General features: G+C 40.6%; 20 protein-coding genes across 39 annotated transcripts; 13 read left to right on the top strand and 7 right to left on the bottom strand.

Moving 5' to 3' along the window:
- Positions 1–2,027: 2,027 nt before the first annotated feature.
- cdca3 (cell division cycle associated 3) lies at positions 2,028–4,590 on the top strand. The gene is made up of 6 exons (XM_039806921.1): positions 2,028–2,141; positions 2,686–2,836; positions 2,930–3,032; positions 3,118–3,996; positions 4,078–4,145; positions 4,323–4,590. Exons 2-6 carry the CDS (start codon positions 2,705–2,707, stop codon positions 4,413–4,415), a joined length of 1,275 nt encoding a protein of 424 aa, XP_039662855.1. The 5' UTR covers positions 2,028–2,141; positions 2,686–2,704; the 3' UTR covers positions 4,416–4,590.
- A 363-nt stretch (positions 4,591–4,953) lies between these two features.
- Positions 4,954–11,631, bottom strand: gnb3a (guanine nucleotide binding protein (G protein), beta polypeptide 3a). Of its 2 annotated transcripts, XM_039806923.1 has the most exons (10): positions 11,409–11,631; positions 9,421–9,623; positions 8,510–8,630; positions 8,109–8,254; positions 7,787–7,850; positions 7,125–7,287; positions 6,941–7,007; positions 6,637–6,838; positions 6,323–6,539; positions 4,954–6,159 (listed from the first exon to the last, which is right to left on the bottom strand). In XM_039806923.1, the coding sequence occupies exons 3-10, from the start codon at positions 8,564–8,566 to the stop codon at positions 6,053–6,055; spliced, it is 1,023 nt and encodes a 340-aa protein (XP_039662857.1). In that variant the 5' UTR covers positions 8,567–8,630; positions 9,421–9,623; positions 11,409–11,631; the 3' UTR covers positions 4,954–6,052. The 2 variants fall into 2 exon arrangements, with proteins under 2 accessions (XP_039662857.1, XP_039662856.1); XM_039806922.1 differs by lacking the exon at positions 9,421–9,623.
- Positions 11,632–14,911: 3,280 nt separating this feature from the next.
- p3h3 (prolyl 3-hydroxylase 3) lies at positions 14,912–22,046 on the bottom strand. Its single transcript, XM_039805089.1, has 16 exons — positions 21,523–22,046; positions 20,497–20,681; positions 20,165–20,323; positions 19,259–19,451; positions 19,044–19,175; positions 18,735–18,877; positions 18,459–18,548; positions 18,331–18,383; positions 18,163–18,242; positions 17,941–18,068; positions 17,764–17,859; positions 17,024–17,174; positions 16,722–16,839; positions 16,525–16,600; positions 16,302–16,442; positions 14,912–15,431 (listed from the first exon to the last, which is right to left on the bottom strand). The coding sequence occupies exons 1-16, from the start codon at positions 21,815–21,817 to the stop codon at positions 15,258–15,260; spliced, it is 2,214 nt and encodes a 737-aa protein (XP_039661023.1). The 5' UTR covers positions 21,818–22,046; the 3' UTR covers positions 14,912–15,257.
- Positions 22,047–22,213: 167 nt separating this feature from the next.
- Positions 22,214–37,962, top strand: usp5 (ubiquitin specific peptidase 5 (isopeptidase T)). 2 transcript variants are annotated; one of them, XM_039805087.1, is made up of 20 exons: positions 22,214–22,560; positions 23,129–23,257; positions 23,414–23,480; positions 23,583–23,710; positions 24,164–24,309; positions 24,631–24,815; positions 26,041–26,135; positions 26,764–26,957; positions 28,811–28,882; positions 29,769–29,856; positions 30,016–30,141; positions 30,220–30,373; positions 32,114–32,276; positions 32,364–32,452; positions 34,151–34,336; positions 34,754–34,897; positions 34,998–35,140; positions 35,996–36,146; positions 36,343–36,427; positions 37,141–37,962. In XM_039805087.1, the coding sequence occupies exons 1-20, from the start codon at positions 22,453–22,455 to the stop codon at positions 37,232–37,234; spliced, it is 2,547 nt and encodes an 848-aa protein (XP_039661021.1). In that variant the 5' UTR covers positions 22,214–22,452; the 3' UTR covers positions 37,235–37,962. The 2 variants fall into 2 exon arrangements, with proteins under 2 accessions (XP_039661021.1, XP_039661022.1); XM_039805088.1 differs by having other exon boundaries at positions 22,215–22,560; positions 34,151–34,279; positions 37,141–37,277.
- Positions 37,963–38,260: 298 nt separating this feature from the next.
- cd4-2.2 (CD4-2 molecule, tandem duplicate 2) lies at positions 38,261–48,841 on the top strand. Its single transcript, XM_039805090.1, has 17 exons — positions 38,261–38,514; positions 39,530–39,571; positions 39,820–39,978; positions 40,076–40,210; positions 40,991–41,230; positions 41,337–41,390; positions 41,691–41,849; positions 41,947–42,081; positions 42,826–43,065; positions 43,172–43,225; positions 45,981–46,139; positions 46,237–46,371; positions 47,136–47,375; positions 47,482–47,535; positions 47,673–47,815; positions 47,988–48,055; positions 48,272–48,841. The coding sequence occupies exons 2-17, from the start codon at positions 39,544–39,546 to the stop codon at positions 48,354–48,356; spliced, it is 2,088 nt and encodes a 695-aa protein (XP_039661024.1). The 5' UTR covers positions 38,261–38,514; positions 39,530–39,543; the 3' UTR covers positions 48,357–48,841.
- Positions 48,842–49,669: 828 nt separating this feature from the next.
- On the top strand, positions 49,670–67,077 carry cd4-1 (CD4-1 molecule). 4 transcript variants are annotated; one of them, XM_039805100.1, is made up of 13 exons: positions 49,670–49,742; positions 59,756–59,879; positions 60,717–60,766; positions 62,008–62,126; positions 62,981–63,045; positions 63,134–63,283; positions 63,396–63,551; positions 63,706–63,936; positions 64,041–64,409; positions 65,356–65,619; positions 65,769–65,869; positions 66,202–66,245; positions 66,438–67,077. In XM_039805100.1, the coding sequence occupies exons 5-13, from the start codon at positions 62,991–62,993 to the stop codon at positions 66,466–66,468; spliced, it is 1,401 nt and encodes a 466-aa protein (XP_039661034.1). In that variant the 5' UTR covers positions 49,670–49,742; positions 59,756–59,879; positions 60,717–60,766; positions 62,008–62,126; positions 62,981–62,990; the 3' UTR covers positions 66,469–67,077. The 4 variants fall into 4 exon arrangements, with proteins under 4 accessions (XP_039661034.1, XP_039661033.1, XP_039661032.1 ...); XM_039805099.1 differs by lacking the exon at positions 60,717–60,766; XM_039805098.1 differs by lacking the exons at positions 60,717–60,766; positions 62,008–62,126.
- Positions 66,972–71,003, bottom strand: LOC120561825 (C-type lectin domain family 4 member D-like). Its single transcript, XM_039805107.1, is given in 6 exon segments — positions 66,972–67,273; positions 68,863–68,984; positions 69,080–69,186; positions 69,189–69,221; positions 69,372–69,566; positions 70,893–71,003. Coding segments are annotated over 6 exon segments (642 nt in total). The 5' UTR covers positions 70,918–71,003; the 3' UTR covers positions 66,972–67,113.
- Positions 71,004–72,175: 1,172 nt separating this feature from the next.
- On the top strand, positions 72,176–80,537 carry LOC120561822 (C-type lectin domain family 4 member E-like). 3 transcript variants are annotated; one of them, XM_039805104.1, is made up of 6 exons: positions 72,177–72,563; positions 75,248–75,358; positions 77,892–78,023; positions 78,130–78,281; positions 79,250–79,358; positions 79,765–79,929. In XM_039805104.1, exons 1-6 carry the CDS (start codon positions 72,473–72,475, stop codon positions 79,779–79,781), a joined length of 612 nt encoding a protein of 203 aa, XP_039661038.1. In that variant the 5' UTR covers positions 72,177–72,472; the 3' UTR covers positions 79,782–79,929. The 3 variants fall into 3 exon arrangements, with proteins under 3 accessions (XP_039661037.1, XP_039661038.1, XP_039661036.1); XM_039805102.1 differs by having other exon boundaries at positions 72,179–72,563; positions 79,250–79,371; positions 79,765–80,537; XM_039805103.1 differs by lacking the exon at positions 75,248–75,358 and having other exon boundaries at positions 72,176–72,563; positions 79,250–79,371; positions 79,765–80,537.
- A 436-nt stretch (positions 80,538–80,973) lies between these two features.
- Positions 80,974–92,198, top strand: cops7a (COP9 constitutive photomorphogenic homolog subunit 7A). The gene is made up of 8 exons (XM_039805101.1): positions 80,974–81,105; positions 85,550–85,672; positions 86,875–86,950; positions 87,695–87,783; positions 89,408–89,610; positions 89,720–89,825; positions 90,160–90,329; positions 91,667–92,198. The coding sequence occupies exons 2-8, from the start codon at positions 85,550–85,552 to the stop codon at positions 91,704–91,706; spliced, it is 807 nt and encodes a 268-aa protein (XP_039661035.1). The 5' UTR covers positions 80,974–81,105; the 3' UTR covers positions 91,707–92,198.
- Positions 92,199–93,609: 1,411 nt separating this feature from the next.
- Positions 93,610–101,838, bottom strand: LOC120561823 (PILR alpha associated neural protein). Of its 2 annotated transcripts, XM_039805105.1 has the most exons (5): positions 101,014–101,838; positions 100,408–100,814; positions 99,935–100,013; positions 96,031–96,177; positions 93,610–95,170 (listed from the first exon to the last, which is right to left on the bottom strand). In XM_039805105.1, exons 1-5 carry the CDS (start codon positions 101,022–101,024, stop codon positions 95,149–95,151), a joined length of 666 nt encoding a protein of 221 aa, XP_039661039.1. In that variant the 5' UTR covers positions 101,025–101,838; the 3' UTR covers positions 93,610–95,148. The 2 variants fall into 2 exon arrangements, with proteins under 2 accessions (XP_039661039.1, XP_039661040.1); XM_039805106.1 differs by lacking the exon at positions 96,031–96,177.
- A 289-nt stretch (positions 101,839–102,127) lies between these two features.
- si:ch211-154o6.3 (uncharacterized protein LOC563854 homolog) lies at positions 102,128–110,096 on the bottom strand. Its single transcript, XM_039805091.1, has 13 exons — positions 109,819–110,096; positions 107,735–107,853; positions 107,059–107,300; positions 106,408–106,531; positions 106,025–106,146; positions 105,352–105,438; positions 104,953–105,042; positions 104,533–104,621; positions 103,551–103,773; positions 103,245–103,367; positions 102,930–103,095; positions 102,628–102,716; positions 102,128–102,473 (listed from the first exon to the last, which is right to left on the bottom strand). The coding sequence occupies exons 1-13, from the start codon at positions 109,906–109,908 to the stop codon at positions 102,385–102,387; spliced, it is 1,653 nt and encodes a 550-aa protein (XP_039661025.1). The 5' UTR covers positions 109,909–110,096; the 3' UTR covers positions 102,128–102,384.
- A 1,581-nt stretch (positions 110,097–111,677) lies between these two features.
- On the top strand, positions 111,678–119,947 carry znf384b (zinc finger protein 384 b). 4 transcript variants are annotated; one of them, XM_039805092.1, is made up of 12 exons: positions 111,678–111,910; positions 112,571–112,693; positions 113,539–113,606; positions 113,758–113,980; positions 114,621–114,737; positions 115,038–115,183; positions 115,260–115,345; positions 116,076–116,300; positions 117,486–117,653; positions 118,184–118,262; positions 118,379–118,537; positions 118,669–119,947. In XM_039805092.1, the coding sequence occupies exons 3-12, from the start codon at positions 113,541–113,543 to the stop codon at positions 119,029–119,031; spliced, it is 1,632 nt and encodes a 543-aa protein (XP_039661026.1). In that variant the 5' UTR covers positions 111,678–111,910; positions 112,571–112,693; positions 113,539–113,540; the 3' UTR covers positions 119,032–119,947. The 4 variants fall into 4 exon arrangements, with proteins under 4 accessions (XP_039661026.1, XP_039661029.1, XP_039661027.1 ...); XM_039805093.1 differs by having other exon boundaries at positions 111,680–111,808; XM_039805094.1 differs by lacking the exon at positions 111,678–111,910 and adding an exon at positions 111,994–112,155.
- Positions 119,948–120,672: 725 nt separating this feature from the next.
- Positions 120,673–130,079, top strand: gnl1 (guanine nucleotide binding protein-like 1). The gene is made up of 12 exons (XM_039805108.1): positions 120,673–120,890; positions 122,095–122,242; positions 122,723–122,859; positions 122,980–123,131; positions 124,288–124,359; positions 125,423–125,615; positions 125,807–125,905; positions 126,035–126,217; positions 126,577–126,755; positions 126,964–127,150; positions 127,702–127,842; positions 127,955–130,079. Exons 1-12 carry the CDS (start codon positions 120,818–120,820, stop codon positions 128,218–128,220), a joined length of 1,830 nt encoding a protein of 609 aa, XP_039661042.1. The 5' UTR covers positions 120,673–120,817; the 3' UTR covers positions 128,221–130,079.
- Positions 130,080–139,727: 9,648 nt separating this feature from the next.
- ddr1 (discoidin domain receptor tyrosine kinase 1) lies at positions 139,728–179,011 on the top strand. Of its 4 annotated transcripts, none has more exons than XM_039805676.1 (21): positions 139,728–139,864; positions 141,340–141,561; positions 152,263–152,420; positions 154,644–154,746; positions 157,638–157,713; positions 158,600–158,752; positions 161,423–161,570; positions 162,510–162,621; positions 163,336–163,522; positions 166,351–166,597; positions 168,075–168,215; positions 168,880–168,933; positions 169,959–170,125; positions 171,195–171,402; positions 172,488–172,607; positions 173,864–174,159; positions 174,283–174,410; positions 175,171–175,368; positions 175,481–175,748; positions 176,411–176,560; positions 176,765–179,011. In XM_039805676.1, coding segments are annotated over exons 2-21 (3,057 nt in total). In that variant the 5' UTR covers positions 139,728–139,864; positions 141,340–141,559; the 3' UTR covers positions 176,906–179,011. The 4 variants fall into 4 exon arrangements, with proteins under 4 accessions (XP_039661610.1, XP_039661611.1, XP_039661613.1 ...); XM_039805677.1 differs by having other exon boundaries at positions 172,530–172,607; XM_039805679.1 differs by lacking the exon at positions 172,488–172,607.
- A 336-nt stretch (positions 179,012–179,347) lies between these two features.
- On the bottom strand, positions 179,348–186,934 carry flot1b (flotillin 1b). Its single transcript, XM_039805681.1, has 13 exons — positions 186,793–186,934; positions 185,920–185,970; positions 185,435–185,510; positions 185,148–185,238; positions 184,070–184,213; positions 183,812–183,931; positions 183,292–183,387; positions 183,009–183,161; positions 182,566–182,747; positions 182,364–182,409; positions 181,965–182,102; positions 181,018–181,182; positions 179,348–180,920 (listed from the first exon to the last, which is right to left on the bottom strand). Exons 2-13 carry the CDS (start codon positions 185,960–185,962, stop codon positions 180,891–180,893), a joined length of 1,284 nt encoding a protein of 427 aa, XP_039661615.1. The 5' UTR covers positions 185,963–185,970; positions 186,793–186,934; the 3' UTR covers positions 179,348–180,890.
- A 2,428-nt stretch (positions 186,935–189,362) lies between these two features.
- Positions 189,363–194,105, top strand: tubb5 (tubulin, beta 5). The gene is made up of 5 exons (XM_039805680.1): positions 189,363–189,505; positions 192,199–192,307; positions 192,533–192,643; positions 192,746–192,990; positions 193,113–194,105. The coding sequence occupies exons 1-5, from the start codon at positions 189,449–189,451 to the stop codon at positions 193,923–193,925; spliced, it is 1,335 nt and encodes a 444-aa protein (XP_039661614.1). The 5' UTR covers positions 189,363–189,448; the 3' UTR covers positions 193,926–194,105.
- Positions 194,106–195,573: 1,468 nt separating this feature from the next.
- On the top strand, positions 195,574–206,941 carry mdc1 (mediator of DNA damage checkpoint 1). Of its 4 annotated transcripts, none has more exons than XM_039805672.1 (12): positions 195,574–195,667; positions 196,348–196,514; positions 196,637–197,233; positions 197,317–197,395; positions 197,546–198,798; positions 199,115–199,177; positions 199,323–202,789; positions 203,270–203,407; positions 204,562–204,744; positions 204,892–205,017; positions 205,551–205,661; positions 205,760–206,941. In XM_039805672.1, exons 2-12 carry the CDS (start codon positions 196,379–196,381, stop codon positions 205,961–205,963), a joined length of 6,357 nt encoding a protein of 2,118 aa, XP_039661606.1. In that variant the 5' UTR covers positions 195,574–195,667; positions 196,348–196,378; the 3' UTR covers positions 205,964–206,941. The 4 variants fall into 4 exon arrangements, with proteins under 4 accessions (XP_039661606.1, XP_039661608.1, XP_039661607.1 ...); XM_039805674.1 differs by lacking the exon at positions 195,574–195,667 and adding an exon at positions 195,668–195,679; XM_039805673.1 differs by lacking the exon at positions 195,574–195,667 and adding an exon at positions 195,690–195,843.
- An 885-nt stretch (positions 206,942–207,826) lies between these two features.
- Positions 207,827–222,226, top strand: si:dkeyp-77h1.4. Its single transcript, XM_039805682.1, has 11 exons — positions 207,827–208,078; positions 212,661–212,726; positions 213,097–213,117; positions 213,247–213,522; positions 215,083–215,203; positions 215,356–215,531; positions 215,797–215,939; positions 216,480–216,627; positions 216,898–217,073; positions 217,171–217,263; positions 218,017–222,226. The coding sequence occupies exons 2-11, from the start codon at positions 212,681–212,683 to the stop codon at positions 218,710–218,712; spliced, it is 1,896 nt and encodes a 631-aa protein (XP_039661616.1). The 5' UTR covers positions 207,827–208,078; positions 212,661–212,680; the 3' UTR covers positions 218,713–222,226.
- A 355-nt stretch (positions 222,227–222,581) lies between these two features.
- Positions 222,582–234,136, bottom strand: si:ch73-54f23.4 (zinc-binding protein A33). Its single transcript, XM_039805683.1, has 7 exons — positions 233,818–234,136; positions 225,468–225,541; positions 225,137–225,232; positions 224,696–224,929; positions 223,950–223,972; positions 223,633–223,748; positions 222,582–223,551 (listed from the first exon to the last, which is right to left on the bottom strand). Exons 1-7 carry the CDS (start codon positions 234,089–234,091, stop codon positions 222,998–223,000), a joined length of 1,371 nt encoding a protein of 456 aa, XP_039661617.1. The 5' UTR covers positions 234,092–234,136; the 3' UTR covers positions 222,582–222,997.
- Positions 228,562–232,469, top strand: ino80e (INO80 complex subunit E). 3 transcript variants are annotated; one of them, XM_039805685.1, is made up of 8 exons: positions 228,562–228,688; positions 228,978–229,060; positions 229,188–229,258; positions 229,351–229,403; positions 229,521–229,602; positions 230,424–230,541; positions 230,881–230,979; positions 231,489–232,247. In XM_039805685.1, the coding sequence occupies exons 1-8, from the start codon at positions 228,661–228,663 to the stop codon at positions 231,693–231,695; spliced, it is 741 nt and encodes a 246-aa protein (XP_039661619.1). In that variant the 5' UTR covers positions 228,562–228,660; the 3' UTR covers positions 231,696–232,247. The 3 variants fall into 3 exon arrangements, with proteins under 3 accessions (XP_039661619.1, XP_039661621.1, XP_039661620.1); XM_039805686.1 differs by lacking the exon at positions 228,562–228,688 and adding an exon at positions 228,729–228,840; XM_039805687.1 differs by lacking the exon at positions 230,881–230,979 and having other exon boundaries at positions 231,489–232,469.
- Positions 234,137–236,875: the final 2,739 nt, after the last annotated feature.

The raw sequence follows: 236,875 nt of genomic DNA on the forward strand, positions 1-236,875 counted from the left end.
GTGTGTGTGTGTGTGTGTGTGTGTGTGTGTGTGTGTGTGTGTGTGTGTGTGTGTGTGTGTGTGTGTGTGTGTGTGTGTGTGTGTGTGTGTGTGTGTGTGTGTGTGTGCATCTGATGTTAAGATCATATAATTGTAATATCATTGATAATGATTTCTCTGGGCTCCTCCCATCTTTTGCTCTTTTTCATATTGCTCTTGTAAAACAATTTGCTTCGTAAAATAATGCTTTATGCCATATTGTGTATTGTAACATAATCGTTGCACTATAATTGTGTTCAGGCTAGTTGCATCCTGACTGCAATGTTTAATAAAATATTCAGCAATAAAGCTTTGATTCCAAACATCTGTAGGTAATTGTTTTTTCTGTATCAATGAACGAAATGGCTGACATAAAATAAGTACAAAGTTATGAAAAGAAACAAATAACTAAATAAATGTAAATCTCAATTATGTTATGAATAATAAAAGAAAATAGAAAATAGTTTAAGTATTTATATTGGATTTTTAATTACAACTGTAGAGGTTTTACTTTAAATATTTGAATTCTTTCTTTAGTTAGTATGTCAGTTTATATATGGAGCCTGGGGTGTGCCACCAGATAATGTGTACTGACTTAATTAACACATCATTTTTATACAAATGTAGTTAGTCAATTATATTATATTTTGAAAATATACAATGATTTTAACTAACCCTGTGCAGGAAAAGTCTATAATTATTACGCTGACACACTCCAGCATCCACATTTAAGTAAATTTCTGTTTTAAAAAGAAGTGAAATTACATCTTTTTCAAGAAGAATAGCCACATATTATGTAAAAAAAAAAATATTCAGCAATAAAGCTTTGATTCCAAACATCTGTAGGTAATTGTTTTTTCTGTATCAATGAACAAAATGGCTGACATAAAATAAGTACAAAGTTATGAAAAGAAACAAATAACTAAATAAATGTAAAACTCAATTATGTTATGAATAATAAAAGAAAATAGAAAATAGTTATTATATATATAGTCATTTTTATACAAATGTAGTTAGTCAATTTATATTATATTTTGAAAATATACAATGATTTTAACTAACCCTGTGCAGGAAAAGTCTATAATTATTACGCTGACACACTCCAGCATCCACATTTAAGTAAATTTCTGTTTTAAAAAGAAGTGAAATTACATCTTTTTCAAGAAGAATAGCCACATATTATGTAAAAAAATAAAATATTCAGCAATAAAGCTTTGATTCCAAACATCTGTAGGTAATTGTTTTTTCTGTATCAATGAACAAAATGGCTGACATAAAATAAGTACAAAGTTATGAAAAGAAACAAATAACTAAATAAATGTAAATCTCAATTATGTTATGAATAATAAAAGAAAATAGAAAATAGTTTAAGTATTTATATTGGATTTTTAATTACAACTGTAGAGGTTTTACTTTAAATATTTGAATTCTTTCTTTAGTTAGTATCTCAGTTTATATATGGAGCCTGGGGTGTGCCACCAGATAATGTGTACTGACTTAATTAACACATCATTTTTATACAAATGTAGTTAGTCAATTTATATTATATTTTGAAAATATACAATGATTTTAACTAACCCTGTGCAGGAAAAGTCTATAATTATTACGCTGACACACTCCAGCATCCACATTTAAGTAAATTTCTGTTTTAAAAAGAAGTGAAATTACATCTTTTTAAAGAAGAATAGCCACATATTATGTAAAAAAAAAAAAAATCATTATATATTCTTGTGCTTTGTTCTCCCTGATTTCCCTAAAAAGTGTCACTTTTTCTGATATTTTCTTTAGGCAGTTTGATTATGCCGAGGCACGTTTCAGGAGAATTGCTCCAATGTAACATTTCATTTTCTTCCCCACATGTGACAAAAACAAATGCATTCATTTCAAATTTCAAATGCAGCAGGACACCACACCCAGTTCTAGAACGCCCTGCTCTAAGCCAATCAAGGTCGAGGAGGCGGAGAGGACGCGCACGCTGATTGGTTCATTTAAAAATAACAAGCACGCAACCCGCCATTTAAATGTTTTAAAAGTCGTATGTGTTTCCCTTGCTTATTCACAAGTGTGGAAAGTGAAAAGAGCATTAGGGCCACGCCTGATTGACTGTCTTCGTCTCGTGTAAGGTAAGCCAGAGAATAGATTTGAAACGGTGCTCCTCGGTTGATTTTATGTTAAAGCAGTCTGCACGCTATCAAACTCATTACGGTCAAAGTTTAACGTTACTATCACAACGTTAGCTACAGTTTCATCTGATTATTATAGAAACGAAATGGGGAAACCTCACGCTAACTGAACTTCGCTAAGCTAGCTTGTTGTTGACGTGCAAGCTAGTTCTTTATTTTTTAGCTAAATCCTAATATAAGTGTGTGTGTGTGTAATCGTTACGTAGACATAGTAATTGAAGTATGTAAACATTCAATGTTTGAAATGAAATCATGTCATGTATCAATGTTGTACGAGCACTTTGCAGGCACTTTAAATAATTAAAAGTCAGGAGGGCAACTGTTGTTTGTATATTTCTAAATGACCAATAACCTGAATCCTTAAATATCTTATCTGTATTTTATACTAGTGTACTGTCTTCTATACTTGGATGGGATTTTGTTACCATATTTTCTGCTCTGGTAGACCTTAAACTGTATTCTGTTCTATTCCCGTGTGAGCCAGTTAACGTTCAATAAGCGTCATGGGATCCAGTGAGAGCAAGATGGTTGTTTCTGCACCAATAAAACCAGAACCTGCAATCAAAAACAGTCGAGTCAGTGATCTGATCGATCCACGCTCTCCTTCAACAGGAGTGGTTCGTACACCTATTCAGGTAGGTTAGCTGGCTGACTTGCTACCCCACATACTGTATACTATGTGAGGTGGAAACATTTAAAAACAGGTTAACCATACACATTTTTCCTAGGTCGGTGGGCTTGTGTCCAAAACTGAGTGTCCACTGACATTCGCTGATCCCCGGTCACCTACTATTGCCGTTTGCCGCACCCCTATCCGAGAAGTCATGAGAGGTAACTATTTGGTAAAGATTAACTTTTAACTTTTCTCACCTGCAAAATGTCCTGTAACATAATGTTCCTGCATTGTACCCTACAGCGACAGTTGGGTCTTTTGCCCACCGCCTAAGCATGCTTTTGCACAATGAGACTGAAGGCAAAGTCCCTGAAGCCCCTCAGAAATTCTTCAATGATGCCGTGGAGGAAGAGGTCTTTCAGGGTGAAGAGCTGTCTTCCACTGAGCCCCTCCTGACTCATCACTCCCCTCACACCTTTGGCTCCCTGGCTGAGCATGCTCAGCTCCTGGCCACACCTGTGCAACCCCCTCTCCAAAGTGTGGGTGACTCGAGCCCCTTTGTGCTTCTTGAGAAACCCCAAGTGGAGGTGGATATTGAAACTGAGGCAGAAATCAGCCTGGAGGAGGCTGAAGAAGCAAGAGAGTCTCCTCTTCACAAGAGACTGAGCATGAGCCTGATAACTTGCCATGAGGGGGCAACCTCATCCCAGATCATTGTTGAGGTGCACAATGACAGTACTTCATCCCCAGTGCCTAGTGTGGAAGTGGACCTACTCGGGGATGGTGTGGATCATTCTTATGCCCTTCCCTCTGTCACTGTTGAACCGGAGTCCCCTGTTGAGCGTTCCCTCCCCAATGATTTAGATGGTTCCCCTGCCCAGTCAGAGGAGACGAAGCCATCTTCAGAGGAAACCAAAGAGCTTGATGGAGACTCTCCTTTGCCTTCTCCACCAGAGCAGCAACAGCTCAGCACCGGCATCCGCTGCCCCACCTTTGACTCAAAGAGCCCCAGTCAGGTGGTGTTCAAGCCACAGTGGTTGGGAAAAGGTTTTGGCGCTACTAAGCAAAGAGCTAGAAGAGTGCAGGCTGGAAAAGGAGGCTCTTCTCCTCTTGCGGTCCGTGTGGCTGTGAAGAAAGTAACCATGGAAATCAACGGACCGTCTGGAAAACTGAAGCAGAAAGGTGTGTAGTTTGTTTGTTTTTTTGTGGCTTCTCGTTGTCTTTGATAATAAGATGTTGTTTGACATTGCCTTTCTTTTTAAGGTACTGAAGGGCGCTCCCCGCTGCAGATCCTTAAAGGGACCAACTCGCCCAGGGGCCAACGTCCTCCGGTATTGGATACAAGCATACACTCATTGCTAGTGATTCCTACTCCTTATATACTGAAACTTAATTTGAACCTGTATTGAGTTGTTAAGGTTATCTTGAGTAATTTAGTTGTCCTAAAGTGAATCCCAACACAGAAAGTAAATCAATTGCTGAGGTAATGTGTCCTCCCCACTTTACAGATGAAGCTGAAGGTGTCTACCCCAGATAAGCAGAGGCTGGGACAGATTGACCGCAGAGTGCTAGCAGTGTCTTTGGATAAGGAGAACCGATGATTCACTACAGCAACGTGTACAGAATCCTGACCCTTTTTATATCCCTTAAAACAAGCTTTTATGTGTAATGTTTTCTTAACTGATTTTTGTCCTGTGTATATTACTTTTGCTGCTGTTTTGTCCTCTCTTGTAAATATAAATAAAATTATTTGCATTAAAAATAAAAATACCACAACTCCTTGTTTTGATACTTGTTTATGCCAACGGCTAGTAATGAAGCTTCAGTAATCAACACTAGAGGGAACCTGTAAGTGAACATTACATTTATCTATTAAAAGCTGCCACTTTTGTATGCTTTCAGCCAAACCTCTAAATTCTTTCATGGACAAAGACTGAATATTTTTTTTTTCACAGTGGAAATGCGTTGAGTTTTTAAGTTAACACTGACATCTTTAAAATGAATTTGAAATTGTGCTTGGCAATATTTAAGCCATATTTCATGTCTCACTCCATATTCCTTCAGAATAAAATATGGATATGTTCTAATCAAAGTTTCAACTGAAGTCAGCATATCAGAAATTAACACTAAAGACTTGTGTAATGCAGATTCTCATATTTATTAGACAGTCCTTAAAAACAGTATTGCTTTACTTTGCAGTGTGTATCCAGTGTTGGAAAAGAGGCAGTCCAAATTCCATTGCAAACTTACATTTGTTTTCTGTATGTACATAAAACTGTGCTTGAAGTTTATCTTGTACCATGCAGAGGAAAAAGTACGTGTTCACACACAGTTTCAGATGTATTGCTCATGTGCACACAATAGCTGTTATCATCCATGTAACATTTATACAAAAAGTCCTCCTGCCTGAGACAAATGGGTCAACTATTTTTTTGAAGGTGCTTAGTGAACCATAAAACATGTTATTGTCCCATCTGTCAGTTCAACGGTTTACCCAAAGCACTTTTCAGGTCTAGCTACAGAAGAGAGGAGGGGGGGTTGCCCAAATTATGGGACCCCAAATCCTAGTAAAATATTGTCCATCAATCACACACAGCAACTCAAACACTAATGTACATCTGCAAACTAGAACTCCATTTTAATTAAAGTTAGAAAATGAAAAGAAAGTCATTGAACGTATCTAGGGAATCTACCAAAACTAAGAACAAACAGTCAAACAAAAAATGCAAACGCTCATTATTTATATGACATAACTTATGCTTTGATATAAAACAGCATATTAGTATAGCTAGTGTGAACCTACACAGGCTTTAACTTGACATGTATTCATCTCTATCTCATCCAGTGTGCTACCATTTTCATTTGGCAACTGTTCTCATTGGGTTACCTCTGAAGTGCTGCGATAAATGTGCATATCGTTATTTTAACCTCAATAAAAGAAACTATTAAGAGGAATGATATTTTACTGAGACCCCCGCCCCTTGTCCCACCCCTAATTTTCCCCATAACGTAAGAAGAAATGTGAGAGTGCTATGTGAGAGGAGAAAATCATCTTCACATTACAACCCCTCTCCAACATTAGATAGGACTTGGCACAATTAAAATACCCTCTTCTCACCCTATGCGGCACCACGTCCCTCAACCCCTCCCTCAAACAACAATTTATTTTTTTATCTTCTTCACTTTTACCCAGGCATATATTAACTGCTCTCTTTCTGCTCACTGGTGAGGAACAGCCTCAGTTCCATATCTTGAGGAAGCTGTCCCAGGATCCTGTGCAACACGCCATCCCATCTGAGGACACTCCGATACAGCTCACTCTGTTGTCGTGACCAGCCAGCACTCCTGGACCATGGCAAAGAAGAAAAAAACATGATGTAAGCTGAGTACCAGACAGAACATGCAGAACACTTCATCCCATATCAGGAGTTAAACACTGGAGGTTTCAGATGCATTAAAATCAGTTTCTAAATTGACTTCATCATCTCTATTTTCCACCTGTACTCACCCACTCTCTCAGATTTCAGTGTGTCCCAGATGTTGACGTTAAAGTCGTCATGGCCAGCCAGTAACAGGCGTCCTGACTTGGAGGGGGCCAGGGAGGTCACCCCGCACATGATGCTGGAGTCCTGGTAGGTGATGAGTTCCTGATCAGCTCGCAGGTCGTACAGCTTACAGGTGGCATCATCCGACCCTGTTATCACTGCGTTACCATTCGGGAAGAACTGGAAGAAAGAGAAGTGATTAGAAACTAGGCCTCCATTGAGCAAAAAAGGCAGAGATTGGATACAGAAGAGAGGTGGTAATCTTCCTCATACTCACCCCAATTGCGTTGATGTCACTCTCATGGCCTCCAAAGGTCTGTCTGCATTGGGCCTCCCTGATGTCCCACAGCTTGGCCGTGAAGTCGCATGCCCCTGAGATGAAAAACTTGAAGTCTGGGGACACGGCCAAGGACATGCAGTCTCCCTGGTGCCCTGCAAAGATGGTCTTTTGGGTCCCTGTCTCAATGTCCCATAGTACGCTAGAAGGAAACGGACCAAAGACAATGTTTATTTCTGTTTTAACAACAGAGAGAAAAGTTGCGGCATACTTTTTTGTTCAGTTACTCATACTATATTCTTACCAGGTGCAGTCTCCAGAGCTGGTGATAATCTCACTGTCGCTGAGGAAACGACAGCAGGACAGGTAGCCTGGAAAATCAAAGAAATACCATGTGAAGAGCCTCAAGACATGAAGGACTCAAGTCAAGTCCAACATAAGAGCATCAATGACTTCAGAAGATGTAAGTTGGAGCTGCGTTGTCCTACCTGTGTGTGCAGCCAGCTCACGCATGACTTTGACGTTTCCGTCCTTTCCCTTGAGGTTGTAGATGGAGCACATGTTGTCCAGACCGCCACAAGCCACTAGGTTCCCCGAAGGTGCATAGGCGCAAGTCATCACCCACGATGACTTGAGAGGGATGGCATTCACCTGGGGACACACAGGACACAGGTGAAACTTAGTTCACCACTTCAACCACTGAAACCGAAAGGACTTAAATCACTGACTCTGAGCATAAGCCACAAACGCCCTATAAACATATTTTCTAAATCAGCTTCTTGGTATATAAGCGATAGGGTCCTGCATTAACACACTGGTTTCTGCCAAAGTTCTATGGCCATGGTAATATGTTAAATATGTCTTTTTAAACTTTGATTGTTGCTTTATAGTCACTTATATTTACTGTTTTAGAGAAATTCTTAAGATTTGAATAAGAAGTGTTTAGGTGTTTTAAGCAGTGAGGTGTGTGATGTGTACATGTGAATGTTTGCATGTTTGAGGGTGGATGTAGCCTACACTGCAAAGTTTATTTCAGTTACTGCTGGCTCAGTTTCAGCTGGGAAAGCAAATTCATGGCTACATGTGGTGTACATTTGCCCTCAACCACCATCACTGTAATTATGCTACCCCTCTCCTTTTCCCTTCCTACCTTGTTGGTTGTAATGCTGTCCCACACTATGAGTTTTCCATCTTGTGAGGCACTGACACACAGCCTGGTGGTGTAACAATGATAGCGATTAAAAAAAAAACAAAGATAGAAAAAAAAGAAAGAAGACATGTACAGTAAGCTAATAAATCAGGCACGTTCCTCTTAATTCATGCAGTTAAAAGTACTTCACAAATTTAATTTACCAATCAGAATTGCATTTATTGGCTCTCCTAACTCTAATTTTGTGCTATATTGAATAGAAACCTATTAGATCTTGGCTGTAAACTAAAACAAGAGGTGTTATTTCAATTTGTGTATTTACGTGGAGTCAGCGCCCCAGTGCATAGCATAGATCTTGGCAAGGTGACCCCTTAGTGTTTTCCTGGTCTTCAACTGGACACGCCCCACCACAGTGATCCCGGCGGCTGCCTCTTGCAGTGTGGTGTCTTGCACCGTCTTACGAGCTGCCTGGGGAGCAGATACAAACACAGGTAGTCAGGTTACTGCCAGTGTTGAGCTTAGATGTATATATATATATATATATATATATATATATACTACCGGTCAAAAGTTTGGGGTCACTTAGAAATTTCCATTCCACTCCATTATAGACAGAATACCAGCTGATATATATATATATATATATATATATAACAATGATAATGATGAATACTGTTGACAGTCAAATTGCCTATTAAAGATGATATGGATGGGCCTACTGACAGTGATCTGGTCTTTGAGATTTTCCACCTCCTTTCGCAATTCCTCCATTTCACCCATGGCGATGGTTGTTAGGCACTGTCACCAATGGAGACAGGGAGAGATGGCAGGAAAGCTGATAATCCTGAAATGAAGAAGAAAGAAAGGTGGAGACAACAAAAACAAAATTTAGTTACTAAGAAATCATTCAAGAAAAATAGTTGTGATTCGTAGGTATATTTTCCAGTAACAGCATTCCCTGTGCAGATACCTCTCTTGCTCCAGTCTCCAAGTAAGTGCTATTTTGCAAGTCAAACTGACCCCTCATCCACTTTGCAAACTTTCATAAACAAGGCAGGAGCACACACGGAAACCCACAGAACACACCTACTTACACACAATCGCACGCAGACTGCATGAATATTCAAGCATGACATTAACAGGGAAAGTATTTGCTCTTCAGATGATGTGACACCTATCGAGAGCACACATCCTCACCCTGAATGTACACACAAACCAGTATGTCCTCTAACAATGTCATCAGCTCTCAGCCAGTCACCTCTCACATTTCTTAACAAATTCACAGCGATGACAGGTGGTTTGTGCCATTTAACACTCCAGTGAGCTCTCGCCTAATGTTGATGGCTTTTGAATTTGATATTGTCATGATTAAATGAGCAATGTTTAGCAGTGAACCAATCACCTAATGGACAAACTCATACAGTGTGATAAATGTAATCAAGGCACAAGTGAAAGAGGCAGAGTCACAGAGCTGATTTTACAGAAACAGAGACACTAACTTCATGGTAAAGCAGCACAATATAACCAACCTCAACAACAACACCCTCCTCCTCCTACTGTACATGTGCAGATATCACAAATTACTTTTCCCTCTTGTGACGAACTACTTGTCATGATATTTCCTTTTATCTTACCTTAAAAACTGATAGGAGGGAATACTTGCGTTGATGTTATCGAATGCGTCCCTGCAGCAATCTCTCTCTCTCTCTCTCTCTCTCTCTCTCTCTTTCACTATTTGAATGAGAGTCCCTGTCAAAACACATGACCAATTGGATTTGCCTCTAATTTGTTTGAAGTGAAAAGGAGAGGAAGGGAGTGAAGGAAGGAGGGAGTGACTCTGTAAAAGAAAGAGATTTGCTTTAATTGTTTGCCACTGGACTCTATCTTTTATCTATCTGTAATGCTTAAAGTGAATGGAAGGATGGCCTGAAATGTGTTAAAATACTATTACAGTGTGTGTTTATGGCCTTTTTAGTAGTGCTGTGCTCCAAACACCTCAGCAGGTACAGTACGGGTGTCCTGTATGAAACTGCTGATGATTGCAGTGTCCCTGAAGTTGGTAACAGGGGATTTTAGGCCTTTGCTCCAGGTGGTAAATTGCTTTGATAATGAGTGTTGTAATGAATGCTTGAGTGTTTTAGTCGTGCTGTTATCCTTTTGCCATTCTGTTCCTGGGACCCTGCCATTGTTCCATGTGATTAAATGACTACTCGGGCCTGCCGGATGGTGAAGTGCATTAGCACAGCCAGAGAGAAGAGGAGGCACATGGAGGGAGGGAGGGGAGGGGGGGAGGTGTGTTGGAGAGTAAGAGGCGAGGCAGGAGAGTGAGATTTAAATCCTACTGGCTGAGATTTTAAAGGGAAGCCTTTTGAATCAAATCTGCTCTCATCCGATTACTGACTGCTCTTTGCATTTGGATAAGAGATGGAGAAAGGCATGGGAGAGGGGGGTGGGGGGACAGATAGTGGGATGAGAATGAGGGAGGGGGGGGCAGATGGAGGACGCAGAGAGAGTTGTGAGAAAGGGAGCCTGTGAAAGGTGGAATGTTCTTTCGGTGTGACTGGGCCTATGAACTTTAATGTGACCAGGGATCTGAGAGCTCCTGGCATTCTTGGTCCAACAACAAAACAAGATCTCAGAACATGGCTGTTGTTGATTTGATTGTGTGATGCCTGATAGTTCCTGTATTCCTCATAGCCAGTTAACACAAAACTTGGGTGATACGGTGATACTGTGAGGCAAAATAAATTTGTCTACCAACAGAGATTTAGCCACATTGTTTATACAGTGACATCTGACTGTTTAGTATATCTTGGTGTATAAAGCTGTGGTGGGCAATGTTTTAAATCAATGAGCAGGACTGATTTATGGTAATATTGAAATGTGTATGTGATTTTTTCATTCAATGTGATAATGTACAGTACCTTTTTTGTAATCACTGGATTAGCCTTAAACAGACATACCTGTCTGGTTATTTTATCCATCATCAATTTTACTAGTAGAGTTTCCTGAAGCTATACTATAATAACACACCATATCAATATAACATTACATATTCTGTAACAGAGAGTGTGTCCATTACCACTTTGAATCTAAATTTTACAACACGCCTGATACATCCACACATCCAACAACTTAACGTTTATCATGCAGATTATTTCTGACAGTATTAAGAATCAGATAACAAAAGGAATTTGTTTTTTGTCTGGCTTGTATAGCTGATCCCATGTAAATCCCTCTGCTGTGTGCCATCAACACATGCTAAAACTCATGAAAGTGCATACAATGTGATAGAATTTTGAATAGCATCTCTATATTTGATATCAAAATATATATATTTTTTTTTACGTATGTCCTACACACTGTAAGATCACAAGTATATGATTTTGTAAGCGTACTGCACTTAAAAAATCAGCAACTTTTTAAGTTGGGAATTAACTTTTGTTTATATTTATGTTTAACTATATTTACGATCATGACCAACAAAAAACTATAAGCTTTAGGATTCAAGCTCTTGAACCCAAGAGTCTTTGAATGTGATCCATCATCTGAGCAGCACGGCACAACTTCACAACTATTTAAAACAAAATATATAAAATGCAACATACGGACATCCACTCACCAATTAGGAGACTCCTCTCAAGGTGTTTTGTTAGATCTTTAATCACTTTTCTTCCAGCGGTCTCCCTCTGGTCGTTGTCATAAGTTCAGCCTGCCTGTACACTTACTCCCGCTCATTCACTTTTGGTATCACGCACAGTTGGATATTCCTCCGTCACTCACTCTCTCCACTGCTCCTATGAGGAACAGATGAGGATTGGAGGGATGGAGGGAGATCAGTGATGAGGGGATAAACCCTGGGATGGACAGAAAGAGGGGTGGGGGGTGGGGGGGGGCTGGGAATCAAGTGGGGGTAAAAAAGAGACAGAAAGGGAGAGGAGACAGTGGGGGAAACCAAACAAGGTGCAGAGCATGGTTATGGGGTCACAAGACATAAGCTGGGGTGAATCTGAATAGAAAACTAAGAGATGGAAATCATGGAGGGGAGGGGGAAAGAAGATAAATAGAGGATCTGGGAACATGGCTTTTTATGGTGCTGAGGTAGACTTTAAAAGATCTATGACTGGCAGGAGGGTTTGTGTTTTGTAAACCCGAGGTAAGGCTAATTTTAGAAGGTTTACGGGCAGAGAGGGAGATTGGCAGAGCAGAGATCAGACCGAGTACAGTAGTGATATGGAGAATAACAGCAGGATGTCTTTCTGGTTCATTCGTACTATACAAACAGTACCCCCAGGCATATACTCTACTAGTGTACAGGATATGTGCTACTGGAACTAGCTATTGCACTACAGTGTCTGTCCTCTTTGTTCTGAGTGTCAAATATACAGATTTCTCTTTCTCTTTTTCATTTGTGACCTAATGTCACACCTAAGAGTTCCCCTGTTTGGTCCAAATACCCCCTGGATAGCTTAAGCTCTGCTCTGGTGGGGCCTAAGTGCTAAACAAACCCCCCAAACTTAGAGGTTCCTCTTTTGATGTTCGTCCCTTGCCCTTTAGAGAGTGTGCAGCTCACTGCTGTTAAACATTATTTAACAAAGTAAATCACCCATGTTAGCTATGAAACTCAATATATTTATGCACTCACTATCATGAGGTAGCACCTTCAGGTGGCTCTCTGAGTACGGTGACCACTTTCACCCAAAAGGCCTGGGATAGAGCCCCTTAAATCAGCTGCTAAAGTGGCATTAAGTAAGATACTGAAACTCACTGAAATACTTTTCATTGGTAAGTTTGACTTGCCCTTCATGGAAGAGGCTGACCGTTTCTCCCTGAAGTTTTCACAATGATCCTTTGACAGTCAGAAGAGTGAGTCGGCAACTATGTTTACTTATGAACTGAACTAATGTGCATTGTGTCTAGAATACGTAGTAGTTTGCTGTGAACAAACATGGTGAAACAAGCTATGCACATCCACCACTAAAATGTATACAGTTTACAAATGATTAGTAAGACATGTATTATTTTACTGATATTTGTAGTTCTTGGTTATGCTGGAGTGAATTCTTCAATGCTAGATGCTGTGTAGAAAACCAAGGAAAACACATTTAAATGAAGTGAAACAGGTTGTGAATTGTCACTAGTGCCCGGGATGCTGCTATAACTGATCATGACCTTTGACTTCCCTGTAGAAGGGGGGCAAAAGTAAATGAAGGTTTTCTGCAAGGATCAAGTATTAGATTATTACTTTCTGTGCAAAGGAAAAAGATTTGAATAATTAAACAGCCTCACTGTGAGTCTTACACAGTATGGACTTCTTCTGGTTATGTTTGTTTGTGTGTGTGTGTGTGTGTGTGTGTGTGTGTGTGTGTCTGTTTCAGTGTAAATAAATTCAGTTCTGTAGTTTAAAAAATGTTGACAGAAGCCGACTAGCCGTTTTGGATAAACTGACCCTGGATTTGGAGAAATGGAGTTGCGGGCTGTGAAATGGAGTATAAAAACAAGAGAAATCCGAAGCAAGGGAAAAAAGGATTTTTTAGCAAGTGCACCGACACTGGCCAGGATAAAGACAGAGAGAGTGTTGTTTTGGGTTACTATTTAAAGACCAGTGTTGTCTGGATCTTGCATTATCCCTACTATAAAACGTTTTATTTCACTATTTGGATTATAACTAACATTGCTTTGTTTCTTCTGGCATTTTTAAAGTCATATGAACTTTGTACCAACACTAACTCATTGTTAGGAGAGTAGAGAGTAGAATATTTTTTTAAGTCTATAAAGCCCAGCAAGGGTCACTTACTGAACCTTTAACCTTGTTTTGAATAAATGGGGTGTAAGTGGGTGGAGTGGGGAGGGGTGATTGGATTAAATGCCATATCGGTCAGTCACAAACAACTATTGTTACATGAATGTAGAATCATGAATTTGAATCCTCCTATCGTATAACATGTTATGTTTACACCTACCATGGATGTAAAGCATCACACAGGAAGGCCAGAAATCATCTGTCGACACCTAGTGAGTTGTATGGGCCACAAATAGTAGCAAAGTAAATGCACGGAAGTACAACATATCGGCTAAGTGATGTCAACTACTCACTACACACAGTACTCAGTTATAATGACAACAGGATGCTGTGATTTCAGTTTTATAACTGTTAGGCCTTACATAATTTCTGCATAAAATATGTAAATATGACATCATACAGCATATAAATGTCATGCTCTTCTGCCAAGTGTGTAATTGGAACAGTAGACAGCCTGGGTTCTTAGTGTAGGATATCTAGGATGCATTATATAGACATAACACCTACTTAAAAGGAGATTAATGCAGACATTTAGGGTGCTGAATGGTTTCAGCATGTGAGGGAGGGAAAAGGTTAAAACCCAGCTCCATTAAACAGGCCTGCCGACCCAATTCTGCAGTGGCGGAGGATTATAACACAGGGTGGAGTGAGAGTGTTAATATGGGCCATAAACAGTACTTGATTCGGTACCTAATGCACTAGACGAAAGCAGAGGAGGGGGCTGTAAAGGAGACACTGGTTGTAATGGGAAGGACAAGAAGGAAGTGGGTGGTCGAGTGTCACTCCGCTGGACGTGAATGATTAAATGATCTCTAGCTGGATTACTATTCCATATTCAAAATGGGAGATTTTTTAAGCTTCATAAACAAATGCACTCATTTATGAGGGATTAACGGTAATCTCTCTATTTCTATCCTTTTTCCCCCTGTGCACCTCTCTCTCTCTGTTCCCTTTTCTGCCTCTTACTGCCTCAAACTGTAGTTTCTGACGTACTGCGCTAATCTAAGTACTTTTACAGTTTCCTACTGCGGTGTTGCTGTCTAATCAGATATCTTATCACATGCTGCTACTCTAAACAGACAGTAACAGACTGACAAACACATTACAAGGTTTTAAGTCACCTTCTAGTTTTATTTTTATTTTGAATCAGCAGGCAGCCACAGAGGGTGTGAGGTAATCACTTAATAGATTACACAGCCTTGCTTTAACTTTTTATCCTCTTTTAGTCCCTCATTTGTGTTGATATGGTATGTATGGTATATGGTATGTATATATATATATATATATAGTACTCATGTGACATTGGTAAAAAAAAGAAAAAGTCACATTTATTTCTTCTTTTATTCTCTTCATTTTCTAATGAAGTGATATCGGTCAATCAAGCTGCTAAAACAAAAGTACAGATTGACATTAGAGGGAGGAAAGGACCGCGTTTCTCTCACTTATTTTCATCAGATACAGTATAAATACAGTAAATACAAACTCGCAAGCAGCTTTACATAAAAAGGCAGCAAGATGAAGAGAATGATTGTGTGGCTAAAAACGTAAACGTGTTCATGGTTGGTGTCATGGTCCAAATATGGGATGGCGGACTAGTCCACTAGAGTGGACAAAGATGAGAATGTTTTCCAGTTTGGGTGGTTCAGTGTGTCAGGTTTGTTCTGGCTCTCACAGCTCATCTTTGCCCCCTGTCACCCTGCCTCTCCCTTTGCTCCTCTCCTTTGATGCTTGGTTCCGAGCGTTCCTGCCGGGGGTGGCGGCGCCGCCCTCTGCCTCCTCGTTGTCTTTTTTCACCACACTCTGTCCGTCTGCTGCCCACATGGCCTCTGCCTCCTCTCGCTCCTGAGGGAGAGAAACAAAAGCATAGCAATGACATATAATATATTGAATTAAATATTGGGTGGTCACTATGACATAAAAAGCAAGTTTGGAAGAGACTGATTACATTTATTCCTAGGTTATTCTAGATGAATATTCTATATTTTAATTATTCTTGTTTTTTCTAATGATAAATGATATTAGTGAGGAGGCTCTGCCAGCATAATGTGGTTCTCCTCTAGTAAAGTGAGTCTACATAGCTTTGGCTGAATAGCAGCCACTAGGCCGCTCCACTGACAACTGTAGGGTAATGGTGAATAATAAAACGTAACGTAACAATAGCACATGTAGAGAAGACTAATAAAGTCAGCAAACTGACTCAGCAATGTCCATTACACAGCAATATCTATGTTAACTTAGCTAACTTTAGCTAGCATTAGCCACCATGAGCTACTGATCATACCAGACCTACTAAGGTTGTAGCAAGGGTGTGTTTCATTGCTTGTGAATTCAACTTCATATTTTTAAGCAGAAGAATGTGTAAAATAAGTGAGACAGTCTGCATGATGCTAAACAGTAGCCAGCATTAAAGTGGGTAAGCTACTGTAACTATTTCAAGATTCATTTTTGGCTTTACTAATAAACACCCACTTTTTAGAGGAGCTCCTGATATTTCTGCTATTTGTACAAATATATGATAAACCTAAAGGACACTGATGTGGAATGAGCAAGGGCTGGGCATGCCAAAACAAGAAAACAACCACCAGATTTGCATTGCACTCCAGCTGGTATTATTATCTAACTCCGGTGTCACGACATTAACAACCACGGGACTGCAGCCGACAGGTCCGACCTGAGGAGGAGATCACTGCTGTGTGTCGTCGTACTACTCACCATGTCCCTGTAGAGCTTCTCCTTGGTAAACCAGAGGGCCAGTGTGCACCGCCGGCCACTGGTCACTGCAGTAACACCGTGTGGATTTACTGGACCTGACGAGAAGCCCACCAGTCGACCGCAGCTGGGTTTTACTCGAGCCTTGAGACATGGAGGAAGAGGGGAAAGCTTAAGGGAAGTGAGTTCAGATAAAATCTGGGTTTAAGGTTGAAAAGTGACTGACTGTTACTGTCTTGGCGTCCCTGTTAGTAAAGAACAACTCTCCTCCATCAAAGTTGTCATTCAGGTAGAGAATGGCACTGTGAGAGAAATAGGATTTGAGGTCCGTCATCCAGCCATAAAAACTTAAATTCTCAATACTAAAAATAAAATAAACATATTTTTCTAGTTTCCTTACTGATTATGATTATTTCTGTGTACCTGAGGTCTCTGTGTATGAATGCTGGCGGTTCCCTCCAGCACTGATTGGTCTCCGGCTCTAGGAGACAGTTGTCAACATGGACAGGGTGAGACAGGTCCAGCCTGCCCTCCTGGTCTCCTAAGGGCATCAAAATCAAAAAAAACAATTTTACCTCCCAAAAGAACACTTTTAAATTCACAGCATAAAAGTCTATGAAACCCTGTAGTTGTTCTAGTTCCAAATGGTCAGCCCTAATCCATTTCCTTTAGCAAGTAATAATGATCTCCCTCAAGAGAGATTTGGGTAATGTTGGTAATATTACCTGCGATAGCACTGCGGCAGACCAGGTGTGTGAAAGAGGTGAAGAGTCCTGAAGGGCTCCTAAAGTATGAGTGCAGCAGGTTTTTCACTCTCTCGCCCAGCTCATGTAACAGCCGGGCATCTGATTGGTTCACCAGGCCATCTTGAGCCAACTGGGAGAGAAGTTAAGATTATGTTAAAAAAAAAAACAGCTTCATTAATTATTTTCAAGCATGCATCACCACTTCACACAAAGATAATATTGGTTCTTTAATTAATTCAAATGTAGTTCAGAGCGGCAAAGATTAATTGATTAGTTGTCAACCGATAAATTAAATTAAATCAAACTATTTTTTATTTGATGTATTTTGATAATCGATTATTTGGTTTGAGCTGTTTTTTATTAAGAACATTTTAAAAATGATCTGCTTCCAGCTTCTTAAATGTTAATATTTTCTAATTTCTTTACTCCTCTGTGACAGTAAACTGAATATCTTTGAGTTGTGGCCAAAACAAGAAAATTGAGGATGTCATCTTGGGCTTTGGAAAACAGTGATCAACATTTGTTTTTACAATTTTCTGACATTTTATAGACCAAACGACTAATTAATTAATTGAGAAAATAATCAACAGATTCATCGACAATAAAAAATAATCATTAGTCGCAGCCCCAAATTTCGTTCATTAATTTGTAGTACAGGTTATTCGGGTTCACTCAAAAACACGTCATATTTCTGCTCCCATTATCTCCCGTTCACCCACCTTTACAGACCTGAGGACAGTCAGGCCCTCAAACGTCTCATGAGGCGTGTGCGGAGACCGGCGTCCCCGGTAACCATCTCCAGCAGATGCTGCAGCCTATCAGAGACGAGATGAAATGATAGGTGAGAGGTCCTGTTTCTATTTAGAAGGCCTGACTCTTTAACAATCTGGACTTACTGTTGCTAACTGCAGTATTCTGTCACACTCCTTCTCAGTCATGACTCCATCGAGTACTACGCGATTGGTCCCATTCATAACCTTGTCATCCATGGTGATGGTCACACCCACCTGATGGACTGGACCACCTGAAGAAAGGACAAATGAAAAAGTATTAGAGAGGAAATTGGTAAATTCTTAACTGCGACAGACTGAATCAAGAGGGTGAACTGATTGTATCACCTGCAAAAAATCCACTGTCATCCACCTCCTCTTTCTGCTCTTGCTCTTTAATTCTCTCATTTATTTTCTCTTTTTCAGCTCTGAAAGTGAAACAATACTGAGTTGACTTTAAAATGCACTTTTACTAAAGATTTTGGCACCAAATGGATTCCCTTCTGTCATTCTCACCTCCAACTATCCCTCAGTGATTCAGGTACAACATCTTCTGGAGTCCAAAGATCCTGAACGGAAAGCAATCATTAAATTTGTGGATGTAATTTTGTATCAAAATAGCGTACATTTGCCTCAGTACTTACTGGGTCGGTAAAACTGAAGTCAAGGTTCTCCATACCAAAATACAGTAGCTTCTTCTCCTCCAAAGCACGACTAATGTATCTCACAATCTCCTGTGCGACAAATACACACAAACGTGTAATCAGCATGAACAAAAGTAAGAAAATTAAATACATATTTGAAGTCTGCGTGTCTGAAGTGACTTCACCGTGATTCCTCACTTCTTATTTAAATAAAAACATAAAAGGAACTTAGATTATTACCACCATAGTGGTGATTTTAATGTAATGGCCATTAACCTGAGCAGGCTGTGTGCCCTGTGACTCTGTGTCTCCTCCTAGTGTCTCATAGTAGAGCTGCAGGTTGTCTAAGGAGTCCTTGTCAGAGGGGTAAAACAGGAGAAGAGAGCGAAGTGTCTGCACTGCTCCACTAATATCACCAGCTGTATGGAAACAGGAATGCAAAATAAGGAGGAGTGGCACCTAAGGGCTCAAAAATCATTGTGCTATGATAGGTAAAGAAAATTCAGAGGAAAATACACATACACTGTATTGTAACATTGAATGATCTTGAATAATAATAATTAAGTTTGACCTCCGAACCCTGACCTTTGAACTGTGCAATATGCAGATGCTCCAGCTGTGTTGGCAGGAAGTCCTCCTGAGAAGAAATCCTTCCGGGTCTTGTGGCTACCTGAGTCACACATGATTGCCGGCACGAGAGCAGGGAAAGGGAAAGAGCTAGACGGAAAAGAAATGTAGTGACAACGGGTCCTTTCCATTCTCTTTCTGCAGTCTAGAGTGGCCATTGTTGTTTTTTTTACCTGCAGCCTTCTCGAACACGCCATCAACACTGTCCACTCCCCTGTCCTCTGGCAGCCTCTGAGAGGCCACCTCACACTGCACCCTGCACTCGTCTGTCTGCCGCAGTGTTTCATTCACAGATGCTTTCCATTTCCCTGCTGCTTGCACCCAGTCAGAGGAGGCCTCATACTGAACTGCAGAATCATAAAGGACCTGGGTTTGATGACACATATAGAGAGAATAATATAGTTAGATATAAATACTTAGACTTGTTCTGCTAATAATTTATTTTTTATTATTTTGAGACATGTCCTTACATGGACCATTTAAAACTATTTCAAACAAGCCGAATCATGTTATGACACGTGTTTCTGAATAGACTAAAATATGTTGCTCAGGCAGAGATCTTCAATAAGTAAAACCAGGGTTGAATTACATGGTTGCATAAGAGAAAGTGAAGGTGAGAGAGGGGAATTCAGTCCCTCAAGCCCCATGACTGTCTTTCCACACTCACATCTACAAAATATTTCTCTGCAACAGAGAAGACTGTCCCATCCCTCTTGCTAATGTTGACCCAATAGAACAGTCCTGTTTACCCAAATAAAATTACGTATTTGGGTATATAAAATTCTGAGCCCATAGAAAGTGACAAAATGAACCGTAAAATTTAAATATTGATCCCTTTCCTAAACCGTAGTAAACAAATAGTATGTCTATGGTAAGCTGGACTCTCTACCATTATATATATAATATACTATTCTCTGTCTTTCCCTTAAGCATTATTTTGTATATGAAAAGGCAAACCAGTGCAGTTTATCTACTTTACACTGCATGATTTCTGGGTATGGAAATTTTGATGTTACCTAAATACCTGGTGCAACTCCATTCCCCTGTCCTTTACAAAGACATCACCCCTCCTTCCTCACCCAGTGTTTCTCATTCTCAAGCTCTCTGTCCTGGAAGGCGTCCTCGGTTACTCCCTCCATCCGTCTGTACTTCTCAATGTTGTTCCTCATCTCTAAGTGACTGGGGTTGGCCACAAAGTAGGTATGAGCTGCTGATGCTGCCTTCTGCAACTTTTCCAACTGATGTGCAGGAAGCAGAGAGTAAATAAATTGTGTTAGAGAATCACAGCCTAGACATTGAGCTGTATGCCTCTAGATGTCACTTTGAAATAAGATAATATGTAAGTCTGTCAGCAGTAATGAGAAATTAACAAGTATTAGTATATAGCTACCTGAAGAATAGCTTACAGTACCTTATAATATGTGACCTGCAGGAAGTTGTAAGGGTTGCGAGAGCTGAATTCATACTCTATGTCAGTAGAAACTGGGAGCTGTCCTGCGGGTGAGATAGAGTGTCCAATACAGAACCTCAAACATTCAGCTCTCTGCTGCACCCAATCAAAGGTCCAGAGGTCCCACAGACGCCCCTCTTCAATATCTAACAATACAGAAAACACAAATCATTTTTGGGAGTGAAATATACCATTGAAAACGTTCTGTCCTTTATTCAAAAACAATAATGTCTAAATAATAAACACAGTTGCATCGTCAACATTTGGAGTATTTTTGGAGCAGCTTGTGTTGAAAATCTACAAACTATACATTGATAAAGAGTTTAATTGATACGTAAAAAATATGATTTATAAAGTAATCAACCAGTGATTCTAATCTAGTTTCTCACCAGTAATTATCTTTCAGTCAGTTCGGCTAACTGCTAGACCCCATGCTAGTAAAAGTAAAGGAAACCTGCTAAATGTGATAATGTTTGAATTCTTTTAAATTAATGAATACTTGAATGTATGCATTCAAACATAGGCCAGTGGTTCCCAAGGGCCCAAGATAAATTTAATGGGTCACAAGATGATAAGAAAAACAGCATTTCTGTTACACAAAAGTATATTTTGGCTACTGAGTTTTTCTTTTTGCCCTTTTCTTGAGAAACAATTGATTACATTCAGCTCTGTCTTTAGGCCTCAAAAAAATCTTCATAGAATGAACTGCTGTGCTGACACCTGATGTACTTAATGGGAGTCAAGTAACATGGAATTTAAAGGAGTCACAAGCCCAAAAGTTTGGAAACCACAGGCATAGGCTAATAAAAGGGACTGTGCTGTATCATTTAAATGCAAATTTAATGTAGCCTATTCATTACCCATGTAGATTAAGGAATTACTAATAAATAACTAATGAACAAGACCATAGTAAATTGGCACACCACTGACTCCATTTGAGGACACCACTACACTACGCTCTCTCTACAAACACACATTCTAACTTACCCAGTTTATTGAACGCCTCTCTCCCTGCTGTCACACAGTCATCATGACACTGCCTGCGGACTCTAAACAGTGATTCCTTGGTCACGATGGCTTTCTCCAGCAGCTCCGCAGCCTTTACCCACTCCTCACCAAAATATGAGCGTACTCCACTGTAATACAAGAAATCATACGGCTGCAGCAGTGACAAAACACTGGAGCTGCCTCTACCCGGGGTTGCTAAGGTAAAATTAAGTAATGCTATAATAACAAAATGAAACGCCACGTATACAGTGAAACGATCAGAGTGCAGCGCCATGGTCCAAGAAACAAACCCTGTGGAGGAGTGAGTCGGAGTTGGGAGAAGGAGGGACTATGGAAATATTTTTGGGGGATGAAGGAATCGCAATACAGAAAGTTTGCTACAGTTTGATTTCACATGATGTTTTTACTTCTACTCCACGTTACCGTTTTCGACTAGTAATTTCGTTAGTTTAAATCGAGCTAAATGTTTTGAGTTAATTAACATGAGACTACTGTAGCTATGTTTTTACTGTAACGGAGTACTATCCAGCAAGTCACGTTGCAGTACGTCAACGTAGCCACGAGAGGAAGCCGTTGGTTCGGTTGAGTTCAACGGACGTTACCGTAAATATACAAATAAAAGAGGTTAAACTGATCTACAATGCTTCACAAAACCACAACGGCTGTCTGTATTCTACACATTACGGTAACAAGCCGCAGCCACTCGGCGTGCGAGCAACTGAGTTTGTTCCAGGTTTGTTCGGCCTTCCCTCAACACAAGGCAGCGTCTCATGATTCATTCAGCCATACACAGACAGCACTAGACGGGCTAGACAACGGACACTCTTCCGAGCCAGGGAATCATAGGGCTGGGGGTCCAAAGTAAGAGGAGCAAGTGTCCCACTGAAAGGAGGAACTAGCTAGGTAGTCATGGCGGAGGTTGGTGAGGTTTTGATGTCGGTTTTGTCCACGATTCGGGTTCCGAAGCCCGGGGACCGTGTCCACAAAGACGAATGCGCCTTGTCATTTTCCTCGCCGGTGAGCCATCTCCTTTTACAAATCACAACGTTAGCCAAAAAACGGTGTTGTTTTATTTTTTATTCACTTCCAAGCTCTTTCTTCTTTGTTTAATGTAATGTTTTTCAGTGCTGTCCTACTTTAGCGCACTGGCTTCCTACATTTTCCTGTTTCAACTAACTAGCAAGCTAGCGTCAAGCTAAGCTAATAATGCACTGTAATGGAAACTTAACTTAGCTGCACAAGCTTGTTAGCTAGCTATGCCAGTGCAACTGTATACTGTCAAACTAGCTAGCAAGCTAACGTTTTATGGTTGCAACTGTGGCAGGACTGTTCATGCTTTTTAACGTATCATAGCCCACATTTTTTATTTTCAATCTTTAGGTAAAATTTCTCGTGGACTTAGATAACATTAAACCCATGTTAAACTAATTTGCAAGCGTTAGCAGGTAGAATGGAGAGCTAGTTTGCTAAAATATTGTACAGGAACTATATGTGACATCCAAATTGCATTTGACTTCCCAGAGGTGTGTCATAATGGAGAAAGATAAGGTTGTAACATTTAACATTACATGTGTCTTCTTTACAGGAAAGTGAAGGAGGTCTGTATGTGTGCATGAACAGTTTTCTTGGCTTTGGGAGTCAGTATGTGGACAGGTACCATGCCCGGACTGGACAGAGGGCTTACTTGCACATCACCCGGTCTCGCAAGCCTAAGGTGGACACTTTATAATGCTCTATGATTTATTTTCCTTAAGACTATGGTTGATTCCACATGGACAAATTACATTACATTTAACACTTTCTGCACAATCTCTTAACATGTCAAGTAAACTAATCTCAACACACACTCATATACTTGTTATTCCCACAGAAGGAAGATGACAGTAACTCTGGCTCTGGACACCCACCTAAGAAAAAGCCCACCAGATTAGCTATAGGTGAGTGCATGGGAGAGTATTTACACAAACACAGATACAACAGGTGTCCTCCTTTTGAGACTGACCTGTGTCTAACTCCCCTCTTGTTTCTGGTCTGTCAAGGGATTGAAGGAGGGTTTGATGTGGAGCAGGAACAGTATGAGGAGGATGTAAAGGTGGTCATTTTACCTGACAGACAGGAAGTGACATCAGAGGACCTTGCTACCATGCCTGACGTTGTAAGAGAGCGGGTGAGATATTTTGTGTTTTCTGGCAAGAGAAATGTTATCATTCTGTTAAGATTCTGTTGGGTTTTTCACAATGGCAATACACTACCCTACAATATTAGAAGTGATGCTGGTACAGTTTTAAAGTACCATATATCACATTGTCATATATAGAAAACAGTTTAAAAAAATAATTAATTACTTAGTGATTGCTCTCATTAATACAAGGACATAGCTGAGAGGTTTGCTGAAAACATGGACAGTCTTTACAGATCTTTGACAAGTTAGTCGTCATACAACATACACATATATTCCTATAGTAGACCATTGGGGCATATGCACATACAGTAGGGATACACACAAGGACATATGACTACTACATTTGTTACTTCTAGTGATCAAATAATTGAGAAGTTTCATCATGAGCTGTTAATCAGGTCTAATTTGTTCCTGTCGATTCATTTGCGGTCCCTCAAGGTGTCCCTGTCGATGACGGGTATCATGGCAGCCGACTCAGTGTCTCATGCTTTACAAGTTCAACAGTGGGATGGAGAGGTGAGACAGGAGTCAAGGCATGCCGCTGACCTTAAACAGCTTGACAATGGAGTCAAAATCCCTCCCAGGTAAGACATTATGTCACAGCTGTCCCTTGAATAAACCCACCGTGCAGTTCCTCCCAAATTAGAACTTTATAAACAAAGCTTCTTATATTTCTCTCTACATTGATGATATAATGGCAAATGTAAACTGTTCAGGCTATAATGCTTTTTGGATTTAGGATCCACTTATCCATTATTGCATTGGTCCATTAATGCTGTTGTGTCCCCAATAATACGAGTTAGAATGGAGATTGCTGTTTAGTTTCATTACTCAAACCCTACAAGATCATCAAGGGCAGTGAAAGAGTCAAATATGTCTTACTTACTCACTGTTCTACATCCTAGTGGCTGGCGGTGTGAGGTGTGTGACCTCCAGGAGAATATTTGGATGAACCTGACAGACGGAAAATTGCTGTGTGGTCGCAGATATTTTGATGGCTCCGGGGGCAACAACCATGCCCTACTCCACTTCCAGGAGACGGGATACCCAATTGCTGTCAAACTTGGTACCATTACGCCCGATGGAGCAGGTAAACCGATGACAGGATGATTTCTTGGTTGTCATAATGTTAAAGTCCAACTGAATAGAACTTGTCTCCATAAATTCAATCAAATTGTCATTTAATGATAGCAGCACAAGAGCCACAGGGTTTGAACAACCCAGATTAGTTTTTATGCTAAAGTCTCCTTCTTATAGAACTTTAAAAAAAAATACATGAACATGTTCTCCTGAGCTTGTTGAATGCGCCACTAATTAAACATTCACCAGGGAAAATGCATTGCTAACATGAATTTGCAGGCTAAATTAGGGCTGGCTAGTTGTTTATATTGGCTTGTTGTCACAGCTTGGTCGTATCAACGTTCACACCGCGAGTCTTAATGCCTAATTCAGATTTTTTGCTCAGATCTGATTTTTTTTTTTTATTTGTTTTTGACTGTTCACATTATCTTTTTATAAATTGTGACCTATATCAGATTCCAGGCATCCACCAGAGTTTCCTCTGGCTTCGCCCTACCCAGGCATAGTTCACCATCTTTCGGGTCCTAAATCGCACACGCTCCTGCGCCATCTCCCCGACGGTGTGGGTGAGACGGGCCGGTGGTGCGCCTGGTCACTTGACCCCAAAAAAATTTGGGCCACTTTTGCCTGCAGTCTGAACGTAGCCTTAGTAGATGTGTTGAGCCGCAACAGAGTTCCTCAACACTGGCTATGGTGCTCCGCATGGTGCTCTGTCAGGGCAGCTGTAGCTGGTGGTTCAGTTTTCAGAGAATAGGTGACTCTCAGCCAGGGACAGAGCACTGCGAGCTGCCGATCATTTGGGCGGAGATTACGGTTAAGTAAGTAATGAAACGACTAGTGTTAAGAACTAATGTTAGTCACTGCCATGTTGTTTGTGTATCTCTATGGCAAATACGCGGGGGGAGGGCCGAGCCCATTCGGAACTATGGGAGCGTCTGTGGATGTTAAGGAGAAAACCGATTTTCATTTTAACAAATGGACGTTAACTACACATTCGAGTTAACCGATAAAATCGATTTATCGCCCAGCCCTAGGCTAAATAGCTGCTCTGCTCAGGACATTAAACGGCACATAAACGTACCTGCAAATGTCACTTTCGTCCATTTAGATGCTGCTGTGGTTCTTACTCTTCAATACTATTGCTAACAAGACACTGTCTGCTCATGTCTTTTAAGACACAGTGCAAGTTTGTTTTTCATTGCCCTGTAATTGCCACCTATATTTTGTATGTCCAGATGTGTATTCATATGATGAGGATGACATGGTTCTGGATTCCAAGTTACCAGAGCACCTAGCTCATTTTGGCATTAACATGATGACCATGGAGAAGGTAAGTTCATTGTTTCTGCTGTTTTTAGTGGAAGCAATTGCAAATATCAAATCTGTTAACTAAGGGGTCTCAAATGTATGTCCAGTGCTAGAGAACCAATAGCACTCGTATGCCTGGCTCCTCTTGGTTATTTTTTCTTACCAGGACATTGTTGTCCGATACTTATGTGTATGTTTATAATAACATTATAAAAGGATTATGATTGCATTATTACACTTACTTTCATTGCATACCCATTTTCATATCTGCCTATTTTCTTCACACCGGTTTCTTCTCTATTTCTCTGCTGCCGTTAATTTCTTTGCCACCTGCTTCTCTACTTATGCAGAGTGCAGACTACACAGTTGTCAATGTCTAGATCCCTGTGCCTCTCACTGTGTACTGCAATGTTGTTTCTTGTCTTGGTAATGTATTGCTGCACACACATAATTATGTTGCACAGACGGGGTGGATGAATTGTGCTACAGTGGAGCAGAAGACAAAGTGCAGCACTTAGTGCTGTGATGATGGGTTTTGTAGTTTCTTCCTTGTCTGCCTGCTGTCATTACTACTTCTTTTATTTAAGAATGTGATTAGTTTGTACTCTGCATCCTTAATTGTCTTATCACGTTGACTTCTCTGCTCTCAGACCGAGCGGACGATGACAGAGCTGGAGATTGCTGTGAACCAGCGTGTGGGGGAGTGGGAGGTGATCCAGGAGTCTGGGACTACCCTACGGCCCCTGTTTGGCTCCGGTTTGACTGGCATGAAGAATCTGGGCAACAGCTGCTACCTCAACTCTGTCATGCAAGTGCTCTTCACTGTTCCAGACTTCCAGAACAAGTCAGTACCCTCTTTTACTCACATCCCCCATCATCCTGTTCCTCCTAGTTGTTATGTTGACCACAGTGTTTCTTGTAGGATTTTTTTTAGCAGTGGGGGCAGATCTGTTGGAACCCCCCGTCCCCCGTCCCGCGACCAAATGTTTTATGTATTAAACGGAACTGACACTTTGCTGCAACACAAACAAATATATTTATTCACCACACACAATGACTGTAGGTCTACAAAATGAATTTTACAAGAAATTCTTCATAGGGAAACCAAAACCCAAAGTAGGCTATAATATGAAACCATTCATAATAAAACTAACTGCATATTTGCCTCAGTGGCAAAGTTGGCAGCCTTGCTGTGTGCATCTGATTTTTCTTGGCTTTTGGAAAAATAACTCCAAGGCTCGGTTATAGGGGAATTCAGAAAGAGGTGGCCCATTAATGCTGAGTAGCATACATGCTGCTAGATGGTACCCCTGTGGCCTGGATGGACATTTTGACCGTTTTGAAGTTTATATGTGTAATAACTTTGCTAAATAAAAAAAATACAATCCTGCTGGTACCTGACTTTTCCTAAAAGAGTCTGTATTTTCATTTAAAATACAGACTCTTTTCTGTATTTTCATTTAAAATACAGACTCTTTTCGTGGCTTTTAGTTTTTAGGCTATATACATTACACAAAAGGCAAAGAAAATACAATCACTTTTACCTATTTTGGCCATTTTCGCGGTTTTGTTTTTAATCTTTTGCGTGGTTGAAGATGCATCTTGGTTGCATGCCTTCTTACAGTTGCTTAATAAAAAAGGGCTTTCAACACAAACAAACGTAACCTACATGTGTCATTTGTATGGGGGGGGGGGGGAATTTGATTTTAACTGTGTTGGGCTCGTACACAAATTTCTTAATGCCTGTCGGGCTCGGGCCAGTTCGGTCACGGCTCTGTCGGACGCGGGCCGGCTCGGACAGAAAATTTTGGCCCGATCCGGACTCTAATGGGCATCGCCGATGGGCTGAAGGCAAAGCCAGAGTCGCTAACGCAGGCTACGGCGTGGATGGACTGTTCTGAATCAGAAGCAGCAACTGGCAGAGGAGCTGAGAGCGGAGTTTATGGAGGAAAAAAAGGGCAGTGGCGCACGGTCCGAGCTGCGCTGCAGGGTACACCAAAACGGAAGCAGTGCCAGTTAGGTTAGGTTATAAATGTTCAAATAACATGGCCTACTTTTAATTGTTATTTGGCTGGAATTATGTTGAATGAATTTCCCCCAATATGTTTCGGGACATGAATGTATGAAATAATCACAGTTTAGCCTACTATGCCATGATATGATATCAAGGCAGTATATTGAATCAACAGCCACGTGCAATTTAGCTAGCAGGTGAAGGCGAAACTAGAAATGTGCAAGCACTATAGACTAATACAGGCTTAAATGAACTGACAATATACGTTAGGCTATATGACTTACAGTTCTCAAGGATGCACACGTGTCATCTCAACCGGGTCCTCCGGACAGCCTGTCTCTTTTTTCTTTCTCCCTTTTCTCTGAGTGGCACGCGTGCCCACTCGCGTTGTGAAGCGCGTGTCCGCGCTATTCTGCGATGGCTTTTTTCTGATACCGTGGCGGGAGAAATCTAACCGTGGCGGACCGCCACTTGTCACTCAACATAGAGGAAACACTGGACCATGTCACTTCCTGTGATAAAAGACCATGTTAATTCTTAGGGTAGACTGCAATAAAAATATTGTAGTAAAGTTGAAATAATTATTCCTCTAAAAACTGACACTTTTCACATGGTCCAGCATTATGAAGTAAGATACTGAATGTAAAGAATATATATCATGTCCTTTTATTCATGCCTTGCAGGTACGTGTCTAACATCGACAAGATCATTGATGAAGCCCCAAGCGACCCCACCCAGGACTTCAAAACCCAAGTGTGAGTGTCCTCTGCTAGTGTCTGTTTATTTTCTATGGCCAGCTTATTTATTGCCATTAGATGCTCAAAAGCACTGCTCAGTGGTACGGCAGGAAAGCAAAGGGCCGTGTTTGATAAAATATTTCGAATTCCAAAGTGCTATCTTCTGCATACCTCTTCTCCTTTACCACAATTTCCACACACATGCATTCAAACACACATCCTTTCCTTTTTTTTTTCCATTTTGTCTTGAAAATGTCATAGTCACAGTAGATGAAAGAAACCATCCACATAAATACACACAAACATATTCGTAGTGTGCCATCTGTCAGCCACAAAGCCGATTACAGATTATTTTCCAGGCAGCTCCGTATTTAAATGTGATTTTTGTTTTTAATGTGGGTTATCCTCCAGAATAGAAATTTTCTATTGATTTTCTAAGAGTTTACACAGACAAATATTGACACTTGGACTCTTGGTGTAATATTAGCTCTTTGCCTTTGCAGGAAAAATGAGTTTTGCCTTAACTGTGTATCATCTAAACTGATAGAGCCTCACATTGTGGAAACAAAAGTGAATCCTTACTCTGGTATTGCTCATGCGTATGTCCTATACAGTAACTTGACACCTCTCACTCCTTTTTTTTTTTTTTTTTTTTTTTTTTTTTTTTTTTTTTTTTTTTTTTTTTAAATTGAGACCTGCCAGATGTGAATCTGGCCTAGTTCACGCAATACTTTTGTTGCTGTACAAAAACTTTTTTTTATACTCACCTTAGATGAGAAAGTACACATTCCACCATGTTATTTTAAAGCCAAAACTACATTTAGGCCTATATCCAAATCCCCCTCCTGTTTGAGACTGTTGTTGGATGTGCAGTGATGTCATCTTTGTTTGTTTATTATTGCAGCGCCAAGCTCGGCTACGGTCTGTTGTCAGGAGACTATTCCAAACCAGCACCAGACCATGGAGATGAAAATGCTGCGTCTGAACCCAGGGTAGGAAGATGCAATCAGTCACAATGGATTTACAAGTCTTAGCTTTAACAGATATCCATGGAACATCTGGGATTTACTCTCAGAAATAAATGAGAATGTGGTCTATCTAATGTTAGCCCTCACCGTTGACTAATCTGACTGTTCATGCTTTCCTTGCAGGGAGACCAAATCGGTATAGCACCACGAATGTTTAAAGCACTTGTTGGGCGGGGCCACCCTGAGTTCTCCACCAATCGACAACAGGATGCTCAGGAGTTTTTATTGCACTTCATAAACATGGTGGAGGTAATGTAGCACTCTCACTCTGCTTCTCTTTTTCATCGCCAGCTTTTCTCTGATATTATTATTTCTTTTCACCAATAGAGAAACTGTCGCTCTGCGTCCAACCCATCTGAAGCCTTTAGGTTCCTGGTGGAGGAGAGGATTGTGTGTCAGCAGTCACAGAAAGCCAAGTACACGCAGCGGGTGGATTACATCGTCCAGCTGCCTGTGCCGATGGACCAGGCTACCAACACAGGTGAAGGGCTGACGACATACAATGTCCAACTTAATCTCCAATTCTACACATGATCAGGGGTATGAGCTGTGCTCAACGTGGGGTGCAGGGCACAATGCAGCGGCCATAGTGTAGCATAGGTTTATGTCACCAACATGCTCCAGGAAGCAAGAAAGTGCTCGGAAATGTGAAAAACAAATTGAACTCAGTAAAGGCTATTTGTGAATTACACATTCCAGTTGATTACAAAAAAAGACCCTGGCAGTTGTCTTGAGGAGGTTACATGTCCTTTTGGTAATGGATACGTAGAGAAACCTTTTTATCAAGGTACTCCAGAGATTTAGTATTGCACTTCTATAAAGTTGAAGTGATTTACTTACTGTACTTTAAAAACTCTACAGAGCCACAGAGGACAAATGCTTTTTTTTATGGGCTGTGTAGTAATCCTCATGACAAGTGAACTGATCTTCATCTATCTATAAATCGGTGCGTGTGTCCCCACACATGTGCAGTACAGCAGCGGGTGCGGGGAGTTGCTGAATCCCTACAAGGCTCATTGATTGCAGTTCACCGGCTACAGGTGTCTTGCCAAAGACTGATCATGTGCCAAAAACTAATTGGTGTCCACCCTACATGTAAATGATTAAATAGGGGACACGCTGGCTGAATCTCTCGATTAGCCGCAGCTGAGCCGCGGCTGATTAAGTCGCGCTGCAAAATGTGTTTACGGGTTGGGGCTCTCCAGCTTGTTGTTTTGCTGCGCACATTTCTCCGGCCGTTCTGTGCGCTGCTTCGCCGGGTTCCCTGCTTCTACCACCTGGGCCACATTGCCTAAAACTACCACGATGTGTGACTGTTGCATGAACAAAGCGGACACGTTGAATCTCTACATGAGCTGCAGCCGAACCACATCTGAGTAAACCTGCAACATGTGTTACAGGTTGAGTTTTATAAAAAATCTAATTACAAAAAACACACATTCAAGAGGTGCTTTACTCATGCCATATAAAACCGCCTTTGACTGCACAGTGCAAGTAAAAAGAGAGGCATTATCACTCAGCACAATATACTTCAAGGTGGAGATTTTCAACTCTAATATAATGCTGGATAGTTTAATGCATCATATTTAAATTGTGGTATTTTGTGAGTAGAATCTGAATCTCAAATAGAGGATGGATACCCAAACCAAGCCCGTCGGGACCCGTCTGGCCGGGCCGGGTTCGGACAGATATTTAGAAATGATGTTCGGGTTCTGGTCGGGCTCGGTCACATCAGCACGATAAGGTATTGAACATTTTAAATTTAACAAAGCTTATTATGTAGGTGCGCTAATGTGTTAACGTGCCCCGTGTGCGCTGATGCGCTCATCTGTTAACATTTCCGAATGCCTTCCTACAGTTGCTTAATAAAAGCGGACTTTCTACACAAACAAACGTATGTGTCATTAGTATGAGAAAGAGAGTCGCGCTCGGACATAAATATCTTAATGCCTGTCTGGCTCGGGCCAGGTTCGGTTACTGCTCTGTCGGATGCGTTCCGGGTTCGGACAGTAAAATGCGGCCCGATCGGCACTCCAATCCCAAACAGGTATGTTTTGAACAGGCACTGCACTTGTGTGTAAAATTTGTGGGGTGTTGCTTTAAGATGGTCTGTACATGTCAGACATGTTCCGTCTTTTATTTCCTAAAAAGATATTTCTTACGTGCAGACATGCATTTGCTACAGTTGTTGTTTCTTAACCATGTACATCTTATCTAACAGAAGAGCTTCAGGAGGCAGAACGCCGGCGTGAGGAGGGGGACTCATCAGCCCCTACGGTGCGTGCACAAATCCCCTTCACAGCTTGCATGGCGGCCCTCAGTGAACCAGAGATCCTCGCAGACTTCTGGAGCTCGGCTGTGCAGTCCAAGACTACTGCTACCAAGTATGAGAGATACAGCCACTCATACTTAAAGTGATAAAACAAATCTTAAATATATTTATTAATATCAGCTTTTGTCTCATTTGTCAGAACGACCCGCTTTGCCTCTTTCCCCGACCACCTGGTCATCCAGATTAAGAAGTTCACCTTTGGCCTTGACTGGGTGCCCAAGAAACTGGGTGAGCTAAGATATTAAAAAATGATTCTGTTGGTAAGATCATTATTTTTATTTATTCCTACCAGAGTTGGTAATTTGCTCACTGGGACACATTAGCCCATATTATAGTCTGAGGGAACTTCTGATACACAAACAGCAATTCATGTTGTACAGACTCACTGTCATTTATACCGTTATCTTTTATACTGACTAGGCACAATACTTGTTCCTGATTGACTTGTCAGTGTCTGTTACTACTCTTTTTTTTTTTTTTTTTTTGCCATCTCTGTCTCATAATCGTAAAGCTTATGGGTATATTTAGTCATGACTAGGGTTGGGTACCGAAACCCGGTTCCACTATGGAACCGGGTTTCGGTAGCCTGGTGGTGGAGGAGGGAGGACAGCCTCCCCAAATTGTCTGCCCTTTCAAACTCATACCTGGGTGTGTACAGACCTCTTTGACAACGTCTTAGAGAGTTTTCTCCTGTGCAGGACATGCCATAAGTCAGGAGAGGTGTCCTGTCTTGCCAGAGAAGGCAAATATGGTCATTTTTCTGCAAAAGAACTGCTAAAGTTTGAAGCTGGTTGGCATACCAACTCAACAACATTTATTTAGTTGTTACTTGTTAATAGTGTAACTTTTATTTGTTAAATTGTTGTAGTTGTGTGTTAGGTGACTTAGGTTTACTTATTATATATTTAAGTCATTTTTCAGTTTTTCAAGAATCGGTTTAGGAATCGGAATCGTTTTAAAAGAACCGGTTCAGCATCGGAATCCTAAAAATCAAAACAGTACCCAACCCTAGTCATGACACTGTAATTTACATGACTGGCTCTGATTACATCCTGTTCCAACTACACTGGCACACAACAAATACATTGATTTCCTGAGCAATGTGTTAACACCCATTAAAGTTAAATCGCAGAGATTTGGAAAGCCATTCATGGCGACTAATATCTTTTACTCCATTTTGTTTTAAGTGCTTTTATGTAGTTTGGTGGAGTAGAGAACTGTTTTTCCGTTTCTGGGGAAATCCAAAAGCGTGCTAGGTTTTTGCTTCTGCATGTGTTGCAACCCCAAGTTTGTCTTGGGGAGAAGGCAGTAACGTTAGACTATATATGGAGAGTCACTTTTTTTTTTTTAGGTTTTCAATCTTTTATTAACAGATATAGAAGCTGACTGTTAACTGGCCCTGGCAATAGCAAACCAACCAGCCCTAAGTAGAAATAAAACCACAATAACTAAGTAAACTATTCAACAAAAACACTAGAAGAAAGCAACAAACATAGAAGCTCTCCCCTACAGAGCTTCCTGGCAAGAAGTTGTTTGTTGAAAGACAAAAAAAGACAATAACTTAGGATAATTAACTGACTAAGCAAAGTTTGACAGTAGAAGGCTTATGTTTCTGGCATTAACCTGGCAGCAACATACACAAGAGCTATGGATTAAGTCCTGACAAAATAGCTTACAAGTGCAGCTCCTCAGCTGATCTATACCGTGATGACCGTGATAGGCCGCGGGTCCCCATTTTCACCAGCCAATAGCACGAAGGAGGAGGACCCAGAGCTTTTACACAAAGTTGAACTTTTCTTAACTTCCCCATATAGTGCCGCATTCAGGACACCTTGTTGTAAAACATTGTTTGTAAAAATAAGGTATGGAAAACAAACATTTGGACCAAAGTGAATTATAGGTGATTGATCATTTTCTTCTGTGCAGATGTGAGCATCGACGTTCCTGATACTCTGGACCTGAGCGCGCTAAGGGCAACCGGCCAGCAGCAAGGGGAAGAGCTTCTACCAGAGGTGGCCCCGCCTCCACTCATGACCCCAGATGTGGAGGTTAAAGGTATCCTGGGTTTCCATGGCAACGAGGAGGACGACTCTCTCTACTCCCCACTACTGTGTTAGTCTGTCTGTCTTTTCTGCTCTTTTCCTTCTTCTTCTGTGATGCTCTTTATTTGTCAAGCCTTGTTTCCTCCTTTACTTCTTTTCTGCCTTTCTGTTTTCGTGCCTCCTTCTGTTGCCTTATTTGTTTACTTTTGCATTATGTGAAGTGATTTGAGTTACATTTCAATTTAAAGTAATAGTTTCTGTAATGGTTCTGTTTTTCATGTATATGAGTTGATGTTTCTATATATTATTTTCATTATTTTTTTTTAAACATGTTAACATTAAGAAAGTGCTCAGGGCACAAAAATAATGTTTTTCCTTTTGTAATTGTGTGTTTCCACAAAAAAAAATGAAGACCAGCAAACAAACGATGTGAAATGCACTAAGTACCTGTTAAGTCATTTCAAGTTTTTCTTTTCAACACATTCAGCTCCAGTACTTGATGACTCCACTGTGTCCCAGTTATGTGAAATGGGATTCCCACTGGAGGCCTGCCGGAAAGCGGTGTACTACACTGGAAACACTGGAATCGATGCTGCCATGAATTGGATCATGGGCCATATGGATGACCCAGGTGTGCAGAGCAGTGGGGATTTACCTAAAAGCAAGTCATCAATCAGTCTGATCGCTCCTCTCACTCTCACTTATGTTCTCCTCTTTCTGATTGGCTGCAGACTTTGGGTCCCCCCTGGTGTTGCCAGGCTGCAGCTCCGGCCCCGGGACCACACCCACAGAGAGCCTCTCTGAGGAGCACCTGGCAACCATCGTCTCCATGGGCTTCAGCCGAGACCAGGCAACCAAAGCACTTCGAGCCACGGTTAGAATCAAACTCCTTTGTTAGAGATGGAGATTTGACCTAATGTCATATGCCACTAGTCTAAAAGTAGATCTATGCCAATACAAGCACAGCTGCTTTTATTCAGACAGTATTGTCGGCAAGTTTCTTCATTGTGTGAGAGACTAACTAGTTGTTGGCCTTAATACCTTAACAAAAATAAGTAGCACGATTTAACTTAAAGTTGCTGTCTCAGAAGCACTGGTAAGAGATATGTCTTAGGCTGTATTTACTGTATGGGGTTGTGCCAAACATAATTTACATTAGCCACCACAGTTTTGCCTATATGTCCAAATAAAACAGCCAGAAATTATAAAAAAAAAAAACTTGAGTACAGTATGTCATAGCCAAGCACTGCTGATGAATGGGAGTAGCAGACAGAACACAGAAAACACCCTGTAGCTAACACAAATTTGCATATGGCCATATTTAGGCAGCGTTGGAGGGTTATTTAGGGTTAAAATAGGTGCAGCTCAAAAATTACATAAAAAAAGAAATGGTGGGACACTTTTGCACAAGTGAACTAGTTGGACTAAGAGCTGCAGGTACCAGTTTGGGTTTAGGTACCCATCATTAGCCACAGTACCAGTCGCATGTTGAGGCAGTGAAAATACTTTAGCAGCATAGCTCTGGTCTTTCTGTTATATTATTACAGTTACAGTATTAACACAGGTATTATTATCAAACATAAAAAAGTATTTTGCCAGCCTGTGAAGAAATTGCATCAGCTGTCTTCTGGCCCTCTAACTTGTAAAATGTTGTACTTGTAATATCAGAACAAACTCTTTGTCTCCATTTCTCTAATAATGTCTCCTTTTTCTGGTGTTTGTTTCACAGAGTAATGTCCTAGACCGGGCAGTGGACTGGATCTTCTCCCACCTGGATGACCTTGAGTCCATGGATGTGTCTGAAGGCGGTCGCTCAGCCGCAGAGAGCGAGGGTGGCAGGGATCCTCCACCTGGACCTCGTGTCAGAGACGGACCAGGCAGTGAGTCCCAAGGAGTAGGATGAGAGAGGAGGCATTCAAAAATGATCATCAGATTAGTTCAACGATGTGTTCACAAACATGAATTGTAGACAGCAGCAACATTGCAAATAATTTGTTCTTTTAGAATTCATAATTTGATTATATATTTTATAATGTATATCCTATATTATACTCATGGTTAATCTCCTTTATCCAGAGTATGAGCTGTTTGCGTTCATCAGTCACATGGGGACGAGCACAATGTGCGGCCACTACGTCTGTCACATCAAGAAGGATCAGCAGTAAGTGTTTTTTTTTTTTTTTTTTTTTTTTTTGCACTTGTTTCTGGCTTCCAGGGATACTTCTCCATTTAAAACTCAGAACTGTTAAAACATATAATTGTAAGTCTTAGATCCTTACAGAAAATTCTTTTCATGCACATCCCATGTTCTGAAAGAAACAAAAACTGTTAGTCTCATAAGTTGTATGCCTGCTGTTCTCTAATCAGTAGGCCTAGTTTATTTATTCATTAAATGTCTTTTAAAAAAACATTCTAATGTAATGTAGTAGCTAGTTCTATGCTGCCTCAGCAGGGGGCACCATACTCCAGGTCCTGTCTGAACAAGAATACCCGCTTATATAAAAATAGTGCAAAGTATTAACCTGTCAACGAACTGAGGTTTAAATGGTTTATATCCACTATTTAAAACGCCAGATTTGTTTTTTAATTTTGATAATAGTAATGATCCCATCTGAGCTGGTGGATGCTTCTTTGAACAAATAAATGACCTAAGATTGCTAAAAAAAATTACCATTATGTGTTCTATGATGTTGTTGGTCATTTGGGAAAAGCAGGTGTCACTTTACACAAGTGGGGGATAGTTTATTTCAAAATAAGACCCACTGATGGTGATTGAAAAAACAACAACGCTCTTTTGTGTATACATAATCAAATCCATAACCTGTCTGTTATCAATTAGCGCTCTGTGAACTGAGTTATCTCTCTGTTCAACAGGTGGGTCATCTTCAACGACCAGAAGGTGTGCGCTTCAGAGAAACCTCCCAAAGACCTGGGATACCTCTACTTCTACAGGAGAGTGGCTGAATAGACAAGGGAGCGTTACACTCAGGGTGAAGGCAGAGTAATGTGGACGCTAACACAAACACACAGGACAGCATTCATAGTTGCACCCCACCAAGCTCTTACAAATGCCCTGGCATGCTTCACAGCTGATAAAAGTGTAAATAAATCTGTCAGATTGCATATATACACAGTTGAATAAATTGGTGCAGATGTACAGATAAGGTGTAAGGAGATTTTTCCTTTTGGTCCGTTGATTCCAAACCATGGGCCTGTTCAGAGAATCAGATTCAGTTAGTTACCTGGACAACTATGCTGAGTAAAACCATATGAAATATGTTTAAAACACCTGTTCCATGTTTTACTAATTTTACTAGCAAATGGATCCAGATAATTCAGAAAACCTGCTTCAATGAAACCAGCCCCGAACATTCGAGGGTTCCTATGTCCATTCACTCTTCGTGTAACTATCACCCTCATCCATGTCCTGACTATTGATTTCCACTGCCATCAGTAGTCACTGCCCCTTCCCATCAAAATATGTTGCTTCCAGCCCCCCCCCCCCTTCTTTTATTGGATGGTTGCAGTTTGTTGTCACCCGTTCAGATGTGCACCAACTCCTCCTCCACCAGTTTCAGTGAGGAAGTAAAAAAAACAACGGATGAACATCCATGAAGAGCGGAAATGTCATTGAAACAAACAAATATATAACCGCTCAAATGTGTGTGACAAAAAGGAAATAAAAAAATAAAAAGTCTAAACACCAAATGAACTTGTATTTTCTCTGAAGTTTGGCGAGGGTGATATCTGGGGGATTTGTTTTATTTTGTTTTTATTTTGCAAACAAATCCTTGTTACTTCTGCTGTGACAAATAAAGAATTGTCTTTCTGTCAGTCTGCCTTTTCTTTTTCAACGAGTCAAGTTTTTATTTTTTTTTACAATTGGTCAACTTATTTTCACTTCTCTGTGTGGTTCTCCATCTTATGATGTCGACCTCATGATTACAAATTAGTGCTGAGTTTTCAAAATCCTACAAATTGTCTGGGAAAATACAGTATTCAATATAAGTAATGTCTGTTTTTCACTGCGTACAGAATCCCAGGCCTAGTTTGCGAGAAAGCGCAGGCATGAAGAGCAAACCCACAAACTGCAGGGGTTTGCACCGGCCTACAACTTGGTACACGTTTCTTTTCAGATCTCTTCCGCATTCTACAGGTTTGCATCCTTGTGCTCTTGTTTTCGATGCGGTGAAGCACAAAGAGGATGAGGAAAGATTTTGACTTTCAATAACTTTTTCAAAATTTAAGGTAAGATTTCAAATTAGATTATAAAATCAAGTTTTATATTGTAAATGCAATTATTGGATTTAATGTGACCATTCTGAATCCTTTTTTCTTTTCTTCTGTAATATCCAAACTTAACATAATGGCGGATGAACCAATTTAATAATAAATATGTACATTGAACACTTAATAGTTTGCTGTTGTCAGTCCTCATTTCTCTGTAATTAATCTTTAGAAACTTAAGGAAGGAGAAAGATAAATGTGCGTAACAAAGTCTCCAAGTCTTTAGTGGATATATCAAGCTCAATCTAATTTTAAGGATGAAAGATTCTTTATGATCTTTATTTGTAACTCTTGTTTAGTCAATGGGGTGAAATATATTGATAATGTCAAATTAGACTTTTTAGATTCATTTTAAAAGTTTTCTAAAGTATTCATTTAGAATTGTAATTTTTCTGGCTGTCCAAAAACTTAAATACAAAGATATGATTTGTGGCTTTAAAATGAGAAATAGTTTAAATAATTATTTTAGCTTGCTGATTTTAATTCTTAAAATGTTCAAAAACATTAAACGTATAAAAGAACACAGTGATTTTATGAGATTTTTTGTTTCATATAGTTGCCATATTGGTAAGAAAAGTGTACAACAAAAACTTCTTATTTCTGATGTACTATCAGATACATATCTGCAACAAAGGAACTTCACATGCATTATTGAGCATGTTAATTAAATGCAAAAGAGCAAAAACATAAGCTGGAATTTTCACAGTGACATTTGTTTCAGTTTTTATGCAAGCCTACGAAGCAAGTTTTATATGTTTAATACCAGAGATAGAAAGAGGCAGGAAGTAGAGTGCTAGCTTGTGGTTAGGGATCACACAGGTTTTTTGTAAAATATTCATCTCAAACAGAAGCTGTGTGGTATTTCTAACCTGGAAATATTTGCTTTCATACTGTGAACAACTGTATTCAATTTGTTTTTCTTTCTTTCTACTTTTGTCTTGACTGAAATTTACATTTGTGTAATTTTATCCCTTAGATCCAACATTCAAAATGAAGACAATCGTGTGGTTTGGTTTTGGTGAGTGAAAATACTTCTGCTAGGCTACATGAAGTCATTGCAATGAGTAGCCAGTAACATAGATGCAAATATGTCCCTTTATGTTTACAATACTCTTAATCTACCTGGGAAATGACTGCAGTTGTATTTTATTGCCTAAATTCAACCTGATAAATTGCCCTTTAACTTCAAATGAACTATATGTGTCTCCAAGGCAATGTAACAAGAATATATTAGTGTGCTTCATGAATGTGATCCTCTCTCTTCAGTGCTGGGTGCACTCTCTGTTGGAGGCGACGTGATCCTCACAAAACCAGGGCAGAGTGCCACCTTCAAGTGTGGGGTCGAGACAAACACTCACAGCCTGGCGTGGAATTATGGAAATGACCTGATTATTAGTTTTGAGGGGAGGGGCTTCCCTCGCAAAGGTACAAACAGACTTTACTTTTGTAAAGTTGACATTACCTACAGCACAACGTATTGTTCTTAACACTTTTGCGAATTAACATGTATTTTCTGCTTTAGGTGCTAAATTTAGAGACAGGTCGAGGTTAAGGGTTACCAGTCTGGAGATCTCTGGAGTGAGGGAAGACGATGCCGGAGAGTTCATTTGTATGGCAGATGGGAGAAGATATGAACACACACTTCTTGTGGTCTCAGGTGAGCAGAAGACAATAGAAAAATGTATTTACAAATAATTCCTAGCATAATAGATAGATAGATATAATAGATAATAATAATATAATAGAGAGTGAGTAGGGTTTACCTCATTGTTACATCTAGGAATTTTGAATCCTAAAAGAAAATTAAATAATGGTTCTGACTCTTCAAACAAACAGTTTACTTATAAGAATAGTTTTGGCAAATGTACTAAACAATGAAAGTAACTTTTGAAGAATTGACTTTAGAATAAAAATGTTATGCCTTTAATAAACACACACACACACACACACACACACACACACACACACACACACACACACATACATCTTACAAAGGTGGGGTGTTCCTAATAATACTTAAAATGTACTATTATGTCTTTATAAACTCAGAAATACAAGTGAGTATTATTATTATTATTATTATTAGTAGTAGTAGTAGTAGTAGTAGTAGTAGTATAGTACAAAGCTCCCTAGTCTACAACTATTTTCACAAGTTGAACAGCAGTTCCTATAATGAATAAACTGACCTTCATGTGTAAATCGATGATGTGCCCCTTTACTTTCTTGATGTAATATCCCTCAAATTTAAATGTTCCAGTCTGTAAAGCTGTGACCATAAGCAACAAGAGATACAATAAGGGATACATTTTCATTTAGCTCTTCTTATTATGTCATAAGGGTGTGTCACATTTCTAATGATCTGGATAGTCCTTTGTTCGGCATGGCCTCCACTTTCTCTTGGTGATTCTCACTGTATACTCGTTCCCGTCTGCGTCAGTCTGGGTCAGCCCTTCTAGTGAGCTCCAGCTGGGCAGTGAGGCTACGCTCCAGTGTCGGGTTAAAGGTCTGAACCCCCCGGACTCTCCAGTGAAGTGGAACAGGCCAGATGGAAGTTCACACTCAGAGTCACAGACTGTTCAACTCAAATCTGTAGACCACTCTGATGCAGGGAACTGGAATTGTACGTTCTCCCATGCCGGGAAGAAATACAGTGAGAGCCTAGAAATCAAAGTTCAAGGTAGGACACTGGCTTTTGCCAGAGTCTTTGCATATGATTTTAACCACAATAAAGGTACCTGTGTGGCCACTGGCAAAAGCAAGATGTGCTGTGTTTTTGCTTTTAGCGCCTGTTCCTGAAACAGCTGCACCATCCCCTTCACCAAGCTCAAAGGACGTCAGTAAGTCAACCTGCCACGACTGTGCATACTGCTTGTGTTTGTTTGTGTGAATCCTCTGTGAACTGAGTGATCTAGGCTACATGAAGTCATTGCAATGAGTAGCCAGTAACATAGATGCAAATATGTCCCTTTATGTTTACAATACTCTTAATCTACCTGGGAAATGACTGTAGTTGTATTTTATTGCCTAAATTCAACCTGATAAATTGCCCATTAACTTCAAATGAACTATATGTGTCTCCAAGGCAATGTAACAAGAATATATTAGTGTGCTTCATGAATGTGATCCTCTCTCTTCAGTGCTGGGTGCACTCTCTGTTGGAGGCGACGTGATCCTCACAAAACTAGGGCAGAGTGCCACCTTCAAGTGTGGGGTCGAGACAAACACTCACAGCCTGGCGTGGAATTATGGAAATGACCTGATTATTAGTGTTGATAGGAGTGGCTTCCCTCGCAAAGGTACAAACAGACTTTACTTTTGTAAAGTTGACATTACCTACAGCACAACGTATTGTTCTTAACACTTTTGCGAATTAACATATATTTTCTGCTTTAGGTGCTAAATTTAGAGACAGGTCGAGGTTAAGGGTTACCAGTCTGGAGATCTCTGGAGTGAGGGAAGACGATGCCGGAGAGTTCATTTGTACGGCAGATGGGAGAAGATATGAACACACACTTCTTGTGGTCTCAGGTGAGCAGAAGACAATAGAAAAATGTATTTACAAATAATTCCTAGCATAATAGATAGATAGATAGATATAATAGATAATAATAATATAATAGAGAGTGAGTAGGGTTTACCTCATTGTTACATCTAGGAATTTTGAATCCTAAAAGAAAATTAAATAATGGTTCTGACTCTTCAAACAAACAGTTTACTTATAAGAATAGTTTTGGCAAATGTACTAAACAATGAAAGTAACTTTTGAAGAATTGACTTTAGAATAAAAATGTTAGGCCTTTAATAAACACACACACACACACATACATCTTACAAAGGTGGGGTGTTCCTAATAATACTTAAAATGTACTATTATGTCTTTATAAACTCAGAAATACAAGTTATTATTATTATTATTAGTAGTAGTAGTAGTAGTAGTAGTAGTAGTAGTATAGTACAAAGCTCCCTAGTCTACAACTATTTTCACAAGTTGAACAGCAGTTCCTATAATGAATAAACTGACCTTCATGTGTAAATCGATGACGTGCCCCTTTACTTTCCTGATGTAATATCCCTCAAATTTAGATGTTCCAGTCTGTAAAGCTGTGACCATAAGCAACAAGAGATACAATAAGGGATACATTTTCATTTAGCTCTTCTTATTATGTCATAAGGGTGTGTCACATTTCTAATGATCTGGATAGTCCTTTGTTCGGCATGGCCTCCACTTTCTCTTGGTGATTCTCACTGTATACTCGTTCCCGTCTGCGTCAGTCTGGGTCAGCCCTTCTAGTGAGCTCCAGCTGGGCAGTGAGGCTACGCTCCAGTGTCGGGTTAAAGGTCTGAACCCCCCGGACTCTCCAGTGAAGTGGAACAGGCCAGATGGAAGTTCACACTCAGAGTCACAGACTGTTCAACTCAAATCTGTAGCCCGCTCTGATGCAGGGAACTGGAATTGTACGTTCTCCCATGACGGGAAGAAATACAGTGAGAGCCTAGAAATCAAAGTTCAAGGTAGGACACTGGCTTTTGCCAGAGTCTTTGCATATGATTTTAACCACAATAAAGGTACCTGTGTGGCCACTGGCAAAAGCAAGATGTGCTGTGTTTTTGCTTTTAGCGCCTGTTCCTGAAACAGCTGCACCATCCCCTTCACCAAGCTCAAAGAACGTCAGTAAGTCAACCTGCCCCGATTGTGCATACTGCTTGTTTGTTTGGGTGAATCCTCTGTGAACTGAGAGATCTCTCTGTTCAACAGGTGGGTCATCTTCAACGACCAGAAGGTGTGCGCTTCAGAGAAACCTCCCAAAGACCTGGGATACCTCTACTTCTACAGGAGAGTGGCTGAATAGACAAGGGAGCGTTACACTCAGGGTGAAGGCAGAGTAATGTGGACGCTAACACAAACACACAGGACAGCATTCATAGTTGCACCCCACCAAGCTCTTACAAATGCCCTGGCATGCTTCACAGCTGATAAAAGTGTAAATAAATCTGTCAGATTGCATATATACACAGTTGAATAAATTGGTGCAGATGTACAGATAAGGTGTAAGGAGATTTTTCCTTTTGGTCCGTTGATTCCAAACCATGGGCCTGTTCAGAGAATCAGATTCAGTTAGTTACTTGGAAAACTATGCTGAATAAAACCATATGAAATATGTTTAAAACACCTGTTCCATGTTTTACTAATTTTACTAGCAAATGGATCCAGATAATTCAGAAAACCTGCTTCAATGAAACCAGCCCCGAACATTCGAGGGTTCCTATGTCCATTCACTCTTCGTGTAACTATCACCCTCATCCATGTCCTGACTATTGATTTCCACTGCCATCAGTAGTCACTGCCCCTTCCCATCAAAATATGTTGCTTCCAGCCCCCCCCCCCACTTCTTTTATTGGATGGTTGCAGTTTGTTGTCACCCGTTCAGATGTGCACCAACTCCTCCTCCACCAGTTTCAGTGAGGAAGTAAAAAAAAACAACGGATGAACATCCATGAAGAGCGGAAATGTCAGTGAAACAAACAAATATATAACCGCTCAAATGTGTGTGACAAAAAGGAAATAAAAAAAAAAAGTCTAAACACCAAATGAACTTGTATTTTCTCTGAAGTTTGGCGAGGGTGATATCTGGGGGATTTGTTTTATTTTGTTTTTATTTTGCAAACAAATCCTTGTTACTTCTGCTGTGACAAATAAAGAATTGTCTTTCTGTCAGTCTGCCTTTTCTTTTTAAACGAGTCAAGTTTTTTTTTACCATTGGTCAACTTATTTTCACTTCTCTGTGTGGTTCTCCATCATATGATGTCGACCTCATGATTACAAATTAGTGCTGAGTTTTCAAAATCCTACAAATTGTCTGGGAAAATACAGTATTCAATATAAGTAATGTCTGTTTTTCACTGCGTACAGAATCCCAGGCCTAGTTTGCGAGAAAGCGCAGGCATGAAGAGCAAACCCACAAACTGCAGGGGTTTGCACCGGCCTACAACTTGGTACACGTTTCTTTTCAGATCTCTTCCGCATTCTACAGGTTTGCATCCTTGTGCTCTTGTTTTCGATGCGGTGAAGCACAAAGAGGATGAGGAAAGATTTTGACTTTCAATAACTTTTTCACAATTTAAGGTAAGATTTCAAATTAGATTATAAAATCAAGTTTTATATTGTAAATGCAATTATTGGATTTAATGTGACCATTCTGAATCCTTTTTAATTTTCTTCCGTAATGTCCAAACTTAACATAATGGCGGATGAACCAATTTAATAATAAATATGTACATTGAACACTTAATAGTTTGCTATTGTCAGTCCTCATTTCTCTGTAATTAATCTTTAGAAACTTAAGGAAGGAGAAAGATAAATGTGCGTAACAAAGTCTCCAAGGGTTTAGTGGATATATCAAGCTCAATCTAATTTTAAGGATGAAAGATTCTTTATGATCTTTATTTGTAACTCTTGTTTAGTCAATGGGGTGAAATATATTGATAATGTCAAATTAGACGTTTTAGATTCATTTTAAAAGTTTTCTAAAGTATTCATTTAGAATTGTAATTGTTCTGGCTATCCAAAAACTTAAATACAAAGATATGATTTGTGGCTTTAAAATGAGAAATTGTTTAAATAATTATTTTAGCTTGCTGAATTTAATTCTTAAAATGTTCAAAAACATTAAACGTATAAAAGAACACAGTGATTTTATGAGATTTTTTGTTTCATATAGTTGACATATTAGTAAGAAAAGTGTACAACAAAAACATCTTATTTCTGATGTATTATCAGATACATATCTGCAACAAAGGAACTTCACATGCATTATTGAGCATGTTAATTAAATGCAAAAGAGCAAAAACATAAGCTGGAATTTTCACAGTGACATTTGTTTCAGTTTTTATGCAAGCCTACGAAGCAAGTTTTATATGTTTAATACCAGAGATAGAAAGAGGCAGGAAGTAGAGTGCTAGCTCGTGGTTAGGGATCACACAGGTATTTTGTAAAATGTTCATCTCAAACAGAAGCTGTGTGGTATTTCTAACCTGGAAATGTTTGCTTTCACACTGAACAACTGCATTCAATTTGTTTTTCTTTCTTTCTACTTTTGTCTTGACTGAAATGTACATTTGTGTAATTTTACCCCTTAGATCCAACATTCAAAATGAAGACAATCGTGTGGTTTGGTTTTGGTGAGTGAAAATACTTCTGCTAGGCTACATGAAGTCATTGCAATGAGTAGCCAGTAACATAGATGCAAATATGTCCCTTTATGTTTACAATACTCTTAATCTACCTGGGAAATGACTGCAGTTGTATTTTATTGCCTAAATTCAACCTGATAAATTGCCCTTTAACTTCAAATGAACTATATGTGTCTCCAAGGCAATGTAACAAGAATATATTAGTGTGCTTCATGAATGTGATCCTCTCTCTTCAGTGCTGGGTGCACTCTCTGTTGGAGGCGACGTGATCCTCACAAAACCAGGGCAGAGTGCCACCTTCAAGTGTGGGGTCGAGACAAACACTCACAGCCTGGCGTGGAATTATGGAAATGACCTGATTATTAGTGTTGATGGGAGGGGCTTCCCTCGCAGAGGTACAAACAGACTTTACTTTTGTAAAGTTGACATTACCTACAGCACAACGTATTGTTCTTAACACTTTTGGGAATTAACATGTATTTTCTGCTTTAGGTGCTAAATTTAGAGACAGGTCGAGGTTAAGGGTTACCAGTCTGGAGATCTCTGGAGTGAGGGAAGACGATGCCGGAGAGTTCATTTGTACGGCAGATGGGAGAAAATATGAACACGCACTTCTTGTGGTCTCAGGTGAGCAGAAGACAATAGAAAAATGTATTTACAAATAATTCCTAGCATAATAGATAGATAGATAGATAGATATAATAGATAATAATAATATAATAGAGAGTGAGTAGGGTTTACCTCATTGTTACATCTAGGAATTTTGAATCCTAAAAGAAAATTAAATAATGGTTCTGATTCTTCAAACAAACAGTTTACTTATAAGAATAGTTTTGGCAAATGTACTAAACAATGAAAGTAACTTTTGAAGAATTGACTTTAGAATAAAAATGTTAGGCCTTCAATAAACACACACACACACTCACACATCTTACAAAGGTGGGGTGTTCCTAATAATACTTAAAATGTACTATTATGTCTTTATAAACTCAGAAATACAAGTGAGTATTATTATTATTATTATTATTAGTAGTAGTAGTAGTAGTAGTAGTAGTATAGTACAAAGCTCCCTAGTCTACAACTATTTTCACAAGTTGAACAGCAGTTCCTATAATGAATAAACTGACCTTCATGTGTAAATCGATGACGTGCCCCTTTACTTTCCTGATGTAATATCCCTCAAATGTAGATGTTCCAGTCTGTAAAGCTGTGACCATAAGCAACAAGAGATACAATAAGGGATACATTTTCATTTAGCTCTTCTTATTATGTCATAAGGGTGTGTCACATTTCTAATGATCTGGATAGTCCTTTGTTCGGCATGGCCTCCCCTTTCTCTTGGTGATTCTCACTGTATACTTGTTCCCGTCTGTTGTCCCTCTCTGCATCAGTCTCAGTCAGCCCTTCTAGTGAGCTCCAGCTGGGCAGTGAGGCTACGCTCCAGTGTCGGGTTAAAGGTCTGAACCCCCCGGACTCTCCAGTGAAGTGGAACAGGCCAGGTGGAAGTTCACACTCAGAGTCACAGACTGTTCAACTCAAATCTGTAGACCACTCTGATGCAGGGAACTGGAATTGTACGTTCTCCCATGACGGGAAGACATACAGTGAGAGCCTAGAAATCAAAGTTCAAGGTAGGACACTGGCTTTTGCCAGAGTCTTTACATATGATTTAAACCACAATAAAGGTACCTGTGTGGCCACTGGCAAAAGCAAGATGTGCTGTGTTTTTGCTTTTAGCGCCTGTTCCTGAAACAGCTGCACCATCCCCTTCACCAAGCTCAAAGAACGTCAGTAAGTCAACCTGCCCCGACTGTGCATATTTGTTTGGGTGAATCCTCTATGAGCACATATTAACGAAAGTGATTCTTCACTGGATATGTCATTGATTCCTCCCTTTCTGCCATGGTAAATTTTCATATCTCAACCAGGCGTTAATCAACATTCAGGCACTGATGCTGTGCTGCTGGGGCTCAGCTGGTGGGTGTGGGTTGCAATTGGAGTAGGCGGCCTGGTCGTGGTTCTCCTGATGGTCTTTGTCATTGTCTTGTGCAAGAAGATCAAAAGAAGGAAGGTAAGTCAAGACAACCAGCTACAAAATCTTCATACACTCACTTGTAGATAGTCAGTGGGATAAGGAGGATGGGTTACTAAGGCAAATATATATATATATATATATATATATATATATATATATATATATATATATATATATATATTGTTATTGTTATTTCTTTCTGCTGCAGAGAAAATTTCTAAATAAGAAGAATGGCCGACAGCCACTAAAACCCAAGACGTACTGCCAGTGTGACCGGTAAATGTTCTTAACTTGCTTCTATCTCGTAAAAAAACTAAACTTTATACCCTCTCCAGTAATCTCTGGTCACTTTTCAAATGCTTTCTAATAGACCCTATTCACTTTATATTAATGACAGTTTGACCTTCATTTTCACTGCGCCTTTTACCAAGTGCTTCATTATTGTGTTGTAATTAGTGTGAAAACTTCTCCTCTTTCCTCTCTTTATCGCAGCCCAGCAGCTGCAGCAAAACCGCAGCAAGGACGCAGGAAAGCGAAGCCATCAGCCCTCCCTTTGCAACCCCTGCTAATGGCGTGAGATGAAAGACTGATCCAAGAAAGGAAAAATAGACAGAAAAAAAAGAAGAGAGAGAGAGGAAGGGAAAGAGGAATAGATCAAGATAAAGAGAGCGAGTTAAAGAGAACCCCAGTGTGAATATGGAATGAATGTAAATGGGCTTTTGAATGCTTGAGATGAAATTTCCACCAAATATAACCAGTGTACTGAATGCAAATAGGCTCCTCCAATGCAAGAGAAAACAGCAACAGTCTGTACTTTTTTTGACATTTATGCAGCATATTAACATGTTAAGAATATCCTTGAATACTGTATTGTCAACCTCTAATGTGCTTTCCATTGTACATTTCATCCAGCTGATTTTGATGTTTTCTTTCTTGTGTTTCTGTGTATTTGACAGATGTCTATGTAGACGTTGTCTTTATTTCTGTAGGCTGTGCATAAAAAGACGATAGTACTGTATTGAAGTTTTGTCTTTTTTTCCAATAAACTATAAGGATACCCAACTGCAAAATTTGCTACATTATTTCTATCCTCATTTTACAGACAGGGGAGGCTTCCATCAGTGAGATAAAATCACAAAAAGCTAAATATGTATTGTTTTTCTTTATAGAGGGCTAATTACTGATGGTATATACATTTAATAGCTATTTCAAGAAACTATGCTAACCCTAAGCCTAAAATGGGTTTTAAATAACAAGGATTCTAACTTTAATCTTGTTCAAAATAATATCAAACACTATCTTTACTCTCTTATATTCTTTAAAATGCTTTAAACTGTGTCTACATTTGTCTAGAAGCTCTGAATTCCCCACAACTGGTGCACAGTTGTTGGCATGCAGGTGTTGACACCAGTGCAGCACTTCATGTAATGAAACACACAGTGAACACCTGTTTCAAACAGTAACACAAGACATACATACATACATACATACATACATACATACATACAACATACATACATACATACATAAATACATACATACATACATACATACATACATACATACATACATACATACATACATACATACATACATATATACATACATACATACATATTTGTATGTATTTAAGAGTAAAAACATATTTGATGTCTTATATGAGTTAAGGAATTCTGGTATTTTGTAACATGAAACTACTTTGCAAAACTTCTACATTATGCGTATGTGTGTGACTATGTAATCCTAATCTTTATAATACATTTAGTACATAACAGAAAGGATGGGATCATAGTGGTGTCTGACTTCCTGTGTGTATGTGTATGTGTATGTGTATGTGTATGTGTATGTGTATGGGTGTGTGTGTGTGTGTGAGACCATGTGTGTGAGAGTGAAAGAGCCAGCTGAAATGCGTACAGTACCAAATGTCAGAGGTGAACGCATCGCTGCACTGAGAACATCACACGTAAGTACTTCTAAACATACTGTATATATAAACTCAGTAGTATATAAAAAGCTGATTTAAGGGATTTTCTTACAGAGGGAAGATGCGTAAGTCAGGATAGCAACTTGTCTGTCTACGAGGACAAATTGTTTCTACAAATACTGACAAACGCTGCCTGAGATGCACCTCATAGACAGAAGCAAAGGGGCACTGAGGGGAGTTATAGCACTTAAACCTGGTCTCATCCCAGGACACATTTTTAAAACTCTTTGTCTTTCGTTCCACATACTCATTGTCTTGTCTTGGCCTTAGTGTGGTTTCATTTGTCTTGTACGTACTTTGCCTCAAACTGACACAAACAAAAATAATTACAAGAAAGCAATGAGCCGGATTATCTCCAATGTTCTGGGTCAAGGGCTCGTGATATTTAGCTCAAAGGCACACAGATGAGTTGGATCAAGTAAAATATGCTTAATGATTTGCTTGTTTCATCACAAGCCTTAAGTAACTTAAATGTATCAGCCTTGATGCATGGATTTCACCCTTTATGGGAGATTCTCTATCTTATTGGTGTTGTGCTGTTCCTCATGACAACCCGGAGTAGGTTTTTAAAATCAGAAATCAGAAATGCCTAAAATAGAATTCTCTGTTCCTCAGTTTCTTGAAGTGTAATGTTCCAAACTTGTGCAATAAACTTGTGCAATAACGTTGGCGACATTTAGTTGATTTTGCAATTGATGGGGTGTCATATGCAAGTGGAACAGAAACTAATTCTTTTAGAAAGAAATCTCTGGAAAAATAAACCATTTTAAACCCTGGAGATTGTGAATGTTTAACCTAAATCTTGTTCCTGTTAACTGTTAACAGCTGTTGCTAAGGGCTGCAACTTTGTGGCCTTAGAACTGGCCAACATGAAAGATTATTGTGGCAGCTTTGAAACACCAATTTTTAAAAAAAACATTTAAACTAATTTTGTGTGTTTACATAAGCTGTTAACTGACATACTAAGTCTTTCTATTGGGAAGAATTATACTGTAGTTTCATTATAATATAATAATATAATAACGTATTCTTCTGATGGGCCCAGAGTAATCCTTGACATTTTAAAAACGTTCACAAAATGGCTTTTTGTTTCTGACTCAAAACAGCCTTAAAAGAGAAACGGTAACGATAACTTGTTTTGTTCATGCATTTTGGGGCACTTAAAGTGTCTGTAAAATATGTTTTATGGGTCAAATGACTGAGATCTACACTATGCCAGAGCTGAACCCCTTTTCAGGTTCATGGTATTGCTCATTATGAGTTAAGTATATCAGAAGTTGGCTGACTGAACAAAAAGCTTTCTATGTGCTTTCAATAATGCCTTAAGAAAAGCGGTGTATACTGTAACATAACGTATACGCATATGTACTTGTCGCAGTCCACATATGTGGCATACAGCGTATATAAACGTAATGTAACTCAAAAATTCAACAGGACGCAAAAGAATCAAATTGTAAATGGTGGGAGCTTAATGCAGGAGTTTTCATCAACTGTAACATATAAAAACAATAGTTCTGCTTTTATCCAATCCAACACTGAAGACTAACTGAAGAGTCTGTTTGGTTGGCACGTTCCGTAACATATTGTCAAATTCTGTCATGTCTTGTTTGTCAAGTAATCTGAAATGAAATGGTAAATGGTTAGGCATTATGTCATTTTTGAAAAAGACTTTACACTCTGATAACTGATACTGTAATTCAGTCCCTATGGTATTTTGGAACCTGAAAAGCCTAAAGATTTGGTGCAGGTGTCTCTGTTGTTATCAACATATGACTCACATGATTTGTTTCTAACTTGTGGACCATAAACACAGGAAATGTTAAAGATAATATTAACCTAAACGTTATTTAGGACATAACAAAATGGCTGATCCTACATTGTTGCAGAAGTATATATTATACTTCTACTGTATAAGTTGACACAGGGATACACCTGCTTGTGTAATGTAGCCAGAAGCCATAAGACTTGTTAACAGGCGCGGTATACCTTGCACAATTGCACATTTTGACATAATGTCTCTTTGTGGTGTTGGTCAGCTACGGATTGGCCATACACACTGTGTATTTAAACTTTTTTTCTTTACGCTGCATTTTTTTGTATTTTGGGATTGTTTTTATGTGTGTGAATGAATGGTTTGTGAGTCTTCGGGTTTGTTAACCCATTTGCCAATTGCTCTCTGAGGGACGAATGAAGTATTTGGAATTGAACTGAACTGAATATAGTAAAAGCAAATTCTCACTTACTTACACTTTTTACCCAGGTGCATCAATCCCCTATCCTTTTCCTTTTCCATGATAGTCCACGCTGCATTCACTACCACTAAAACTAGTCTAAACACCCATCAGTTTAGAAGATGTCACCTTGGAAGGCCTACATTATATAATATTGTGCTGTCAATACGGACGACATCTTTGTGACTATTTTGTTTTGTGTGCACTTTTAAATTTGTTTCAGAGAAGATTGTTCAAGGTTTCTTGCAAACTGTCGGTATAGTCCAAGTAGAAGGACAGTAATACATTTGTGTTGTGTTGGCTCGTTGTTCCGGACATGTTTGATTTGAAAGTTGACGCTGTGCTTTAATTTAAGAGTGTTCACATTAATTGTATATGGAAAAGTAATATCTCCAACACATGGTCCCACATTTTTGTTGAGCCAACATGTGTTTTTGTATTAATTACATAACAAAAAAAACTACCTATATAACAAACTATATAGAGTTTTCATATTCAGTATTTGGATGCAGGTTTGTAGTCAGCAGGCCCTTGGTATTTAACCTGGTGGTGCTGACAGACTTGTACTGCCCTGTAATTGTTTTGGAGGGTTTTACCATTAGCTTGGTCTTCTGCAAACAGAGGTGCAGCTGTATTGACTCTAGGTAACTGGAGTGACTTTATTAACCTGTAGTTGGCCAGAGAAAACTATTTGTTTAAGAGCATTGTTTTGCTGCATTATCCTAAAAATAAGGGGACTATATGCAACAAACAGATTGCGCAATAACATATTCAAACCCAGATGAGGCTTGAAGTCAGTGCTTTAATCTCATTGTTTTATTTCAAACCCAGTGTGCTGGAGTACAGAGACAAAATAATGGACTACATCATATTTAGTAAAAGAAAAAAAGTAATGTATTCCTTTCTCTCTCTTAGAGCGGCGAGAAGCATGTCAACATTCATATTTAGTGCCTCGATGTGTACTTTTTGTTTCTTCTGTAGGCGATTACCAAGAAGTGTTTCCCTTACTTAGTCATGAAAATGTAACATCTATGGTGCACTGGGGGTATTTTCATATGAGACAACAGGATTCCCTTTTCATGGATATTACTCAGTTCTCAGTCTCATTATCTGTCTTACACAAATAAACACACACACACACACACACACACAAAGTGAAACTGAAATTTCTGAACCCATGTGTGTCCCTCCCTCTTGTATTTCCATTTGGGTTATCATTCCATCAGGAGCATGTATCCAGTACATGAGAAAACCGTGACATACAGTGTATAAAGTGTGTTTATTGTGAACACTAACAAAGCCATGTAAACACCTGGTTCAAGTGTGTGTCATTTTCGTGTTGAATGCCAAACAGCATTTGTTGGCTGCTAAAAAGAGGTGCAGAAATCAGCACATTGATATGTGAGTTCCAACTGCAGGAACAAAGTGCACACTTGATTTTTAAATAATCCACAATCCTTAAATTTTAAATAATCACCTGATAGGTGATTTCCCGTTCTGTGAACTCCCCTAATGTTTAGCTTCAGTTCCACGCAGGTTTCAGTTGTCAGTGCAGATTCGGATGAGTGAAGTCAGTGTTTAAGTAACTGTGGTACATTGTGATCAATCTTTGACCAGTCTCCGATTGAAAATATGTTGTTTAATTTGTAAAAGATTGGCAGTTGAGTGCTGCTCCTTCATTGTTGCCAATGTGTATAAGCTTTGCAACTTTAATGTTAAACTGCTAAACAAGAAGACGGTTCCCAGTAGGCCAGGAGTAAAGTGCGTTGAACCAGGAAACGAAACATAAAAACTGTTGCTCTTATAAGGTAGATGTGTGCACCTGTGTATGTCGGATGCTGAGCATTAAGTGGTTAGATGAAATAACTGTCTGTGTTTATAATATTGTTGCTGTGTGTGTGTATGTGAACAATAATTTGTGTTTTTCCCATTTATGCGTCCAGAACTGTGCTTGTAACATAGGACACATTTCAGAGAAATCTGACTACAAATCATCTAATTCCTAATTTAGGCTGAAGCTACTGGATTGATATAGCATGACAGTTTTTATGCAGCAATTGTAGAATTTATTACATTTGCAAACAAATGTATTAGCTGCTGTTAGACAGCTAAGCTTCCCAGAGTGTAGCATAACAGGAGAGCAGTTGTCTGTTTCGTCGTCTACCTCTATAAAAGTTCAAAATTTTTACTTTAAGTGAGTGTATTTCATTTAGGGAGTATTTTTGCCTTTATTTGATTGATGATAGTGTAGCGGTGGACAGAAAACATGGTGTGATATGCAACCAGTAGTGGAATAAGTATTCAGATCCTTTACTTAAGTAAAAGTACTAATACCATACTGAGTTACTCTACAGTAAAAGTCCTGCATTTAAGTATTACTGGCAAAATGTACTTAAAGTACTTCAAGTAAATGTTCTCATTGTGCAGTAAAATGTTCCCTGTCAGTGTTTTAGTATTCTATCTGATGTTTCTGGATTAATATTACTGCTGCATTAATGTGTATGTTGCATTTTACTGCTGTAGATGTTTAAGGTTGTGCTAATTCTAACTACTTTATTTACTGCTGGGTAGTTTAATTTACAGCAGTGCAGCATAACCTATAAGATCATCATATGTTTGTAGCGTCGATGTCCTGTTAGAATCACGTATCTCTAAAAAGTCAACTTTTCATTAGAAAAACAGACCTGTTTTTAGCTCTGTGACGATTTCCAGCTCAACCAAGAAAGTATTAAAAGAGTTAATTTAGCTTAAGAAGTCGAAGAATTTTCTCAACACATAAAGAAGCACTTCATCCTTCAGTTCATCACAAACCTTAAAGAGTATCATATTTGCCTCTGATATGTAGGGGAGTAGAAGAAGAAAGTAGCATAAAAGGGAAATAAGTACCTCAAAATGTCCTTAAGTACAGTAGTAAATGTACTTACATTCCACCACTGCAACAAATGTCCACGGCTTCAATTGAACTGAGGACGATGCGTTTGTGTTATTCGACTTAACCATTAACCCAGAGATCTTCAACAGGGGGTCCGGGACCCCTAGGGGGTCCTCAGAGTCACTGCAGGGGGGGCCACCAAATTATTGTAAATTGTAATATTGAAAGTTAAAATAAAGTAAATTAAAGTAAAAATGTCTAAACATAATTCCAACATTACTAGCAAATATAAATCCCCACTGATGCTAGGTGGGCTGGCCTATAGGTAAGGCACTCACTAAGATAGCCATCCAAAGATACAGTTAATCATGAGGATTCACTGTGCCACTGTGTAAAAGATGATTTATAAAATCATGCCAACAATTATTATTTTAAAAGCTTAGTATATGCACAATAAAGGTATGTATACAGGCTTGAGGCCGTCCAACACGTTATTGTAGGCCCTCTTTAATATGCAACATCATTTTGTACAACATATGTAGTAGGGGGTCCCTGCTCTGTCTCTCTTTCAGTTAAGGGGTCCTTGGCTTAAAAAAAATTGAAGACCCAGGGGAGTGTTATGATGCATTATAATGTCAAAACTTTGTCATTTGGGTTCATTTTACAGTTCTGTTGCTAAATGTTTCTTTAATATCATACTCAACATACAGTATAATGTTGTACTTAATGTAGTAAACCTGAATTGACTGTGGTGCATCAGAAAAGAAATGTTCATAAGTGCTATGACATTGACAAATTGGGGGTTTGCAGGGAAGCTATTTTAAGATTTAGATTTATTGTCTAGAGGGATATCTCTTTTCACAGCCAGTACACAGAAACATACAGATATATTTATTGAGTGATATTGTATTGCTGACAACAGGGTTTACTTTTTAATCTGTGCTTCGTATCAGACTCCATTAAGCAACCCTTGCTTCCATGTGAAAGTTCACATACGAATACTGACAGTAATGTGGATAATTGAAATGGTCAAATCGATTATTCACAGGAATGTAGTCACAAAAACCATAGAAACAGTTATTGTTGCATGCATTTATGTAGGCTCTGTGGGAGGGTACAGCAGATTTTCCATGGTATAACCAACGTCATCATTAAACATCAGCAAATCAGCATTATGTTAATGACAACTTTACAGTAATAGCATGCTTTATCATGAACCGTGTGCGTCTCTTATGAGCCATGATGCATTTTTCCGATTCACGAAAATAATTCTGCTTGGTTTGAATTTTTTAGGTATATCACAAAAACATGACTTGACATTAGAACAACATGACAGTCCTGCTTGTTTTTGAATCCGAGCTCATAGTAACAAAAGATATAAATGTTTCCATTCTGATGAAATGATTATGCAGCAGCCTACAAACAATACAGTAACACCCAAAAATAACAATCGATGTGTACTAATGATGGAGATGAAGTGGTGAGTGGGAGAGACATGTAGTGTTTCACAACTGAAGTTTCAAAGAAGTTTGAATGAAGTTCCCCCTCATGATGAAACAGACAAACTGTTTTCAGTCGTTGAGCAGAATGTCACTTGTTTCTGATTCTCAACCTCTTTTCCACTGACATTTTGTTTATTTCTGAAACATTCAGAAACGTCACATACATTATAATCTCGGTACCTTCCCGTCTACGCAGGGCTTCCGACATCCTCCAGTGTTTTAGCTACCTGTCTCAGTTAAATCACACACCATTCGTCTAACTTGAAAACGGTTATAAAGCACACACAAAAAAAAGAGGTCGCATGGTGAGGGAAATCCTCTGTAGGAGTGAATGGAGGATGAGGAAGCAAAGATATATATATATATATATACATGAAATAAGTGAATCACCCTTCATTCTTGCTTGTGGCCCACACTTTGTCTTTTTCTCTTTCAGTAATGAAACAATGTGGTCCACACTCCCCCGTTAGGTGTGTGACTAATGAGGGAGTCCTCACTTTCAGGTGTTTTCCATCAAAATCACAGTTAGAAAACAGATGTGTATCCACTGAGAGAGTGTCAAATTTGGACCTATTCTTTGCGACACATTAATGTCTAGATGTTCTGTAAGAGAAGACTCATTTAGTTTACGCCAGGCCCTAGAAGTAAATGTTTCTTAATGGCGGCCATAACTTGAAGGTACTCGTTCTAAGGAGCAAACAAAAGGCTTGTTTCATTTTGAGCTCAGAGGGAACAGAAGCAGGTGTGAGCCCTTCATGAAGGCAGTACAGAGGCAGGCACACAAACCTCAGAGAGACACATGAGACGTGTGCGAGATGTTTGTTTTGTCCTTGTTGTGGTGAGTGTTTCTAAACCACCTCAGCAGTGTGTTTCTGCAGCTCCAGTCCCTTAATGATCCCTGTAGCTCTCATTAGTTAGCTTGGCCTCAGACAGATCACTTCATTATCATATGAGGATGAATTTCTATTTCGTTACGAAGGCCTAAAAAACTAATGTTTCAATGTGGTACAAGCAAACGTATTCAAGTGAATCTTTTACACCTTCAAGCGATCTGTATTGTATTGTTCCCTTCCATTTGACCCACTGAAGTCTGAAATTAAACAAAAGTGCCCAATTTTGCAAACTTTCTTTCATGGTTTTAGGTATTAATTAACAGATTTGTAAGTGGTTATCGAGTTTCGCTGAAAAGAAACAAAGAAAAAGGAACTCGTGACAACTGTGGCGGCCATTCCAGTTTCATCTACATTCCTATAACTTTTCAAAAACCTTGCGATTGGTTTGAAATGTATACATGTTGATTAGAGGATATTTTCCTCTCAGTATTTAACTCCTGTAATGATACCATATCAGCACAGTTATGAAGCAGCGTTGTAACAGTAACAATATTTGCAGTTTTGTGCATTACTTCAGTAAGTACCACAATAAGCTGTCAGAGACAAACTCAACAACAGACAGAGGTCCACAGATGTTACATTACTGTTGAATTGAGTGCAGACGAGACTACAGCAGGTTAGGAGAGGAGATAAGCACAAGCAGATGTTTGGCTCCCGCACAGGTGTACATTCACCAAAAAATTATTACAAGAACACTGCAAGGTAAAAAAAAAAAAAACACAAAAAAAAAAAAAAAAAAAAAAATTAATGTAAATGAAAAATTGACTGAACAAGACCGTAGGCCTGTATACTTTAAACAGACATGTAAAAGAAATATTATCTCAATGGGTTCATGGTGAAAATTTTGGTTATCAGAAGATACATTTTTTTTTGTTAAATTAAATCGCAGGCTGCTCTCATTTGCTTTGTTAATTCTGACCATCTTGTAAATTATCTTTGAATACTAATTCATCATGAATCAGAACAGAAAACAAGCATTAGATTAGATGAAAGCATTTAGGAGAAACTGTTTAGCTCTTCCACCTGCATGGACCGTTTGGCGGGATCTTGTTCAAACTCGTGCAAATGAGAATTTGTTTGAATTTAAATTCCAGTCAAATTCTTTCTACTACCAAATATTCAAACTAACATGCTCAACTATAAGAAACTGTGTCTAAAATTATGCACATAAAGTTTTGTGCTGCCAAAATACTGTGTCTTGGATTTGAACTTTGGACAGTGTTTATATATATATCATATGATAATAATATCATTATTGTAACAAGCAGATACAAATAAGAAATGTCAAGTTATCAAACAGTGATAAAAAAATGAATTATATAACTTCAAAGTTACCCAAGGGGGAATTTAATTAATAAATTGTGAATTTTTTTAATGTTTCTTTGGTTAATATTCAGTATTTTTACATACGCAAGAGGAGTTACACCATTTTTACCTGAAACATCATGTTCGAGTCTTTCCAATTGTCAGACAAGAGACGAATCGTCCTGCAGACTTTACGTAACTTTTAAATCCATGTCGTGAATGTTGTTGTGAACTTTAAAACTATAAAGTACACTGATGTGCGTAGCTCCCACTGTTCATACAACAGTATTTTCCCACTTTCTGGAAGATATCTAAAGACTTTATCATTGTTAATGTGAGTAAAGACCATTTTTATGAAAAGTAAGTAAGTAAGTAAGTAAGTAAGTAAAAATGAGCATAGGCGCTGGTGTTAGAGTTGTAACCAGGTGATCTTATAAAGAAGAAGATAAAATGCACTGACGGTTGTATTTTCGTGGTTGGAGGTCTCCTTGTACAGTATATTTATTTCACCGTATATTAAACTCACATTTCTCTGTACAAACCCAGTGAGACAATCTCTTCAAAAACTTTTAATTTTTCCTCACAGCACTTTATCTGTTTTTTTTTAAAGAACTGCTTCATTTTTACTTTTCATTTGTCAGCTGCTGTTGTGAAGATTGGTCAGGCAGTTCTTGGCTTGAATTCTGACCAATTAATTATGTATCTAAATCAGTACAGTTAAATGATCAGGGGAAAATCAACTGAGCAATTATAATAAATTAGGCCGTAAGCTGCCCATGTGCTAGTTAGAACATGCTAAAGATAGATAATGAGTCCATGGAGACCCTTCACAAATGTTGTGTTATCAGTCAGGCAGCAACTCAAATAACAATGTTATCCAATTAAGATTAGTTGTTTGTTTATCTGTTGGAAAGATTAAAAAGTAAAAAAGGAACAAAGAAGACCAGGAACAGATTAGAATGTACTGATTTAATATGGCACCATCACACTGTCCAAATGATTTTTATATTATTATGTAGGGTATTCATTTTTGTTTTACACAACACATTAAGCGATTAGTTCAAACTGTTTTAATTTAGTTAAAAAAAAAAAAAAAAGACAGGGATGAGACGTCTTCCTCTGAAACAACCAATCAAAGGTCATTGTTCTGATTTTGGGTTTGATCGACGACTGTGTGCTTTGTTTCCAGACCAATCATTGAGGAGGGAGGTGCAACGCCACTTAAGAAGACAGTTTGTTTGATAAATATTCACCATTTCCACCCGACTCCGGATCACTGAACACAGAGGGACACCTAGCACTCAACAACAGATGTGAGTATATTGTAATTTAAATTTAGTTTTAGCTAAATATGCATATACTTTAAAATATAAAAACATTTAGTGCTGCTTACACAAATATCAGTGTCAAATGTTTTCTCTTACCTGATGCTTATTTTGAATTATAAACTTGTTGCACCTGCAGGCCCATCGGGGCCGACAGGTCACACTTATATATTCATCTAATTACAGCTACAAAGATGTATATATGTATATAAGATGTATTAATGAAGAACACACATACCGATCCTTTAACTTAAACCTTAAGAAATATTACATATAATATTAAACATGAAAATCATCAACAACAAACATCATAAATATAGATTATTAGATAAAATTGTCACTGCACCTCAATTAATTTAGAATTTTCTTTGGTTGTTTTTGTTGTATTTAATGCTTTGTTGGAATTCATAAAGCACCGGGTGGTATCATGAACTACCGCTATGTACACAATTTACAGATTATATAGAAAAAATTCATTCATAAGGACATTTATATTAGTCAATTTAATTCATATGGACCTTTAAACACAATGTGACAATCTGAGCTTACTGTTAATATATTGAGATACCATTCATTTGTGTACCACTGATTTTTCAGTCCAACAATTTTGTTTCCTTAAACTGCATACATTATATCTCTGTGTAATTCATTAAGAAGTAAACATTTGAAAAAGGCTCAGCCCAAAACAGGAATTTAAATAGTGACAATTAGACACACTTCAATCAATAAATTATAATGTAATCGTGCCAGTCCTTGTCCTTTTTCTGCTCGCTCTCCTCCCCCCTTGACCCTCCCTCCTCCATCTGTGCTTGTTGTTGACTACAGATGTGATCGTCTTGGTTTCTGGGTTGCAGCTCCACAGGTGCTGTGACTTTGTACGTCACTCTGTATCTACGTTCTCCCCTTTTACTTATTTTCTTACACGCTCTGATCTCAGTTATAAGAAATAAGAAATAATATGATATAATAATATATATAATATAATTTATTTTCTATCTATCTTCATATGTTTACAGATCCTGATTTGTTTATACATACATTGGAAACATACATAAACCATTTGCTTTGAGACACATCACATCAGATTTTTTCTTTAGTGTTGCTTTTCCTGAGGTAATTGGCTGACATAACATTTTTAAGCCATAAGCGGAATTTTATCAATGTGTTGGGATTTGTGTCACCTTAAGACATTTGAAATATTCATCTAATACTTTTATGTAGAGCAAGATGAGGAATGATATGCAGCAAAGGTCCCTGGCCGGACACAAACCAGAGACCAGGGTGCTCAAACGTTGATGTTTTATACCACAAAAACATTTGTCAAAACCTACTACAAGCCTTTAAGGATATGCATTGTTGCAAAGCATTGTTGTAATAGGTTAAGAGGAACAAATGCTCCAATGGAAGATAATTAGCACAATACATTGTCTAAGTATCTTGCAAAAGTATCTCATGTTGGACTCAAGCCTATTATTTTCTTTTTCTTATTCTTATTATGTATTGTTTTGTAATTTTTGGCCAGTACAAATCCGAAGCCAGCGCTCCTCATGTCTACGCACCTATTTATACAATATTATTTATTTAGTCTTCAGGCAAACACCTAATAAACATTAATAAGCAGTGTTCTGCATTTGTTTTTGATGTAAAATTCTATTTGATCTACATGTCAAAATAAGATCTTGACAAATAAATCTTCAATATCAGTCTCTTGCGCTCCCTTTTAGCCTTAAGCGTGAATCAGTTAAGACCTAACAGCTTCATCATAGGAAATTGTCTGGCCTGTGTGGTTACATTCACAGTCCGTCCATAAAGTTAAACTTTTATTTTGATTTCTTTGATTTTAATGGTTTAATTAAAAAAATAGATCCAATGTATAAACTAACATTTTATTTTAAAGGGTCAAATCAATATAAAAGCAACAATAAAAGTCTTTGAAAAGATGTTTTTGTGCACAATCACACACTGTACACACTAGAGATAACAAAAAAATGCAGGGGGAGAAAGACAGAAAGATAAGGGGATGAGACAGGGAGAGAGAAGAGGGAAACATCTACCTTTAAACCACAGTCTAGGTGTGCTGCTGATGGTGTGGTCTCTTTTCTTCTCTTTGTTTAAGTGCCGAGAGATCCGTCTTTCGTGGAACAGGGGAGGAAGAGAGGGGGTGTGAGAGGCAGAGGTGGAGGATTGGGATAAGAATCTGCACCTTAACTAAATCAAGGCCCACCACAACCTAGCGTACGCTCTATGTCTCTTCTATGTTTCTTCTCATCCAAAAACCCACCACAGGCCGCCTACTCTCACCTCTCTCACCTCTCTTTTATCTTCTCAAATCTCTTCAAATCTACGACCACCACAAACCCCTCTTTGCTTCCTGCTGAATAATGTCTCTTTGCAGCAAAAGTTGATAGACATACAAAATATATGATGAAGTAAGGATGTCTCTACAACATTAATTTACTAAAATACTACTTTTCGAATATTTTATTGCAAATCTTTCAATAATTTTGTTTGATACTTGGCCCACTCCTTTTCCCACCATACATGTATTTTTATCTAGTTTTTACCTCCACTGCCCGACAACCCCAACAGTTTAAATTATTATTGAAAATTGGACTGCTGAAAATGTATTACAACTTGGATGACTTATAGGTTTTTAGATATTAAATGAGGCAGTTATACTGTAGTTGTTGGGACAGGTTCAAATATAAGGGACAGCTATAGGGCATAGCTTGAACTTAAAAAAGCTCACTGACTGCATTTTTTCACCTGAGAAATATAGAAAAAGTCTGATCATATCTAGCAGGTAACAGTGCAAAAAAATGGATTCATGCTTTGGTCTTGGCCATTGCAGTGCTTATTTAACTGGACTCAAGAAATCAAGAAATCTCTCAAAGAGAACAGATCACACCCATTTTAGCATGTTTACACCTACTCCTTGTTTCTTTTAGAATCAATTTAAACATTCGATCACTAATTTTAAGGACTTTTGGCTGCAATGTATAAGCTGCTGTACAAATCAAATGTATTATTATTATTATCATACATAATGTATATGTTACCTGTAATTTTCTTGATTAACTTTTTTCCAGTGTGACTGAAATGAAGAACTTAATTCAATCCGTCCTTCTCCTCGTTGTGCTAATGTCAACAACAGGTAAGATGCACTGATTGCAGATGATTAATTTATTAGGGACTGTCTGGTTTTGTGAACGTATACAGTAACATCCTTCTCACTCTCTTAGGGGCACAAGAGTTGATATATTATGCTCAGGTGGGAGAGACGCTTACCCTTAAGCCTCCAGGGTCTTTTTCACAAAACTATGTGTACTGGTACTTTGGTGAAATAGAACTTGCCTGGCGCAATACCATGGGAAGAACATGGACTGCTCAAGGTGAACAGTGCATTAAGCTATTCACAGATATAATAACATGTTTTTACCATCAACAGTTGAAACAAATAAAGGTACTTTTGACAATAACAACCATTTCATTCTGGCCTTGCAGAATCACGCTGGAAAGACAGGTTGTCCTTGTACTCTGACGACTCACTTATTATCACAAACCTCCAACAAGAAGACTTCTGGACAAAATTTAAATTTCAAGTATCTAGACTACATGGTGACCGTTCTGTATATACATATAAACTACTCAAACTCACTGGTAAGAGTAAGAATAAGGTGTCATGAGTCATGACACATTCACCCTGATACATTTTCATTTAAAAGAACAATTATACTTTTTGACAATACTACTGTAGTTTTCAACATAATCTATGGGCTATTTTGGTAATAATTTTCATCATTTCCATTCCTAGTGAGTGTGAACCCACCCTCTCCTCTGCTGCCTGGGGATTCCCTGTCTCTGTCCTGCAATGCAGAAACTCAGGGTCTCAAGCCAGAGATACACTGGCTGAATCCCCAAGGAGTTAAAAGGACACTTAAACAACTCCCTGTGAGAGCCACCAGCCAAGACAATGGCCATTGGACTTGTGTTGTGACAAATGCTAAACAAGAGAAAAGAGCCGATGTTCCCATTACGGTTATGGGTGAGTTACTTACTGTGTACAAGCATGTATGCATTAGTTTTACAGTAGTGTACCCTCATCCTGAAGATAACGTCACCATCATTTCTCTTTTCCTCCTTATGTAGACCTCTCCCCAGCTCCTTTAAGTCCTCTGTATACGTCTAAATCATCTAAGCCTCTCACCGTCCCCTGTTCCATTCCTCCTCACATCTCCTGGGATCAAATCAAAGCTAAGGACATCCAGGAGGTGCACTGGGAATTCATCCCTGAACCAGACTCGAGTCCAGAGAGGCTGTTCAACCTCTCTCTGGAAGATCCACTGACCTGGCAGCCAAAACAAAACAGAGGACTGCGTCCTGTAAAAGACCCTAAAGAAATGGATCTGTCTTTGATTAGAAATCAAGGAAGTGAAGATAAAGGAGATTATGTATGCACCCTGAAATTTAAAAATGGTGTGTCTCTGAACAGGACTGTACACGTGAAGGTGCTGCAATGTAAGTCAAAACAAATTGCACTGTGCACGCTCAGCTCTGTGTTGCAGTCACAGCCGTCATATGAAATTTTGTTTGCTTGTTCTTTTGTTATCGTGGTGTCCCAATTTATTTTCTTGAATTCCCGTTTCTTTTCTCCTTCCTAATTTTCATTCATAACAAGTTTGAGATTGTCATTTCTTTGCCTTCTCTCTGCTTCTGCTCTTTTGTACCGTGCAAGTGTTTTTATCTCCCTGCTGCAGAGTTTATTTGGAAGTGTCCCTGGTGTGACATGTGTCTAATTAAGTGGCTAATACACTTGTAGTAAAACGAGCTTTCCCTCCACCAGAAGAGTGTGATAGCACAAGGAATTTTAATTGGACTCTGTGTTTTAAGGATTTATGGCGTAAAACTAAGATTTCTCAGTTTTATCTGAGCTATTAGTTAACAAGCAATTCAAGGCCCAAATATATTAAATTTATTACAATAGAAGTCTTAAGAAACGAGCAAGTATTCACATTTGAGGGGTTGAAGCCAGAGAAACAATTTTTAAATTATTTGGACGATAAATTGACAATTGTCAAAATAGTTGCAAATAGTTTTTTCTCTCCATCAACTGGTCGAATGGTTGACTTATTGTTTCAGCTCTAACTTTTTCTAAGGCAACGCACAATATATAATTACTGACTATGCTGGGTTTTCTTTTCTTTTTATTTAATTTGTATGTGTTGTTAATGCTATGTGCAGTGTGGGTTTGATATGCTGCCATGTATTGCTTTATTTCTGTTTTTATTTGGAAAAAAAAAACTAAATTTGGCAAGTTTTCCTGGCACACTGCATCAACAGAAGCTCAGTCGGATTTACATAATCAAATGTAGAAGAAAGGAGAGCACAACATTAAAGTTTCTTCTGCATTTCATATTTTTCTCTGTCTTTCTTTCTGCTCTTCTTCCATTCTATCTCTCTTCAGTCACCTCCTCCCCAGGAACAGAGTTAATTTCTGGCCAGCAGCTCAACCTGACTTGCAATCTCAGCCATCCGCTGACTTCTGACCTCCGACTCAAATGGGTCCCACCTGAACAAGCATCCCTCTCGTCTTTGTCTCTGGGATCTGACGGTCACCCAACCCATCTCACCATCCCGGAAGTGGGGACAGGAGATGGTGGAAAGTGGAGGTGTGAGCTGTGGCAGAACGTCACACGGCTGACGTCGGCTGAGATAATTCTGAAGATTGGTGAGCGCAGGAAGTGAGAGGAGAGCAGGAAATATGACATGGGCATGACCCTGTGGTCACAATCTCTTTTTCGGCAGAAACTTGGTTTTACATGATATCTACTGTATACTGTATACTGTTTGATGCCTGTCTGTTTCTGCTGTACACAGAACCCAAACTGAGTGTGTGGATGCTGGTGGTCATATGCAGTGTCACAGTCATCGTAATCCTCCTCCTCATCCTCATTTTCATCCTCTACCAACAAAGACAAGTACAGTTAAACCATTCCTATTTCTTTCTGTTCGATCACACAGGATTAAGAGTGTGACATTAACTTATTCTCTCTCTCTCTCTCTCTCTCTCTCTCTCTCTCTCTCTCTCTCTCTCTCTCTCTCTCTCTCTCTTATATATATATATTTTTTTTTTTTTTTTTTATATATTATATTTTTTTTTTTTTTTTTTTTTTTTTTTATATATATATATATAAATATATATATATGTGTGTGTGTGTGTGTGTGTGTGTGTGTGTGTGTGTGTGTGTGTGTGTGTGTGTGTGTGTTTCTGTCTTTCTATGTTGTTCTCTCTCTCTGTGGCTGACATTAGCGGAAGATGAGACACCTCGGGCGCCGACTCTGCCAATGCAAAACGTACGTAACAACCATTTCCTGGACTTATGAAATGACTCCAAACACACATCCAGCATTGAAATGTGAAAAACACTTTTAGCCATAAGGTGTTTTATGAAGATACAAACATTAATAAAATATACATCTTGCTTTTTGTAGGTCTGTGTCTCTTTCTATAGCTCAAAATGAAACCTGTGACATTTTATGTTTCAGCCCCAAGCCCAAAGGATTCTACAGAACATAATATGCACCACAAAGACGTTTTCAAGAGGACATCGCAACCAATTCTATTTCTGTCCAGATAAGATGGATATCATATTCCTATCATATCTGAAACTCAGCTAGATGTGTTAGATGAGGGTCTGAACGTTTTAAACGTTTTTTCAGTCCTGACTGTCTTATCACAAAAATGTGTTTTATAGTTGTACATATCAGCCATTTTGGATTGTTTTGTAACGTAAAATCTTAGGGACTTTTCCATTTCACAGAATTGCTCTATGTTCAATTTAATTATCATTTTAACATTATTGTTTGTGATAATTGCTGTTAATAATTGTTTGTGTTATACCTTTTTTCATCCACATTGTTTCTAGTTTTGTCTTGATATGTAATGTATTTTGTATGATGCTCTAAAATACTGCACTGATAGGCTTGGATACTTGCTTTTATAAATATTTACAAATATATTATTTTTAAAATGAGCAGCAAATGTTGATACTAAATACACAAATGAGGACACTTCATTAGTTAAATCAAAACTGGACCTTTTTGTCAGATATTTTTTATTTTTGTAGATGAATGTAAAGACATTGGCCACTGAAGTTTACCAATAAAGTATCAATATCTTTCATAATTGTGTGGTGGTCCTGCAGTGGTGTGCTGGGGCTCACTAGAGAGGGATGGCGTCCATCTGACAGACCCGGGGGTACAAGAAGGAACAGGGGACATTGTACCAGATTTGCATGTAGCTGTCCACCACCGCACAATGTTCTCCCTCCAGCCCACCGGGTAATTTCTTGTCTGACTGTGATTTCAACGCGTTCCAAAATCTACACAGTGGGCAGACAGAAGAAATCAGTGTGTGCTTGTTCGAAGTCAGACTATAATACAGACTTCACCTGACTTTAAAAGTGAATCTCTTTAGGGGGCATGTGCATTACATAGCAAAGTTTGCAAGGGTAATAAATAAAAGAATGAGAGGAATTCTTTGCTGGTTCCTGTCTATTGATGATCACACTTAAATACAATTTAATTACCTGTAATTACTCACAACCACAACCAAATACTCATGGCACATTTTGATAGAAAGTGAACTTATATACATATTATATTTATAAACTAAGTAGTTTTCAGTCATGTATTATTTATAAAACAATTTTGTCCACACACATTTAACTTCATGTTCCCCAGAGGATGAATCCTACTGACTTGCATGTCTACTATACTTTTCCTCTAGCACCACAATGAAATTGACTTTGGTGATCACTTCGCTTTTCATATAGCGTCATCATCAGGTCAAAATTAGTTATCCAATACTTTGGATTATTACTAAATACCTGCAAAACAAATGACATTCCCATCAGCCTCGGCTGTACTTAACCCTTGTGTTTTCCTGGGGTAAAGTTTTACTGGTTATCAAAGTTTTTTACATCAGAAATATGGGTTAATTTCAACCAAAGTGCCCAAAAATAAATAACATGGATGCATGCATGTACGTTGTGTGGAACCCAACGTTTTTCACAGGTAAAATTAATGATTATTTTCATTGCATGTTGGGTGTTTTATTCAATGTTATAGCATTATCATAGTTTAAATGGTTTCAAAACAACATCCTGACTAAACTCTGACATAAACCAGTCTGTGATCCTCTCAGCATCCTCTGAGTTAATTAAAAATAATTCATAGTTTCTGCTTTGTTTAAACTCCAAAATTAGGTATAATGTCATACTGAATTGAAAAAAAAGGAATGAAAAAAGCGTTGAAATAAGTAACAAGAACTTTGGGGTTTTTTTAAGCATTAAAAGCACCAAAAAACAACAAGAAGACAACACAAGGGTTAATACTTAATACTTACTTGCAAAGGTTAGCCTGCTAACACACATTATACCGGCTAAACATTACCAAGTTAGCATTGTTGTTAGCATTTAGCTCAAAGCACCACTGGGCCTAAGTGTGGGTTTTGTTGACGAGCAGCAGAGGTATTGATAGAGGCCAGGTCTGGCCGGCTTTCAGATGTTTCTAAAATAGTAACCTATTGTAATGCTGCACTCGAGCATGTGAATATGCATTAAATAAATCTTGTGTAGGTGTGACACTCTTATAGGTCGTTTTTTTCAACTTGGACATCTCCCCATGCATTTGTGTCTAATAAACTGATGTGAACAAAAATCTTTGAAATTGGTCGAGTATTGAGTGAGATCGCAGTGACCAGCCGACGCGAACCGAGCTGCAATGTAACCCAGCCGGGCAATTGCATCCTCGCTAAAAGTAATTGTTTTTGCCACTGACAGGCTCAGATTGTTATTTAAAGTGTCTGACAACATTATTGATCAGGTGACTTCTTGTCCGAGACAGCAGTGTGAAGAGTGGAACGTCAGTCGGGTAAAAGGTATTTTAATTATAGCCGTTTCATACATACGGGGTTTTAAGTGTTGAGTTGTCCACCCATTTCCAGTCTCCTTCACTGTTAATGTCAGTCAGTCCGATCCAGTAGTATGTGTATATGCCTCCAATCCTTTTGCCTTCTTGTTGCACAACATCCTAAAAATGTAATGCATCCAAATTTATTTTGAATACTTTGTGAATTTACAAGTATATTTAAATGCAGATATACAATCAGAAACAGAAACACTTACATGCTGTTCTTTGGTGGTCAAGATGGCAAGATGGGCACCTATCTCTGTACACTTATCTGTACTATTAAAATAGTTGTCCCTGTCAGTGCTGAGGTGGAAGCATTCTTAAGCCACCCGTTAGGACAGTGGGTGCAGTTGATAGCTGTGGGAGAGTGCATGTATCACATAAAAAAGCCTGGTTAACTAAGGAAAACTTTACAGATGGTTTACAGAAAAAGGCAGAACGTGTGAGATTGCAGAATAAACAACTGATGAATTTTCTGCTGGATCCTGGAAGAGAAACGTACAGTACCTGGAGCTGAGCAGTTGGATGCCAGGTTGGAGAATTGGTTACACAAAAGTCTGTAGCGATTCATCATCAAGTTTAGACTCAGCTTTAGAGAAGACACCTCTTCCTCTGTACTGTCTGCAGCCTCAGTGGAGGCTTTAGAAACCAACAGGCCGATGAGAACATAGAGGACGGTGCAGCCTCTGATGCCCAGGGTGCCTGAAGAGACAGATAGCACAATATAAACATGCAGATACAACATTACATGCACATCCACATACACTTGTGCACACTGTATTCAACAACATTGTCCTAGCTATGCTGAAGGACAAGCTCTCCCAGCTCTACATGCTCAACTTTCCCTGCAGCTAAATCACAGACTGCCTGTCTGACAGGAAGCAGCATGTGAAGCTGGGGAATCTTGGACCATCAGCACCGGTTCTCCTCAAGGCTGCACATTCAGTCATCAGTCCCTGAACCTCCTGAAGTTTGCAGACGACATGACCCTCTATAGGTGGTGGATTGACCATCTGGTGACCTGCTGCAGTAAGAGCAACTCGGAGCTAAATGCTGGAGATGGTTGTGGAGTTCCGGAAGCCCCACCCGCCCCCATCACCCTGGGTTACTCTCCGGTTTGTCTCGCTTTGCCAGACCCTCCTCCAAAGCACACTGGAGGAGGGTCTGGCTAATCCACATAGCATTCAGGGATGGGTGGAAAACATGCTCTGGTTTATTGGCATTGCTTTAAACCAATCACAATTGTCTTGGGCGGTGCTAAGCACTGGGAAAAGCCACTGCAAAATAGCCTTGGAAGGAACTTGTTTTGGTGGAACGTGTACATTGAAAAGTTGTTTTAGTCATGCAATAGACATCTCAGATTGGACAGATAGTCTAACTAGCTGTCTGGATTAACCCTGCAGAGATCTGAGAAAAAGTTAGCTCTGCGGAGAAGGTGATTGGCTGCAATCTGTCGTCCCTCCAGGACTTGTATGCCTCCAGGACCAAAACCTCAAGCCACAAGAGGTTTCTTACCTAATGCAGTGGGCCTCATCAAGGCCCAGGACCCCCACTGACAAACTCTGACAGATACTTAACCCCCCACCCACAGTCGCTACACCTTACATTAACACACATCCTGGACTATTATCCTTGACTATTTCACATATTATATATATATATATATATATATATATATATATATATATATATATATATATATATATATATATATATATATATATATTCAACTTTTTCTCATCCCCTAATCAATATTTTGCACACTATTTTGCACACCCTGCACAAACTGTACTGCCCTCCTTCTTTCCCTTTCTAAAACAGTAATATAGTAAATAGTTGTTATAGTGTCTTTATAATTTATTGTAGTATATCCATTCTGTATTTATTTGCTTGACTGCAGCAGTACTTTGCTTTATTTTTTATTCCCTTATTGTTTACTTAATGTACATAATACACCAAGGCAAATTCCTTGCTAGTAAAAACGTATTTGGTAATAAATAAATCTGATTTTGATGAGGGTGCACTTACCTTTCTTTTTGATGAGGTTCATCATGTCTGTCAGATTGTTGAATATCACAAAATTCTTCTTCTACTTCGCTGGCTTCCTCGCTCTGCTCTCTGGATGTTTTATAGGAGCAGTTTGTGTGTAAACAACAAAGGACAGAAAGTACAGATTGTACAAATCTACCAGACTGGCTGGAAAGTTAATGAACATCGAGCATGTAAACTCAGATGGTGCAATATCTGTCAGCCCAACCAATGATGACCTGCCATATCAGACAGACAATAATTTTATGACGGAGTGCTGGCATGCAGATTTGGCATTATTTACCGTTATATGAGAAAAGTCGCCTACTTTTTTAAACTTGGAAAACATGGAGGTCTAAAATGTATGACTCAGCATTAATCAGCACACTTTTATTATTGGCTGGTATTGTGCATGCTAGCTCACTGTCACACTGTCATGGCTTACTGGGTCACTTGAATAGAACAGAGCCATTACTGTTAGTTGTAACACCTGTGCTTTTTCTACTAGGAAGAGTTAAACTGTCTGCTGTGAAAAAGTGTGGTCTTAACTTAAATTGGTATGTTTCCCATCTTTACAGACACAGACACACACACACACACACACACACACACACACACACCAGATGCCCACTCTGTTGCTCCAACAGACTGTCGACATTTCTTTTTAGTATATGTGCCATTCATTTTTTTCTTGGCACCTTATTCCCACAACCATTGTCAGCTTTTCTTCTTCATTTCTTTTTTTTATTCAAACCAAACTAATTAAAGCAGAGGAGGAATATTTAGTGTTTATTTCTGTGTCTGTTTCAGTGACCACTGAGCCAAAATTTGTGGTTGCACCATCACCACAAATTTTTATGAAATTGTGTACTTTCTACATGATTCAGAGCTCGGCATTTCTTTGTTTGCAACACACACAGCACACACAGAACACACAGAACGCACATTACACACAGAACAAACAGCACACACAGCACACACCCAGCTGCTTTCCTGACACAAACTTGTCACATTGGCAATATTTTTTTTTTATTAATGTCAGGAAGTTGAAGCTACTCACTGTTTTATTCCCACCTATTTCAAAACACTTATTCCTGTTCAGACTCACACGGCCACATAATGTGCTGTGTCATCTATTACACATCTGTCAGATCCAGACTCAGTGCTTCTCTCCAAACAGAGCTCGGGAGTGAAGAAACCACTGGATTACGCAATAGGCTACAGGGCAAGTTGACAGTAAAATACCACAGCAACAAGCAGAAATACTCCACACAGAGCCAATAAACTGAGGAAAGAACCTCCCACTTTGGATTAACAGAATGTCCTCTTTTTCCAAAAAACAAGCTGGACTTATTTTGTTGTAGGTACAGGACAGTTTAACTGAGCACATTTGTTACAGCACTGCAGCAGTGCTGTAGGCAGGGGGACGTGCCTTGATACATCAACCAGCAGGGACAAATTTAATTTCAAGGAGAAATATTGCTGCTTGGGAGAGGAGATACCAAAGCCTTTAGGGCCCAGAGGAGATACAGTACAAAGAGACAAAGTGAGACAGAAGTGTTAACAAGGGCTTCACAGCCATGGAGGAGAGAGAAAACTACAGCAGCCTGCAGGAGTTCACTGAGGAGCCGACACCTGGAGGGAACAGGCTCATTCTTGAACACGATGACGGTATTTCATGTTTACATTTTACAGAAATATTGAGTGATTTCATACATGTAAGAGCCAGTGGTGGAACATATGTACATATATACACTACTGGTCAAATGTTTTAGAACACCCCAATTTTTCCAGGTTTTTATTGAAATTCATGCAGTTCAATGTCTTTTTGTACTCTGAAATGAAAGAATAGAACAAATAAATAATTGAAGTTAAAAAATAAATCATGGAATCAACTATAAACCAAAATGTATTCTAAATTTTTGACTCATCAAAGTAGCCCCCTTTGGCAGATATAACAGCTGAACACACTCATTGGCATTCTTTCTACAATGGAAATCAAATATTCTTCAGAAAGTTCTTCCCAACTCTGTTGCAGAAGATCCCATAAATGTGTGGCACTTGTAGGTTGCTTTGCTTTCACTTTTCTGTCCAGTTCATCCCAAACCAGCTCAATGGGGTTTAAGTCTGGTGACTGTGCTGGCCACTCCATGTTTTTAAGCTTACCATCTTGTTCTAGGCGCATACCAGAGGGTACTGCATGGCGCTGCAAAATGCTGTGGTAGCCGTTTTGGTTCAGGGTGCCTTTCACTCTGTTCAAATCACCGACCGTGGATCCAGCAGAACAGCCCCAGACCATCATGCTTCCTCCTCCATGTTTGACAGTTGATGTCACACACTGAGGAACCATCCTTTCGCCTACTCGACGGCGTACAAAAATCCTGCGTGATGAACCGAAGATTTCCAATTTTGATTCATCAGTCCATAGCACCTTCTTCCAGTCTTCAGTAGTCCATTGACGATGTTTCTTGGCCCAGGCAAGCCTCTTTTTCTTATTCTGACGTCTTAGCAATGGCTTTCTTGCTGCAACTCGACCTATCAAACCTGCAGCTCGAAGTCTTCTCTTTACAGTTGAAATTGAGACTTGCTTATTAAGACCACTATTAAGCTGTGCTTGAAGCTGTTGTCCTGTGAGCCTCCTATCATGCAAGCTGTTGACTCTCAGAAACTTGTCTTCTGAGTCTGTTGTGGCTTTGGGTCTGCCAGACCTCTTCCTGTCAGTTTCCCCCAGTTTCTAAGTGCCTTTTGATGGTGAAGAATACTGTACTCACTGACACCTTGACTTTCTTCACAGTTTCTCTGTGGGAAAGACCAACATTCAAGATGGTCTGTCTCTCTTACATTGTTAATTGCCTTTTTCCCGCCATTTTTATGGCAACACACTACTTTCTGCAGTACAATACTATTCAAATAATGCCCACGAGGGTACGGTACCACAGTGTGTTCCAACAATACTTTTATACAAACAGAGGGGGTTGTAAGTAATCCAGACAAGTGTGAACACCTGTGGGAATTGGTAGCACCAACTTTCAAAGCTTGATCAACCTCCATTGCTGCAGAACAGCTTTACGTTGTTTACCCATTTCTTGTTCCCTGAAAAAGGCCTTTTTGTAAAATACTGAAATGTACATTATTTTTCAGTTTTGGGTAACCTTACTTTTTAACCTGAGACAGTTCACCACTTACCTTTGTACCATTTCAAGCTATTCATTGGACTTTAACTGCTAAAATTTCAATAAAAAACTAGAAAAATTGGGGTGTTCTAAAACTTTAAAAAAATAAAATATATATATATACTCATAAGTACAATTACTCTGTGTACTGTGACAATTCAGGCATACCTTTCTTCTTTGTAATGCAATGTTATACTTTATTGGACTCCACTATATGTAGTGGTAAAAGAAGTATTCAGATTCTTAAGTAAATGTAGCAATACCTTTATGTAAAAACACCACATTAAAATCCTGCATTCAACATTTTACTTAAGTAAGTGTATGTATTATCAGTGAAATGTACTTAAAGTAGCCTGTAAAACTAAAAGTTTGCACTATGCAGGCAACATTGCAGCTATCGGTGCTACATTATTCTGTATAATACTATTGAATTATAACTAATTCATGAGTATGAACAGCATCTTAATGTTGTAGCTGGTTGCAGTGGAGATAATCTATTTTATATTCTATTGGGTGGTTTAATCTACTGTATCACAATTGGTACATATACTCAAGTACTGTACTTAAGTATAACTAAGGTATACTGCAGTATTTCCATTTAAGATTAGGATTTTACATGTAAAACATATTATCTTGTAAAATATGATGTAATATTATAATTCAACCTACTAAAACTATATAAAATAGTTAAAACCCGCTTTACCTGAACCAACTACAGTATACAAGTAAGTTTATGCATCTGTAATAATGAAATAGTAATACGATATATATGATAATAAAATGCTGGCAATTCTTCTGCCTAATGAGTATACTTTCCTTTAAAGTGCAATTTGTTGCTTATATTACTGTACTTTTACTGAAGTAAGATTTGAGTATTTTCACAGTGTGGCATTGCTACTTTAACTTTTTAGTAAAGGATCTGTATACTTTACCACTACTGAATCTGTCCACATGCATATATATTTTGTGTTTGTGTTCAAATTTGGCAACAAGAGACACAAATATGAGTATCCACTTGGCCTAACTTTCCAGCAGACGTACTCTTTTTGGAATAGTAAATATTATGAAGCTAAATTCTGGTCAAATGGTTCTGTCCATTCTCTTGCACTCTACGCTACACCAGAGGATTAAAAATTGTGAATTAAGAGCTACCATGCTGCGGACTGTTTTGTGTGTAATCAGGCTCACAGGGACTGAAGCGGGGGGTTGAGTGTTTGCGGAGTCAGACTTCTCTCCTGATACTTATTGGCTTTTTGGCCTCCATCTGCGCCAACATCGTACTCACTGTGCTCTGTAAGTATAAACAACCTCCCTGTGCTTCCTGCCCTCCAGCCTGAGTATGTATATCTGCCTGTCTGTCTCTCCTGTCTGTGAGTCTCACTCTTGCTGATTATTCTCTCTTTATTTCAGCTCAGTGCGCTTTTGGACACCTATAATTGGCAATAAAAAAGATAAAGCGCTCTCTCCAGTCCAGTGAGGGTCATGTAATAAAAAAAAAGCACAAAAGTCCATAATTGTGAAATATTTCTCCTGCAGGCTCTGGCAGCTCAGCCTGATAATGTGCTTGTGAGGACACTCTCTCATTTAAAACAAACACCACTGGGGATGTGCATGCTTGATCTATTACTACACACACACACACACATACACACACACACACACACACACACACACACACACACACACACACACACACACACACACACAGAAGCTATTGAGTAAAATTTTAGTATCTGAAAATGATGACTTGCAACAAGAGAAGGAAATAAAAAGAAACATCAAACACCACTAAATCTGTAACATATTGTTAGACTCTTGATAGAGACAACAATTATTAATTTTAATTCTACTTTATGAATATGGCATGGAGGCACACATTGTGTACGAACTGTATCATGATAAATTGGCCATAATAGCAGTTTATTTATAGTGGGTCAGGTAAACTGGTAATATAAATATTTTCACTAAGGTCGACTCTTTATGTGCTCTGTAATGGTACATTAGCTACAAAGTAAATTTGCCATATAAAAAATGCAGCACATTTTAACATCTAATTTCAAAAGTGTCAGGGGTGTATCATGGTGGTTTTTGTGGAATGTATGTGTTATTCACATTTAACCTCACTGCATCACCTGCACCTGTGTTATTACATCAGCAGGCTTGCCAGGAAATGGTAGTATGTCATTAGTTTTACCAAGAATAACTCATTCTTATAATAAACGCTAGTTCTAATGTGATTCACTGACCACAGCAAAACTTTCCTCTTACAGTTAATCACAGTTCAACAATAAAAGGACAGTAAATTACTTGACTTTCTATACCTCTTTTTTTATTTAGTTTTTTTTATCAGGAACATTACCTAACAGTATCACAACCAATTGTGAGAGACGCAAGTTGTCTTTAGGATGTCTAGTCTCTGCTAATTTGCAGTCCTTGCAGTGATGCCATTTTATGGGTTTTTCTAATATTTTTAAAGCTTGTTTATAAAGTAATGATAGAGGTCTGACTGTTGATTCGGAAGTCTGACCCCAGGCAGTACAATAGGATAGGTGTAAAAATAATAGCATGCAGGTACAGATTAGCTGCCTTGAAGGATAAACATGACCCTATAAACCTAAAACAAGTTAGATTGGTTTTGATAGTTTTGGATAGTTTCTTTATACAGTATGTCTATCGAACTTTAACTGAGGATCCAAGGTGACACCTAAGTATTTAAACTTGTTTACGACCTCTATTTCTTTTGTATCAATAGGGATTTCAAATTTCAAATTTTTTTTCTTTGTTTTTGAAAAGCACATTGACACTGTTTTTTTGTGGTTCAGTGTTAGATGATTCTTTTGTAGCCATTCTGAAACCGCAAGCATCTGTCTCCCCAAGATCTCAGAGGTCAGACGGGAGTCTTTGCAGATACATAAAAGACTGTCGTTTGCGTACATCTGACATTCACTTTCTTTACATATATTTGGTAGATCATTTATGTACAAGCAAAATAGAATAGGACTCAAAACTGATCCCTGCGGCAGACCAGTTCTGCTATTCAGGAGTGATGTTTTTATATTCCTAAATCGGACACACTGCTGTCGATGTTCCAAATGTGAGATAAGCCAGCTAACAGCTTGATCAGAAAAACCAAACTGGTCTTTCAGTTTGCTGACAAGTATCTCATGACTTGTCTCATGACGGTGTCTCTTATTGAAAGTCACATACATATGTATTTATTATCTTTATTTGTGACTTATATCAATTACTCTTCTAAGAAAGCATTAGAGAAATATTTTTTATATTTTTTTAAAAGGCAAAGGGGAAGCCGCAACATAAATAGAGGAAACACAAATGCTGAAAAATATCTGGCAATGAATTTTGTACAGCCGCAAGGGAGCTCATTTAACTCAATTATTTCAGTAACAACTGCAATAAAATCAGATATTCACAGACTGCACAGAGGAGCATCATATGTTTGTAGAGGGAGAAGTTAGTGTGAGAAAACACAACAGTAGGAAAATTACACTAGTTTTTAAGTCACACTTTAGTGGGAGTGGGAGTGGATGTCAGTCCATCATTTTGGTCCAGACAGAAATGTCTCAACATTTACAGGTTAGATTAGCATGACATTTTGTACAGATATTCATGTTCCCCAGATGTTAGCATGCTAACATGCTAAGCTAAGATGGTGAACATAGTAAACATTATACCTGCTGAACATTAAATTAAATTGTCATTGTGAGCATGCACCACTCTACACCACTATCTATCTATATCTATCTATCTATCTATCTATCTATCTATCTATCTATCTATCTATCTATCTATCTATCTTTCTTCTCAGTGATTAGCAGGCCGGTGCAAGGTGCCCCCCTGGACTCCCCATCTCTAGGCTTCAAACTGAACTCGATGCAGAGACGTTACATCCAGCTGTGTGAGAACTACACCGCCCTGGGACAGAGCTGTTCAAAGACAGGTGGCAGGATGTAGATCAAACACATACACAAACTTAATTTCCTGCTGTCTTTGATTTACTGTTAACCTTCATCTTTTTTATCTTGCCCTTTCTTTCTCATTAACAGTTAAGCAGTGCTCAGAGTGTCCTGACGGATGGCGTCAAGTCGGGGATCAGTGTTACCACTTCAGCAGTAACAAGCTGGACTGGCTGAAGAGCAGAGATAGCTGTGCAGAGATGGGCAGCCATCTTGCCATACTGCACACCATGGAACAGCATGTGAGACAGTGTTTGTTTGTGTGTGTGTGTGTGTGTGTGTGTGTGTGTGTGTGTGTGTGTGTGTGTGTGTGTGTGTGTGTGTGTGTGTGTGTGTGTGTGTGTGTGTGTGTGTGTGTGTGTGTGTGTGTGTGTGTGTGTGTGTGTGTGTGTGTGTGTGTGTGTAAAGATGGGAAACATACCAATTTAAGTTAAGACCACACTTTTTCACAGCAGACAGTTTAACTCTTCATAGTAGAAAAAGCATAGGTGTTACAAATAACATTAACAATGGCTCTGTTCTATTCAAGTGTCCCAGTAAGCCATGAAAATACCATGACCGAAACTGAAATAGCTAAATGAAATCCAGCCAATAATAATTTCATTATTTACACTGGTGCGTTTCCTACTGTGACAAGCAAACATTTGTGTACATAATCAATAATCAAACATAAATAATATACATTGTTGTCTTTGACCTAATGCAGGAGGTCTTTTAATGTCAGACATTTGATATGTCACAGTAGGCAAAGCACGGGTGTAAATCATAAAACTAATAAAGGCTGACTTTTATATAACTGTGACAGTTTCAGGGACCTGACAGTGTGCATGCTGGCCCAATGTCACACTGTCATGGTTTACTGGGAAACTTAGAGAGCACTGTTGATGTTATTAGTAAAACCTCTGCTTTTTATGGCCTAGTATGTATGTAAATATACCTTAAATGTATATGTTTGAAGAATTACCCAGTGGATCTTTAAAGTGTTAAACATGTTGGTTTTGTTTACTGTAAGAACCATAGATCCTTGGCAGTAAAATAATACAATAACAAGATCTTGAGTGAACACATTTTTGGAAAATGAGGCAATTTTGTTTGGTCCTCACATTTTCAAAGGGTTAATATTTGGGTTTGGGGGTAATATTAAAAATAGGTTTGAATTAAGGATTAAAGAAATGTATTATGTCAATGATTTGTGAATGTTTAACTTCAGGACGAACTGGAAAAAGAAGCCAGGAGAGTTGGCGGATTTGATTACCACTTCTGGATTGGCCTGTCTGATATAGAGAAGGAAGGAGACTGGAGATGGGTGGACAACACAACATTGCAACACAAGTACTATCTGATTTTAATATTTGATGCATTAAGTAATTTATGTATTAATGTTTTATATTAAAGTTGTTATCCTGCATTCATTTATTTCTTCATGATCTGTCCAGGAAGGATTTAAACCACTCAAAGCAAAATACGCAGCCTGTAGATACAAAAAAATATTTAAATGCTGTGTAAATAAAGTAACATTTGCAACATTAAAAGAAAGCAAGACACACAACAATGTCCATTATTATATCAAAACCTCAAATAAATCAAAGGTTAAAAATGTCATGAATGAATCAAAGGTTTGGGCAAGGTGAGCCTGTTTTTTTTATATTTGTCAGAAATGTTCACAGCGGTTATTTATAGCTTATCCTATCTATCCCTGTTTCCTCCTCTCTCTTTCTGTGACAGCTACTGGGATCAGTTGAGCTCAGAGCCAAATAACCACCAGTCAGGAGGAGCACATGGAGAGGACTGTGCCACCTTAGACAGCCACGCAAAGACATGGTTTGATGTTCCTTGTGAACACATTTATAAACGGATCTGCCAAATGGATGCCATTCAGCTCAACTGAATCCCCATACAACTGAAAATTCTGCACAACTGGGAAGTCTGGAAACTCTGTACATTGTGTTGATTGCTGTTCTACTGCAGTCTTTTTTTCAAGTAAATCTAAAACAAAAAGCATGACATTAAAAGTGAACATACATTGTAGTATTGCACTAATTTTAGATAGAGAAGGAAATCAATATTTAAATAAATAAAATTAATGACTTTGATAGACAATGACATAAGGTTACAGTTTTTGGAGTGTGTCCACTTACAATGAATGGGCCTATTATTAAATGTAGTTAGATAGATATTTTACCTGAATGACTTTTATTTGAATGTCAGGTCATCCAGGTCTGACATTAGAAAAAGGTCTTTATATTGAAAAGTTGAATGCCACAAATACTGTGCTTACTACATGTGTGAAGTTTGGGCATGATTATTGTCTGTCTCTGCTGTTCATATTTGGTAGAGATTTGTGCAAATTCACAACTTAAAACTGAGCTGCAAATTATTTCAGAAATAACATTGTAGATTTTATTTTAGGTTGCTATACCTTTCATTAATCTTGTTGTACCCTTGCACTATGTCGGGCTTTCAAGACTAAATGTATGCCAATAAAATTGTCTTTTTTCTATGGTCTACCTTTTCTCCCTGACATACACCACTTTCACACAGCCTATCTGACAAGTTAACTAGTTGAAGTCTGGTAATGGATGTAACTGCATTCCCCTACTATACTTAAAAACAGTGGTTCCCACCGTTTTTTGCTTGTGATGTCTAGAAGTCTGTGAAGTCTACTTGTGATCCCTTTTCACATGAGGTAGGCTACATGAGTTGTGCAAGTTCAACCAAAGAGTGACTTTGCCCTCTTAGATTGTTTAATCTGAAGGATTAAAGAGTAGTTCACTAGAAAAAGACAATAATTAAAGACAAGACAGAAAACATGCTCTACTTTTAATCGTGTTGTGAGTGACCCCCTCAGATTGATTTTGGCACTAGCTTGTAAACCACTGCTGAATAATATTCCAGGTGTCGTAAATGAGATTACCGCTAGATCGCGCTGTTCTCTCTGATACAGATGCTGATCGACAGCTGCACTTCTCCCGTCCAATCAGCGCTTACGTTGCTTTGTTGTTGTACGTGTGCTGACAGCGGAACTGAACAATCGACAGGCTGTCTGCTAGAAACCAACACAACAAGGTACATTTAAATACACGCAGCCTTATTTTAACACTTTTCGGAAACATTTACGTGCGTATTCCACTTCCCGGTTTTTTATGCAGTGTAGTGGTAGGATTTAAATCACTAGAAAAGCTTAAAATGAATTGAGGCCTAGCGTCAACGGATAAGTGAAGCCTTGCAGTTGGTTAGCAACCGAGCTAGCATGACACATTGAGCTCTAATAATATCTAAAACACAGCTTAATGATAATTCTTAGTCTAAAAGCAGACATGTTTTGAACGTTGCGCATTTCATCTGTCATTTGCCTCAATTTATGATGACAGGTAACTTTGAGGCCATTAGCTTTAAATGTTAACCGGGTTATTTAGCGGTGCAGCTAAGCTAGCTTTAAGACGGGCTAGGAGTTTGGCTGTTGAAGTCACACTGTAGGGTAAGGGTGGCCGTAGCTCCGATTCGGCGTTTAAGGGAAACATAACTTGCAAAAACGGGAGATTTCCATGATTTTTTACTGAAGCTGTGTTTTAAAGATTTTTTTACCCTCTCTGGGGAATAATGTAGCTAGTCCTGATAGAACGTTACCTAAAATGCCTAGCACGCTTAACAACAGTGGTTGCAAACAGAGGTGCAAAAAAGTAGAGGACCAGTTGCTTAGCAATGTAGCTAGCTAAGTTAACTTGACTTTAAACTTTGATTCAGTCAAAAAGAGTACGCTTACGTTGTTTGTATATCATCTTATTGTGTAATGTGGTGAAATAATTACAGTCGGTCAGCAGAGAAGTTAACCAACGATTTTGTTGATCAATTTATAGTTAAAATAATTTATAAAGCTAAAATGACAAATATTTTCTGATTATCTGAGGGACTGCTGCTTTTCTGTGCTTAATAGACTTTCAGACTGTTGATTGCTCTAACAAGCAAATTGAAGACGAAATTGTAATGGCATTTTCACATATTTCTAACTGACGATGTATTTTATTAAATAATTGAGAAAACAATTGATAGATTAATTATGAATATAATTGCTAATCCTCCCCTCTAATACTGTATATGCCCATTTCTAACACTTATATCACATACTAATATATTCTCTGAACTCACATTATTTAGTATTGTGATAGACATTTGTTGTATCATACATCCATATTCTCTCAAACATATACATGTACAAATAAATAAGAAACAGTGACTTACACTCTAAGGAAATTTTCCAGGAGCTTTACCTTTGCTCCTGCTCCCATACATGTACAGTCCCCACATGCAGTTAACCCCTTAACATACAGTTTTACCATTTTTGTTTCCCCTTAAGTAGCTTCAATTTTATTAAAGTAATCGTATACCAGACTGTTCCTCAGTACAATGTGCTGTGTGTTCTGCATCATTTTGTTTCAACTCTTCTTTGAAGCTATATGGTGTTCATACTGAGTGAAATATTCAAATTTACGACTCCATGTTTTTGTGACTGCGTCATTCCATCCACTGGAAATATTCTAGAATTTCTCTGGGGCCCACTCAAATGACCACCTGTGGGTCCCGGGACTCACTACATCTAAAAACTATCAACATCACTGTGTTGTGCATCATTTTCCACTCATTTCCCCAGAGTTTTTTTTTTTTTTAAGTTTGCGAACCTCACTAGAATTTGAATAATGTTTTTTAGGTATGAACAGTGTTTGGCTGTGCAGCATGCGTTTATAAAGATTGGGCCACTGCAGAGTTCTGGTTGTGAAGGGGGTTGAATCAGGGTTTCCCCCCTCTATGGAGAGAATTTGAGTTAACAATTGTATTAGGTATCAATCTGACCATCTTAAGTTGACTTGCTCATCATCTACTGAGACAGCTCTTAATTCAGCATTAAAATAATTCACCAAGTTGCGCATCATTTAATAAAAACTCAAATCTTAGAAATGGTCTACAGTGATCTTCAGAGCCATTTAGGATCCATTTTGGTGAAGAGGATCATGGGAAAAATCTATAAACCACTTCTTATTAGAGCTGAGAGTCTATTGAAGGGATTGCTGCTTTAGTGAGTTTGGGGTATGCTATTCTGTGCAACAGTGGAAGCTTACAGCTACCAAATCCAATTTTAAATAGTTTCCCCTCTGTTACCTTTGTACCTTTGTACTATTCTATTAAATGTTTTACTCTGTTTGATTCTCTAACTTTATTTTGAATCTAAATCTCATTGCAACAGCACAAATAACAATTAAGCAATAATAATAGCAAAACAAATACTGAATTTTTTATAAAATGGAAGGTACAAGAGAAATATTTGCTATACAAATGATTTTTGTTCACATTATGTTGGCATTATACATAATTAATCATTGATGACAATAATAGGCAAAATAAATTGAGAAGGGTGTAGAGCAACAACAATGTAGTCGTTATCTAAGGTCGTTACTGAATGGCAAAAATTGTATTACAATAAGTAAGTATGCGTCCCTTTGCGCTTTGGGATCCTTGGAATTAGTTCTGTAGTTCTCAGGGGTCACCAGGTACTCGGTATCTAAACAGCCACATCCTGCATATTGCAGGTCGACTTATTCCTCCAGCCATCTCTCCTTGATATGCAGCCAGTTCTGGCCTCCTTCAAAATTCAATAGAAATACACAGATGGATCTCTTCCAGCCTGATTTGACTTTTAAAAATTCCCAAAATTAAATGCTGTACTGTTTCTGAAACGGTGTAGGTTAATTTGTTTGGCTGCAACACATGCCCGCTCATCTGTTCAGATTTCCTGAGATGCTCTGTAGTCCTCTTTGATGTTGGTCCAGTGGGACAACATATGGAAGATGTGCGTGGGCATCTAAATGTATCCGATTTAGGATGATACAAAACATCAGCACACTCAGCACTGACTGCAATGAATAAGAACCAGTCAGACTAGTCTTAGCTCAGCAGTTGGTATCCAGACTATTTGTTGCATTAATTTTAGGGAATGGCCTCAGGTAATAACAGTGTGATGCAATTGCAATATTTTATCATGTATCTATAAGACCTAGCTTCTTTTGTGTCCCAAGATATGTCTGCTGGGATTAGGCTAAGATATCTTAAAATAGCCCATCAAAGTCAACAGGACAGCTCTTCACGTTGAGATATTTGTCAGTTAAGTCATTTTTTAAATTGAAAGGAACACACACGGGGAATCAGACTAACATCAATTTGTTTTAATATTTGGGTCATTTTTACTGTAAATCTTGTGAATTACAAAGCCAAAGTACAGAATCAAGAATAGTCTCTTTTTTTCTTTTCTTTTCGGAATTCACTTTCTGGACACTAAATTTCTGCTTGAGACACAGACTGAGTCCTTTTACTGCTTATTTAATTATTCTGGTGTTGTCCTCAGCACAAAGTGAATTTGCATCATGTCTCTATGCAGGGAATGGGTTTTGATGAATATACATGCTCTGCTTTGCATTCATTACACTTGTTGCCAATGCCTGCATTGGTGCTACCTGGTGCATCTACTCATTCACTATCTGAGTAGCTCTCTAGGTAATTTGATGGTTAAGTGCTTTGATCAAGAGTTCTTCGCTGATAGATGATAAATGAAAAGGGAGTATTGTTCATTCAATTCTATATCCTTTTAGCAGGCCACAAGTGGCTGAGCCATTTACGGCATCTTCATCCTATGGAGTCCCTTAGTTCATTGATAGAGCTTTGTGATTGTTTAGTGTTTATGGAAGATTGTGACATGGTGTTCCTCTATGCCATTTTTCAGATGGCAGAGCCAAAGCAGTAACGGAGAGGTTATTTCCTTGATTTTTATCTGTGTCATTTCTACACAACTTTGCTGCTTTTTAAGGCCCTGACACACCAACCCGATAATCTAGTCTGGCGAGGTCGGTGACTCGAGTCTGTTTGGTGTGTTCCGTGTCGTCGTCCGTTGGAGGGGACGTCGGCCTTCATTTTGGCCGACTTGACTTGCTGAGTCGGAGGGCGGGCAGTCGGACTCAATGACCAATCTGATTGGTGGAGTGCTAACCCGGAAATGGCGAGCGGGATGAGTGACGAACGCCTCTCAAAATCTGACGAAAATCTTTTAAACTGACCTTTGTCGATCTGAAATGAAGACAGATTCAGCAACTATATGGGCTATTTCTCGCTTTAAATGTTTTCAGAAACACGTTTCAGTGAACTATTTTCGTAAAATACGAGATCGTATTTCGAACAAGCCGCCATTATGGTCAGCTGGAGAAGCCAGACCCACGTGACGCGTTCGTCATTTCCGGTTTTCATTTTATGTATTACGTCTAGCGCACGCGTAGAACGTACGTTCAAGTCGGCATCACTTTGGTGTGTTCCAAGGCACTTTTTGGACCTCGGGGAGCCGACTGATCAGTCTGACTGCCTTTTCTGCCGACGGTCAGCCGTCGGCTTGGTGTGTCGGGGCCTTTATTCTCTCCGTAGTTCTTCTGTCTAACCTGCTAACCTCTTTGTCTCCTGTGTGCCCTGGCTTCAGATGGAGGTGGAGCAGCTCCTGTCTCTGTCAGGCCCAGCACTGGCCCAGGCTGTCAGCTCTCTGCTGGAGACCCCAGGCCTCTACGTCTTCTCTGACATCCTGGAGCTGCCTAATGTCAGAGAGGTAAACACACTCTCTCACACTTCATCTTCCTCACCCTTTGTGTCTTTGGGGACCTTTTCAGGCCTGACATAATACAAATCCATCTTAATCACAACTATACAGTTAATCTCACAGGTGTTAATGTATCCCAGACACATGGATAATCTGATCAACTGACCCACATTCAGAGGGGTCAGTGATGCATGTTACCACATTGTTAGTGCAGCATCAACAAAAAGTGTATTTCCTAACCACGTTGTACATTTATCATCTATGCATGTGGAAATGTGTATACATTTGTGCACCAATGATGTAATCAAAGTCATGACTTACCTCCCAATCAACACATCTATATATAAAGTTACTGAGCGGGATGCTGCTATGAATTACATTTATATGAAAGTACATTACCTACATATTACGGATGTTGTATGTTAACTTGCGTGAGAATACGCAGTTAACACCCTATTTTGGAAGTGAAATGCTGCTGTTACAGTAGAGTAGGATTATGCTGCTGCACTATTGTTCCATTCTTTAAGCAAAGCCCTGGAAATGATGGAGATTTGTGTCCCTTTTTATGTACTGAACACTGTCAAGTTACATTTGTTTTTATTTTCTAAAGGACCATACCAAGGTTTTATACAGGTAAAAGGGAAGACAAAGCGGCACTGTTAAGAATGTGTACAGACAACATTGCTTCAACACAAAGCTTTACCTGTCAGTTTCCCTCAGTGGTTTTCTGCTTTAATATGTGTTTTTCCTGACCTTTTTGGCTCATAGCAGGTCCAGTCAGTTTGTTTATTGCAATAATCTAGTCAGAGGATTTTTAAAGTAAAAAATCTCCCACATTCATTTTCACAAATGATTCTATCACTGATCTTAAGTTGAGCTGGTAACATTGGCTATTTATAATATTTCTTATTATTTTGGCCATATTGATGACAGAAAGTAACTTTGTTGTTGCCTACAGCTCTACACCGGCTGGTAATGTGATTAGCCGAGTAACGCAAATGATCCAAATATGATCCTGCGATCAAACTTGCGCAAATGGCACAATATCTTTGCTTTCGCCCTGGTGTAGACATGCCATTAATCTTACTCTCTCAGCAAGACCTCTCCTCAGAGATGTGCAAAGCCAGTTGCAGAGTTTTTATGTAGAGAGCCTCATTCTGTTTTCTGCCACTTCATTTTTACTTTCCCCTCATCTTTCCTCTACACCACAGATGGAGAATGGCCCTCATGCACCAATGTACCAGCTCCTCAACCTCTTTGCCTATGGAACCTACTGCGACTACAAAGGTATTGCAGTGGCAGCACAGTGTAAATAAATAATAGGGTGTCCTGCAACTCTTTTATTATGAGCTGTATTTTTTTGCTGCAAGGCAGGTACCCTGACACATAAAAACACCCTCACCTGACACACTGCAGGCAGGTTATTTAAAGACAAAATTACTGGAGGGCTTTTAGCTGTTTTGGGCTACTTTTTGTTAAGTGTTCTGATTGGCTGATGATTGTCTGTGTTGCGGCAGTGTCGGCACAAATGGACAATAAACTAACTTTAACTTTTGTGACTAAATTTGCCGTCTGTATAATGTGTCGGGAAGCTACAACAAGAAGTGGAATGTTAATGATGTCTAATTTTATGCCGAACATCAACCAATAGCCTGGAAAAAGAATGTAGCCTACTTTATTGTTTCCTTGCCTTTCGAGTCACGCCGACAGGGAGCACATTTACTTTCATTGAGCTGTGCAGTGGAGCCCTTAGAGGAGCTGTCAGAGCTGCTGTCTCAGAGGGTGTGTGTCCTGTCACCAGGGGAGCATGGCAGCTGGAGACCGACTTCCTCCTGACTGTGTTCTCTGGCGGCTTAAAGAGCTCCACACTTACCTGCACTGCCCTGTGTAACATACACTTCAAAGTAATAAGTAGTGCCTCGATTATGTGTGACTGTTTGACCCTCAGCAAAGTGACACTTGCACACTGCTCTGGTATATTTTCCCTGTTATGTCTCTTATTTTATTTCATGTCCTTGTCTGCTGCTCCAGAGAGAGCAGCCTCTCTTCCAGAGTTGACCCCCGCACAGAGGAACAAACTCCGCCATCTGTCCATCATCAGCCTGGCATCCAACCTCAAGGTACTGGTTAATTATTTTTTCTTTGCGGTTTTCACAGAAAAGTGAAAACTGTGTAATGTTGTATTTGTCTAAAAGAAAAAAATATATAATTTGCAGCCACCATATTGCTGTAGGCTTTATGAAGCAAGATATTAATGAAGTGTTAACAATTTAGCTTTTAAATATAGCACGTAATCCACATTTTTCAAAAAGTTAATGTGAGGTGACTGGGTTAGCTCAGTTGGTAGAGCATGCGCTGCCCTTTGCTGCATGTCATTCCCCCCCTCTCTCTCTCCCCTTTCATGTCTTCATCTGTCCTGTGAAAATAAAGGCCTAAAAATGCCCCAAAAATAAAGTTAATGTGAAGTTGGCTGTGGTTTTAAGCTAGTGGCTGTTTTTTATAGCTGCTAAATTAGAGTTACAAAAACAGACAATCCTTTCAGTCTCAAGTTTCTCAAGAAAGAGTTTGGAAGTCTTGGAAAGCTCCTGTCATTTCAGACTTCATTTCATTTCAGACCTCCCTCCATAGAGACGGAGCACATTTAAGTCCCACCCCCACCGGAGGGGAAAACAATTTATCAGTCCCCATTGACTTTGTATTGTGTTAAGGTGCCTCCTCATCAATTCTGTCTGCTAGCAAACAACAGAAAAATGCCTAAAATCTACTGTGTGGTAGGACGCACTACCAACAGGGTAAAGAACCCATAATTAACTTTTTTTAAGCTGCCAAACAGAAGAACTGAGCCTTTTAGGAAGACAAATGTGAGGAATCAGCAGGAAGAATGGAAAGACTGTGGGATTCTGACGCTAACCTAACGTTCTGCACAACTTTGCGTGTGCAGCAAGCATTTTGTTACAAAGTCAAGTAGCCAATAGTCAGTTTTAGGCTTACTATATTTCTGTAAGGTAGGCTTAAACATTCTGACAGTATGCAACTTGTTTTAGAGTGGAATGTGAAAAAATCTGAAAGATATGCAGTATTATTTTGTTTGCAAATGCCTTAGCTTGCTAATAAATAGCTAACATAAGCTTACTAACAGCTATCTTGTCCTTTCTGGTAGACAAAGGGTGCTAAAATAATCCTTTCACTTGCTTAAATGTAATGATTTTCGGTAGCTACACACCTCTGTGGCATATTTTTAGTGGCGATTGTTTTCCCCTCCAGTGGGCGTGGTTTTCCGAGTATGACACAATGCGCTCTGTCTCTATGTGCACGACAAAGTGTTTAATGTTCTTTTATTAAGGCATCTCTCATTCGCACCTTCCAACCATACTGCTCTCCTTATGCCCTTTTCTTTCTCTGCTCTTGATAAATAATTAATTCATTATTCTCACCAGCTCTGTCCTTTTTTTTGTACTTAATCTAACTTTCTACGACCATTGCTCCTTTCACTCGTGTCGTGATGTCACTGCTTTCCCCACATGTAGGCTTGAACTCTCTAATTGCCCTGGGGAGGATTGTTCAATTCAAAACCTACCTTTCATCTTCCCCTGGCAGTGACATTTAGTGACAATAGGCAATTTCGCTAACATTTTGTCATTTTCCATCAAACCGTTAAAAGTGGAATCAAATTATCTGCCTGTATACTTTGGTCAGAAAAAAGAAGAGAATATATAATGTCTCTTCATGTCTTTTTTCCCTCAGTGCCTGCCATACTCGCTGCTCTTGCAGCAGCTGGAGCTGAAGAATGTGCGGGAGCTGGAGGACCTGCTGATCGACGCCGTGTACTGTGACATCATCCAGGGCAAACTGGACCAGAGGAACCAGCAGGTGGAGGTAGACTGCAGCGTGGGTCGTGACCTCGGCCCCAATGAGCTCCCAAACATAGTCAACACACTGCAGGAGTGGTCAGTATCACATCTGTGTGTCTGTGCACACGCTTTAGATTATTATTTATTGGTTTTTCTAACTTACAATTGGCTTTCTACCTCCCTCCGTTCCTTTCTCCTCTCTCAGGTGCACAGGGTGTGAAGCGGTGCTGTGCGGTATTGAGGAGCAGGTCTCGAGGGCAAACCAATACAGAGAGAGCCAGTTAAAGGTCAAAGTCCAAGTGGAAACAGAGGTTGGTCCCTCATCTCTTCAGCCTACTGTTCTTTCACTCTACCCCCCCAGAAAATCCAGTAATTTTTTAATGTGATTCTTCAGCATCTCTGTTTTTATGCTTCCAGCTACTGGTGGTCTTTTAGTTTCCTCCTGACTGCATATTTCCTTGTTTGAGGATACACTCATACAGCAGCCTGTTCAAACCTCTAACTTTAAAGTATAATCATGCTGCTGTATGAATTTACGCTCCAACCTGACTATTGTTTTACGACAGAGATGAAAGATTGTGTCCTTTTAATTTGCTCAATCCTCCTTCATTTAAAATTTTTAATCAGTCTTAACTTTTACCTCAGGTCTCAAACCTACAGAAAACGTTAAAGGCCAGCGCCGCCTCCCCGTCATCAGGCCCCGCCCCTGCTGGAGCCGCCTCCAACCAGGACGCAGACCAGCCTGCAGAGCCACGAGACCCCGCTTCCTCTCAGGAACCACGACAACCAGGCAAAAAGAGTTCAAAGGTGAAAGGGTGAGTACTGTGACATCACCTTTTTTATATTGACTGTGTGGAGCTACACAGAGGGAGGCAGACAGAGATTGTCTCTATGAATGTTCTCTGGAACAAAGTTCTCTGGATGTTATGGCTAACAAAAGCAACCACCAAGAGTTTGCATAGAAATTGCATTCATAAAGCATAGCTAAACAGTCCAAAAATTGAAAACATTAATCATGTTTGGCCATGTAGAATAATTTACTGAAATGATGTTTTATTCAGAATTGTTGGTGCCCTGTTAAATCAAGCTGAGGTGTTTTTTTACAACAAGAAATGCTATTTATTCGTGCAAGTCACAACATTGGAACAACAAGGCTGCATGTGGAGGTTTTTTCCATTAAGTTTATTTTATTGCTGCTTCTCTCCTTTTGTTCTGTAAAACACTTTGTTACTGTGTTTTTTGAAATGTGTTTTATAAATATGAATTTACCAAGTTATAAACAGAGCACTATAAAGACTCTACTTCAAACACTAAATTAAGCCATCAGTCCAATGTTCTTGTTGAGAGCAAAGTTAATTCAACACTGAACCACTATGTTTCTGTTATTTTTTCCCCAATAACATCAAAAGCCAGCTGCCGGTGAAAGTGGTTTGTCTGTGTGCGAGCGTGTGTCTGCATGAAGTAGCTTTATTATCACATGTACATCAGTGTTTTGCAGCAGTATTCTAACCCTGCTATCAGGGACTCTCTTCCTGTTCTGCTTCCATCCGGCCCAATTACCGATGGCTAATTTCACATCTGTCCTGGATTGCAAATGTCACTGGATATACAAATGCCCCACATGCTCTCTTTCTGAAAAAAAAATGTTCCCCCCTCCAGTGATCAGACGAGATGCTTAGCTTGTCTGCCGTTTGTTTTTGCCGCCGAACAGAAAGCAGTGATTATTTTCTGGCTGCCTGTCACATTTTGATGAAGCATAGAGCCCTGTAATTTTCATCACTCAGCGCTGCACTTCATTCAAATGTAGATCCACTTTATGTTTTGAAATCCAAATTAATGATAGCTTAACCTCAATCCTCAAATTAAAAATGAGTTTTGACACCATTTCTTTAAAAAGCTTGTTAAAGGGTGGGACTGATAGTGCAGCAGTTATTATTAGAAATGGCTTCTTTGCAAAACATTCTTTTTAATTTGCAGAAATAGAAAATTCACTGAGATAAATTTCAATTCAAAAAAATACTAAATTAGAGACATTAGATATTTTAACACAAAGACACTGTTTCACCAATGTTGCATCAATAATATGCTGGTTTAGTAGCGCAAGTGCAAAGTAAACATGTAAATGTGCTGTGTGGTTTTTTCCCCCACTCAGGCTGCGTGGCAGTGGGAAGATCTGGTCCAAGTCCAACTGAAGACAAGAGACTAAGATGTGGAGACGGGGGGACTGATGGACACTCTCACTGATAAACGAACGGACACATGGACATGGTGACGGACAAACGGATGTTCACGGACACACTCGACACAATAAAACCAGGAAGCTTCATGGGAACTTTTCTTGTCACCAAATCTCACCTTGACATATTCAGAAACACACGCCGGTTGATGGAAAACGACAGGTGTGACATCCACTCTTGCAGTTGTTAATAGCCTAACTGGCGGACTGTTAGTGTATACACACACACACACACACACACACACACACACACACACACACACACACACACACACACACACAACACACGGAGTGTATTTGATGTGTATGTGTGCATCTTTATTGGTTTAAAAATGTTCTTTTGGTTTAGATGAATGCGCGTTGTATTTTTTTTTTCTCTGCTGAGTTGAGACATGTATAAAATCAGAATATAAATTGTCGGGAAATAAAACGAAGCCCTGTACCCTAACTGTCTTATTAATGTCACTGTCACTTCTTTTATTAAATGCACTTCAAAGTGCATCTCTGGAGGGTGCACAGCTAAATGTTAACTCACAGAAGGGGGCTACCCGTTAAGAGGTCAAGCCATTAATTAGGGCATGTCCCTAAAGAGACTAATGTATTATAGAGCTGAGGCTTCCCCTGTGCGCAACCAGCATGGCTACCCACATCCACACTCACACACCAAGCGCATTCATATTTCATATGCGTATGTTTTGCCCAGAGCTTCTATTTCAATGTCAAAATTGCCTGTTGAAATTGCCTGCCACCCTCCCTCATACCTCCATCACGCTGTCAAAATTGCCTTCATCATGCCCGCCCTGTCCGTCTTTCACTCTATTGAATCGGTTTTCTCAAAATTCTCCGCTCTTCATCCTGCATGACATTATTGGTTGCAATTATCTGACCGACAGTGAGAGGGTAACGGACAGGGAAATTAGGATCCTGTTTCATTTAACCCTGCATATCTTTCTACCACCAACATCCTTCCACCTCTATAAATAGTGGTGTTAATTTCAGTCAGTGTGATTGAGCTTCATTGGTTCACAGTTTTTTACCAGACTGGAGCTGTGATTTCCAACAGCTGTTCACCCCTCTGAGTGTTTGTCAGTGAAAGAGGGTTCACTGGCACCCGTGTAATCTGGAGAGAAAGTGGCAGGTGATTCGTGTGTGTGCTGTTTTATAGGTGTGAGCATGTAAGCGATGACTCTGCATTTGTGAGTTCACACCTAACTTCTGCATTAGTGTTTGTTGTTTGCCCACCACAGTTACAGATTACTGCAGCGTCTCCTGGTATGTAGCTCATAACTAGACGCAGTCATTAAAACTTCAGAGTGGAACAAAGCCAATCAATTAGTTTGATTGATTAGTAAAATGCCCAGGGGAGATGGAAAGAGTAGCTGTGCAGCAGACTGGTGGAGAATCCCAATACACACGAGTGGTACTTGTCCTCTGGTGCCCGTCTTGATTTTATTGACATTTGTTTGAAAAACTATACACAGGAGGAAATTCTTGCTTAGCACCCTGTTAATCTTTCTGAAGCGAGAGGAATCCATATGAGGTGAGAAGATAAGGAAACGCTTCAGACCCAAGCAGCCACCTATTTCTTCGCCCCCTTTTCAGCTGCTCCTCACTGGTAAAACATGATTGGCACATGCAGGACATTTTAATGCCAAGCCCATGGTTCAAAATCAATGCAAGCCGGTGGACTAAATGTTCACGTCAGGGAGAAAAAGATTAGGATACAGCAGTAGCTATAAAAATGCACAGTAAAAGCTTGCACAGTGTAAGCTTTGTCCTTCCCATAAAGCATTGCAGATCGCACAGCTCCCAGGGGAATTCATTCAACATGCAGAGAAATAAACAGATAGACGCAAAGCTAAAACGCCAGTGTTGAGTCTTTATTGAACTTCCATGGTACAGAAAGACCACATTTCTACAGGAATGCTACTAAAAATCACAAGACTGGATATCTGGAGGATAGCAAGAGCCACGCATGATGCCACCAGCACTATGTCTGTCTGTGATGTAAATGTATGTGTGTGTGTGTGTGGAGGGGGGGGGTATTTCATGTCTCAAAGCTGCTTAGAAAAGTTGCCAAACACAAACTGACATTTGGCTCTGAAAGATTCTATAAGACATCACTCACTGATAGATAAAATAGACATTTATAAATAATAGATTTGAAGCTAGTCTCACAGGTTTTCTTACTGTACACATGCAGATTCATTGGAGAGACAGAAATGATGCTCCTTGATGTCCTACTTTCCTTTAGTGCTCCCAAGACAGTTGATATACAGTGACTTGAAACATGATATGAGGAAAATGATGCCGTTTTGTTTTCCGGGATTGGGATACTGTCAGGTAAAAAAAAAAAACTTGTCGTGGTATCATCAGTCCTTTGATCACGCGTACAGTTCAGAGATGCTAATTTCCATGATGACATAAATCTGTCTTTGTTGTTCACCATCCAAAACCTTTGGGAATCATTGATTTCTACAGGAATGCCTCTTCTATCCATTCCCGCTCTGAATATTTTATCTCCACCACTGGAAATACTCTATGCTTAACACACCTCTAACACAGTCCAGCAGGAACAGAGGGTGCTCACAAAGACTCGACAAAGAGGTGAACGTCAGCCAGATAATTAAGAAAACAAATCATGAGGAAAAACTGAAACAAAACAGACTCCTCTACACACCGCAGAGGAAAAAGCCACACTATTTGCATTTACGGCGCCCAAAGCAGGGAATAAACAGCAGTTTTTGGAGCGTGACATGTTAAACACATTGCCTGTTGGCTACAGCTGTGCCAAACAGCTTTGTGAAATACCCCGTTCAGTGTTGGGAGATGCTGAGAATGGCTTTTAACCATTTACAAACCAGATAAAAGCCAGCTAAATTGAACTGAATTTGAGTGTCATGTAATGAAAGAACCGTCTGCTAGATTAGAATGAATACTGAACAGCTTCATATGTGCAGCTGAATCACTGGAAACAGCTGTGGAAGCACAGGTAGGGCATTTCAGGGGTAATGGGATGTTGCAGATCTGTTAAACTGCTTGTTTGTGAATTAGTCATGGCGGGTCGGAGCGCAGAGCAGTTGGTTGGCTTGGCAGAGCTTGGGGCCATACAGGGGATGGAAAACAGGGAGCAGGTTACAGAGACGCGGAACCGCATAAAAGAAATTTATACCAAGCACAGAGGAAGAAAGGAAGGAGGGAGCAGCAGGGAGATGTGTTTGGGTTTTTTAGACCTAAGGGAAGCCAAGGAGTTTTGTTATGGTTGGATACCTGGGACCCCTGGATTCACTTCACAGTTTCAGAGAAAATAAAACGGCGCTGCAGGCACAGCCTCTGGTCGTGTTGATGTTCCTCCTCAGGCCCCGTAGAAATGTTTACCATATGGAAAAATAGTCACCTCAGAGGTTCACGACTGGGATCCTGACACAGCAAGAGACACAGAGAAGAAGAGTGAGAGAGATAGAAAGACTAAGACCAAAAAAAAGGAGGAGGAGGAGGGGAGGGTTGTGGGAAGCTTTGGGACTTCTGATGATGGGAGGAAAGACAGAAAGGGAGAGGTGAAGTGGAGCAGCGAGGCCTGAAGCTGGAAAAGTGGTGTACACGCAAACGGAAAGCTGCATCACAGGGGACTGAGAGGGCGGCGGGGGGAAGAGACGGAAGAGAAGGAGGTAGAAGTGGAAGGTGGAGGAAAAGCTGATGGGGAGGGAGGAAGTGAGAGGGAGCACTGGAGTACAGCACTATAATTATCTTGATTGAGATTAACTTTAAATACCCTCGAATAAAAGCATAATTTCATGGATGGTGACTGGGCCCACTATGACTCATCTGTAGAGGGGGTTTAAAACACTGATACATCTTACAACACTCCAGGCCTGAATACTCCTCAGAGAATAGCACTACTGTTCATTTCTACTCCATGTACATGCTTATAATGCAAAAGAGGTAATAAGGCTTCTTCACACACAAAGAAACAAACTTCGGTAACACTTTACTTGAAGGTATCTACATAAGAGTGACATTACACTGTCATGACACATGAACCCTAACCCTAACTCTGAGCCCTAACCCTAACTTGTCATGACAAAAACCGAATGACACTTTGTGACAAAAGTGTTGTCATAAACGTTTATGACTTGTTTATGTTTATGACACGTTCATGACAGTGTCATGTCACTCTTATGTATCTATATTTCAATCCAGAGGTGCACACATGCAAATCAGACACATAGACTTAGACACGCACACACTCGAGACTGAAGACTGGTGAGACGACTCATTACCTCTCCCTGTCGGTGAAGGAGGCGGAGGTGCTGTGCAACGTCTGCCGGCTGTCCTCTGAAGCAAGGGAACGAGGGAGAGCGAGGGAGAGTGGGGGGGCCACGCCACGGGAAAGCGGGGGTGGATGCTGGGAACAGCTGTGATCGTAACTGGGAGAGAAGGATAGTGACACAGATAGATAGATAGATAGATAGATAGAGAGAGAGAGAGAGAGAGAGAGAGAGAGAGAGACACAGAGAGAGACGAGAAAGGATGAAAGGAGGCAAGAAAATGAAAGGGATGGAGAGTTAAGAAGAGTGAGCAAAGGAGGGGTTGGTGGAGTAGGGAGTCAGACAAGAGGAAAAAGAAAGATGCAGACAGAGGGATGGGAAAAGATGGGAATTAAGGAAAAAAAGAGACAGAGAAGAAGAGGGACAGGAATAGAAACCGAGATGAAAGGACTCAAAGAAAGTTTGAGTTTGAGAGAGACAGATAACAGTAAAAGAAGGTGAGAGAGGAAGAAACAGTGCAGGAAATGATAGAGAGGGGTGAAATTAAGGGAGATAGACAGAGACACAGATAAGGAGAAACAGCAGAGTAAAGAGAAAAGACAGAGGGGGGAGATACAGAGAAACAATGTCAGAGAGCGTCGAGAACAGCCGAGCCATTTAGCATCAGCGAACACATTACTCTGCCACTGTGAGAGAGAATTAGTGCACTCATCGGACTCATTAAAACGTTGTCAGGGGAGAGAGGGAGGCAGAGCGAGAAATGGGTGAAGGAGACAGGCACTGTGGGACGGGGGAGGAGAGGGGTGAGGTGGGAAGGATGCAACAAGGCAAAGAAATGGACAGAGGGGTGACGCATCACAGAGGTGGCGTGCCATTGTTTTCGTAAGGAGGGTGAAGACGCAGTCGAGAGTCACAGGGTCAGGCTCTTAGAGGCAAAAAAGCAGCCATAAAAGCCATCCTGCACCCTCATCTTCCTTCAGTAACACCTGTCCTCTTCTGGTTGACTTTTCTCTCTCTCTCTCTCTCTCTCTCTCTCTCTCTCTCTCTCTCTCTCTCTCTCTCTACATTCACACACAAACATAGTCACGCTTGATAACATTAGCCACACTAACGATTTTAGGGCTGGGAAAATCACTGAGCACATATGCCGCTCTTCTATAATCATAATGAACTGGACGGTGGCCAATTTCCACTATAGGCTATCATTTCAGTCCATCTGTATACCGCCCCGCCCCCCTCCCGCTCATAGCGCGGCACTCTCTCCATCTAACACATGGCGTTATTTACACATTTATGACACTGAAGCACGAGCCAGTCTATAGAGATGGGCTGCTGCCATGTCTCCAGCCTTGAATCCCCGCTATTCTCATTTTTGTAAGGCCACTTTGGATCCACCAGCAGTGTGGGTTTTCCTCCCTGGCGGGGACCGGTGGAGTAAGTTATCGGAACAACAATGAAGGCCAGTCTCAGCAACAGAGAGAAAAGAGGCTTTTATCGTGTATCAGCTCAAGCTGGAGGATTATCTGTGGATCAGCAGTCAGACTGGCGGTGCTGGGAGAGATAGGAGACTGGTGAGGGAGATAAGAGGAGTACCAGCTGTGCAAAGACAGGCACTATTAGAGCAATGCAATGATGATAACTGGAAATAAGCGAAGAACCTGAAGGAAGTAGGGGAACACAGGTATTCAGAGAAAGAAAGAAAAAGAACCTGGGAGGTGAATGGAAAAGAGGCCCAAGTAAGAGGAGGAAGGGAGGGTTGGAGAGAGAGTGAGGGGAGATAATGTAAGAGTGTGGGAGCAAAACTGAGATTAAGAGAGAGTATGAAAAATAGATATGAAGGAGAATAAATTATACAGATCCAGGCAATGAAATGAAAAATTATGATATAATAGAAATGTGGGTAAGATGAGCAGATAAGAGAATTAGAGTAAGGAGGAGGAGAGTAAAAGTATAAATGGCTGAGAAAAAAATGTGGGTGATGCAGAAAGAGAAGGAATGAGGGGTCCCAGCGGTCAAATAAACTAGGCGTTATTGGTTTGATCAGCAAAGCGTGGAAATGCTCCACTACATCACATAGATGACTCCTCATTTCCAGCTAATGGCCATGTGTGCAGCAAGCACTTCCTACGAGGCCTGAAAACATAACGTATCACAAACAGAACCCCCACCTTGTGTTAACATGCACTGAGAGGTTTAATGGCCGATGGGCTGTTAAAGCACATTGACATCAGTGAAGCCATGTTATTGCTCAAGCCTGTAACGCGACAGATCTGTTTTTGCTTCCAGTTCCATCCTATTGGTTATAGTCAGTGTTTAATTATTGCAACTCTAATGGCATTAAATGACACATCTGTGCCAACTGTGACTTTTCAGGAGCACAAGTGTTATTAATAAAGTCATTAGAATGTAATTACTCTTATTAGCTCTCACTTTAGGAAGGAATACATAGTACGGATAGACCAGTTATCGTCCCTGTCTGATTATCGGGCCGTTTTTTTTGGCAGTTTGCATATGATCTGTATCGGCGTTTTATTTGCCCGATAACCGATAAAGTTAATTCATTAAAAAGTGCGCTACTTTGGCTCCGCTACAGCTCTGTGTCTGTCCCTCTGCTTGGGTTTCACTCCTCACTGAGTCTAACTTAATGTCCCACAACACTATCTGACTATCTTTTACTGTGTATCATGTTGAAAGTTCCTAATGTATTTAATAATTGCTTAAAGCATTTACTGTAAACAAAGTTTTGTGCTGCAGTTTGTAACATTCCAAAAATCTTAATTCTGACTTTTTTTGATTTCTTGCCTTTTGATTTTGATTTTCACTGTCAATGCACATTGGTTTCAAATATCAGTTATCGGTTTCATAAACTAATAATAATTGGTATCGGCCTTAAAAAAAAACAGTATCGGTCGATCCCTAATACACAGACACATTACGTAATCATTGACAACAGGCACACAGACATGACAGACGGACCAACATGCACATGCAAACACATCTGTAACTATCAGGGTGTCATCTTCATAAATCCCTTCACATCTAGTACAATCCAACAATTTTCATCTTGATCCATCAGTGGGTAGAAAAAGGGAGAAGTCAAATTCTTGACTCTTTCAGTCCCATTCTTCAAAGCACAGTATATTCCAATCTCTTAATGCAGCACAGCCCTAGCTAATAAAGATATGTCTGTGACTTCCTCTTCAGTGTTTGGATATGCCTACGGATTATAACCAAGTCAACAAAAAGATGATTAGTCCCTCTAAGATTGCTAAGATTACCAAAGAAGCACAATTATCCAGCAAATGACGCGATACAAAGACAATTAGACTGAAGTGTGAACAAAGAATCCCAATGTTGTGTACCAGGGATAGTTTTATTGTGCTTTCCTATCTTGTTAATCATCTCATGACCCTTTAGGGGGTCCTGACCCCCAGGTTGGAAATGTCTGTTCTAAGTAAATCTACAACTGACCTCAGTACATCCCTGCTTTAACTGAGGCACGTTATTCTAGGAATCAATTTTCTCAGAGCAAATGTAATCCAGGGGGTCTACACAATGCGTTCAGACAAAGCACCTCATTTAACCTCAAACTCGGTCTTAAACAGCCCAATTTAGAAATCAAAATGCTGTCATATTAAGGGAGGCATCTTGTATTGAAGCTCAAACTGGTCTGCACCTGGCTGTGTGTGTTCTTAAAATGATAAATAGTCTTATCTACAACCTTAGCATTAAAAACCCTTTGAATCAGGAGAACCAGTACTGCCCTCCTGCTGTGGGATAGGTGTTCAGCTCATACAGGGAAAGTTTGCTAATCCTTGCTCTTATTCAGCAATGCCCACTTCACATTTATGTGGCAATACACACACACACACACACACACACACAATATTTTAAAGGAGAGAGTTTAGGTTCCTACCAGAGTTTGGCTGTAATTACGACTGCCGTCAGGATGAGCAGCGAGGAGATGGTCACTGTGACGTAGAACTGAGGGTCCACTGTAACACACACACACACACACACACACTCGTGCAATTACTTATCTCAGACCATGACCATGTATAATTTGTATCCAGAACAAAAGAAGAAATCAATGAAGCCAGCTGAAACATGAAATTGGATGTGCGAGACGCTGGCCTCCAACTATAACACTAATCCGATGACGTCTTCTCTATATCTTGCATTTTGACAGCGGCCAATTCCTCACTGTGAGTGATGAGAACTTTATTAGGCATTCCCCCGCCACAGACACAGCCGGCTGCACACAGCAGCCTTCACCCTGGTGACAGCTAATTCCCTGGAGGACTTGTGGTATGTGTGTGTGTTCACGTGGACTGTGGCTCGTGGCCACCTTTATTTAGAAATCCTTTCTGTGCATCTCCTGAAGCCCACCTTCCTCAGGCTCCGTCTCCTCCGCCTCCGTGCCTCCATCCTCGACTCCCTCCTGGTTCTTAGACTCCAGCGGCACGTCCTCCCGGGGTTGCATGCTTGCAGGCCAGTCTGACTTGGCGGTGCTGGCCTCCTGCTGGTTACCATGCTGGTGCAGGGGGTCAGTTTCCTGGCTGGAAAGGAAATGGTAAGTCTCATCCTCCAGAGGCTGTGTGGGACCCCAGACTACCGCCCACAGAGGGGTGGGTGTGACCTGGGCTGTAACGGACAGCTGGACAGACCGGGCGTCCACCTGCTCCTCGACCTCACTGTCGTCTCGGTTACAGGTGGAAGGCTGTGTGACCAGAGCAACCAGGAGAAGGCAGACAAGGCAGCGGAGGGCAGTCAGTCGTGTGACAGGAGAGATGGAGCTGGAAGAGAAGTGGAGGAGAAAGAATGAGAGGTTGTGGAGTGACAGAGAAGTTATCTGAGAAAACGTATTGTCCCCAGGCGTCTGCACGACCTCATCAGCTCAGAAATGTAATCTTATTCCAGCCATCACTCAAACTGACATTTAATGCATCTGCACCCTATACATCCCTCCTTCACCTTCGTTACTATCCACCTTACCATCTCTCCATCGCTTCGCTCTGTTCACTGAGACTCCGCTCCTCCGATCATCTCTCTCTGTAAGACAGGACAGAGGGGCAAGAGAGGGATAGAGAGGGAGAGAAAGGGGGAGGGTCCAGCTTTTTTCTTCTTTTATGTTGCCGGATAAAACCATGTTAACTAGACACCAGGAAGAGTATTGGCAGAAAACAGAAACGGTCATCTTTATAAAAAAATTAAAATAAAAAAAAACATACACACACAGACTCCCCTGGGCTTTTAAATTTAACGCTCAATTATGCGCCACATTTATACAGTATCCACATCTGCATTCAAAAACACCCAGAAGTACATACTCATTGTCTGTTCTGTTCTCTCACACATTTACAGTGCACACACCTGAGCACAGCACATTAATCATCATTAGAAGCATCATGCATTGAGCCAATACTCTATATGGCACTTGGAGCAAAGAGAGGTAACTTCCTTTCCACAACTGCTGCCTAAATGCCACAGAAATGTCACTTAGAGACACACAAGCACACCGGGAGACGGACACAAACACACACACACTCCGACACATATCAGTTATCATGCCTACCTCTGGCAGTGGAGAGAGGGAATGAGAGAGAAAGGGGGAGATACAGAGAGCAAGTGAGAAAAAAAGCATTGGTTGCCTTAGCGACTGAGACATGTAGAGTCTGCTAGAGTAAGAGAGGGGAGAGAGAGCGATGTAGGGAGGGCAGGAGACTGTAGGAAAGAGATTTAAATGCTAATTATGTGTTGTTTTTTTTAAGAAACTGGTTCAATTAAATGGAGGCAAAGGAAAAGAAATGAATTTGACGAGGCAAACAGAAATGATACTGAGGACGACATTGGTAAGCTCATTTTAGAGGCAGGAGGTTAAAAAAAAAAAACTCTTCAATTATATTTACAAAAACAGGCAAGGACACCCCAGAGACAGAAATGCAGAAAGCAAGAGGAGGGAGGGAACGAGGGGAATAAAGATAGAATAAAATTTAATTTGCATCAATTTACACAGGTTGCGCCAGCAGAGCAGGGCGATGAACTGGTGTTTGAAGAAGAGGCAGGGTCAGATTGAAATAAAAAAAAAAGAGACAACAAGAGATGCCAATTTGGAGGTAAGAGTCAAAGGGTGACAGCTTTATTGTATGTGGAAATATTTACATGTAAAGCAATCTGCCTATCACTCACATATACACACGCACTCCCCGTCTTCATCCATACGCTCCCCCCGCCGACACTGACAGTCAGTCTGTCACACTTCGCTCCCCTGCACCCTCCTTTGCTGTCACTACGCTCCCTCTCTCTCTCTCTCATTTCCTCTTCATGGCTGCAGGCCGTGGTGTCCTCAGCATGAGAAACCAGCACTCACTGGAGAATGCAGCGCAACCACGAGCCGGACCCTCCATCCTCCGCAATGTCTTTTCCTTCAGCGTTGTCATCATCATCCTCGTAATCTAAATTTGATAAGGAGGTCATGAGGATTCGTCATGACATGCATCATCTAAAATTAACATGATAATGAAGTCTGCAATTCCATGGTTACTCATTGAGCGTGCCAGTCAGTAAATGAAGACATGAAAACATGTGAAATGCAGTGTGTGTCTGTACCATCAGTCTCCTCGTCATCTTCTGTGTCCCCCTCTGATTCCAGCGAACAGGACTCCAACCGACTGTCTCTCTTCACTGTGACATCACCCCTTCAACATTCACACTCACATTAATTAAACGCCTAATATCAATAGAGGTGTGTGTCAAAACCGTTATATTCATTAGCACCTTATACATCCCAGTAAAGCTTTAGAATTAGCAGTGCACTTAGCCTTGGAAAAATATGCAAATAAGAAATTTCGTTGAGCAGTTCAGTCCAAAATCTTTTTTATCTGAGTAGTGTTGACATGTGTTGAGCCTACCTCTGCTTCCCAGAACTGGGGAGCTGCTCCCATACAATGAGGTCATGACCTCCAGTGACCCACCGGTGGTCTCCGCTTCCTGTGGCCCACGCTGTAAAGCAGAGGATTCTGGGAGCATCGGGCCAGGAGAGAGAGGCCAGGTACTGACACTGAGGCAGAGAGAATACTAGAAGGACGAGAGGGAGATGAAGGGAATGGAGGTCAACAGAGGAAAACAAAGTGCTTTCGATTTTGTCTTAAGTCCTTATTGTGCTTTCACTCTCTCAAAGTGGAGCAAGTTACTTCTGGTTGCACAAGGTTTACTCTGTGACTCACAATTTAGCGAGCTCTCTCCATTCGCCAGATCATAGCAGGAGCCAATTAGGAGGCCTCCTGTCTGGTGAACACAATCTGTTACCCCGGTGATGCTGTTGTGATTGGTCAGTCTGGACATGGTTCCTGTGATAATTGGACAGATGTTAGGTAGAAAGATTATGCAAATGTTCCTTCATCTACCTTGCTTTTCCAATCATCCTGAAAGAAAGAAAGAAAGAAAGAAAGAAAGAAAGAAAGAAAGACAGACAGACAGACGACAGACAGACAGACAGACACACAGACACACAGACACACACACACACTTACCGGTCCTCCAGTGCAGGATCTTGAGCCAGGCTTGACCATAAGACAGGAACACTCTGTCTCCCCTCGGGCTGAGGGTCAGACGCCCGCCCGACCCCCCTCCACAGCCCGTCACCTGTTCGCCCCAGTGGTGCAGCAGCCGCAGGGGGTCTCGATCTGAACACCGGTTCTCCCACACAGACACCCCTCCCTCTGCCGAGCCGCTGAACACCAGCGGACCCTGAGACTGTGGAGGGCACAGGAGACATGGTTGTCATGGTGATCTGAGTCTTTACCCAGTGCGTGTGTGTATGTGTGCGTGAATGTGTGTGTGTGTGTGTGTGTGAGAGTGTGAGTGTGAGTGTGTGAGAGAGAGAGAGAGAGAGATAGAGATAGATACACAGAATAAGGGAAAGAGTGTGTATGTATGTTTGTGTGAAGGGAAAAGAATTGTGTGTGAACAGTTTGAAAATGTACGTTTCTGAGCCGCTGTTGGTTTTAAATGGATTGTGTGCTTTGCATGATAAACAACAAAGAGGATGACAATGATGTGCTACGCTTTAATGCTTTAGGCATATTTTGATGATTGCAAATTGAAACAAAAATGTGCATATGTAGCTCTGGATTTCAATATTCATAAAAAGCCTTTTTGCTCCAAATTTGTACAGTATGCTTTCTAAAAATGGTGAGCTAAACGACTTACATCTCAATAAATATCTTTGATATCTGTTTGAAAGCAATAAACAAGGAAAGCTGTGAGGATAAGAGTGAAAAATAAAGCTGTTTGATTTCCTGAGGAGGGGCTTTTTCACAAATTAATAATCAAGAGTTCTAAAACTACTTTAGACAGCTTCTACAGAGAGAGAAACATTGGCGTGTTTTTTTTTTTTTATCAGCCTTTAAAAATAGGCTGAACATGAAAACAGCTTGAGCATCTTCAGTGTGAACATAACATGATAAAAAGCGAGAGAGCACATCACGGAACGTAGGTGAGTGACCCACCCACCTGGATGGAGGTGACTGCTTCCTGGTGAGCATTGATTGACTGGCAGTTTTCGAAAGTTTGCCAGCTCCAGGCTTGCACTTTCCCCCCATCTGATTGGGTGACAGAGGGTGAGGTTAACATGTGCTGACAGGCGACTGGCAGTCATTATTGTTGGTCACGGTCGATCCACCTGAGCCTGACTACCTAATCTGTGCGCCACCATCTCTCTGATTCAGCCCAATAGCCATGCGCTACACTCACTAATTCACTGGCAGATGATGCCTACATATTAGCAAATATGTACATGTCTCCTCCAAAGCACATAGATGTACAGAAATAGATGTAAAATAAAAATACGACACAATGCCACTATGTCAAATTCCAACTATTGTGTTCACTTCACTGTGTCACTAGGTCATATTTTTCCACACAAAAACACACCTGATCCAGTGATAAAGTAGCCCTCTTCCTCTGGCAAAAAGCAGAGTGCAGTCACAGCGTTGAACGTGTAGATAGACTTAACACACTGCCCTGGAAGTAACAGGAAAATACTAATTTAATTGACAGGGCACAGACCACCAGTCACACAGGCATACATTGATTACGATGTACACACACAGAGACACGTTTCCCAGACAGAGCCCTGAGGCTCTGTCTACCTTAATATATGTATATATGTATATATATGTATATACTGTATATCTGTGTGTGTGTGTGTGTGTGTGTGTGTGTGTGTGTGTGTGTGTGTGTGTGTGTGTGTGTGTGTGTGTGTGTGTGTGTGTGTGTGTGTGTGTGTGTGTGTGTGTGTGTGTGTGTGTGTGTTTGTGTGGTTAAGCATACCAATGCTCAGGGCCCAGATCTTCACATAGCAGTCTGCCGAGCCACTCAAAATAAACCTCTCCTTGTCGGACAAAGACAGGGACCGGGCTGGCGAGAGGGCAAACACAGACAGAAGAGCGGGAGGGGACAGGGGAAGACGAGGAGGAGGAGGAGAATGAGGAGGAGGAAAGAATGGGGATCAGAAAAAGAGAGAGAGAGAGAAGAGGACAAAAAGATTAAGCTTAGAGGAAGCTGTAAATAAGTGATGATGTACAAAAAGGGGACAGATTGCAAGAAAGAGGCAAAGAGAGAATAGGCATGATTTAAAAAAAGAAAGTAATAATTAGTCTATGAACACTGTGTGACTATTAGTTCGACTGAGCTGCATAATCTATGTGCTGTGCTTCTCAATTTGGTATTTTAGGTGGGGAAGCAGGTGGGGAGGGAGTGTAGGAGGCGAGCCAGAGAGGGAGTTGGAGTTCAAGTGATGGAAGGCTGCCTGCTACAGACAGACAGCGAACTCTCTAAAGTGACTACTGAGGTTATCTCTCGCTGGGGTTGATCTGATGAACTGCTCCTATAATTACCAGACAGCAGGACACAGGCATTACTCAGCTGTAGTCGGTGCACATGTAAGGATGTGGATGTGTGTGTGTGTGTGTGTGTGTGTGTGTGCAACCGTGTGTGTCCTCACCCAGCCTCCTGCAGTACTCAGGGGGAGGCGCAGACAGACAGGTGACTCCACCAGCGTGACCCCCCAGGTTCTTGTGCTCCGTTGCCGTGGGAACGTGCCACACCTTCACCGTCGTATCTCGGCTTAGAAGAGGAAGATGGATGGAGCGAGGATATAGAAGGGTAGAAAGTGAGTAAGAGAGTGAGAGAAGGTGAAAACAAGCAAAGTTAAAAGGCGTTCGACATAAATCGCGAGAGATTTCCACCAGGCCATCTCGGCAGGGGGAAGAAAAACAAATATGTCAGACAGCGAGGGAGAGAGCTGGAGCATATTAAGTGATAAATTAGGTGAAATGTTCACTTTGCACATCCATTATGCAAATAGGACCTTCTTTCCTGCTTTACCTTCCAGAAACAACCAGGTTGTCAACAGCAACCACACAGGTGACGATGTCATTGTGACCCTCCAACAGCCGCAAGCGAAACTTTGCTTTCTCCCAAGACGATTTGAGGGATGCAAATTCAGCCTCTGTAAAGGAAATGATTTGTCCAATTAGCAATGTTGACTCATCAGCACCCCAGCTTGTTAATCTACACACTTCTTCAATATGGATTAGTCTGCCACCACGAAACATGGGGCTTATTTAGCTGCAAGGATGCAAAACGTGGGTCCTGTCTTCAGGGAAGCAAATGCAGGCTGTTGGTTTTAATACTGACAGCCACATGAGCTTGTTGGGAATACCTGTGGCATACATGATATAATCTGATTTAAGATGTTAACGACAAAATAAGGGCACTTCTGTGGCCGGGTTGGGTCAGTGGTAGAGCAGGCGCACATATACTGAGAGGTTTATGCCTCGACGCAGAGGTCCAGGGTTCGAATCTGTCCTGTGACAAATTTCCTGCGTGTCTTCCCCCTCTTTCTCACCTAGCTGTACTGTCAAAAATTAAAGACGGAAAAGCCCCAAAAAAATAATCTTTAAAAAAAAATAAGGGCACTGCATTGTGCTTTCGATTGCCTGCGATAAACTGTAATCATAATGTACTCAATCAGACCTGACTGTCGAATTTGCTGATCTGTGTCAAAGTCAGAGCAGCCTCCTGACACGTCTCGGCAGTGATCCGACACCTTGGCCGGCTCTGTCCTTTCCTGCTGTCTGCCTATCCGTGCTCCCCCTCCTGTTTCCCTCTGCCTGGCAGCCGGCGCTGGCGTTGCTTGAGTTTTGGACTTCTCTTCTCCCTTAAGGATCTTGGAGGCTGGAGGCGTTTGTGATGGAAGGGCCTCAGGGGTATCCTCCCTGTGCCAGTGCAGAAAAGCGAAAGCTGAATGAATAACCAAGATGCAAGCGGCACACAACATCCTCTGTGACAGGGAACATACCTGTAGAGCTTCTCCAAGTCCCACACAAACAAAAACAGTACTTCTTAATGAGCTCCTAGTCTGTGTATTAGAAAAAGTGTTTCATTCAATTTGATTTTTTGTTGTTGAATATCCACACGTTGATTTAAATTATCTGCCCTCAGGGGCTTCAATAGGAAGGATGACATCTCTGAATGATGTTTACATTACACATTATCGACAGTGGAAAGCGTGACAGTATTTGACCTCCAGCGTGTTTAGATAGACATACAAAAAAGATCAAAGGCTTCAAAGTGAATGTTGTTGCTTTTGAAGAATTATGCTTTTCTCCATCTGCCCCCTCTTGTTGGTACCTCTCCCTCACTTCCTTACACTTGTCTTTTCATCTTCTCCTTTTTTCCGTCTCCCACAATCCCCAGAGTTTGCTGCGGGCCAGAAAGCTGCAGCTGAAGCTCAGCCAATCTGGAACGCAGCTCCGCCTTCCTGGAGATCTGAGAGGGAAGAAGGCACGAGATTGGTTGTAAACCAAGCCAGTAAATCCACAAGTTGTTTATATGCACAACCAATATACTCCGCCTGTCTTGATTTATTAGACTGCAACTGGCAATGCGCACCATACACTGTACTGTCTGATTGTGAGATATGAAAGATGCATGAATGAGTGAATCAGGCCTGTCAACTTGTGACTGAAAGTGTCAGTTTCCTGTGTTAAAGGAGAACTCCACCAGTTTTACACATAAATGTCTACTTCTTTAATTGAGAAAACATTTATATGAGATCTATAGTGGCTCTGGTGGCGCTTTGTTACATCTGAGACAATAACCCCTGATGATGTAATCATGATCTCATCAGGGTTGTCTCTGCTTGAGCTTGGAGATCACAATTTATTTTACAGAAAGTGGGGACATGTTGTTTAAAAATATTTGGGCAATTGTAGGCAGGGAGGGTATAACAAGACAGAATTGTGTGATTGAACATTGTGGGCAATGTAGGATCCAATGTTTGACCCTTATTAGAGACTACAGTTGAAGTCTGAATGTCTGCTTCTTCTATTTTGACCATAAAAAAATAAAACAATATAAAAAAACTAATTTCATATTAAAAGCCCTGGATTTTTTTTAAAAATACTGAAGTAAAAGTATCAAAAGCGGAAGTACTCGTTGGCAGCGGTAAAAGCAACAAGTAACCTTATCTGTCAAATAAATGTATTGAGGTAAAAAGTAAAATATTTCCCACTATGAAATAGCATAAAATGGAAATACTTAATACTGCAAACCTGTAATCTTGAAGATTTTCATTCAAATAAATGTCTGTTGAGTCACTATCTACTGCTGAAGGAGGTATTACAATGGTGATTGAGCATAAGGCTTACAGATGAAAGTATTGCGATATCTATATGCAGTATTACGAACAATTTCATTTTTACTCAAATACAAATTCTAAATCAACCAGAACTGAAATCTTAACAATTGCCACTTTAAGTATTCAGGTAGTTACGTTCTACTATTTTTACACGTGATAAATAAGTAAATCCATTTACTTTTTCCCAAAATGTGAAATCTGTGTGTTACTTATATGAGATTATTCATTGTAAATACTGTGTAATATATTTTTTAAAAGGGAATTTATTTTGTTATTTCTGTTTTACGATCATTTTCTGGTTATCTGTTTCATCATACACTGTAAGATCACACAAGGAAATGCAACTTAGTCACAGAAATGAATCATGGGTACCAGTAACCTTCACCATCACTACCGAATAATCTTCAGCTGCAGATGTGTGCAACAACAGCATTTATTTTCCTGTTTCCAATTAGGGGATTAGAGTAGGGGGGCAGTTCAGTACAGAAAAAACACTGTTGTAGGGCATGACCATAACTTACAGAATTCAGATTCTGCCCTTTAACACAGTGAGGCTCTCCTAAAGTTGTTAGGAGAAAGTTGTTCCTGATCATTATTTTTCTAATGCACTCTGCTCAACGTGAAACCTTCTGATCTCCAAAATTCTTAGGGCAAAAGCTGTCAAATTATTCATTTCCACCATTATCATTAATTCATGTTAATCACATATTTTTTTCTTTATGATATCCCAACTTTATGATACCTTACTTCATAACTTTGTAGCATCACAGAACACCATTAAAACAATTTTTATAGAACCATGTGAGCTTGGCTACTATGTGCCAAATATGACGTGTAATATTTAATGGTGTATTTTAATGATGTATAAATAAGCAGCTCTACTCTACTGAATTTTTCAACCTGTGTCAGCTGGTGAAGATGGATATGTTCTAATGTTTTAATTTTTGACTGAATCTGTGTCTGTGCTTTAGTAAAGTCTGCAGTCATAACCTGTTGTTACATCTGAGGGAAATCTATTCAGGATTGGCAAAAGTCACACAGATTACACACACAGTTAACATTGGGACAAAAAGGCAGATGAAGTGTTTCTGTACCTTGAATCTCTCCTCTGGGGTAAGACTGATTTTTATTTCCAGATTTCCAATCTGTCTCAACTTCTTCTGAAGCTTCCTCACCTCCCCCATTAGAAGCTCTGGGCTTGTCGAAGGCGCCGCAGGTTAACTACACTTTAAACTGCCTAGCTGACTTTGAGTATTGTGTCAAAGACGTAACATTTGTCTTTTAATGAAAAGACGGGAGAGGTTTAAATAAAAAAAACATGTATCAGAAGGCTCGGAAGTGGGTTGAAGAGACGTGTCGCCGGATGTTGATGACACAGTTGACGTGTATAACTTGTCCTTACAGCGACACCATGTGGACGGATAACATATTGCATTACAAAATAAAAAGGAAAAAGGTTAACAATAAATAGACTTATACAGTACATTTACCGTTCTCGGGTTTTCATTTAAGCAGACGTGATTGTGTACGGTTTTATGTTACATGCAATTAATTCACAAAACAAAAGTCTAACTGACCCAAAGTCTGTCAACCGGAGGACGAAGGACAGTAACACTGTGCTGCCTTCAAGTGCTATTCCATCAAGTCATATTTTTGTGTCTCCAAATCGAGATTAAGAATAAAAACTAAATTAAAATAAACTAAATCATAATAGCTGATTTATTTTGGAGATTTAGCAGCAAGGTGACATAGGAGAGTCATAGGAAAGCCATTCGCACTTCGATATTTTGTTAGATAAAAACGAATGTTTGACAAATAAACATCACCAAATGTTAGGCATGCACATACACTTGATTAGACAAGGAAAAATGTCATTCAGCATTTAGAATAAACTTTTTATTTTTATATATTCATATACACATAGAACACAGGTTCTAACCATCTAATTCCTGCATGGTTTAAACTAAAACTGAACTAAATGTGCAGAAAAGCAATATTCAATATATTATATATATATATATATATATATATATATATATATATATATATATATATATATATATAATATTTAAGGACACTCAACAAATTGTCACATTTGAGAAGCTAGAACAAGTCACAAACATCAAGGCTATATAAGTTTGTAACTCTAGGGGCTCCCTGATCCCTCAGACTCAAGGCTGGATAAACAATGGGGCAAGGCCTAAAATGGTCTGGGACAGCTGGGACAGCTGGGACACCTGGCGGGTAAATGCAGCACTTGGACCCCTGGGTCAAGTGTAGGCTCCTAAGGTGTGAGGAGGATAAACATTTACAGAATACGGGTTGATAGTTATTCATTTGAGAGTGAATTAGGCAGAAACAAATTATTTTTTAATTTCAGGGCACACATTAACCCCAGGGAAGTTAATAAGTAATTTGAGGGTATAAATTACTAAAAGTGGGGTAAAGTGTATTATGCGCACAATTTAGTAATATGAAGGAATAAATTGTCATTTAAGAGAACAAAATATATTTGAAGGAACGATTAAAAGTTCCTCATGACCCTGTCACTTACGGCACTCTATTACTTCCGAAAGCACATCAACGCAGCTTACCTCCACTCACAACTTAAACTCTGTCAAAGTCAAACAACCATGAACGGACCATAGACAGTATATAAGGAACGGACGTGGTTAAAATCCGTGTAGATTCCTTCTTATATACTGTCTATGGTAGATTCCCAATTTAACCGCCGTTGTAAACATACCAACTAGCTGACCGAGGACATGTTACATTTCAGAACGTTTTTATTTAACTGTCCCTCAGTTACAGGAAGTGACATCAACACATATACACACACACACACACACACACACACACACACACACACACACACACACACACACTCTCCTTTTGTCTGACGGCGTTATCCGGGGGAAGTGAAGATAGCGGCAGCTGCAACTGCTTCACCGGAGGGAAAAAAAAAATCTAAAAAAAAAAAAAGACAGAGCGAAAAGGCAAAAACTTCACTGGAATTTGGAAACTGTGTCCAAATTGTCCCGAGCTACGGGAGTTCCGGGGAGGGAGACGTAGTCGTCGTTACCGGTAAACGCTACTATTCTCCGTGCAGTCGGTAGTATTTTTTGGAAGATTTTAGCTACACGACTCTGCTGCCGCCTCTCCACCCGTCCACACAGCCGGAAGTCTGTAAGGATGGTCTATTGGTTTTTTTCTTTCGCTTCAGTTTTTTTTTATCCTTTGGTTTTTTTTGCTTTGCTTGTTATTTTCTTCCCAAGCAGCTGCAGGGGGGTAACGTTACTACAGACACACTGTGCTGTGTGCTAGCTAACTGTATGTTAATCAGCACGTCGGGCCTGATTAACTACAAGATGCAAGCAGCCGAAATTGAGTCGTTCTGATGAGCTACGGCCTATTGTAAACAATGCATACCGGTATATCTGATTTGTGGCATTTCATAAAAGTTACCTTTAGGTTTGGTTGTTGTTATTAAGCGTGACGTGGGTCTGTTGAGCCAACTTCTAGCTAACAAGTTGCTGTAAATAGCCTACCACACAATTGAGGTCGTGCTCAAACCAATTAAATCCACACCTTCCAGTTGAAGTCCAGTATAGAAAGCTGAACATTGCATCACATATTTGATGTTATTAACTTTACAGGAGCATACTATTTAATGGAAACGTAACGTTACACATTTTCTTTTTGCTAATGTTAATCTCGGAGACAAACCACATAGGTGGTCTTTGGCTAATCAGTTATTATGTTATTAAAACGATATATGTTCTTTTGTCAGTCAGAATACCTTTCGTTTTTATCTCTTTTTTTATTTAATTGTAATTTTGCCTGTAGGATCCTACAAGGCTGGGCCTAAGGCTGAATGACCAACCAGCCAAAGTGAGCAACTGCCCCAAGAGCCCCACACCTGCAGGGGCCCTCAGACCCCCAGCTTCACTGTGTGGCAATTAGTTTGTGGTAAGATATATTGACTTGTCGTAGTAGGAAAACAGGGACAGTGTGTCAGTGAGCCAGCATGCACAATATGAGGAAACTGAAGCAACTAAATGGAATTCAGCCATCATATAGGCTATAATGTCAGTATATGCAGTATCAATTGACATGCTGAGGCCCTTATGGTTGGTCCAGCTTTATTACCTGATCTGGAGACCGTGCTTTAAAGAGGGGCCCTGTGTGGAAATTAAAGGGGAGCTCCACTGATTTTACACATTCAAGTCTTTTTACAGGTCTTGAGGAGTACTACGATTTCATCTGGTATTTTGCTACAAGATGCATATTCCTAAAATAAATTGTGTTCAATATTACCATGCAACAAGCCTGGGGATTAATAGGGAAGCAGGAGCTCATTTCTGCCCTGGGTCCACTAGCAGGTTAATGGGGTCATGGCTGGGCCCTTTTTAAAAAAAAAAAAAATAAATAAAAAAGTAGCATATCCTCATTGGTGTGGGGAATCACCTGTCTCATCTTTGTCTTCATAGTTGCAAATGTAAGCCTGTAGTATGTTCACAAATATTACTGATATAGGTAAATAGGGTTATGTCTTGTATTAAAAGATCTCTCAGTGAAGTTGGGAATGATAATCACTTTTTTGTAAATTTTGTGTTTGAGGTTTTTTTGCACTTTAGTTTACATATGGGTAATTTGAGTTAAGAAGGATTGTTCCTTTAGTTGCTATGGTCTGTGCACTGTTGGTTATGTCTTTGTAGTATTTGTATGTAACATTTATCATTGCAAAGTAACCAGTGGTAGTATTTACTAGGTCATAACAGTAATTAATGGTTGCTGCTTTTGTGTCATTGCAGAAATGATGGAAGACTCTCATTTTAATTCATCGTATTTCTGGTCTCCCATCCCCACTGTATCAGGACAGGTAAGTCTGGACAATAAATCAAGAATATATAGTTTCTTTAGGATTGACATGAAGAAGAATAAGCTCCTTTTGAGGAGTGTTTTTTGACAAGAAGAGGATTGAGGGAGACCAGTCTGAGTAATCAAATGAAAAATCTCCTCTTTACTGACAGATTGAGAATGCGATGTTCCTGAACAAGGTGAAAGAGCAACAGGAAAAGAATGCTTCCTTCTCTTCTTCCCCTGCATCCCACTACCAAACAGCTCTTCTCACCATCCCCACTCCTGGGACAAAGACAGATGGAGGAGGGCAGGCTTGTAGTGTGGCACACCTCCACCCGGCTCACAGCACCCAGAACATGCTGTCTGTCCCCTCCACAGGCATCATGACAGCAGGTTAGTGTCTCTGCATGGAGAACCTTCTGGATCTTTCTCAGGTTGAGACTAATTATGTTTATTCCACGATACATGACTTAATATTTAATGATCAAAGGACAAAGTAAAATCAGACCAACGTAAAACAACAACAAAAACCCAAAGGTTGAGGCTGGATTAAGTATAGTTCTAAACCATAAAATAACAGTGATGCAATTAGTGATTTAGTTCATCAGAACCATTTGAAATTCCAGTTACCTTCAAGCAGCACTGTGGGCTAACAGCACACATTGCTAGTAGAAGAACTGTGGGTAAAATGAACACCTGTGTGTCTCCATTTACGCTACAACCTCAGGCCTTCCTTTCAAATAATGGAACAGGAGCACTGTGCTGTCACACTCTTTGTAGCGCTATCGTGACACTTCCAGGTTTCGTACAAGGTACACAACATTGGTTGGTAATATACTTTTTTTTTTTTTTTAAATGGAATAGCCCGTAATTCTAGACAAATTCCTGAACTTCAAGGACAGACTATAATCATGGGAATAACACCGTCCACAAGGATCAACTTAGAATTTTAGAATTTTGTACTGCCTATAGTTTACCTTTTGTAATGTGTGATCTTTTTTTGTTGTTTCTTCCTTTGTCGCTTTCTGTGAAGCGGGTCTGGTCATCACAACTCCTCAGGGAACACTAGTCTCTCCCACCTCCTCTCAGTCATTTGTCTCTGGTCATCATCCAGCAACGACCATGATTGTTTCAGCACTCCATTCTGCAGGTAAAACACACGTAATGATGACACACATATCATGTGATATATCTTGTATATGGATCTAAAATGTACTGCATTAATAACATTTTCTGTGACAAAGGCTCTTATTACCATGATGTCCTTACTCAAATGTTAATTACACCTGAAAAAATAAGCACAGTTAAAAACATGAGACTTCCTGCACCATACTTTGATTATCCATTTGACATTAATATACCCACAGACCAACACGTAGAGGGCAGTTAATATACAGAAGGACTCAAGAGTATTCTCTTCTCTTTACTTGTGCTGTTGATCCTGTTGTAGACAAAAAAGAAGGGGACGGGGCGTCCCATGTTGTTGTGATGCCGGCGCCCTCCAAACGAGGCAGAAAGAAGAAGACAACACTGTCTAGGGTCGGTCCTGCAGGAAATGAAACCCTAATACTGGCTCATCTGACAGCTGGTGGCCAGGTAAGAAAATACAGACGTAGAAAGGGAAATCTAATAATAAAAAGATGATCAAATAACTTATTATTATTTTTGACAGGTGGCATCTTTGCACCATCAGACTGGAGACCCATATGAGCTGTCAGAGGAAGACCATGGCCCAAAAGACAGCACTAAGACATACAGGTACGGTGCCCAAAAAACAAACACCTGTCGTGCTTCCCCATTTCTCCTCGCTTTAGCTGTGGAATGCAAACACACCTGTTCCTCTGTGTTCTGTCAAAATCAAAATAGAGATGTTCAGCTTTCATAGGTGAACTAGGCGCTGCTGCATAAGCATCTGACACACACATACACCTCTTCTAAACACACTTCACTGCATGTTGTGGCAGAACATGCCTGCTTTATAGTGGATGGTTGATTCCTTCTCTTAATGTATTTGAGATACAAATACATCAGTGCTTCATAGACGCTCTCTCCGCCTCTGCACACACTGGACATTAATCGCTACCTGCCCTCTACTGTCCTCTTTAACTTTATATAGCATGCTCTTTGAGTTGTAAACTCTCAAGCACCCTTGTGTCCTGCTTTTTCACTTTTTATAGTATCTACGTACCTTTCCCTGTCAGTTTTCACTGATTTCTCCCTTGGCATCTTTCCCTGTGTTTACCCCCTCCCCCTTCTGTCTTCATTGATATATCTTATATTGTTCATTTTCCTTTTTATTGTGAGTTTCATTTTCTATCATATATTATTTATTTCTGTGGGTCAATGCTTCATTGCCCTGTCTCCTCCTTCATTTCCTTTTTTTTCCCTTCTCCATCTTCTCTTGTATCTCTTTTCTGTATATGTGTCCCTCTTCCTTCTTCTTGTTCTTCCATCCCGCCCTCCCATTTCTGTGTCTCTCCGCCTGTAGGTGCCGGATGTGTGCGGCGACCTTCCTCAGTAAGTCTGACATGCAGATCCACTCCAAGTCGCACACAGAGGCCAAACCTCACAAGTGTCCACACTGCGCCAAGTCATTCGCCAACTCCAGCTACCTGGCCCAGCACATCCGCATCCACAGCGGGGCCAAGCCTTACACCTGCTCCTACTGCCAGAAATCTTTCAGGCAGCTCAGTCATTTACAGCAGCACACACGGTACTGCAGACCCCTCATCCCCGTTACAGACCACGTACCATATTCCCCTGTCCTCTTAACTTGTCCTGCCAAGTCCCCTTTTTGAAGTCCAGACTCCTGTCTTCTTCTTCCTCCGGCAGAAGAGATTTGAGGAGTGTGCAGACACATATTACACTGCCATGTAGATGTTGGCTACCAGTTCCATCCAGAAGTGACCTATTCAGAAAACTCAAATGACACCTTTTTAAGTTTGGGCTTTGTCCATAAGAAGATTTTTCATAATTTAAACAATAATCAGAATGGCCATTTGAAATGCATGGAGCTCTGTTATATTAATTGATACAGTGATAATATTTACCCTTTTTCATTTGTGTGTTTATGTGTACAATACGTGCTTTTCTCCATACTTGTTTGCATTGCATTTTCCCACTTACATGTTTCTTTTTATCTGCATGTCATTTCTCCTGCCAGGGCTTCTTCATCAGAAACACTCACACATTTAGAATAAAATGTTGAAATGAAGGTTTAAATGCAGTATTGTGCTTCCCCATTTAACCCATTGTGTTATTGTTTGGTATACTTCCTTTTCAATGCTTTTTCTTAAATTCTCCATTGAATGGCGATGTGTGATAGAAATCCTTTGCTGCCATGCTCTGCTTTCCTGCTCGCTGCTTATTTTGTAGTCATCTGTTGCTGTTCTGTTTTGGCTGTCATCAAATCAATTTACAGTCATTTCTGGAGGAATGTTGATCTTTATGGATGAATTTGTGAAACCCTTTGAATTACAATTGTTACATTCAAGATTTTGTCCTTCTGTTTATACGTCCAAATCATCCAGAGCACAAGGATACACGTAAATAGGGCAGAGTCAAAATAATTCTGACTCTTTCTTTATTCTGGGATTGTAATGTGTGATGTTGTGATGTATAAATACATTGCATTTAAAGCAATATAAATTACAACTGACTCTGTAGAGCAGTAAAAGTGTAACATTATAAAGATTTTTCATTGACTTTTGTTGTTAACGGTTTTCCAAATATTTTAGTGCTTCTCTTTACTTGTTTGCAGTAGCCTTCCTGAGAGGTTTTGAAAAATTGAGCGAATCACTTTGCAGTATGTGCCAAGCACAGTATCATGTTTTTTTCTCAGACTACCTTTACAATCCTGTTTCCCTTTCTCTTTCACCATCCTGCCTGGCCTCATCAGGAACCACACAGAGTCAAAGCCTCATAAGTGTCCCCATTGTACCAAGTCATTTGCCAACTCCAGCTACCTGGCCCAACATGTCCGCATCCACACTGGAGTGAAACCCTACACCTGCTCCTACTGCCAAAAGTGCTTCAGACAGCTCAGTCATCTTCAGCAGCACAACCGGTAAGTGAGTTACTGGTCTTGGGTTTCTCCTCTGCCTCAGTGTCTTTCTGCAGTCAGGTTAGATCACCATGAAAGTGATAGGAGTCTGTGTATGTACATGTATGTGATTGTCAGTGTTGTAGTACTCTGTATCGGTCTTGGTCTCAAGACCAATTTTTGAAGGTCTCCGTCTCGTCTCGGATTTGACCACATTTTTACTCGTTACTCTTGTCTTGGATAAAGAGGACTCAAGATTTTATTTCAAGAGCGGTCAAGACCACAACTGCAGGGATTTCGCTACATTGCCTGTGCATTGTCTGATTTATGTGTTAAAATTTACAAATGCAACCAATAACTTGATTCAAATTTAATTTGAAATTTGTTACCATAAACCCCCCTCTCCCTGCCCGCTTTACACACACTCCCAAGAAAGTGAATGCAGGAAACAGAAGACGATGCTCTGGCTACACTCTGGTCTTGGTGATAACTTGGTCTCGTTTTAGGTGGTCTTGACGACAACACTGGTGTTTGTTTGTCTTTTTTTTATTCAGGATTCACACTGGAGATCGGCCATACAAGTGTATCCAACCAGGCTGTGAGAAATCCTTCACCCAACTCTCGAATTTACAGGTGTGAAATATTTTCATTTTCTTCTCATACAGAGAGTGCATATATTGTGTTAGTTATTCCTTGTCTCAGTCACTGTACTGTAAAACTCTTTTCTTCAATTACCAATATTGTCCCAGTCCCACCGGCGTCAACACAACAAGGACAAGCCCTACAAGTGCACCAACTGCAATAAAGGATACGTAGATGCAGCGAGTCTGGAGGTGCACATGTCTACTCACACAGTCAAGCATGCGAGGATCTACTCGTGTGGTCTCTGCAACCGCACTTATACCTCAGTAAGACAAATGTCCATTTCTGAAGTGCAGTTCTACATGAAAGACTATGAATCAGACACCTGCCAGCTATTTTACACAATGTAATCATGTATCCCTTGGTTCCCCCTCTACCTATCCTCCCCTCATCTCAGGAGACGTATCTGGTGAAACACATGGAGAAACACAACCCAGACCAGCTAACTGCCCCAGCAGCACAGGCGGCACAACAGAACCAAAGCCAGGGTCAGAGCCGGGTAGATAGCGCAGATGGAGGATCAAGCCAACCTGGGGGAGCTGGGAGCGGAGGAGCGGGCGGAGGCCAGCAAGGACCGAGCCAAAGCAACTACCCCCAGACAGAAACCATCTCCTGTCCATTTGACATGCACCAATACAAGACAGTGTCTGCCAGTGACATCCAGTACAAACCTGTCAGCATAGCTGACCTTACTTCCCACAAGAACCTCTGTCTCACTGTGTCAGCATCCACCATTCAAGTGGAACACCTCAACTCTTAGAGGTGATGACAAGGAGGGAGTTTGGGGGGTGGGGAAGTTAAAATTGATTCAAGAAATTGAGGATGGAGAGTCGAGGAATAAAAGCAATACTAAGATGATAGAAGAACTTTGGAACACATGACTGTGCCTGGCTGATGGTTTGAGGCAGACAGGACAAACAATATGGTGACATATACTGAAGACTATGATTTGACTTTATTTTTTTAATTTGTCTTTTTTTTCTGTCTGCCTTGTTTGCTTTGTTTTCCTTTTGCTTAGCTGTCCTGTCTGAGTAGAACGTGCATGTAAAGGCTGCAATAAAGTGTGTTTCAGTCCATCACAGTGATGGTTTTATGATAGGAAGAGAGTCAAAGTGCTTCTCTTCATTGTTGTTTCATCACCTCATGCTCTTCCCTACAAATACAGCTTTGGCCATAGCAATTTATGGTCTCTCTGTTGAGGGAAATGGTAGTTGACTGTGAAGGTAAATTTTTGTACTTTCTACAGAGACTTTCAGTTATTACCTCTACTATTGTTGTAAAATACATGACTGCAAATATTTCTTTTTAACCTTAAAACCAACATAGAGGTAATTTTCCTTTTCAGGAAAGAGAAAATATCAATCAAGTATATATAGATACTACCAGTTTATAAAGTATGATTGTGTGTTTAAAAGATGTGATAATCCATATAACCGATTTACTCATTCGCAGGCTTTCACATGACCTTTTGGTCAGTGATGGTTCACGTTTCATGTAATCCTATTGTACTGCTTTTTGTGTATGTCCTAAAAGTAATGTTATACAAATGTGTTCTTGCTATGATACTTCCATGATAACAATGTTTATAATAGTTCTTTATAGAAATACTGACACATGAAATTTGTCTTTTTTTCCGGCTTATAATACAATAAACCCTCTCATATGTTTCAGTCTAATGCGAAGTTATTTATTTTAATTATTTATTTACCACAGTGGTTTTATATAGGGACAGGTTTTATTCAGGGCTGTTACTAAAAAGATAATTCAATCATTCAGCCTATAAAATCTCAGAAAATATTGAATATGCCCATAACAATTTCCCAAAGCTCAAGTTGACCTTTTAGATTGCAGGCCAAAATTTAATATATCTAATAGTCACATTTGAGAAGCTAACTATTTTTTGTTTGTTTGTTTGTTTGTTTTTGCCATTTTGGCCTAGAAAAATGACTGAGGTTTATTCAATTATCAAAATAGGTGTTGATTAATTTTCTGTCAATTTAGTAATTATTTGACAAATTGTGTCAACTCTACAATCATAACATGTAAATACCGTTTTACGTTTGTCAAGAAACACTATTACCAGGATATTTGAGATATGTAACACTTGAAAAACTTGTGTTTTGCATGCTAGTCTTAATGATACTCAATGATGCTACTGTGCATCATGTAAGCATGCCTGCTGGAATGTTAAAGTGAGGTGTTTACAAAAGTGGACTGTGCCATTAAAGAGGAGGGGGTTTAATGTCCGTTAAGGCAACATTTTGTTGGTACATGTACATAATACTTGGAGTAAGGCTGATTACTCGGCGTAAAGTTAATTCTAAATAAGACCGTCTAAATAAAGCCAATAAGACCTAAACTCGGGCAGTCTGCGAACACTGAAATGTGGTCTCGTCCACCATTCTCTGCGGTCTGCAGTGGATATGGCGTCACTAAAAAGTGTAGGAGTCGAGAAACTTCATCCATGTAAATAACGGCAAGAAGCAAGCTGTAGGTAGCAATACGCAGTACATAGCTATATATATTATCCAGCTTACTTTTTAATTATGCCCCGGAAAAAGCCATTTAGCAACAAACAGAAGAAAAAACAGCTACAGGTCAAACGGGAGAAAAAGAGAGGTAACGTCATGTGCTGTAGCGTTACCATGCTAGAGTTAGCAGTTAGCTAGCTAACGGTTCTTGCTCCACAGCTAGCTAGCTAACCTAAGTTAAATGTAGTAAATTAGCAACCCGTTTGTCTGTGTGTCTGTGAGTTATATTTTAAGTAGAGCATCAAACCACTTATTTAAGCCTGTAAAATAAACCTCAATGTTTTCTGTTAGCTAACGTTAGCTGTAATAACAAGCAATGTGACGTAACTTGACTTCGGACTTGACGGCTGTAACATCTCTTAATGTATCCATGGTGTAAATAGTACAGCAGAATAGCACAGGCTTGTGCGTTTGTTACAGAAGCGTCAGAAATTGCTTAACCATTTTTATTTTAGACCTTAATGATACAATATAGAGTGCCAAATTAGTAGAGGCCGTTGGGTAGTGTACTGTCATTGAGCAATTTCAAAATCACTTAACACTGATCAGATGTTGGCTCAAAGATTTCCATGTGCTTGAAATATATTGAAGCACATTACATTATTTTATTTCAAAACCCTGTTTTGAAAAGTATAGGAATATTATACCAGTAAGGCACTTTGAACATTTCTTTAGGTCTTTCTGAGTTCAATTATACCATGACTTGTAAGAAAGTGACTCATATTCAAAACAAGGCCAGTCTGTTCAGAATCCGAAATGAGATTTATTGAATACGTTTTCACTTGCATGGAATTTGCCTTGGTGTGTTTGGGGCATACAATACACAATAAACATATGAAAGGGAATAAACAACAAGAAAGCAAAGTACTGCAACCGCCAATAACTTAAATTTAGAAAAGAAATATTACAATAAAAATATGTAATGTAATGTAACCAAGTATGAAGTCATTCTAGAAGATGCATTAGTAGGTCAAATTACCTGTTATTAAACATCATAACTTAATCAGTGCAGGAGGCTATTGTAGAGCCAGAACAATTTGAAACAAGCACTTGTAACTTAAGTTTTTTTTTTCAAGTTGAAAGCGTTTTTCAGTTCATGTCAATGAAAGTGGTGCGCATTTAGCCTTATGAAGAAGCCACATTTCCTCCTGAATTGGGACTTTGCTGAGGCCACCTGATTAGAAACATATTGACTATCTGTGACATTCGATATAAGTGGAAAAATTTGACATTGGTATTGGATATTTCCCTGTGTTTGACTGTGATTCCTGATCTTTACCCCTGACTTCCAGGTGACACAGGTTCAGGGCCGAGCAGCCGCAATGCTAGTGTGGAGCGAGGAGGAGAGCGACAGTCGGACACCTCAGACAGTGAGACCACTGATGTTCGGAGAATAAATCAACAGCCCTTTGGCAGAGAAGGTAGATATGACCCCAACAGGTGAGTTGTCGTTATCATTACTAATACTCCCTTTGATTTACTTTTATTAAAAGAATGGTATTGTGGAAGATGTAAAATTCTGCTGAGATGAATACACATTGTGCATTTGGTGTCTGTTCTTTGACAGTCAGTGGTATCTAAAATGCATTGCCTGGAGTAGCAGCAGGATGCTTGAATTGATAATTAAGTCGCTACTCTATGATAATTAATTGGAGTAATATGTCAGAGCATGCATGTAATAAGTAAAGGAGGCCAGTTGTAGCAATGTGACTTTGTTTTATTGGGAATGGCTTTCTTGATTGGTCTAATTTAGTTGTAGAAAACACCATACTCTGTATTGTCAGTGTGTTCATCTAACTTTGACTAAGACATCTGTTTCTTTTGTGTGTGATGAGAAGTTAAATCTAGAAAAAGTAGATCGTTGGGTAGATGCATGTTTTGAAATGATTTCAAAACATAAACACACACTCCTGTCTTCAGGTTCCGACTGCACTTTGAGAAAGAGAGTAAGGAGGAAGTGGAAAAGAGGAAGAAGTTGGCCAGGGAGAAGGTGCTGCAGCCAGTCTCAGACAAAGAACTTGAGATCAACATCAGTGACATCTTCCCCTCAGAGAAAGGTCTGGCTGTTTTTAATGCTTTCCACATGACATCCTCAAAATAAGCTAAACAGATGAGTAGAGTAGGTTAATGGAGTGGGTCACTGCTTGACACGCTGAAACTTAATTATTCACTGCCAGGTCTTGGTTTCCCACTGCGACCGCCTTGGAGTTATGAGATGACACGAGAGAACCTGCTGAGGAAAGAGGAGAAGATGTTTAGAGACTACCTGGATGACATGCACTCCAGAAACCCCACAGGCTCTCTCAGCCACTTTGAGCACAACCTGGAGGTAAGTTACTTAAACACTCTCCAGTGCTTTTTGACCATCAAAGTGCCAGTGCTGGACCAGAAACTCTTTTTCTTTCCTTAAATTATTTCTTTTCGTTTTGTTTTGAATATCAGACAGTTAGGTGACCAGATCTGGGCAATGTGAATGACGCAGCTTCATTTTCAAGTTTCAACATTGTGTTAACAACCCAAATGAACTTTGTTGTTACTGTATATTTAATGCCTCAGTTCAGATACTTTTCCAGTCTTTGTCCTAGCAATTAATCCAGCAAGTCACAATTCACTCCATTCTTTGTACTAAATCCCACACCAATAAAGGTCAGACCTAGCCAATTTTCTGATGAACCAGGATTAGTCCATTTATTAACGTTCTCTGGTGTACACACTTGCTTTTGAGCCAATATGCCCTCAGTGTTAATTGTTTTCTTTAGCTGAGAGCAGTAGGTTTAGCACACAGCCATAGAAACATTTTTATTATATGAGATCCAGGTTTTAAAAGCAGTACCTTTTCTGTGCAAAATTAGTATTTATGAATCCTGTTAAAATGTTTGACAAAAGATAACAGCATGAAGTAATCCTGCTTATAGACATAACTGGTGAGGCTGTTATCCAGCATATAACGCCAGGACTTACCATGAACTGAATATTTCATTGTGGTGAAGTTAGATCATGTGGGGATTTGTAAGAATAGTTTTACATGCCTGTTTATTGTCTGGTATGTTCCACTGGGGACTCTGATATTGCTCAGTTTAGCTCAGGCTGTAAAAATGGTAACGCTATTTTTCTAAATCAAAAACCCTGCAGGTCATTTAATTTCAAAGTGTGTTCTGAGCTCAGGAGGCACATCACAGCAGAAGCAGCTGGTGCTGTAATAAGTGTCTCTCAGTAATCTAGAGATGATGGCTTTTTAAGTGGAGCTGAGGAAAAAAATGATGCCTGTTTGACTGGATATTATTATTGTTATGGTATTAAAAAGAAACATTACATTAAACAGAATAATAAATATGTGTTTTAAAAATCTTAATTTACCATTCTTTCCTAATAATTTGTCTGGCTCAATAAGAACAGAAATTGTGAATTCATAGATGGACATGACTTTGTTTTGTTTACAGTATTAAACTTCACCTTACTTCCCATTCCTTTTTTCATTCTTTTAGACATGGAGGCAGCTATGGAGAGTGTTGGAGATGTCAGATGTCATCCTGCTCATTGTGGACATCAGGCACCCAGTAAGCAAAAGCCTGCGGGATGGATCAGACCACTAGATGGAGACACAGTGTCTGAATATCTGACATGGTCTCGATTTATTTATCTGTTTATTTAACTGACACACATTTTCAAATTTGTCATGTTTCTGTTTGCCAATTCGGCCACCCAAAATGATTGTTCACATTATAACAGACCTTATTTTTATTTTGACAGGATACATGTATGATGCTCTATCTTGGAAAATGTCAAGACAAAATAAAAGGAATATTGACAACCTGGAAAGATTTAAAGACAATTAGTAATGAACATAGAAGTACATTTAGGGTGCGCCTGGGTAGCCCACCTGGTTGAGCGTGCGCTGCATGTACAGAGGCTCAGTCCTTGTCCCAGTGGCCGAGGGTTCAGTTCTATCCTGCGGCCCTTTGCTACATGTCATCCACCTCTCTCTCCCACTTTCCACACCTAATCTGTCCTGTAAATAAAGGCAATGAAAGCCACACAAAAAAGAAGTACATTTAGGGGCAAAGAAAGGGAGAAAATGATCATATCCGATACTGAAATATATTACTAGGTCCATGGTTTTAGAACTACAATTTTGTTGGTTTACTGGCGCTTATTGTTTGACGACAAATTAAATAGTCATATTATGTATTTGGATAAATTAGACCCTTAGATCAACAGTTCAGTTTAGCAATGTCTCAAAATATTTCACATTGACCATTTGTTGTCCTTCATAAGTGTCTCATTAAATCCTTTTTTGTAATTTTGTTGATAAAGTGAGGGGAAAATGGGTTTATTTAAGGTTCTGTGTCAATATAATTTGTTACTCATGACTTAATTTCCAAGGTAAAATTAAATCCAGTTCTTTGGTTCTAATTATAAGACTTCAGCTCCTGACCTACTTATTCTAACTTTGAAGCTAGATATAGTTTGTGTTGAAGTCTACAGTTTCCAGTATTAATGTTAAGTTAAAAACAGCACAACTTGTCTCGTTTCTATTAATAAGGATATGATCTAGTAGTTTTTGTTGAATAGGTCATTATTGCTGTTTTAATAATGGGTATCCTCATTTAAACCACCCAGGTGCTGCAGTTCCCTCCAGCCCTGTACCACTACATCACAGGAGATATTCAGAAGCAGGTGATCCTGGTGTTGAACAAAGCCGACCTGTGTCCTCCTCCAATGGTGATCGCCTGGAAACACTACATGACCTCCCAGTTCCCCCACCTGCAAATAGTCTGTTTCACCTCCCACCCTGGACAGCCCTACAGCACAGGTGAGCAGAGGGAGGGTAGCAGGCAGGGAGACAGTGAAAAATAGAGGATGGAAAAGATAACCATAGACAAGACATTGAAATTGTAATAAACCTGTCACTCAGTGAATTTGTTTTAGTGCAACATCCCCAGAATAACCCGACTGACTCTTGTTGCATTGAGAATAACCATCTGTCTGTCTGCTGACTTGTAGTACTCCAGAAGAAGAGGATGAGGAAGAAGGCTGACTGGAGTCACGCTGGAGGTCCTTTAGATATCCTGAAGGCCTGTCAGGAGATCACAGCAGGGAAAGGTGGGTGTCTGTCCACTTCTAATCTTGCATACTCCTAACAAAGCCATAAAATCCTCTGTCAGTTGTCTCTGTAAACGTGACTCTTTGCATATTCACATTTGTTTTAAATGTTACTTCTCGTTTTCAAAGTTGACCTATCCAGCTGGGAGCGGAAGATTAAGAGAGATGCCGTTGCTGAGCATCTGGATGGGGAGCAGCCGGATGAAGGAGCAGAGACGGTGTTGATGGAGCATCAAACTGACAGCGCTATGGAGATGAGCAGCCCATCCCATGAGCTGTACAAAGATGGGGTTCTCACACTAGGCTGCATAGGTATACATCTGAGTTTACACTGAGAAATAGAACCCTGTAGCCACATACAGTGAAAGTTTTGTGAGAGTTTTTTTGATTATTCCAAAACAAAATCTTGCAAAGAAAAGCAGTTTCTAAGAAACTCCTTAACTGGGATATTTTCTCAAGATCTTAACCAGTTTTCTTTTTCAGTTTTTCAGTCTTTCTTTCTTTTTTCTTTTTATTTTTTTTACTTTACAAAGATAATTGCATCAAAATATGAAGTAGCTTTTTCTCCAATCCCCTGGACAACTTCAGGCTAACATCAGCAAACCAAATTGGGGACATCATTTGTCGATATTAAAGATTGATCTTAAACCTATCCCTTCTTTCCCCCGCAGGCTTTCCAAATGTTGGTAAGTCATCGGTTATAAACAGCCTGGTGGGGAGGAAGGTGGTGAGCGTGTCTCGAACCCCAGGCCACACCAAATACTTCCAGACTTACTACCTCACCCCGACAGTCAAACTCTGTGACTGCCCTGGACTGGTTTTCCCCTCCCTGGTCAATAAACAGTTGCAGGTACAGCTTCACTTTTGTGTACTTTGTGAACATTTTAAAGAGCGCACTCACACACCTTTGGGAAGATGGATTATTGATTTTATCTTTCAACTGTTAATTTTTTTTATACAATATGTATGCCATTTTCAAAAAGTTTGGACCTCTCTGGTTTTTCTTATTGATTTTTTTTTTTTCTTTTATCTGTGCCTTTTTGTTTTATTTTCTCTAGATTCTGGCAGGCATCTACCCAGTGTCTCAGCTGCAGGAGCCCTACAGCTCAGTTGGTTATCTGTGTGAAAGGACCCCTTTCCGCTCTGCGCTGAAGCTCACACATCCCAGTTTGATGGAGAACAAAGCCCATAATAGAAGCCAGGGGTCTGAAGAGCTCAACTGGACTGCCTGGGATGTGTGTGAAGGTAAGTTTGGGACACCCACCATTCTAATTTGTTGTCTCTTTTAAGAGTTTGGGAATCATATGTGCACAGTTACTCATCTACCTCACCACCACCTTCGTACATATGTACAAATATTAAGATGGCCAACTTCCCTTAATAGGCACCCAAGTCGTGGCCCATTATCGATAAAATATAAACCTCTTTAAAAGCCAATCCCCACTTTGAGCCAGTGATGTTTGAGGTGTGTTGGCTAATAGAAAAACAACATTGTGGCCGGGTTAGTTCAGTTGGTAGAGCAGGCGCACATATATAGAAGTTTACTCCTCGCAATAGCAGCCGCGGGTTCAACTCCGACCTGCGGCCCTTTGCTGCATGTCACTCCCCTTCTCTCTCCCCTTTCATGTCTTCAACTGTCCTGTGGAATTAAAGGCCTAAAATGCCACAAAAAATAATCTTAAAGAAAAAGAATATCACCATACTTTTCCTTTTAATTATAGCCAATACCATGATCTGGTATACTGTCACTAACACCTGCCATGTCTCTCTCTTCCATCTGTCTTTGCATTCTTTAGCATGGGCAGAGAGGAGAGGCTATAAGACAGCAAAAGCAGCTCGCAACGATGCTTACAGAGCAGCTAACAGTATCCTGCGGTTGGCAGTTGATGGCAGATTGTGCCTCTGTCTTAAACCACCTGGCTACAGCTGCCTGAAAGGTAAAAGAGGCTTTTCTATGACTCATCATTTCAGCTTCAAGTGTATTTAAAAAGGTTAAAACGGCAGGTGGGTGGAATTAATTGATTTCTTTGGATTATTTATGGTCTACAGAGCACTGGGAAAACCACCCAGACCTGCCGGAGATTATTGCACTGCAAGGAAGGACGACGGTGGATGAAGGAACAGGAGAGAGGGACGATGATGATGACGGAGAGTCCAGCACCGAGCCAGAGGAAGAGAGAGACCGGGACGCAGACGATGATGAGGACGGAGATGATGAAGATGAGGGGTTTGGACATCCAATACGGAAGGAAGATAAGCCGTCTGGCTTTACTGTCAACATGTACAATGTCCTTCGGGAAAATGAGTGCGAGTGATAAAGACATGCAGACGGCCATAAGTTGTTTCTCTTCCCTGACTTCTCCCCGTTAACCCCTGTGCACTTTTCATTCCTTTTTTTTCCTAAATCTGCATTCCTTCTCTCTTTTTTTCTCATATCATTACCTTCTCTGTCCATTAACATGATCTATTCTAATGAATTCACCCCATTTCCTTCTCCCTATAATTTATAGAGTATATTCATGTATTCCTTGCTGTGCCTCTGCTCTGCTTGTTCATCCATGAAGATTGTTCTTTAGTGTTGCTTCTAGGAATGGGTTTGGTTTGGTTTGATTTGATCTTTTTGCGTGTAGTTCTTAGAAGCAAAAGTAAAATTAACTTCCCTCAGCCTGGAATAATCAACCAACTGGTTTTCCATCTCTTTATTGATAAGTGACTTCACAGCTGAGATGCCAAAGTTCAGGAAAAGATGATAAAACAAATCAGATGCACCGTCGATATGATGTCATTCCGTGGAGCAGCTATTTGGCTCTCAGAGCAGCTGGAGATTTAAGACCATGACTCCAAATCTTCTTTGTTGACCATAGTTTGTCACAACTTTGGTCAAAGGGTGTGGAGATAGGATTTGGAAGATATTGGACTATAAAAAGAGGAATGAATAAAACCAACATTTGACACAAACGGTTTTGCGGTTACCAGTACTACGGCTCTGTTAGAGGTTCACTTATTTGAACTTGGTTTTGATTTAGATAATATTGTATCGGAGCGTGATATTTTATATGGTGGGATTCTACAGAGTCAGCAGGAAATTAAAATAAAAATGTTTGGAATTGGGGGAGAAGAGTGTTTTTGAATCCTGTGTTGCTGGATGAGGCTGTTTCAGGAACTTAACTTGTAGTGTTTTAACTACTAGAAAAATGATCCTTTAGATGCTGCTGGAGATCTACAGTATTTAGTGTAGGGTTTTGACTACACTCATTTAGCAAGTTTATATGCTAATGGAAGTGCAGTGGGTTTGAGCCAACAGAGACTGCTTAACAATCAGTTACAGGTATAGTTTTACATTTTGGGAAATCTGCTTCCTTCCTGAGAGTTAGATGAGAAGATTGATGCCACTCTTGTATCTGAGAATCGTATGGATCTTATCACCTAACTCTGCATGAAAGTGAATAAGCGTATTTACCGCTAACTATTCCTTTAACCACACAGAAAGAGAGACTGGCCATCTTAGCTTCCTATCTGTCCATCATTATAAATAACATTACACACTTCATCTGTGTTCTTTCATGAACTATAACTTTGACGCAGTTCTCAATTTCAAGGTCCGATATTTTAATGCTGTTAAGACATCTGCTGCAGGCGATTCTAAAGTGTTTGGTAATGCCATGTTTTTAGCAAATTTTATGTTGAAATTAGAAATTTTTGCTGTTTGACCGGTCTCTCTCTCTCTCTCTCTCTCTCTCTCTCTCTCTCTCTCTCTCTCTCTCTCTCTCTCTCTCACACACACTTACTTTACTGTGTGATGGCCCCGCTACAATCCTGAGTGCTGTATTATTGTGTGCTGTCGTACCTCATTTATTTGTTCACTGGGGAACTCTACAGCACAGTGCTGTGTTACTGTGTAATGCATCACACTGCAGCCACATGCAGTCATGTCTACCATTGGTACAATGTAAAGCAGTTACTCAACACTACCATACTGTTAGAAACAAAACAGACTTTTAGTTGTGTTGATGTGAATTTTTGTTTTCTTTTGAAAATATTCAAACTGACAGCGTCTGGAGAGTGTGGGGTTTAGACTTGAGTTGTGTTCAGGCTGCATTCCTCATTTCAATCCTATGCTCAATGATGACTGGACTGCTTTCTGCAATAAAAGAAAATAATCCTCTAAACCATATATGTGTCCATGACTGCTTTTGTATTTTATTTAAAGACATCTTTAAGATATTTACTTGTAACGTGTGAGATAATGTTGAAAGAAATATGTTGTCATGTCGGAAAGATCTTTCAATGATGAACCCTCTGTGACTTCTTGTTTTAATAAAAAATAAAACATACCCTCCATGCCAACTCCTACTCATTTCAAATGCATATAATTAAACTGAGAACAGATGATGTGTGAACTTTTCCTTTAAATGTTTTGACAACATTTTAGAGATTTGTGATCAAAGAGGACATCTTGGACATAATCAGACTAATTACACTTTGTACACTGCCTGAATGCCAAATAGACCGTTCTAAATGTATTTTCATGGAGATGTTTGTGGTTAGAGTTGTCTTGTAATTATTTAGGGACCTTCTTTTTACTAAAGACAGATATTTACTTCTATGAGATCTGCTGATAGTGGTGTACCAACATACTCAGATCTAATTAAAGTCCTCCGAAACTACTTAATCGGTAAATGTCAGATGAAGCAGATAACATGAAATGAAGTAAGATGCACCCGACCACAAATCATTAAGGAATAATTTAAGTAATTAGCAATCTTGAGCTCTCATGGTATAACCATTTGTAAATGGGTCTTTCATTACATGTAAAACTATATGATGTGCTACATATCTATGAGTTATGGAAGCACAGTATTATGAGCTATGTGCTTTTTGCTAAATGCATTATGGGAAAGACTCCAATCTAACCTGCGTGGGAGATATAGAAAATGGATGGATGCACAGTCCAATATTAAAACTTATTAGCTTCTGCAATGCCAGTGTCTGTGGTGTAACAAAGTCCATTTACTGAAGTACTGTACTTAAGTGCAATTTTGACGTACTTGTACTTTACCTTAGTATTGCTATTTATACTACTTTATAGCTTCAGTTAGTAGTTACTTTGTAGATTCACATTATTTATACAAGTAGCCTATAAATCAACTAATAAATTATGAGCTATTTTTATTAGGGATTTCACGATTCGATTTTAATTTTACCTTTTTTTCAGCAGTGACAGCAATGCCTAAGATCCCCTAGATGGTAGAACGGGACTATACAACAACAGTTTCTCAGAGTTTACGAGGTGCACCTGAATGCACCATGAAGGAGCCAACTCCATACATTACCTCCTCGTTGGTTTAGCTACATAGCTAAGTCAGGAAGGCAAAATGTTGCCACACACCAGTGACTTCAGGGAAGCAGGAGGATTTTCCAGTTCTGTTGTTTCTCCATCATCACCAACTCCTGCAGTGGCCATGGTGTCTGCGGAAAAGTGCAGATGCAAGCTACTGGTAAGCTAACGTTACGCTGCGTCTTATGTTACTAGTAAGCTAGCTGTCGTGTGTTATTGCTTTTGATTTTAATGATCAAAATTGAAAGCTCAGCTGATTGACTTTCTATTTAGAATCAAAATCGTGACCGTAGTTTTTATGGATTAAGCTAACCAGCACTATAAAAAGTAGTTGAAATTAGCTCCACCTTTACCAACAGCAACATTAATGATGCTTACATATTAATGCATTAATAATTATAATGCAGTAATATTACAATACATTGCTTGTTTTATGTGTTGGTTTTATGTTGTGTGTCTGATCCCCTCAAGAGTGAATAGGAGAATAGTCTCTTAAAAAGATGCTGCACTGGGATACATTGTGAGTTTGCTTTTATTATAATGGTGTTTGTTTATCAAAGCACTTCCAATTTTCATACCACTGTGTGTCTTACATGACTACATTTAATAAAACAGGATGTGCATGGGAGGAAGATATGGCTCAAACAATAAAATATACCTCCACGCATTGTCCACTGCGCCACTGCTTTTATTAACTGTAAAGCATAAGGAATAAATTATCATCCCTCCCAGCTTCTAATAAAACAATTTCCATAGTCGTGCATCAGAAATGTGAAACATACGCTTGAGATTTATGTCTCATCAGTCAATATGGGATAACTGTATTGACAGTGTTTGTCAAATTATTTATGCCAATCAAATCCTCCTGTCAGAGTAAATCTGGCTCATGCTATTATCTCATTATGTTTGTCGTGACCCATTGGGCACCATTCATGAGTGGCTGAGACAGTATGATGATAATCACCACCAAGGACTGCCATAATTATTATTTACGGGATGGAAGTGGGTGGAAATCCCCTAACCTTGCATAATTTAGATTCAGTGCTAACTTGTATGGTACTCACGGATGCTATTTGCTGACTAGATAAATTTAGAGGAGGGAAGAGAGGAATCATCTGGAATTGTTTTCGATTCGTAGCCAGAGCCATGAGCTGCTTAATTTCCCCAGCTAGAGCTCTAACTATGTTGTGGCCCTCAAACCTGTATGGCAGTAATTACAGCCAGACAAAGGCCCCAGATTTACTGGAGCATGACACCATAAATTTCAAAACTGTTAATTAAATTCTGCTGTGTTAAATGTCTTTGCTGCCAGCACTGGTCACGCCTAAAATGCCCATGTGGTTTGAATATGATCTTTTCTTTTTTTCTTCTTGGAAAGATTTCTCATGACGCAATCAGGTTGTTGTGGGGACCCTTGCCCTCTCCCCCCTCTCTTTTACTTGTCCCATTCATGCTCCCTATGTGACCCTGGCTAACATGTGGGTGAGACCAGGGAGAATGAATTGGTTTCATATGAGCGCCTGAGCTTAAGCAGAGCAGAAAAATTCATTAGTCTGGTTTCATACGGTCCCCTGGGCCCTGCAGACGCACACATGCACACACTCACACACATGCAGGTGAGATAAAGAGTGAGTGGGAATTTGTAAAAAGCAATCAGGATGAGGGAGAACAACAATAGTGTGTTAGCTTTTCCTTTAAAGACAAAAACTAAAATCAAATGTCCCAGTTGGCCTAATAAAAACAACTAAACTGCAGTAAGTCTCATTATAGTAAATTATAGTTCTACATCTCATCTGGCAGGTACAGCTCTGTGGTCACTAGAGGGCTGTCAAAGCCAGTATTAGTATGAGTCTCTGCTGCAGTTAACAGTCAGGTGCACCAAGCTGATTGTGCACAGGCTTCCCATTTGGTGTTAATAGTGTTACATGATATTACAACCCTGATCAGTTTTATCCTTAGACTGTATGGTTTTATCACCTTTAAAAAAGGTGGGTCACATAAAAAGTTCAAAAAATAAAAAGTTTAAAAAGTAAAAAAAAAAAAGGTGGGTCACAAACTATTATGAGGGTCAGCGGTGGATAGCCAGAATGGAAGTATTCAGATATTTTACTCAAGTAAAAGTACAGAAGTAAAAGCGCATTTTTGGCAATAAAATGTCCCCTGTGACTGATTTTATGGTATGATATATTACATGGCATTATTGGGTTGTTATCATTAATGTCACAATGCATAAGCAGCATTTTACTGTTGCAGCTGCTCGAGGTGGACCTGCTTTATATACAGTCAGGTAGTTTAGTCCAGTTCCCAAACAAGGGGCCAAACCCCTCAGGATAAACCTCTTGAGACAATTTTCTTTATCCATGCACCTTGGAAGTAGGTGAAGTTGTGCCAGAGATCCCTATTCTGCTGTGTTAAAATGTTCACTTATATACAGGGACCACACACACACACACACACACACACACACACACACACACACACACACACACACACACACACACACACACACAGATTTACAACTTGGGCAGTTGTCCCTCCAGTCAGCGTCCTGTGCTCCAGCGGTGCTTTAGAGGGTGGCGAGGCCTCGGCCCTGAAGATTGGATATCCTCTTCGGCTTCTTGTCATGTTGGTTTTCCACTACCATCATCTGCAATGGAGGAGAGTAACAAAGTATGTTACTGTATGCCTGTGAAACCAAGGCACAAACCTGAATACTGTAACAGGTGATCGTCGCTTAGTAAGCCATCCCGGCAGCATGTCATCATGAGGTAAACTCGGAAACAATATTAGCCACAGCGAGCATTCTACTCAATGTGTACAGAGCAGCTTTGCTATATTCCTTCTCCAGAGGGTCACAATATGGAAGCTGGGTTTGTTTGTTCAGAGCACCAGTGCTTGAGTGAGGAAAGTGCCTGCTCTCTGTTTGATATAGAGCTCTCCAAAACACAAAGCACTACCAATGCAAACTCAGAGGGATTTAGTATTATATAGTTCAGTTATATTTTCAATAGTGTTTTAGGCTTTATACATTTTTTAATTGTCACATTGATGTGTTGGGTATGTTTTATAATGAATATGTGTGTTTCTGTGCATGGTGGTGCATGAATGAGACCTCTTTGGTCACTGGCTTGTGTGTTTGTCTGTGACCCTGTTTGTGAGTTGGAGCCCATGTGTCAGTAGGTATTTTTAGCACCACCTCTCACTGGATTGCAATGGCACTCATTCGCACGCCCTCTGTGCCCCCACCCCCACCTCCTCCACCACCATCCTCATCCACCCACCCTGTCCTGTCCTCAGCTGCTTCCAATCCGCCACAACATTCACTCTCCCTGCAAGGAGCCAGCAACAGTGTGCCTGGTTTTTTTTTTTTTTTTAAGTGAGGGAGTTTGAGATCCAGCAGTGGAGACAGGAAGCAGATCAGACTTGGGTTACCATGGCAATAAAGTCCTCAAGCAAGGCGTTCAAAATTGCTTCAGTATATTAGCTGAGTTTTGTTTCTCCTTTGGGCTTCGTCCAATTTGAATATCAATTAAAATAATTAAAGGATAGCTATAATTATATGTCTTCACACACACACACACACACACACACACACACACACACACACACACACACACACACACACAATAATTGGTAAAGACAGTATAGGGTGGAGGGCCAGACAAAGAAGATCAGAGAGTACATCCGCTGGTGGTTATAGTGAATAATTCCTGGAGCTCTATTGTTAGCAACGCAGGGAGATTAGAGAAGAAAGGGAGACCATTCATTCAAGGGCTGGCTCAGACAGGAGAGGAGAGGAGAAGAGAGGAGAGGGGGAAGGGGTGAGGAAAAGGGAAGTAAAATCCTACAGTGGGTACAGTTTGAACAGAGGGCGACAGTTGTAGATGAGCCTCCCAAATGCCATAGCACAGGCTGTAGTCCTCCACACTGTCAGATGTGTGTGTTCATGTGTACAGAGGGGATTTCTGAGGGGGGGAGGGGGGAGGGGGAGAAACCGGACACCCAAAAAGAGTCTGCATCACCCCTCCCTCGTCCTCCACCTCCAGCCACGAGGAAGAGGAGACACAAGTGTGCTGCTACAGCTGAGAGGGTCTCCAGGGACTCCTGACTGTGTGAGGGGTCATCTTGAAAAACCCCAACCCCCACCCCCTCACACCAACACCCAGTCCCACCTCCCCTCAGCCTGCCTCCCTCCCATCTCACCCTCTCTCTCCCCACATTCCCCTGACAACACTGAGCTCATCACACTTCACACACATCCAGCTGCATGATCACAAGGACACTCAAGGCAGGGTCAGATTCATCCAGGAGATAGTTGAGTATCTATGAGAGATTCTGCACTGAGTCAGCCAGTAAAATGAATCTGTTAAGTTTAAAGTTCTTTCCTGTGTCTATAAGCACTGTTTGACTTCAAAAGGGTGAAGAAAAGATTGCTTGAAAGTAGTAATAAGATCATTAAAAACAGAAAATACAGACAAAAGAGGACGTTGTATCGGTAGAGTCACTTTAAAAGTCGGTTATTTGGTCCAGACTGAAATGTCACAACAACTTTTTGGATGGTTTGCCACAAAGGTTTGTACAGACAAACAACATCATGGTTCCCAGACGACGTTTCCCCAGGCTTTTAGCTTAAACCATCACTGTGCCTAAGAAAAGCCTGACAGAGCTATCTTGTTAAGAAAATATACCAACAATCTTGAATCCAAAAATAGAAAAACAACAGGGAAAAAACAGAGACGACAGGAAAGTCAGAGAGCTCTGAGGAAAGTGAGAGAAGCTGACACGACTGTTTCCTCACCGAACACCTAAAAGAGAGCTACAGGGCTGTGACGCCCACCCTGACCCCCACCCAGGAACTTTTCCCTGAGGCAGACGCTGACCCTGTGACCCCTGACACCTCCACCGCTCCCAGATCCTCTCCAGGGGCCAATCAAATACAAGCTGCCCTGGGCCTGTGACACGGATACTGACAGAGCACAGAAAAGGCACAGTAAACAGACATTGGGGGGGGCACAGGGGTGCATGTAGTCCACAGTTGTACATTTACACATACGCACACTCTCACACATGCATGCATGTATGTTTAAATCAAACCTGGACCTCAAGTCACACATGCATGTGAAAAAAGAGGGTATTTTGTGCTAAAAGGAGCTGCGGGACTTTTTTGTAGTGTGTTGACCATTGCACATCGTGGAGACATTTATTGGTTTTGGATATTCCCAGTGAAAAGGACACTGGTGGAGAAATTTCAGGGGGTAGTATGCTTGGTATGTGGTTTTACGCCGGTTCCCAACATACTGCAAGCTTCGCATTCTGCAACTGATCTGTGATGTCTGAACCCTGCAGCCCTGCACAGCTGTCAGACCATGACAGGGGGTGGACAGGCTGTGCGTGTGCGTGTGCGTGTGCGTGTACGTGTGTGTGTGTGTGTGTGTGTGTGTTGTACCATGCCTTTGTTTAAGTTGAACACTTCCATTTCTAATTCAGATGTTTGTGTTTTTTGACCATAGTGATGTAAGAGAGGTGATAAATTCCGGCTGTGTATTCAAAATGACAGGCAATAGATCATCTGTCATCCCTTCTCAATAGCAACTTTGGATGAAAATGGTAATTTTCTGCTGAATGCAATAACTTTTTTTTTTAAGTAAAGACTTTCTTTCAACATTAAACACTTTTTTCTCTGTTGAAAAAACTCCTTTCTTCTTCTTGACAGACTATTGATGTTTCAGGCAACTCATTCTTTTTCATTCTTTTTATCTTTCCTTACCTAATAACACCGAGTGCTTTCTTGTCCATGCTGACTCAAAAGTGCTATACAACTCTCTCTCTCTCTCTCTCTCTCACTCAGTGAATTCCTCACAGGATCAGACCTGCTTTTTATGCTACACTGGTTTTCACTCAAAGTGAGAATGGGTAGAGAGGGAGGAGGGAGGAGGGAGAAAGGGCATTTTAGTGACAACAAACTAAAACTGGAACTTTTGTGAAAAAGGAAGAGTGAATATGAAAAAAAGATCAGAGCAAAGAGAAAGTGAGATACACAAAGAATATGAGCAAGGAGGTGCCGGGTGGTGAGCAAATAATAGTGAAAAAGGTCATAATTTCTGCCAGGGGATTTGCAGTTGCCCGGACAACGAACAAAGCAGTGCCAGTTGGACGATGTGCACAACAGAAAATGCTGAAAAGAGAAGGGAACGGCTCTGTGGAGAGAGAGAGAGAGAGAGAGAGAGAGAGAGAACAAGGGCTGACAATTACTGCGCTCATCAGGAGGATCATTTTTTGGTAATCAGTGAGTGTCACGGATAATAACTCTAAAATATCCACAATGATTTCTTTATCATCCCTTTAATTTTCATCTTAAACTCATCACTCTATTTGTTTAGCATTATTGGAAAACAAGGTTTAGAAAAAAAAAGCTGTGCCTGTATGAGAACCAGAAAACATTAATAAATCATGATCACAGAGAGAGAAAAAAAACTGCTCGCAAGATTAGTTTTTATGTTTTTTTTTGTATGGGACTGAAAAAGGGAGGCTTAACCATTAAACACAAAAAGAGAGAGAGGAGTGCTTTGGTTGGGTTTAGCTCTGGATTGAAAAGTGGTGAGAGAATGTTAATGATATGCAGAGAGAACGAGGCCAGGCCAGATGAAAGTCCAGCTAAAGTCTTTATAAACACAAAAGACACTTGGAGAGGGAGGGAGGGAGGAAGGATGAAGGGTTGAGGATGGGGATTTGCCCCCCCCCCCCCCCCACACACACACACACACACATTTGTATCATAATAATGAATATATGATTAAAACACACATTAGAAACACGCATTAGCACACACTTAGTTAGTTCTGGAGGAAAAAAAACTGTTAATAACCTGCAATCTCAAATACATGGCACATGTAGTGGAAGATGTATTCAGATTATGTACTTAAGTAAAAGTAGCAGCACCAGGGGCACCCTGGTAGCTCACCAGCACCATACTTTAAAAATACTCAATTACAAGTAAAAGTCCGGCATTCAAAATTCCTCGTAAGTTAAAGTATAGGAGTATTAGCAAGAAATGTACTTAAAGTATCAAAAGTACTAGTAGGCCTACTTGTCATACAGAATAGCTACCGTTTAGTATGTTAAAGTGAAAAGTAAAAAATGTTCCTCTGAAATGTACTTTAGTAAATGTACTTTGTTACTTTCCACCACTGCATGGCACTTTGCTGACTTCATTTTAGTCAAAAACATTTGACTTATTGGCAAAACAAAGGATTCGTGAGATAATGTGTACATATGCAAGTTAAAAAACACACACACACACACACACACACACACACACACACACACACACACACACACACACACACACACACACACACACACATTACACAATTCACACACACCAGTGAACATTAGGCAGTAGAGAGAGTGTTCCTCTCTTCTCTGTTTATCCAAGGTGGAGCTCAGTGTGTGTTAAATTACCTTTATTGTCCCTCGCTGCTGATTGAGCACCAGCTAAGATTTCCCTCCTCTCAGTCAGACAAGTACTAACACAGACTGTAAGTCCTGCACAGCCTGTTTTTCTGACTGGTTCAACTTTTGATGTAATTCAGCATAAACATACACTCATGTGGCTCTTTTAAAACATGAATTCCCATTTCACTCCTGCTTTGCCTCGGGGTGCCATATCAACAACTCTTCTGGTTCCAGCTCCATTTCTGTGTTTTACGTGCAAACCCTTCAATCCGAGTCATTATAGCCCAGGGGCAGTAATGGTATACAGTTACACCACCAATACTCTGTAATAAAGTTTCCTTTAGAGGTAAATACCAAGGCAGTGTGTTGTGGGTCCACATTAAATGGCACAGACCAGATGCTGAGAGAACAGATAATAATTCAAGTGAGTTTACAAGTTTATATTATTAAAACATCCGTTTTAAAACATCAGAGCAAAATGTTCTTACATGCAAAGGGTTAACAAGGTGAAACGCTCTGCGTGACGCCGTATCATATGTCATATTCCCCAAACCTCAGCGTTGCTGTAACAAAGAAACTCCCATCGCCCCCAAAGGCTTCACGTTGAATTTCATTTTACAGTTTTGTTAAGGTCACAGCTCCCGCCTACGGGGAGCTCTGATTGGATGGTGTGCCTGCTGGAATATTCAATCAGACACCTTGCTCGGAGCCGTGATTGGACACAGCCGGTGCAGTTATGTAAATGAGCACCTGGTGGCGCCTGCTGGCCCTGCTGCGAAGCCCGGACTGAGGTTGGAGTTGAAGGGGCTCATATTCAGAGAGAGGGGCCGAGGCGCAGCGACCCCGGACGGTTTCTCGCTCTTTTTTTAATGTTCTCCCTCATTGTCGACAAGTTAAAAAAAAATTCAAAATACCTTAAGAGTATCAAGGGAAAGCCAGGTTGCAGGTTTAATATCAGCCTGTGCGTTCAGCAGTTTTCGGATAATTTGTTGTTTTCTGAGTTTTGACAGAGGTCGTTCACTGAGCGCAACAACTGCTCCAGAGCAGCGTTTGGATTATTCAGTGGACGCGTGTTGTTCAGGACAAAACACAGCTTTACTTCGTCTAACACAGACTTCATCTCAAAGTTTGGACTCTCTGTCAACAAACTTCTGCGTGTCTTTTAGGTAAGTCCTGACAAACTCTTTTAAACCCTTCGCGCGTTTCTTCTCTGCGCATTTTAACTGCATAATAAGCGGCTATAATAATATTGCTGTAGATATTCCCAGCTGTCTGTCTGTCTGTCTGTGGCTTGGCGTCTACAAGTCTCGGTGTGAGGCGGGCACGGCAGCTCTGGACGCTGGCCACAGACTGCTGGGAAGCGTACTGTATATGAGGGCTAGTTGCGCCCTGGGTCTCTACTTAGTTTTAACAGTCTACGGTCTCTGCACGTTTGCGTGGCAGATACATTGTGGCAGTTACCGAACGCGTAGCTGAAATATTCTGACAGTGTACATCATGGTCTAGACTCAGTTCAAACTGTTCCACGTCTTGCTAAATGTGGGTCCTTGGCAGCAGAACAAAACATTATTCACAGTCCGGATTTGTCCCAGAACTATATTGCTTTCACACGTTTACGTTTATCTTCAAAATAGACTTTTATTTCTTCCATCTTGCCCTTCATCATTTACAATCTTTACACAGTGTGATGGCCACTAACTAAGTTTTCACCAGTCATGCCTTTCTTTGCAGTCTGTTAAACTCATTCTTCACACTGCACCTCACTCACAAAACACACACACCTCACAAGTCAAACAATGGTATTTATTCTTGACATGCCAAGCTTTAAAACTGCAGACGCCTTGATGAATGGGTCAGTAAAATGTCTAATGTTTAGACCTCCACACATCCAGGTGGTGGTCACCACACCCACCATTAAACTTGTAACCTCACAGCACCACAGGTGACCTCCAGTAAGACCACCCACTCTGGTTTCATTCACCTCTGGCCTTAAATGAGCTAACCAGTCACCAGAACCAAACCTGACATCACTACAGGGCGGCCTGGCGCTGGAGAGGAGAAGCTGTGTTGATACAGAAAACATTTTTAAACTCTATGGAGGAGCCGCCAGAAGATTTGGACTTTGAACTGAATACACATTTTGTATTATTTATGAGCCACAAGAAAGCGGTGGTGAGAGTGAATCAATCATGTAGTTTGATAAATAAATCTCATATTCTCTGTGAACAAGATGGTGCAAGAATCAAGAAAAAAAGTCATGCTCAGAAAATGCATATCAGTTATGGCAGCAAGACACAGAAAGAGAGAGCGGGGAAAATGTGCGTGTGATTGCATATGTTTCTGTTACCAGCTTGTTGTGCATGCCCTTAATGCTTGCAGAGAGGCGGAGGTGGCCTGATGGAGGAGTTAACCGTGGGCTTCAGTTTGTGTGCAGAGCAGCAGGGGCAGTCACCTTTCCACTACATGAGAACTAGAGATGTGGGTAGTTTGTTGGCTGAGGGACTGAGCAGTCCAGAGGAATTGAAGCATTGTTAGACTGTTGGGAGGAGGAGGTGGGGGTGCCTTTGCTATATGCCAATAGATAGAGAGGCAATAAAAGACAATTTTCTCTCTCTCCATCCCTCCCTCTCTGCCTCTGTAGCAAAAGTAGGGGCATAAAGTGAGGAGGAGCCCTGAGCGTGTGTACACAGTCCCTCACAGCAAACTCAGGTCTTCTGGAGCGCTGTCTGATGGGCATCTGGCTGCTAAGTCTCCCACAGCATCCCACGAGAGCCGTTGGCCCTGCATAGCTGCTTTTCCTCAGCTGTGCAGTCCAGCAGAGAGGAGACACAGAATATATTAATTAGTTGGATTGAACAGTTATGTGAGTATAATTACCCGCATGCACACACATGGGGAACAGTTATTTTATTGATTAGTCTCTTGGCAGGCTTAAGAGAAATTGACATTAATTGCATAATATGATTTGTGGACAAGTATGCACAGAGCAAAGTAATTTGTCTGACAGTGTCTGTGAAATGGCTGTGTTTTGTTATTTGTTTTGTTTCAGTCTTTAGACATTTTAGGACTTAGCAACACAAGTCTTGGAAAGATTTTGACATGAAAACATTTTACAAGTTTTAATTGTTTGCATTATTGCTGTTCTGTGACTGATAACACTCTTGATGCGTGTACACACACACACACACAAAAACACACACACACACACACACACACACACACACACACACACACACACACACACACACACACACACACACACACACACACACACACACACACACACACACACACACACACACACACACACAAAGAGTTTAGTCTCCACAATGGAAACACTGCTTTGTGTAGTCTGGTTGATCATTGACCATAGTCTGTTGTCCTCTAACTGCGTCATTGTTTGGTGGCAGCCATGCTTTGTGACTTTGTCTGTGTTTCTGGTTGTAGACCATTCTGAAAAGACTTTAAGCAGGTGGATACAAATCCAAAAACCCAAAGGCAGATCTTGCACAATAGCTGAATTGCATGTTTTGCACAGTTGCCTGATCTTTGTGGCGATGTGGCCAATTTGGCTAGTTAACCACATGAAAGAACACAATGATGACAATGGTGTTTTCCATCCATAAGACAGGTCTTTTATGTGACTTCTCTCACGACGATCAAGTATTAGGCAGCAACTCAACTCAATTCTGTGTTTGCTCGTAATTGGCTCCCGACAGACCGAGCAAGGCCAGTGGAGGAATTCATTAAAGTCCAAAGACACGCCACAGTTGCAATTGCCTCCCCTCTCTACAGTCCCTTGCTAATGGGAAAATAAAACCAATTGAAGGCAGGACTCAACTGTCCACTCTGATTTCCTAAACCAATTTCCCCTCAAGTCTAGACAGCTGGACTTTTCAGTTGCAGTTGCCGTATGTGTGGTCACATGCACAGCGAGCTCGATGAGACTGTCAGAGAAACCAATTCATCCAGTAATGGGTGGTGACACTTCAAAGCGAGAACCCGGGGTGTTGTTGGGCTTTAGTTGTCAGTAAGTTCTTGAATCCATATTTGATATCCTCCATCTCCTAGTCCTACCTTTATTCAGATTAGCCCTCCATCCCACCCTGACATCCAGCATACTTTTGATCCCCTAATTGATCATTCTGGCAATCTGTCTGTCTCTCTCTGCATCTAACATGGAGCACGCATTCTCCCTCTTCATCTTCTATCTCTCCGTTCCCTTTGAAGAAGCATCAGATGTTTCATTTATCCTCCAACCCCCCTCCTCTGCCGCTCATCCATCTCAGCCTCCCTTCTCCTATCGCCCCTGTGAGTCTCCTCATTTATTTGTTTGCTCTTCCCGTCGAGTGTGCCCTGCTTAGATAACAATGTTGCTGTCTGGGTGTAAGCAAACTGGGGTTAAAGTTTGGCTGCTGAGGTTTCTTCAAAGAATTTGTCACACTATCTTATCAAATATCTCAGGACCTTGGCTTGATGCCTCCTTTCAGCTCAGGAACCTGCAGAAATTCCTTTGCATATGTCCCAAAATTAAAAGTGGCCCATTTTTGGAGGTGCTAATGTAGCTATAATATTTCATTTATTGAGATAAAAGTAAAAGATGTAAACAAAACAAAAATGTAGAAGTTGGCAAGTAACTCCTCCCTAGTGTGTAATTTCTCAACTGTATTCCATGCTTTATGACTCATAAATAATAAAATATTCTCACAAAAAGAGTACTCCACTGATTAAGCTTTGCACTCCTATAACATTATCAGACTTTGTTAGAACAAAAGGATTAAAATTGAAGCAGCAGATATTGTCCTTTTTTTTTTATTTATTTTTTTTATTCAATGCATTCTTCTTTCATGTCAAAGCCTGGGGCATACATTACCCACAATGCAACTCGGCCGTGAAACAGTTTGCTCTCAGGTTTGGGTGTGTTATGCTGGCAGATGTAGCCTCGAGCAGCTTGCCTCAAGCATCGATAAGAGGCTGGCTACAGAGGTCTAATAAGTCTCCCTCTGGAGCAGAGGTCTTTATACAAACTTTTTCATGCATGCAGTAGTTCTCCTCAGTACATGTAAACACACTTTGATGGGTAAAATTGGTGGAATCCCCCTTTTAAATCCTATGATGTTGAGTGAAGTTAAGGATGTACTGAATACAGGTTGCTAATGCTGAATCTTGCGAGCTGAAACCAAACCGTGAATCACGTCGAGTTCTTTCACACGTCTCCAACATCTGGCAGTTGAAGTTATCGCTTCTGGGAAAACTATAGACAAACCTTATGAAAGATGGAAACTCTCTCAAACTTAAAAGCCAGCGTGTGCTCTGTTCTCTCCCCCCTTGCACTTTCTTTCTTTTCAGTGTTTTTTTCCTCTGTTCAAATCCTCACACTGGTGGTGTTTTCGTCTTGATTTGCTAGCACACACCGTGCCTCTCGTGGCTCAGGAAATCACTAATAATCACTAATGGCTTCTGGCAAAGTAAGTGCTTTTGAAACCTTGTTGGAACATAGAAGAAAATCGTGTTCAACATCAAAGGTGAACTTCTTTTTTAATGTCTCTCTTCGTATGATAAATTTGAATTAAAACAACATCCACGCTGAGTAGGGCGGACCTGTCTGTCTTTCTTTCCCAGGGGTTTGGAGGGGCATATTAGCATCAGGAAACTGTTGTGTGATGTGTAATTTAGCTCTTTTAGGAGGCTTTTTTCTGCTTAGAGAGAGGAGGAGGACTGCAAGTGTGATAGAGGTATCAGCCTGTGCCTGAGGTGTTTAGTTGTAGGTGTGTGTGTGTTTAAGTGCAAAGTGCAACACTTTGGGGATCAAAATTTGCTTTTATGAGTGTTTTTAAATTTTTTTTGTCCACTGCAGTAGCTAAACCTTAAACGGTGCAAAGACATCAGCAAATCTTTTCTCTCTGCTCGGCTGTTATTCATTAGAAATGAGAAGAAGACATCTGTTAGAGGGCTCGGTTTGGCCTGTTTTTCTCACTTTGACTCAAAATGCTGAGTCTCGCAGCACTCATTCCTGTTTGACCTGGGCTCTCTGGTTTCTCTTTCTGCTCTGTTTCTCTCCAGGCCATCCCTTGTTCTTATTACCCTCCCTTCTTCTCCCGTTTCCACTCTCTGTTTCAATAGCTGCTCACTGAATGAATAATTTCCCCCCTCCTGCGGGCTAAGAGTTGCCTTTGTCCCACGCTCGCTCTGTCATTCGGAGTCTCTTCGTTCGTTTACTGCAGGGAATTTTCCTCCACCATTCTGTCTGTTTTCCAGTATGTCTGTCGCCAGCCGTTTTCTCGCTGCCCATTGTGAGAGTAACACTGTGCTGTCACATGCCTCTCCTTTCTCCTTTCACCCTATCCTCCCCTCTGATTCTCACTTGTTCTCTGACAGGTGGCAGTGAGACTGTGCAAATTGAATTCAAGGAATTGGGCTGCGGCTTGCCATCACACTGCAGCCCTAAAACGTTCTCGGTGACGGCCTCGGTGTCAAACTACCATTCGCATACGTTCTGCTGCCACAGTATCATTATAACATGCTAATGCTGCCACATATCTGCTAGATTCTCATAATCATTTTTACACCCACACTTCAACTAAGGTCAAACTCAGAACTAATCTTCCCTCACTGTAGCGGTGAAGCTTGGTGAAACTTAACTTCTAACTTTTAAGTGATAAAGGTCTAACTCACTTTCACTAGGAAGTGAAATGCCACTCCTTTCATTCCAGATGCATTATACAGAGAAAAAGGAGCTGAGAAAAGTTAAACTTCATGTAAAGACATGTATAAAGCTTCAAGCCCTGACAACCAAAACCGTGTTCCAGTTACTGTCAGTCAAAAACCAGTTTCCCAAAAGAACTTGTAATGCACTCTTTTCAACTGTTCCTTTGCTGGCACACAGAGAGGAATTCACTCTTTTATTCACCGATACATCTCTGGCAATCAGCGGGACCTATACTGACATTATAGGTCCTGCTGATTGCCAGAGGTGCTAACAAGACCTTTGCTTGGTGGGGTTTTTATTTGGTGTTGCGCTCACTTCTTTGTCACATTTCAGCTGTTACAGAACATCTTTTGTTTTATTGTAGTTCGCTCTTGTGCATTTGGTACAGGCAATCCACCATGTTGTTACAGTGTATGTATCTGATCAAGCTTATTTCCTTTGATTGCCTCTGCAGATGCCATAATATTGGAGCACAATGATACAATTAAAAAACAGTCCAGATTAAATATTGTTTGTACTGCAGGCCTCTGTAGCTACATACAAACATTTGAATCGACCTGGGTGCAGCTTATTGACTTGTTGTTCTTGATTAACAGACAAACCTGCAAATGTCTCCATTTTCTAAACAAGCTTTTAATTGGCACATAGGTTGGACAAATCAGCTGCCAAAAATGAACGTTACCCTAACAAGTACAAGCAACATTGTTCTCTGAGCAATGGAATTGTGCTATCCATAACCTGCACACTGCAGGTTATGGATAAACTGTATTCTGCAAAAAAAATAAAACAATTAGACACATAGACCTAGTTTGTTATGGCAAGACAAGAGCCCTGCAAGGGCCAAAACCTCCAGCCCTACCCCGCCAGGCCTGACAAAGTCTACAACTTTTAAGGCCCGACCTCGGCTGGAAACCAACACCAATCACTTGAACCAGGCCGAGCCCGGTCTATTAAAAACAAAAGAAGGCCCGAGCCCGGCCCGAATTGACTCAAGGCCGTTGGGTCCCAATGGGCTTGCAGACCTACAGGCAAGACCCCAATGCTTTATGCATGTATTATTGTTAACCATTTGCAACATTAATCCTGTTGAAAGCTAATCATCCGGAAAGACCATAAACTAGCTTGTGACTGTAACTGGATTTTTGTGGCCATATTTGAGTTTGAAACAATCTGATTTTGTTGTACATCACATAATCAAACGTGGCATTTCCTATTATTACTTATATATCTGCAGTAAGCTAATATCAGCTGCTATATCGTTCTAGATCTATCAAGTACTACTGAACAGTATCTACAACAAACCTGTACAATATCACCGTCAGATACAGCCTTCTACAGGCAGAGATGACTGCCTACCTCAATCAGACTCAGACTCAGACTTAAATAACCAGCTTTTTGAAGTGTTTTTGGCGCTACCCCATACTTTTAAAGCCATTGTGGTTTTGGAAATGTGTAAATATAATAGTCTGTATACATTTTAGATGTCTGACATTTTAGTATCTCAGGATAAACCCCTTTTTAGATGAATGTTGTTGTTTTCAAGGGTCTTTCTGGCTACAAGCTCCTTGTAATGCTTTGTCCCTACACTTACAAATAGGTTTGTGTGGCTGTGGTTGATGAATGCATTCTTCATTTGCCAGACCAACTTTTGGTAATCAGTCACCATTTGTCTTTGTCCGCCATGCAGATATGCCGAGCAATGCTGCAATTGGTATGGACTGAGGGGCCAAGTGGACCTGCGTCCAAGTATAAAGCAGGCAGTGAAAAGGGAGAAGACGGAAGTTTCACTCTTTAGTTTTGATTGATTTCAGCTTTGTGTATTCGCATGCTAATGAACCCAACTTTATTACATTCATTCTCTTACCCTTTTTTGCACTACCCTCGAGCCTCGGCTTATGAGCCTCAGAACTAAACCAGTGTTAGCTTGTAAATTTTAGACATCTTAGCAGTGTTGTTGCAAAGCACTGCTTTTTCTGTGCCACCAGGAAGATGTGTTTTGAATTGGGTATTTTTCGCCAGTGAGTCATATGATGTTCAGCACAACTTAACTATTCCTGGAAACATGATTTATTTTACAATCCCCTTACCATGCTTCCTTCAGTGTTTCATCGTGAATCACCACCTACTTCAGTCATCCTTTAGTCACACTTTCTCCTTTTCTCCTTACTGCTGTTTAATTTGTTTTTCTGACTTGGCCACCATTGCTGCCTTTTCCTTCAGCTTTCATTACCCTGTTTAACTGACTCATCAGTTCTTTCCTCCTGCTTCCTCACCCTTTAGTTAAACTCAGGATGATCAGATACCACAGTCATGAGTGGGACTTCCTTGTACAGATGAATAGTGTGACACACATCTGTACAATTTGATGACCAATGTATGACACTATCACCGGACTTCACTCGTCTCTTCCTGACATACGGGTCACTTGTAGATTTCACTGTAGGGCATTAATAAAAGTGCCCTGCCTGTATTTTCAGTTCTAAGAGCAAATGTCTCCAACCATCATTGCTGACTAAGGGGGAGTAGTTGTGTTGTTTCCATGCTGAGAGTGAAGGAAATATTAGACTGAGTGATATTTTAATATTTAACCAAAGTAATCTGAAGGAAATGTTTCAAGATCAAAAAAAGAACTCCATGGACAGATTTGTGCAGCCAAACAACTTACAACTGCCCTTGGAGTGGGTCTTAGGTAAAAACAAGGACACAGTGGCCCCGCAGGGATCAGTGTTTTTTCACACCATCCCTGAGTCACACAGAAACAAGCCTGTTTACAGGAAAGCCATCCAATGACCTTGCTTCTGCAGCTTGCACAGTCTCACCCTTCAAAGTGATGTGAAATTTGAAGATTAATTAATGCTTTCTTCTCTCCAGACTCAGAGGGTAGTGGTGCATACAACCTCACACTGATGGAAATCCAAAACAAAGAGCTCACCACTTTCTGTCTCCCAGCAGCCATTAGTCAGGTCTAACTGAGGTAGCGTGTTACTCTATCTTGCTGTGATTGGATACTTCACACAATGAGGTCTGTGTAAGGACGAGAAACCTAAGGCTTAAAGGGTTTAACTTATTAACTACAAATCATATCCTTTATATCACTGCCTACCATTTTCAAAATGATACATTTGAGATACATTTAGTATCTTTTATGCAATAGTTGGTTTCCCTTGCATATATTTACTGTTAACATACCTATAACAGTAATTAATCATAGTAAACATGAGGTATCAGTGTTTTTTGTCAGCATTAAGTTATCGCCTATTAATGCAGATGAGAGCAGGGTATGTTGTAACAAGACTACCAGTCTACTTGTTTACCAACTAAGTTGCTAATCAGCTTATCAGTCATTCGTAGACAAAGTACAGCTGAGGCTGATGCCATTAGTTTCACAGGTAGTGGAAATGTTAAGGATTCACCAAAGTTATTACAATTCATCCTGTGGAGGACTTAAATGTTTGTACCGAATTTTATGGCATTCCATCTAATAGTTTAGCCATTTCTAACTGACTGACCAATCGTTACTGCCTTATCTCCAAGAATGCTCAACCAGTAAATTTGGCTGCTATAATCCTGCTGTTCAAATGGTTTGTTGTTCTAAAGCCAATCATTGTTAAAAGCATTTTGTGAGTTTTCTAGTTTCTCGCTTTTGAAATATTGTTGTTCAGCAGGCTCTCTTGAGTCTCGGATGTTGTTTATGTAATTGTAACAAAAAAAGTGTACAAAATGAATGTGATTGATTACCTCTCTTAGGTTTCAAGTTTCTGCAAGTTGATTTTATACTGACCGTCTCGGACTAATGGCTGTCTGGAATGTAAAAGCCGATAGTTACGATATTCTCAGCAGTGATGTAAAGCATGCACAATTTTGCAGTTAATGGGCTAAAACGTGCAAAACTACCTGAATAATCCTTTAGGTGGACCGGCTTCATTATAAAACTAGAAAGAATAACAAATGCAAACGTTTGGTTCCAACACGAGGGGCTCGCTAGAAAATACGCTAACCAGTGCCAAAGCTGTCCTGCCAGTTTTTCACTGAAGCAATCTAATTATAGAGACTCTGGCAAACTATCTTTAATGATGCAATGGCTGCTAACTAAAAACTCCTGTGCGTTTCTCTGCTCTTGACTCGGTCTCTTTGTGTTTCGTTGTGTGGGAGAAACAGCAGCTGCTCATAAGTATTCATTAGTCCTGCGTATGGATTAGCAGAGACAAAATATGAGTGTGTAGATTGGGCTCCACACTGTGCTGCCTCCAGAACACAGCAGGTCCTTCTGCTTCTCTCTGAGCACTAACCACAGCTGTTCAACACCACTTGACTTTTCCAACAACAATGTTCTCGGATGGTTGTAGCCACTTTTGTTCCTGCTCGCCAAACCATTTTTGTCGCTGATTTTATAATTTTAATTAAAGATTATTTAATTTTTTCCTCTTTTGTTTATAATGCCTTCTTCTCTGTGGTGTGTCGGATAAAAGCTTGCTCCCCTGTTTCCCCTTTCATTGACAAAACGGTGATGAGATGCTGTCGAGGATAATGTTCATATCACGGTTGTTATGGTGATTGCCTCTGATTTGTGGCCCCAGTCATCAGATTCTCAGCTCTGATTCTACACACAAAGAACTTAGTCCAGTAAGCCCCATATTTCAGCCTTTTGTCATCTGGCATACTCGCACACATACTTACTCATTCGGACAACTTATGTGTTTTTCAGCCTCTCTTCCTCTTCCCGCAACACATGCACCATGTATGGGTTGCGTGTGTCCCCGTTCAGGACAGCTGCACTGGCTGGCTATCCCTGAGATCTCCTCTGTGCCCACAAATGCGCCCCACGCACCAATGCATATACACACCGTACGGGGCCATAAGTCACCCTCTACACACACACACACACACACACACACACACACACACACACACACACACACACACACACACACACACACACACACACACACACACACACACACACACACACATCCTCGCTGCTCTTGTTCCACCGTCTCCGCCCTGTTGTGCCTGAGCTAACTCTACTATTCACTCCGTTTCCATACATTCCCCCTCCCCAACTCCCTCGACAAATCCCCCCCCCCCAACGATCATCTGTCACTACAGCTGTGTGTCAGCTGTCGGCCTGTCCCAGTCTAGTCAGAGATGAAGCCGAAACACAGAGGGTCTAAAGGGAAGACAGCCTGGCCTCTCTGTCTCTCCCAGCTGTCACTCCCACTTCAGACCTCCACTTATCATGAGGTTTCTTTCCTCCCTCTTGCTTCACCACTGCAAGTCTTCCTCGAAGACGTCTCAAAAGTAAAATGTACACGAGGGATAGAGCAATAAAATGTGCTTATTTTTCACATCCTATGTCATTTTGAAAATATCATAGATCTACACTCTGTTGCCAGTTTATTACTGAGGTACACTTAGCTAAAACTACTTCAGTCTAATACAGCAGTCCTGTAACAAGAGCCTCCTCTCTTCATGAAGGTTAGAATCTTCCGTTTCTGTTGAAACCGTTAAAGAGAGGTGTTGATTCAACATTATGATCATTTTGTTGCTGTGGTTTGTCGTTTCATTGAATTATATTGAGTTACTCTGAGAGATGTTCCTAATATTTTGTCATTCATGGTAATGATGATAAACCAAATATTGGTAACACCTGTCTGCATATCACAACACAATTCAACACAACCACTAACTACAGCCTCCAAAATGATCATCCAAGGTTTGAATCAGAGTCACGACTAGCCACTAGACGATTTTATCTAGTGGATCATTTGATGTTGCTACTAATTTCTCTACAGGTGCAAGTGTTTTATCTATGGTGTTCTTATTATTGGATTTTATTTTACCCATTTGTTAAATGCTTTCATGATTATTCAATTGGTATGAATAGTGTCTGTTTTATACTATGTATAATGTATTTTATACTGTGTATAGTGGCTTTACTATTTTTCTCTGTCTTTGTTTAAGTCAGCTAACTAAGACAAATTACCATCAATCATGTTGATAAAGCCGGTAGTAAGAGTTGAATTTTGAATTAGTTTTAGCTCCCAGCACCTCAATGAGAGAGCTGGGTGTGTGTAGAAGTTTAGGGCAGTTTATGGAACAAGGGATTACGGTATTGCTGTCCAACCACGACAAAGCACATCGCAAATTGTGGGCGCAACAAAGTTTACTTTGCACTAACCTAGCACAGACCATGTTTGTGTCCCCATCAATTCAAAATACTTTGACATCTGTCTTTCTCTCTCACTCAATGGCTTTCATTTCTCCAATCTTACAGCTTCATCTATTTGTTATTTATTCCAAACAAGCATCTGCGACCGGGTGCTCCAAATATGCTCCGCGCTATTAGGGGAAAGTGGGTTTGAAATCGGTTTCAAATACAGAAGGAATACAAAAATTCTCTGGGAGTAAATGTGGCTAGCTAATTATACCATCTTCAATTACCAAGCTGTTTGGACCCTTTCTAAAGGCAGCACGTAGCAAGCAGCAAGTATTATTATATCACGGTATTCTGCTGCCAGAGAGAAAAACAAATTAGTGTGTGAAAGTGGCCTTTGTTATATGGCTTTGTGCTTGCTCCTCTGGGGTTTGGCCCATTGCTGCGCTCGGCATGCAAAACTCAGAAAACCAATGACTGTGAGACATACTCTGTGCTTTCCACTAAGAGGATTTGATTGAGGTAGTTATCGATGGAGATGCTGAGCCTGTGAGCCTCAGCAGCCTCAGGCTAGAACCGTATGTGTGCATGTGTAATGTATATGTGGGTGTGAAAATAAAACTGTTTTGTGTTTTGGTGGTGGTTGGTGCAGTTTCTACAAGCACAGACAAGAATCCTAAATGTCTCTTTTTCTGCGACAGGTATGCCTGGGGACATCATTGCGTCCCTGGACAGGTAACCAGGTGTGTCGCTGCTGTCATGGCCTTGCCAACCCTGCGGCTGTTTCCGGTCACTGTGGTCACAGTCCTGGTGGCACTGGTGTCGTCTTCAGGGGATCATGAGTGGCACTTTAACCCAGGTAGGATGTGGTGTACACACATGCAACAAAGAGAACCATCAGCTTCTACTTCCCCTCTTTTCCTCATGTCCATTTGCACAGCAATCGTCGGTCCTGCTGCTCTGACATTCTGCTCACATTCTCAGATCAGTAAGGCTCGTTCTCCGTCCGCTATCAACAGGCTATCCTGTGTCCTCTCCCTGTCTGCCAGCCAGTCGTGTGTAATAGGAGAATGAGATAGCTGGGCTGGCTCGTCAAGACCGCTAATGCACAAGCAGCTCATGAAAGTGTCAGTCAAAATGTCGGAAGGGAGCGCATGAGGGGCTAGTAAATTAGAGCCAACCAGGTTTAACCAGAGGAGACTGTTTCTGACTGCAGCAGCTCGTCTCTGAATGAGACTATTTAACGATCTAAGAGCACAGCGTGAAGCAGCTTAGTCTATAAAAGAGAAAATCCTTGCATTTGAGAAACTGGGTCCATCGTATGTTTGAACTTTTTGCTTTATAAATATAAAAGACTCAAATGATTAATAGATTATTCTAATTAGAGCTGAAACAATCAGTTGATAAATCAATTAGTCAATCGACAAAAAATGTATCTGCAACTATTTTGATAATCAGTTTCATTTTTAGGCAAGCTAGCGTAGCTCTTGTGATGGCAATATTGTCTGAACGACTTTGAAATTGATTTATCGACTAATTGTGTCTGCACTAAATTAATCTACGATTTAAATTATATTATGTAATTATATTACTTCATTACATTTTATTTGTTTATATTTAAACTTATGGTAAACATTTTTTGTCTTAGATTTAGCTTTTACTGGTATGATTTTCATTTTTGTTATTTAAATGAGCATTGTTGCAGGTGCATGGCTGGGGCTTAAGATTTTTATGGCCAACACGACTACTTCTGTTATTGTTGCGCACGTGACTAATAAAAAAAACCTTTAACCTTGATTTGTAGCTAAATTGATGGAAATGGAACAGTTGGAGATAGATGACCAGACTGTGGTACAACACACACACCAACACACAGTTTGTCCTGTTGAAACAACTGAATCCATCTTGACAGTGTGTGCAGGAAGGTTAAGTGCGTGGGCCGAAGTTTTATGAAAAATGACAAAGTGAAAGACCCACGGAGCGAGAGACCGAGACAGAGAGGTGAGAAGATTGCAGATAGCGGGGTGATGACGGCTGATGTGTGATGATGTAATAAAATAGCGTGCGTGCGTGCGTGCGTGCGTGCGTGCGTGCGTGGCGTGCGTGCGTGCGTGCGTGCGTGCGTGCGTGCGTGTGTGTGTGTTGCTGCACCCGTTGGGGTTTTTAGGGTTTGTCATCCAGCCCAACATTCCTATCCGCTGACTCAATGACAGAAACTGAGTTAGACACTCACCCGACCCCCCAGCTCTTTCTGTCACCCTCAGCCTCCCCCCTCCATATCACTGTCAGTAACCATTTCCACTTTATCACTACTCAAACCCTCCCTCAGCCTCTCACCCTCCACCCGACACCATCTCCTCCACATGACTGACTTGAGAGCGGATAGCTGGGTAGTTGGGTAATCCCTGCCTGGGACCATGCTATCTGGATCATTTGATAATGCTGCCGCTGGACCGGAGTCAGCACAGATATCAGAGACCTGTCTGTGTTCTTTCATTCACCCTTGGTTTCTTTCTCTTGTTTGTTCTCTTGCTGCAAATCCCTGAGCAGTGGTAACAGGAACAGGGGCTGTGCAGGATCGCCAGAGCCCTGAGGAGGTGGCTTTGTGTGGGATGGAGAGTCGGAAAGACAAAAGGAACAGGAAAGGTGTAGTCTCGGAGAAGACGGGTCACAGTTTCTTGCACTGGATACACTGTCTTCAGATTAATTTGAATGTTGATGTCACTTTAGAAAGGACAAATGAGACTTGCAGGAATAAGTGATGCAAAACACTGCCATTACGTTTGACATGAGCTCATTAGTACAGGCTCTGCCCCGAGAGATTCTGTAACAAAATAAGAGGACAGGAACAATTTATTGTAGAGTTTGGTATTTTTTCTCCCTCCTCTCTGTGTCTGTGTGGGTTATGAAGCATGAAGTCCGGAAGTTTTCCCAGAGATGACATAACAACATTATGCTCCGTGACCAATGATGGCTGCTGAAACTCTAATGGAAATATTAAGTTTCACTTGGACATGTGCTCCATACAAATGAGAATGTTGCTCATTTCTCTCCCCTTCTCTCCTCTCTCTTTCCCCTGCAGCTCAGTGTCGTTACGCCTTGGGGATGGAGGATGGCACCATCCCAGACTCTGACATCACTGCCTCCAGCGCCTGGTCAGACTCCACTGAGGCCAAACATGGAAGGTAGGGTGTGCGTTCATGCGCGCAGGGTAGAAAGTTACTAATTACGTTCCTCCTACCACAGTAATCAAATGGCTTTTACTTTACTTTCCCTGTATGTTGTGTGGTTACAGTCTAATAACTGTAATCCTGTTTAAATAGTAATTTAACACCCAGCATCACTGCTGCTCTGTTTCACCTGTAACACACCCAACAGTGATGTCACGGTGTACTGACACACCCTGGAGTACAAGTCTACATCACTGCAGCAAAGTGAAAAGTTAAACCACTGAAGGTCAGCAAAATTATAAAGAAATATGTAATATTTTTAGCTGGTGATGACTTAGATTTTATATGTTGTTTAGTTACAATTAAGATGGTATTTCATTCAAAGGACAATAGCATTTTTGGATCTGTGCCATACAGTTGACAGATTTCAGAAATAATCTTTCCTAACATTGTTGGCAGTCATTTGTTTGTTGTCATCGTGAGATAATGCAGTGCAGACTTTTCAAGCCAGTTTGCAACTGCATCACCATGCAATGAAAATGTAACCGTGACATAAATGAATGCATACTTGGTGTTCACTGTGATGGATTACACAACTCAAGTAAGTTTCATGAGTGTACTATTTGATGTCGGTACCATACAGAAATGAAAAGAAACCAGTGGAACAGTAGTAAAAGTACATTTTAATTTCTGAAGCTTAGCATCATGGTTTGCAAAACAATTAGCTGTGATGTAAAAAATTGAATACAAAATTTAAAACTGGCTTGAAACCTTTTTACTCAATTTAGAAAGCTTCTTATAAAGAAAACATAATCACTACTTTGAGTTAGTTGGTACTTGATAGGGTGTATTTAATAGCCTTGTCCCAGACTTCAGATCTTAATTTCCACCCACATTTGTTTGATTCATATACAGTAGAGTATGTTATGTGTAACGAAATGGTAAGTTCATCTCATTATCTGGCTACATTATCTGGCTACTTGATCAGTGTTGATATTAATACAGTCAGGTACGGGTCAGGATGTCACATTGGCCATTTCACATGGCTAGTAACTGAGTAACTTTAGTCAGTGTGAGTGGTCTTCTAACGACCTACAATTGTACTAAACTTACTGTACTTTGGGGTAAGTGATTTACTTATACTTGTGTACACATTAAGTCAAGTAACAGTAGTTCTACAGGAATTACATATTGTTGTACAGGAACACATGTCAGTGTGGACTGACGTGTTGTCTGCATGCTTTTTTTTTTTTCTTCAGTCTGTTGGTACCGTGCTTAAGTAATTTGTCTGAGGTCTATTAGATTATGATAGCAGATGATAGTGTGTGTCTTTGTAAAACCCACTAGGTAATTATATTACCACCATGTCTGTCTGGCAGTGAGGTCAGATTCATGAGAGCCAAGTTAGGCCTGCAACATGCTAATGTGTCTGTCTGTCTGTCTGTCTGTAATGGCTGGGTCTCTTGGCCTTGACCCAACATGTCTAACCATGTGGAAATGATTATTAGCCCAACCTGTTTTTAAGAGACCTCGGGGAGACACTGAGAGAGAAAACGGCGGACATCGAAAACAAGTGACAGTGTGCTGAAAGCTGCAGAGAAATTAATTTGAAGACAGAGTCTGAGGGAAGGTATTGCGTTAAGGGAGGGATGCAGAGCTGGTAGGTGTTTTTCTTTGTGGCTGTTATTTCTCTGAGGCAGTGAAACGTTAGCTTATTGGTGTGAGGGAGTGGAGAAAAGTTGGAAGGAAAAAGAGAATTGATAACAAGGGGAGAGGGATGAATTGTTGGCTTGTATTAAGGTAGGAAGCAAAAAAGAAATGGAAGAAAATGAGGTACTTGGCAGAACAGCGTGTTGTAATGTTAATCCTGCTGGCTGGTGCACGGTGGACTGAACTCTGCCCAGCCACATTCCTCCTCTTTCCCTCCTCATCCTCTTCTCCCTCCGTCCTCCTCCATCACAGGACACTTTGTGGAGCACTAATGTGTTGATATGATCTCGCGGTTTCCGGCTGCATGATCTCACCCACAGAGGGGACTGATTGAAATGCTAGCGCCACTGTCAGTGTGACCGAGTTGATATAGTGATTTGTTTTGGCGGTCAGAGCATCAGCTTTCATTTTGAGAGAAGCCCCACAGTGGTCAGAGCGTGGTTGTGGCCTGGCGTCTGTTCCAAAGCTCCTTGTACGAGTTGATCCGACGTCACAGACACACCAAGCCAAGTTTGTGGTCTTGATGTGGCCAATATGTGGTGGCAGTATGGACTTTTCTTCTCAGGCTGGATTGAGGAAGGTCCCAATTAGTGAAAATCTTTTAGTGTTGCATGTGTGTGGTCATGCTTGATGTAAGATTAGTCCTGACTTTCTACACCAGATCTTGCTGTGAGTTTTAAAGAGCCAGTAAATTTCACTTGCTCCTTTCATCTCTTTTCCTCTCTTCTCTGTTTATTCCTGCAGTCTCTCTCTCTCTCTCTCTCTCTCTCTCTCTCTCTCTCTCTCTCTCTCTCTCTCTCTCTCTCTCTCTCTCTCTCTCTCTCTCTCTCCTGCCTACTGTGCGTCTTTTTCTCTTTGAAACATTGACCCACTTAGTTGTGAATGTTTGGCTTCTATGAAATCAATATGTATGGTGGTATGGGAGGGTCAGACTGTTTGTATTGAATTCTTAGTTGTATCTCTGCGTGCTGCAGGCACTGTAGGTTTTGATGTAGTCAGTCTTGTTGTGGGTGTGTTTGTATCTCTGCATGTGAATGTCAGGCGTGGGACTGGGATTTCATGAACCTTTTCAGTTTGTATTTGACTTTTTTTTTAATGTTTTCGTTCTCATTTTGTTCTCTAACCTTAATAAGCCTCTGTTTTTGTTTTCGTTCTCATTTTGTTATCTAAGATTAATAAGCCTCTGTTTCTCGAAGGTTGAGTACTGGAGAGGGGGATGGAGCGTGGTGTCCTGCAGGAGCCGTTTTCCCCAGTGGATCAGAATACCTTCAGGTCAGACGCTACGTTTGCTCTGCTCTGATTTGGAAGCAGCGCTCAGTACAATCATTGTATTGTTTTTTTGAAAGAATAAGATGTAATTGTTGTCAATTGTGATTTTATGATTATGAAGCTAATATAAAAAGCTGTTGATGATTTAATATCAGCAATGATTAGTTTGTCTTTCTTTAACTTCAACAAATAACTCAAATTGAGAAGCTTCTATCGCTTGCTTATAAACGGGAAGATCTTCCTACAGACAAACCAAAGATGGTGCATAATGAGTTAGCCAGGTTGCAAGTAACCTATTCTTATAGGGCAAAGGGTTAGCACCGTGACAAGCGTATTTCCCAAAAAGTCACCCTACTCCTTTTAAATCTACCCAAGATTTAGAAGTGTGACACATTCAGCTGTCTATACACTATGTCTTCCAGGGTTTTCGCAGGGTTTTAAAAAGTCTAAAATTAAAATAATGTAGGTCTTAAATTAGCAGAAGTATTGTGTTCTAGGGCTTCCAATAATTTTAAACAGGTGTTAAATTTCCATACATCCATGTTACATTACATGTCATTTAGCTGATGCTTTTATCCAAAGCGACTTACAATTGCTATATATCAGTGATCGCACACCTCTGGAGCAACTAGGGATTAAATGTCTTGCTCAGAGACACATTGGTTGATGTATCACAGCGGGAATCGAACCCGGATCTCCCACAACAAAGGCATGTGTCATATCCACTGCACCATCACCACCCCATGTAATGCTCATTGAAATGAGACTTAGTAAAACCTGCAGAAATGCTGGTTTTCTCAATCTTGTTACGTTATCTGATTCTCAATTTGTTTTTCTATATTATAGTGAGAGATGTGGGTTTTCATAATGTATTTCCTGTCTCCTGCAGGTAGACCTGCACAAACTCCACTTCCTGGCTCTGGTTGGTACCCAGGGTCGTCATGCTGACGGGCATGGGCAGGAATTTGCTCGCAGTTATCGGCTCCGCTATTCCCGAGACGGAGTGAAATGGATCACCTGGAAGGACCGCTGGGGCCAGGAAGTAAGCGGGGTCTTTTCGTTTGTTTATTCCAATAGAGCTGGAGCCGGCTGTCCCTTTCATGTGTACACAAATTAAGAAAAGTGACAATTGAAATGTCATTAAATGAGCTTTGCTTTGGGGGAATTAAGGAACCTACCGTTTAGGTTTACGCTCCATTATTGATAGGAAACTGCTCAATATACTGTGGATGTTTAATATGACTGTAATGTTTAACACAAGGGTTGTATTATTCATCTGCATTTGATTTATTTATTATGTGTTTGCAAGTGGAGCAGTTTGACATTGCACCAGCTAAAACTTGTCTCGTAACTTTTCTGTTCAGGCAAAAAGCAGCCTTCACTGCCTTAGTTGTCAACACTGCGCAATGAATGGCTTACCTTGTGCAGATAATGGCATCTGCACTGTGTTTAAGTTTAATACCACAACTACATGATATCATGGGAAAACTTTACACCTTTTGTATATTAAAGAAAAAGTGAGTTCTTTTGAGCTCTTCTTAGATTAATATAATTTGAAGACACACACTGAATAAAAAGACACAGCCCTGAGGCTAAAGCACCTCATTCCTGAGCGCACAATGGTAGATTTTGAGCAAATAGAAATATATTTTGCAAGCCCATAAATTACATTTTGAAGAGAAATTATACACAAGCAAAAAACTATTTTCGCTTGAGCAAACAAAAATCTATTCTGTGCTCAATAAATGTATTTTCATGCTTCCTATTATCCATATTAAGGTGCAATAATAACCCCTCTTTTTTTTCTTGCTAGGTGCGCTGGCAGACTGCTGCACACTAGGTCATGTCTCTCTCGCAACCTCTCCACTCTGTGCATGCTCAACTCAACCCGTACATTTGCTCAAATTGGCACAGCGTTACAATGTGCCACAAAATCAACCAATAGGAGAAATAAAGAAAATAAATTCTGATTTGCTGCTTCATCTTCAATCACAGCACTTCCTTAAAAAGATGAAAGAGTGATTTCAAATTTCCAACCACCATTGTACTTACAGTAAGTGTCTCGACGACATAAAGGCCTGGATGGCTCTGATTATTTAAATTTTAATGATGAAAACATGGAAGTGATGGTTTTTGGTGGCACCACTGGGACCCCCCCTGTAGATCTGGGTTCCTTGGCTCAATATATTAAACCTGGCATCAAAAACCTAGGGGTTAAAGTGGACCCGGAGCTTAAGTTTAGCAGTCAGATCAAGGCTGTTGTCAAATCAAGCTTCTTCCACTTGAGGCAGTTGGCCAAAATAAAGCCAATACTGTCAAGACAGCACTTTGAGACGGTAATCCACGCCTTTGTTACCACTCGACTTTATTACTGTAATGCACTTGTGTGGGGGTAAGTGGGTCCTCCATCGCCTGTCTCCAGATGGTAGAGAATGCTGCTGCACGTCTTTTAACTGGCACACGTAAACATGAGCACATTTCCCCCATTTTAGCCTCACTCCACTGGCTGCCTATTCAATTTAGGATCGTGCCTTTGCTGTGTCGGCTCCTGAATTATGGAATGATTTGCCTCTGCACATTAAACAGGCCTCTTCTTTGTCGGCTTTTAAATCCCGTCTTAAAACCCATCTCTTCTCTGTGGCCTTTGACACCTAGTAATATGTCGACTTTATTTACTTCATTTAATTATTTATTTTGATTGCTTTTTATTGCGCTGCTATTATTTTTACTCATGTCATAATGTTATGTCTTTTATTTGTGATGTTGTATTTATTCTTCTGTACAGCACTTTGGTCAACGTTGGTTGTTTTAAAGTGCTTAACAAATAAAATTGGATTGGACATGACAGAATTCAATGGTGAAAACAGCAACAATACTCCACAGCGTCAGGAGGGTTATGAATTTCTAGTTTTGTTATATCGTTATTGTTTGCAATGCCTTTTGACGAAACCTGAAATTATCCCAACGTGTCCGTTCAAATTAAGCTGGTTGGTGGGAGACATAGCTACATCACCTGACGCTGTGGAGTATTGTTGCTGTTTTCACCATTTAATTTTGTCACATCCGATGGTGGCTGGACATTTGGGAAGCATTGTGATTGGAGATGAGCCAATCAGAATTTACCTTTTTAGGTTTACTCCTCGATGCAGCGGCCGCGGGTTGGACTCCGCCCTGCCATCCTTTGCTGCATGTCATTCCCCCTCTCTTTCCCCTTTCATGTCTTCAGCTGTCCTATATGAATGAAGGCCTAAAATCCCCCAAAAAGTATCAAAAAAAATTATTTTATTTTTAACTTTTATTTCTCCGATTGGTTTTTTGCACATGTAATGCTGTGCCAATTTGAGCAAATGTACGGGCAGAGTTGAGCAAGCACAGAGTGGAGAGGTGACAAGAGAGATGTGACCTAGTGTGCAGCAGTCTGCCAGCGCACCTAGCAAGAAAAAAAAGTGAGAAGAGTTATTATTGCACCTTAATATGGATAATAGCAAGCATGCAAATACATTTATTGAGCACAGAATAGATTTTGTGTAAATTTGTTTTTTGCTTGTGTATAATTTCTCTTCAAAATGTAATTTATGTGCTTGCAAAATGTATTTCTCTATGCTCTAAATCTACCATTCTTACTCAGGAATGAGGCACAAATATAACGCCATATGATGCGAGGTTCATTTAATGTACAGTGTGTGTGAATATTTGTACCTGTCTCCCGTAGGTGGTGTCAGGGAATGAGAACACCTACGATGTTGTTCTGAAAGACCTGGGCCCTCCCATAGTGGCCCGCATGGTGCGCTTCTACCCCCTGGCTGACCGGGTTATGAGTGTTTGCCTTCGAGTGGAGCTCTATGGTTGTGTATGGAATGGTAAGTGTGTGTGTGTGTGGAAGTGAGAGAGACATGAAGAGATTACAGAGATATAGAATGACCGTGATCTCAGATCACGTTTCATGTTGTGAAGGTGACGGAGTTCACTTTCATCCTAGATTTACTCCTTTATTAGATGGGGAAAGAGAGATTTGTTTGATGGTAGTGTTTAGGAGTGCATGTTTTCGCCATGCGTCCCATGCATTGATTTGAGGCCTCGCAACTGTCACAGAGGCTAAAAGCCCCAGTTCCGGTCTGTGTATTTGGGGAGACCATCTTTCTAAAATATGCTGTAATTCAGTGCAGCTCAATTCGTCCAAAAACCAAAGATTATACAATATCTACAGAATGTCAAGTTTAATGCACATTCTGCCTAACCTCTTATCCCGTAACAGATATTATGGCGGCACACTTTCATTCTTTCCTATGTTTATTGTTTTATAATTCAGTTTGGACTGGAACTCTCTAACACAAATGAAACACACATCTAAGTGCATAATCACATCCACAGACACTCCTTTATATGCAAACAGAGCATATTGCACACATACTGTAAATCCTATGTGAAGCGTTGTTTATTATGGGTAGCAGAGCAGCGGGTTGTAGTGCGTGTTGCTGACGTCACCTCTGTTCTCAGGGAGCGGGTTGATTAGCTGTATATTGGAGAGGAGACGCTTGAGTTTCACCAGTTAATGGTGGCTGGGACCAAGCGGGCCTCTTCGTTTGTTTTACTACTTAAAAAACAGCTGTAGCCGTTTCCCCGCGGCATTGATAACTGTTTAATGTTGGCTCAGTAAAACGTGAAGCTGCTCATGATGGAAATGTAATGTTTCACATGCAGCTTGTCCATGTCTGTCGCTTACATATAAAACGACAAAAAAGCATGTTTTGTTTTAACAATCACATGACTAGTATTGAATATTTGTAAATTTTTTTCAGATGGGTTGAAGGCTTACACCGCTCCACTGGGTCACATCATGCACCTGTCTGGCATATCTGGCATGCCTGTCTATCTTAACGACTCCACCTACGATGGGAGCACTGAGCAAGGGTAAAATATTCAGGCGCTCTAGGCTTTTTTTTTTTTTATAAACCCTTTTCATTTCTATTTATGAGTAAGTATCTCATCTCCATACATTCCCATAAACTCCTTTTTGGATTTCATTTTCATGGAAATGCATTATGAAACCGACGCAGCCCTGGGTGTACATTGCAACACATTCACCTGTGTTACGATCAACAATGTGGAGCGATCAGTGGAATACTAAAATCTTCTCTTCAGCGCTCGTCACATCTGTTAGCACTAAAGTGGGGTCTCAGCCAAATCCTTTCTCGAAAGTTTATTCTGGTGTCCGCCTAATCGAAAGGGAATGCCAATATTTTCTTTTAGTTGCTCAGGGATTTGAGGCGTGTTTCCTGGTCGTTTTGGCAGGGAGTAAAGAAGGGGTGAACTAGGAAGTGCATGGGCTGTGTGGGTAATGGGGCTGAAACATTTTGCTAGCGGATGAGCTAACATGTTTGATGTAATCCAGACGTGTGTGTGTGTGTGTGTGTGTGTGTGTGTGTGTGTGTGTGTGTGTGTGTGTGTGTGTGTGTGTGTGTGTGTGTGTGTGTGTGTGTGTGTGTGTGTGTGTGTGTGTGTGTGTGTGTGTGTGTGTGTGTGTGTGTGTGTGTGTGTGTGTGTTCTTATTTATGCACATTTGCATGCCAGAACATTGAATACATTTGTAAATAAAAAGTGACATACAGTGCTGCGTGTGTGCAGGATGCAGTTTGGAGGCTTGGGTCAGCTGTGTGACGGAGTCCTAGGAGGAGATGACTTCATACAAACTAAAGAGCTGAGGGTGTGGCCTGGGTATGACTACCTGGGTTGGAGCCGGGAAGCCCTTGGGCAAGGCAGCGTGGATGTTGAGTTCCACTTTGAGAAACCACGTGTCTTCCGCAACATGCAGGTAAACAGTGAAAGTTTGTGTGACGATAGTGCATGCATTGTTGTGTGTAAACAAATATCAGAGTGTTACGCAGGACATTGTTATCCCACTGGATTCTTAGAAAGCATGGAGCTGCCTGTAAATCAGAGATGTCATTGCAGTTTCCGGTCTGTGTCCTCAGGGATGTTTCTAAAATATGCTCAGATCTGATGTCTTTCTTGTGTTGTTGTGTGTAAATGAATGTCAGTGTTATGCAGTATATTGTTATCCCATCAGACAATGACTCAAGAACCGTAAACAGGGCCTCCCTGTGGCCTCATGGTTAAGACGCATATTGTAACTTATAAGTGCAACGTCCCTGATTTGACTCCGGCCGAGGGCCTTAGTTGCATGTCATTCCCTCTTTTCCCGTTTGTGTCTGTATCTATATGGTCAGCTATCCAATAGAGGCAAGAGTGCCAAAAACAATTCATAATGCTAACTTTCTAGATACACCACTTGTTCCCCCTGTAGAGGAGGTTATTTGATTTTAGAGCACCTTGATTCATAAATCTATATATCAAACAAGTAAAAGAGATTTTATTCAACTTAAGTTATAACTCCTTAATGTTTTAAAATGAGATCCTGTAAAAGATTCCTGTGTTATGTGAAGACAATCAGAATCAGAAAAGGTATTATTGCTAAGTAAGTAACACTTGCATGGAATTTGCCTTGGTGGTTGGTGCATACATAAAGATATTAAACATGAATATGAAATAAACACGTATGCAGACACAGACCTGTTTGTTAATTGATTTTTATTTAATTAATCACCTCATTAGTACAAGACAAGCATGTAATTGTGATTATAGCAGGATATTAGGCTGATTGTTTCTTTTTGCATCTGATGAAACTCCTTAGCAATTTCTGTAGCTCCAAACAGTACAACCTCTAAAAGGAACTCCAACAGAAGAGTTATGTGTCTGCCACATAGACTGCCATCGCATCAGTAAGCAGCATTTTGACTGGAATAGCTCTGCAGCCATTTAATTAGTTTTAATGTGCCATTGTTTATCATGGGACAGCGCCTCTGTGCTTGGCTCTCTGGGTGCCACAGAGTTGCATCACAGTCTGTTTGTGCGTCCGTGTGGCTTTTGGGGTTGGTTTGTGGAGCAACAGAGGCGGGGGGGACTTATAATATGAAGCAACCCAGTTTGAGTTATAACTGTGTTGTCTCGTTGGACGCGGGTTGGAATGTTGGTTTGGGTGGGATTCACCCTATACATGTGCATAATGAACAGCATGAATCCCCAGCCAGTGTTATAAAGTGGCAAGTAATCTTTTGGAGGTTTGGTTTTGACTGAAATCCAAAATTTCTGAATGTTCTCTCTCAGCTTTTTCTTCTTCACATATTCATTGTTATTCTAGTGTTTCTCAGTTACCTTTTTAAAAATTTTCCCAGCGGTATTCCTAGTGTTTTTCTTAGGCTTATCCTGTTTTTCCTGCCTTTTCCCCAGTGGGTTTCCTTCACTAACCTCAGCTGACCTACACCTTTATGCTGTCCTGGCAGAGCGGATAAGTCAGACACACAGGTCAAATAAATAAAGAGTAGGAACCTGAACCTAATTCTGGCTTGACTTGTCTCTGTAGTTCCTTAACCTGCACCTAATCACTCTCCCAAAGGGAAATCTGCTCTTTGACCTTTTGCTAGTCATAACGGGCACTTCCAACAGGACCTTTAACAAACTGGGACACCCTCTGATTTGCCTTTGTAAAGATCCAGTTCTTTGGGAATTTATGTAAATCTTTTCTTTGCAATCTCATGTGGAAGACGGAGCAAACACAACAAAAAGATCAGAGGGAACTTATGAATGTAGGTTAGATTTATGATGAAATAAGCGGAACATAATGAATGCAGTGTTTTGCTCTCAAATTAAGCTTAGTGCAGGTCATTGGAGCTGTTTTCCCTAAAGGAGTAGTGAATTACTTTGGTTCTGTTGACTTATTAGACCCCCATCACCACCAACGTGTGTGTGTGTGTGTGTGTGTGTGTGTGTGTGTGTGTGTGTGTGTGTGTGTGTGTGTGTGTGTGTGTGTGTGTGTGTGTGTGTGTGTGTGTGTGTGTGTGTGTGTGTGTGTGTGTGTGTGTGTGTGTGTGTGTGTGTGTGTGTGTGTGTGTGTGTGTGTGTGTGTGTGTGTGTGTTAACATGTGGATTAGGTTAAAGTGGCTGGCCTTGCAAAGCTAACCAATCAGAGCAGCCTTCGCAACACCTCTTCTCTCTTGGAGGAAGAAAACCTCCCACCATCTCCTTACTTTTCGATCTCTCAGATCTATAGTTTTGACCTCTTGCTCGCTCATTTAAACACGCTCCATCTTCCTTCACGTCCCTCTCTCTTCTCCTCAAGTTCCTCTTCCTCCTTCCAGCCACAATGACGGCTCATATATTAGATCTGTTTTTATGGATTCTTCTCTCTTTGGCCTTTCCCTACTTGAAAAAAGAAGATATATCATCATCTGCTGCCCTCCATCGGTCTTCTGTTTACACTTTCTTCTGCCGCAACTTTCTTTACCTGAATCTTTTTTTTCCCTTCTGTTTTCTAATGTTGTTAACTTGTCGTCCTGCTCAGCTCAAAGTCATGCCAAAGCAATTAAATTGAACGGGATGAGAATGTTTCATTAATTTTGTGTGTTAGATGAATCTCTTTGTGCTTCTCCACGAATAATGAATGATTAGGCCACACTTTTCCCTGAGTTTGTCAGATGTTTGCGTTGTGCAAATTCAGGTGTGTAGATAATTAAAGGATTGTCTAACATCCTAAAATCTCTTCATCTGTCCTCTTTCTTTTCCCTTCTTGTCTCCCTCCTCTAGGTGCACAGTAACAACCGCCACACTCAGGGTGTACGAGTCTTCAGTAAGGTAGAGTGTCTTTTTAAGCCTGGCATCCTCCAGCCCTGGTCCCCTGAACTCACTCTGCCTGTGCCACTTGAGGATCTGAAGGACCCTTCCTCACGACCCATCTCCCTCCCACTGGGCGGCCGGCCAGCTCAGATCCTTCGCTGCAAATTCTACTTTGCTGACCGCTGGCTCCTCATCAGCGAGATATCCTTCCTCTCTGGTAGGAAACAGAATTGAAGCAATCACTTTTTTCACAGTTCTGTAGAGGCTTTTCACTTGCGTCACGCACATCCTAGCAACTACTGTATGTCTGCCACTGTCCAGGAGGTCCAGTAGAGATTTGGCTTTGCCCAAAAATAGCTAAATATAGACAGCCGCAACAGGAAAGGTGATACCTGAAAAGGATTGTTGTACTATGGGTGTAAGTCCAATCAGCATTTTTAAAATGCTCAAAGTGAAACTCATACATTGAAAGATTTAGATTTTCTAGCCTGTTTCAAGACTTACTGTGACAGAATCACATTCAGAATCAAATCTATGTCCTTGCTGTGTGCTTTTATTTGATTTTAAGGTATCAGATTTTTTAAAGTCAATGAGCTTGTCCATTCTCTGTCAATGATTCAACAGAAAAACAATGCTGTTGTGCTCTAAAAATACATTTTAAGGGGCTACTGTGAACATATATGTTGTATCAGTTATACTTTATGCTCTCCTAATTAATTTAAAAGTTTATCAGAATCAGAAAGTATGAAAATGCCTGTTTTCCTCCATCTGTGGTCTTATCATAAATATCAACCTATTTACAGGCTGAAAGAGACCCATGCAGCAAACACAAAGGGGGTTTCGATATCTTCTGTAAAGACAGGATTTACGCGTATCTGATTAGAAGTCTGATAGAGGACTCTGCTGCTGTTCTCCAGATGGCTGTGACTAATTAAACTGTCCTCTCTACTCAAAAACACTGTCAGTGTTAGCGTGATAAGAATCAGCAAAGTGCTCAGTAATCACACCGTACTCGGGTAGCTAAAATGAATTGACCCAGCAGCAGTGGTCTGGCATGGCTGGTTGCTGGACCCGTGCCAGACTGGTAATAAATGACACACAAAAACTGTACCAGTAGCCACACTGGTCTGCTTGAAGGTCCCGACACTGGCAAACTGGAGTCTACATCACCATAACTACCACATCTTGCAGCCTAATTTCTTTTTATGGGACAGAGCTTACTTGCATTTGGTCCTCTGGTACCAGAACATGGTTGATTTTTAGCAACAGTTGCACAATCTCAACTGTCTACCTGGGTGACAAACTGTTAGTTAGGGAACAAACCAGACAGCTGATATTACTATTAAACACCCCACAATACAGAGATGTTGGCCTTTAAAACAAATAAGAGAGGGTTAGCTGGACAGTTAATTTAGGGTTGCCAAGGTAAAAGTTTATCAATACAAAATCATTCACGTGAGTCTGTAAGGAATGTATCCGTTCCACATCAAAACAACATCATTATCATAGACTTCTGAGATGAATACGGTTTGGCTGGAAACTCAACCAGCTGTGACCACAACCACTGCTTCCTAACAGCAGAGGACAGCCAGATGGTGTGTTGTGCCATATAAAAACCACCTAAACCTCAAAAACATGATTTCATTTTCATTCAATTGTTTCCCCCGTGTCTTTCTCTTTTTCTCCTTATCCAGAGCCGTTTGAGCAGGATGTCACAGAGATTGATTCATTTCCCAAGATCCCTACCACCACTTCCTCTCCTCGTCCTGTCAACCAAACCTCCTCCTCTCCCACGTTGAGCCACAGCTCCTCCAATGCTACCGCCGGCCCATCTGGTGAGTCCCGCTGTTCCGCCTCTTCGTCTTACTTCTCTTCACCCCCACATCTTCTTGTATTCACTATCTTTCTTTCCACCAACCATTCTTTCTGGGTTTTGCCCTTTCGTCACCCACCATGCTGCTTCATCTACATCACTGCTCTCTCCTGCCTCTCTAATTCCCCCTGATCTCTCCCTCATCACCTCTAGTCTCTGTGCCCGTCTCTTTTTCTCCAGTTGTGATGAGTGTCAGCATGTCGGCAGTGTGTCTAAGCCATGTGTCTAAAGCAGAGCCAAAGGCAGGCAGCGCCAAAGGAGGCCCATGTCTGACTAGCCTCCCTCTTCATCACAAGCTCTGAAATCCTTTGGCTTTGAGCCAAACATTTGCTGAACCTTAGTCAACGCTGGATGCTCATCTTTCAGATTTCATTTTACCTAAAGGGCAGGAGAAATCTGGCTTAAAACTAAAGGTCAAATGTTTTGATTTAAAATTCTTCATTTTCTATCTTCTCAGTCTAGCTTTCAAAAAGTTGGTGTGAACTTTTAGTGATTTTCATTTACATGGAAGCCAAATGAGCAAGAATCCCACTATCCATGATTTCCTCCCCTCATCACCCTCTTCTGATTCTTCACCACCTCTCTTCTCACACATTCCTCCTTTGTCCATCCCTCACTCCTTTCAGAACTCCCCACCAACACCTCCTTCATGATGGACACCACTGGTAACTGGACGTCAGGTGAGAGAGCAAAAAATTATAATAAAGCGGATGAACCGAGGGACGGGAGCTAGCTCCATCCGCTCTGGCCCTCCTCCAGCATCTTAAAACTGTCCCACTGCTTAGTGAAGAGTACGAAGTATAATGTAGGAGGGATTACAGGGGCAGGCTTTGGCACTGGGCTCTGTCCCCTGGGTTTGAAGATATATAGCTGTAGGGAAAACACTAACCGAGCTATAGTACATTATATTTATGTACAATAACAACTTGGCTTCCTGCGGTCTCACAAACTGCATGTTTTTTGGGGGGAACTGGCTCTGTTCTACACAGCTAAACAATAACAGGCTTTTTAAAAAGCTGGAAATGGTTGTCTGTGGCGTGTATGCTGCTTTGTCCTTGTTACTGGCTGTGGTTAAACGGCTTTGTTTGGGTTTATTTATCACCAGCATGGTGTTGAACTGACAAAGGGAGAGAGGGGAAGGGGTTGTTTTCTGTTGTGAAAATTTGGTGTGTAAATCTTTGGCTTGTAAATGTGTTTATGTGTTTGTGTATGAGTGTGTGCTTGCAGGTGTATATTTACATACACATAAAAGCCTCAAATATGGTCTTTTTAACAGTGCTATTTGTCCCAAAACCGTTTTGTAAGAGATATGTAAAGTTCCACATTTGACCTTTTGAGTGATGAAAAAAATAACTAGATGATTCTAATTAATATTTAACTACAGAGTTAAAGCAAAACAGTATTCGCATTCTGTTCTCAAAGCAGCGGTAAACGAGAAGCCCTGTGGTATGAGCAGGCATACTGGATGCATACAAATACAGGCAAACCCCATCAGATGTTCATTAAGTGCGTGACTGCATTGAAAGAGCTAATGCTCACAGACTAAACAGTGCACTCATTAACTAATGCCAGCATGTAGAAATAGACAGTGTTGCATAGTAATCTATACACAACACATCAGACCCACAAATAACCGCAGGTTTCGTACATTCAAGCATACACATACAAACACCTAACATTTCCGCCTGTATTTTCTCTCCTCTAGATGCAGAATTTGGTGCAAACACTCCCAGGGCGGGGCTTCCTGTAGCCAAGGATGACAGCAGTAATACAGCTATTCTGATTGGCTGCCTGGTGGGCATCATCCTTCTGCTGCTGGCTGTGATAGCGGTCATCTTGTGGAGGCAGTACTGGAAAAAGATACTGGGCAAGGTGAGTCAATGCAGTTAAGGTTAATTAGGTTAATTGTTGACTAATGTGCCATTAGTTCCCCCCCCCCCCCTTGCCCAATGTCAGCTGGGATCAGCTCCAGCACCCCGCAACCCTATAAAGGATAATGGATGGTTGTAATTGGTATCTAACCATTAGAGCTGCAATGATTAGTTTACTAATCGATTAGTTGATTGACAGAAAAATAATCTACTATAAACTATTTTGATGAGTATAAATAAGTAATTTTTTATGCACAAATTGCAGAAAATGCTGTTTTTAGCCTCTCAAATATGGAGATTTCCTGCTTTTTTTGTTTTATATCATATTAAACTGAATATGTTTGGGTTTTTTACTGACAAAACAAGACACCTTGGACTTTGAGAAACTGGAATGGACATTTTTTAACAATTAATCAATGAATCTAGAAAATAGTTGGCCCTACTAGCCATGCAGTCTTGGTTTTAGTAGACAAACCAAACATCTATCTCTATGATTTCTATTACCACCCTAGTACGGTGAAGGGAAATGACATTTTGTCTGTGTTGCTCAAAGCTCTACTCTTTTTCCAGAAACAATGTCCAGGTTACTCTGGATAATCAATCAATCTTTCTGTTAACAACTTTCATTGTAATTGCTTTCTATAGAATAAATAACCCTAAGTGAGAAAATGTTTTTTTTTTTTTTGTGTGATTAGGCTGAACTGTCTTTTAATCCAGTTTAAATGATTGATAGCAGGCTGAGATAACAACTACCGGTCTTTTGGCAGAGCACCACTAGATCTCCATCTGGATGTGTTGTGGGAATCCTTGTACATTACTTCATATTGTTCAAAGATTAGAGGTTGTTTCCACCACCGTGTGATCCCCATCTGCTTTAGGATTTCAAATTATGCATTTACACCAGTTGCCAGTTTATTAGATACAGGCAGGTAAAACTAATGCAGTCTAATAAAACTGTCCTACAAGAAAGCCTACCTTTTAGTAAAGGTTATAATGAGCTGTTGAGTGGCAGTTTTGGGTTTTACTGAGAGGTGTAGGTAATAATATTTTTGAATCCTATGCCCTCCCAGGCCCAGGGTAGTCTATCCAGTAATGAGCTGCGGGTTCACCTGTCCGTCCCCTCGGACAACGTGGTCATCAACAACACTCACAGCTACTCGAGCCGCTACCAGCGCATCCACACTTTCCCTGACGACCGCGACCACGACAGAGAGGGTGAAGGAGAGTACCAAGAGCCCAGTGCTCTGCTACGACCAAGGGATCACAGAGACAGCACAGGTAAGTTACAAACACACATAAGCACATAGTCAAGGAGGGCAATTATAGATATGACAGGGTTTGCTGTTTCTGTTTGAGCGAAGTGGTTCAGTCCAAAAAAACTCACATTTAGTTTAGTAGCGTGACATACAACATGAGTAGCTTGACATAAAACATGCTGCCATGCAGTAAAACATGCCACATGCTAAATACATGTTGACAGAGATTGATCTATAGTAAACCTCACAATAGGCGTGGAGTCAGTGGAAAAAGTTAAACAATGCAATTTTCCATATGTACAGAATTTAAAGGTCTACAAACATGTATGTGGTTAGGGCAGACTGCTTCGTTTGAGTGTCTTTCACAACCTCCGTTTGTTGATTGTATTAATAAGCAAACTCATGGGAAAAGGGGAACCAGCAGGAGAAGAAATGTGGCATGCATATCTAGAAAACAATGGTATTACATTGTATTTCACCACACCAAACAAAAGTATTCCAAACACACCGCAAGGAAGAGTGCCTCCAAGAAGATGCACAGTGCAGAGGGCAGCACAAAGGAGCTATTGTTCTGAGAAAAGGGAAGAAAAAGAAAAGGAGGAGAAAAAGCATTCCTTCACTTGCATTGCACTACAGGAGGTCTGCATGCCGTCTTTACGAGGCGCCTGTGTGAGTTTGAAATAACATGAGTAACAGAATCATTATTTCATCCACTGGTTTTTGTTGTTTGTTAAATTGTGTTAACTTTGCCTGTTTGCCTGCTTTGCTAATCTGTTCTGTGCTCCATGTGTCAGTGCAACCCCTCCTCCTTCCCTTGTATTATAATCAATATGCTAACAGTATCATGCTAATGGTTGTTATTGTGTGTGTGTGTGTGTGTGTGTGTGTGTGTGTGTGTGTGTGTGTGTGTGTGTGTGTGTGTGTGTGTGTGTGTGTGTGTGTGTGTGTGTGTGTGTGTGTGTGTGTGTGTGTGTGTGTGTGTGTGTGTGTGTGTGTGTGAGTGTATTTTGTGGCATGTGCCACTTTGTACAATCCATATGATCCATATCATGGTTCCTGCGTGTACCCCGCCTCGTGCCGTGCGTGTTTGTGTGTGTGCCCTCGCAGCCTTGCTGTTAAACAACCCAGCCTATCACCTGCTTCTGTCAGATCACAGAAAAGGCTTGAGGTCCCTAGTCGTCCCCAGCACCACTCAGGCTCAGGAAAAGAGCCTCAATGTGCCCCAGGGTAAGAGACATCAGACTGGGCCAACACAGTCAGGACCTACCTATCTTATCTATCCAGGGCTGGGGCTTTAGAAGTGCTCTCACAGTCACCGCACAAAGAAATGCTTCTGGGATATGATTAGTCTGTTTTGCATGTGTTGATATGATTAGTCTCTTTGTTTTACTCTCGTCATCCTTCCTGTTACTCACATAATTAGTCACTCTTATTCACTCACCACTCAAAATAACTTAGTTTGAAGGGATATTTTGGTACTTGGGGAATTGTGCACATTTTCAAACATACCCAAAGACTGACAAACTCATCGATGCCTTTGTTTAGCCAACGTGGCTCTGATAATCTTAATGCCTGGTTGTTGGTCTACCACATTGGTCTAGACTGACATTAGCTGTGGCTAAGTGCAGCCTTACAACGCCGTTAGCATGGCTGTAGATGCGTAGTTCCTAATATGTTCAATGGTGTGCTTCACTCAAATCTTGCCTGTGTGAATCTGTGGAATCACAAAGGCACTACTCTAAAATAAATCATTATATAATGAATTCATTCATTAAATCACTTAAAAGGCAATACTGTACATGTTAAGGGTTTAGCACTTAAAAGATTACTTCTCGGCATAGTATCAACACTTTTTGTTTAATATTATTTTTATAAATACAGCATCAATCTTAACAGTCACATCAAAATGCAGTGTTCCTGTTCGTGGCAGTGTGTGCATTGGGTTGGAAAGTTTCCTATAATCTGCATTATTATTTTAACAAAGGTTAAAAACAAACAACTTATTATTCAGCCACACTCCCCACAAGTCATTCGACTTATGTACGCTGTCAGAGCAAAGTTGTTACACCTTTCTTTAAATTTTAACTGAAAGTATAGCAGTAGATTCTAATTTAGTTTTAAATGTAAATAGAATAGACCAATACAATGTCCCAGAAAAAAATTATTCTGAAAAAAGTCTTATTCATCCATGACAAGAAGATCAGTTACTGATTTGGATACCTGCTACATGATCGTCATCCAGGAATTAAGCAGGAAAAATAGTATAAGCACTGCAAGCCAGATCAGTTGTCTAGACAGTTGTTATTGTCCAATGAGATTTCCCCAAATCCAAACTATCCCTTTATATCAACTTGTCTGAATTTATGATAGCATGTGATTCTTTCACTCACAGACCTCAGGAAAAACAAAGCTGTTTTTAATCACACAGTTCTTCTAATCTCTCCATTTCATCCACCCTGTCTGTCTCATCCTCCTCCCTTCAGCCTGTGGTTTGGACATGGAGAAGGGTTTCCCCCTGACTCAAGAGGAGCCTCCTCCCTACCCTGGCTCTCCTCCTTACCCCTCCCTGTCTCCCCCCGTGTCTCCCCCACTGCCTCCCAGTGTCCCTCATTACGCTGAGGCAGACATTGTGAGTCTGCAGGGTGTCAGCGGTAACAACACCTACGCTGTGCCCGCCTTGGCCTCCTCAAGCCCCGGGGCCGACGCCACCCCGCTGCCGGAGCTGCCGCGCCAGTGTCTCATCTTCAAGGAGAAGCTAGGAGAGGGACAGTTTGGAGAGGTGAAGAATGACAATATTTTGTGTGTGTGTGTGTGTGTGTGTGTGTGTGTGTGTGTGTGTGTGTGTGTGTGTGGATGAATGGGTGATTGTGCTTTAACAATGTCTGTATTTCTTTGGTGAAAGGTGCACCTGTGTGAAATCGAGAACCCTCAAGACCTTCCCAACTTGGAGTTCCCCTTTAATGTGAGAAAAGGTCGCCCTCTTCTGGTAGCAGTGAAGATCCTGCGCCCGGATGCCTCCAAGAATGCCAGGTCTGTAACGTCATACACAGATGAGCCTGCTTCACTGTGGTTGACAGCACTGGAGGACTCAGGAAGGAGTAAAACATTATTAAGTGCACTCTAGGGTGGTCTATAAAATTAAGAAAACATGACGCTGTGCCATACTTTTTGCGCTTGTGCGCGACCGCATTCAGCTGGTGCCCCTGACTCTCAGACAGACTGAGGCTGCCACTAGTTCAGTTTTTCTTTTCACTTCTACAGCTTTTCTCCTCTTCTCCCCTTTTGTATGTGTTCATTGAACTGCAGCGTTCACACTGCTCGTGCTCATCAAATTCAGAGCACCCAGCTTTCACATACTTTATCAACTCCTTGTAGTTAATGTGTTGGTAATCAACGACAGCAGAAGCAGGGCAGAGGTTTGTCTCACCTGAAATACAAATCCAATATTTTCTCATATTTTAGCCTGATTTGTTCCTTCAGCTCCTGAGAAAAAAATATCTGGCCTGTGTGGTTTTCTAGATGTTTGACTCTTTTCACCAGCTGCTTGTTTACTTTTTGCGCTGGGCAGGTAAAGCTCCTATCTTGTGTAAGCTTATGTGCAGTGAGTGGCTTTCAATAGGTTTATATGGGAGGTTAATGAGAGCTGGAGCAACATACTGACCAGCAAAACAAATCGTGATTTATTTTTTTTACATTAGGCCTCAAATCAGCATGTTTAACTCTTTCTCCCTCCTGTGCGATATCCCTTCATCTGTCTGATGCATTTCACTCTTCCTCTTTGTCCTGGTAGGAACGACTTCCTGAAAGAGGTGAAGATCCTGTCTCGCCTAAAGGACCCGAACATTATCCATCTGCTAGGAGTGTGTGTGAGCAGTGATCCCCTCTGTATGGTTACGGAGTACATGGAATGTGGAGATTTGAACCAGTATCTGTCCCACAGAGTGCTTCTGGACAAAACAGGGCCTTCACACAACACTCCAACCATCAGGTAAACCAGAAATGTGCACAGTCACTTGCACATGTTAACGGATATAAAATAACAAACAGTAATAGTTTAGATTTATTTATTATTGCCTCCATCTGTCAACTTTTTCCCCCAGTTACCCGGCACTCATCTCCATGGCCAGCCAGATTGCGTCAGGCATGAAGTTCCTCTCTTCCCTTAACTTTGTGCACCGGGATCTGGCCACACGTAACTGTCTGGTCGGGGGTGAGAGGGGTGAGAGTGGAGAGGATCAGGGCGGTGAGCGTCACATCAAGATAGCTGACTTTGGCATGAGCAGGAACTTGTATGCTGGAGACTACTACAGGATCCAGGGCAGAGCTGTGCTGCCAATACGCTGGATGGCCTGGGAGTGTATACTCATGGTGAGACTACAGGAATGTCAATGTTTGTGCATCTGATGGTGTGTTATTTTTGGATATTGTTGATCAGAATCAACTATGTAGTTTTACACTGACTATATATATATATATATATATTTATTTATTTAAAAAATCCAGGAGTTATGTTTAAGAACTAAATAAACTGTATAAAGGCCATTTCCATTATCAAAAATACACTTTAGTGGGAATCTGATGCACCGACAAAATGTGTTTAACCTTTCTCCTTTTTAAAAAAAAAAAAAAGAAAAAATTGCACAAATTTAAAATCTGTAAAATTCAATAATGATGTACTCATATGTGAAAGAAATCTAGTAAATGTGTCATTCCTAATTTTGCCATTCGATGATAATGATGCGGATAATAATTTGGATACTGATGGAAGTTATGATGTTGAAAATGAGTGTCTGGGCGCCCGGATAGCTCAGTTGGTAGAGCGGGCACCCATATGTCGAAGTTTACTCTTCGACACAGCGGGCCTGGGTTCGACTCTGACCTGCGGCCCTTTGCTGCATGTCATTCCCCATCTCGCACCCCTTTCATTTCTTCAGCTGTCCTGTCAATAAAGGCCTAAAAATGCCCAAAAGATATTCTTAAAAAAAAAGAAGAAAATTACCGTGTCTGTCTGTGTGGTTGTGTGCTCCCAGGGTAAGTTCACCACGGCCAGCGATGTGTGGGCGTTTGGGGTCACTCTGTGGGAGATGCTAAGCGTTTGTCAGGAGCAGCCGTACTCCAACCTCACAGATGAACAAGTCATCGACAACGCTGGGGAGTTCTTCAGAGACCAGGGCAGACAGGTACAACACCGAGTCTTTCAGGATCTGTCCTCAGTTGTTAATTTAAAAAAAAAAACACACAATAATACTTTGGCTTTATCACATGTGAAAAAGGTCTCACTAATCAAATGGCCCCCACCTCCATACACCCTCTCTCTCTCTCTCTCTCTCTCTCTCTCTCTCTCTCTCTCTCTCTCTCTCTCTCTCTCTCTCTCTCTCTCGCAGGTGTATCTGAGCAGGCCGGCTGTGTGTCCTCAGGGTCTCTACGAGCTCATGTTGAGCTGCTGGTACAGAGACTGCAAGCTCCGCCCGCCCTTCGACGACATCCACTCCTTTCTTACCGAGGACGCCATGAACATGGTGTAAAGAGAGAAACGCAACAAAGATGGAGGCAACGCTAAAGAGGGGAACCGTCTTTTACGTTTTATGCATCCTTGCTACAGTGCCAAGGTGTGGTGGAGGGGCTGCACAGCAGAGGCAGATGAGAAGGGAGACTGGGTTGCTCGCTTTTATATTTGTACTTTTTTGGGTGAAGGGGGCTGAGACACCGCTGGTTCGGTTTATTTCCACATCAGACCCCCAACCCCAAAGGCAAAACTAACCCCAGCTTAGACGGGTAACAGTCGGAGCTATATTTCACGGGTGGTTGGTGGTGGGTGCAGTCTGCATAGGAACATTCTTTCTTCTCAGATACTTTAACATACAAGCAGGGTTTGTGTGACTGGTGATTAAGTGCTGTAGAGTTAATGACGCAGGAAGCTGCAGAGATTTAATAAAATAAAATACTCCAAACAATGACCATAGCAAGCTAGGACATGAACAATTATTAAGTTTCATGACTTTAATTTATCCATCTCAAATGCTACACGGGGGTAACGGGTGGAGGTGCACACGGCACACAAACTTCTCTGAACAGCACACCTATCGTTCAGACATCAAAGTGCACACACAGGGATTGTCTTAGTATTTATAGTATGTATAACTTTCTGTGCACATTTTAATCAGTCTAAATCAGTAAGATTACTCCACGCTTCTGCCCCTTTTGCCCATCTGAGATGCAAAAAAAATGATAATCCATTAAAAGTCTATGAAAGGATTTTAACTTTCAGACATGACTGATGGCTTTCTAGAACATGAGTGATATGTCCTCTCACCGTGTTTCTTGACCCTTTAACAATCCTCTATCTCAAACCCAAAACCTTACATAGTGGCCCCATCCACAGCTGTAAGTTATTGTGGACTAATGTGAAATGATGTGGACAAGACAACAGCAGCCCCCTTTCTGCGATGACGTTTGTTTACCGACCCCCCTTGTAGTCGGAAAGTCCAAGCAGTTTTTGAACCCCATCTTTGAGCCACAGAGACTGTATCCCTGGTGCCAAATAGACTTCTCAAACCTGAGGAAACGGCACAGAAGAGGAGAGTCTGCTGCTGCCGAGGAGACGTGACCCAAAAAATGGAACGGCTTTTCCAAGCAGAGACAATACTGCCAGCCAGAGCAGTGAGCAGGACGGGACATCTTCAGATGTGACTGCTCAGGTGTTTTGGCAATTTTTTTGTATCTGGCTGCGACACAAAGGATAGATGTAAAATTCCACAACCAGCTGCACTTTAAATCCTACATGCATATCCCTGGCCATGATGAAACTCTTCTCTGTGAGGGGCCTGATATGATTCCTGTTGATGTGGATTCTAATGCATTTCACTTGCAGTGATTTCATATTGTTGCCAAGGGAGATCAAAGTCCAGGACTGTCTGTCTGTCTTGTTAAATCCTCCCCCTACAAGGCATTGCCAAACCATGAGATGTAAAATATAATTTAAAAAATGGAATGGCACCATCAATTAATCTCCTTTTTAAATGTATGACAACCTTTTGTTCGGGGTGTTGAGATGTGATTACTCATCGAATCATTAATTTTTGCTCATCTAAATGCATTACTGTACTCTAAAAACAGTTAATGCATTTCTCAAACTGAATTCTGAGAGTCCTGCTTTCAGTGCGATTGTCAACATTAACCTCTGCATTATCCCACGTTAGTACATTTTGCTGACTGCGGTAGAATCAAAGCTATCTACCTTACTGATTGTATAGCACTGTAAATCAGTCCTGAGATGATCAAGATTATCAAGTAATACATGTATACTGAATGGTTGTGCCATTTGAGTCATTTTTGATACACTGTAGTTCAACTAAACCCATATTTTTTTATATATACTGTATGTACTTAGACGCTCCTTGGTGTTTGATTTTGTCCTTTTGTTTCTTTGAGGTTGAGCATAATAGTATGTACATATTTTAAGGACAGAATTATAATTTTCTTTACTAATATATGGAAAACTCTTTGTTACATTTGGGGTCTTCTGTATCTCTGTAGAACGCTTGCTACCTTGATGCCATTGTAATTCCTGGTCTATTTTTGTAGATGTTTTAATAAAGTTAAACTTTTCAAATAAATTGCTATGTACTCTAGGGCTGTGACTGACCATCATTTTTCATTAGGGATTAATCATTTGGTCAATAAAAAAGTAGAAAAATGCCCTTAATAATTAAAGGTGAAATCCTCAATTTGCTGGTTTTGTCCGACCAACCCAAAGATGATCAATTCACAATGATATAAAACCAAGAAAAGCAGCAAATCTTCACATTTGAACTTCCAAACTTGATTTCGAACAGGTTTCTTGAAAATTGATTGTCTTGAATGATTAGGTTATTAATATAGTTGCTGATTAAATTTCTGCTGATCGATTCATCTCTAGTCTTCTCCACGTGGTCTTAAATGAAACTAATGGGGAAATAAGCAACAGGTTTCAGTGATCAAACCATATTTTATTGTCTACATTATCTTAGAACATCACAGTCAGTGTCACTACAGATACATCTCGAATATTTGACTAGTATACAACTTTAAATCTATGTAACAACTACATATGTCAAGTACAGACATGCAACAACAAATGTTTAAGGAAAAGTAAATAAGTCACAAGAACAAGTAAAGACTGACTTCGGCTTGCATCTATGGCCGTCTCTAGTGATGGCCAATAGTTTAGGATTAGTTGGATATGAGGAAATATTCCCTGACGAGAGAAGTGTAATAGGCTTAAGGCTGCATTTACACCAAAGCCGTTGTAGCAAAAAAGGCGAATCAGTGCATGTGTAGTGAGTTTAGGCAGCGGCGGTGGAGACAGCACAGGATGCTGAAAAAACAGCAGCCTGTGGCGAACCTCTGGCGAAACGCAACCTGGTGTCACACTGCAGTAGCCCATCACGAATCCTACCCACAATCAGACAAAACGCAATGAAGTGGCAAATGGGCCATTGAAGTGACACTCCCACATCGCTGCCTAACCCTGCGCTAATAGCCGCAACGCCTGATTTGGTGTGAATGCAGGCTAAGTAAAGAAGTCGACTTGACTGTTGGGTTTTGAACAGGCACTTGGCGGTAACAAAATGCATATGGCTTGGAAGCTAGAAAACTTCTGTTAGAGAAAAGTCTAAATCAAGTCAAAATCTATGATACTCAAATTCACATGCTCATAGAAAATCAGAACACCAAATAAAAAACATTATATTATCTCCCGTTAAGTCAGTTTAAAATCTAGGCAGCAAAGTCAAAAGTCAATGTTTTGGGAAACCATTTTAGCTCGTTCACATCAACCACTTCCTTCTCCTTCATTCTGAAACACAAAAGAAAACCTTCCACTGATATAATTTTGGGCCCAGTAACTCAGTCACTTCATGTGTAATAATTGACAATTGGACAAAGAGTAAATAAACATGAAGCTAGGTTGTGTTGGGTAAATTCTATAGAATTACAACAACAGCAATGATATACCCACCACAAAACTATAAGGTGGTGCTGTAATAAGGAACTCCACACCATTTAAGGAATTGAAAGGCACAAAAAAACTACAGCCATAAACAGTTTCCATATTGTAAAAAAAAAAAAAAAAAAAAAAAAACAGCTGATTGACCAAGTCCCTATGCAGAGAAACTGAGGCTGGTTGCAGTAAAGTTAAAAAAAAAAAAAATTAAAAAAACTTGCATACTTCAGATCAAGTATAAAACAACAAAAGACAGGAATTCCTACTTAGAGGCTTTTGTCTCCTCTGGTTAAAAAAATAAGTAGCTTCATTAATGTAATGTAATGTATGTCTTGCAGCACAATAAAAAATCCCATTAGAAGGAAGAGGAACCCGGAAAAAGAGACACAAGTGAAACATGCATGCACACAGACAAGACTATGTTGCTGCAGTCGTTACAGTGGTTATAGGCACAAAGAGGAGATGTAGAGCTCCTAGTCTGAATATTGATGACACCTCTCTTGATTACTTCTACTCTCCCTCTCTTCTTAATTCACACGGGAGGGCTTTGCTCCAACCTGCAAAGTCAACGAGAGACACTTGAGTTATTAAACACCAGCACCAGTCGTTCTGTCTCACATCTGTCTTTTACACACATACTGTATGCCAGCTTACCTGAGAGATTCTGACTCCGGTGAGGTTCTCCACAGCGGCAGGCAGCCTGGTCATAATATCTAGCACCTCTCCAGTAAGTTTGGCTACTCCCACCTCTGAGTTGCCACTGGACACCATGGTGATCTTCTGAGCCTGTAACAGTGGCCTGCTGATCTCCTCCGCCATCTGTAGGACAAGAAAGAACAGAGGAATCAATCATTTAATTGGGTGTTATTTGTGCGAGTCTCTTTCGGATTGTACCACAGACACAAAACACTTCTTGTTCTTCAGCTATGGGGAAGTGCAAGTTTAGCGATACAAAATGAATTTAGGGCTTGTTGATGTTGTCATAAAGGTCTTAAACAGTCTCAAATTTTGCATAGTGAAACCTGCAGAAACCCTGAATAAGAGCTACACAACTTTGCTGCAAAAAGAAGAGAAATATGTAACAAAATATATTTTTGTTTGATTTTCTTTAAAAGGCCTTGAGGTTGCTTAATGACAGATCCTGAATAATAAAATCAGTTGAGTGGGCAAAAAATAATTCCCAAATAATAATCAACAGGACTAAATTAACTTAATGTGAATTGTTTATGTGAAGCCACAGTTACAGTAAAATAAAATGAAGGACCCTCCAAGACCATCATGCGGCCATGCTGATAAAAAAAAAGTGGAAATGCTCATAAAGATAGATAAAATGCTGTCAAACAATCTTAATGTGGATTAATCACCTATAACTAATTTAGAATAAAAATAACACTAAAGGTCTTCTGGCATGAGGCCATGCTGTGACACCAACAGCAAGTCTATGGAGTAATAAAAAATTAAAAAAAAACACAGGTGGTAACTTTTGTTAGAGTAAAAAGACCACTTGTAGTTTGCAAGGTTTGTTAATACCACAGTATTTTCATTTTGCAGCTCTAACATTTATCTTCATCTATTCATTCATCCATGAGAGTCAAACTGACCAGTGGCAGTTTCTCCAGCAGCATGTCCACCATGGCTCCATCTTTGTACTGCTCAAAGGCCTCTGCTTTCTTGGCCATCTGCTCTGCCTCTGCACGGCCCTTAGCCTCCACGGCAAAAGCCTCTGCATCGCCCTTCATCTACACACACACACACACACACACACACACACACACACACACACACACACACACACACACACACACACACACACACACACACACACACACACACACACACACACACACACACACACACAGAGTTAGGATTACAATAGAAAGACTACAAGTCCTGGCAGTAATAATTATTGGTAAATGTGATATCGTGAACAGAAAGGGAGGGTAAAGTGGAAATGAGATGGGAGTATTTCAGAATAAAAGGAAACATGCGGTAGGACTCACTTTGATGGACTCAGCCTCAGCCTCGGCCTCCATGATAAGCTGTAGGCTGCCAGGAGTGAAGTAAGATTGAAAATTGTTTAACGGTCTTAAGTATACTTTTGTTTAATTTTGTCCTTTCTCTGTGCTGTGTTTATGTGTTTTATAGATGATCAACTCTCATCAGTACTATACAAGACAACAGTATTTGGGCTCTAGCACTCACCGCTGTGCCTCAGCCAGCCTCTCCATTCTGTATTTCTCTGCTTCTGCAGGCTTCCTAACTTTGGCCTCCAGCTCATTCTCCTTGCGAATAATCTCCTGCTCCTGCAGTAAAATCTGCTGAGTCCGCTCCACCACCTGAATCTGCATCTTCTCCTCCTCAATGCGCTGCTTGGTCTTGGCCACCTGTAGAGGGAAGCAGAGGAAAAAAGCAAATTCCAACACTACTCAGCCTTCAATCACTGAAAAGTAATCAGGTATCGTCTACAATCTGGATCGGTCCAATTGATAGAAACTCGACCAGCAAGCCCAAAAAATCTGTGAAAGAGGTGTGCGCAGGCTGAACAGACTGACCAGGCCGGCCGAAATTTCGCCAGCCTAACAAAAACACAGCAAATTTAAAAGCCCTCACAGCGTGGCCCTAGAAGATCAGACCATGAACTGTACCTGAAGCTGATAGGCCATTTCTGACTGAGCCTTCTTGGTGTTGACCTCAACATCATAGTCGGCCTTTTTCAGCTCGTAGTCTCTCTGGGCTTTTGCCATTTCAATCTCGTTCTTGTACTGAGCCGAAACCTTCTCCTGCATCGCGTGGGCCTCCTGTGTAGACAATATAGCAAAACACCAAATTTTGGCATTTCTTTTCAAATGATGGATTGTTATCATTTTCAGATTACCCATATGAGCACATAGGCAGAATGACAGGGATGAAGAAAGAAGCTTATTTTACCCTCATGACAGAATCTCGTTTGTACTGAGCTTCTCCGATTCTGGCATCCTTCTGCACCTGCGCTGTTCTAGCTTTACCCAGGGAGTGAAGGTAGTCCTGCGAGAGAAAGAGAAAGAGAGCGAGAGAGAGAGCGAGAGAGCAAGAGAGGGAGAAACAGTCAAATATGAGACAACACAGCTGGAGCAGTAAAAAGGAAGGTAGTGCATTAGGCAAACAAAAACAAGAGATGGTGTCATTACCACTAAAGCACTTAGACCTAATCCATCACTAATGTAAAGAGCAGTTGTTCAGGACTTTTGAATCAGAGACATTGAGTCAATATCAATCAAGTGCATTACTGTAACAGAGGAAAGCATAGGAGACCAAAAGCTTTCATATAAAAATAAATAAATAAAAGGTTTCAGGCTTACAGCAACACTTCAGATCGCTGCTGCTCCAGTATTTAGTGTTTGGTGTATTGATCATCAGATTTTTGTCATTAGCACTGGCAAAAAAATGAACTCAATCTAACTTAAAGTACCTGATCATCATGAACATCTTTGAGCGTGTAGCTGACGACACCAATTCCCATGTTGACCAGGTCAGAGGAGGCCACCTTAAAGACCTGCTCGGAGAACTTCTTACGATCCTGGTAGATCTCCTGTACACAAATAGAGAGATATTCATACTAGTTGTATATGGGCATTCACTTAGTGGTTAATAAAAACATTAGGCTTAACAATCTTTTATTGCCGGAAAATGTCAAGCAAGTCAGCAAAGGTCAGTACACCACACCAACCTCCACGGTCAAATGGGCAATGATGGCTCTCTGGTGTCCCTCCAGTGTTTCTAGCGCAATGTTGGCAATCTCAGCCTCAGATTTGCCCATAAACATTTGACAGGCGGTGGCCAACATCTCTTTGTTCTGGCCCTGGATCTTCACCTGAAAAAAGACAGGGAAAGAAAATGTGAGGTTGGACATGGGGGCGTCCCATTGACCCTCTCCATCCAGCCTCAACCTTTTTTAAGTGTCATCTTCTTTTCCCTTGTGTACCAACATAACCTTCAAACTGAACTGGATATGCATGTTGTGGGTATATATAGTACTACTGATGAGTCTTTTGCTCTACTATACTTGCACTAGTTTAATTTGCTTGTGTTTCCTTCATTTTGTGTTTTTAAAGTAATCATACACTAGCTACTTGTTCCCATCCACTCATACTGTAAATCCTTCATTTATCATACAGAGAGCATCAGGCCTGTGTGTGCAACAGTCTTCTGTAGAAAGATGTTGATTTGAAATAGCTGACCCCCTTCCCTGCCTTTTGGGGTCAATGAAAAATATGTTGAATATATTTTAATTAGGGCCGGGTATCGTTCAAAAACTTTCGATACCAGTACCGATACCAATACCAATACCGTGACTTTGATACCGGTTCCTAAATGATTTTTTCGATACCAATTTAATAAAACAAAAAAGAAATTACAACGTTACACATTGAGGCACAAATCTCTCTATTTATATTTCTTCTCCTACTACATGAGCCCCGTTCTGTGCGTAACATAGTTTTTCCTGTCTCCCTCTGCGACGTGCAATGTTAGACAGCCAATCACAGACATTATTAGATCTTGGTAGAAGCATGCTGCATACTTATTGGCTCACTGACACTGATGAGATTTACTCCTTAGGTATTGAATGACGAGGCATTTTTCAATACTCAATACTTTAGAGGCCATTCGTTCAGTGCCTAAAAAGTATTAAATTCGGTACCCAGCCCTGACTTTAATAACTTTTTTTCTAGAAATATGCACAGTTTTTTTGACTCCATTTAATAGAAGCCTAATGGTATTTCAGTCATCCAATTCTCAAAGCATACCTGTGCAATGCCAGTGACAGAGATAGGGACCCCATGACGGGTGTAGACTTTGTCACTCTTCACATTTAGAGTCAGCGTGTTGAGTGTGATTCTGAGAAGAAAGGACATACAATAAAAGGGTGGCATGGATGAGATGTAATAACAAAGAGCAGCCCAGTAATGGATACAGCATTCAGAATAGGTATGATATGAGTAACTATGAGCATTTATTTCCCTTGTTTGTTGACTAAACATTAAATCAGGCAGTTATTTTATACCTAAAACAGAAGAATGAAATAGGGACTGACCTCTGGATCTTCTGAATACATGGGAGAACAAACACTCTTCCTCCGGCAATCATTAGAGGAGGAGAACGGCCAAAGCCTGGAGGGAAAGAAAACATAGGACATAGTTGAACTTGCAACCCCGTATTACAACAATATGAGTAATGCTGTTTATTCATTACAGCTACATATTCTAGCAAGCTGGACAATTCCTATATTACTCTTCATTCCTAGTGTTGCTCAATATGATCTTATCACAAGACATGTGATGACTAAATCACGTGACACAAGTTTACTGGACCACTGTGAACTAAACCGGTTTCCTACCACAGGATTATTACAGTGACCTCCTGGAAAATTTTAACAATATTTCACAATCATGAAAGGCTCAAGTGTTTCATTAACCAACTTTTCTAAAAAATAAATAAATAAAAAAAAGTCTGTGCTATAATGAGAAATAATCATGAATCCATGAGATGTGGGCAAAATAAATCAAGCAAATCTCTTACCAGACACCACCATAGCTTCATTGGGTCCACAAGTGTAAAACATCTTGAATCCTGATTTGAGGCAAAATAAAATAAAGCAAGACATGTCAAAGTATACACATTACTACAGTTAGCTAAGAAAAAGGGAGAATGATGTTTTCTTTGATATATACTGATATATTAGATATATGAAAGAAAGCTGAATACCAAAGTATGTTTATTTCTATATTGTAGAGAACATGCACCACTGCTCAGTGGATCCATGAACAATAACATATATATGACAGTATCAAACACTATATTCTGAGTTGAACCTTAAATACAGCTTTACATTGATGGCACCACCATAAAAATATGCACTGATATTAACAATTATTCATTTGCTCATTTTTAATTATCATGAACTCAACAGTTTTTTATTGGATCGATGAGATTGTTTAGTGTGTAAAGACAGTCAAGAGTATGGTAGTAAATCACAGGTTACAACTGACACATGTCTATGTCAATCATTCAAGCCAAACCCTCAATTAGGCTTCAGAGAACCAGACTGTTCCTGCCCCCTTATAACAAACCAAAACAGGGCAGCCGGGTCGGTTTGACTATAAACCTGTTCCCTTTAACGAGCAATGCGTGGTCGAATATTAGTTAAAACCATAAAACAGTAAAACACCTCGGTGCTTTAAAGAATAACGTCGAGCACACAGTATATTGAATGTAAAACCGACTAACGGCCTGCAAAGAAAGATAACGATAGCTAATGTTAGCTCATAGAAGACAGCGAAATAGGGTCTGTGGTCGATAACGTCACTAACGTTACGCATGTGGAAAACAAAACAGTACAGCTATTAGCTACAACTACACAATAAATCGAACTAATCGTTCCGTTTATCTTACCGATATCCGGTCAATACAAAAAGCAATCCTTTTTTAGAATAAATCGAGGTCAGTCTCCTGATTCTACGGTCTGTCAGTTAGCTAGCTAGCTGTTTCCCGTCAACTGGAATGGCAAAAATTTCAGTAAGGAGGGGGAAGTGAAGTGTGCAGTGACCACGCCTATCCTCACTACACTGATGACGTCTGTCTGACGCCATCTAGTTGTCGATCGTGATAACTGCATCTCCACTGCACTTGCATTATATCATATTACCGGTATATTATATCATATTATATTGTATTATATATATATCTATCTATCTATCTATCTATCTATCTATCTATCTATCTATCTATCTATCTATCTATCTATCTATCTATCTATCTATCTATCTGTATGTAATGCAACTGCTCTACCATAAAGCCTACTGTTATGATGCCTATAAGGTTGTCCTTTACACTGTAGAGATGTAATTCAATTATGTATATTTTAGCATTACGGTCTTAGTTAGTGACTGCATTGTATCCAGAGGTGTTTATAATATTCTATCCCCCTCGTGTATGCTATGTAAATGGGAAGGACACAAACATTAGAAACACTTCTCAATATAATGTAGTCCAGTACAACGACTTTGCGTCGAAAGGAGCCAGTTGAGGTGGTTCGGGCATCTGGTGAGGATGCCCCCTGGGCGCCTCCCTAGGGAGGTGTTCCAGGCACGTCCAGCTGGGAGGAGGCCTCGGGGAAGACCCAGGACTAGGTGGAGGGATTATATCTCCAACCTGGCCTGGGAACGCCTCGGGATCCCCCAGTCGGAGCTGGTTAATGTTGCTCGGGAAAGGGAAGTTTGGGGTCCCCTGCTGGAGCTGCTCCCCCCCGCGACCCGACACCGGATAAGCGGACGAAGATGGATGGATGGATGGACAGTACAACATCACCTTAAACTATAACCTCAGTAATAAACAATTGGATTTCACATCCCAACAATGTCAGGAATGTTAGACCTTCCTCCACAACAAACACGTAACATTATAAATTTTGTAGAGGTAGAATTTATGCAGTGTTGCATTAAATTGCAGGTGTACCTATTAAGTAGCCACTGAGTGTATACAGTAACTATTACAATCTTGTTTAAGATGTTCGAGATAGTTTGAAACTGTTGATTTCCATTGACCTTGGTCTTTTTGCATTGCCTAAGGAATTAGTTGCCAGCTGTCTCAGCAAAGTCTGTAACCGGGCCTGACATTCTTACATAATATTCTATGGCTTATTTGTGCACTGAATGTCTGATTTAGAGGGTACAGTGTTTAGCAGACAGAGAACACACCACACAAAACACATGATTGCATTAACAGTACATTAACTGTCCGTGATGACATTTTAACTATCACCATTAACGTTCATCAAGAAAAAAATAAAATAAACATATAGTCAACTCATCACTAATGTATCTCAACAGTTGCTCTTCTACATGATTGATGGCTGTACTGGAATAATGCCTGAAGTAGCTGCTGCACAACATGTGTTATGTATTTAGATATCACAGTAATGTGAAAGATTGCAATGGAGTCTTAACTTACAATTAGACTCAGTGGTACGACTATGATTGCTTCTATTAGTAACATAAATTTAGTTGAGTAAAATATACATTATGTTGAAAAAAAAAATAACATCAAGCATTTTAAACTAGACTATTTCATATAAAATAAGATCATCCAGCAGCAGAGATTAGCTCATACTGTAATCCACTGTTAAAACTCTAATCTGATTATATAATAGACATGGAGGGTTGGATTTGCTCCAGTTGGATGGGATCTGGCCTCCGGGCCTGGCTCACCGATCCTATCCACTCTGACCAGACTTCAAGCATTGAGCCCAGATTCTTTGCCACAGGTGTGAGGGTTCCTGGAGCAAAGATGTTTTCCTCCTTTTTGTCCATGTCTTTGAGTCGAGGACGAGGGATGTTAGTTCCCAAAGCCTCTCTGAAGGTTGCATTCACATTCAGTGCTTAGCCTACATGAAGGCTACACAGGTCTTAAAAGAAAAAATGCACCAGATCCCAGTTCAACATGACTCCTGGCCTACTGAGCTTAAAACTCTGATTTGACAGTTTGACAGACAAAAGAATTAATTAATTATCAAGACCATGTAATAGCTATGATAAAAAAAAACAACAACAGAACAGTACTAATGGAGTCTTATGGTGAGACAAAGGACTTGAGCTGGCTGACCCCATCTTGTCCCTGGCTTGAAACTGAAATGTCTGCCATCTGTCTACTCTGCAGGGAGTGTTACAGTCAAAAGAGTAATTTCAAACTGCTGATTGGTTGTTTGGCTCTGAAAAAGCAAGAAACAAGAAAAGTGCAATACATGTCACTGGGGTGTTTCTGGACACTAGCTGGTAAAATCTAAATCTGGTCAATCTCTGTTATTTTATTTCCACACCCTGATCTGCCGAAGCGCCCCTCCTTACTCCGGCTGTGGGTCAGGCTTCTCAGCCAATCCCCGTTCGCAGCAGCTGGGTCTGGGGCTAGCCACGCCCACTCCCCGGCCCCAGCCTATTCTGGAAACGCTCCAACGATATAAATCCATTGTCCGGCACTTTCACATTAGTCTAGGGTCGGCTCCTCGCCCGCGAGTAACGCGTCTGCTCGTCGCTGTAAAACTTTAGCAACCACTATGAGGGAAATCGTGCACATCCAAGCTGGCCAGTGCGGCAACCAGATTGGTGCCAAGGTAAGAACATTATTGAGAAATATAGTTATTGTGATTGATTTATTCCTTTACAAAATTACGTTTCCTCTTACTAATGAAAACGTCACAGGCTCATTATGCAGGACATACTCATTAAGTCTTTATGTAGGCTATGGCTGATTGTTTGATTATGTATGAAGACAAAGGACTCCTTTTGTCTCATTATGCACAAATAGGCTAAATAAAAACATTTATTTTATATGTAGGCCTACATATTATACTTTTGTGTATTTAAACACATCATAAATCATTAAATATTGCTCTTAGATGTTGATCAACAACTGTTGATATTAATCTGATCTGTCTGCATCTTTTGCACTGCGGTAGCCTAACTAGGTGGGTGTGGAGCAGCGGACCGTGCTTACTCGCATTGAAATAACGGTATAACGGGGCTCTTGTGTCTCGACGGTTTTGTTCACACAACACCGGGCGTGTCTGCGTCTCAACAGTTGTGGATTCAATTGACCTTAAGATATTGTCTGGGGGGGAAAAGAATACGAAAAAAAAAAAAGTCCATTCTTCACTTGTCAGAGCTCCTCAGTCAGTGTAGCCTACTCTGCAGTCGTTTCTTTGTCTTGCACAGGCAGATATGGCTGTTTTTTTCAGACAATGAGTGGGAGCTGGGATGGGAGAGGCCTGGTTAATTTTTCCCTCAAATGACTAATGGATCAATACCCCATATTGATTAGATTTGATTCCTGCGGGCTGTAGATGCATACTGATATTTCAGCTAGTGAGAAAGAAGGGGGCCCGTGGAAAGGGTGTGGCATGGATAATTGGTGAAGAAAGAATTGCTCCTTTTAAAAAAGACTGATAAAGGGCATTTTCTGAAAGACATCATCATTGCTTTTAGAAATGAAATACTCTCACTCTTGCATATCATTGTAATGCATTCGACACTGTAGTCTAATGGGGCTCTGCAGTCTGCCTCACAATACATCACCCACACAGTCCTACAGTAACAATTGCAGTCTGCTACAGTATGTCTTCTTGGCCCATTATTACCCTGTCTTATTTTGTTTTACAACTGATCATTTGCTACAGACAGCATATGTTTAAGTGGGATCTCTCAAACACACAGGAATCTTGCACTGGTATTCAAATATACTTCGTAGACCCCATTAACAATGGCCCATATACATCATTATCGTAGTGGTGCTCTGCTGACAGAGATTTTAATGTCCAGTAAAGCAGGGCAGATCTTTGTAGTCAATAGTCTTTCCTCTCCTAACCAAATTAGGGGTAGGGTGGGGGAGGAATGGAGGAAACAGCTGATGCACAGTGGGTGAAGTCATTGGGTTCTCAATTGACTTGATATGCAATTGCTGGCAATACCTTGGAATAGCTATAGAACTATATAAAATAAAGACAACATATTACCATTTTATACAGTATACTTGTATGACATTTTATAGCAGTTGAGCCAAAATAGTGCAAATAATGTGTACACATAGGCTTGTGCAATTGGAGTTGATGCAGTACATTTATATCCATCTACCCTTTTAAAGCATGGAGTTTCATTTGTGTCTTTGTGTTGCCCAATATGGTGTTAAAATAACCACTGGCAGTGAGTATCTCCATTTGTTTCCATTCCCCCAGGACTCATTGACTCAGATGTCCAGTGGATATGATTGACAGAATTGCTGAAGAGCTACATTGTACTGAATTAGGTCAGGGTGTGGCATTGCTTTCCTGCTTATTGTCCTCATTCTTTCACTTTGATTTTTTCAGTCTTTACTTATAGCCATCTACCGTGTCACTGTCAAATATTTCTTTTGGTCATTCTTTTTCAGCTCTTTGTTCTCTTTATCCTGCTGTTATCTGCCTCATATTAAGGTCACTTGGTCATTTTTGTTTCATATGGTCTTATTTAAATGTCATGATACTTAGACCACAGCTGACTGCCAATCTCTTAAGTACTGAGCAGCAATACAGCCCGCTTATCCAGATTACTCTAAATCCTCCTATTGCTGCTGTTAGCAGAAAATCACAGGCTATATTACAAAAAAAGCCTTAGTTGGAAGATATCACAAAAATATGTGCACGCAAATGGCTACCTGCATATGCAACAGTCACTCCCGCTTATGGGATGTAATGCATAGCATACACACTGTGAGTGTATAAAGGGAACAAGATATGAATACACATCTGAAGACAATCTCTGTGTGTCTTCACTGTAGTGTGACCAGGGGCGTAGCACAAAATTCTGGGCCCTGTAGAAAGGCACTCTCTATGGCCCCCTTCCCACATCCACAGCTATTCATTCTAACATCTTTCTGGGCCCTCCTTACATGATGGCCCTGGGTACTCAGTCCCCTTTTCACCCCCAGTCCGACACCCCTGAGTGTGACTGCCTGGAGTTTATTTTCAGTGTTGCCTTGCAGTGATCTGTAGCCCCTTTGTGCTCCCTCTTTTGCATTTTACATAACAGAACTGCATTCTGCTAGTTCATCAGTCGATGACGAAATATTAACAGATGCATTGTAATGAATGGGTTAATATATGGCTTGGTGAAAGGGAAAATCTAGTCATTTTCATCAGAATCCAAAAATGCAAACCCACTGCTGTTTTACTCGTTTAAAGTCCCCAGTCCCATAAACCACATTGCTAATGGATACATGTGTACTTTCTTTGCAAGTAACTGTCATGCGATCCCTACAATTTTGTGTCTGCAGTTCTGGGAAGTCATCAGCGATGAGCACGGCATCGATCCCACAGGGACTTACCATGGAGACAGTGACCTGCAGCTGGACAGGATCAGTGTCTATTACAATGAGGCTACAGGTCAGTTACCTTCCTAACATCTTTTTTGTATATAAATGAAGGGTATATCATATGAACTCATGTTCAGCTTTGCCATTTTATTCTGAAGTACAACTTAAGACATGTAATTACCATCTCATGTCTTTCTCACATCATATATCCTGTGTAACATCCAAGACTGTGGTTTTACTGTGTTATTGAATTGGTATGTTTTCTCTCTCCCTGTCTTTTCTCTTTCTCGCGAAGGAGGTAAATATGTGCCTCGAGCCATTCTGGTGGACTTGGAGCCTGGCACCATGGACTCTGTGAGGTCTGGACCCTTTGGGCAGATCTTCAGACCTGACAATTTTGTGTTCGGTGGGTGGAATAAAGCCATAGTGTCATGACACTGAATGACCAAAGCCTTTTATGAGCAGGGGGAAAGAATGGCTCACCTGTGTGTCACTCCTTCCCCACCAGGTCAGAGTGGTGCTGGAAACAACTGGGCCAAGGGTCACTACACAGAAGGAGCTGAGTTGGTGGACTCAGTCCTGGATGTGGTCCGCAAAGAGTCAGAGAGCTGTGACTGCCTGCAGGGCTTCCAGCTCACCCACTCTCTTGGTGGCGGAACTGGATCCGGTATGGGAACCCTGCTCATCAGCAAGATCCGTGAGGAGTACCCCGACCGTATCATGAACACTTTCAGCGTGGTGCCTTCCCCCAAGGTAACTTACCCTTGTAAAAGAGCATACACATTTTTTGTTTTAATTTTAGGTTCTCTTGCCTTAGGGTTTCTCTTCTAAGATCATGAGAGTGAAGAAAGATTCTGTGTGTTTTCTGTCCTCAGGTGTCAGACACAGTGGTTGAGCCTTATAATGCAACCCTCTCAGTCCACCAGCTTGTAGAGAACACAGATGAAACCTACTGTATTGACAATGAGGCCCTGTATGACATCTGCTTCCGCACTCTCAAATTGACCACACCCACCTACGGAGACCTTAACCACCTTGTGTCCGCCACCATGAGTGGGGTCACCACCTGCCTGCGCTTTCCTGGTCAGCTCAATGCTGATCTACGCAAACTGGCTGTCAACATGGTGCCTTTCCCCCGTTTGCACTTCTTCATGCCTGGCTTCGCCCCACTGACCAGCAGAGGCAGCCAGCAGTACAGAGCCCTCACAGTTCCCGAGCTCACCCAGCAAGTGTTTGATGCCAAGAATATGATGGCTGCATGCGACCCACGTCACGGCCGCTATCTGACCGTCGCCGCCGTGTTCCGTGGGCGCATGTCCATGAAGGAAGTTGACGAGCAGATGCTCAACGTCCAGAACAAGAACAGCAGTTACTTTGTCGAATGGATCCCCAACAATGTGAAGACCGCCGTCTGTGACATTCCACCCCGTGGCCTCAAGATGGCTGTCACTTTCATTGGCAACAGCACAGCCATTCAGGAGCTGTTCAAGCGCATCTCAGAGCAGTTCACAGCCATGTTCCGCCGGAAGGCCTTCTTGCATTGGTACACAGGTGAAGGTATGGATGAGATGGAGTTCACTGAAGCAGAGAGCAACATGAATGATCTGGTGTCTGAGTACCAGCAGTACCAGGATGCCACTGCTGAAGAAGAGGGTGAATTTGAGGAGGAGGCTGAAGATGATGCTTAAAGATAAAGATGTGAAGGTCAAGACATCAATGCCAAAACGAAAAATAATCAGAAAAGAACAACCACAAAGGTAACCAAGGAAAAAGCTTAGTGTCTGAAGCATTGCTAGAATTAAATTTTAGCATACATTAGATATCTCTTGTTAGTTACTGCAAATAAAATTGAAAATAAAATTGATATTTGAAAACTTGTGTGCCTTTAATTATTGCTATGATATAAATTATTTGTCTGATAAAACATACAACTCAGCCATCAAATTTCAATCACATTTCAAAACAGTGTAAGTATAAAGGATTGGATCATATCAAGGGGGATTTCTAGAGATGGATGAATGTTAATTCTGTTGAGGTCAGCAGTTTCTGTAGTAAAGGATACTAATGCATTCATGTGCTCTTTCCTGCAGCGAATGATGCAATGAAAAATAGCTGCATCATTCAATTTTGTTATGTATTGATTTAAGTAGGTTTAATGTCTTTTCCATGAGCATTAAGCTATGAAACAGTTAAGTACCCAGGGGCTTGTCAATGCAGACAGACACTAGATTTCATGAGGTATAATATATGTGTTTCTTCTCCAGGCACATGATAGAGTCAGACCAATTTTTTTCTCTGTGCCAAGCCACATTCCCACAAATATGAGTCAAACATAAGAACATATGTTCATTGCACCCTGGCAGCGTTTATATGATCTTGGAATACAACATCTAAAGAACAGTTACACATATTAACACCAACAAACAATGTTATTTAATTTTGGAATGCTTAAATATTTTTAAGGCTCAACAAGTAAAAATTTTTTTATAAATATTTTATGCATTCATAGTAAGGTAAGGTTTTGCATTAACATTTTTGTGGAGAGCATGGAGGTGGAGATGCAGGCGCACAAAACAATACAGTAAGTAGTTACTTTATTATTATGTCATATAAACACAAGACTCTAAACTGTTGCTGGTGTCGAAGACATGGCTGGCTTAACCTAAAACAGGGCCCCAGGACAAAAATGAGCTGCTGTGCCCATATTCCTCCTGCAACACAGACCCCAAGGTTGCTGTGTGGTAAAGTATGCAAAATATAAGGACAAAACTGAAATGATAATGGTCTTGAATTACCTTTTAACACAGGGACCCTCTTCAAGACAGGTCCTAAAAGTTTAGGTAAAGAGGCACTCACCTCAAGGCCCTTATCACAGGTTATATTACAAATGTTAAATATTGAAAAAAAACATTTGTTTGTGACCTCTTGAGTTCTGGGGAGCCAGGGCAGTTGTCGAGCCTTGCGCCAAAAAAATGTGAAAATAGAAAATGAAGCAGTATCTGATCTGTAGAATGGAATCCCATGTTCTACATCCATGTTTGAAACCCCTGGTTATGTTACATTGTTTTAAGCCTTTATTGTTACTATTTTATTTATCTATAGTACAGTTCCAACTAACTAACAACTGTCTAACTCATGAAGACAGATTAGACTGGATGATACGGTATTTACGGTATCACTTTGTGATTTAGTACCTTTAAGATACGGGTGTGCGGCTTGTTGTTGTGCGGGGAATGTTGGTCCAATCAGAAACTTTTAAAGTAGGACTGAGGTTTAAATATTCAATGGAAACAGAGTCCATTGTAAGTGATTTGTATATTGGCCAATCGCTTGCAGTGGGAACGCCTCTTATGGGCGTAGTCGATTCTTCCAGGATGTGCACGTTTTATCCGTTTACCTTATCTCCCCACACTGAGCAAAGCGTGTGAAGGTAGGAATCAAAGTAAATCTTTTTCCCCCGATTATGTTAAAACAAACTCGTATTGCACCCACATTGCAAATTTACATGAGTTAACGTTAATGCGAACAATGTTGCCATGCAGCGGGTGTATTACGGTCATGCCACTTGCTTAATCATGTACACTTAGCTACTTCATAATTTTCAAGGTAACGTTAACGTTAATTGGGGTTATTTTCTTGAGAAGTAGCTAGCTAGTAGCAAATGTTTAAATTGAGAATAGTATTTTCTACTCATTGACAATAATGGCGAAATTATACAGTGACAGTAGCTACATGAAATTGTAATGTTGACGTTCGAATTCACGTTAACGTTACCCAAAACTGGCGGGTAACGTATTTTCCGTAGTTTTGTTTTTATGCTGACCGGAAGTGGGGTTGCTGTGACCGGCTGTGACGTGGTTTTGATGAGATGTTCATACACGTTTAAAAAGTTGTATCAGCGTTGCTTTACGCTGTTAGTTAGCAATAATACAACAGAAAGTATAGCCTAAAGCTATTTAGGCTAACCCTAGCCGCACGGAGTTGCCTAGTAATATCGAACGTTAACGCTAGTTAGTTCATGCATATCAGGCTATGTTCTCAAGGCCAGTTAAAGGTAACGTTGGGGGAATTATATACGTTAACATTAATTATATCCGTGTTTACGTGTAGCAGTCGCCCTGTCTTACTCAGTGTGTGAGAAATGGATGCTACTCAGATGATCTGTGACTCAATCTTGGAGTCAGATGAGGAAGAAAATGAAGAGGAGAATAAAAATAAGAGGGGACGACCATTGGCTAAACTGTGCATCTTAAAAAATGAGCACATCCCTGAGACAGGTGAGTGGCTTATTGTTTCTGTTATTACACCTATGGTTTGTTGATTTATGCACAGTCTGCCTAACTTGCATAAACTGGTCTTGTCTGTGTATTTCTTCTGATGGACATTCTCTGTCACCCAGAGTTACCACTCTTCTTGGGAGATAATGTGCTAGGCCGTGACCCCAACACCTGCACCCTGCCGTTGCTAGCACCCTCGATATCCAAGCAGCACGCTACCATCTGCGTCTCTGTCTACAGGAGAAGAGGTTGTCACAGTGAAGTGGACGTAGAGGCTTTGGTTTGGGACCTAGGGAGCATGAATGGGACCCACAAGGGCCGCTTAAAGCTGACTCCTAATGTACGCTATGCCCTCAGTGAACGTGACAGTTTGGTGGTGGCAGACATCCCATGTCAGTATGTCAGCTGTGCTGTAGACACAGTCCCTTCTCAAGGGGACATGAGGACTCCTGTAAGCAGAAATTCAGGGGTTAAGGCCCCGTTGCCAGATACCTCAGGAGAAAAGGGAGGTGACACAATCACAGGCAGCAAGAAATGTGTCAACAGAGGTACAAAAACTAGGGTGTCATCACCTGATCAGGAGGACACAAGGAAGACTCCTGTCAGAACCAGTTGCCTGTCCTTTGAGCAAACTCCAACCCAGCCACAGGGGACCCTGGTCCCAGAATCTGGCTCAGACTCAGATGGAGAAAGAGGAGACAGGAGGCGCAAGACTCTGGGTATGTAAATAATGTAAATATGTATAGAAATGAAGCCCTGTTTTTTTTTATCTGATGTTTTACGTCTTCGTTATCTTTTACAGTGTCTGATTCTGACTCCTTTAAATCAAGTCCCACATGTTCAACATTACTGAGTCCCCCAAACAAAATCGTGCCTGAAAGGTATATTAGCAACATCTTACTTTGGGCTTTTTTAAATAAGTATATGTATAACACAGACTAATCCCTTCAAGTATGTGCTGCTATACAATGTATTCCTTCTTTCACTTCTGAATTATAATGCTTGTGCGTTTTCTTTTCACTGTTTTACAGTGAGGATGAAAGTCCCATCACACCGTCCTCCTCCACTAAAAATAGGCCTTACAGACATGTCAGCTTCAGCAAGGAGGAGACAGACTTAGATGTGGGGCGACAGCAGGCGATGAAAAAAAAGGCACTTGTGGTTGTGGATGACAGTGAAGAGGAGGAAGAAAGGGAAGAAGAAAGAGCAGCACTCGGAGGGAGAAAGTCTGACGAAAGTGGACAGCATGTGCCAGTGAAACAGGAAAGCAATGTCAGTCTTACAGGAAAAGATGAATTGCCTGTATCCACACCATCAATCTTCACAGATGCGATCCCTGCATTTCACATGGACAGTGACACTGATATAGAGGGAGAGGAGGTAGGAGTGGCCTCTGTGGGTCCTGTGACCATGAATACAAACCAACAAGCTGATCAGCCACCAGACACAGCCCAGCTTCACATGGACAGTGATACAGATGTCGATGAAGATGATTATGCCTCAGACAAAGTTCCCAAATCTGTGCCTTCCTCTGCTGACCACACCAACCCTCCTCATGTAATTTCAGTTATTCAGCCAGAGGGCATCACTATGGACAGTGACACTGATGTGGATGATGACGATGCTCCTGTGTCAGACGCTGCCACAAAAGCAAAACCCACATCAATTCAGAGCACACACACAGCTGACTCTGCTCCTTCAACGCAGCTGAAAGATTTCCACCTAGACAGTGACACAGATGTTGACGAGGAAGAAGAAAAGAAATGTGGAACAAATAATACGTGCTCTAAAATAGATGAAACTCCCACTAGATTAGATATCGTGCCACTTGGGCCTGAATCCACCCCTCCTGCGCCTCACAGCCTGCATCCAGACAGTGACACAGATGATGAAGCTATTCCTGCCCCTGCCATCAGTGAACCCTCGATGGTGTCTGCTGTCACAGAATCATGCGCCGCTGCAGACGCAGGAGCTGAATTGGGTATTTTGTCTGACAGCGACACAGATGTGGAAGACGGCTCTCCTCTGCTCTCTCTACCTGTTGCTGTCCCAGCCTTGTCAGTGGGTCCTGGTACCACATCAGAAGCTCTTCAGTCAGAGTCGGAAGCAGACACCGATGTTAATCCAGATGACCTCAGAGTGGACAGTGACACAGATGTGGAAGATGAGAAGGTGGATTTTGGAGAGGCTTGTGAGGGCCAGATTCCTAGCTTGCCCAGAGAAAATACACCTGGGTTTCTGGTTCCTCTTAAGCAGAACTGCTCCACTCCTATACAGGTGTCAGGTAAACAGTCAATCAGTCTTCAAATGAGAACCTAAAGCTGAAGCTAAAGATGATGTTTTATTATTGTTTCAGCTGGCGATCATTTTCTCAATTTATTGTTTAGATTCTCCAAATAATCAATGAAGGGAACGTAGATTTTATTCTATTTTTAAGTGATCCATTTAAAGTAGATCTTTTTCTCAATTTGAAGACGCGCCATAACCTCCTTGAGTCTCTGTATACATTGTTCGGGATTTTAACATATTTATTAACATGACATATAAGCGTGTTTAAATTGCCTTTTCATTTTGTTATTTTCTCTTTGGGATGGTTTCAGAAGGAGAAGTGGAAGACATGGAGACTCAGGCTTTCCTTAGTCCCTCCACAGGTCCATTTAGACGTGAGTAAATAGCTTTTGATAGTAATGCTTAGTCAAATTACACATAACGTTGTGCCTGTTTCTAAGACTAGACAGTGGGTATAGCAGATGGAAAATATATTAAGACCTTGCACAATCTTTATTTTGTCTATCCCCCATCTCCCAGGTGCGGTAGCCCCTGCTATAAGACCTATACCATTGTCTACTGTCTCAGACAGCCAGGAGGATGAGGAATTTGTCGTGGCTGAGACACAGTCCTTCGTTCTTCAGACCAGAGACTGCCAGGCCAACCGTCCAGAGGACCACACCATGGACCCCACCCAAGATTTCGGCCTTGACTCTTCTGGTGATGAACAAGGCGAACAGTCCAGCAGAGGAGGGTCTTTCCAGCTGGGATCGTCTGACAGCAACCACCTGCAGGCTCAGGATCAGGCCCAAGCTCTAGCAATGGCGAGCACCCAAGCTTTTGTCTCTGTGGTGGGGGGTGTGAATCTGGAAGATACCCAAGAATATGCAGCCATCTCAAATGCAGACAGAACCTCCATGCAGAATGATTTAAATCTGGAGGCTACGCAGGCCTATGGAGAGAATGAGGAACCTGCCCGATGTTCAGTCATGTCTGTTAAAGAAGGTCAGTTAGATTTGGCCCTAGAAGCAACACAGGCATATCTTTTAGAGCCCTCCAGTGATTCAGGGGATGAAACCGATGAAGATGAAAGAAAAAACACTGCTACTGCTGAGACTCAGGCTTTCGACTTTCCTACTTCATCTACTCTCGCCATGGCTAAAACCCAACCAATGTCTGCCTTTGAGGAGGAGAGTTTGGATAAAGAAAATCCTATTTCCTCTGTACTAGAAGTTAAGCCCACACCACATAATGGAACAGATGAGAGGGAAGAACATGGGGAGGCAGCTCAACCTCAGAAGAGCCACCTCAGTGAAGCTCTGTCTCTAGCTGAAACTCAGCCAATGCGTATAAGTGACGATGAAGAAAGTGATGATGAGGACTTGATTCCAGGTCCACGAATAAGAAAAGCAAAGCCACTGCAGCTTGGAGAGGAGCAGACACAAACTCTCCCAAACTCTGAGCTCTCTGCTATTGAAACTCAGCCCATGGGTACATGCGACGGTGAGCAAAGTGATGAAGAAGACTCAAGTCCAGGTCCTAGAAAAAGACCAGCAAAGCCTCAGCAAATTCAAGAAGAGGAGACACAACCGCTAACTAATTCTGAGTCCTCCACTGTTGAAACTCAGCCCTTGGAAACAAAAATGGGTCTGCAGCCTCAGAGGGGAAAGGGGAGACAATCTGAAGTTGGAACCAGTGGCACCACTATTAGAGGTACACGAGGGACGAGGGCAAGATTAAGAGAAGCGGAGGAGCAGGCAGAGTGTTCCGAACCTCCCAAGAGACAGACACGAGGGAAGAATAAAGCTTTGCCAACTACCAGAGGAAGGAGAGGAAAAGCGAGGCCTGATGAGGAGGAGAGTGAGGAAGAGGAGGAGATAGTGCAGGCTAAAGGAGCTGGAGGAAAAAAATCCAAGAGGGAACAGAAAGATAATGAGGATAAGGAAGAAAGGCTTGAAACGGGGAGAAACAAGCACACTGAAAAAGCCAACCTAATGAAGGAAGAAGAAGAAAGGAGGGGAGCCAAATTAGAAAGGGAAAGAAAAGAGAAGGAAGAAAAAGAAAGATCGCAGGCTAAAATTGCAGAAAGGTTAAGACTTGAGCGGGAGAAAGCAGAAAAAGATAGAATAGACAGTGAAAGAAAGGAACAAGAAGACAAGAAAAAAGCTGATAAGGCACAAAAGGAAAAAGAAGAACAATTGGGCAGGGAAAGAAAGGAGAAGGAAGAAAAAGAGAGATTAGAGCATGAAAAGGCAGAAAGAGAAGAGAAGGAGAGATTGGAGAGGAAAGAGAGGCTAGAAAAGGAAAGAAAGGAACAAGAAGAGCAAGAAAGATTACAGGCTATAATTGCAGAAAGGGTAAGACTTGTGCAGGAGGCAGCAGAAAAAGATAGAATAGACAGGGAAAGAAAGGAACAAGAAGAGCAAGAAAGATTGCAGGCTATAATTGCAGAAAGGGTAAAACTTGTGCAGGAGGCAGCAGAAAAAGATAGAATAGACAGGGAAAGAAAGGAACAAGAAGAAAAGAATAAAGCTGATAAGGCACAAAAGGAAAAAGAAGAACAATTGGGCAGGGAAAGAAAGGAGAAGGAAGAAAAGGAGAGATTAGAGTGTGAAAAGGCAGAAAGAGAAGAGAAGGAGAGATTGGAGAGGGAAAAAGAGAGGATAGAAAAAAGAAAGGAAAAAGAAAGCTTGCAGATGGCAAAGAGGGAACAAGAAGAGAGACTTGAGAGGGAGAGGAAGGACAAAGAACACCAGGCGAGACTGGAGAGGGAAGCAACGGAAAGGGAAGAACGAGAAAGATTGGAGAAAGAAAAAGAGCAAGAAGAAAACAAGCCCAAAACACCCACAAGAAGTCGAAGAGCAGCCAGAACAACTGCTGCCCCCTGTACAACCGAGCCGGAACAAGACTCCACCGTATCAGCCAATGATGATGTCCCAGCGAGGAGAACCAGATCTCGCTCTAACTCCTCCAACTCGGTCAGCTCAGAGAGGTCTGCTTCAAGTGTGAACACCCAGGGGAGCAGGGGGAGAGGCCGAGGCCGAGGAGCAAAGAGGACCAGTGGGCCACCCCAGGCAGCCATCGTCCGAAGCAGCAATAGAAGGAGGACGGTGGCTGCAGAGGCAACACGAGTAACAAGTAATGTGGTTTTTCCTCAGGGAGTCCGTTCTAGGTCTAACTCCACCAACTCAGAGATTTCCAGCTGCAGCGTGAGCTCTCAGGGCAGAGGAAGAGGAGGCATGCAGCATGGCAGAGGCAGGAAAACAGAAGCAGAGCCACACTCCATCCCTCCTGTCAATAGTCTGAGTGAACCGAATTTGTCTCCCAAACCTACAGCCAAGGGCAGGAAGAGCAGGAAAACAGAGGAATCCTCTAATGAGGTTCCCCATGAGGATGAAAATGAGAAGGCAGACTCTCAGCAGGCTAGTACCACAAGAGGGCGACGGCGAGCCAAGGAAAACCGCTCTGAACCTGCTGCTGCAGATGAGCAAGGGCCTTCTAATCAGGAGGAGAGATGTGCCAGTGAAGATTCACCTCCGCCTAAAAGGAATTTCAGAGGCCAAAAAGCGTTCAAGAGCGAGACTGTGGAGGCACCAGTAACTCCTGCAATCAGTGATGGAGATGAGGCTAAAGACAAAAGAAAAGGAAGAAAAAGAGAGTTGCAGGTGAATAAAGAAGAGGATTCCAGCAGTAGCTCCAAAGTGTTGAAAGGGAAGGAGAAAGCCCAAACACCAGAGGCAGCAGAGGAAGAAGCAAATGGTGAAACAAAAGATGACATTCCAGTCCAAGCTAAAAGAAGAGGTAGAGCATCCAGCACTCAAGCGAAGAAAAACGCAAAAGATTCCCCCACTGAAGGGCAGGTGAAAGAAGAGAGTGAGAAAATGGAGGAGGAGACTGTTGAGAGGAGAGGCAAAGGTCGGCCATCAATGGTCCAGAAAAAGAAGAAAGAGGAGCAGGGAGAAAGTGGAACATCTGTTGAACAGGATCCACATGTGGAGGCATCAGAGGTGACTTAATCACTTTTAAACATGCATTAGACATTTTAAGGTTTTAGAAGTTGTTGTCTTGATTTGAGACAAAAATACATTAGGGCTGAAACATAAATCAGACCGGAGACAAACGGAAAACTGGGTAGTATATAATTAGTGTCCAGGAACTTCTGTCCTTGAAAAGGAAGGCTTTTACCTTGGCCAAAGACATTTGTATCCATCAGTCAGCCTTTCCAACCATCATAATGTATTGCAATCAACATCAGGGACCTCTCTCCAACCCTCTCAGCAACAAGAGTAGTCTGAACTGCTCTGCATCACCATTAATACACTAATGAATTAAGTGGTTTAGTGCTCACACAGTCACTTCCTACTCTAACGTTTGTGATCTTTGCTGTCTTTACTGCTCTTATTCTCATCATTCTCCTTGTGTGTTTCATGCTTTGTCCTTGTCGGGTTGTCCTTGGCTCCCCTCCCCCTTTCTCTCCCATTTAACAGCCCCAGACTCCAGCCAGCAGTGGATCCCGGAAGCGACAGGCTCCTGTGGACTCCTCACCTGTGGCAAAGACCCCTCGCTCCTCCTCTGCGTCCCCGGCAGCTAGTGGTCGATTACGAGCTGCCAGCCAGGACTACAAGGTTTTTATATGTCTTTGTACACGTGGTCATATTTGTCCAAAAGATGATGCACTAGAAATTAATTTGGCCGTAATGAGAAACACTGATTAAGGGTGCGTTCACACCGATGGAGATTAGAGCAATTCAGTCAAACGTTACAGAATTTAAAGGAACACGCCGACTTATTGAGACTTTAGCTTATTCACAGTATCCTCCAGAGTTTGACAAGTCCATACATACCCTTCTCATCTCCGTGCGTGTTGTAACTCTGTCTGACGCCCCCTGCGCTAGCTAAGCCTAGCACAGATCCTGGAGGTAACCGGTTCCATCTATCCTACTGCTCCGAATAAGTGACAAAATAACGTCAACATTTTCCTATTAACATGTTGTGATTTGTGTAGTCACAGCATGTACAAATAACAAGGTCACATGAGACACAGCCGTCTTCTAACCGTATACAAACTGGGGACTATATTCTCAGAAGGCGAAGAACTGCTACTTCTGCTACTTGGGCAGAGTGATTTGCTCGCAGCACCTGAAGCCCTGTGGTGAGGAGCAGAGAGTTCGCCTGGAGTTGACTCGGAGTTGGAGTAATAGAGCCAACAATTACTAGATAGTAAAAGCATAGTGACCTTGTTATTTGTACACCCTGTGACTATACAAATCACAACATGTAAACAGGAACATGTTGGCGTTATTTTGTCACTTATTGAGAGCAGTAGGCTAGTTTGAACCGGTTACCTCCAGGATCTGTGCTAGGCTTAGCTAGCGCTGGGGGCGTCAGACAGAGTTACAACACACACGGAGATGAGAAGGGTATGTATCGACTTGTCTAACTCTGGGGGTTACGGTGAATAAGCTAAAGTCCCAATAAGTCGGCATGTTCCTTTTTAAATTAATTTTGGTTTGTTTGGGCAGTTGCTTTTGAGCCTAGGTTGCACCAAATAACGGCTTGGTTCTCCTCTAAGCACACTGTTCTGTTATCTATTAGACATACATGACCAATGCTGTCCTTTGCTAACTTTACAGGGACCAGAATCAGACTTGTTTTAATGCCCTCATTTTCCAAATTATTTAACTCATAGGATGACAATTACCAGAAATCTGTTCAATCAGCCTTGTGTGAGTTAACATGACTTTAGACCTCAACATTTCAGTGTCTGTCATTCTCTCAGGTGCTGTTCACCGGCGTGGTGGATGAAGTAGGGGAGAGAGTGTTGGCACGGTTGGGAGGCAGCATGGCTAAAGGTGTGGCAGACATGAACTGTCTGGTGACTGATAAGGTGCGCAGGACTGTCAAGTTCCTGTGTGCCGTGGCTAAAGGAGTTCCCATTGTCACTACACACTGGCTGGAAAAGGTTAGTTGCTATATTAGCAAGTCAAACGGGCCCCACAGCAGTTTTCTATCTCTGATAAATGAATGTGGAAGCATATACACAAATTCAACACTCTTATACAGACTCCTATAGACACTCACTGCTCTTGTTGTCTCCCCGTGTTTTTAGAGTGGTAAGGCTGGGAGCTTCCTGTCTCCTAATGCTTTCGTTGTGAAGGACCTGGAGCAGGAAAAGAAGTTAAATTTCTGCCTACAGGAGTCTCTAAGGATTGCCAGCAGTCAGTCTCTCTTACAGGTACTCTTAATTCTGTCATGCCTTTATTTCTGTGCTTATATATCTATTTTTTTTTCTGAGGGAGATGTTGACAGAGTGGCATTGTGGCATTTCCCTTGGCAGATGGCTCAGGGTGGTGGATAATAAATCTGTGACCATCAAGCATTGCTTTTAGCTCAGCCTCTTTGTTGTTGAACATGCCCAAATATTTTCATGAGCACAGTATTGATTGTATGCCATTACACTTTGGCTTTTGGGAAGTGATTTGACACTTATTGTTAATGTACTGGTTATGTTTTATCGGCACTCTGTGAGGGAAACATGCAGTAATGGTTTCATTTTTGTTAAATACTCTTCCTACCCTGCATTGTTCAGATCAGCAGCATAGCTGCAAAGGGATAGTTGGATACCACACAGCATGCTGATGCTGGCTAAAAAATGGGGCAGGTGTACACATGTAATACAAAATTCCATTCCTAAGAGCCTTATATTGATTTCTTGTATAGACTCATGTCGTGTACTGCATCTATTGTCTTCTGTTCTTTTTCTCTTAGGGCTATGAGATCCATGTTACAAAGTCCGTGAAACCAGAGCCAGTTCATATGAAAGACATAATCTCTTGCAGTGGAGCTACCTTTCTTCCTAAAATGCCCTCTTCTCACAAGGTACCAGACAAACTTTCTCAGTCAGATACAGTAAATTAACATTATAACATTCAGTATATCTGTTATTATATATTTGCTGTCGCTCTCTTCCCTCTCAGCCTCAGACTGTAGTTATTTCCTGCGAGGAGGACTGGCTGCTGTGTACCCCGGCTCTCTCTGCATCTCTCCCAGTCGTCACGGCTGAGTTTATTCTCACAGGGATCCTTCAGCAGAAAGTTGACCTTCAGACCCACACACTCTCTGCCCCTAGAAATACTCTACAGCCTGCAGGAGGCCGGGGGAGGGGCAGAAAGAAGACTTAGCACCACCAGGGTATACTGTAAAAACCTGTCGTCTGTGAAAATCTGCCACAGTGGGGTTTTTCCATCGCTTATAGATTCCCTTTCAAATTAGAGACCGGTACAAACACTAGTGAGTCAGCTAGTGTAAGAATGTATTGTAACACATTATGGATGTATTAGCATGGATGCAGTTTTACAGTGTTAGCTGTTTTTTTTTTCTTCAATTTTACCTTTTGCCTTGTACATGTAAAAATTTAGTTTTTAAAGTTGCAAAAGCTAAACGCGATGTTGCTGCTGATCAGGGTGGGGAAGAATTACCCATCAACCTTCCTTGTCCTGTCCTCATTTCATTCTCCTCTGTGCTCCACCCCTCTCTTTCTACAACGATAACAAGCAGAGCAGGAATTTACACTGCTAAATTGGTGCTACTCTCTAATGTGCTTTGGCTAAATCAGCCAGTTTGGCAGGAAACCAGAAGTGAAGTGTGAGTTGTATAATCATGTTTGGGTGGTTGAATAGTGGAACCGACCGGGGTCTGACTTGAAATGCATCTGCTGCGATGGTCAGTGGATGCAAAGAGCTTGTCTCCTGTCCTGATAAGAAGTGCATAGTGCCTTTTTTTTTTTACCGAGGTAATCACGAACCTACGAGTGTTTCTTGTTCCTCTGTCTCCATTAACCACCACCACGTACTCCATTAAGGCTTCATATATAGGAACCTGAATGCTGATGCTGCTTTTACATCAATATCTTATGGTCATACATTTATTTATTGTTTGTCTATACATGCTGTTAAAAAAGACCAGTGTACAGAACTCAGATTTGGTTTCTCTCCTGACCCACAGTACATCTTTCAACTACCTGTATTGTTTGGTGTTTTAAAGATGACTCATTAGCTTGTAACCAAGTTATACATCTCAACACCAAGTTGTACCTAGTATCAAATCATGAAATCTGTCAGTTACCAATGAAAACATTAAATCTTTTCTATTATGCTTAACTATGTGTATTTATTTTTGCAACTTTATACTTATTCTGGATATTTTAGTACTTTATTATATGCTACTACTAGTATCTGTATTGTTTAGGTTTTGATGTGTGCTCAGTTGAGGAAAACCACAAGATTTGGTTAAAAAAAAAACTTCCTTAATGTTTGTCTGAGATTTTTGTTTGTTTTTTGTTTTGCCAAAATACTATTTCCAAGTTCAAGAATTAACCTTCAAGTTCAAAATTGATTTGACTAATTTCAGGACTTTGGTGTCACGGTCTGAGACCTGGGACTCATCAATGAAGAGACTCATCTGGGGAGGATCTCTCTTTGACTTTTAACACTGCCAGATTTACTCCTCTTAGTTCTTTAATTTGAGGATCACTGAAGCTAGAGCTTTTGGTGACAGTTTGGGTTGTACTAAACAGATGAGCATCTGGATTGTTTGTATTTTAAGATTGGATGGTGAACAAATGTTACATTCGGGGTTGAAATTTGCAGATTTGATTATTCTGATATCTTATTGGCTAAATATAATCAAATTGTGATTGATCCAATCAACAAATAAGATGCTTTTGTTTTGTGAAAAATTTGGAGAAAAATTATGGATATATATAATGATGAAGACTTATTTTGTGTTTGTTCAATCAGTTCTCTCACATACAGTTGTCATGAAGCTTTAGAGACCAAAACCGTTTTTTGTACCAAGCTGTAAAACGTGTTTATTTCTGCTGGGACAAGTCTGGAACACATTATCATCTCATTTGGACATCATGTCTGGGCTTAAATTTGTTTATGGCCGCATAGCTTTCTGCTGAATCAGCATCCTCTGTGGTATGCCTGTCGAACATCTCATTAAATAAACCCCCTCCTCACTGTCGGATGACCATAGGTGTCTCAGGGGGCGAAGGGTGGCCGGTGTTTCCCGACACCAGTCGAGTGGCTCCGAGAGTGAGCAGAGCCCGACATATTCTGAACACTTTCCAAATGTTGAGCCCGAGTCGTGAAGTGCTGCTCTTGAGGGGGGCGAGGTTGGAAGAGAGGGAGACGACGAGGGAGAAAACAGGCAACGTCCACACAGATTTTCATCTCTGAAGGCATCCCTACAGCTCCGCTGACTGCACCGCAGCTCTGACCGGTCCAGTAAAGGTATGTGAGCTGCTGAGCGCCGATTTTCTTCTCTTTACATGCATGTGCCGATGTGTGTCTTAGATCTGACTGGTGTGTGACGGGTTAAATTCTGCAGTTTTTCTGGTTGATGCGCTTATCGGCTATCCCGGCCCGGACGTGACTGATAAGACTTAAAGCTGTGAGGTTTATCACCATCTTCACATTATACTGTGAAGAAAGGTGTGGATATATGTTATGTTCATGCCGTGACAGAACGGTCCCGGGATGGAGCCGGCTTTGCCTTCTTTGGATATTTTAGGTTCATTTAATTTCATTCTCAGCCTCCTGGTGGGATTCAATATAATGCTGATTTTATTTTGTAGGATGCCAGATTATGTCAAATGTGTCTTATTGCCTTATACCTATGTAAACATCTTACATTAAAACAGGTTAAGTCTAAGCCGGTCATTAATCCACCCTCATTTAAAGTATAAAAATATATAACTATTATTATTACTAATACCATTATTATTATCATATGGAAATTATATATAATATTTTATAGTCTTATATCATTAGGGCTGCCTTTTCTTTATATAAGAAAGTTATATGGCCCAATGGGAAATATGTTCTGAACTGTTAACACTTAAAAGCTTATAACATTCATTATCTGAGAGGATGCTCCAGCCTAAAGGCTCTCTGGCTGTGTTGCCTCCGGCTGCAGTGTTCTGCTCATAGACTGTGACCACCCTGAAGGCCTAAGCACATGAAAGCAATGGCTGTATTACAGGCTCATTTTTAACCATGAACAAATTCCACATCTTTTGTGCTCTTGTCCTTGTTTATTTGTCAATACACAGCTCCACCACCCCTCTCCCCCGCTCCTCCCTCATGTCCAGTGATTTTAATGAATCTGACAGGTGCAAGCAATATGGTGGAAACCTGTCTTATCCTTTAGTTCATTGCAGCCAGCGTTGGAGGAAAATAGGTTGTCAGCTGCTACAGGCTTCCTCTCCAAGATAAACTTTAGAAATTATACGTTTGGATTTTGTCTAGACAAGAGTGTCTGGTTGTTTGAGCCTCTTTTCCCTGCATCATCTCTTTGTGCTGTGCTGTTCTGAAACGGGATATGGGTTGTAGTAATGCAGAGGGTACCAGTGTGGACATTTGGGATAATCAGAGCCATTTCAGCAAAGGCAAACCCCATATTTGTCTGAAAGTGGTGCACCTGAAGTAAACTTTCAGCCATTTTAACGTGTGTCTCTTAGTGCAGCAATGCTTTTTTTTTTTATGCCTCATGATTTATAAATGTCTAGCACTGGGAGAGGAGGGTACAGTATGTGCATCTGTGTACCTGTAAATGTGTGTTTGAGCTCACTTCGAGCCTCCTCGTCATCCGAGGGACCTCACATAGAGCCATTTATCTTTATCACTTGTGCAAAGGAAAAGGTTAAAGTGAAAATGAAAGAGAAATGATGAAGGGTAAAGAAACAGAGGTGGCTTTGTAGGGTCCCCACATCTGCAGTCATTGAAGGCATTTCCGCCTCTTTAAACCCGGCGGATAAAGACCTGTCTGTCCTACCAGTAAGTAGGGAGTTTGGAGTTAGAAGGAAAACAGGCGCAGGCTTTGATTTCAGAGTGGGATGCACTGGCTTGGATTACATAAGATAAGGAGGAGGAGAGGATGAAAGAGTCATGATAAAAAGGAGAGAGAGATCCAGAGAGCAAAGGAAAATGAGAGAGATGCCCTGAGATCGGCACCGGACGGTTCGGGTTGAGAGGAGTCACACTGAGAAGACAAAATGTGGTGGAAAGAAAGTTAGAGATGATACAGAGCTGTCAAACAGAGGCACAGAAAGTTATGGGAGGCAGCAGAAGAGGACAAGGAGGCTTAAACAGGGCCGTGATACACTTTGAGAATGGTGACAGAAGTGAGAAAATGGAAGAAAAGAGGGAAGAAAGAGTGGAGAGTCCAACTGACTGAGTGAAGCTAAGTAAAGGCAGGGAGAGTCAGGAAAGGGTAGCAGATGGCATACTTGTCTGTGTCCATGGTTTACAGCCCAGAGGGCAGTGTCTGAATATGCTTATAATATAGCTTATTGCATGTGTTTTCGTGTGCTTTCATGTTTGTGCTTAGTGAGTGTTAGCTTTGGCCTCAAATGCTCAAAATCACAGAGAAATGAAGGAGAAGATTTTTGCCTCACAGATTCCTGTGTAGAAACACCAGATTGGCTGCGGTGACTCCACGAGGCCTACTGCTGTGACAGTCAGATGGACACGGTTCACTTTTCTCTTTCTCCAGCGCCAACCCACATCTCAGATTGCTGTATTAATTAAAGGCTGATGGCTACAGGGATCAACAGTCAGTTTTTTAGCTGGAAATTATGATCCGTGCATGATGCAGTTGCCTCACATGAGTGTTCAATCCGCAGAGAACAACAGAGAAGAAGGCCAAAAATTCCTGAAAAAAGGATGGGGACTGCAGTATTAAAGTTACAGTGTAATTTGAGTCATACAGAAATCTGTCGCAAAGGACACTGAAGGTTTGTTTCCCCAGAAACACTGTTCTGTGTGACGCAGCTTTGTCCCATATTTTATTTCAGATACAATAAAATGTGTGTGCTTTTGGGCTTTGTGCCCAGAGTGTGGTGTAAAGATGTGGCAGACACAGTGCAGAGGGCTGTTTAAGGCCTTTTGTGAAACAGAAACTTTGATTGTCAGATCCGAACACTGAGGAATGTTAATTATTTCCATTAAAACAATGAGAGAAAATGGCCTCTCTACTGTTGCTCTTTAAAAATATGTTCAGGTTGCCCGTATACAAAGACAGGCACACGGAGGCTTATACACAGTGTGAAGATGGCAGGGATTGGATGTCTTATGATGGCTCCTGTGTTACAAACTGAAACACTTTAATCTTTACTGCATGTGTATTAGCTGCTGCAAAGTGTGACTGTGAGCACTGCAGGTGTTCCCTCCCAGTCCCCTCCTAGGCTTTGGAAACGAAAACCACAGCAAAATCTCTTAATGTGTTGCCTCAGACGCCTCAGTGTAGCAGAAGGCACTTCACATCATCATAATCCCCTCAGTGTTGCAATTAATCACGATTCTTCTCCGAAACTGTTGTGTAGGAAATGTGTAGGAAATGTGTTTGCCCTGCAGCGCTTCTCCTTCTGGACATTTCCTGTTGTAAACTCAGCCAAGTTGTTACTCAGACCCCTACGATTTGAAGAATCTGGAGATTCATGAATTATTCCCTGTTTAAAATCAGGCACATAATCAATAGACAATCCTTGACAGTGATCCAAAGCCAGGTGGCCACATCCATTTAAAAGAGAATGGGGCTCTTTAAGACATAAATGCCTGTCGGTATGGCCTTTAAACAACATTAACTTTGACTCATAAATCTACTCGTGGCCGTGGTTTTAAATTGACTTCAGGTATGCTATTAGGTTCTAATGACACTGTCATTGGTTTTCTCAACATAAGTTCCATCACAGGCTGTTTTTTTATGTCTGAAGTCCAATCATAACCCCCAGGCAATGTCAGATAAATTGAATTTACAGGGACTGCAAGAATATCTGCAGATAGTGTCTTCAGGGAGGTTTTTTAGATTTTTTGTGAGATTCAATAGCCTAATGGATTTCTTAATCCACTTTAAAGAACATATACCAGAGAAGAAGAGAGAAAGAAAGACCTCAAAGGATGCAAGTTTAAACTGTTTTGTATGAATAATGAAGTGTATTCATTATTTATTGAATTTAATTATTTTATGAGGTTGTACATACTTCTACATAATAAGGTGGATACTGTTGCAGCATATAGATAACTTTGACTGCATGCTACTTTGCTGCTACACTGTCTAGCTGGGAGCACTGCAGGTGTTTCCTCCTGCTCTCCTCCTGGGATTTTAAAATGAAAACCACAGGAAAGTTTCTATTGCTTCAACCCCTTGATGTGTTGCCTCTGATGTCTCAGCACAGAAGAGAGCAGTTCACATCATCAATATCCCCCTCAGTGCTGCAATTAATTAATCCGGATTCTTCCCAGAAACCTGCTTGTGGAAATTATGTTTTGGCCTGATCCCCTTTTCTGTGCTGTTTTGTTTGAAGACTTTTTAAAGCTACAATGTAGTTCTGCTGTGAAAGAGATTCTTGAATCTTTGTAGCAAGAGATTTATACTGTAAGGAAGGTGTGTGTGTGTGTGTGTGAGAGAGAGAGAGAGAGAGAGTGTTTGTGCTTAATGTCAGCAGGAAATCTGCATAACAGATGAACAGATTGCCATTATATACCATTTGGTGCACAGATTGATCCAAGGAACAATTGATTACATTTTGAGAGTGATCTGAATATAGAATTTGAGCCCGAAGGTTGGTATTGTATTTTCAGCCAATATTGAAACTAAACTGTATGATATGATATGTACAAAGTCTTTTGGAGATTAGGTTAGAAGGTCTGCCTGTCCTCTGATAACACCCCCTTCTGATTCAGAACATACAAACATATGAAAGAGAGGACAGCAAATGAGTCATATAAATGTACAAATATGATGGCAATACAATAATGTTGCCTGTTTTGTTGAATTTCTATTAACACATACATATTTGTTCTTTCCTTCTAGGCACAAAAGAATCAGCCAGGATGGCGACAGTCAGTGTGATCACATTCAGCTTTCTGCTCACCACAGGTATGCTCAGAAAAATGTGTGATGCTGTTTCCTTTAGTAGTGGTCTGGAAATAAGGAAATTGTGCCTTTTTCCACCAATGTCAGTGGTCAATGTTTTGCAATCAGCTGATTACGCTACACTGTGGTATTTGCTCAGGAAACAGTATTCAATTTTATAGTTAAAGGTCAGTTTGATGGTACTTGAAACCCTCAGTTTGTCTAATAGACAATATGTGAAGTTATGCGGAAGAATATGTGAAAGAAACAATAAACACCAATTTATTGGAATAGAGACACTGTATTTCAGTTTAACTGATTATGAAGTCATAGATGAGTCATAATATTACTGTTATCACTTCTGATTTATATTTTCTTTCACCATTGCTTACAGCTCTTTCTGCCCCTGTGAAAGGTAAGAGTTAGTGTACCTTTGCGTATAATTCTGAGTGTATCACTCATCAATTATAAATTAAGAACTTTCTTGCCCTCTCTCGTGTGTTTGTAAACACTTCCTCTGTCCTTTGTCCGTCATATGATCCAGTCGAGGAGGACTCCATGACCTTGTTCCACGGGGAGGATTTCCACATCATGCTGCCCTCACTCGCGTCTGAGGTCACGTTTCGGAACAGGTCTTCTCCGCGGTCGGGTGACGTGTTCCTGATGCGGGGTGGTAATGTGGTCAACAGTCGGGCCAAACTCAACCGCCACCTCAGCCACCTTATTATAGACTCTGTGGGTGAGGGAGACGAGGGCGTGTACACTATGAAGAATCCAGAGAAGCCAGAGGACATCAGACACATTACGCTTATAGTCCGAGGTACTGGGTGACATTAGTGTATGATACATTAGAAATGGTAATGAAGAATAGCCTCAACTGACATGTTACACTCTCACAGGCAGAACTGGACTTTCAACTCTTAATTTAAAATCAGATGGAAGACTCAAATTCATAAAATTGTAAATCATATTAGTACAAGTTCCTATTGGATGACCTTACCTGTGATACTAAATAGATGAGGTCATAATAAGCTAGGGTTTTTATACGATTAATATAACTAGAAATTGCACTTTCAATACAATACAGACCAGCAAAATAACTCTTTGTCCAAGCATTTTCCTAATTGAAGAGGAGGTGAGTGGGTAACTTTATAAATAACTTTAAAAAAAACTTTATAAAGTACAATCTAAAACTTCTTTAACCATGACAGTCAATGATGACTAAGGTCTGCAACTAACGATTATTTTCATTATTTTCTCCATGATTCCAAGTGTTGAGTCTATAAAATGTCAGAAAATAGTGAAAAATCTCTATCAGTGGTGGAATGTAAGTACATTTACTCAAGTACTCAAATTTAAGATACTTGTAATTTACTTGATTATTTTATGCCACTTCATACTCCCACTCTACTACATTCTTAGAGGAAAATATTGCACTTTGACATTTGACAGCTAAAGTTAATTGTTAATTTGTAAGTTTTACTTACAAAACATATGACGATCCTATATCTTTCTAAAAATATGATACCTTGTTATGGATTAAACTACCAAACAGTATATCAAATTGTTAAGATGCTACTTAAACATTAATGCATACATTTATTAATTCAATAATATGATATTTATAACACTCAGAGGGGTCATTTCTCCTTTTTGTCCTCAAAGAGTTACAAGTTGCAGCAGTGTTGACTCTGGACTCTGCATCTGATGAGATTACACACACACACACACACACACACACACACGCACGCACGCACGCACGCACGCACGCACGCACACACACACACACACACACTTGAGAAGAGTGAGTGGGCTCAAACCCAGCGTGGATAAAGGCGACTGTAGTGTAGCAATATGTGAAAGATATGCCATATGGAGGGAATAATGTCTTGTGAGTTGATGAAGAGGTGTGTGTGTTCTCAGAGTGTGAGAGCATGCTGGAGCTGCCAGGCAGTAATTATGCAGCTCTTTAACCATCAACCCACTCCTCTCTCCTTCTCTCCCTGCTGGTTTCCTCTCTTTATCTTGTCTTTGCTGCCTTTGCCTCTATTTGGTTTGTATCCCTACCCTTTCATTTCAGCTGCCCTGATATTTTTGGATCAGTGTTGTTTTCTCTGCAATCTGTCCACCTTTTTTGCCACATCTGTCAAGCCATTCCCTCGTCATCATCCTCTTCCTTGCTCCTTCACCCCTATCTGTCCTTTCTCTCACTTCAGCTCTATTTCTATCATTTCTTTCCTTCACTCGAAGAAAATACACTTTCTCTCTGCTTTCACTCCTTTCTAATAAAAGTCAGGCAGTTTTCTGTCCTCTGTAAATAACCTTGTTGTGTGCTTTTACTCAAGAACAAATTGTTTACCACCCTTCTTTTACCTTCTAGATTGCTCCAACGAGCAGATCATTAAATATGGAGACAACTACCATATTCCGCTGTTAGGGGTGACTCCTCCCATCACCCTGGAGTACAGGCCCAGTGCTGTGGAGGCCAATCAGACATCTAGGTAAAGTCAGCAAAATTACACTGATATTTGAACCCAACTAAATCTGTAATTACTTTTTCCTACCACGATGTACATGCATTGCGACAAGGTGTCTCAGACTTTCCTAGAAAGGTTAAGGTAAGTTTGTTCTCTGTGAATTTCTCCTTCTGCAGACCTGCTCTGGTGCTGCTGACCAGTACAGGGATGTCCAGGGATGGCTACCAGGGTCGAATCAGTGCCAACGAGCGCCAAGTCACCCTCAGTGCTGTCACTGGTGCAGATGAAGGTAGCTACACTGTCAGGAATGCCGAAGGTGAAATCCAAAGGAAAGTGTGTCTCAACGTCAAAGGTAAGAGCACAAATGTAGACAGATCTTATATATTTTCTTCTCCCATGCTTGACCTGTTTTAAGAGGCTGGCACTTTCCATCAGGATGTTGTTGTTTCCTTTCTAGTTATTACGCTGTTCTTATCTGCCATAATGGCTTTTTAAAGACCCAAACGTTAATGGGCTCTAGCAGGGTAATGCATTTTAGATGATCAATGGGCCTGTGAACAGAGCTGTGATGTATTTATTGTAACTCCTCCTTTCTTCTCTGTCTCTCTGTGTCGCAGAGCACCAAAACTTTGTGACCTTGCCGTACGGTAAGAGACTGAAGATCAACCTGATACTCAACAGCTCCTTGGTCCACCTCTACTACAGCCCGGACAATGACCCCACACCCCGTCTGCTGCTGGACAAGGGAGAATTTACGAATGTAACTGAAGTTTCTTATTTCTTTTTATTCCCACCGCTGTACGTGGAAATGTTATTAAATGGGCTTTAACTTTTAAATCACTAAATGACAACAAAGGTGGATATTACTGTTATTTCTGTTGTATAATAAAATGTACAATTGGATGCTTTTTTAAATGCACATATAATACGAACAGTTAATAATATTCAGCTACAAAACTTATAACAGGGTTTCCTGCAGTGTTTTATAGCTGTGGGCCACCTTGTCAGTAACACCGACCACCAAGACTGAAATCATGAAATAATTTAGCAGCTTTCTTAAGTGTTAATGCTGAAGGCCAGGCCTGTTTAATCTTAGACAAATGCTGCTAATAGACATATAATCCAGAATGGCCCATCCTTTTTTCAGTGTGGGTTGTTAAATTAACTTCACAGTGTAAGTCTTTTGTAAACGGCTATAGTAGGTGTTGTGTTATTTCCTCTATAATATCTCTGTTATATGTATCCTTGCTGTTCGTTTTTTTTTTTTTAAGTTAAGTGTATGAATGTCTGTCTTTTCTAGGCCCGAACGGAGCTTGGTTTTGAGGACCGTCTCTCTATGGAGGGTTCATGGGTTTTTCTGGATCAGGTCAAGGGTTCAGATGTAGGCCAGTTCAAAATTACTGACATCCTGGGGTTCACTGTGTCCAGCATCCATCTGATAATTCAACGTAAGAATGGGGATGGGGCTGAAAAGGAATGGTTGAAAAACGGGCTTAAATGCTGTTAGATGATAATGTTAATATTGTTGTTGTAGCTGTTAAAGGATGGTATCAAAACCAAAATAATTTTATTGTGGCAAAAAAAAGAAAGAAAGAATAATTCATTTTCTTTTGTCTACTGTATTCATGCACTGGAATTTCGACACGTCAATGAAAGTCAGTTCAATTATTTACTCTCCCACTTTTGTCTCTCCTCTTTCCCACAATGTCTCCATGAAGCCTACAAGCTGGAGTCACTGTATGTGGCCATCATTGCCCTGTTGGGCCTGCTGGTTTTCCTTCTGCTGGTTTGTCTGCTGTCCTGCCTGATCAAAGTGAAGAAGAGGGCCAAGAGGGCTGCTGCCCTGGAGAAGATTGGCCAGAAATCTGACGATGAGGGAGAGGCCTTCAGACAGGTTAGAAGGACAAATATACAACTCGCAATGTGATGATGATGTGTATCCTGATATAGTGAATGACTATTGTTTGTCTGTACTGTGTGCATCTTCACAGGTGGTCAAGAACATCACCAAACTCAGTGAGGAGTCCAAGCATTCCCAGGCCGACAATACAGAGAAATCTCAGAGCACTGAAGTGGACATTAAAGTAAGGATACATCATATATATGTCTTAAAACTGAGTCTTTAAGAGGTTTTAATAATGTCTCCATTGTTATACTGTTTTCTGCGTTCAGACAGCTGCAGCTTATTCAGAACGCTGCTGCTGAGTCCTCACTAAGATCAACAAAGTGGATCGCATCAGTCCAGGTCTCAGATCTTTGCAGTGGCTTCCTGTATGACAAAGAGTTGATGTGATAATAGTACTGTTGGTTTATAAAGCACTGAATGGTTTAGGTGCCAAAATACCTTTTTGATCTGCTACTATGTTATGAACCAACCAGACCTCTCAGGTCTCCTGGGACTGGTCTGCTTCCTGTACCCAGAGTCAAAACTATAGTGGAGATGCAGCATTCAGTTTTATGCACCACATATCTGGAACAAACAACCAGAAGACCTGAGAGGTGCTCCAAATTTCAGTTCTTTTAAATGAGAGCTTTCTGTTTGCCACTCCCTCTTATTAAATTTTAATTTGGAACTATTCATTCGTATCTTGCACTGCACTGCACTGTAGCTGAGCTGTGACGTTTATTCTCCTGTTTTATTAAATTTTAGCTTACCTTCCAAATTATTTTACTCTTTTGAAATCCTATTTATATCTTCCCTTTTATATTGCCTTGTGTGTCTGATTTATCTTGTCTTAACATCTTTTTATGTCTTCTGTAAAGCACTTGAATTGCTCTTTTGTTGAAAGGCGCTATACAAGTAAACTTACCTTACCTTGTTGTCTGTTTTAACTCAGGGTCTGGAGGTTTCCTCTAAAGAGGTTGGGGTTGGTAACCTGGACACCAGTGACTCCGGTGTTGGCTTTAACACCGCCCTCCCACTTGACACTGACACTGATGCCCCTGATCAAAACCTCGACTCTGTGGCTGTAAGCATCTCTGTTGCCTCTGAAACCAAACCAAGTCCACCGTCTACTGCTGCTGCTGAGTCCAAGCCAAGCGCTCCACCAGCTATGGAAATAAATTCCATTCCAGTAGCTGAAACTAAAGCCTCCCCAGCACTGGAGACCAAGAAAACCCCTGATCAGCCAGTGGAAGCAAAGTTGGACGCCCCTGAACCAGCAGATGTTAAACTCAGCCCAGCCTTGAGCCCTGAGCCCAAGGCTGGTCTGAGTCCAGATCCAAAGCCTGCACCAAGCCCAAGCCCAGAGCCTAAATCACCTGCTTCTAAAGCCACCACTCCAACACCTGAAAGCAAAAGTGCCCTGACTCCCACACCTGACCCCCCGAAACCAACCACACCAGAACCTATTACTAACGGTACACCTGAGCAAGGCCCGGATTCCAAACCAAGCCCAGATCACCCTGATATTATTGGAGCTCCAAAAGCAGCTCCCCCAAAAACCCCTGAAGTGGAGCTGAAATCAAGTGGTGCCGCAATGGAGGCCAGCAAAGATGGGACCCTGGCTGAGGATTCAACCACCACCACCTGAGAACTGCCCCTGCAAAAATCCAAGGGAAGATCCACAGATCTTCTGCATCTACCACCACTGTAGACAATCGATTACCCCTTAACAAATAATGAAGAACCACTTAAACTGGGGCAAGGACTTTCAATAATAACATGTCTAATGCCTGAGCATAGTATTACTTTGATAACAGTATCTCACTCACACACTAACGCATAACCTTTGAGACTTTCTGATTAAGATAATCTTCACATAACAAGTTGGCTTGTTGATTAATTAAGCATTTTAGTTGTATACACACTGCAGTTTTTTGGTAACTTCACAATAAAACTGTCAGACTGCAAATGAATTCCTTTGCAGAGTTTACGCAAATCCACATAAGGTCTTTTGTAACATAATGAGGTAGCCAGAAAGGTTTACAACATTTCACTGAGGTAGGCAAAAAGGTTTACAATATTTCAATAAAACAAGAATATTCTAGAATTCCTTATTTGGCCTTAACTAGCCATCGTCTCCCTTTTAAAATGCTTGTTCCTCTATCAGCATGTGGATAAAACAGACAAAATGCATGCAATATACAACCAACGTCATCTCAAACCTACAAAAATGTGTGATGACATTCTTTTGATTGGACATCCTCACGACAGAAATGAAAGCCCTTTTGATCACACACTGTACATACTGTAGCTGAAATATGGATGTTATACGCTTGTGCTAGTCCTCTTGCTTCAGAAACATCTGCAATACATGATCACATATATATATATATATAAAAGATTAGTTTTGCCTAACTTCAACCACAAGAACATACTAATAATACTAACCTTACTATTTATAGTCTCTAAAATTGAGATTCAGACTCCCAGTGGATATCTCAGATGATTAAAATGTGTTTTGCAGACTGATCCCTTAAGTCCGGATCAACCACTTTACTGCTTTTGATCTGAATTTCCCTGTGGCTCTATAAAAATCCCATTATTCATACAATTTAATAGTAGCAACTCTAGGCACGTAATGGGACCACCATGTCCCCGCTGTACAGTGGGCTTTCCAGAGGTGAAATACTGAATGAAAGTGTCTGGTAAGTTCAAATAGTTAGAACATGCTTGCTTGTTTCTTTCATTATCCTTCTGTCCTTCCTTGTCTACTTTCAGGCTTTTCTTTTGTCTCCCCCTTCTTTCTTTCAATATTTCTCTCCTTTTCTTTGCTGGGCAGCATGTTACTACAGTACACAATCTTTGGCAGAGATTAGAATAAATGCCTCAGTTATTTATTTATTATTCAAACTTGATATTTCCTCTAAAATATTTTGTTGTTGTTGATAGTGACAGAGTAGTTCCTGTGTCTTCAGCCCCCTTAAACATTAATGCCTTGCATCTTTAATGGCTCCAAAATACTCCAATTAGGCCTTTATCAATGCCACGGTCATCTATGTGGCTGTTCAGTCAACACAAATGAATGTTAGTTAGAAACTCTTGTATGGTACAAAGGAGGTGTGCAGATACATTTTAGTGTTACAAAATGCATGTCCCTACCTCATGTTTTAACTGACCACTTGGAAACAAATGACAGTCCAGTTTCGGGGGAATTTAAATTTACAAAAAGCAGTTTTGAGAGAAGCACAAAATGACAGCCATGAAAATGCAATCAAATGATCAGTGAATGGTTGGAACATTGTAAGAGGTTGATCCATCTACGACCAACTGGCCTTTCTTGGTAGCTTTCCTGACTAATAGATTTTCTTACAAGTACAATTGATATCAGGCGACGCATCAGCATTTTAAAAAGCCATATGATATAAAGATAGGTTTAGATGTCAGATTTGATACTAAGATCAATAAATATAATATAAAACAAAACAAAATTAGGGGCCTCGATGTTGAATGGACAGACAGTGTCAGATGATCAGATGTATTACACATGGACCAAGACATTCTAATGTAAAACACCTGATATGCCTCATTTCTAGCCTGGATCTGTGAAGGAACCACAAACCCATTTTGGCAATGTTAACAATTGTTTTCATATACACACATACACATATACACATACAGACACACAAACCAGACAAATATTCCAGCCTTGTAAATATTGCATGTGTACGCCAGTTTAACCCTCTTAAGGCTGAATGTTTCTAGTGTATAGAATGGTTGTTGTATTATACTTAATAATAAAGAAGAAAACTAATTTAAATTTATCACAGACCTTAAATCCAGAATATAAAATATATACACATACAGTACTATATACTATATAGACTAATATTCACTAACGTCTTGAAGTAATTTAAGAACCAAATATTGTACAAATCCATCAAGACTATATTAGATCTTTTTAGATCAATTAACTGCTGTTATTGCCATTCCAACCTGACAATACGCGCAGCATCTCTCACAGTATTTACATGTTGTATTAAAATGTTTAACCTACATCACTTAAAGCATTGACTGCAGCATGCCCACAACATGAAAAACAGGCTTTTATTGTCCTAAAGGAGTGATGTTTTAATGTTGCCATCATTGTGTTTGGGGTTTAAGTGTATATGCCTATACATATCTGCGAGTGTGAATGATTTATGACCGAGTGTTTGTGCGTGCTGAATGCATAGGCAGTTTGTACAGGATGACACAACTGTACTTTATGTGTGCTTCTCCGTCTGTTGTGAGTAAGGTATTCATGTGCCTGCTTAAATCGTCTTGCAACGTGAAGAAAACAAGTGCTGTGTTTAATTCATGAGTGTGAATGTGTTTAAAGCCACAACATATTGTAAAAGATATTGTAACTTTAAGATATTTGAGTGACTCTTGTCTTTGTTTAGTGCCTAAAACGTATACTGGATAGCTGGCTTATATTCTGTCATTTGCTGACACTCCCTAATGGCACCTTTTTCTTAATAGGTAGGGTATTCACAACAGCTGTTTGCTCACCTGACTGAACAACGTGGTGCCACTGACTGGCCTATCATATGCTAATGTGTAGGAGATCTGTGACATATTGTATCAAAATGATGAATGAATTATGAAAGTGATGATGAAAGTCTGACCTTCAGGTTTTCCACTTGATTCTGAGTAGCATAATAAATGCTGAGCCCCAACTGTATATTGTCAGTGATTGTAATACCAAGCCACCCCAGCCAGAGAGTGAGTAGGGATGTGAGAGAGGCAGATATGTGTAGTGGGCAGGACAAGCCTGTGGTTTACACGTTACCAGCATCTCAGAGAAGGCTCGGTCGAGTGGGATTGGTGTTATTACATCAAACTGGTGCCAGAGGGACTTTGGTATCATACCCACCTCTGATAACCCACTAATAGAAACCACTACTTTTAATACCATTGGCACTACTTGCACTATGTGAGTTGTCTCTGCCCTGATCTTCTCTGTTTACTGCTGCTGTTCTGGCCTGGGTGTGGTGTGACATCCCACGTTCTCTCTGTACTCCCTTTTTGCACAATACTTCACACAGATGTTTTGTATAGAAATATTTTTTTCTTTATTTCATGTCTAAAGGAATACTAAGAATAAACAAGCGATTATGACATTTGCGGTCCTGTTGTCTTTGTTTTCCTTTTCTTGGAGCAGCAATCTTGCAGAAGGACAGTTCTGTCTCAGAGCTGTCGCTTTCATCTCAGTGAGTTGTCTCACTCAATGTCAGCCATCATTTTTGTGTCATGCGCCACTTTCTCACCCCTCAGGCCTGACGTGCCACTAATTCCAGCTTCCATACCCTCACCAGGACATCATAGCTAAGCAGGCACAGAGATATTTATAAACAGGCCAAAGGTAACATCATAATGCTGTCAACACCTGCTATGGACCCTGAAGCTTCAGGCTGGCAGTAGATTACAACCTTTGTTTTCCTAAACTCTTTTACAAATACATCAGTTCAAGATTCATTTGAAGCATCATATTTCACCACGTTTATTTTTCTCAAACTCAAGTCAAACTCTAAAGTCACAGTGAAAGAAGAAGTGCATTAAAAACTGAAAAACACAGTAACATACTGAATGTATTTTCTTTAAAATCATTTCTTGAAGTCATTTAATGTAGAGTTCCTTTATTCGCAACATTTTTTCAGCAAGTTGAAAGTGCATTATATAATCAGGGCTGCAACTAACAATTTTCTTATTCTTCTAATTAATAATTTTGTATATAAAATGTCAAGATCCAATTGCCAAAACCCAAGGTGATGGCATTTTTGCTTGAAAAATATAATCCTGACCATTCATTGATAATCAAAATAATTGCCAATTACAGTAATTATACTAATATAAAATTAACAATTTGTGTTGGAAATCTCTGCAGCCCCTCATTATAGGGAAGGGTTAAAGATCTTAATGGCTGCCGTGTTCTTCCCATCATCTGTGTCACATGGATTATAGAAGGGGAACAAAGGAACATCAACTGTTCCCATAGTAAAGGTGTAGATTGGACCCATGGTTACAGCATTATAGAAAGACACCTCCTCCTTTTCACAGTCTAAGAACACGCCGATGCGGACAAGACGGACAGAGACGTTGACCTTGGTGGGCTTTGGGTCGGTGCAGGCTTGGACAGATCCGTCCTTCAGGGACAGGGTCCAGAGGCCACTGGAAGGGCCAGAGGCATCCATTTCCCCTCTAGGGACATCTTCTCGTGCCACGCCCAACCTCCACGCTGTCTTACGTCCCACCTCAACCTCCCAGTAGTGTCGGCCTGTGGTGAAGCTCTGATGGCCCAACACACAGTAATAATAGTGGAACCGTTGTGGGTTGAACTGTAAATCCTTTGTGTCCTTATCCTCCTCAAACCACACTGAGGTGCGAGACTGGGACAGGGACAGATTAGGGTGGGCTGTCTCAGGGTCAAAGGTCATTGATGTAATATCTATAGGAAAATAGAGATTAAGTAAGGTAAGTTTTGTTGTTGTTTTGCATGTGATATATCAAATGACAAGTGTGAACATACTTGGGTAAAGGCAGCTTTTCATGTGCTTCCATATCCTGTACTGTATGGGCCCCACAAACTGGCCGGAGCGTACCTCAGTGTCCACCTCCGCTGGAACAACAAACCTGACCTGAGATCTGCTTGGACAAAATGGGAAGAGGAGAGGACTGAATGGTGAATGGTGAATGGTGAATGGTAGAATATCGACCTGCTAGACACACCACTGTGAGGTTTATGGAGATGGATTGATGTACAGAAATGAGAGAAAATGTTAAGCATGCATACACACAATATTAATGAGAGGTGGAGAAGAAAACTGTTAGGTTAAGAAAACCTGCCTTTTTATGAGATCTTGAATTTCCTGCAATGAGAGAAACATTTTAGGAAAGTTGGTTGAAATAATAGTGCACAGCAATTTAAAACGACTTTCAATTATCTTAAACAGTTGTCTTTGTTTGGACTCCAGCAAGCTGTGACTTCAGCAGGACGGTCTTACGCTGCCCATTCCTATTCGCTGACTAATGTGATCGACTTCCTTTTGTCCTTTTACTTTTAAATGAGAAATTGATTTAGACTTTCAAAACCAGAAAAGTAAACTGATTAGCGAATAAATGTCTATAATTGATCAAATGAGTGATGATGAAGAGGCGCAGAACAGGGTGACACTGCAGGATTTGGTCTCTTTGATGTAAACCTGCACAGTCACGTTGTTTCCCAGCAGCTTTAAGCTCAAAGGAGTCCAAACAGAGTAATTAATTTTATTTATTTTTTTTACGAGAAAGGTAAGTAAAGTTTTGTCCCAGGCTAAGGTGAATGCATACAGTGACCCTGGATTAACCCACGTGTGGCCCTGCTGTTGCACAAAGAGGGTTCCAGAATGTTTTATGGAGGGAGTCCAAACTATTGTCCACCTCCCCCTCTGTGCCCACCTATACATTAGCTGCCCCTCCAAATTTACATCATCCCCATCCCAGCTTTGTATAGTTACAGTATATTCAGGCCAATAACAAGACAAACTTCTGTGATAGTTTGACTTAATCTCAGTATGTTAATTTCTTCTTCTTTAGTGAAAACGCCTCCTCACTTTGAGTAGTTTAGGACTGTCCTCCTCAGCTAGTTTGCTGTTGAGTACTGTGATCGCTCTTTCCAGGTCTCTCCCTTGCGCTGCTATTTTCTTCTCTCTTTCCTTCAGCTGCTTTAGTTGTTTCTGTCTCTCTATCCTCAGTCGCTCCAGCTCCTTACACTCTTCCTCATCCAGGAAATGATGGATGTTCTGAAACTCAGCTCTGATGTCTCGTTCCAGGGCATCAAAACTGACCTGAAAGATGAGAAGGGGAAAGATTGATAATTATCAATTCAGCCTACGTGTGACTACAAAGTTAGTGTGGATATGACAATGCGAATAACCTTTTTCGAAACTGGGTTATGAATATATAGCCTCATTTAGTTTGTGTTAAACTATAATCACTGTGTATGAAAAGTATGTATTTTTGAAAAAGAAAGATTAATAATGCAGAAGCAGTACCTCTACTTGCACTGAATCTATGTATGTCTCTCTCTCTGCGTCTCTGCACTCATCTACCTCGTGCTTAATTCTTTTAATAGCCTGGACAAGCTTTCCCTGTAACACACACACGCACGCATGCACGCACGCGTACGCACGTACGCACACACAGACACACAAAGGAGAAAGAATTAGTGAAAAAGTACGCATAGAAAAGAAAAGTAACTGATTTAATATATGTTTCTTCGCCTATGAAAAATTAGCTTTCAAAATAAATACAGTCACATTATGAGAGACAATGTAGCTTGTGTCAGCTGTTCTAAAGGTGAAAACCATAAAACATGGAGCTTACCTTGTGATCAGAGAGAAGGCTTTTATTGCAGTTGTTGTTGGTGTCTTTTGTGTGATTTTTGTACATTCCAGTTTCTGCAAATTGGACAAAACAGAAATCGAGAAGACTCTTGAGCAAAGTGCAAAGAAAAAGTGACAGACAATGTAAGAGGGAGGGACAATTGGAGGACATGAAAATACAGAGAGAGAGAGAGAGAGAGAGAGAGAGAGAGAGAGAGAGAGAGAGAGGGGGAGAAATAGGGAGAGGGAAAAACACATGCCAGCACGATGAGAACAACAGTCAGAGTACGGTCATAATAACAGAGCAACAAGGACATACATTCAAGCAGAAAATTAACAGGAGAAAACGTATTGACATGCACAGATCAGTGTCCACAGCCTGACTTGAGAATATATGGATCCATTGAGAGTAAAGGAGAGAAAGGAGGGGTGGAGGGGAGGCAGATGACTACAGTTGCGAGGAGGGCTGGCTGGTTTGGCTGGCAGCAGGGATTTATGGCAGCAGACACAGAAGAGTCTATTTCTGTCTGCCAGTGTCTTTGGAATCAAAGAAGAATCTGTCGGTGTTGAGAGGCAGATATTGTGTTTCATATCAGCAGTTGCTTTGCCTGGAAGGAGACATATGTATGTTTATTTTTGAAAGGTTGTTCTCTTTAATGTCTAGGGGTGTGAGAGGATCTACTGCAGCAACTATGAGCTATTGCAGAACCTGCTTTGGTAGTTGCATTAAAGGATGCTGGGGTTTCATATTGTCTGAGAGGGAGGCACTATTTCTAAACAGTCAGCATGTTTGTGCTCTTCCCCTTTAGGAGTAAATCTGGAGTACAGGCCTCTCCTCTTTCTATTTGTGCCTTGGGTTTTTACACTTATCTCAACTTTACCTCTTTCTTTGTCTCTGCCTGTCTCCCCCCATCACCCTCGACACACAGGGGGTCTGGCCATGAGTATGTGCACTGAGGCGGCATTACTCGTCTCTGCAAATGTTCCTCATCTATAATTCATGGTCAACCTGCAAGTGACTGTGCTGAGCTGGGGGTTGAGCTGCAAACTCAGTGCACTACAGTATGCGTCAGGTGGAGGGAAAACTGACAGGATGATTTAATAAAATACAAAGGCCCACTGCAAGAAGTCATGGAAGCATGCACAGCAATAAGAATCAAAGCAGCTGTAAATAAGTGTTGGCTGTTAAATTTTAACTTAATGAATTGTCTTTTAGTTTTTGTATAATTGTATCTTTAATTCAAAAACATATTATAGGATTTTAGGGAAATGTGTGGAAAATATATAGAAAAACAAATATGATTGTCAGTCATAAAAACTGTATATGTAAGTATTAAATTAAACCAAAAATAAAAAAAACACAAAATCAGAAAAGGTGAAATCTTTATTTTGTTGTTATTTAATTCTTATATCTGTATTCATATATTTATATTTGAAAGAAAAGGTCCAGTTTTGATTGGGGTAGTGTAGTCTTTAGTCCAGCCCCAAAAAGCTCTGTTGGAGAAGCTTAATAACATACAAGCATAAGCTCTGAGACCGTGTGGTGGAGCAGTACAGTCAACTCCCATCCCAGCCCTGCAAGTCCAGACGGGAGAGATGCCATTAGATATTAAAAGGAAGCAGTAAATGGCCAACTACTGGGCTAACCTAACAGGACATGAAGAACAACATCTCGCTGAAGTGGTATTGCAGGAGTGCTGGAAAGAAAGCAGAGGACAAAGACCAAGCTTTTGGCTGGGCTGGCAAAATATATGCAGAGTACTTTAAGGTTATTAATATCAAACTGCAACAGTAGTTATTGCAGAGGCTGAGCCATGCACACAATCAACACCACTGACCGACATGTGTTTGGTGGGGCTCAAAAAGTCAGAATGAGGAAAAAGCTATTTGTTAACGCCTCTTTCAGTTCATGTAAAAGAACAAGCTCTTCCAGTATGTCAAAATATATTCTTCTGAGGGTTCAAAAGATCCAAAACATCAGACAACTGGGTCTGCTTTTTCAGTTCCATAAAGAAAAGCTGTTACACCAAATTATCTGGGAATCTAGTCTTGGTGGAGATGCTTGGCTCTGGGTCGAGGAGAATTAACCATTTAATCTGCTCTGATTCTGTTTCAGTTCTCAAGAGCATGAGATCCTTGACTTCCAGCTATCAAGATTTTCTATTTGAAGTGTTGCATGTGTAATCAACAAGGTATGTCAATTATTTTTATGTGGGTTGCTGCACATGTACTGTAGGTCTGTGGGGACATGAGGAGGTGGACAAGATAGCAAAAGAAGCACTATAGATTTACCATTAAAAAGTCCCATTAAGCAAATCAGAGGTTACAACGATTCCCTATGGTCAATGGAATAGTTTGGAAAGCAGGAGCAGTGGAACACTGAAATAAGGGGAATGTTTATGTACAATTTAGCCTAAATAGTAAAGTGAAGTCAACATTTAGAAACGTAGGCCCAGGTCAAGAAAATGCCACTTTCAACAGTCATTCCACTTTAAATGGCACACTTTAAGATAGGAATAAATAAAAGCATCTACCTGGTTTATGTGAGCATTGTCAGGTTGAGGAGTCTGTTGCAACTCTATTGTACATGCAAGGATTGCAGGCTAAAAAGTAAACAAGAAAGGCAACGTGCAAAAAGATCTCAGATAGAAATAGATAGATAGATAGATAGATAGATAGATAGATAGATAGATAGATAGATAGATAGATAGATAGATAGATAGATAGATAGATAGATAGATAGATAGATAGATAGATAGATAGATAGATAGATACTTTATTCATCCCGAGGCACATTTTAGGCATCCAGTAGCTTAGACAACATTAACACAACAAACACATACACACATATATCTCACATGCATAAAAAAAATCACTCACAGAAATTTAAAGAGTTAACAATTTGTGAAGTGATTACAAAGGTTTGGTATGGACAGGAAGGATGGAATTCAGGATCTTAATAACATTTTCATTCAAGAGGATCCGACAGTAGAATTGTCTATGATTTGATGAGGCAAATCATCAAAAGAGGATAAATGGGTATGGGTATGATTTAATGTCTGGTCCCGATGACTAGCAGAGGGTGGCAGCATAGACTAAAGCCAAGCTAAGCGCCGTTAAAACCCAAAAGAAGAAGAAAAAAGGTCCCGCCCATCAAGACGCAAGAAAACGACGTCACGAAAGTAAACAACAGCATGTCGCACAGACAGACTCAATCAAGAGGTAGCCTACCAATGTTTTTTCAAGGATAAAATAGACTTGCAGTTTATCGAATGCATGTTTTTTTTTTTATATATATATTTGAAATACATTTTGGTGCATATTTTCAAAGGCCTGTGAGACCAGCAGCTTTGTATCTTTAGCGAGCTAGCTATGTAAGCTAATGTTTAGCTTAGTGTACTGTACGTTACTTTCTTATGTCGTTTCACTGTCGTGTTAAAAGGAGTTACCTCCAGTTTATAACTACTGTGAGCAGACGGTAGATTTACATCATTTGTATGCTGTATTTCAGAAATGAACGGTCGAGCGGACGTCGAAGTTGACTACAAGCGGAAATACAAAAATCTCAAACGAAAATTAAAATTTCTTGTTTATGTGAGTACAGTTATTCTGAGTGTAAAAAGTCAGTCTTGAGCAATCATGTTTCAGTATTTAACTAATACATACGGTATATGGCTCGTTATCTGCGCTGATTTCGTGCATTTGGGGTTTCCCTTTCCAGGAACAGGAATGCTTTCAGGAGGAGCTGAGGAGAGCACAGAGAAAACTTCTCAAAGTTTCCAGGGACAAAAGGTGAATTTACATTGTGTGTACATGGAAATGGGTGTATGTTAAACACTATAATGTCGTGCAGTAAAGAACAATATCATACATTTGTTTTCTAGCTTCCTTCTGGACAGACTGCTGCAGTATGAGAGGGTAGATGAAGACTCCTCAGGTAGTCACTACACCTCACTCAAAGTGTTTATTAGTGTTTGTGGCGTGCTTTCATTTTTATCTTAAGAGTTGCAATCGACTGTACTGCTGGTTCAGATTTTCTTGTCTTCTGTTCCAGATTCAGATGCAACAGTTTCTTCAGAAAATAGTGAAGGAGAAGGCCCCAGGGAGAGGGAAAGAGAACGAGATGGAGCAAAGAAGTAAGTTGTGCGTTTTAACATAAAATGTTACTTGTACTATCATTATTTGCATAAATGTATACATGCAATATATTATATATTAATATTGATAAGTATTGATTAGACTTTCATCTTTTTAGTCATTGTGACCATTTTAAAAGAAAAAATCTCCTTGTAGTAAAACATAATCCTGGTACAATGCACCACATTAACAATTTAAACCTCTGGATGAATAAAGTATCTATCTGAGATCTTTTTGCACATTGCCTTTCTTGTTTACTGTTTAGCCTACAATCCTTGCATTTTAGCAATTTAAACCCTGTAAAATATGGTGTCTTTAGGGGTCTGAGTGTAAATCGTTAAAAGGCCTCCAAGCCATTTGTAGTATTCAAGTCTTAAATTTGTGTGTGAAAGGAAGGTACAATTGCCTGGTATTATCATCCAACACATATGTGAGTCATCTGTGCTGGAAATGAGACTAATGTCAATAAATGTATGTTTATGGATAATTACAAACAAATTAGTCTTACTGTTTGATGTCAGTTGAATTTTTCCTAGGGTCTCTTTTCTTCCTTTTTGCTGACCATGACTGAAGCTGTGTCCACACTAAAACATGGGGCTTTCGTTTTCAGATGTATCCGCTCTGGAAAAAACTTTCCAGCTCAGTTTTTGGGTGAGGAAAATGCTGGATTAGTGGGGACCGAAGGCCAAAATATAGAGAAAAATCTTTAACATCTTTGCATCTTTAACCAAATGGACCAATGTGAACAACACATTTTGCGCTCTGGATGCACCTGCTGCAACACTTAAATTTCTCTTAATTTCTCATGTACTCTTTTCAGGCGAAGAAGTAGTCCTGGGGCGTGTCTTCCTTCATCATCCTCCCCTCATCTCTCCCTGCTGTCCCGTCCTGGTGTAAATGCCCTACAGCCATCAGGCTCTGGACCCTACCTGAACACCGTGAGTTTCGGTCTCCCTTTCTTATATCTTAGTCTGGCCAGTATTGCCAGCATAGAGTATTGCTGCATCTGTCATCTCCTCATCGGCAAACAAAATCCCGCTCAGGCATTGTTTATATAATTTGATTCTTTTGTCATTTCATTCACAAGTCTGTTTTATCTCTTTGTTTGTTTTTTTGTTTTGATGCTTGTAATGGCTTCCCTGTTTTCACATTGTTCATTCTTCTGTGTATGTTTTTTTGTGTTTTGTCTGTGTCTGTCTTATAAATTGCCTATGCCTGTGTGCATGTGTGTTCTTGTGTTCATTTGGCAATTTGGGGTCTACGTGTGTGTTGGGCAGATGCCCTTCCCACCAGAGTATTTGGCTCCCCCAGCTGAACGAATGAAGAAAGAGAGAAAAACAAAGACGCCTAAAAACAAGAGAGAGACTACGGGGAAGGTGAGAGAGGAAAAGGGAAAACAAGATGTTCAGAGATAATATTAATGCGGATATACTGCTTACTTCTCACATCCTGTATATTTATATTAGATGGCATAGTAGGTAATTTTTGGGGGGTTATATGTTGTTCACACTATCTATATGCATAAGAAAATGGAAGTAATATGTGTCTGCTTTTATGTTCTCCTTAGAAAGTCCAAAAACTTTATATTGGTTAATTACTTTGTTGCACAATATTGCTAACAGGTTTTGATATATAAACTGTTCTATTTACTCAATACAACCTGTAATAATTACATTTGAGGACACTGATGTTGTAGAAAATTCAGTCCCCTAAGTCATTTTAAGTTTGGCACTATGCTGAAATGACCTTCTGGTTTGTAAGTTCATGTACATGCTGCATGCTTTGTCCTGATTAATGCAGTCATCCATCCATACCCCTCATTCTTCCATCATATCTCCATCCCTGTCATTCCTAACATTTTTGCTTTATTTTTTATTCCTCTCAGGTTGTTGCCCCAATGGCAGCTAATTACCCATCAGCCCCTGCGGCCCCTCCAGCAGCCAGTGGCCCCTTCAGCTGGGTTCCCAGACAGATGCTTAGCGGAGATGCAGCTGAGGAGGAGGGAGAGAGCGATGGTGACAGCGACAGAGGAGATGAAGACAGAGGGGAGGGAGATGAGGCTGAACTGGTCATTGACATACCTAATGAGTGAGCCGGAATGTGTGTTTTAGATGTATTTATAAGCAAGGGATTGTGTGTGTGTGTGTGTGTGTGTGTGTGTGTGTGTGTGTGTGTGTGTGTGTGTGTGTGTGTGTGTGTGTGTGTGTGTGTGTGTGTGTGTGTGTGTGTGTGTGTGTGTGTGTGTGTGTGTGTGTGTGTGTGTGTGTGTGTGTGTGTGTGTGTGTGTGTGTGTGTGTGTGTGTGTGTGTGTGTGTGTGTGAACTGTGCGTTCCTTATCTGTAGCCCATTACACAGTGTCAATTAATTGGAGTGCCAAGCTCCCCCCTGTGGACTTTTGCTTAATTGCAGTATCACTGTCAAAACTATCTCTCAGATAAATGTGGTTTTCCAATATTATGCTAAAAATAAATCTGTTATAAAATTACAGTTTGTAAACCTGTTTTGACCTGCCTGCTAATTATTTTTAGTCTTACAGTCTAGCAATCGACAAACTGTGACTACAACTCGGTATGTCCTGCACAAAGAGAGCTTTTGTCTGTTATTTGTTTACTGCAGTCCATTAAAGCTGTTTAAGTACGATATAGATGTTTCAAATGTCATGTCTTTATTGCTTTTTACAGGAAGTTTTTTAATTTGTACTTCTATGTTAATGTTTTTTCAAACAAATTGTCAAAAATCAAAGCTACTTCATGTTAAATGAGATTTATTATTACTGCACCTATCAAATTGTGTGTCAGAGAATAAAATATAAAATGTTATCATTTCAGATGACTTTAGAGAATAAAAGTTTGTGTTTGACGTTAAATTGTATGTCAGGTTTCATTGACAGATTCTGCTAACAACATGCTACAGAGACCATTTTACTTTAAAAAAAAATGTTTGTCTTAAAATATTTCTCTTGCACCATTTGAGAGTGTATAGTGTATAGAGTGTATAGAGTATAGTGTGACTTGATGCCCCACCCAGAACATCCAACCCTAAATCTCTCATTCCAGAGCTACAGTCAGTCACTCAGGTATGCTATAGTCTGTGAGAATACATGTGCACTGACAACATTCGCTACACTAAAGCTATGTTTAAGCAAAGCTCATGTAAACTTAGTTCATGTTGGTTATTGAACATGTTTTCTTTGCTTGCTTGACCCCTCTGCAAAGGAATCCTGATGCCACTCTTAATAGAAGCCATGGGGTACGTTTGGCTCATGTTTGCCATAACTATGAAGTAACTTGAAGGCAGCCAGGCTGGACTCTACCTTTTTAAGGTTTCAAAAGAAAGCTAGATGTTTTTTCTGTTCACTGTTACCTACTCAGGCACAGGGTTATCAGATTACAGGCAAATTGCTGTTTTTGAACAGTCAACGCCAACAGCATGTCTCAACAGGCATGTTTCTAATGTCAAGGAAAGCAATCTGCAAGGCATCAAAGGGAGTGTGTTTTGTCTTGGAAGTTAAGAGTTCAAGAATCACTGCACTGTGGGTGAGACAATGACCCATGACTTTGACACTGTCAGGATTAAGCTTTAATGAGGATTTCATTGTGAAATTTAGAGCTCATTTGCTCACATTTTTCCTGGAGTTTCAAGTGAGAAGTCCTGCTTGATATGGAAGTATTTCAAAGCAACTGTACAGAACCAGCATTTTCAGGAATGTGCTTTACCAAAAAATGGACCGCAAAAGTGTGTCATTCAAGGGACTTAGCTTTTTAAAGGACCTTTGTTTTGGAATGCAGACTTACAGGTAATTGGCAGCTTTGATGGGTGTGTGCTTGGCTTATGTACCTGGCAGCAATGGGAGTTAAAGGTGTAACCATAGAGCGTTTAAGAGGGAGGGGTGAAGTGGAGGGAGAGTCGCAGACGACAGAACTGACAGAGGGGGCGAGGTTGTCAGGGAAAGGGAAATGAAGGAGTAAGCAAGACTGTGCCTGCAACACAAATACGTTTAGAGTGCAGCGGACTTTAAAAGAAGACAGGCATGGTTGGACACAAATTGGAGGAGAGATCAAGGAGCAAGTGAGAAAACAACAAGCCATCAGCAGCCAACCTTGGCCACCTTATCTTTTCCTTCTATATACGGAAACCACTGGATAATTCATAAGCCTCTCCCTCTTGTTCTGTCTGAGTGTGTGTATGTGAGAGAGGGGATTTGCTGAGCTCACCACCACCATGCTGTGTCCTGCTGCTGTCAATGCAGCAGCTGCTGCGGCTGTCTGGCTGCTGGCGATGCTGGGCCCAGGCCTGTCTCTTCCAGCTGAGGACAACTCCGAGCCAGGCTTCAGCCTTTGCAGCCACTGCTTCTACAGACAGACGCCTCCTCAGGGAGCCTCTGCAGGGTCGCTGTTGCACCCACTCTGCCACAGACTGCCTGGGGGACAGGCGTTTGCCACTCTGTCCAAACCGACCTGTGACACAGCTGTCTACTCGGCCTTCCATCTCAGCCACGGATGGACAGAGAAGAAGGGAGAGGAGGGCAAAGAGCTTGTGGTAAGGATGGCATCTATCATTCTGTTTAAAGTGGTACTATCTGTTTTTGAATAATGGAATTTGAAAAATAAAATGTATAGTACAAAATCATACAGATTGGTGTTACAGCAAGCATGCAGTAAATCAGTGGTAGATTTACTAATATTTACAAAAAATGTGGTGCCACCAAAGAGGCATTTCACAAAAATCAAATATAAAAAGTAAAATAAAGATAAACATTTGTGTCACAAAACTTATTTTTCCTTCTCTTCTCCTCTACCCCATTAATCATCTAACAACCCCTCAGATTGATACTGTGACTCAGCTCCTGTCACACTCATAGATCACACTTATGTAGTTAAGTCCCACAAGTATGTTTACTTTTGATACTTTAAGTATATGTTATGGACAATACTTTGGTACTTTTACTTCAGTTTGATTTTTCATTTAACATTTAATTAAGAAGTTTTAAACATTTGGACATGATAAATTAAATTAAATGGAATAATTCATATTTGAAAATACCAGCTGAAGTATCTGTTAGGTAATAGAGTGGGTTATAACTGTACACTTGCATAGATCCTAATGCTCCCACATAGGTGTAATTTACAGGGGGGATGGAGGGTTACAACCCCCACACACACACACACACACAAAATGATCAAAACTGTCCAGTTCAACCCCCCAAAAAACCTATTATAATTTCCTTTACATAAATAAAGACATTTGTACTACTTGATGCAGGAAAGGCACAAATTGTTGCAGAAAACTTTACCAGAATGCAGAAAATGAAGTGTTTGAAATGTTTAAACATGTCAACACCCCCCACACCCCACCTCCCTCCCACCCACTGTTGAACCCAAAGTTATGCCCTAACCATAATAACATGTGATTCTGGATATTTTTTCTGCCAGACAGAGGAAGAAGAAGACAACATTAAAGTAGCAGTGCCAGCCCTACTCAGAGGAGGCAGGAATCCTTCTCATGCTGTCTCGCCCACAGACTCCCCGCTTCAACACTGGGACTCAACAGTCACGACACTGGTCCAGTCAAGCATCACTCCCCAGTGCAGCACTTTAGGGGGTGATCTCTACATCCTGACCGGGGTAGGAGGTTTCGGGGCTGCTGAGGATGAAGACGAGGAGTGTCAGACAAAACCTCTGTGGTCTGCAGTGTGCTGCGCTGTCCCAGGCGAGAAGAGTGGCTTCAGCATGGGGTTAATCAGAGAGACAGGACAAGACGAGAGGCAAGTGAGCGTGAAGGAGCTGGAGGAGATGCTGGGAGTGTCAGAGCTGTTCTCAGAAGGCTGTGGAGGAACAGATGAGAAGACTGTTGGAATCAGCATAGGTCTTCATAGTGAGGGGCTCCCTGGAAACATACAAAAGCTGGATGCAGATTCAAATGAGCACATTAAGGAAAGAAGAGAGGCACTGATCACTGAGGAGCTGGTGGCTGGTGAGTCCTCAGCTGACTATGAAGCTGTGGATGAACAAGAGACAGATGCAAATTCCAGCAGCACTCTGGTCTTCGTCCTCTGCACCACCATGTCTATCCTTACAGCTCCGCTGCAGCCTGTGTTCTCCAGAGTCACACAGTTACCTGGACAGGTGATTCAAGTTACTGCACCTTTTAGACATAGTTTAATTTAATTTAAAATAAAGTTATACTCCAGCAATTCAGTTGTATACTTCCACAAGGCTCACAAGGGAATAGACTTCAAGGCTAAGCCCAATGACATCATCAGGGTTATTTTGTCAAACTTTAGACAGCACGTCCAGAGAAACAGAAGACATTATACAACTGTTTTCACAGGCTGAGTAGTACTCCTCATAACAAGTAAAGTGAAATGCATGTGTAAAATTAGTACTTGATAGATAAGTATACAATACTGGATAATTAGGATAGTAATTTATTACAACATGAGTGAAAACAACAAGGGAAAAGTTCAACGGGTTTGCAAAAGGCAATAATAAACACAATTAAAAACCAAATTGCAAGAACAACAATAGGACAAAGCAAAATATGACTAATACTGGTTTAGTACTAAGTACTACTAAACTTCCAAATGTTCATGAAATAAAACATGGAGATGTTAGTTTAGTCAATTTGGAGAGAAACAAGTCTGTTTGACATATTCAGTTTCAGCGTTGTTTAATAAATCTCCTCATTCCAGTGTGCTCCTCCCAGAGACTGGAATGAGGTGTGGCCAGCAGCAAGTTTTCACTCATTACATGCCCTCAGGTCATTCTGTCATTTCATTATTCACACATTTTTATCTCATTTAACTCTCTTTTGACTCAGGTGACATACGTTCTTCAAGAAGACCTTGGAGTTCTGTCTGCCCTGCCCGGAGAAACCTTCTCCCTGTTCCACCTCTTGGCCTCTGATCTTTTGTCTTGGATGGGCTTAGCTGGAGAAACATTACTGGGTATTGGGGAAAACTGCTTCTCCAGTGTCTACTACTGCTCCTCCTCCATGCTGGGGGCCCTGCTGAACAGCTGCGAAACTGGGGTCACTGGCATGGGGACCCTGGCTGGAGACACAGTGGGGATATTTAGTGATGCGTTGGATAATGGTTGGTGGGTGACCAAGTTCTTTGGAGGGCGGCTGTGGGAACAGATCGAAGGTTACATAGGAACAGTGTTGTCAGAGATGGGGGGTCAGGTGAAAGCTGTAGGTGGAGGGGTGGAAAGGCTGGCGTTTAGAAGTGGAAATGGGGTGGGTAATGTGTTTAAGCTGGGAGGGGGTTTAATA

Source organism: Perca fluviatilis, chromosome 7 (assembly GCF_010015445.1).
Source record: "Perca fluviatilis chromosome 7, GENO_Pfluv_1.0, whole genome shotgun sequence".
Classification (NCBI taxonomy): domain Eukaryota; kingdom Metazoa; phylum Chordata; class Actinopteri; order Perciformes; family Percidae; genus Perca; species Perca fluviatilis.

Excerpts from the sequence above, each read along its gene's own strand:
- cdca3 (XM_039806921.1), top strand. The coding sequence starts at position 2,705 with ATGGGATCCAGTGAGAGCAAGATGGTTGTTTCTGCACCAATAAAACCA. Across the intron at positions 3,997-4,077 it reads TGGAAAACTGAAGCAGAAAG|GTACTGAAGGGCGCTCCCCG; the intron begins GTGTGTAGTTTG and ends TTTCTTTTTAAG. Across the intron at positions 4,146-4,322 it reads CCAGGGGCCAACGTCCTCCG|ATGAAGCTGAAGGTGTCTAC; the intron begins GTATTGGATACA and ends CCCACTTTACAG.
- gnb3a (XM_039806922.1), bottom strand. The coding sequence starts at position 8,566 with ATGGGTGAAATGGAGGAATTGCGAAAGGAGGTGGAAAATCTCAAAGAC. Across the intron at positions 8,255-8,509 it reads ATCTCAAAGACCAGATCACT|GCAGCTCGTAAGACGGTGCA; the intron begins GTCAGTAGGCCC and ends TCTGCTCCCCAG. Across the intron at positions 7,851-8,108 it reads CACTGGGGCGCTGACTCCAC|GCTGTGTGTCAGTGCCTCAC; the intron begins GTAAATACACAA and ends TTACACCACCAG.
- p3h3 (XM_039805089.1), bottom strand. The coding sequence starts at position 21,817 with ATGGCGCTGCACTCTGATCGTTTCACTGTATACGTGGCGTTTCATTTT. Across the intron at positions 16,840-17,023 it reads CTGCCGCAGTGCTATCGCAG|GAGACCAGGAGGGCAGGCTG; the intron begins GTAATATTACCA and ends TGATGCCCTTAG. Across the intron at positions 16,443-16,524 it reads GGGACGCCAAGACAGTAACA|GCTCGAGTAAAACCCAGCTG; the intron begins GTCAGTCACTTT and ends CCATGTCTCAAG.
- usp5 (XM_039805087.1), top strand. The coding sequence starts at position 22,453 with ATGGCGGAGGTTGGTGAGGTTTTGATGTCGGTTTTGTCCACGATTCGG. Across the intron at positions 26,136-26,763 it reads ACATGATGACCATGGAGAAG|ACCGAGCGGACGATGACAGA; the intron begins GTAAGTTCATTG and ends CTCTGCTCTCAG. Across the intron at positions 32,453-34,150 it reads CTGGGTGCCCAAGAAACTGG|ATGTGAGCATCGACGTTCCT; the intron begins GTGAGCTAAGAT and ends TCTTCTGTGCAG.
- cd4-2.2 (XM_039805090.1), top strand. The coding sequence starts at position 39,544 with ATGAAGACAATCGTGTGGTTTGGTTTTG. Across the intron at positions 40,211-40,990 it reads CACACTTCTTGTGGTCTCAG|TCTGGGTCAGCCCTTCTAGT; the intron begins GTGAGCAGAAGA and ends CGTCTGCGTCAG. Across the intron at positions 43,066-43,171 it reads CCTAGAAATCAAAGTTCAAG|CGCCTGTTCCTGAAACAGCT; the intron begins GTAGGACACTGG and ends TTTTGCTTTTAG.
- cd4-1 (XM_039805097.1), top strand. Across the intron at positions 63,552-63,705 it reads TAAACTACTCAAACTCACTG|TGAGTGTGAACCCACCCTCT; the intron begins GTAAGAGTAAGA and ends TTCCATTCCTAG. Across the intron at positions 66,246-66,437 it reads CGACTCTGCCAATGCAAAAC|CCCCAAGCCCAAAGGATTCT; the intron begins GTACGTAACAAC and ends TTTATGTTTCAG.
- LOC120561822 (XM_039805102.1), top strand. The coding sequence starts at position 72,473 with ATGGAGGAGAGAGAAAACTACAGCAGCCTGCAGGAGTTCACTGAGGAG. Across the intron at positions 75,359-77,891 it reads CATCGTACTCACTGTGCTCT|TGATTAGCAGGCCGGTGCAA; the intron begins GTAAGTATAAAC and ends CTTTCTTCTCAG. Across the intron at positions 78,282-79,249 it reads TGCACACCATGGAACAGCAT|GACGAACTGGAAAAAGAAGC; the intron begins GTGAGACAGTGT and ends GTTTAACTTCAG.
- cops7a (XM_039805101.1), top strand. The coding sequence starts at position 85,550 with ATGGAGGTGGAGCAGCTCCTGTCTCTGTCAGGCCCAGCACTGGCCCAG. Across the intron at positions 87,784-89,407 it reads GCCTGGCATCCAACCTCAAG|TGCCTGCCATACTCGCTGCT; the intron begins GTACTGGTTAAT and ends TTTTTCCCTCAG. Across the intron at positions 89,826-90,159 it reads AAGTCCAAGTGGAAACAGAG|GTCTCAAACCTACAGAAAAC; the intron begins GTTGGTCCCTCA and ends CTTTTACCTCAG.
- LOC120561823 (XM_039805105.1), bottom strand. Across the intron at positions 96,178-99,934 it reads GTAATTACAGCCAAACTCTG|TTACGATCACAGCTGTTCCC; the intron begins GTAGGAACCTAA and ends CTTCTCTCCCAG. Across the intron at positions 95,171-96,030 it reads TCCTTCACCGACAGGGAGAG|GATCCCAGTCGTGAACCTCT; the intron begins GTAATGAGTCGT and ends TTGCTGTGTCAG.
- si:ch211-154o6.3 (XM_039805091.1), bottom strand. The coding sequence starts at position 109,908 with ATGGGGGAGGTGAGGAAGCTTCAGAAGAAGTTGAGACAGATTGGAAAT. Across the intron at positions 107,854-109,818 it reads CCCCAGAGGAGAGATTCAAG|ATCTCCAGGAAGGCGGAGCT; the intron begins GTACAGAAACAC and ends CTTCCCTCTCAG. Across the intron at positions 103,774-104,532 it reads AAGCAGTCACCTCCATCCAG|TCTCAGGGTCCGCTGGTGTT; the intron begins GTGGGTGGGTCA and ends TGCCCTCCACAG.
- znf384b (XM_039805092.1), top strand. The coding sequence starts at position 113,541 with ATGATGGAAGACTCTCATTTTAATTCATCGTATTTCTGGTCTCCCATC. Across the intron at positions 113,607-113,757 it reads TCCCCACTGTATCAGGACAG|ATTGAGAATGCGATGTTCCT; the intron begins GTAAGTCTGGAC and ends CTTTACTGACAG. Across the intron at positions 115,184-115,259 it reads ATCTGACAGCTGGTGGCCAG|GTGGCATCTTTGCACCATCA; the intron begins GTAAGAAAATAC and ends TATTTTTGACAG.
- gnl1 (XM_039805108.1), top strand. The coding sequence starts at position 120,818 with ATGCCCCGGAAAAAGCCATTTAGCAACAAACAGAAGAAAAAACAGCTA. Across the intron at positions 122,860-122,979 it reads CATCTTCCCCTCAGAGAAAG|GTCTTGGTTTCCCACTGCGA; the intron begins GTCTGGCTGTTT and ends ATTCACTGCCAG. Across the intron at positions 123,132-124,287 it reads ACTTTGAGCACAACCTGGAG|ACATGGAGGCAGCTATGGAG; the intron begins GTAAGTTACTTA and ends TCATTCTTTTAG.
- ddr1 (XM_039805676.1), top strand. Across the intron at positions 172,608-173,863 it reads GAGCCTCAATGTGCCCCAGG|CCTGTGGTTTGGACATGGAG; the intron begins GTAAGAGACATC and ends TCCTCCCTTCAG. Across the intron at positions 176,561-176,764 it reads TCAGAGACCAGGGCAGACAG|GTGTATCTGAGCAGGCCGGC; the intron begins GTACAACACCGA and ends TCTCTCTCGCAG.
- flot1b (XM_039805681.1), bottom strand. The coding sequence starts at position 185,962 with ATGTTTTACACTTGTGGACCCAATGAAGCTATGGTGGTGTCTG. Across the intron at positions 185,511-185,919 it reads TGAAGCTATGGTGGTGTCTG|GCTTTGGCCGTTCTCCTCCT; the intron begins GTAAGAGATTTG and ends CTTTCCCTCCAG. Across the intron at positions 183,388-183,811 it reads AAGATGTTCATGATGATCAG|GACTACCTTCACTCCCTGGG; the intron begins GTACTTTAAGTT and ends TTTCTCTCGCAG.
- tubb5 (XM_039805680.1), top strand. The coding sequence starts at position 189,449 with ATGAGGGAAATCGTGCACATCCAAGCTGGCCAGTGCGGCAACCAGATT. Across the intron at positions 189,506-192,198 it reads GCAACCAGATTGGTGCCAAG|TTCTGGGAAGTCATCAGCGA; the intron begins GTAAGAACATTA and ends TTGTGTCTGCAG. Across the intron at positions 192,991-193,112 it reads GCGTGGTGCCTTCCCCCAAG|GTGTCAGACACAGTGGTTGA; the intron begins GTAACTTACCCT and ends TTCTGTCCTCAG.
- mdc1 (XM_039805672.1), top strand. The coding sequence starts at position 196,379 with ATGGATGCTACTCAGATGATCTGTGACTCAATCTTGGAGTCAGATGAG. Across the intron at positions 198,799-199,114 it reads CACTCCTATACAGGTGTCAG|AAGGAGAAGTGGAAGACATG; the intron begins GTAAACAGTCAA and ends GGATGGTTTCAG. Across the intron at positions 203,408-204,561 it reads CTGCCAGCCAGGACTACAAG|GTGCTGTTCACCGGCGTGGT; the intron begins GTTTTTATATGT and ends TCATTCTCTCAG.
- si:dkeyp-77h1.4 (XM_039805682.1), top strand. The coding sequence starts at position 212,681 with ATGGCGACAGTCAGTGTGATCACATTCAGCTTTCTGCTCACCACAG. Across the intron at positions 213,523-215,082 it reads CATTACGCTTATAGTCCGAG|ATTGCTCCAACGAGCAGATC; the intron begins GTACTGGGTGAC and ends TTTACCTTCTAG. Across the intron at positions 215,204-215,355 it reads GAGGCCAATCAGACATCTAG|ACCTGCTCTGGTGCTGCTGA; the intron begins GTAAAGTCAGCA and ends CTCCTTCTGCAG.
- ino80e (XM_039805685.1), top strand. The coding sequence starts at position 228,661 with ATGTCGCACAGACAGACTCAATCAAGAG. Across the intron at positions 229,061-229,187 it reads AATTAAAATTTCTTGTTTAT|GAACAGGAATGCTTTCAGGA; the intron begins GTGAGTACAGTT and ends TTCCCTTTCCAG. Across the intron at positions 229,603-230,423 it reads GAACGAGATGGAGCAAAGAA|GCGAAGAAGTAGTCCTGGGG; the intron begins GTAAGTTGTGCG and ends TACTCTTTTCAG.
- si:ch73-54f23.4 (XM_039805683.1), bottom strand. The coding sequence starts at position 234,091 with ATGGAAGGCCGAGTAGACAGCTGTGTCACAGGTCGGTTTGGACAGAGT. Across the intron at positions 224,930-225,136 it reads TAGATTCAGTGCAAGTAGAG|GTCAGTTTTGATGCCCTGGA; the intron begins GTACTGCTTCTG and ends CTCATCTTTCAG. Across the intron at positions 223,552-223,632 it reads GAAAAGCTGCCTTTACCCAA|ATATTACATCAATGACCTTT; the intron begins GTATGTTCACAC and ends ATTTTCCTATAG.